This window comes from Microtus pennsylvanicus, chromosome 10 (genome assembly GCF_037038515.1).
Source record: "Microtus pennsylvanicus isolate mMicPen1 chromosome 10, mMicPen1.hap1, whole genome shotgun sequence".
Lineage (NCBI taxonomy): Eukaryota > Metazoa > Chordata > Mammalia > Rodentia > Cricetidae > Microtus > Microtus pennsylvanicus.
In genome coordinates, this window is record NC_134588.1 from 46722094 (window position 1) to 47007749 (window position 285656).

General features: G+C 46.2%; 9 protein-coding genes and 1 long non-coding RNA gene across 25 annotated transcripts; 8 read left to right on the forward strand and 2 right to left on the reverse strand.

The window, feature by feature from the left end:
- Positions 1 to 934: 934 nt before the first annotated feature.
- Positions 935 to 44973, forward strand: Rgs8 (regulator of G protein signaling 8). 9 transcript variants are annotated; one of them, XM_075988254.1, is made up of 7 exons: positions 944 to 1346; positions 13361 to 13434; positions 15304 to 15433; positions 17634 to 17735; positions 18619 to 18683; positions 38540 to 38706; positions 40120 to 44973. In XM_075988254.1, exons 3-7 carry the CDS (start codon positions 15408 to 15410, stop codon positions 40300 to 40302), a joined length of 543 nt encoding a protein of 180 aa, XP_075844369.1. In that variant the 5' UTR covers positions 944 to 1346; positions 13361 to 13434; positions 15304 to 15407; the 3' UTR covers positions 40303 to 44973. The 9 variants fall into 9 exon arrangements, with proteins under 9 accessions (XP_075844367.1, XP_075844369.1, XP_075844374.1 ...); XM_075988259.1 differs by lacking the exon at positions 944 to 1346 and adding an exon at positions 12134 to 12387; XM_075988258.1 differs by lacking the exon at positions 944 to 1346 and adding an exon at positions 12709 to 13237.
- Positions 44974 to 84611: 39638 nt separating this feature from the next.
- Positions 84612 to 89601, forward strand: Rgs16 (regulator of G protein signaling 16). Its single transcript, XM_075988262.1, has 5 exons — positions 84612 to 84781; positions 85142 to 85252; positions 85891 to 85952; positions 86233 to 86399; positions 87819 to 89601. Exons 1-5 carry the CDS (start codon positions 84738 to 84740, stop codon positions 88041 to 88043), a joined length of 609 nt encoding a protein of 202 aa, XP_075844377.1. The 5' UTR covers positions 84612 to 84737; the 3' UTR covers positions 88044 to 89601.
- A 15869-nt stretch (positions 89602 to 105470) lies between these two features.
- LOC142858688 (2-5A-dependent ribonuclease-like) lies at positions 105471 to 137592 on the forward strand. 7 transcript variants are annotated; one of them, XR_012912067.1, is made up of 9 exons: positions 105478 to 105566; positions 106331 to 106632; positions 107951 to 109555; positions 110254 to 110339; positions 113151 to 113356; positions 114180 to 114312; positions 115521 to 115645; positions 116828 to 118402; positions 137383 to 137592. XR_012912067.1 is itself a non-coding variant. In XM_075988268.1 (8 exons), exons 3-8 carry the CDS (start codon positions 108079 to 108081, stop codon positions 116997 to 116999), a joined length of 2199 nt encoding a protein of 732 aa, XP_075844383.1. In that variant the 5' UTR covers positions 105471 to 105566; positions 106464 to 106632; positions 107951 to 108078; the 3' UTR covers positions 117000 to 118605. The 7 variants fall into 7 exon arrangements, 6 of the variants coding, with proteins under 6 accessions (XP_075844383.1, XP_075844385.1, XP_075844382.1 ...); XM_075988268.1 differs by lacking the exon at positions 137383 to 137592 and having other exon boundaries at positions 105471 to 105566; positions 106464 to 106632; positions 116828 to 118605; XM_075988267.1 differs by lacking the exon at positions 137383 to 137592 and having other exon boundaries at positions 105478 to 105576; positions 106347 to 106632; positions 116828 to 118605.
- Rnasel (ribonuclease L) lies at positions 124385 to 137389 on the forward strand. Of its 2 annotated transcripts, XM_075988263.1 has the most exons (8): positions 124392 to 124477; positions 125307 to 125467; positions 126389 to 127991; positions 128655 to 128740; positions 131017 to 131222; positions 132184 to 132316; positions 134032 to 134165; positions 135488 to 137389. In XM_075988263.1, exons 3-8 carry the CDS (start codon positions 126515 to 126517, stop codon positions 135657 to 135659), a joined length of 2208 nt encoding a protein of 735 aa, XP_075844378.1. In that variant the 5' UTR covers positions 124392 to 124477; positions 125307 to 125467; positions 126389 to 126514; the 3' UTR covers positions 135660 to 137389. The 2 variants fall into 2 exon arrangements, with proteins under 2 accessions (XP_075844379.1, XP_075844378.1); XM_075988264.1 differs by lacking the exon at positions 125307 to 125467 and having other exon boundaries at positions 124385 to 124477.
- A 6692-nt stretch (positions 137593 to 144284) lies between the features above and the next one.
- Rgsl1 (regulator of G protein signaling like 1) lies at positions 144285 to 214507 on the reverse strand. Its single transcript, XM_075987331.1, has 22 exons — positions 214397 to 214507; positions 212178 to 212252; positions 209482 to 209611; positions 200868 to 200972; positions 199589 to 199750; positions 197424 to 198388; positions 194996 to 195058; positions 194085 to 194310; positions 190745 to 190852; positions 183243 to 183345; positions 177427 to 177620; positions 174200 to 174317; positions 173010 to 173124; positions 170989 to 171118; positions 165781 to 165955; positions 162495 to 162633; positions 162152 to 162276; positions 158752 to 158861; positions 156314 to 156409; positions 153624 to 153696; positions 149146 to 149301; positions 144285 to 144351 (listed from the first exon to the last, which is right to left on the reverse strand). The coding sequence occupies exons 1-22, from the start codon at positions 214505 to 214507 to the stop codon at positions 144285 to 144287; spliced, it is 3546 nt and encodes a 1181-aa protein (XP_075843446.1).
- A 5922-nt stretch (positions 214508 to 220429) lies between these two features.
- LOC142858255 (uncharacterized) lies at positions 220430 to 236045 on the forward strand. The gene is made up of 3 exons (XR_012911994.1): positions 220430 to 220570; positions 230026 to 230101; positions 235477 to 236045. It is a non-coding gene; the product is annotated as an uncharacterized LOC142858255 (long non-coding RNA).
- LOC142859182 (transmembrane epididymal protein 1A-like) lies at positions 226528 to 227310 on the reverse strand. Its single transcript, XM_075989548.1, has one exon. The coding sequence runs from the start codon at positions 227308 to 227310 to the stop codon at positions 226528 to 226530; it is 783 nt and encodes a 260-aa protein (XP_075845663.1).
- Positions 236046 to 252177: 16132 nt separating the features above from the next.
- Positions 252178 to 253092, forward strand: LOC142858256 (transmembrane epididymal protein 1A-like). The gene has a single exon (XM_075987436.1). It carries the CDS (start codon positions 252178 to 252180, stop codon positions 253090 to 253092), a length of 915 nt encoding a protein of 304 aa, XP_075843551.1.
- An 11711-nt stretch (positions 253093 to 264803) lies between these two features.
- Teddm1 (transmembrane epididymal protein 1) lies at positions 264804 to 265721 on the forward strand. The gene has a single exon (XM_075987437.1). The coding sequence runs from the start codon at positions 264804 to 264806 to the stop codon at positions 265719 to 265721; it is 918 nt and encodes a 305-aa protein (XP_075843552.1).
- Positions 265722 to 273429: 7708 nt separating this feature from the next.
- On the forward strand, positions 273430 to 283039 carry Glul (glutamate-ammonia ligase). The gene is made up of 7 exons (XM_075988272.1): positions 273430 to 273554; positions 276148 to 276326; positions 277958 to 278119; positions 279600 to 279746; positions 280280 to 280407; positions 280566 to 280765; positions 281240 to 283039. The coding sequence occupies exons 2-7, from the start codon at positions 276161 to 276163 to the stop codon at positions 281556 to 281558; spliced, it is 1122 nt and encodes a 373-aa protein (XP_075844387.1). The 5' UTR covers positions 273430 to 273554; positions 276148 to 276160; the 3' UTR covers positions 281559 to 283039.
- Positions 283040 to 285656: the final 2617 nt, after the last annotated feature.

Below are 285656 nucleotides of genomic sequence, written 5' to 3' on the forward strand. Positions count from 1 at the left end.
AGCCTGACGGGTTGTGGGAGAGGGGTTCATCTCTAGGATCAGTGCTGGTCCCGTCCTTAGAAGAGAGGTTTGACTGAGGGGTAGTACCTGCGGAAGGAAGGATGGTTCCTTACACATCCAAATCAGTCCCTTTTCGCCCTCTGCGTCCTGCCATCTCCCTCCCGAGAAAGCCCTTGTTTGAGATCTCTTTTTCCCTTCATTAGCTGTGCGTATTGGAGTATTTCCCAGCTGCAGCTTCCTCTGGTCTCTTCTCCTTCCACTGTTTGTTTATCTCCCTGTCACCCTCTGTCTTTGGCTGTGGTTGTAAACAGAGCCAGCGACTGTCAGCCTGGAGCTTGTGCAGTCAACCCGTTGCATGAACACTCTAGAATCCTGCGAAGGGCCCTTCCTGCTGCTCAAAAGCAGCTCTGGGCACTGGCCCAAGCGAAGCAGAAGGTTGTGCTCCTGGCCATCAGAATGGAACTTTACAGACAAGCATCACGTGGTACATCCTCGCTACTCTTCTAACCCCGGCTCTTGATCCTGTTCTGGACAGCACAAGCCCCTGGTACCCAACCTATTGTGCACATGGTAGGGGAGCAGGCCGGTTGGTCTCTGCGTAGGGTGACAAAGGACCCTGAACTAATCCCTACCCATATCTAATATTTTCCTCATCTTTAGGAAAGTTGGAGTAGCGCTTGACACGAATTGCCTGCCCATTCTAAATCCTATGTCTAAATGGCTTTTCTAACTATGGGAGGGGAGGTGGACAAGCTTGACGCTAAGTCAGGAATGTGGGACTGTGTTTCCCCCTTCCCCACATCACCAAGCATGCTCCTGTCTTGGTGTGACCCTCAGCAAAAGCAGACCACCCTCTCTCTCCCTCATTGGTGCCCTCAGTCACACCCTTACGCCTTCTGCTCCTGACTGAACTTCGCAGACCACTAGCCCTTCGGAGGTAGTTGTCTGTGTTCAAACCATCAGCCGAGAGCCACACAGGCTTTGCCATCCTGCTGGAGCCTGTGGTCCTCCCCCAACTGCGTGGCTGCGCATCATCTGTCAGAGTGCCCCTCTCCCCTCCCTCTGCCTCCCCGCCCCCTCCCCTGCGCCCGCTCACAGGCTTGCTTGCCTGCTTGCTTGCTCTTTCCCTTTTCATGAGATGCAAAGCCTGGCGCTGAGCAGAGCGCTCCCGAGCAGCATGTTGCAGGAGCTCTTCTAGCGGCCCGAGGTGAGGCGGCCACGCTCCACCACCCTCACCCATGTACCAGGAGAGGGCTGACTCTGTCATTCAGCGCTTCACTGAGCCATGCCCAGTTGGAGCCGACACCAGCCACATCTTCCCAGCTGCGCTGCCCACCACCAGACAGGTAAGAGAGAGCGGCTGTTTCTCCAAGGGCGTGATGGGTCCCTGGACACCAGCTGAGTCTTACCGGGAGACGCAGGACAGACAACAGAGAGCAGAAAGGCACTTCTGTCGTAGTCTCCACTTACCCTGTATCGGAGCATCCTCGGAGCAGGACAAGCCTGCCACACTGGTCCAGAACAAGGATACAGGAATAGCTTCTTCTTTCTAGTTAGTAAAGGATGAGCTGTAAATGCTTTTTCTTTTTCTTTTCTTTCTTCTTTCGCTTTCTATCTGTCTCTGTCTTAACTCCTCAGGACCCGTGAAGTCTGCTTTCTGGCAGACCGGCATTCTGTTTCTGGCCTCATATTTTTAGGGGTCCCTGAAAATATTGTCAGTTGATGTCAGCACGGTGCCACAGGCTCCTTATTTTTAGTTCCATTCATGTCTTGCTCAGCCGCTGCTTGGAACTGGGGTCGCCAGCACAGCAGCTTGACTGCACATAGCATCTGTCTTGTTTCTAGTCAGCCAAGCAGGTCCGCTAGGCTCTGCTGGTGACTAACACTAGGGACACATTCCAATGCAAAGGGACTCACAATGACAATGAGTTGGAGGGAGATTAAAATGCACCTGAGGCTACCAATGCTAAAGTGGCAAGTGAAGGGTACATATCGCAGCTACAAGAGACGATAGGTCCCTGGCACGGTGGCTGGTGATTTTTTTCCGGGGGGGTGGGTTGTGCTGGGGGAATGAGGTTGTTAGTTTTTCTTTCTGTGTTAGAACTGCTTGTCATCCATGCACTGTCTATGTACTGAAGACAGGGCCACCCGTGGTTCATGTCCCAGTGTGCTCTGACTTGGGGAGGCTTCCATCTGCAGCAGTGCAGGAATGCTTAGCCTAGCCTACAATGTGGCTTACTTTGGGGCCACTTGTTCTAACAGACTTGGAAATCTTTAGGGTTTTCTTAGAGGATACAGGAATTTCTGGAAGACAGGGAAATGTTTGCGAGGTCGTATTAGTGATTCGGAAAAGTTAAACCTCAACAAGCAACATTATCATGGTGCTGATGGGGGCTGTCATTATCCTTTGGGAAACCACGGCCACCCATGTAGTTGTCCAGCCTTTATTAACTGCGGTCTCTCTGCTCACTCTCAGCTTGATTTTATTCCTATTAATTCTTTTTAATGTAGTGTTCGGATTAGCTATTTTCCTCTTGCTGGGACAAGATGCCTGACAAAGGCAACTTGATTTGTTTAGGCTCACGGTGAGGGTGCTCTCCATCATGGGAAGGAGGACATGGCAGCAGGGATATGAAGCAGCCGGTCCTACTGTGTCTGCAGCAGATAGCAGAGGGAGAGGAATGCGAGCCGTCAGCTCATTGCCTCCTTTTTAGTCTGTCTGGGACACCAGCCCAGAAAGATGCCACCTACAGTCAGAGTCAGTCTTTCTGCCTCAGTTTACCCAATCCAGACGTGCCCAGTGGTTTTTCTCCTAGATGATTGTAGGTCTTGTCAAGTTGACAATATCACTCATCACAAATGGGACAGGAAAACCTGTGCAGGTACTGTTTATTAACCCCTCATTAATGGTGGCAAAGTCTTATTTTTCATGGGTCAGTGCACTCTGACCTGGAGATGGGTCCTAGCCATGATAGCCTTCTTAGGCATGGCAGGTACTCACAGGAGGTGCTCAAGAGTATGGCTGATTGCCTAAACAGAACATGCTTTATGAAAATCCTTCTTCCCCAGATTGTGGCTCTCAATGATGGGCCAATAGGTGGACATGCAGAGAATGTGCTGGAAGGATGGCCATCCTGGATTGTAGAGTTCCTAGAGCCATTGGCTGAATTTCCTGGGACCCTTCACTGAGCAGCTTCACTTTGGTGACCAGGAAAATGGGGATAATTGCAAGTGCTCACTTATTCCTGAAGATTTTTTGCAAGATTGAGTTAAAATGAATAAGAAAAATCAGTCTCCTGTGAAGAAGATGTACTGAGGAACTTTGCTAGAGACTTTTCGTTTATTATGCAGTTTAACCTCTACTTTCTCAGGACAAGCCAGGGTCCAATGAGGCTAAAGCCACCTGTGAAGTTTAGAAGAGAAGTGTTTTTGTTTGTTTTGTTTTTTCCTCTGTAGCTTTAGAGCCTGTCCTGGAACTAGCTCTTGTAGACGAGAGATCTGCCCGCCTCTGCCTCCTGAGTGCTGGAATTAAAGGCGAGCGCCACCACCGCCTGGCTGTGAAGTCACGTCTTAAATCTTGACCGTACTGCACACGTGAAAGATTTGCTGCTACTTTGTAGCTGTGAATATTTTTCTAATTTTCTTTTTCCTACTGTTGGGATTGAACCCAAGACCTCATTCACGCTGGTCCAACACTCTACCTGATGAGCTACATCCCTAAAGGTAGAATATTTTCCGAGTCCTATCACAGACTCTCTGTTTTGTAGTTTTTCATACCTTCTTCATCCAAACACCTACACCCCTGGAGATGTTGACAAGGCCCCGTCGCTCTCTCTACCACTTCTAGGTTAAGATTTCAACCATCTAGAAATACCAGCACTCTCCGCTGGTCTTTGACCATGCTCTCTGATGCAGTTCTTTTGAAATGTTCAATAAGAGGTTCTAGGAGAAAGAGTGTCTTGAAAAAGCTTAAGGATTCCTTTATCTGTCAGGACAAAGAGACAGTGAGGATCTGCCTAGCACCTCTGTTCCTCAAGGGGCACCCACACAGCCCTGTCCCTCCTCACACCTCCAGGGCTAACACTAATGTAAGCCGGGCATCTATCTGGAATCGAGGCATCTCAGAGAGATGAGTGTTCTACTCATTTCTCAGAAGGCTCTGGATTCAGGACCACACCCAGAGGGAGAACCGTTTCCAGGGGCCCAGCCTGCACAGCGCTATTTTCTGTGGCTACAAGCTGCAGCAAACCCCATTCCACATCCCAGGCTCCAAAGGTTGTGAATTCCCGTCTGCTGATCCAGGTGGTTAGCTAGGATGATACTGGGAGGGGCGACAGGAAAGGCATTGCCTGAAGCCAGTAACACAGAGGCTTAGACAGAGTTTTACTTTATATTCGTGTGTGTGTGTGTGTGTGTGTGTGTGTGTAAGCCTCTTCTGCCCACAGCTGTGGACCTCAATGGCGAATGGGGATGCTTTTGTTACTGTCTAAGCAGGGGAAGAAATGATAATCGGGGACCCATAGACAGGAGGACAAGAGTCACATTTCGCCTGTGGCAGCGCCTCTTGCCCATAGGCCTTGGAAGCCAGGTCCCCCTATGTCCTCATCCCTGGCCCTACTGCCCTTCCTACTACTGCAGCCCCCACCTCTGTCCCTACTTGGTGCTGGGCCTCTGCCTTATCTGCTGTGATGCTTATCATGAGGCTTCATGCTTTCTCGGGAATGAGTAATTTCCAATCCAGTCTGCTTTGACATTTCTATGAATGCTTATACAGTGATATAGGAAGTTGGCCTTGCCTTAGTAACATTAATTTCAAAGATTTTTTTTTTTTTAAAAAGGAAGATCCGAAGGAAAGGTGAATAGGTAGAATTAGAACTTGAAGCCGTATCACTGATGCCTGGAAAGCCTGTGGCATTTTCATGACTCCGTGCTGGCCAGCATCCTGCTCCAGACTAAGACATGGTCTTACTCGCCTTCCTACTCACAGGCTCAGGCAGGTTTGACACTAGAGTATTTTTTATTAGTGTCAGGTACCATGCTAAATCTGGGAGAGGGTGTAGAGATGGAAATATATTTGCCTATGTAATGCATGGAATAAAGTGTGCCGTAAAAGAGATTCTTTTTTTTTATTGAGAAAAAAACAATTTCCGCCTCCTCCCAGCCTCCACTCCTCCCCCCTCCACTCCTCTCCCTCTCCCCCCATTCCTCTCCCCCTCCCTCTCAAGTCTGAAGAGCAGTCAGGGTTCCCTGCCCTGTGGAAAGTCCAAAGTCCTCCCCCCTCCATCCTGGTCTAGGAAGGTGAACATCCAAACTGGCTAGGCTCCCACGAAGCCAGAACATGAAGTAGGATCAAAACCCAGTGCCATTGTCCTTGGCTTCTCAGCAGCCCTCATTGTCTGCCATATTCAGAGAGTCCGGTTTTATCCCCTGCTTTTTCAGTCACAGTCCAGCTGGCCTTGGTGAGCTCCCAATAGATCAGCCCCACTGTCTCCGTGGGTGGGTGCACCCCTCTTGGTCCTGACTTCCTTGCTCATCTTCTCCCTCCTTCTGTTCCTCATTGGGACTTTGGGAGCTCAGTCCAGTACTCCAGTGTGGGTCTCTGTCTCTATCTCCATTCTTAAATGTCAGTTTAATGGAGGAATAAGTCATAAGTAATACATTTCGGTGTCCTGGATGAACTTGGGGTCATATAATAAGAAGAGAATTACAGGTAATGAGTTAGACATATATTCCCAGGATCCTCAAGGATATGGAGTGCACTTGCTACCCTGGGTGTGTAAGGTGGTCTTCTCAAAGTTCAACTTGAAGGATGAGTTGGGTTTAGGCAAGTCGAGAGAATTCTAAGCAGATGGAATGGAACAAATAAGGTCCAGGGACACAGAGCTCTGTGCTCCAGAGCGTGAGTACTGGAGGGTGTGTGGGAGGGGGGAGTGTGAAGCTCAAGGCAGGGTAGTGATGGGCAGCTTTCATGGGAGACAAGACCCGGGTCTGAAGGAGTTTGTGTGTAAGTTCTTTATTAAGCTTGAACTTTATGCTTAAACTATGGGGGCTTATAAGTTGGGAGAAAAAGAGACATAACCATATTTGGGACTTAAACATATGATTGTGGCTGCAAAACAGAGCTGCGTTTAAGGCCACAGACTGGGCTGCAGAGAGCAGATGCCGCGAGAACATCAGCTGGGCCCGTGAGGACATGAGTCAGGGTAGCGGTAGTAGGGATGCAAGGCAGGAGATAGATTTGAAAACTATGGAAGAAATTTAATCAGCATGATTTGATAATTGGTTAAAGACAGGAGCTGAGAGAAAAGGAGTTACCTCTAATTACTTCTCTATTTTTGGCTTGAATTACTCAGTAGATGGTGGTATCAAAACCCGATCTCACCAATGCCAGGGGGAGCCAAGGGCTATGGGGGTGAGAGAGAGTGGCGGAAGAGGATAGTGGATAAAACAGATTAGGAAAGGAGGATGCAGTGTGCTTGGGTTTTAGGTATATATTTGTATCATTGTGTCTGTGGTCTGCTGGAGGGCGCTGTCTGGTGATCCGCAGGTTATAGGAATCGGCATGTCTGAGAGAGGGGTCGGAGGTGGAGAAACGGTCAGTGTGCCAAAAGGCAGTGAGGATGAGATTAGCCAGGCAGCGTGCAAAAGCTGCAGGGCAGGAAGTCATGGTTAAAAAGTGGAATTATGGGATGGGCTGGAGGAGCCAGCCAGAGAGCCAAGGAGAAGGGAGGTCACATGATCATCAAATATCCAGCCAGTGTCCACATCTTCCTAATTGTCTCATCAAATTTTTATCATTTTTGACTGGAATCAGGACCAGATATAAGATCTGTGTATTGCAGAAAAAACAAAACAAAACAAAACACTGACAACCATTGTCCAAGAGATGGGATTGTATAACCATGTCTTCCAATTTTATGTCATTTTCTGTGTTTCTCATTTTAGGAAACCCAAGTGGCATTTGTAGGCTTAGGTACCAAAGCCTCCATGGTTCAATTTTAAAATTCCATTCTAGACACAGTTAGAAAGGGTAGTACAAAGACAAGAGAATAAAAAGGATAGAAAGAAGAAAAGCCTGTGGTGAGTAGCTAGGTGATAAATGGAGGCCCAGGAGGGACAAAAAGAAACCATAAAGGCAACAAAGGCCAGAGGCTCCAAAAACCCCACAAATGTATTATCTTATACATTTTGTATCACCTTGGTGAGCTAGTGGTAAAAAAAAAAAAACCCGAGTCTTTAAATAATAACAGTCTATTTCTATAGCACTTTCCCTCAAACAGCTTATTAAATAGCTGAACAGACATCTTCCAGGTAGTTCCTGTGTCAAGCAGGGAAGTGGGAGAAATCTAATTCCCATTTTAGCTGGCGAAACGTTGTTGATAAGACCAACAATAGTACAAAGGTGCTTCACGATTAAGGGCCACTTGCTACCTGTCCAGCCTTGTGGGAAACACCGTATGCCATTACCCCAGTTAACCCCGGTAACAAGCCTGTGACATTGGTATGGTTGTTGTCTTCACTGTATCCCACAACGATTACGACATCCTGGATGAATCACTTGCCCACAGACATGTCTGCAAAGTGATGCTCCTGGGATTGGCACTCGAGGCTACCAACTCCACTGGGCTTCCCTTTAGTTCTCTATCGTTCCCCCAACTCATCATCTTACCTTTCTTTTGGTATATACTGACTCACTGGCAAAGTTCTATTTAAAAGAAAGCCACGATCACCCCCCCCCCCAAGTATAATAACAGAAGATGTGCTGGAACTTACAAAGCACCCATAGAATTTTTCACTTACTTTTTATATTCACCCTGGAAAAAAAAACAGGCAGGCGTGTTCATCTGAGTTTTTCTTGTCTCCCCTTCCCAAGGGCTGGGCTTATGGGTCACTACCACTATGCCTGGGTCAGAGAATAAATTAAAGTTTACGAGTTCTTGCTCTTGTTAGTTGGTGATCACAGAACTAGTGCAGGCTGTTAGTGTTGCAGAACCAGTTAACAAGAGTGATGTCCTATGGTCCTTTGTTCTGTATGCCCGTGTTTTCCTGTAAACCTCATGGGTTCTTAGCGTGAGCTGCTGACCCTTCTCCCTGACCCCATGATTTCCCTTATGGGAGCCCAGGAAGGTTATTACAAATTAAGTATCTGGATGCTTGAACTGACAGGAAGGGGGGCTGCTAATGCTCAGAGGAATGAGCATGAGATGCTTGTTTTTGTTGTTGTTCTAAAGTAGAATTTTGGGTCAGGTGTCCTCTTTCTGTCCTGCCCTTCCCTGTGTCCTTCCAGTCTCCATGGAAACCCCAAATCAATGCAGCATATGTTGATCCAGGTTTCTACTGTTACCGGGAAGCCGAGCAGTGGAAATTGCTTTTAAAAGATTTGTGGAGGAGCTTCAGCATGCTGACCAGAATCCAAATCTGATATCCAAATGACTTTTATTAAAAGCTCTGAATGTGGTGCTATCTGAGGTGGCATGTTGATTAAATAAATACACAGGGGGCATTTGGCAATAAACCTCTTCTTCTATCGTGGCTTTTTAAAATATTATAGTGCAGATTTTAATTCCTTTTATCATCAATTTAATTATCCTCTCAGGCTTGTATGGCAATGCCAGGTGCCCCCTTTGCTCCTGATTAATTCTGCCCTGCACGGATTGGACTGTTGGGATAGTTTATTAAAGCCCTCTATACCTGTGCCACTGTCCCCTGAAGCTATTAGCATTCTGTGGACTTCTCTCCTGATCAGGAGACTGCAGAAGTCTTAACACATTTTCTCCATAAGGATGGCTTGGTGATTTTTCTTTTGCTTTTTTTTTTCAAGAATTCAACACAAGGGCTGGCAAGATGTCACTTGTCACCAACCTTGATGACCTGAGTTTGATTCTTAGGACCCACATGGTGGAAGGAAAGTACGAACTCCTGCAAATTGCCCTCTGACCTCCACATGTGTGCTGTGCTACACGCCTACCCACCCCCCCCAAATAAGTAAATAAAATCAAAACATTTAAAAGAACTCATAAACGAGTTAGCCAGAGTGTTACACACCCACTCCGTAGGAAGCGATGAGAGTTGGAAGCCCAGGGAGTCAGTCAGAGAGGCCGTCTTTCCGGAGTGGAAATCAGTTTGGGAGGATTGGAAACCACAAAGGAAATGGATCAACCACAAGGTGGTGGGACTGGGATAGAGCGGCTCCTCTAATTGAAGTCCTGAAAGAGCTCAGAAGGAGAGCTTTCAGATCAGAGGTAAAGGGGTTGGCAAAGGAGCTGGGAGTTCAGACGCAGATGCAGGGCAGGATCTGAACGGAGGGAGCAGGTGCATGGGCGTGTACGTACGTATTGGAGAGAGCAATAAAACCAGATAGAGAAGCAGGGCCAGCTCATTGTCAGGCAAACAGGGGAGCTGCAACTGAGCCCATCAAAGATTAGTATATAGATGATCTGCTTATGGCCTCTGTTCAGTGGGTAACTGAGGTTTGTGGGTGCGGGGGGAGGAGTTGGGCAGGGAGATCTGCACTGGGAGCTGAAGAACCTCTGTGCCAATGGCTGGGAGGGGAATGAAGCTAAGGAATAATTCAGAAACACAATGATCAGATTGAAACACCAATTTAGCAAGAGGAATGAAGAAGATGCCAGAAATATCTGCACTTGTTACCCCAGGGATGAGGATGCAATGATGTCATGAGCAAACAGAGGGAGCCCTGTGGGAAGGAAGGGAAGGCTGAGAACGAGGTTGCTGGGGGATACCTGGAGTCTGTGGCCTTGGGGTTCCTGGAGCTGTCCAGCAGAGCCCTGCTGGTGCAGCTCTAATTTCAAAGGGGTGCAGGCTGGTCTGTGCCTGGAAAGATGGTTCCCGAGGGGAGTGCTTTAAAATGGAAAGAGCAGAAGGGTCGCTGCATTGCCTATAGAGCCAAATCAGGGCTGGTCACCTTTGCTGGGAAAAAGCAGGAGCTGGGGCCAGTTTTCAGCCAGGGAGTCAGGAGCAGTAGCCACAAAAGCTTGACATTCCAGTCATGGCTCTAAGCCTAGGAGGAAGATGGAGTCTAAGTGGGTAGATTCCGGCCTTCTAGAACTCTACGGTTCTTGTCCTTTCCTGCCCCATTCATCCAGGAAAGAAACCCAAGGTAGGATGCTCGACTTTGGAGTCAGCTTAAGGTTTACCTGGACATTTTGTTGTTGTGTCTTAAGACAGGGTCTTCCTCTGTACCCAGAGTGCCCTCAAATGTGCTTCTTCTGTCTCAGCCTTCCTGGTGCTGAAATGACACCCCGTTTCCCTCCGGAGCTCTTTCTGGTGGAGTCTTCCCATAGACAGACTGCATTAGGTTTGCACTTCTCCGACTGGGCAATCTGAGGTTCCACATTAGTGCCTACGAGTATTTTGGTAGAAACTTTCAGACAAGTTTTGACTGTCTTCTTTTCCTAACGTTCTCCATCCCCCTTCTTTTCTTTCATTTCACCCTTTCCTTTAGACTTTGTTCATTACGGTGTCTTTCCTTGAACATTTGACTTACTGCCTTTCGAGAGCGCATTATTTCTAAAGCTAATTGAAGACTCTGATGTCTGGTTAGTATTGAACAGCTCCTGCCCCAGACTCAGGTCCTTCAGCAGCCTCATAGCCATTCCCTAGTGTAGCAGACAACACAAAACTCTGGGAAAACCTGTGCCCCATATTAGCCCTGGTGGGGAAGAGTCTGCTGACATCTGTTTTGTGTAAGAGGGAGGGGCATGGCAGCGCCAAAGTAGACGCCAGAAGCCAGTTCTGCTATTTATGAATGACTTGTCTCTATTTTTCCACCTGAAAAGGGGGCTGATAAAGATGTTGGCTTTGAAAATTTGTTGTGAGCACTAAATTAACTCAAGTGCAGTGCTGGGCACAGTGTTTAGCACATACAAAACGATCCTTAGACATTAGCTTTGCGGACTTCCCCTTAGGGTGTAAACACATCTTGGGAAAGAGAAGTATTTATCCGTGGGATTTTTTTTTTCTTATGGCACAAAACACCAGGGAAGGATCTAGGAAGGGAAAAATTCTCTTTCAGCTTGACTCTGAATTCTAGCTAGCATCGTGTTTGAAGACATTTCGCTTGGTAACATGAAGGCACCTCTATCTAACGGAGGGACGCCATGGGCATTATTAGAGAGGGAGCAAGAGACAGAGTGAGTCACTGTGGGGGCAGGATTTTTATTTCATCCTAGCACCAGGCAATGAATGATTACAACACATTAATTTCACTGTCAGAACAAGGGTCATGCACCAATAGATATGCTCAGATGGCCCAGCATGACATAGGAGTAAAAAGCTCCCCTGTCAGAGTCATAAGACACAAATTTTGGTTCTTATGCTGCCGTTCTGTATTGTACCACTTTAAAAAAGGAACTTTATCACCTTTAGCCTCAGTTTTCTGGTGATAATAAGCTTCCTGATCATATTATGCAGAATTGTTGAATGATGAGAAATGAAAATGTTTTATACTGGATCTGTGAAGGTGGAGGTAATGCAGGCTGTCCTTGAACTCTTGATCTTACTGCTTCAGCCTTGTGGGTGCTGTAGCACAAACCTAGTTTTGCTTTAAACATGTAATACATGTTAAAGGAGCTGGACCTGAAAGCACAGGCCCACAATCCTAGCTATTCAGGAGGCTAAGATAGAAGGGTAGCAGTTCCTGCCTGGGCTACAGAGTGAGTTGAAAGTCATTCTAAGCAACTTAAGGAGCTCCTGTCTGGAAAAGAAAAAAAATAAGAGTAAGAAGAGGGGCTGTGAATATAGCTAAATGGTAGAGCACTTGCCTAGCATAGGTAAAGCCCTGGTTCAGTCCCCAACATTGAACAAGTCAAATAAATGGAATCCATTACCTTTGTTACAAAGTCTCTACTTTCTATGGAAACATCTTCTAACTTCTGGCTTGAGAAATAACTTGCCACAAAGGCCAGGTGTATTTGGAGCTGGTTCCTGAACCAACATTCGAACAGCCATAGACCGAGAGTGTAATGAAGAAGAGAAGGCAAGCTTTAGCCCAGAGGAATCTGCAAACTTCAGCGTGTATCAGAATCCCTGGGCAAGCTGGGCACCACTTGTAGTTTCTGTCACCAAAGGTCTCTGCATGGAGCCTGAGCAGTAGCGTGTCCAACACGTTCCCAGGTGATGCTCAGACTGCCAGTCTGGGTACCACTTTCGGAGAACTAGGGCAAACAGGAAGAATCTTCCTTCTGGAACAGCAGCAGACAGTGTGAAGATCTCTGTGGATATTATAGAGGTTTGGAAATAATATTGAGGGAGGAAGAAAGATAGAAACAGAGATGATGAGCAGATCGGGCAGAACAAAGGAAAAAGTCTCACTCCATCACAAATGCAAGTCGGGGGGAAGTTGCTAGGTGATGGATGAGGAAAGAGGTGAGTTTCTACTGTAGGAAAAACCAGGTGAGAGGCAGGAGCATAGGGTTGGAAATCTGCACGTTCCAGGAGGCAGAGGAGGTGGGAATCTCTCCTTAAGGAGCGGGGAGCGGTGTGGTTGGTCCTGGTGGGGTGGGGGGTTGGGTGGGAATGGGCTAGGGGGAGAGGTTCCGCGGCATCGAGGAAGGGGACAGCTGAGACTTGGCAGAGAGGGATAATTTCAGGGCTGTGTGGTTTGGCTTGGGAGCTCAGTGCAATAGAATTGGGAGAAAGGGGGTGGAATTTAGATGTGCGACCTGCCCCGTAGCTTTCTCGCTCTCTGCATTTATCACATCACATCACACCCAGCAAGACAGGCCCCCTCCTCCTGGCTCATTAGGAGATTTGATTCGGCTTGGCTCCTGCTGTCAGCAGCTGTCTGGGGCAAGATCTTTATGCTCCCTGCTCCCCAGCGCAGCCACCAGCCTCCAGCCTCCCAGGCAGCAGCGGAGCTCATTAGAAAGGCACCCTTCCCCGGATTTTTAGCTACTTGGTGGCCTGAAAAGAGTTAATACCTACTCTTGGCTGGGGGGCAGAGCAGCTGCTGTGGGCTGGGGAGAGACTTCTCCCTGAGCTGCAGCCAAAGGAGCTGCAGGTTAGTGAGGCCGAAGGAGGAAGGTGCAGGATGCGTGCCAGGTCAGCTCTGCTTGGGGGCATCTCCTGTGTCCTGCCAATAAGGATGGGCGTGCAGACTGTGCCCGGGAGCTGAGCCGCCGCCTGCTGGGTGTAGGCTGCTTCAGTATTTACTGGATGTGACAAGCAGAGAGGAGAGCTTTTGGGGCCGCTTGCTGCCTGGCTCAAGTGGTGGGAGGTGTGTTGTGCATGCATGCTTATGTATATGTGTATGCATGCGTGAACCTATGCGTCCCTGCAAACATGCCTTTCACCTGCCAAGGATTTCAAGGCTAAAAGAGAGATCTACTCTTTTCCTCAGAGCGCCTTAACCCGCAGCCTCTCTGACCATTCACTTGGCAAAGACCCGCAGGCCATGAGGACCGGTCAACGGCAGTAAGTATTGGCGCTGGCTTTCTCCTTCCTCGCTGGGGTGTCGGAAAGCTGGTCGTATTATACATGTATTATACATATTTAATTAACCTGCCTCTTCATGCATATTGATTGCTTTCTCCCCGCTGAGCTTAATTTCTCTCCTCTTTATAAATCTTTTTTTTTGCACTTATTACGCCCCCCCCCTTGAATGTCATCTTTTTCTACCCTGTCGGCTCCAGTCACTTGTGATTTGGTGCCCACTTCCAAGGATACTATGGAGGGGGATCGCGTCACACTGTTGAACTTTCCAGGCTCTGGGTGACCCCTTATCTGTCCCTTATAAGTCTGTCTAAAGCTAAATGAGACAAGAGCCCTGAGGGTTCTGGATCCTGCAGCGGACAAAGCAGCTGGGGCAGAGTATCCTGTGAGTTTTCATTTAGGGAATCAAAAGCTGACCTCACTCAAGGGGTGATTTTGGAGGTGCTGGGGCGGGGGAGAGGAGACAACTGGATAGCACCAGCAAGCCAGGGTGGGGTGGCCGCAGGAAGGGGAGGCAAGAGCCACAAGCAGGGGCAGAACCCAGGGGTCCCCTGCCCTAAATGACCTTGCCTGTGATGTATAAGGGGAGTGAGCTCTGGCCTGCTCAGCTGCAGAATAATAAAGGCCCCTGGCAAGATCTTCTCCCTACCCTGGGGACGGGTTTTTATAAGCAGGAGGAAATGAGGCATAGGTGCCCGGACACGCTTTCTGGAGACCCTGAGAGCTGGAAAGGGCCTTGACGGCTGACTTCTGAAAAGCAGGTGCTCACCCACTTAGGGCAGTGATTAAGGAAATGTCCCCTGTTGTCAGGGAACATGACCCACTGGGATGAGCCTTTGCATAAAATCCCGTTCCCCGCCCCCCGTTTTCTGTTTTCTTTTCAGTGTTAATAAAGTCATCCTTCTATTTTGTTAATGGTAGAATTATTCTGCAAGCGATTTTAAGAAAGTGTTTGTGAAATGTTCAGGGTAATACCATGACAATTTAAATGGCGCAGTCACACAGGAGTCTTATCTATCTAAATTAGGTTCCTTTTTTAAAATGGATCCTACGTTTGGTGGCAGGGTTCCCCAAGGGAACCTTTTATGGATAGGTAGGTAGCTCTTCCTATCAGCGCTCTTTTGTGGGAACAATGGTCTGAAACCCTGCCAGTGACACTCATGGGAAGGAGAGGCTCCAAGCCAATCAGCCTTCAGCCTCCACATCTCCTTCCTTCATCCCCAAGTCTTCCCTGCCAAGAATGGGCCAGGCCGAGGAAGGTTCACCTCCTTATGAGTTAGGAAGAGTGACTTGCATATTCATCGCTGTACCCCGTGTTTGGGATCCATGCCTAGGAGCATGCCCAGTGGTGAGGGTGTCTGGTGGCTCACCTCCAAGTCCCTTCAACCCCCCTCCTTGCTCCCTTTTCCTCCAGCCCTGGCTCATTTCCACCTGGGACAGGTGCCCTTGGAGGGAGGTGGGAGCCAGAGCAGCATCCAATCAGATTATTTTGGAGCAAGTGTTGGCCTCTCTTCCGTGGTCCCTTCTGGACTGGTCACTTGGGCATCAATCTAGTAAGATAAAGAGAACAGTAATTTTTGGCTTGCCAGGCCCATGCCTCCCTAAGGGTGCATGTCCCAATTTTGACGGCCAGTGGTTGGGGAAGTAGGAATTCCTGACCAGCAGCCAGCAATGGGAAGTCTTCTGCTATTTGTTTCTGCCCATCTTTGATTGGCTACCCTTGCTAAGAACAAGCCAACATTTGTGGGTGCTGTGGGGAAGTACTCCAACTGTGGAGAGCCAGTGGAATGGTGAATCTTACAGACAGATGTGAGAGGGTGAACCCTCTTACAGCAGACTCTTTGATTTTAGGTGAGAGGACGTGAGAGGGTAAACCCTTGAACCCCGCAGTCTTATTTCCTGCTCTGACGTCCCTGCAAACCAGCCCAAGGGGGTAACCGTAAGCGGATGCCTGTATGGCTGCCTTGCTGATGCCACGCAGGTAATGGATTAATGCCCTGTCTTCTTGTCCTGCCCCTCTCTTCTTTGCCACCTTCTGGTCTCTCACCTGTCGTGCTGTTTGAGCCTGGTCCAACTGTTAAGCTCTGGGTGTCCTCTTTGCTAGTTCTCCTGGACCTCCACTGCACAGGGCAGTAGTCTTGCCTTTGCGCTTCTTGCAAAGTTAGAGCCTTGCAAGTATGATCTGCCTTAGCTCCGTGCCCTCTTGTTGACTTGGTAGAATGAAACTCTGTGAGTTACTGGGACAGGGGTTTATAGAGAAAAGGCAGATGAGAAAATGATCCTCCCCCTTTTCTCTTTCCCCTTTCTTCCTTTCCTCCCTCCCTCCTTCCTTTCCTTTCCCTCCTTCTTCTCTTCCTCCCTCCCTTCTCTCCCTCCTTCTTCTCTTCCTCCCTCCCTCAGTTCCATCTCTTAGCCTTTCACTCCTGTGTCTGCTCCTATCATGTCCCACCTAAGCAGATTATAACTCAAGTCTTGACTAGAAAGATAGAAAACCATTTTGTTCCAAAGTAAATTTGCTTTTGTGAACTATTTGAATGGCTCAGGGTTGTCTTGAGGGCAGGCAGTACCCTTTAAACTAGCCTGTGCCAAACCTTGGCATACAAAAGCTTGTGTGGATTTGCCACTTTCCGAGAGTCCTGTGTGTGGCTCTTGAGGGCAGTGGCTCGACTGTTTTTATGACTGATGATGATCTCTTAAGGCACCGAGTGAGCCGCAGTCTGGGGCCTGACCTGAGGGGCAGCCTGAACAGGACCTTTGCCTGAATCCACAGTAGTGATGATTCAAAGGGCTTTTAATCATTTGCTTGAATGGCCTGGTGCTGGGTACCCTGTGACTTGAGTGAATGGACACATAAGATGCTCTGTTTCAGGAGAGAGAATGAGTGTAGCAACTGTCTTGAAAATGCCACGAGATAGATGGAGGCACAGTGCAACCTGCCTGGGAAGAGAGGTACGGGCAGCGTGGTTTCCTGCAGGAGAGGGTATTTCTGGAACGTTGGATGCTCTAGCTCTCAGGGGCTCTGTGGAGATGCGCTGCAGAATACAAATGTCCATCCCTGCCCAGCACAATACCACCTCCCTAGACAAATGCCAGATAAGATTTCTGTGAACAAAGACAATGAGCAGGCCAGGCAGTGAAAATCCATTTGAAGTTAAGGACAGTGATTGAATTGGACGGCCTCTGACTCCCGAATCTAGTTTCAGGGTTTGTGAAAAAGAGGGACTTGCTGTCAGCTTGCGAGAATGGCATGTCTTAGGACTATTCCATGACAATATCTACCGTGGCACGCATGGCCATTCCTTTTGCCCTTAATGTGAGGAATGGTCATGGTTAAAGGTCAAAGGTTAGCAAACTTCCGTTGCATTGAGCCTAAGAGTAAATATTTTCAGCTTTGTAAGCTGTGTGATCAATGTTGCAACGGCCTAAACCTTGCCCTTGAAGTTGAAGGCATCTTTAGACAGTATGTAAACAAATGGGGTGTTGTGTTCCTCGGAAGCTGTGTACACAGGTACCTCATGGGATTGTAGTGTGCCAGCCCCCGGCTGAGGGTAAACAGGGCAAGTGAAGCAAGCACAAGAACTGTCCCAGGGGACACTGGGTCCCCTGTTGACATTGTCTGTCGCCCTTCTCCCTGTGGTCCATAGCCACCCATGCACACATAGCCTGTCTTGGTGAGGTGAGCCGAGAGAAGCTGATTGGGAATGGACTTTCCTTGAATCCCCCACACTGTGTGTTCGGACTCGCTCTGCTGTGCGCCCCTGCCTTTTGAGGTTCCCCTCTCTTCTGTGTGAAGGCCCTGCTTTCATGGCCCTGTAGTTTGGGGTTGCTGCCCCACCCCTTTGCCCTTCTATTGGGAAAGCAAAATTGCGGATTGCTATCCTGTCACTGCTGGGTTTTCACTCCCTACAGAGAATCCTAATTTAGAAATTCTCCCAACTAATGACCTCCATTGACTTACCATCAACTTGCCATGTCAGTTTTAAAAGGCCTTCAGCCTCTACGGGAAGGGCAGAGGAAGGGCCCCACACCTATTATTACTATGCACAGCCCTTGCCTCTAGTCCAGCTGATGGAGTCTTCAGGGGCCACCTGGGGTGGGGAGGGCGGCAGGTCCAGATGTCTTTTATAGACCTGGCAGTTGTGATCATGACAGCCTCCTTTCTGCCTCCGTATCTGCTGCAGGAACAAAGGTATGAGGACTCGACTGGGGTGCCTGTCACACAAATCGGACTCTTGTAGCGACTTCACGGCCATTCTTCCCGACAAACCCAACCGTGCTCTCAAGTGAGTGGTGTGTCCGCCTTGCGTTCCTGGGTACCCACACTGCGGGATGTCTCTGGGACCTTTTGTCTTTAGTGAGTTTTTGAGCAGATCAACCACAAGACGATACGCTCTGGTCCCTTGGCAGCTCCTTTCCTACCCCTGCATGTGAGTGACAGGAAGGCATAGCTCGGTGACATCAGGTGGGAGCCCTCATCCTCCTGAGAAACAGTATAGCCATCAGTGTCCAAAGCGCTGGGTGGGGAAGTACAGTTCTTTATTCTACTTACTTGCCCATCTACGCTCTCAATTTGGAAATAAACATCCAAAGTTAATCTAAAAATACGCTTAGATTCAGACTGCCCAGATTCTGCACCTAGTCTGTGCAGACACTGTATTCAATGATGTCACAAATGTCGCCTTGTTTCAACCGCACTCACCTCGGAAAGGGGCATCGTTGTCTCCATTCCAAGGGGTGACGAATTTGAGGTGACAGTTAGAGGTAAGCTGAGCCTCTTTTATTCCGAGACTAGCCCCGCCCCCCACCCCATCACCCTGACATCTCGAAATTACATAGCTCTATGTACTTTTATTGTTCAGACCAAGAGTAATATACGGGGTTCTCTGAACTCCCATCCAGGGCGACTCTTTTCTCTGGTATTGGGGGACAAAACCCAGAACCTCATTCGTGCTAGGTAAGCACTTTGCCACTCCGCTATAGACCCCCCCCCACTTAGAGATTTCCCCAGCTATTACTTGGAAAGTACCGATTTACAGCAGAATCGCAGAGACCCAGGTATGGCATGTATTCGCTCTCCGCCAATCTGAGGAGTCCTGGGCAAATCAGAGGGGTGGCTGGGGGAGAGGAGATGTCAGAAATACTCAGAGAGATGCTGTTGCTTCCTAGGAGACTCTCCACAGAAGAAGCAACGAGGTGGGCAGATTCCTTCGACGTGCTCCTCTCTCATAAGTGTAAGTAGAAACCAGGTCACATCAGGCCGGAGCAAATCATCCATGTGGCAAAATATACAGCGAACACCTCCTGGGCTCAGTACCCTCTGCTGAGACCCCAGCCCTCTAGAATCCTGTACGCAGCAGGAGGAGCAAAGAGACGAGCAAACAGGCATTTTTAATGTAGTGGGGTTAGACTGTATTCAAACCATAGAGACCCAAGGCTCTTAATCATTATTTTATATTACATTACATTATATTACTTTTTTATTTATCAGATCTGTGCTCTCACTGTTGACCCGTCTTCGTTATTAGATATTTGGGTAGGCATGGTGGAGGGCCGGGAAGGTAATTCAGTGGTTGAATACTTTCCTAACACCTGTGAGGCTCTGGGTTTAACCCTCTTCGATCCTGTTTTTGAGCTGGGGTCTTTTGTAACGTAGGCTGGCCTCAAACACGTTATAGAGCCAAAGACGGCCTTGACCTCGGGCTTCTCCTGCTTTCACCCACCACCTTCCCAGCACTGGGCTTACCGGTATGTCTCACTGTGACTGGCCAACCAGCAATGTTAACGAGACAGAAGTCAGCTTAGGTAATGGGAGTTATGGACCGACTTGAATGAGAAGAACCAGGCTAGATCTCACACAGGGGAATTGACTCTCTTCCTCCAAGTCACTGGGCTACTTAGTCAAGTGAGTATTCTGTGTATTTTAGCAATCCCTTGGATTGACAGAATTTCACTCTTTATCTCAAGGGATGACGATCTCAGCTGTATTGTGCCCCCACTTCCTGGCTCGAATACGGCTTTGCCCTCCCTCCTCCTCTTCTACTTCCTCTCTGTTCAGCTGTTGTGTCTTTTGTTTCCTGCAAAGGCAGGAAGAGTTGTGCATATTGCAGTGTTTAGAGGGCAGTTTATCATTACTCAACGCTTCAGCTCTTTTTTTTTTTCTCATCATGAGCAAGTCCAAATTTGTCGGGCTTTGAAATCCCTGCGGCGTTAAGCGCATGGAAGTGGCAGGGCAGGGGCGGGAAGCAAAGAGGGGGTGTTCTGAGGAGACAGGAAGGCTGCAGACAGACATTCGGTGTTCCTCCTCAATTCGTCACGTCAGTGTGAGATCTGGGAGCAGAAGGGCTGCTTGCATTTTGCTATTTAATCAGGGGATATGTTTCTGGACAATTAAGCTGAAGGCTGTGGGTGGGATTCAGATCTGGGCTTTCACTGTCGACCCGTCTTGGTTACTAGATACTTGGGCAGTCATGGTGGAGTCCCTTGGTTTTCAGCAGATGCCATTAAATGTGATTTTACTTGTCCCGGTTTGGGAAGGTGGCTCGGGGGTTCAGTACCTGCCTAGCGTGTGGGAGGCTCCAGGTTCAGTCCTCAGCTTTGTGTCATCGTCATCTTCATCATCACCATCATCCGAAAACAAGAAGTGATTTGGCTTTTAATTTGATGACATTGCTTTTTCTGACTTTGCCTCTTGTTGTTAATAAACAAATCAACAAATACTTTATGCATGGAGGGGTATATGCAAGTATGCATTTGCGTGTGCATGAACCTGTGTGCACAGGTGTGTGCACGCACATTTGTGCATGTGTGAGGAGGCCAGAGGTTGCTGTCAGGTATCATCTTCTACCATTTTCTACCTTATTTATAACATTTATCTATCTATCTATCTATCTATCTATCTATCTATCTATCTATCTATCTATCTATCTATCATCTACCTACTATCTATCTATCTTCTACCTACCATCTATCTATCTATCTATCTATCTATCTATCTATCTATCTATCTATCTATCATCTATCTATCCTCTATCTATCATCTATCTATCTATCATCTACCTACTATCTATCTATCTATCTATCTATCTATCTATCCTCTATCTATCATCTATCTATCTATCTATCTATCTATCTATCATCTATCTATCCTCTATCTATCCTCTATCTATCATCTATCTATCATCTACCTACTATCTATCTATCTATCTATCTATCTATCTATCTATCTATCTATCTATCTATCTATCTATCTATCATCTATCTATCCTCTATCTATCATCTATCATCTATCTATCTATCTATCTATCTATCTATCTATCTATCTATCTATCTATCTATCTATCTATCTTCTACCTACCATCTATCTATCTACCTATCATCTATCTATCTATCTATCTATCTATCTATCTATCTATCTATCTATCTTCTACCTACCTATCATCTATCTATCTATCTATCTATCTATCTATCTATCTATCATCTATCTATCATCTATCTATCTATCTATCTATCTATCTATCTATCTATCTATCTATCTATCTATCTAGTGTGTGGAAGGGTATGGGCTCATGCATGCCTCAGTGTACCTGATGAGGTCAGCAGATAACTTTCAGAAGTTGGTTCTCTGCTTCTACTGTGAGGGTCTTGAAGGTTGAATTCCAGTGTCAGGCTTGGTTGCAAATGCCCTTCCCTGCTGAGCCATTTTGTCAGCTATCCACCATATTTTATTGAGATAGTCTTTCAGTAAACCCGAGGCCTACCAATTAGGCTGGGCTAGCTGGTCAAGGAGATCTAGGAACCTTCCGGTCTCTCCTTTCCAGGAGCATACACATCGCACTCATCTTTCTATGTGGGTGCTAGGGATCCAAATCCAGGTCCTCATGGTGGCACCGCAAGCGCTTTGCCAACTGAGCCATCTCTCCAGCTAAACAAATTCTTTTGAATAGATTTTAAAATAAACTGCAATATCTAAGAATAAGTGCATACTATAAAAAAATTGTGATTTTGGTATTCCATGGAATCTACTTAGGCAGGAAAATAATTCAGTGTGGGGATACAGCATATGTAGCAAACCATCATGCCCCAATAGCAAGCTCGCATAGTGAATTTGCCAAGGTAGTGACATATATACGATATTTAGAATTGGATGGTAATGCTTTCCTAAAAACCAGGTTATTGATTATTTTTTGGGAGTCATATTCTGCCGAACAAGTGTCGCTGTCACTTTTTATCTTCTGGCTGGCTTTGATTCAAGGTCATCCTAAAGTTTGGTTTCTATTTCAGCCTCACATTGATTCACTCAGTTCAAATCCCTGAGGCGGTTTCCTCATTCTAAAATGGGGTTAGAGATGCCTTCTTGTTCGCTACCTCTGGCAGACAGGAAACTAACCAAGTGGACACAGCCAGAACTCTGGGCTCTTTACTCAAGATGCAATGTAACGATACCGTGGGTTCTTTTTTTTTCTTTAATGATACATTTATCTATTAAATGCAAAAAACCGAATACCTTGACAGTGAATTTTGTATCCAGTTGTTAACATTAAGTCAGTGTGAGATCTAGAGATTCAGTTTTATCTGCTTGATTCTGTGACTCTTGGATCTGCAGCCGTTTGGTCCTCCTGTCACGGAAGCGTTTCCCAGAATGCTGTAACATTCCCCCAAGATGGGAATCCCAATAACGGGTCACAGCTGGCACCAATTTGCTAATTTGTCAAAGTACTACCAAAAAAAACCCCAAAACAAACAAACAAACAAACAAACAAAAAACCCAGGCTTTTTGAACTCTGAAGTTCTCTACTTCTCCTTGGAGTCAGGTTCTGCTTTTATTTCTATTTAATATAGAAATAAAAAACCCGTGGCATGAGAGTTCTTAGGAAGAAAAGGGTATTTAGGGTCACTGGTAGAGGAACTTGAAGCTTTTAGGATTTGGGCATCTATTCCCCCTGTGAGAAAAGCAAAGCAATCTGAACCCAGGCCACCTTAAAAGATGCTGACAATGTTCTAAGAGTCTAATTAAGTTGGGTTGGTACCGCGAGTCAGTCAGGCCTGATTAAACTTCTCCATGGGGATTTCACATGTGCCTGTCCTTGACAGCACTAATGGGATGTGTGCAGAGCTTCTGATTAAGACACGTGCTACCCCAAGGAGTAAAGAGTACAGAGTTCCTGAATGACTGGGACCCAGAACCGTGGGTGTTAGTCTAGAACCCGCTCTTCTGTTGTTCTTCACACTGAGGTCTCTGTCCTTCCCACCCAGCTTTTTTTCATTTCATGGGACCAGGTAATTATTTTTTTCCCCCATTCTCGACCTCTGGAGCATCTTTGCTGCCCTTGATCTGCTGCTGCTCTGAATGCTTATTTAATTATTTCTCAAAGATGTGCTTATTCACTATGCACAGAGTCTGTGCAGCTGCGGGGAGGGGGGGGGAGCACAGGTGAAAGAAGCCACAGTCTGTCTCTGGTGGAGAATGAAGGTCTTTGAGAAGTCAGGTGAGCTCACAGATAAGGCAAGGAGAAAACTAGTGTTCTTATCACACAGCAGACGGGCTTGGAATTGCAAACGAAATGCTGACTTCCAATTCTGCTCTCCTCAGTGTCAGAAGTCCTACTGGTCGGGGAAGACGGTTTCCAGCAGTCATGGAGCAGGCTTGTGGATGGTGAAGTGCAGAATATTAGCTGGTAGTCAGATCTATGGGCCTGATTTTGTTCCCGGTTTACTCTTAAATGCTTAGGTGACCTTCACGGAAACCTTGGCTATTTAGGAAATCAGATTCCTCACTTGTCCAACAAAGGAGCTGGAGCAGGAGGTGACAGAGGCTGGATTTAGTTCTACCTTTGTCCCCGAGTGCTCTCTGGAGCAGACGTGAGGCTAGGTGATAGCCAATCACCTGTGGCAGGTGGTTTGCCTAGGCACTGCCAGGAGGGTTATGTAAGAGAGCTTTTCAGCTGAAATGGCTCCAGCAGCCAGAAGGGGGACCAAAGCACCTGTGTTCTGTTCTTTCTTTCGAGCACTACATGGGCTCAAATCTCAGGCAAAAGAAGGCAACTTTGCTATCTTCAAAACCCTAGAATTAAAAAAAAAGATATGGTGGAAAATATTTAGAGTTGTCTTTATTTCCCATTGTATTTGTTTACAGATGAGCGCAGAGGAAAAGCTCTCATGGAGGCCTGAGAGCTAATCACTTGCTAAGTGCTTTTCTTAGACGCTAGCAAACGCAGCTGAAATTGACACTGCTGATGGCTTCATTAGCGAGAAGGATGTCTAATAGGTGCTCATTTGGAAGCTTTTCCCTGTTCATCCAATTACAATTAGACTCGATATCTGAATCGTGCATGTCGTCTGCCCTGAAGGGGGATGTGAGCGTGTGTGTGTGTGTGTGTGTGTGTGTGTGTGTGTGTGTGTGTGTGTGTGGTGTGGTGTGTGGTGTGTCTGTGTGTGTTCACATGCCCAGAAGCCTTTCTGCACTGAAGCTTACACCCAACAGAACCAAGCCTCCTAATTTGTGGGAGGTCCGCTAGGCAGCTGGAAGACAGGAAAAACAGTGTGCTTATCTTTTGTTTTATTTTTCATGAAGTTCAGGCATGTGCCCGTCTGTCTTGATTTTAGAGGGATATTTAGCCCTGAGCTCTGAAGAAATATTCTCTTTCTGCTTTCCCTTCCCTTCTTTCCTTCCCTCCTCCCTCCCTCTCTGTCCTCTTCTCCCCACCCTTTCTCCTTTTCATTCTGTTTACCTCCTCCTTTTGTCTTTGTCTTGCTCTTGCATCCTTCCTACCTTTGGTCCCCACTCAACTTTGGACATAAGTTGAGTTACGGTTTTAAGTGTACCTTCAGGCTGCATGTTTCTCCTCTCTCTCTCTCTCTCTCTCTCTCTCTCTCTCTCTCTCTCTCTCTCTCTCTCCTTGCTCCCATCTGGACCACCCAGCACTTCCCTCTGGGCACTGAATGTGGCAGGCACTCTTGTGTGGAACCTGGAGAAAGGCTTCTGTTCACTTGGCCCCATGGGGACCGGGGAATGCTTGGTTAGGGGAAATAGGCCACTGAGAGTCCCTTTCACAGTCATGGCATTGCCTGTCTCTGCAAACCAAGACCAGTGGAGAAGACTTCACTGTCTAAAACTTAACCCCCTTCAGATGATGGCTGAGTTATGAAAACACGTAATAAGTTGAACTGGTCACACAGCCACTAAGCAAAAGATCCCAAACAAATCATCATATAGAAACTAAATGACCAGCTTGTGTAACACTCGAGAGTATTCTTCTAAGTGATCTTTAACTCTGGAACAAATAGGCTTCCACTTATCGTACAGCTCTCCCCATATGCTGTCTCTAAGCCAGAAAAGTCTAGAAATGTCTTATTTAAAGTGTGAACCAAGGAAGGCGGCAGCAGCCCTTGAGGGAGTTTGCAGGAAATGGAAAGTTTGGGATCTTATCTGAAACCTGGGGAGTCAGAGTTCCCGGGGCTTGGGACTGGGGTGTGTTTTCCCTACAGTGGAGAGCCCCGTGGAGGCACCAGAAGCTGTTTTCAAGCACAACTGTGCAAATCAGGGAAGGACAGAGTTCTGGTGGGGCGAGTGGCCTAGGCTTTTGGAGAAACAGAATTTTGTATTGCATGGAGGGCCTCAAATCCTCAGGCAGCACCCTTTCATGGCATATTAGTGTCACGGATTCCCCGTGTATGGTGTGGAGGTTTTCACAAGTCGGAGGAGAAAAGGAGAAGAAAAAGAAAACAAACAAACAAGCAACCAAAAATGTGTCTTTGGGTGTTGCAAAAGAACAGAGGCCGAGTTAGATATAGATATGTGAAGTAGAGCTGGATAGGAAAGACATGTCTCCGTTTCCTTGTCCTGATGTCAACATTGCTGTATGCTGTACCTGGGAACATAGGGGCTGCGTGTATCCTTGCTGGGAGGACTGCAGGGCTATAGGCAGCTCGTAAGTGCATGTAAAAGGTCTGAACAGAAGCAGCTGTACAAGTTCCCAGCACCCATTCTGCCACTTTTCAGCGATGTGACCTTATGCCAATCACCTACTCTCAATGAACGTCACTTCCCCTCCTCTGTGAAAAGAGAATGAGCGTGCGGTGCAGGAACTCAATGTGGTTGCTGTCCCAAATGCTAAGTGGGGTGACTGGAGCATGGGGGATTGGATGAGAGATAGCTGCTTTGTTATTTTTGCTTTAACACATTAACTGCCCTGAGAAAATACGCATTTTGTGCATCCCATGTGTGTGCCTGAGCTAATGTGAGCTTCCTAATCTCATAGACAGCTTGAAGCCACAGATCAGGGAAGAGTGAGAGACCCCAGGGATGTTTCCCTTTACTCAACCCCTTCAGTTCCTGAGCTTTTCGGATCCCCTCAGGTCTTCCTACCCACCTCCCTTGATGAATGTAGGAGAATCTGCTGAGAGTGTGGTTTTGAAAAGCCTAGTAGGTAAAATAGAATGTGTTCTCTGCTTTGAGAGTCCTGGCAATATCCTTCTATTCAATTCAACTGAGAAATATTCTTTCGTACTGAATTTGGAGATCTTTTAGGCTATGAACTAGTATCTGGGAGGTTTATAGAACTTCTTTATTGGGGATAAGAGCGCTGGGATAGCCCAGGGTCTCCTTCCTTCTGTTCCCGTATCTTAGGAATAGGAAGCTGCATAGCCTCAGAATGTCAGTGCCTCTTCGTGTCCTGGATAGAGTGTCATCACAGTGTCTCTCCGGTCCTTTCTGGCTTACACAGACTTACAGTCCTCCTATAATACGCCACCCTGGTATTCTCTCTCTCTCTTTCTCTCTCTCTCTCTCTCTCTCTCTCTCTCTCTCTCTCTCTCTCACACACACACACACACACACACACGAGTTTATATGTCCTAGTAGAGATCATTTAAGGAAATCAGTAATCACAGGTGTGAGACATAATTGGCCACATATTACTTGCCACTAAATATAAGTGGCAATAGTTTGTTCCTGGAGTAAAATCCCTACATAAGCCTTGATTAGACATAGTAATTTGCTTCAAAACCTTTATCTCCCAGGTGACACAGAGGAAGATGCTGCCCTCACTACAAAATTCAAGTCAGTGGCCTGTTTCCGAGTCAAACAGGATTTGGCTCACCTTGGCTTGTAGGAACATTTTTCTGTTCCTGTCTTCTGCTTAACTGGGGGTCCTATTCACTGGGTTATTTTCTCCCATTGATCAGGAATGCACGAGGGTGCTAGTCTTTGAGAGGGCCCTTTGGTAAACACAGAGCTTTCAGATATTTTTTTTTTCTGGTTCTTTTGTGTTTTCCCAAGCCTGGGAACCGAGCGAGGCTCAGGTCCACCCTCCATGCCAGCTAAATCGGGCCTGCTGGACCTTGAACTGTTACCTAAGCCACCCTCCCTGCTGCACCAGCTGCACCGCTCATTCATAGTGACCCAGTTTCTCCCCTTATGTAAGCACTCTGCATGAAAGAACCCGAGGGAAAAAGCCAGCAGCCGGCAGCATGTGCGGCCACGGCATGTTCTTGGAGGTTCTGTGGCTGTTTAAAAGGACGCCAATATCCTGCCCACTGTTCCAGGAATCCTGGACACATGCCTGTCCCTTCCTGTTGCTGGCTAGGCACCAATCTCAAAAACTTTAGGCTGTTTTCAGAGCCTTGACTCCTGGGAGGGTTCTCCAAAGAAAACCCAAGTGAGCTGCAAATACAACGACTAGAAGGAAAAGTCCCCCCCCCCCACTCCCCTCCTATTTTCCTGAACTGTGCACTGCTCGTCCACTGCCTTTAAGTGGCCAGGACTGCATTTGGCATTATACATTGAGTTCTGGATCACGATCCCACCAGAACATGGAAACAGCGCTCATCAACATGCATCAAGCACTCCCTGTTTGCCAGTCAGGGTCTGCATGTCACTCGTGTGCATGAACTCATCACGTGCCTCTCAGCCCTGCGGAGGAGGAGCTGGTGGTACCTGCATTTCACAGTTGCCACATCGGAAGAGCAGCGAGGTCACACCTCTCTACACACTAGCTCATGCCAGCTTCTGTGGTCAGAGCCAGGACACCATAGCCTCAGAGGTTGGAGACAAGTTGCCCCAAATGCGTGGGAGCTCAGGGTTAAGGTTATGGGGCGGGGTTCTGGACCCGAGCGCCAGTCTTCCACAGCTAGTGTGCAGAGTATGCAGGCCCTAGCATCCGCGGCACTGCTAAGGCAAACAAGGCCACCCCTAGAGATAACAGCAGATGCTGCTGAGCTGTTCAGCCATAAACCAACGCTCTGCATTTGGAAAAAACAAAAAACCTACAGTTTGTGGACAAACAGAAGGCAGAGAAGAGGGTCCTGCTGGAGGGAAAGTGAATGATGGACAGCTAGGGGAGAAAAATGGTAACAGACATGAGACAGGAGAGGAGCTGGGGAAAGGTGCGGAGGAACAGAAGAAAAGCTTGCTGGGAAGAGGCTCGGCAGGGAGAAAAGAAGCGAATGAGAAGACACATGTCTGACTGCTTCGGTCCCCCAATAATTTACTCTCCGGGTCACCTCAGCGAGAGGTGCAGACCAGGCCTGGAGCAAGTTAGTGGTCTACACCAAAGCGGGGGCTGCCTCCAGCCATCTGCTCCCGGCAGGAGGCGGAGCTCCTGAAGCAGCGGAGCTCCTCCTCCCTCGCAACCCCTATTGTTTCAGGGTGGAACTTCTCTTAACTCAGTGACCCTCCGTGGCCAGCCTGTAGGGACGCCTGCTCTGGGAGCATAGAAGAAAAGGTTAGGGGGAGGCTGTGGCCGAGAGGCGTGGGTGAGCTGAGAAGGGCTGAAGGCAGGTGCAGACGGGGCACGCTTTTGTGATTGTTGTTTAAGCATCTTTGCTGCAATCTGTTCTTTTTGCTTTTCAGGTCCAGATAGCAGGAGAATCCATGGGAATAGGGCCGTTCTCTCCCTTTTTCTGGCCCCTCGGACTCTCCCTTGGAATCTCTGACAACTTCAAAGTGCCTTGTTCCCTCTGATCTCACCCTGAACTGCAGGCAGCCAATCGGTTTGAAGCTTGAGAGAGCACAGTATATTTCTTAGGACGCTTGTGGTCTCCCGCTAAAGGCTGGGAAAGCAGCCTGGGAAGGCACAAAGGCATGTTGAGAACAGGTTAGCCCTCTGGCAAGGGGAGAACCGCTAGAGATGGGCTGACAGTCCGTGCTGCAGGATGGAAAGAATTTAGGTAGATTCCAGGTTCTTGGTGCTACCTAATAGGCTCAGTTCTCACCATGGAAAAGGTGATGGGAGGTGTCCTCCAGCTGGACAAGCCCCAAGTCTGCGAGCCAAATGGCACCTTCGCAGGGCTGTGACACACATATGCTCAGTATGTTTGCCTGACTGGGGTTGCCATTTATCTCCCCTTTGGAGAAAGTGATTGTTAGGTTGGGAAGAGTGGCCTCTGAGGTCACCCAGATGTGTAGGCAAATCTGTTTTGCTTCCTTTACTGACTCAGTGAGCAGAGGCAATTCTATCAGATCTCACATTGCTTTGGTAAAGCAAGCCTCTCTAAGGGCTAGCACTATTGACTGCTCCTAATGAGTGCTAGGCAGTTTTGAGTGATTTGCTTCATTTGATCTGCTAATAGTTCAATGTAGTGAGTCCTGGCATGGACTTCATTTCATAGACAAAATTTCCATCTTGTGCTTCAAGGTGGTGGGGTACTTTTCTAAGGTCACATGGGATTCAAAACCAGAGCCCATGTTCTCTCTCTCTCTCTGCATATGTGTGTAAATGCACATGTGTGCGCACACGCAATAGGAGGTCATGTGTCTTTGGTCAGGAACAGAGTCTCTCATTGACACAGAACTTATCTAGTAGGCTAGGCCGACCAGCCAACTTTTTGTTTTGCTTTTCAAAGAGTCTGAGGGCCTGATCGCAGGTCCTTACTCTTGTGCAGCAAGCACTTCATAGATGGAGCCATCTCTCTAGTCCAAGAACCCCTTCTGAACTGCACTGATGTAATGATGCATTGGGCTCATGAAGATAAGATGACCAGGCCTGGAGTGAGTCCTCTCTGTGTGGCAGTGATGGTGTCAGGGATGGGGACAAGGTGAATCAGAAGCAGAGTGCTGTGTCTTAGTTAGGGTTTTGTTGCTGTGAAGAGACACCATGACCATGGCAACTCTTATAAAGGAAAACATGTCATTGGGGTGCTCCCTTACAGAGGTTCAGTCCATTATCATCATGGCAAGGAGCATGATGGCATGCAGGCAGACGTGGCGCTGGAGCAGAGAGTGCTACGTCTTGATTCAGAGGCAACAAAAAGTCGAACTGACAGTCACACGGAGGGAAGCTTGAGTAAAAGAGACAATAAAGCCCAAGCCACAGTGTCACACTTCCTCCAGCAAGGCCACACCTCCCAATAGTGCCACTCCCTTTGGGGGCCGTTTTCTTTTAGTTGGCTAAGAGTCACATCTGATGAGGACAGGTCTAAGCTGATGTGGAACAGAGCAGTAACTCTACCTGGGAAAGGTCTTCCAGCCTACCCTTCCTTCCTCAGTGAGGATGATGAGACCAGCCGAGCTGGATGTGCTATGCAAGGTCATAGAGAGTGTGGGCTTGGCTGTGCTCGGAATTGGTGTTCTCAAGTGAGGCCTATGCTGCCTCTACTTGGGGATAGGCTTGGTGATCTTTGGCAGGCTGCCTGAGAAACCGCGAGTGCTGCCGAGTAGCCTGTGAATTTACCACACACATCCCTTCCAGTTTCCAACCTGTGTAGCAATCACCAAATCTGAGGCCTGCACCACTCTTTTTATGTGTTGTTCTACCTAAGTGACTTCCTTCGTTTTTTCCACTCTACCCTCTGCTGTCACTCAGAAGAATATTCCATCCACAATGTTCTCCATTGCTCCATGTCTTGCCTTGCATGGGACTCCTTCCTGTCTCACCTAAGCAATTCTTAGGCCCCAAGTCCTACAGGTCTGGAGACAGCCCACCCACACATATACTAATAATGTCTTCTTCTTTATTTTAGATCTGTTTTATTTTATGCATATGGATGTTTGCCTTCATGTATATGTGTTCATCACATGTATGTCTGGTACCCCAAGAAGTCAGAAAAGGAAGTCTGATCTTCTAGAACTGGAGTTATAGATGGTTGTAAGCCACCATGTAGATCACTGATGGGAATCAAACCTAGGTCCTCAGCCAGAGCAAGTGCTCTCAACTGCTAAGCCATCTCTGCAGCCCCCTAATGTTTACTTCTGAACTTGGCATTCTTGTCGCTAACTAATCACTTGACTATGGCAAGTTATTTACCTTCCCCAACCTTTGTTTTTCTTTCCTCTCAGTGGTAAAAAAAAAAAAAATTAAGATCTATGCCATGGATCTTCCATGAGGAAAAAATTCTGTAAGGCTCAGAAAGAACTTGGTGTGGCCAAGTAAGCACCCAGCAAATGCCTGCAGGGAGTATTTTAAGATGTGTATCCTGACTTCGGCCTTGTTTTTAAGCTTCTTCTGCTCTTCTGCTTTTCTTTGTTCTAACTGCCAGCTCCGAAATTGCTGCTCTCTAAGGTCAGGGTCATTCAGCAACCTGGACTGAATGGTCCACTCCTTGAAGGATGGATCCATCCCCAAACTGAAAGTTTTTGCGCCCTTCTTTGTGCATGGAAACTGTCTCCAGGAACCAACGCCCAAGCCTTCAGGATTGTTTCTCTTTCCTGTTGTGCATTCACTTACCCAAGGTAGCACAGGCTGCACTTATGAGGACATAATCCATTATTTGACATTATTCCCTAATTCTTGTTACATTAGACTGTCTGGAAAGTTCTGTCAGGTTTTATATGATTTATTTGCCACAGCTCAAAGCCTAGTACTTGAGTGTAGCCTCATTTCCCAAATTAATAAAGAGCAAGGCTGTCCTGTGTGATGCATCTCGACTATGTCCCATCGCTGGTTGTTTCTGTCTTCATCCCCCACTGTTTTGTTTGTTTGCTCTCGTCCTTAATGAAGAAAAGCTCCCCCACTTCTTCTCAGTCTCTCTCTAAAATCTGCCTTCCCCAATACCATCCCTTGCTCTCCGAGTTCTCCCCTTATTCCTCTTTTTCTTCTTGTATACACCTCTGGAAAGATCTTGCTTTGGAATCAGGTGGACCTGGTAAGGAATCTTGGTTCTCACCAGCTATGAAGTTGGTCCGTTTATTCAACTTCTCTAAGTTTTAGCTTAGTTTTGCTTTTCCCCTTCCCCTTCTCTCTACTCCTCCTTCCTTTTCCTCTCTCCTGTGCTAACCTCCTTTAGTTTAAGTTGGTCTCGAACTCACCATGTAGCTGAGCATGACATTGCCCTGATTGTTCTGCCTCCGCCTCTCTTGTGCTGGGATTACGGGATTACAGGTGGGTACCACCATGTCTAGCCTAAGGCACAGCTGGAGAAGATAGGCTATGAATGAATGAAGAAATGATATCTATTACCGATCAGCATTGTGGTGAAGAGAAATTCAGTGGGGGTTTGTAGATCTTAGACTAAAAGCCTGAGATACAGTAAGTAAAGTTCTGTGACCTAACTCCTAGATGAATAAAAATAAAAACTCTGCCTCTCATAGCCCCATCACCTCCCACAACTGCTACCAGACGGGAGTCCTGCTGCTCCCACTGTAAAACAGAGGCAGCCCTGTGCTCTCCCTCAGTTCTCTCTCTCTCTCTCTCTCTCTCTCTCTCTCTCTCTCTCTCTCTCTCTCACCATCTCTCTGTGCTCAGCCACTTTGTCCACCTTTCAAGCCTTTCTTGAACTTCCTCTTCTTCAACATATTTTTCTGTCCATACCAGCATTTAAATATATTCAAAACCGTCTAGAAAGCAAACAGAGAAACTTTGGTCTCGTGGTTCCCTTTAGCTATGCTGTGTGCTCTCCTTTCTGTTGCCAGACATATCTGAGCGAATGCTTCCCACTTCCTCTTCTCCGTTCACGGCTGTCCCTACCACAGCACACAGCTGATGTAATACCATCAGCTACTCACACCTCTGATGTCATGACTTCCCCGTGACAGACCCTTCCTTAGGATGCCTTTGCCAGATACTTTGCAAATAAGCAATAAGAAAAGCAACCATTATGCCATCAAAAGGTAGACTTAGATGAAGAGAAGAAAATGTTGGAGGGAGAGAATTTGTTGGAGGAGGGGCTGCTCGTTTGTTCCTGGCCACTTAGCTCCGAAATAGTCACATAGGAACTGTTTTAATGAAGTCACTGCTTTACCCATTAGCTCTAGCTTCCTATTGGCTAACTCTTACATCTTAATTTAACCCATCTCCATTAATCTGTGCATCACCACGAGGTCTTGGGCTATCAGCAAAGTTTCAGCGCATCTGTCTCCAGTGACAGCTCCATGGCTTCTCCCTGACTCTGCCTTTCTTTCTCCCCGTCTAGCTCTGTTCCTCTATAGCTCTGTTACAGGTCCAAATCAGTTCCTTTATTAACCAATGATATTCACAGCATACAGAGGGGAATCCCACATCAGGAAAACATGCAGGGGCTGCATTACACCTCGGATGTTGTTCACACCAATAGTTGCGTCCAGTGGACCTTCTCACTTTCTCACTCCAGCTTGACAGGCATTCCACACAGTGGCCACTTCCTCCTCCATGCAGAGCTCTCTCTCCTGGCCTTCTGCAGTGCTGTGCAAGCCCCTCAACTCTCTGGCTCTTCCACGGGTCTCTCTGTGTATGCCTGTCTGAAAGGCAGGCCCAGTAAATTGGATCTATTTTCCTATCACCGACTGATCTTTCTAAAGCCCTTTTCCAATACTCTAACAAGTGTCTTGAAAGCTCTCGCCTTTGTGTGCATGCCTCTGTCTTCCTATCACCATCTTCTCCATCACCCCTTCCTTCTTTTGTGCTGCTTCCTTCGCCTTCACTTCCCCCCGGCAATTAAGGAGCTTCTCCTTGCAGGCCTTCCCTCCCTCCTCAGACTTGGGTGCTGACTTCAGGTCCCTTCTCGGCACCGCGTCCTTTCCTGTCATGTAACTCATCCACCACATCGTAATTGTCACAATTATGTCTTCTTCTCTTCATCTCAATCTACCTTTTGATGGCATATTGGTCACTTCCCTTATTGCTCAACAAAGTATCTGGCAAAGGCATCTTAAGGAAGGGTCTGTTTGAACTTACGGTTTGAGGGCATAGCCTAGCATGGCGGGGAAGTCATGACGTCAGAAGGGTGAGGTGGCTGATCACATCGTATCCTTACTCAGGAAGCAAACAGAGACAACTGCTCATGATGAGTCCATGGCATGCACAATACCTCATTGTGTCTGCTCCCTGCCCCTGGTGGAATGGCTGGGTCACCCAGCAGGGTGGACTCACGATCATACAAAAAAAAGTTGTTATTCCAGTGGTCTGGGAGCTAATGGCCTTACTCTGTAATGCTGTGTGTTGCCAGGAACGAGGCCAGGCAAGTTGCTTCCCAGCTTCCACATCTTTCTCTGAAAGCTGGGAGGAGGAGAGCCACATCAGGGACCACACCGCAGGTGCGAGCTTTCTGAGTTGGAGAGGACGTCTGTGCCTTAGAGAGCTGGGGCTGTATAGATTTTTCTGAACAGAGAGCTATTGCCAATACCAGGCAGGAAAACGGAAATGTAACATTCCTTATCTGCAGCTACATTTACTGGATTCTCAAGCATCTGTTTTTGTTTAGGAGAAAACAAAGCAGCAAACTTGAATTCTCCCACTTAAGGAATTTAGTTCCCTCTGGCTTAAAAAGAGTCACAGGCTCCTCTGAGCTACACCCCAGCTCTTCTAGACCAGTGGTTCTCAACCTGTGGGTCGTGGCCCTTTCACAGGGGTCACCCAAGACACCCAGAAAACACCTATATTTACATATGATCCATAACAGCAAGATTACAGTTATGAAGTAGCAATGAAAATCATGTTATGGTTGGGGGTCACCACAACACAGGGGTCACAGTGTTAGGAAGGTTGAGATCACTGGGCTAGATAAATGTGCAGCTGGAGTCTTCCGTGTTCACCTCTTTCTCTGGCTGCAGTGGGAAGTGTGTGAGGATGAGGCAAATAGCACACATCTCTGCCCGTCTGTGACAAGAGATCTTGTTGAGGTGCAGAGTGGTACCTGGGGGGCTGTGAAGAACAGGGAGGAAGGGAGGAAGAGAGGGACCTGGAAAGCTTGATCAGAAGGTGTAGTTATAAAGGAGCAGGAAGTTCTGGGGTGCAAGGACACAGCAGGGGGACTGTATATAACAATGTATTATCCAGGCAGACATGATGGCTCACACTTGTAATTCCAGCACTTTTGAAGGTGAGGCAGGAGGATTGCCACGAGTTTGAGGCTGGTAGGGGAACATAGTAAGTTCCAGGTCAGCCTGAGCTAAAAAGGGAGACTCCCTCTCTAAACCAAAACAAAAAACAAATGTCTTATACATTTTTAAAAGTTAAAAGTATTTTGAAAAATTTTACCACCAAGAAAGGGTATTTAAATGTTTGATTTAAATATTATACAATGTATAGAACAAGTATTATCTCATTATCATCTATGATTTCCATGTTTTTATGCTCAGTTAAAATAATTATTAAGAAAAATAATCCCAGCCAGGCGGTGGTGGCATACCCCTTTAATCTAGCACTCAGAAGGCAGAAGCAGATGGATCTCTATGAGTTCGAGGACAGCCTGGTCTATAGACTATGTTCCAGGACAGTCTCCAAAGCTACACAGAGAAACCCTGTCTCAAAAAACCAATCAGCATCATCATCCCTTCAGGGAAAAATATGGGGGCATATGGGGAGACTCTGTGGTCCTTGGGTCTTCCTGTGTCCACTGTAGGTCACTGCTCAGAGTCCTCCCTTGCTGACCTACCCCTTCTGGGTTCTCAAGGTCATTGATGCTGCCTTCCCACCTAACGTCCGTTTGTAACTTCCATGTTTAGGAGACTTGAAAACAGTGTCTCCTGGTGTGCACGCCTGTAAACAAATCTGAGTTTACCACAGAGCAGTATTGGGAAACTTTCAAGTCTCTGGGGAACTTGAGGGCATAGAATGTGGGAGGGGCCCCAAAGAGAGTACCTACAGAGTGCTAATGGGCAGTGATTTTATGATGGTTCTCTGAGGTATCCCATCCAGCTTTTGCCTGTAGCTTGGACCACAGACAGCATCTTGAAGAGAGCAGTCTGAAATCCATATCCAACCATGTGAGTGATTCTCAGGCCTGACCATTGCCTCTCACCACTTCACCTCTTGGATTCCTAGCTCGCTGTGTTCCTGCTGTTTTCTTGAAGGGGTTTGACTTATGTCTGAGTGGGCATGGGAGGTACCCAGAACATCTCTCTCTGGAACCTAAATCATGTTATTCCTTTCTTCTCTGGCACAGGGAGATTTTTGTTTCCACCCTGCCTAGTGTGAAGGAGCCTTACGTTATATTTTGCTTTCTCCACTGGATATGTCCTGGCCCGTGGCACTGTGACTTAAGCCAGCTTTCCAGTGCAGTGAACAATGGTGTCCTTCAGCGCAGAAACCTCCAGGATGGGATGATAAATTGCAAAGCCACCTTCCTTTTCTTAAGCGCTTTAAGGCAGCCCTCCACACTTAAATCTGTGATTCAAAGCTTAGCTCTGCAGCCCCAGGGAAGTGCTTTTTTTTCCCTCTAGTCTTGGTTATAGCTTTTACCACATTGTTCTAGTGTGGACATTGAAATACCTACTTAGGGCAAGGCATGGTGGTAGCCCCAGCACTCAGGAGAATGGCAAGTTTGAGGAAAGCCTAGGCTACAATGTAATAAGTCTCTGTCTAAATGAATAAATATAACCAAGAGAAAGCAAAGATGTAAAATGATTTTTTATTAGGAGAAATAAAAAATGTTTTAGAATAAACATTTTAGGGCCAGTAAGATGGCTCAATGGGTAAAGGAGCTTGCAGTACAAACCTAATGACCTAAGTTCCATCCCCAGAACCCACATAAAAGTGGATGAAGAAAACTGACTCCACAAAGTTGTCCTCTGACTACCACATGACACATTACACATAACCCCCCCACATATCATACAAACACACATAACAATAATGATAATAATAAAAACATTAAAAGTTTAAAATCACATGGCACCACCGAGTCGCCTTGGCTAGTGCCCTCTCCTGGCATATACTAGTGATTTCCAGATGCCCGTGTCATTGATGACATAGAATTACAAAACGCTGGTGCCTGGGAGACAGCTTAGTAGGTAAGACTGTTTTTTTGTTGACAGCCTGAGTTCAAATCCCCAGCACTCAAGTTACAGGTCTGAACTGACTGCACATGCCTGTAGTGTTAGAATTGGTGAGGAAAGACACTTGATTCCTGAGAGCCTGCTGGCCTTAGGAGTCAAACTTAGGTGAAACAAACTTCAGCCTCAATGAGAGACCCTCTCTCAAGACACCCAGCCTCCTGTTCTGGCCCTAGTATGCCCATTCACAGGTGTGTTCATCAGCACACTCAGGTGTATGCAGCGCACACATACTCACACACACACACACAGAGAGAGAGAGAGAGAGAGAGAGAGAGAGAGAGAGAGGAGAGAGAGAGAGAGAGAGAGAGAGAGAGAGAGAGAGAGAGAGAGAGGTGGTTGAGCTAGGATTAGTTGTGCAAGCATGTCCTCTCAGCCAGGCCTCACTCAGGAGGCTGAGGCAAGATTACAAGTTTGAGCCCTACTTGGGCTGTGGAGTTAAATTAAAGGCCAGCAACAAAGTAGCAAGGAGGAGAAATGCCAGACACCTCAGTGGTAGATCACTCGCATAGTATGTAGAGGATTTGGTTTAATGCCCAGTATCAAAAATGGTAACACGAATTTTACAAAAAACATAAAAATGGTCATTGAATCATTTTTTTCCCTTCCAGTTTGGCACCTTTTTCTAGGGTGCTCTTCACTTTGGGGACCCTTTCTGGAAAGCTGTCATTGTCATCACACCAGGAGTTAGAACAGCTGACCGCAAACTTTTTCAAATAAAGCACGGTTGGAAGCGCAGCCTATAATAGCTGTCATTTCCCGCCCCGCCCATCGGTGTGGACTGAAAGCACTGTTTGGCAGTACTATGATGTTGACTAATAAGAGGAAAGATTGGATTAGCCATTAGGTAAATAGGCAGAAAAATTATAATCAACCTCAATTAAAGCCTATACTCTGGGTCAGGGAGAGGTTTAGCAGGTAAATGCACCTGTTTCACCAAGCCTGATGACCTGAGGACCATGTCCAGCACCCACATGGGAAAGGATAGAACTGTCTCCTGCAAGTCGTCCTTTGACTACACACACACACACACACACAACACATACACACACGCACGCACGCACACATACACACACACGCACACACACATACACACACGCACACACACATACACACACACACATACACACACGCACGCACACATACACACACACACACACGCACACACACATACACACACACACGCACGCACACATACACACACACGCACACACACATACACACACACACACGCACACACACATACACACACACACACACGCACGCACACACACGCATACACACACACACGTGTAATTTTAAAAACTTTTTAAAAATCTAATTTGATAGGCAAATTTCAAAATAAAAACGAATAGACTGAAACACCAGATACATGCCCTCAAGGGTTTTCTAAAAGACAGAGAGTGCCATCTATCCTTGCAAAAGACTGTTACGGGCTAAACTTCTGTTGAATGTGTTTCTGATAGCGGAAAAGGGTTGGCCCGAGACATCTATATTCCTGTCCAGCTTGTCTTACAACAGCCCATGTTTTCTCTCTGGTGTGGACTTGGCTTAAGGCAGAGAATGAACAGTGCCTCTCACCTTGGCCTGAAGAGCGATCCAGGCTCGCCTGCAGACCTCAGCCCGCTCTGCATTGATGGACGGCAGAGTTTGTCAGGAGTGACCGAGCATACCCACTACTGTCATTACTATGGGATTTTAAACACTTCTGTCTGATACTTCATGCTGGTCCTTGGACAGATGCACGGCTTGCTCTGAGGGTAGCTATGTGTCATGGGGGGCGGGGCAGCAGATTTGGACAGTGAGGACAGGAGCACAATAGTGCTGTTTCTCCTTCAGCTGCAGTATTTGGACTCAAGCTTCTTCCTCCCTGTCTGCTTTGTCACCTCTTCTCCGCATCTGTAGATGGGGTGGCGGCCTTCCGTGCCTTCTTGAAGACGGAGTTCAGCGAGGAGAACCTGGAGTTCTGGCTGGCCTGCGAGGAGTTCAAGAAGACCAGGTCGACTGCAAAGCTGGTCTCCAAGGCCCACAGGATCTTTGAGGAGTTCGTGGATGTGCAGGCTCCACGGGAGGTGTGTTGGGCATGACAACTGTCCCCTGAGGTCTTGGAGGGCATCTGAGCCAAGTCCCCAGGATTTCCTCCTGCTCCAGTGGGCCTCCCACCTCTGGTGGAGCTGATGAGAAAGGGGTAGCTTTGGAGAGGTGAAAGACCAGAGTTTTCAGGAAAGGAGTGTTTTTGTTGTCTGCCCGACACGTGTTACCCAGGCTGTGTTGCCGCAATGATTTCACAAGGGTAAATTCCCTGGAGCCCGTGTCTGTTTTCCTATTAAAAGCAGCACAGGGGTCACGGAAATAACTCATTGAGTAAAGACACCTGCTGCCGAGCCAGGTGACCTGAGTTTGATCTCTACACCCACGTGATAGAGGAGAGAAATGATTCGTGCGAATTGTCCTCTGACCTGTCCCCTAACAAACAAACGTGCGATAAAAGGCTTGTGTAAGGGAGTAAGAACCCTCTTTTAAAGGATTTTGCTAGCCATCTCAGTCATGCCACTATGTGCGACCATCCTGACTTCATTCACTCTCCCTGAGTCTCATTTTTCCCCAATGTAGGAGAGGATAATGCCACACCTTTCAAGGCTACTCTAAGTGTTAGAGATAAAGCACCTACTGAGTGTTTGCCGTTGCTCATCAATGAATATTCATAGTCACTTTCATTGCCGTATTATAATTATGTATAAGTATTCTGAGTTTTAATACGGCGTGTCCCTAGGAAGGGTTTAACCGATGAACGGTTTGCTATCTGTATTTAGGTGTAACTTTGACGTGGGTTGTGAGATCTTTACAAGCTGGGTGGAATGCTATTGGCCTCTATATGGTGACATATAGAGAGATGTATGTTTACTGGGGTCTGTCTATATTCGGCATCTCCATTGACCTTGGTGGTTAAGATGAGAGGGAAAGCTTAGGGGAGCCTTCATTAACAACTGGCTTGAAACTCAACTTACTGTGGTATGAAGATTCTTGATTAGGATCTGTTGATTTGAGGATTATTGCCATGGTTCTAGTACTAACCCGCCTGCTTTAGATAAGCTTTGTATTTATTATTATTATTATTGTTGAGGCATGGTCTCTTTATATAATACTGGCTGTCCTGGCACTCACTATGCAGACCAAGGCTGGGCTCGAACTTACAGAGATCCCCCTGCCTCTGCCTCCTAAGTGCTGGGATTAAAAGCATGTGCCACCAAACCTAGCTGGTCTCTCTTCTCTTCACTCACCTTATTTTCAATTTAAGACTGTTGGGACTTCAGACTCCTGCTGGAATCCCAAGGAACAAACCCCATAAAATAAGTTTGAGAAGCATCCATGACCCTAAAGTTGTGAAACCCGTTGGCGGTTTTGCCATAGCTTGGGCCCACTGTCTAGTAGGTGCCTTGGCCTCCGGAGGTCTGTGACCTTGCTCTCTCTGTTTGTATCTCCAGGTGAATATCGATTTCCAGACCCGAGAAGCGACGAGGAAGAACATGCAGGAACCATCCCTGACTTGTTTTGACCAAGCGCAGGGCAAAGTACACAGCCTCATGGAGAAAGACTCTTACCCCAGGTTCCTGAGGTCCAAAATGTACTTAGATCTGCTATCCCAAAGCCAGAGAAGGCTCAGTTAGACCTCAGATGGGGACTCTTGGGAGTCGTTGGCTTTCCCTTCCCCTTGCTGCCAAGACCATATTCTAATGTGAAACGCCCTAAGTGTTCAAAGGCGCTGGGGCTTGAGGTGGGAGGCTGGGGGTGACCAGGGAATGAAGGGCTGTTCCAAAGTATGACCCAGCTTCTGGAGCTGGGACGCTCTTCCATTTACCCAGATTTATGTTTTGGTTAGAGGTAGCAGCGCTGCTGACATCCATCTCTGGGTGGGCCAGTACCTGGCCCTTCAAGATACGCCTTCTTCCGTCATCTCCACTGAGAAGGCAGATTCACTGTGCTGGGCTATTTGTAAATAATGCAAACGCAGTTCCCATCACCTCCACACCATGCCCTCTCCAGCAGGATTCCTGATCTTCACCTGGTCCTCTACCCAAGGGAGGAGTAGCTAGAAGACTCAGGTTCTCACCTGGGATTCGCGGTCACGAACCGGTAGTCCAACCTGAGTAACCGGACCTCACAGTTTAGAAGAGAGCTCTCTTGGAATTTCAGATTCCTAGCACCATTGACAGGTGACCTCTGACAAAGGACATATTCCCTGGAGTTGACTGAGTCTTCCATCTCCACAGGACCACTATGGGAGGAGTCTGGGGTCCCTGCTTAGCCTAAGGAATTCAATGAACTTCCCTACACTTGCAGCTCTAGAGAAGGTCTTGGGAGACTCCCCCCATGACTTCTGAGTGGACCTGTCCTTTTGAAAGAGAGACCTCGGGAATCTTCCCCAATTTATCGAGAACTTTTCTAGACGTGGAGTGACCAGGGAATGTAGCATTGGCGAACTTCTGTGCAATGAGCCTCTGTAGAACCTGTCTGTTGCCTAATGCATTCTGTGCCCTCACCTCCCCATGGCGTCACACGTCCCTGATCTCTAGGCCAAAAGGCAGTTTGGCGAAGGGAGTGAATTCCCACAGCATGACAGCTTTCCTAGTGCTCTCCTGCCATGCCTCCTCCTCCTTCCATGCAGGCCATGTGACCACGATGGGGGAGAATGGGATCCTAGGCTGACATTCCCCTTGCAGCTGGTTTCCTGAGCACGCTTCCTTAGAATGGGTCCACTCTTGGCTATTGAGAAGTAGCTGCCTTCTTGGTCTCTGGCTTCTGGGACTAAACACGAACTGGGAAGATCACTGTGAATACCAGGCTGTGGAAATGTTCCTACAAGGCTTGTGTGGTACCCTGGGGTATCTTGGAAATGTACCTGGATACACTTTCTTGGAAGAGCCAGGAGCAGCATGGAATCTCTGCGGTTATCCAGGAGAAATCGGACCAGGAAACAGAAGACGAACCGGGAAGCTGCTGGTCTCTGGGTGGACTGGATCACAGAAAATGTGGCAGAGGCACTACTTGGGATAATCCACAGCTAGTCAACATGGGTTCACGGAAGAACCACAAACTTTTCAGTTTGAGCGATTGAAATAATCCATAGCCAGGATGCCCTGGATAGCAGGTGGAGGAAGGCTGGGCTGACACTCTGCTTTTATGGGAGCCTAGCCCTTCTGGGATATTCTAGGGTTTGAATTCTGGTCTTGGAGAATCAGTTCCTTTCTTGGTTGTAGTGGACAAGGCTAAGAAGGCCCTTGAGTCCCATCGTGTTAGTGCCAACTGCCCTCCGAGTGGCACAGTGTCATCTGTGAGTGTTGGTGTCTGTGTGTGAACCTCAAGGAGAGATTAAAAAACACCTGTTTCCTAGGCCCCACACTGAAGAGACCCATGGCAGTCACAGTAAGAACTCTGAAGCTTCAGATGGCGTTCCTAGTTAGGTCAGATAGATTTCCCCACCGTGATATACAAATATTCTTAGCTAAAGCTGCCAGAGTTAATGTAATGATTAAATTCTCTAACAGGGTATTTTAAACATTGTTTACATATGAAATGTGCATCTGCTGCCAATGCTACTGTCCAGTATGAGGTGCATATAAATTGGACCTGCAGTGATGGAGATGTCCTGGGGGAGGGGCTTTCTCACCACTTGCGCTACCCCAATGCAAAAAGGCCCCACATACACTGTGTGGCACCCTCATTTGGGGCTAGAGTTCTTGCCAACTATTGGTGGAATGAAGGCTGCAGATGGTGATGTCATGACACCCCAGTGACGCCTTCCCACGTGGGAGGTACAAAGGACCAAGTTTGGGTATCCTGAATTCTGTAGCTAGACAAGGGCACATGAGTCTGTGTCTTTGTAGAGGAGTAGAGATTGTTCTATTTGTGTGTGTGTGTGTGTGTACGAGAGAGAGAGAGAGAGAGAGAGAGAGAGAGAGAGAGAGAGAGAGAGAGAGAGAGAGAGAATTGTGAGTCTTGGGTTGTACACTGCAGACATGATCTTCCCATGTGGGCAGCTTTTCACATGTCCTAGCTCCCCTGCTTCTCACAGAAGGCACTGAGTTTCTCACTCTGTTACCTCCTCTTAGGCACTTTGGTCATGCCAGCCCAGATTTTGGTTTGTGATGAAACAGAAATGTTTACAACATCTAGAGCAATATCCGAGCATACCTCATCTCTGAACTCCTGTCTCCCAGTCCCCGCCCCTCATCTCTTCCCCCATGAGCCTCATCCACCTCCCCAGGTTGTCATCACAGACGCCACTTCATTTAATGTCTTCCTTTGCTCCGGTCATATGGAATGTGCTGATGACTGTCCCGAACTCAGGCAAGTCCCGGCAGCAGCAGCAGCAGCAGGACACAGTACTCTCCATCCCTGAGTGGCGTCCTGGTTCCGCTGAATTCACTTATTTTGGTTCTGGTTTGTGGTTTGCTGTGGCTCTTGTGGACTAAGTCGATCTCAGTTATTGACAGCTTGGGCACTCTGGATGGAATGGGGGTTAATCCTCTGTATTTATTATTAAACATGAGCTTGAATAATAGGGATCACCTTGAAAGCCCCTTACAAATGCTAATTCCCAGGTTCTACACTCAGAGATGCTGATCCTATAGATTTAGAGAAGGAACCCATAAAGTAACATTTAAAAAGAAAAAAGACTTCTGAGTTTGTAATGGCCTGTGGGCATTGGACAAAGATGACCCAAGATGGTAGTTCTCAACCTCGCTGCTCACTAGACTTAGAATAGTTAAATCGGAGAGGTTTAGTGGGAGCCAGGTGGCGGTAGTTTTTAAATATTCCACTAGCAGTTCCAATGTGCGGATGTGGTCAGGAAACAGCTACCTAAGGAATGAAGAGGAACAGAACTGAAGGGTAAAACACAGCAGTGGGGCAAGGCCTGAGGGCAAAAAGCAAATGACCAGGATGCCTTGCCTGCTTGGCAGCTGACTCTTGAGGGGGACTGCTTTGCACCTCTCAGGCTGACTTGTTACTTTGAGGGCATGTTTGGGTTTACACTACATGCACTAGCACGGCATGCAAGGTGGGGAATAGGAAGGACGCTGGGCTTAGAGCTGTTTTGCCAGGCTTCCCCTGCTTTTTTTTTTTTTTTTTTTTTTTTTTTTTTTTTTTTTTTTTTTTTTTACAGCGCTTCCTCCAGGCTTGCCCCTTGAAATGTGTTTGTTTCCGTAGACTCTTGTGTCTGGTTGTTCTGTGTCAGGCTGTGCCTCTGAGTAGGGTAGTGGGAATACAGGTTGTGAGTGAGGAGTGTCTTCGTAGTGATGATCGGGATACAACGGCTTCCAAGTTCCTCTGTGGAGGGTGTTTCTTCCCAGGGAGGATCAAATCTGGGAGGCTTTTCCGAGACCGCAGTAAGGTGTGTTTTCCCTCCTTCAAGCCCTCGCCATTTTCTCTTTAGTCCCATGTTGGTTAGGCTGCTAGTTGGCTCTATTTTCTGGTGCTTTCCCAGAACTCGCCGCTCTGAGAAACCAAAGCTGTGAAAAGCGAACGCTCTGCCCAGGTGCTTGTCCTGGACAGGGGCCCCAAGCCCCGGACAATGGAGAAACTCTGCTTTTTAGGGGAGGCTTGAGAGCTGGGGGAGGATGGGCAAGGGGGGCACCTGAGGAGGAAGGGACAGGGCAGGAGAGCCCCCAGCTACTAGCATGGTGGTTGCATCTCCATGTCCCAGAGGGAAAGCTGAAAAGGGACACACTCATAGGCAGGATGGTCTTCTAGCAAGAACAACCCCAGAACTCCGCCGACCCTGCAGAGGAACTGTGATTTCCCGCCCTTGCCTTCAATAGACCAAGTGTCAGCTCTTCTTAAATTCATACCCATGTAGTTAAAACAGAGGTGGTACGGTCATCACTCCTGACCCTGGGAGCCTGTGCCACCATGTCACTTGGCACGAGACTGAGGAGGCAGAAGCCAAAAGGGGAGATGGCTTTCTATCCCTGTGGCTTCTCAAGGAGACGACGAGATGCTGTGAGCCACAAAGGGAGACACCAGGATGGGACTAAAGGCCTCACCAGGTTTCCGGTTTAGAATCCTCTTAATCAACTGTTCATTTCTTGAACTTAACGCCTCCTCTCCCTCCCTTCTGCCAGGTTAGAAAAAGGCGACTAGGTTCCGCATGTGCACTGACCACGGTAGCCTTAGCTGGTCACTCATGGAGCACAACAGGTTTATAGCAACTCATCTGCCACACCAACCGCTTGGCTGACTGAGTCCGCACTGAGTTGTTTCATCACCTTGTAAAGTGGAATACATTCAGCTTTACTATACACCGGCTGTGAGAACATAATAAACAAAACCTGAACAAGCGGCCCTTCGCTCTCTGCCCACATTTCTGGCCATCTGACTCTTTCTGAGGCAACTCTTCACAGAACACATGGATTCCCCAGGGGGAGCATGTGGCCCTGGCCTGTGGAGGCTGGCACGGGGCTGGCCACCAGGAACAGCAGGGGTGTGGCTAGACACGGGTTGGTTGAGAATGGTCTGGGGCTGCGGAGGGGGTGCGGTTCTGAGGGTGACTTTGAAACTGTGAAGTGCTATACAAATGCCAGGTGGTATTTTTATTTGTACCACCCACGGCTTGGAAACGCAGGGAGAGAAAAGGCTGGGGATGGCTTCGGTCTGTTTAGCGGGGCCGTCTGAAAGCACAGTGGGCTCACATTGCTTGCGGCTTGGAGCTTGCTTTGTGCAGTGGCGTGTCCCTAGAGGGTGTGGTGTTAGTCATCAACCCTTTGTGCCTGGTGCTCAGGTCCTGCTGAGGGGACAGAGGGAGAATGAGACACTGGCTCTGACGGCAAGGGCTTATTCTTCAGGTGGGGCGAAAAGATGGAGCTACATGAGATTTTGATAATCCAAACAAATTGAAAATAAATTAAGATCAGACCAGAGAAGGTCTGGCTTTAGTAGAAAGTTGATTTTTCTTCAAAGGTAAAAACTTTCCAGGCTAAATGACAAAGGGATTATTATGCAAACCGTGCCCTCAAATCCCAATGTGCAGATCAGGAATGATGGCAGGGCAGCTGTAGAATAGAGCCCTCCCCGGGAGTACACGTAGAGTAGAGCCCTCCCCGGGAGTACACGTAGAGTAGAGCCCTCCCCTGGAATACATGTGGCGGCTTCTTCTTTTCCCTGTTTCCCTTTCTACTCCTCTTATTGGCAACTGAGGTCTCCATCTCCCGTCTCCAGGAGAGGGTGGAGGTGGTGGTTGGGGTGGGTCCAGAAGAAGAGACAAAGGAGGTAAAGGACAAAGTTCTCATGTCTGGTGTGGCTGCCATCTAGCCTGGGCTGTGAGCTCTAAGCCCGAATGGACTCTGGTGCGTCCTTCTAGTTCATTGGTGACCCTGTGTCTCTGGGGACACCCCTTGCAGCCCCATCAATGAGAGTGACTTCCCCACTCTGGCTGTGCCTGCTTCTTCCTGGGCTGTGCCCTGTGGTTTGGTGGCCTTCTGCGGTCTGCCTTCTTCCACAGGTCACAGGATGACCCTGTGCTGGCCTTCACGGAAGATGCTTACAATTGGTCCGCTGGGAATACTTAGGCCTGACAAAGCAGGAAGTGGGCTTTGTCTGGCAGCCAGGCTCCTTAATCAGCGTGACACAGACATCACTGACTTTCTAGGCTGAAATCAGACCCCTATCTCTGGGCTTCAAGTGTCAGGGGCACTTGCCAGGCTCTTCAAGGGACCATAGGACCTGCTCCCTTCTAGGGGTGAGGAGAGAGCTAGGCACCCTCTTCCTCTCTTCCTCCTCTTCCTTCTGGGGATGGGGCATCGTGAGACTAACAGCTCTCAACAGCTTCCTCCATAAAGCTTCACCAAGTCTCTCCAGCTGTGGTCTTCTGCTCTTTGGACAGGGTCTGGGACCCTCTCACAGGCTTTTCACTCCTTCCCTTAATGGTTACTTGGTTTGGAACCGGCTTTTGCAGCTGAGTGCTCTTCTGAACGCTGACAGAAAGCTCTTGCACATGTAAGAGACTGGGGGCAACACCAGGAGTTTCCTAACACATAGTTTCTGAGGGAAAAATAAGTCCTACATCTACTAAGTGAGAGTCATTGCCAGAGGCAGAGGAGGCCCTTAGGAGAGAGGCTTCTGTGGGAAGCATGCTTAGCCGGGTGTGCTTTAGCCGGTGAACATGGAGCTGCTATGAGAAAACACCACAGGACAATAGAACTGGATGCCTCTTGTGCCACCCCCTGTTTGGCCAAGTTCTAGACCTTACTTCTGAGTTGCAATAGTAGAAAGAAATCATTTTATAAAAAGACCCAAATCCCACCTGTCCGTGCCTCACCCCATAGCACAAAGCCCACATCCCAGGCCACAGTAGCTAGATGGGAAAGGCCACTTCTCAGAACTGCCTTTGATAGGGTCACAGCTACACGCTCTTCCGAGGGGTTTGGATTCTGATGCTAAAATATCTGGATTGGAATCCCAGCTTTAACTCTTGCAAGGCATATGAGCCTGGGGAATTCTCACTTGTGAAACTGAAATAACAGAGCTGCGGCTCAGCTCTGATCAGTGAGTAGTCAGCAGAACAGCGTGGTGTGCAGCAAGCACAGTGTGCGTCGGTTAAATGAAGCTTTCTCTTAATCGGAAATCATCAGAAATCTCGAGCCAGCACTGTTCTCCTTTTGTAACTCCTGTGCTTCTTGTTTGAATATGAAAGAGAACCAAGGCCAGTTTAGGAGGCAAAGGTGATTGCTGTGCAAGCCTGGTGGTGAAGTTCCATCCCCGGAACCCGTGTAAAGGTGCAAGGAGAAAACCAGTCCACAAAGTTGTCCTTTGGCTTCCAAATGCACACCCTGGCCGGTGTGCCCCCCACACTAACCTTGAGTTCTCACAACATGACAGTAATAAGTAATAATGAAAGAAACCCACGGGAAACCAATGCTATTACAAAATCAACGTGTCATCCCTTCGTGGCGTGGCTACTACATTAGACTCCCCAAAGGCAGAGGCTATATTCCTCAGTGCCTACTCTAGTCCCCAAATATTTACTGAAAGAACGTTGAATCCACAAGTGCTTAAGGGAGGCACCGCTTCACAGTTTATAGTTTAGGGTGGAGGCAAGAACTCCAAGACCTGGAACTCCTTGGCACTCACAGGATGTTCCTTCCACTTTACAAGCATTGACAGCTGCCAGAGGAACGTAGGTGGCTGCATGTTTACAAACCAGGAAGATAAAATGAAAGAACTGGGGGTCAAGAATTTAGCCAGGTGGTTTAGATTCTTCTTCTATCTGGGTCCCTGCAATTGCTCTGTGAGACAGCAGATTAGTTTGTCGGACTGCTGAAACAAAATACCTCGGACAGCCCAGCTGAGACAACAGAACTTTATTGTCTCATAATTCTGGAGCTAAAATTTCGGGATCGAGCTGCTTCTAGGCTGGTTTCCACTAAGGCATCCCTTCTGGACTTGCCGAGGGCCATTTGCTTGCTACTGGGAGGACGTACATCCCTGAGCTGCAGGCTTCAGTCATGTCCCTAGCCCTCCTTCAGGCACCAATGCCAGCCTTGTGGGCACCTGCAGGGGCTAGCTATCTCCAGAGGTAGCTGATCGGAGAGCACAGGGGGTTTGGATCTAGACAACAGGCCAGAGACTCAATGCTGCCCCTGTACAGACCCCTGGGGAAGGCTCTTGACTTCCAAGCATTGGCTTTTATCTGTCATACTTAAAGTACGGAATTACTTACATTCTTCTGGTGCCAATGCTTATGAAGTGGAAAGTCCTCAAGAGCCAAGGAACTCCTGGAGTCTCAGCTGTCATAATGGATTAGAGATGTGTCCTTGTTACATCACTTTAATATCCTCACCTCTTTAAAAGTCCTGTCTCCAAATTCCGAGGTTCTAGGGGTTAAGTGTCACCATTGTAAATTTCAGAGAAAAGCAATTCAGGCCACTATCAGGTAGATACTGTTGTCAGCCCTGAGAACAAAAGAGAACACAGAAGCACAGATAGGTTATTATAGGATATCCCCAAGATCACACAGGGCAGATTTGGCAGAAGTGGGCTTTAGCATTCTCGCACTCTAAATCCAGAGTCAACATCCCAGTGAGAACAGGAGGTTCCTCAGGGGGTGAGGTGGGTGGAGCTTGTGCAAGTGCAGCAGAGGTCCTGTGGGAAGCCTGGGGTGAGCTAAGCGGGAGGGGATAGGTAAGTCTACACCAGTGTGGACTGACTTCTCTGTCTTTTGGTCTCCCGGTGGAAAACAACCATGGTTGAAAAGACCTGTTGCAAAGCCTGCCTGCGGGAAGATTGGCCAATTATGTGCCAGGCTGTTCTCTGGCCATGAGGGCAGATGCAGTCATTGAGTTTGATTTGTGCCCGCCCTGCCCTTTGTACCGTCTCCACGAGTCCACCAGTCTGTCTCCCACGGCACATCAAGGGCACAACATTCTTTTTAGGGAGGCTGAGTCACAGCCCTTTCCACAACCTGAGGACATGTGGCTCATCTCGCTCATCCGCTGTGGAAAGGCATGTTCCCGGTGTGCACACTAAAACGGGATCTCCATCTCTCAGGTGTTAATATTAGCCTTGTGGGCACACATGGGGGCTGGCTCTCCCCAGAGGCAGCTGGTGGGAAAGTGCAGAGGATTCTGATCCAGAGAGGCAGGAGACCGAATACTGATACCGTCTAGGACCCTGGGGAAGGTACTTAGCCTCTCCTGGCTTTGCTTTTTTTATTAGCAAAAGGGGGCCCTATATATTTCCTGGCAGGGTAGCCACAAGGATTATGGGTAATTTCTTGAAACTACCTGGAGCAGGACCAGGTATTGGGGTGGTGCTTAAAGAATTGTACCTCTGAGTATTGGAGTTCCTGGTCCTGGTGTGCAGACATAGTAAGACTGGGCCCCTTACCCTTCCCTGAGATCAGAACCTGTCCTGAGGCAGCTGGCAGTTGGGCAGCTGAGGCGGGTGATGGAACTGTGCCTGCAGAAAAACCCAGGACCTCTGCCAGCTTAGAACTAAGGCCTCTTCATTTAAGAGGGTGCTGTGTTCTGCAAGTAAGATAGGCCGGACTGGACACTTGTCACCTAGCTCTTCAACCCACCACCCCAAAGGCAAACAGATTAACTGGATGTTTGAATTGGCAGAGCTAAAGAAAACAGCCTCCTTGCATCAGGTCTACTGATCAGGCACGGACAACATGTTCTTACCTAATGTATCCCAGCAGGAATCGAGCTACACCTTTGACTTGTAGCCTGTGTCTGGGGAAGCACCGCCCACAGTGTAAACTGCTCTGGGATGAATGGGAATGGAGCCCCTTCCGACTCACACTCACTGGGATGTGAAAGGAAGTGATTTCAGTCACATGTTCTAAAAATGAACATGTCGGGGGTTTTCCAGTAAGGGTATTGTTAGGCCATTTGTAATCAGTGAGAAAGGATCATTGAAATCTGGCCGCTTCTCAAGGAGTGATTGGTAGCATCTCCCAGGAGATGACAAGGAAGTGGGGTGAGGGGCTAGGATGTGGGATCTCCAGCTAGGCTTCTGGGAGCTTGTGTATCATGAGCACATTCACATCCCAGTACATATGGATCACTGAAAACTCTGCGAAGTCGGGGAGAGGCCCCTAGGGAGGTGACTAAGGGCAAGACTCAGAAGTCAACTTGCTCTCTCTGCGGCCTTGGCCTTTGAGAAAGAGCAAGGGACAGGCGCAGGGAGGATCGGATCCTGAAGCAATCAAGGGTAAATAGCCTTGCATACTCCCCTCAGGGGCTGCCACGTCTGAGATAAAGCAATCTGAAGGAATAGGGACTGCGCTCGTGGGTATAGCAGAGCTGGGGAACCCTGTTCCTCTCACTGCTAAGTGGCCTTTTGCAGGCAGCTCTGTCGAGGGACTTGTCTCAGGCAGCAGGAAGCATTCTCACACAGAGGGCCTGCAGCCACCGAGACAAGCTCGCTTTGTTGAGGGAGCAGCTGTTGGCCACTTGTGCCCTGGCCTGGGCTAAGCCCTCTTTTGAGTAGGAGCTGAAAGCCTGGATTCTAACATAAAGGAGATGGGAGAGGCACCATGCCATGCTCAGTGCCTCCTGTCTGGATCAGTAACTTCTTGAGGTGAGCCCAGCGTGTTGTTTGTGGTATGCTATCTCTTCGCTTCACCTAAAATCCTACGACAGCCACACACGCCACACACGCCACCCCCAACCACACATACCCACCCTACCCCCACACCCGCTTAGCATTATGACAGCCGTCCATCCCTGAGGGCCTTTTTGTCTAGCTGGCACCTGCCCCTGTTCTCTCCAGTGTTTAGGGACAGAAGGGAGCATTTCCAGGCTGGACAGAGGCCAGGGAAGGCATCTCAGACCATTAGATTGCCATCACCACCCATTTATAGGACTACAGCCTGTACTTAGAGGCAGCTGTGCAAAGGCTCCCCTGGGTGCCTGCTTGTGTGCACAGTTTGGGGGTGGCTGGAAGAGTCAGGAGATGTCCTCCGAAGCTGTAGAATTGCCTACACGTCTGCCACCCATCCACAGAGGAGAGAAACAGGTCAGGGGCACAGAAGTAACACTTCCTATAATCCCATAGAGAGGCCATTGCGGAGGAGGAGGGGCACGATTCCGTTCCTGGTGTAGGGACACCAGGACAGACAACATCTCATTTAATCTTCGCCGCTACAGGTGTGATCCTTCCTGGGCTCAGAAGGGTTAACCGAGTTCCCTAGTGAGTGGCAGCTGGGATGGCAGACTCTGCCTCCCCGTTGGTGCCCTGGCTCCCAACATAGGCAGAGCCTTCCTGAAGAAAAGGTCCAGGCCTCTCTAGAACAGCATTTTCTCTGTAAGAGGGCTGAGCGTGTGCTAGAACTTTCAGCCATTGTCATTCTCTCTACCTGGAGTCTGAAGTCTCTCAGGACCCGAGTCAAGGCTGATACTCCTTGGTTGGCAGACCTGTTGCCCAGGACCTTGGCAGGTCACATGATTCCTGTCTTCTTCATTCTCCTGAAGATGAGCGGTAACCCTGGACAACCCTTCCGGCGCAAAGCTGAGATCCCTCCCTCTCCACCCGTGGGACTTGGACACTAGATGGGTTTCCAAGCTGACCCTGCACTCTCCCCTCTAATCTTACTTCAAACACCTAACACAGTCGTTCTCAACCTGTGGGTCGCGACCTCGGTGCCCCCCCCCTCCCAAGACTCTGTCTCCGAAAATATTTACATCCTGATTCATAACAACAGCAACATTACAGTTAAGAAGCAGCAGCGAAATACTTTTGCGGTTGGCGGTCACCACATTGAGGAACTGCATTAAAGGGTTGCAGCATTAGGAAGGCTGGGAACCTCTGCTGTCGCAAATTCCACTGCGATCCAGCCTGTGAGCACTGATCCACCCACTTGGGAAAAAGTGAGGCTTCTGCCTGAGCCTTGGACCTGTCTTGGGAGGGACTGCATAGACTCTGCAGAGACAGTATGCAGATCCAGGAAGCCTGCCAGCCACAGAGCAGCAACAGCTGGCCTGCCTAGGGCATATTTGCCTGGTAATTCTAATTTTTATTTGAATGCCCATCTGCCCCAGCCCTGACATCACAGTGCAGCTGTGGTCTTGTTTTCCCTTCCTGTTGCGTGTGCCCAGGGCATGGTCTTGCACTCACTTATGGGCAGTTAAATGGCTCTGTGGGTGGCCTCACCCTGGGTAGCCTGTGTACGGGGTAGATGTGAGTATAATGGGCAAAGCAGGAGCAACCAGGAAGGCTCTGGCTCTGGGTCAACATACCCTGGGGGAAGGGCACCTGCCGGGGAAGTGTGGGAGCTTCTCATCTGATCTGAGGGAGGAGGCAATACCCTAGGAGCAGACTGCTCCCCAATCCCAATAGGGGTTGTTTGGTAGGGAAGGGCTCAGCTCTGCAGATTAAAGGGCCACAGGACTCTTCATCAAGACCAAAGCAGGGTTTTCAGGCCCTGTAGTAAGTGCTCGGCAATGCCAGCAGAAATGAGTTCTTATTTCAGAATAAGACTAGAGTGGGGGCCAGCCGTGATAAGCTAAGTACGGATAGGTCACCCAAAGGAAGTTCTTCATTTCCAACCGTTATCACCTGCCGGAATAGAACCCGGCCCTCGATAAATTTAATAAGAGGCCTGAATCTCAGTAGTTTACCCTGAGGTAATACCTGGTTGCAGGACCCGACCACCACCCACTGCCCAAGAACAGACCATTCAAAGGAAAAGCCTAACATTCCAACTGCTGTAGATAAGATCACCTACCAGTGCATATTCACCAAGACACCCCTAGACAAATGTCAGCCAATCAGGGGTCCTGAACCTGAGAGACCCCTCACCCCCACCTTTACTACTATAAAAACCCAATTTTAATTGAGCTCGGGGCTCTCTGGTTATTTCAATACATTGGACATGTGGAGAGACCAAGTTTGCAAACTTGATTAAAATAAAGGCTCCTTGCTTTTACATACGGGACTCGGTCTCGTTGTTGGCTTTTGCGGGGACTTCGTGGATTTGAGCATAACAAGTTGGAGGTATGAAGGTCTCATCATGATTCTGATGGGGGGGGCAAGTCCCACCCTCTCTTTTTCCTCTGCTCTCCCTATAGCGGTCTTGAATGGAAGTCTTGATTTTGGCTGCTTGCTTGCTGTGTGTTGTTGAAAACTTCCAGGAATCTTTCTGAGACTCCATTTTCATTTGTTAAGCGGACTTAGTAACCTCAGAGGTGTTCTTGTTTATGCTTGCCACCAAATGTCAGCGGCATGGCTGCGAGTAACAAAAGACTGGACATTTTACACCACGGAGCCGTCACGAGAACAATTAAAACCTTTACAGGAATATCATGCCGCTGTAAAAATGGAGGCCAGCAACGCTCTATGCCCCTCTAGACGAACCTTAGAAAGACAATGTATGAAAAAGAAAGAAATTTTCTTAACATTTAAATGCAATGAGACTGTACATACATACATACATATAATTGGTTTGTTTGCTTTGAGACAAGGTTCGGCGATGTAGCCTGGAACTCAGTACATAGACCACGCTGACTTCAAATTCACAGAGATCCACATGCCTCTGCCTCTAGGCTATCACGCCCAGCAACCATATGGTTTAAGGACTTGATCTATGTGCAACAAACCTAAAGAGGGTGAGAGAATGGCTGGGGCTGGGTGGTGGGAGGCAGGGGAGAGCAGGCCAGGAGCCCAGGAGCTTCTCTCTAATTCCCCTCCACGTTCTAATGCTTCGGCAGAGGTTCAAGCCTCTGTAACCCATTGTTAAAACCAGTGGCTGAGAGAGAGAAGGAGCAGTGAGGACTCAAGCATGATCGTACGGATAGTAGTAAATAAAGTTATGAAGATTCACTCAGTTTTCCGCGCTGTGGTAGTGACTGCAGGATTGCATCCCACAACAGAAAATGCCTCCCATCCTCCTAGGGTCCGGAAGCTGGACAACCAGGAGTTCAAGAAGTAACCCGCCGGAAGTAGGGACTTTATCTTGGTCCCCACCAAGGAGAGAAGGGTAGAAAGTGAAGTCCGGATGGCCTTGCACTAAGCCTTACAAATTAGCACTGAACAAAACAAGAAACTAGGTGGCCAAGAGGAAGCCTAGAAATCCCAAAAGCCACCAGCACGGTAGGGAGTGGTGGCGTGCTAGAGTGCCTCTCCAAGGTGACTCAGCTCATTGTAATATTAAAATGCATGCCCCTGGGTGGAGATTTAGGATGTTAATGAGCTGTGTGATGCCAGAAGCCCTACCTAGAACCGCACATCAGAGAGCACACACAAGAAAGTCCTGTGCAGTTAAAGTGACTCAGCCATGTGATGTAAATCCTACCCGTGTGTGGCAGGGGCTGTCTGAACCACTAACCTTTTTGTCCCTGCTTTGGCTCGCTTCCCTTCTTAGAAATGTATGCTGCTCTAATAAACCGTCCCTGCTGCCCTCCGCCCATCTCTGCTCCATTTGTCGCTCCTGCGCCCAAGAACCTGGAGCCCCTCAGAGGTGCCCCTGGGACCCCGTTACTGGTCAATATCATTATGCAACTGATTCTTCAGGGTAGACTCCCAAGATACTCATTCACATCCATTTCCTTCCTCTCTTGTTCTACTTCTGACTCCTGAGACCACAGTTTCCTTTCCCACATCACAGAGCTCCATAGAGTGCAGCCGCGGTATCCAGAAGCCTTCGGACATTAGGTGTCCCCTGTAGGAACTCATTTTCTGTTTGCCCTGTGCTCAGCTGGGAGATAGAAAGAAAACACGAATTTTGAGTCCGGAGATCCTTGAGTCCGTTGGGAGGTCCCTCGGAGGGTGCTGTGCTGTCCGCCCCTGTGCAGTAGGAAGAACAGCTGTGGGGATGTCCAGGAGGTGGACAGAGGAGGTGATCTGAGGTCGCATCTGTGATCTAACGGATATAAAGGATGTAGGGTGAGGCTCTGCCCTGGGTGGCAGAGGAAGCTCCTTAGCTGCACACAGTTCAGACATGACCAGGCATGCTGGCTGTGCCTCCCTCTCCCATCTGTGTGTCAGATCAAAGAGGAAGAGACACCAGAACAGGCCTGGAAGGGAGAAGGAGTCATTGGAAAACAGCTGTGGGAACTCAAGGGATGGGAGGTGGAGGGAGGGGCTTCTAAAACTAGGTACCCGTGGTTTAGACCCGTAGCCCTAGGACTTGGGAGGCAGGAGAGAGGGTTCTGAATTTAAGGACAGTCTCTGCTACCCCACAGTTCCAGGCCATGCTGACTTGGACAGCGACACCCTGCCTCAAATACCAGAAACAAACAACAGTTTGTGCTTGGCTTTAGAAAAGCACCCCCTTTTCCTAAGGAATGACTCTGTCTGACCCAGAAATGAGATTCCGGTTAGGCCTGTGAGACAGACAGGAAGCCTGAGTGTACACTGCAAGTTTTTTTCGAAATAGAGATAACCCTGAACACACACAACATGCTGGGTACGGCGCTAAATTTCTGTATACCCCAAAAAACTTAATATTCAGACATTGAATAATACTCGTTTTCCAGACAAGAAACAGAACTGTGAAAGTTTCTTAGGTCAGGTGCAGCTGGAGAGAGATAAACAGTGAAAATATGGATGAAGAACCCGGGGAGGGGGGCAGAGGTAACGGATGGAGGTGGGAGTTGCCAACTGCCACAGACAGGAAGTGCCACATCCTGTCTGGGGTCACACTGGCCTGTCTCTCTCGGAGGTGGGGGTGGTGTCTGTGGATTTTGACCCAGAGACGTACGTGTGCTAACATTGTCATCACTGAACCGTCACACTGCTGTCCCAGGGGCAGAGGGACACTGTCTGTCTCACTGGTGTTTGACTGAGATAAAATCTCACCCTGAAGAGATGAATTTCTGTGAGCTTTCATGTCCCGGTTGGGACTTGGCTAAAGGTAGACTTTCGGGCCTCAATCGTTATCACTTGAGGGGGCAAAATTCTGTTCTGGTTGGAACTGGTACCTGTCACCTCCCCTTTCTCTATTGCTCTATATATCTGAAATTCTTGGAGGTATTTTTGCTTGTCTGTGAGTAGAGAATGGCCTTTTACCTGTAGAAGCTCTTTTTTTTTAAAAAAAAAAAAAAGATGAGATGTATGAAAATGGATTATAAATAGGAAAGGTTACATAAGTATAAGCGGTGTTTTCTTCCTCCTGCCCATGGAGTGGCTGTAGGTGACGGTCTCTGATCTCATCTCCCTGGGAGCCCGTCTCCCTTCATGGGGCCTGACCCAGATCGGATGCTCAGAATGGCATCTTATATAACACTCAGATAACTTGAATATAGCTCCCCTGCTCAGTCCGTATTTGGTTGGGTTTTCCAATGAATTCTTTTCTTTCAGTGTTTCCCCTGTGCGTAGCTGATGGTATGAAGAACAACACAACCCATGCCAGGTTTCCGTCTTCAATGGCTGGGCAGTTCAGTGGAGTAGCTAAGAGGACAGTGGATATCTTCCTGTGGAGTGAAACTTTAGCTACATCCTCAATGCATAAAATGCAGAAGGGGCAGGTTCAGCTGAGACACACAGGGAGAAAAAGGGAGGGGAGGAGGGGAGAAGGATGAAGCCAAGGGTCCTGTTTGGCAGACCTCATCTTTTCTTCCCTCGGCCCTTCTAGGATTCAAAAAGCCCAGTTTAAAAACCAATAGTTTCCAGACAGCTTACAGAAGGATGCAAGAGAATATGTCCACAGTATTCTTGGGGATAGACATAGAGTCTTAGGACACAAAAACACGAGGCAGGAGGAAAGAGTCAGTGTTAGACTATATTAAACTTTGAAACTGTCCACTCAGTGATAGCATTGAAATAGATAGAAAACCAGGCCATGAAGTGATTTTTGCAGCACACACATCTGGCAACACACTTCGATCTAGAACTCTTACAGCTCACCAGAAAAACAGACAAAAAGCAGCTTGCAACCTTGATCAGATGATCTGAGCAGATGCTTCATAAAAGCATGTGTCTAAGTGGCCAATGCACCATATTTAAAAGTTGGTCCATAATAATAGAGAGATGCAGATCAAAGAGTTTGCCAGCCATTTGTTTGGTAAGCTGTGATAGCAGAATTTGAAACAGTCTATGTCCTTACCAGTTCCAAGGGTCCCTGTATTAGTCAGCTTTTGCTACTTTAATAAAATACTTAAAGCAACTAATATATGAAAAGAAGAGGCTTTTTTTTATGACCCTAAATGGTCCAGTTCAAGACTATGTGGTTCCCTTCTTTGAATCTTGGTTGAGGGCAGCTCATCATGGCGGTAGTGTAGGGGGAAAATCCACTTGCATCTCAAGCCAGAAAATGAAGAATAGAGACTAAGAGGCCAGGGTCCATTCAGGACACATTATTAATAAAGGACCAGGCAGGCACCAAGCCTTTGACACAATACCCTTCTGAGGATATTGATTCAAAAAGAGCAAGCCCCGAGTACATTTTCCTTCTTTGGTTACCCCCTGCCACCTTTTTTTCATATCCCTTTTCTTCCTCCAAATTATTTTTATCTTTTGCACTAAAGTCACAGGGATGCAGCCAGATTTCCACAGATGTCAATGGTTATGTAATTTTTTAAGGATAGCTTTGCAGACCTCTTTTCTAAGTTTTCAAATGATGGTTAGTGTTTCTCTTCGCCAGGAAGCGCTCTCCCAGTGGGCTGCAGTTTGTACTCCCAGCAAGCCAGCAAACCCTCATTGCTACCAGCCTGGCCATGGTGATTCTCTCCTACCTGTAAACAGCCACATTTGTGAAGTTTGAATGACAACATGAAGAGGAGCCAACTGCACTGGAGCTCCAAGAAGCTCTCCCAGGGACTAGGGGATATTTGGAAAAATCATCCAAGTCGCTCGGGGAGATGGCTCCGTAAGTTCACTAGATCACACAGAGGGCCGGCAAGAGTGTGGATGGCCTCAAATTCAAGACAGAGGGGGTATGAGTGCAAAATGGGTCAAAGCGCTTCAGAAAGAGGTGTGGGCATTTCACTTAAAGCTAAATGTACCCTTACACTGTGGCCCAGCTACCGTGGCAATGCTTGGCTGCCAAAAGTCATGTATGCAAGATGTATGTAAGGTTTGCTGCTGCATGCTTCAGAGCAGCCAAGATATAGGACAAGCCTGGATGCACATCAACAGAGGGGATGGGGAGATAAAGTTGTTTGTGGACACAGTAGAGTTGGAGTTAGCCACAAAAGAACAGAATCATGCCATTTTCAGGAACGCGGATGAAACCGGAGAGATCCTCATGTCGAGGGAAACAAGCCACATTCAAAAAGATGAAGATGAACACCCCTCTTTCTCTCATATTCAGGACCTAGATTCAAATACTCACATAACATAAACTGCAGGGGAGTTATAAAAGAAGAGAAAAGGAGTTATAAAAGGAGAGAGAAAGGCTCAGAAAGTGAGGGACAGTAGGGGCAATGTGGGAGATGGCGTAAGATAGTGCATATCTTCTCCCACATGTAGAATGTGAGCAGATATAAATATAAACATACCCATGTGACATGAAAACCCAAGGGGAACTGGGCCTTGTGGGAAGGAAGCAAGGTCTGGGGGGGGGAGGCAAATGTGAACAAGGGGGTACACGTATGCAGTGTCATAATGAAACCTGTTGTTTTACCAGCTAACTAAAAGTTAATGTTAAAAAGGCACACATGCAAATACTTATAACGGCTTTGTTCACAACTGTTGAAACTGGAAGCAATGCAGCGAGCAGGATCACACAATAAGCAGGACAATGATAAGCAAATTGCAGGCTGTTCATGCGAGGAATACCACTCTGCAGTATATAGGATGTGTTGCTGACAGATGGCTCGACGTGGATGAATACACAAAGCACTCAGAGGGAAAGAGGGTATGGCCCAAAAGATCACCTTCTGTGTGGCTCTGCTGAGTGAGGTTCTAGGTCAGGGACACTACTCCATGTTTAGTTATAATCAGAAAAGTAGGTGTCTGACTCAGAGTGGAGGGCCTTGGCTGCAGGAAACTAAGTAGGGATACAAGGACCCAGCCAGCTAGAGTGACAGGAATTCTCCATATGTTATTAGTGACACAGTGGCGTGGGTGAATGCATTTGTCAGAATGCCTTGAACTGAACCTTTACAAACAATTATTCATATGTATGTATGTATGTGGGTATGTATGTACACACAGTGTGTGTATGTATGATACATACAGATATCTGCCAATGTATTTTGACTTCCATCTCCCAACTTCCCTCCCCTGTGGGCCCTCCCACCTCCAGTTCCGTGTCTTCTCCCTCCCCACTTAGTTCCCTTCTGCATTCCCACCACATATATTCTATTACTCTCTCTAAGATCTCTCTTCTAGTTCATGACCCGCTCACATATTCAAACATACGCATACACATATACACACATGCATATGTAATTTTCTCTCAGAGAAAGCAGGAATCATTTGTCTTTCTCGGTCTATCTTATTTCACTCAATAAAATGATTTTTCGTTTGCACTGTGTTCCTGCAAACGTCATGACTTGATTTTTCTTTACGGCTGCATAAAATTCCACGGTGTATACACACCTCATTTTCTGTTGATGGGGATCTAGGCTGGTTCCACTTCCTGGCTATTGTGAATAGAGCAGCCATAACCATGGAGGTTCAAGTTGGATGTGAGCATTTTCTTGTGTAAGTTATAATCACAATGTAAAAATATTAGACAGTAATTTTCTGGAATGGCAAAACATGGAAACAGTTAAAGAAAGTAACAAGAAAGGGAAAATGGGGGTTGTATTCTCCAGAGGTTGCAGAGGCTGCGGGGAGGGATAGGATGAAGCTGTAAAACTATCTATCCACGGTGCTGCTTCGGTGGCTGCATATTCTTACACATGCTCGGAACACGCAGAACGTTCACCATCAAGAGTGAGCAGATGTAAAACTGCATGCTATGGATGAGGATGCTGGGTCAGTGCAGGCTCATCAGATGAAACAGGTGCACCACTCTGCAGGGGTCTGCTGTGCACAGAGGGTGTGCACCAGTGTGGTCAGAGGACACATCCGAAGTCTCTAGACTTTCTGCCCAACTTTACTGTGAATCTAAAACTTCTCCAAACAAAATAAAACCAACTGAAAGAGTTGCTGGGCAAAGAATTAACTAGATTCCATTAATAAAAAACTTACTGCATTTATTTTGTGTTAATTTGTGTGTGTGCACATGTGTACGTGTGTGGGTATTCATGTGCCAATGTATGTGTGGAAGTCAGGATAACCTGTGGGAGCAGATTCTTTTTTTCCAGCTTGTAGGTCTCGGGGATCAAACTCAGGTCATCAGGCTTGATGGCAAACACCTTTACCCACTGAACTCTTTGCCAGTGCATTGGTTTCCATTTTGAGGAAAACAGAGCCGAAATCTTTCTTGCTCCTTTGTTAAACTACAGCTAACTAATAAAATAAGAAACTTCAAAATAAATGTCTCAATGTGCTGGCTAGTTTTATGTCAACTTGACCCAAGTTATAGGCACTTCAGAGGAAGAAACCTCAATTGAGAAAAATGTCACCCCAAGATCATGCTGTGGGCAAGCCTTTAAGGGCATTTTCTTAATTAGTGACTGATAGGGGAGGGCCCAGTCCATTGTGGGTGGTGTCAACCCTGGCTTGGTGGCCTGGGTCCTTTAAGAAAGCAGGTTGAGCAAGCCATATGAACAGGCCAGTAGGCAGCACTCCTCCACGGCTTCTGCATCAGCTCGTGCCTCCAGGATCCTGCCCTGCGTGAGTTCCTGTCCTGACTTCCTTCAGTGATGAAAGCAATGTGGACATGTGGATGTGGAAGCCGGAAGCCGAATAAACCCTTTCCTCCCCAGATGCTTTAATTGTGGTGTTTCCTCACAGAGGTAGTAACCCCCGCTGAGACGCTCAATGAACCTAGATAACATCTGTAACCACAGCGTTACAGGGAGACAGACAGCTGATGAGGGAAATACCAAATGACTCACCAGAAAGAACACAAGCCAACCTGGGCCCGAAGTTGAGGCAGACAGGAAAGGGGCTAGCTCACTGACGAAACAAGTTCAGCCACCTGGAGAATCCCCCAAAGGCTCAGGTCCCAGAGGAGCGAGCAGGAGGGTGGAGGGGGGTGAAGACTGTCAACACAGGACTGTTAGAGGGTCTGCTTGGAAGGGCTCACTTCACCTTTACCCCCCAGGCCCATCCTCAGTTTGCCATTCTGAAAAATGGGACCCTTTGAAGTCATAGAGTCTGGGAAGTCCAAACCCAGGAAGTTCTGCCCGATGATTCTGTTTTCTCATTCTGTATAGTTCTTTCTTGACCATATAAGGCACATGCTCAGCTCTTTGCTCAGATGGAAGAAGAGAGAGACGAAGTGTTAAGTGGGGAGAAGACAGGCTAGTATTGCTAAACACCACTTGGCCACTTCCACATCGACATGCATTACAGCACTGTATCCTTTGAAGCTTCTCACTGTAAATGAGTGTGTGAGGTGCTGTAGATCCTATTAGAAGGGAAATTGAACCACAGAAAGGTCACAAGGCCTGTCCAAGGCCACATGGCGTTATCTAACCAGAACAATGGCCCCCACCCTTCTAGTCTAAGATCAGTATTCTTCCCCTCTTCGGTGATAACGGTACCATTCCTCAAAAGCTAACGTGGGGAGGCGGGTGGGGGGGGGGGGGAGGGGGAGAGGGGAAGAGAGAAAATATCTTTGGGATACGGTATGTATTCACTGTTTTGAATATCCTGATTTCACTACTGTTTTACTTAGGTCAGAATTTATCAAATATCTAATACCCATGTACAATTTATTACATTTTTCTGTAAAAAATGTTATAGACATAAACAAGTTGCTGGGAGTCGCTACGATCATCACATCCACATTTTTAGCCTTTATGGAACACCCGTGCTGGACACAGAACGGCATCTGTTCCTGCAGATGTTCTTCAGGAAGAGGAATGTCAGAGGAGGTCAAGGGGACCTGTGTAAGGTGGGACTCTAGAACATTATCTTTTGTGGCCTACGTGACAGATACTGTTATCATATCCATTCCACTACTAAAGAAGTTTCAGGCCAATAATAGCTGGTGTTTGAGGAAGCCGATAACTAACACCCCCACTGCTTGGCCTCTAGATCTTCGGCACGGGAATCAGACAGAGAGAGATGAGAAGGCCGGCTGATTACTCATAAAAGCTGGTTTGGAAGGCTTGGCTGGGAGTTAAATAATAATGCCAAACGGATCTGCTAATTCTCCTGAATTGAACTTGATGCTCAAATGGCAGGTTTCCCTCGACGTTCCACTAAACTCAGAGGACCATGGGGATGGTGGGTTCATGAGTGTGGACAGGACGTGGCTAAACCAAGGGAGAAAGCTGGGGAGAAGCGCTGTTGGTAGAACTTTAGGGCAGTTCTTTAAGGTGAAAACGGAAGAACCAGAAAGAAGTGTTCTCCTTAACCACTGTGCTAGAGTCACCACCAAAGTATTCAGTGTATCAGTGGGCTTCTGTGCTTCTTAACATGGACAACTTGGCATCACCAAGAGGCAAGCTTCCATGAACACCTGTAAGGGATTAATTACACTCTGGCCAAGCCCATGAAGGATTATTGTTTTTAGGCTAACTGAGGTTGGAAGTGTCACCCTAAGGGGTGGCACCATTCCCAAGGCTTGGGCTCTGAACTCCATAAAATGAAGGACCTATCTGAGTATAAGCTTGACCATCTGTGGCCCCCATCCACACACCTCATACCCTTTCTCATCCCTTGCCTTTATTTATTCCAGATGCCTGGACTCTAATTCAACGAAGCAACAGTTCGCATGTACCTGGTGCCATAGGACCAAGAAGTAGGACGGCAGTGAAAAGTAGTACTAGACACTAAGCATTGCAAACCCTGCATTTGTTCATTTTAAATGTATTTTTGAGATGAGGTCTCTTTACATAACCCAGGCTGGCCTGGAACTCATTATAGCCTGGAATACACTATCCTCTTGCTTTAACCTCTCAAGTGTTTTGAAGGCAGACATGCCGTCACGCCCAGCCGAGGTTGGTACCCATATATCTAAACGCTGCCCATCCTTCAACATCCCCTTTCATGGTGACACTTTCTCAAATTTCCATCCAGCTGTGCACTTCAGTGTTCAACTGCTGAGGAGCTGGGGCTGTAACTGCAGGGTCTTCAACTCCTCCTTTAAATGTTCTCTTCCTTTGCAGAATCTTCTCAAGTTTCCAGTCCGGATATGGCCTCTGCTGGGGAATAAGAAGTGTAATTTTGAAAGAGGGAGGTCGGAGGCTCCGGAGCCTACAGGAGCAGTGAGGGCAGACGCCATAATCCCGTGACTCATCTCCATGGCTGAGTCCCTGACAAGCAAACCTTTCATCCCCTCGCTTAAGATGTCACTGCCTCATATAAAATAAGCAGAAAATGACAAAAATCAGTGGGCAGCAAAGGCCACCACTCGCTTGGCTGTCCTTGTACCTTGCCCAGTTTCCTTCATGTCTAATCCTCCTTGGCCTCAGAGGCAAAGAAGGACCTACTTTTTGCCATGACTATAGGTCCTTCCAAGCCTTTCATCCCGCCTTCTTGCTGCAGGTTCTGCACTCCGAGTTTGAATGAACTCCAGCTACAGCTGCCTCCTCAGCCGGCATGAAACCTAGGTCCTCAGCCGTCCCTGTCATCCCCTCATCTTCTCCCACAGTCCTCATTCTCAGCGGGGTGACACTGTTCTGCCCCTGGGTGGAGAGCCAGATTACAGTTTGAGACAACTCTGGGGACTCCTTTGGGTTTTTCCAGGCTCAGGCTTGCCAAATGTCTCAGCAGACCAGGGAACATGGACAGACTTTTCCCCCCTCCTGCTGCTGTAATGGGGGCGGGAAGTGTGTGTGTGGCCTTTGCATTATTAGGGAAATTTTGATATGGACATAAATCCAACTCAAATTAGCATTAACAGAAGGGGATTTTGGCCAGAATACTGGAGTGCCCATACTGGATGGGTTTGCAGCCCAATGGGGATTAAAAACTGAGGGGAGTCCTAGTGAGCCCAGAGCCCTGCTTCTTCTCACCAGGGTTCTCTTTGCACACCATTCACGTGACCTGCTTCTATTTTCGTTCATATGATGAAAATTAGCCAGTAGCATCCTTGTTGCAGATCAGTCTTAACACAAAGAAATTGAGAAGCAAACCATCCTCTCTTTCTCAGGTGACTGAGACTCCTCAGCGGATTGGCACAGCTTCATTTGGATGCGCTCACTCAGTCAAAGAGATGGGGACACACCGTCAAAGATATCCCTTCTGCTGCAACCATGTGGGTGCAGGAGGGGAATAGGGACATTTTTAGAGACACAGTTCAAACTGGCCTGGAACTTACTGTGGCTGGAAACTCATGAACTTCTAGCCTTAGCCTTTCCAGTGTGTGTGCCACTATGGCAAACCAAGCTGGGCCTTCACATGTTCCCAAGTTCCCAGACCTTCTCAGGTTGTACAGATCCACAGGTACCTCTTCTAAGAAATGGCCCCTCTGAGTGGGTGGCTTTATTCCTAGCACTCAGGAGGTAGAGGCAGGTGGAACTCTGTGAGTTTGAGCCCAGTCAGGGCTACATGGAGAATCTCTTTCTCAAACGCCAGTCCCCGAAGAAAAGAAAAGAAAGAAATGGGCCCTCCCTCTTTGCATCCATCCATCTGTACATCACTGCTGGTACAGTACAGTAAATCTAATAAACATACGCTTATTAATGTGTGCACCTTCTATTTCTTTCTCTAGACCCTTAAGCACCAGAAGGGCAGGCAGGACTTGCTTAGACATTTTTAACCCCAGTGCTTAGCCAGTGCCTGGGGTCAATGGATCATCCAGTGTCTGGTGAGAGAAAACAACACCCATGCCAGGGAGTGTTCTGAGCCCCTTAGGCATCAACTCATTCAATCTTTCAAATTACCCTGGAAGATGGGAACATCTGAGGAGACCAAGATAAGTTCATGACTTCCCAGAATCAAGATAGACCTGGTGCACACAGGTCAGGCTCTGTTGCTCTTCCATCCATGGCTGGTGAGTGCCTGTCTTGCCCTGAAGGCTTCCTCAAGAGAGCTGTGTGTGTGTGTGTGTGTACGTGTGTGTGTTGTGCGCATGTCTGTGTGCATGTTTGTCTGTGTGCATGCTTATCTGTGTGTGTGTACGTGTGTGTGCTTGTGTGCCTATGTGCATGTCTGTGTGCATGTCTGTCTGTGTGCATGTTTGCCTGTGTGTGTGTGTACGTGTGTGTGTGTTGTGCGCATGTCTGTGTGCATGTTTGTCTGTGTGCATGCTTATCTGTGTGTGTGTATGTGTGTGTGCTTGTGTGCCTATGTGCATGTCTGTGTGCATGCGTATCTGTGTGTGTGCGTGTACATGTGTGTGTTGTGCGCATGTCTGTGTGCATGTTTGTCTGTCTGTGTCTGTGTGAGTGTGTGTGTCTGTGTGTGTGTGTTGGCGTTGGGGTTATTTGCCTCAATTGCTCTCCACCTTACGTTTCTGAGAAGAGTCTGTCATTGAATCTGGACCTTGCTCTTTGTGCTAGATTTTTCCTTTGAACCCTCAGGATTCTGTCCTATTTCTGTCTCTCAGAACTGACCACCATGCCTGGCTTCTTCTGTGGGCACTGGGTTATGAACTCAGGTGTTATGTTTGATGAGCAAGCCCTTGGCCGGCTGAGCCATCTCCCTGCTTTCCGCTGTGTGTCTGACTCTCAGAACCGGCAGCTCTGTTGACCCATCAGCTTTCAGCATCAGCTACTGAATTCGTCTTCTGGGAAAGAGAATTTTACATCAATACACCCATTTTTCTCTTCTATACGCCCCTGCCCCTCCTATGTTCAGCTAATGAGACTTTAATTTTCATGATTTATAGGAATCCAGTTTGATTTAGGTGCTGCTATTTTGGCTGTGACTTTTTTTTTTTTTGCACACCAGTTGGCCTTGATACACACTCCAGACTCTATAGGACAATCAGCAAGAGCTAGTCATTTTGTACTGGTCACAGATGACCCTCTCTCTCTCTCTCTTTCTGCCTTCTGAGTGCCAGGATTAAAGGAATATACTACCGCACTTGGTATCTTTTTCTTTTTTTGAAGACAAGATCTTTCTCTATAGCCAAGACTGAGCTAAAACTTGCTATGTAGCCCAGGCTGGCTTCTAGGATTAGAGGTGTGCACCACCATGCTTGGTTACCCCAGCTGTTTCTTAACTAATACCTAACGACATGTCTGAAAAACCCAAATATATTCTAGTTGGTTCTAGTTGACTCTGGCTTGCTTAGTGGTAAACCCCCTTCTTCCTACTGCCTTGGGATGTGGGAATCTTCTTGTTTTGTTGCTGTTCAAACACACTTCAGTCCGCAAGTAACTAATAAATTGCACGTAATATAACACCATCCTGGACTTGCCTCTGTCTGATGTCCTGATGCCTCCTGCCTTTGGTGGCCTGTTTTCTTATCCTGTGTTTTTCTGAAATAAGTTGCATAAATATTGTTTACTATGAAGCCAAGTGATTCATTCTAATCATACATTAATTCTAACACTTAATAGATTTTTTTTCTGGAGCCAACAATTGACTCTTTTTTGTGCATTTGTTTGTTTATAGCACCTAAGCTCTCTCCCATGTCCCAAGAATCTCAGAGCTTTTGCCCCCCTCCCCCCGCTCCCATAGCTGACAGCCCGTCTGGTGTGTATTTTCTGGATCAGACATCCATCTTGGGCCCTCTGACCCCATATTTGGAATTGGTTGATTTCGTGGTCAGCTGTCTAGTTTTCTGCTCTTTCCTTTGCTGAGTTTCTGAGAATTCTTACCTCTCTCATCTCCGATTCCATCTCCCCCTCTTTCTTGGCTCATTGCCTTATTTCAACAGACCATGATTTCCAGTGTAGTTTCTGAGAAGGAATGCACGAGAGATAATTGCTTTTGAGATTCATTTATTGATTTATTTATTTTTATTTTTAAGAAGCAGGGCTGAGTTCCAACTCACTGAGTAGCCAAGGCTGACCTTGAGTTTCTGGTCCTTTTGCCACCACCTCTCCAAGTTCAGAGAGACATCACCCTTACTCCAGGGTTATGTGGAATGGGTGATCCAACCCAGAAATTCGTGCATGCTAGGTAAACACTATCAGTGGAGCTACAACCTCAGCTCTTTAAGATTTTTCTAAAAGTAACAACAAACAAACAAACCAACCCACTTCATTCTCTGCTTTACTTGACTAGGTTGGCTTAGGATCCTCACCGGAAGTCTGGCGGTTACTCTGCTTTGTCTTCTTGTGTTACCGTTCTTGATCATTCTTGATGTCATGCTGACTCCCACCCTTGTTTGTGATCTGTCTCCCCCTCCTTCCACTTTGTTACTGGCTTCCAGATCTTCAGGATCTCCTCTGTATTTCAGGCTTCTAAAAGTGCAACGATACAGTAAGCGTAGGATATCTACATTCTAGTAGGTACACAGGATAGGCCTTGTCAGTCTGGTTTTGACACTTTGGGGTCGTACATTTTGCTTTAATTCTTTGTTACTGTCCTCTGCTCTGTTTTCCATCTTCAGAATTCCTATTAGAAAGGAGACTTCTTCTTCTTCTTAAAAAAAAAGTGTTCATTTATCAGCATTGTGTGTGCACATGATGCATTTGGGTTTTTTTTTTTGTTGTTGTTGTTGTTGTTTTTTGTTTTTCGAGACAGGGTTTCTCTGTAGCTTTGGTGCCTGTCCTGGAACTAGCTCTTGTAGACCAGGCTGGCCTCGAACTCCCAGAGCTCCGCCTGCCTCTGCCTCCCGAATGCTGGGATTAAAGGCGTGCGCCACCACCGCCCGGCTAACATGATGCATTTTTGAGTGTGGGCATGTGCCATGGCCTGTGTGCGTGGGGTCACACAACACTTCTGGGGAGTCGATCCCCTCTTTTCACGTTGGGTTTTGTCTTAGTTAGGGTTTTTTATTGCTGTGAAGAGACACCATGACCACGGCAACTCTTATAAAGAAAACATTTCATTGAGGGTAGCTTGCTTATATTTTTAGAGGTTCAATCCATTATGATCATGAAGGGGAGTATGGCAGTATACAGACAGACTTGGTGCTGGAGCTGAGAGTGCTATGTCTTGCAGGCATCAGGAAGCTGACTGGCTGTCACACTGAGAGAAACTTGAGAAAAAGAGACTTCAAAGCCCGCCCCCACAATGACATACTTCCTCTAACAAGCCCACACCTCCTAAAGTGCCACTCCCTTTGGGGGACTATTTCATCTTAGTAGAGTTCAGTTTATGAATAAAATATAGTCATCTTAATATGCATTTTATAAAGAGTAAATTGCCTATGGATATTTAGTGACTAAGACATTGAGGGATATATACAAACAGAGTGGTACCATCTGCAGGAAAGAGTTTTCACTGATGCAGAGGGGAAAGCCTCCTGTCCGTTCTGAGTCACAGTGCCTGAGCCTTTGCTAATGTTGACTTGTTATTGATGGCTACTTCATTCACTAAAATCATTGCTTGGATATGTTCTTTACTTGTGGAAGAACCATGTTTTATATTCTGTTTCAGTAATGTTGTTATACCCACATCCGCAAAGTCCCCCAAAAGCCAACAAGAAGACCAAGTCCCATATGTAAAAGCAAAGAGCCTTTATTTTATGCAAGTTTACAAACTCGGTCTCTCTGCATGTCCAACGTATTGGAATAAACGGAGAACCCCGAGCTCATTTAGGGTTGTGTTTTTATAGTAGTAAAGGTTGGGATGAGGGTTTTCTAAGGTTCAGGACTCCTGATTGGCCGACATTTGTCTAGGGTGTCCTGGTGAGTGTGTTCTGGCAGGTGGTCCTATCTACAATGACTGGAATGTTAGGCATTTCCTTTGGATGGTCTGTTCTTGGGTGGTGCTCAGGTTATCTCAGTTTGTGGTTCTTCCTACAACCAGATATTGCTTCAGGGTAAACTACTGAGACTCAGGCCTCTATTAAAATTGATGGCTGAGTTCAACTCTGGCAGGTGATAATGGTTAGAAGTAAAGAACTTCCTTTGGGTGATCTATTTATATTTAACTTATCATGGTTGGCTCCTACAATGGTAGCTCATCTTGGGCTTTTTCAAATATGAAGTCTATTTTTTCATCATCTTTCAGCTTTATACAGAAAGTCCTTGTACCACTATTTTTGTTTCTTCTATCTTTTGGAGAAGTTTATAAATATAACATTCTTCAAAATTAAATTTATTAAAAAACTACTTCGATTGTAAAATAAAATGGAATCCAATTGTAGTCTATGAAATCTGTAGTCATCAAACAGAATATATCATTACACTATTTCTAGGCTAGAGCAGCCCCAAGGCACATTCACCTCAGAGTTGGTCTTACCAAAGTCTGGACCTTGGTTGTTCTGCAATATTTAAGAGAGAGGCACCAAAGGTATGACTGGGAACTGTGTGCAAAGGGTGGACCTTTCAGACAGTTGGTTTTCCCACTTGGGAACGCTAAATTTCAGCCCCTCCTAGGGTCTTCTCTGCCTTTTTGGAAAGAGATTGTCTTGGGGCTGGGGCAGGAAGGGATAAACAGTGACCAAAGCTGGAGCAGGTAGGACAGGTTTCTGGGGAGTGTCCCCAGGGGATCAACAAGATCCTAGAGAGGAAAGATTGTGTGTGGGAGGGGGTGGGCAAAGGACTGCAAAGGCTCCTCTGACCAGGAGAACCACCGTAGTTATGAAGCAACAGAGACCGTCTGGACCCAAAACACAGACTGACTGTCCATGGAAAACTGAGAGAATGAACAATCAGAGACCAGAGGGTCACTCATGCCTGCAATTGGATGTATTGGCATTATGACCTCGGTGCAATTCATGGAGAAGTATCCTAGGAAGAAGGTAAGTTTGGAACTAGTGGTCTGTAGAATGAGCATTCTGATGAGCTTAGGGACATAAAACACAGTCATATGCTGAGACTTATAATGGATGCATACACATTTAAAAATAAACTAACACGAAGTGTATCAGACAACAATAGCATAAAAGAAATTCCCAGGCCTGGAGATGGGGGAGGGGTTCTGATAGGCCACAGTAAGCTCCTGAGCTGCCCACAGCTTCTGTACTCTTGGTCTAGCTTGTGTCCCTTCCTGGAAGATACTATACAAAGTTTCCACTCCCTGAAGTCACACATCGGTCTGCCCACCAAAAAGAGAACAGACGAAGCAGAAACTGCACAGCTTTCTAAAGAGGAGCTCAGGGGTTCCAGTCAGGAATCATCTGTGGGGGTACCCAAGTGCACACAGACCAGATCTCTAGCTTCTGTGTGTGTGTGTGTGTGTGTGTGTGCGCGCGCGCGCTCGTCTCTCAGATGCAGTTCTTTAGGAGTTGTTCTCCCCATCCCCAATCCCAAGACAAAGTCTCCCTATGTAGCCCTGGCTGACCTGGAACTTGATATCACAGACCAGGCTGGCCTCAAACTCACAGAGGTCTGCCTGCCTCTGCCTCCTGAGAAAGAAATTTTGAGAGCCGGTGAGAACTAGGTTCACTTCCGGTCTGCCTGGAGGTCTCTAGGCATTTCTGGAGATTTAGTCAGGGTCTTAGCTAAGTGTCTGAGTGTAAAAGAGATAGAGTGGGTGCAAGTAGGCACACAGGAGGGCGCTGACAGGACTGGACACTTTGCTGGGAAGTGGCCTACTCTCCCCTCCTCCACTGCCCTCAGAGCCTCCCTGCTGAGGCAATGTGTCACCGTCTTTTCAGCAACTCTGCTAAGTTGTGTCACGTTGAAACAAAAGACAAATCTCCAGAGGTTTCCACGTTTGATTCACACCTACCACGGCAGCTGTCTGCTGCCAGGGGAAACACTGCTGTGTTGACTTCCAGCAGCAGCCGGGACAGCATTGTCAGCCTTGAAGCCATCTGCTTGCTGTCTTGCTCCGGCCTTAGACAAAGCGTGAAGGATGCTGCGCCAGACCTCCTTGCTAGGAGCAGCTCAGCCTAGGCACTGCTGGGAAGAAGGACACCCACCCTCAGAGAGGGCACTTGGCCAGTGATGATGGCCAGCCTCAGAATAATACCCCAGGGAGAGTCAGCTCTCTTCACAGGTGCCTGCAGGTTGCATTCTAATAAGACCTTCTGCTGATCCCACAGGGCCTTCAGCAGACAGCTTAATTTAAATCTCACCACCACCTCATGAAGTATGCAAATGGTCTATGCTATATTGCAAAGAGAGAAACTGAGTCCTAAGAGGAGGTCTTGTTAGCCCATGATTAGCCAGTCATGGATATATCCAGAAATCAGTATTCATTCTCTTCTCCCCATTGTCTCGGACCAAATTACTCATTTTAAAGTACTGATTATTACTAGGTGGATGACTCTGCATGCAACATTGTTAATAAAAATCAAAAAGAAAAGATTCAATCCGTGATGGAAATATTTTAGAGAATAATTTTTCATTTCAAACAGCATTTTCCCATACTTTATAAAATGATTTCCCCTAGGAATCCATTAATATTCTACTTCCATGGTCCACTTAACTGTTGGCTTATACATCTTCGCCCGCTAAGATGGGGAGGAATGGCGAAGGAGGCATCAAGCTGGGGTGCCCAGGGTTGGTGACAGCTGGAGATCAACAATGGCGGGGAAAACTGGAGAGTGTGGAACATTCAGTCATGGAACTCTTGAGCAGCCTGGGGTGTACCCCAGAGGGCCTTCACGGAGGTTTCAGGTGTGCGGGCTCAGCGGGTGGAGGTGGCTGCTGGACCCTTGGAGTGCAGCTGTCTGGGAGGCTGGACCGCTATAGTAGTAAATGTCAGAATTGACTGGCTGGAAGACCACAGAGTCTGTGGCCATAAATCCTGAGGAGCAGACTGTTGTTCCCACTTCCTGTGTGCCACAGTCAGACTTCCAGAGGGGGAGGTGGGGACACTTCTGTGCTAAAGCTTGGCCTTCTTTTCCTGTCAGCCCCTGGGCAGGGAGCCTATGCTGAGAGCATTAGAAACCAGGGTTAGTGTTCTAATTAGAGTGTCTATCCCTGTGATGAAACACCACGACCAAAAGCAAGTTGGGGGGGTTTATTTGGCTTCCACTTCCACATCACCATTCATCATCGAAGGCAGTCAGGACAGGAACTCAATCAGGGCAGGAACCTGGAGGCGGGAGCTGATGCAGAGGCCATGGAGGGGTGCTGCTCACTGACTTGCTCATCATGACTTGCTCAGCCTGCTCTCTTATAGAACCCCAGACCACCGGCCCAGGGGTGGCACCACCACAATAGACTGGGCCCTCCCTGTCAATCACTAATGAACAAATGCTCTCCAGGCTTGCCTACAGCCCATCTTATGAAGGCATCTTCTTAGCTGAGGTTCCCTCCTCTCAGATGACTTTAGCTTGTGTAAGGTGACAGAAAACGATCTAGCACAGTTGGTATTTAAGCTCTGCCTGTTAGTTCAGAGAGCCTGGGCCACTTCCTTTGTCTTCCAAAGCCCTAGAAAGTGGAAAGCGTGGAGGCAGTGTGGTGTCTTGAAGGATTTGTATCTAATAAGTGCTCAAAATCAGTAGCTACTATTTTTATTGGATGAGAAGCTGCAATTCAACCCAGGGAAGGGAAAGGACCTCATTAGACAAAAGAGGTTGTGTCTGTACGTATGCTGAGGATGGGTATAGTCTGATACAAAGTGAACAAGGGCGTGTGGTGGCCCATGGTCATAATCTCATAATCACGGTCATATTTGGAAAGCTGAAGGTGATGGATCAGGAGTTTGAGGTCAGTCTGAGGTTATAGGAAGATTCCACCTCAGAAAACAAGCAGGGCCGGGAGCTGGCTCAGTGGGTAAAGTTCTTGCTATGCGGCATGAGGGCCTGAGTTTGAATCCCAGAACCTGCCCAAAGCAATACCGCTCATGTCTATTGCTATTGTCTGTGCTTTAGCAAATGGGGAGGCAGAGGCAGGAGACTGTCTGGAAGCCCATAGGCCAGCTGGCCTGGTATATGCAGTGGTGAAAAAAAGGGACCCTGACTTCAAATAAGGTAGATAGTAAGGTCTAACATCCAAGATTGTCCTCTGACTTCCACAAGCACACCCAAACACAGACAGACAGACACACACATACACACACATACTCCACGCACACACTGAATGAATGAATGACCGAATGAACGAATGAATGTAGAGTGCATGGTTTTCGGTATCATCTGTCCCCTGGCCCTGGCCTGCATACTCAGTGAACTGGGAATTCCTGCTGCTGTGTGTCTAACCTGGAGCTGTGTCTGCCCAGCACAGATTCTCAGCTTTGCCTCAACAGCATGGGCTGGCAATGAGACACACCTCTCTGGGCCTTTGAATCAGGAGGTGGTAGCTCAAAGAGGAGGGCTGGTGGAGGATCCAGTCTGTGGACCGTGGTGGCTACGGCATCCGGTTTCTAGGGGTGGCAGAGTCTGTGGGCTGCCTGGGGAGTTCTGTGTGGCTGTGGAGGAGGCTTAGGTGTCTAGCCCAAAGCCGCACCTGCTGGGTCTCATCAAAGTGATTTTTTTTTTTAGGGGTTTTCAACTGCCTCTCTTTGTTCTTGTCAGTTTCCGGGAACGCCCTGAAAATCTTGTGGGGTACCCAAAACTAGTATATATTTCTCTTTGAGTTCGAGAAAGGCCTTTCTCCCTTTACCCATAGAAAGTCCGTCTGTCCGCTCCTCAGAGCAGCTCCTTTGGCGGTTCTCCAGCTCTACCTCCTTTATGGCATCCATCACTAAATCCGTCATATCATGATATTTGAGATCGCCCCACTCTTCCTCGGCCCCAACTTTGCTGTGAGAATGTGGGTCAGTGGAGGGGAATATTCTGGCAGGGTCTGCCGGCTGCTTGGCGGAGATGTGTGTGAGGCCTACGGGAGCTCTAGCTAGTGGCCTCGGCTTCCAATCCTGGCTCGGTCATGGGGAGATGGTAGGGCTCCATGAATCTCAGCTCCCGTTAGTAAAGCAGGGTAAGAGCATTTCCCATGCATTGAACTTATGAGAATCAAAGGCACCTCGTACCCAAGGAGGCTTGGCACCGTACTCATGCCTGGTTGGATTAGTTGGCAGTCAGGTGAGGGAACGATTTTCTGTTCTCTCTACGGCCTAACTCGCTGAAACACACATTTAAGTAGCGATCTTTCCCCTAGGAGTCAGGTTGAAAATTGTCGGTCAGGGAACTTAGGATCCGTTGGGTCGGCTCCTCAAGGCGGGTTCTCACCTTTCCACAGTGTATTCATCTGTCTTTATTTACATAAGTAGTTCCAATCTGATCCTCAACCTAAAGCCAAACACCTTCTAAAGAACTGAGTTTGGGACCCCTCACCCCTACCCTGTCCTGGGGCCTCTTGTATCCTCATTCTTCCAGCGGGCTGCTACTGCTTCCAGGAAGAGCTGGTCCTTCTGAGAGCTGGGTCCCCCGAGGCACAAGACTATCAGGGGGGAGCATCTCAGTCGGCAGGGCCTCTGACTGGCAGCCAAGTCAAACAGGCGTCCTGGATGATGATGGCCCTTTTCTGGAAGGAATGTGGATACTTTTTCCATGGCCTGGCTCTTCCGGAGCACAGGGCCATGTGAGCCAACTGCTGAGTCCTGCCCGAAGTCCACCGGGCCACCGAGCCCTAGGCTGGGAGCTGAGGATGTCGGCTGCTCTATTTTAAGATCCCCAGCCGTGTTTCCCAGCAGTTGTCTCTTGGTTAGAGAAAAGGAAAGGCGGTGAAGGCAAGGGTTGACAGACAATGAGGTCCTAGCTGTGGGAGTGAACTACTTCCAGCTGAGTGGAAATTCCCATTCTTTATGGAAGAAAGTAGCGCCCCCCCCACCCCCAACACCTCGACACACTCACACTGACTCAGAATTTTTCATTGGTCAGGACAAAGTCTTTCTCATTTTAATAACAAAAATAAAGTTGACACATAAGTTTATTTCTCAGAGTACTTTCAACCATTCTCTCCCCCCCTCCATTCTTTGGCGGAAACAGCTATTATTTAGTTCCTGTTTACTAATGAAAAAAAGAGGCGCAGAGAGCTTAGTGATTGCTCCTGGTCACACAGCCAGTTAATCACGGAGCCATCAGAGTGTAGATTTCCCGTGTTTTATAGTGTGTTACTTCATTCACAACTTTTTCAGTGAAGAGCCGTTTATCCTGCGCATGAACGAAGCCAAGGGAAAGCTGGTGTATGGTAACCCTGACGGAGCCACGGTCCTCTGGCTTGTTTCTCAGCCTCATGAGAGGAAATGACCTGGGGATGGTTTCTAAGCCCATAATTACTGGAAAATAGACACTGTTAAGGAATGGGAGACAGGTGAACTGCATTGCCTGGGGGCAATAAAGAAGTCTTCCACCAGCTTTTTATTAGAGAGAACCTCAAGCATACAGAAAAGCTGAAGATAGACGCTGTGATGTATATCACTCGGACTCCACAACGCCCCCCCCATTTCCATATTGGTCTTTTTTCCCCCCTCGAAATATAGAAAAGCAGGTATAGACTTACAATAATGTAGACATGGAGCTAAAGTATTTGAATTGAAGTAAGAGAAAGCACTGATTGTACAAGCTGAAGACCTGAGTTTGAATCTTCACATCAAAAAGCCAGGCATGGTAGTGGTGTACATCTATAATCCCATGCTTCCTACAGAGAGATTGCAGGCTGAGACGGGAGAACCCCTGCAAGCTCCTAGGGGTAGCTAACCTGGTGGACACATTGACAAAGGGCAAAGACACACGGCCTCATACAAGGTGGGAACTGAGAAGCAACACGAGAGGTCGTCTCCACACACGCACCACAACAAGCACACACCTGCACACACACACACACACACACACACACACACACACACACACACCCCAAACAGAGTTGACTCTTAAACATTTCACACATCTAAGAATGAGAACAACGGAAGTGGTGAATTTGGTGAATAGGATCTGCTCGGATGGGTGGGAGTTTAGTGGGAGGAGGAGGAGGGTCACTCCAGGGAGTGGCAGGGCTCTGTGCAAACACAAATGGGTGGATGACCTCAAGGGACCTGGGATGTGAAGGCAGCTGGAAAAAGAAGTAGGAATTACTGATGGACTAGATTGTGAAGGAATCGTTTGTTCTGACAATGGAGTTTCCGTGTGGCTCTGGGCAGGTGGAAAAGACTGGAGACCTTGAAAAGAGAGGGCAACATGTTGGTGACAGAGTGGGCTGGGTGGGAAAGATGGAGAAGGAGGGGATTAAAGGGGCTGGGGACAGTGGCAGCTCAGGTGAAGGGGAAGAGTCCAGAGGCCAGGGGGGGGGGGAGCTGGTAGATCCTGGAGATTGGTAGTAAGTGGTGGTAGTGGTGGGGGGGATGTAAATAACTCACTTCTTCTGTTTCCTGCTCTCCTTCTTTCCTCCCCTCCTTTTCTCTCCCTCATTCTTTCTCACCCCCCTGCTCCTTTCTTTCATTATTTTGAGATAGGGTCTCATGTAGCCCAGTCTGTCCCTGAACTCACCCTATAGCCAAGGACAGCCTTAAACTTCCCTTGTCTCCACCTTCAGAACATGGGGTTTACAAGCACGGGCCACCACAGCCAAAGACGGCTTTCAAAAGCTGCCTACCAGAGGCACTAATGTCAGGAATTAATGCCACTGATCCAGTGACGTGGGATGTGGGATGCGGTGTCTAAGACACTGAATTGGCTTCAGCTAGGTTAAGTGTGAAGACTTCTCATTTTCAGGTGGGAACACAGGCTCTGAACTCTGGTAGAGGCCAACACAGCTGCGGGACTCGCCGGCACGTGAGCTGTCTGTGCTGGAAACAACAGCACTTGACTCTGGTGGAGGCCGGAGTAGGAGGGAAGATGAGGGTCCAGCTCACAGTCCTGGGCTGTGTCCATCCAGAGGGCACAGATGGGGAGATGATAGCAGAGCAGACCTAACGCTCAGGCCACAATGAGCACTTAGATGAGCCCTTGCCTGTGAGATTCCAGACTCTTGGCGAGGGTTTCAGAGGGACGTGACATGTTTAGAGGGATGGATGTTTTAGAATGATGACCAGGGTTGTCCCAGGGCTAAAAGCTCCTGGGAGGAACAGGGTTGCCCTTCCATAAACCGCACTTAGGAAGTTGAAAGCCCCTTTCTTCAGCTCCCACCGGCCCTTCTGAGAAGTGAAGACAAGTTGGAACTATATGTAAAAGGAAACATTTATTACAGGAGTCTTTCTGGAACTCATGGCAAGAAAGAACTTTCTAGAACAATAAGAGAAGGGGGTTGGGCAGTCTTCAGTGTGAATAGCTGACCAAAATGAGAGTGGAATTATATGGTCTGGGATCAATCATAGCTTGGTCCTTCTGTTTGTCCATCAATTAACCCCTCTGTGCCTCAGTTTCCCCTCCTGTCAACCATGCTCACTGTACCTTCTTCGGAGTTTGGGGCAGGATTTTGTGGAGCTATGAGAAGCAGGCATGAATAACTCAGACACAGCACTCACCATTATTCTGCCTGTAGCCAGGCAGTTTGAGAAGACCGGGATTCTGGATCCAGAAGGTTCCCTGGTGGCCTGGGAGCAGCTGAGCCAGCTGCTTGCTGGTGGGTGGGTGGGTGGGGAAGAGAGGCTCAGTCACACAGCTCCCCGCGTGTTGCCCCTGCTCAGATGTGTGGGGCCCATTATGGAAATTTCATTTCTTTCTCTGCGGAACATCATGGGCCCCCTGCCGCGCTCCTCCCTCTGTCCACCTGGGCCTGTTTCTGGGACAGCTGCTGTGTCAGGGGCGGAGGGCCTGGGCTCTTGCTCGTGAAAGGACCACCTGTTCCTGTTGCTCACTCCCGCCCTTCCCCTCCCCAGCTACCAGACCCAGCCTCCCAGCTGCTCACACATCAATCCACGTTTTCTCTCCCTCTGCTCAGGTGCCGTGGGTGCATCGAGAGAGGCACGTTTGCTTACAGCTTGTCTCCACATCATGACTAGTGCAGGGGCTGTGTGGAGCCTCTGTACCAGCCCTTCTCATGCCCACATCCCATTGGCCCTGTCACCAAGGGTGCTCACGGAGGGCGGCTCGAAAATGGGGGGATGTGGCACAAAAGGTCCCTCACTCCTAGGACACGGCAAAGTCCTCCAGTGCCTCTGGCATTATGTCAGAAAATGCCATTCATGTTCACGTGCTGGGCCTTGCTGTTCGTGGGGTCCTCATGCCCCAGCTGAGGTCTAGGAGTGCTTTAGGATAATGTGGGGGCACTCAGATCAGTATTGAATAGTTTTGGGTTTGGACACATTTGGGGTCCAGTCTTGGCTGAGTCTGGAGTACTAATGTGTGACAGCCGGGTAGTGCTACTGAAATCCTCCTACTAAACACAGAGCTGCCTGGGACCCTCATGAAGGCATCTTGGGAATGCCTGACACCCCACTCCCACCACCCAGGACCTGAAAGAAGCGAGATGTACCGTGAGTTTTGTACTAGGGGCATCAAGGGAGAAGGAGAGCCTGCGCAGGTCCCAGGTGTTCTTGATGTCCTGTTTTTAACCTCAGCTCTGCTGTCTGCTCCTCCTCTTGTCTCTGTGTGCTGGGCTCCAGGAGACTCCAAAAACTACAGTGGTGGTTCATGTTAGGGGCAGGCAGAGCATTGAATTTCACTGCATAATCTAGTCCTTCTGGGACCTGTTTCCAGAAAATTGCCTGGCGTGAGTTCAGCAGAGATTGCTTGCAACTCAAAGCCCCAGGGGAGGCAGGGTTGAGAGCGATTCTCCAAGGGTATTCCATTCTCTGCGCCTGTGGGATTTGTTCCTTTGTTTATTCATAGATTTGGTATTTACTGAGTGTATATTGTGTTGGATATCATACAGGGCATCAAGATTCAGGGTTCGAAGCCTCTCTGTGATCATCTTAGGCTAAGAAAGCACCTAGTCTAATTTGTGGAGTTTCTGGGCTGGGCCATAAGCAGTGAATCATGGGAAATTCCTCCGTAAGGCCTGCTACCCAGAAGGAATTTGAGAGCTGAACAGTGTTCCCTTCTCACCCCCTCTGGATTTCTGTTGTGCTGTTGGCACAGCCATGGATGGTTGGCCATTTTTTCGGGGAACACTGCACCCTGCTTGGAGTTTCTGTTGGTGGAGGGTGAGGGGCGATGTTGGCAATCTTCCTCTACTCCAGCCTCAGGGAGACCGGCGTTAGGCTCCTTCAAGGCTTGGCTCCTGCAGCACACAAAGCATGGCGTCACCCAGAATCTGAAGGCCTCAGCCGTTCTGAGATGAAACCCAGCTCTGCTCCCCGTCTTAGAACCAGCGAGCTCATCCCTGCTTCTTGGTCACTGGCAAATACCAGGTCTCAGATTTTCCCTTTTTTAGAATCTTTTCGTTCTGAATGACTTCTCAGGGTCTTGGAAAATGCCTACCTGAGGAAAATGTAGATTTTTCTAAAGTTCATCTCTGAGTCTTGGTGAAGGGAAGAGGGACGTTTGTGACAGGGAAGTGGAAAGCGGTGGGGAGCCACAATGACGAAGAGGAAGGTGTTTAGAAACTCCTAGGTAAGCCTCCCAGTTTGGAAATGGGGATATTAGGATTAAGAGGGGTTGTGGATGCCGCCGACTGACTCTGTCTCCCAGGGAATGCATCACTATGACTGCAGGGTGGTGGGCAGGTGTGTTTGCATGGGGGAGAGAGGTCAGGAAACCTGGTCTCTGCAGTCAGCCAGAATTCAGGAGGCTGGCGGCAGGTGGATGGTCCACCGTGGTATTAGGAAGACAGCATAGCTTGGCAACCAGCTCAAATGTGTTCGACCATAAATACCATGCTTGGTAGTTATGAGGACTCATACCAACATGCCAGAACCCAGGAAGCATAACCACAGAGAGAGAGAGAGAGAGAGGCTCCATCTTAGCAGTGGCCAGGGTCCTGGAGGGCAGGGAGGACTCAATGTATCCCTGTCCCGAGGACTTTGGAAGCTAAAGGTCTGACTACGGGACTCTAACCCCGGACACCCTTCCAAGTGGGAGCCAGATCTTCTAGGAGCAAATAGGGGGATGGGGAAGTGTGGGCTGGGAAGGATTGCCGGGGACTTCAGAGTTCAGAGATTAATTGGGGGACCAAGGATAAAGTAGGGAATGGGGCTTTCCACAGCCACACTCGGGAATTGTTGACACAAGGGACCAGGAAGAAAGGAAGCAGAAAAAGCCAGAGTCAGCGATGACACTGCAGCTAAGGGCAAGGGCCGAAAAGCGGAAAATGTGAGCGGTGAGAAAGGAATGGACCAAGCAAATAAGCAGGGGTGGGCGGGGAGAGGATACAGGAGACAGAATCACAGGACAGAAGGATGAATCCAGCATCCTAATTCCTCCAGGGGTGGACTTTTGTTTTCTAATGTGAACCTGGGTTTTAGCTAGACTGGCTGGCCAACATGCCGCAGGGACCCATCTGTCTCTGTCAGTACATCCCTGCACCCCTCCCTTGCCAGCCCTGGGATTACAGACATGTGGCCAGCACCTGGCTTTTTAGGCGTTAGGGACCCAAACTCAGGTCCTCATGTTTGTGAGGCAGGCACTTTACCCACCAACCCATTTTCCTAGCTCCTAAATTATAAACCCCTGATGGTAAGGGAAGAGTCTAACAAGTTGTTGTTCCCCACTGACTTGAGAATACAGTAAATTCTAAATAAACTTTTATGGGGAGACTGATTTTTCAATTTAGAGGATCCAGGGCACTGTGGGGATCTCGTGTGTGTGTGTATGTCTGTTAGGAGATTACAGTCATTCACCACCACACCATTTACAATAGAACAATCTCCTCTCTGGACTTCTGGTACCACAGACAGGGTAGTATTGGGTACCACAGGGGCTGATGGAAATAAAGGAGGGCAGAGCTGCACTGTGGGATATTTAATCTTGACCTCAGCTTTGCCCAGATTGCTGATCCCAGCTGACCCAGGCCACAAAAGTGTTGTCTCCACGCCCTCTATTAAAGGGATGGCAGCTGTGCTAGACATGCTGGGCAAAAAAAATGAGGTCAGGTTTTGTCAAAGCCAGTGCAGTTCACAAGCGAATTCAACCGGCTAGACTCACAGCAACTGTGGAGTCGGTCCTGCATTTCTGAAATCACAGATAGGAACTGACCTGCTGGGAAGAGAATTTGGGATACATTGTGAACTTCAAAAAGTTTCTGCCTGGAAACTGGAGAGGTAACCATGGCAACTAGGAGGCAGGTTGAACTCTGAGGAGGGCTCTCCATCTTCAGCAGGGAGCTGCGCGCTCTCAGATCTGCCCGTCTCTGCGTTGCACATGCGCATCACTCCCTTTGTCTGGGCTTGCTTTGTCAAATAGAACATGCTAGCTCAGGAGTCTGGAGACAGCCCTGGCTTCAGCTCTTTCCAGTCTGGATCATTTAATGAAGGGCACCTCGGGCACTGCTGTTTTGTTGCCTGCAAAATGGAAATTAAAAGCCTCCTGTGGCCTATTCACAGGAAATGCAGAAGGGGCAGGGGAGTATGGGAGGAGTCTGCAGAAATCGGTATTATTGTCACGTGGCGCTGTCTGGGCTGATTCAAATCCGGGCAAGAGTGCAGGTGAGACTAGGGTTTGATTCATCCGTAACCCTTTCTCCCCCTTTGTCACACGGAGCACGGCTGTGCCATGGCTAACACATCTACGCCTGGCAGCTCTGTGATAAAAGTGTGTCTGAGGAGCACGAGGAGCACGAGGAGCACCAAGCAAAACAAGACCCTGAACCTCGGGACCAGGAGGTGCTCCTGGCAGGCCGGATGGTGGGCCGCACTACGCGGACTGAAGGCCTGAGACGCCCATTGGCTCTACAAGGCACACTGTCTCCTCCCACATGGCGGCCCAGCTCGGGTCTAGCCCCGGGGCTGTGAGGTAGGAGTCCCCAAGAGCTGAGGCTGACTAGATGAGCCCGTGGATGTGGTGTTGACTACACCTGAACTAGAAGTGTGACGGGAAGGACTGCCAGGTCCTATCTGTCTTGGTTCCCCATTGAGTACAAGGGAGCTTGGGAAAGGCTTCAAACAGCCCCGAGTACACCATGTTGACTAACTAGGTCACCTCTCAAGGACGGAGTCTTTTCGACCAATTGTCCCACATTGTGTCTAACTTTGGACTCCCATGGTCTTAACCCCCTCAACAACTACTAGCTCATAGACCTCCCCTCCAGCCTTCCCTCTGCTAGCTCAGAGACCTCCCCTCCCGCCTTCCCTCTGCTAGCTCAGAGGCCTCCCCTCCCGCCTTCCCTCTGCTAGCTCAGAGACCTCCTCCCTCCTTCCCTCTGCTAGCTCAGAGGCCTCCCCTCCCGCCTTCCCTCTGCTAGCTCAGAGACCTCCTCCCTCCTTCCCTCTGCTAGCTCAGAGGCCTCCTCCCTCCTTCCCTCTGCTAGCTCAGAGACCTCCTCCCTCCTTCCCTCTGCTAGCTCAGAGGCCTCCTCCCTCCTTCCCTCTGCTAGCTCAGAGACCCCCTCCCGCCTTCCCTCTGCTACCCCCTTTCACTTTTTCAGCCTTCTAGTTGAACTCTCTCAGGTCAGAACATCTCCTTTGTCTCTTTCTTCTCTATTTTTTCCCCCTTATCCTTCTGCTGGGGACCAAATCCAGGTCTTGTGCTTGCTAGGCAATGTTCCACCACTGAGCTGCAGCTCCAGGCCACTCCCCCCACTCCTCCCTTGGTCTTTTACATCACGGAGCACAGAGCAGGCCTTGCTGAAGACTGTATTGTAACTCTGGAGATGACCCCTATGAGATGGAAATCTGTATTCTTTTTTTTTTCCTCTTTGGTTATGAAACTTTTATTTTCATTTAAGCTTATAAAAATATAGCTAGAAATATACTTCTGAATTCTAAAGCTTTTTTAAAAATTTATTTAAACTTTTTCCCCCCAAATTCCTACTCTCTTCCCTCTTTCCACTCCCCTCCCTCTCCCGCCACAAACCCACCCCACCCCCTCCAATCCTAAGAAAGGGCAGTGCACCCCACCTTGTGGAAAGTCCAAGGCCCTCCCTATTACATCTAGGTTAAGCAAGGTTTACATCCATAGGGAATAGGATCCCAAGAAGCCGGTACATGCAGTAGAGACAAATCCCAGTGTCACTATCAGTGGCCCCTCAGTCTGGAAATCTGTATTCTAAAACATCATTTTCCTGACTGTCTAGAATTCCGGCCTATAGACAGCTGATCACATGTTAAGTCTTGCTCCAACCACCTTACATGTTGATGTGAGTACTTTGGCACGGCACCCAGGTCTCCTTCTCCAGGCTGTGGCCACCATCTGTGGCATGCTCTTTGTTGTTGCTCTTGACAGAGGAGACACCTGGAGCCAGGTCAGGCCATCTCAGCCCAGCAGTATCCAATAAATGGTTAAGGTTAGGACCTGTTATTTGGCTTCAGAAGTAAACATCTGTAAAGGTCCAACACAACTCCAGAGCACCCTTGAAGACCCTCTGGGGGTCTCTCTGAAATGGCATGACATCACTCTCATTGTTTGGTCTCACTGCCTGTCTTCCCTCCCAGTTTGGTTCTTCCCCCCCCCCCACACAATACGTGCCATTGCTGAAGAATGTTTCCTGGGGAAGGCCAGGCAGCAGAAACCTTCCTGAGTGCCCACACCACCTCATGAAATAAGTGTAGAGCTGTCTAAACCCTAGACACAAAGAAAGGGAAGCATTAGGAAAGATGAAGTTTGCCTAAGGTCTCTCATCAGGATACGGGAGAACCAGGATCTGAAACCCCAGAAATATCTACCCTTAACCTCAGCTGCTGTCTCTTAGATGTGATCTCAGAGGGAGCCCAGGGACAATAGGGAAGACTGGAGCCTTTATGGGAGGGTGAGGAGCAGCTCATATTTATTAGCATTTCAGAGATGGGGGCACTGAATTCGAAGCTGCTTAGCCTCAGGATCACTCACCAGTTACAGAGCTGTTTCTGCTTGCTTTTTGCTTTCAAATATAAATCCAGACACTAATATTTACCCTATAACTATAGAACTCAGAGCAATTAAACCTTTTTAGCATAGTTGCAAAGGTTTCTGTTATAATTGTGTTAAATAAATGTTTTCCTTTATGCCTGCTGTTTCCAACTCTGATCTTTGCCAAGTCTCTCGTTTCCTGATTCTCTGATCCTTCGTCTGCTAAATGGAGGTGATGGCGGTAGGGCTGAATAGCTCGCTTAGCTCCCGTCAACTTCGGAACACATGGAATGGTGCCTGTTCGGACCTGAGAGAGTTCAGTATAACAGTGATGTACTTTTTCTTGTGATGCACCCTGTGCTCCTGTCCCCTGTGACCCTAGAAACTCAGTCTCTCCTGTGATCTCTTAAAGTGCCACCGGGACCCGCCACCCCCACAAAACCTCTCTGACACTTCTGAATCGTTTTTTCCTGCTTTTACTAGAGGTCAGCGGCTTTTTTCCGCCCTGGCAATCTGTGGGTGTGCGTCTCGTCTTCAAGCCTTCCTCCTCTCCTGGTACCCTAAGTCTCAGACCTCCGGGGTGGGGACAGCCCCGGGCGCTGGGAAGGAGGTCCTGGGGGCTGCCAGTCGCGCCCCGCCCTGTCAGGCTCCCCGCCCCGCCTCCTCCCTCGCAAGACTCGGCCCCGGTTTCTTATTGGCCAGCGACTCCCGGCCCCGCCCCGCCCCTTGGGGATAAAAATCCTTGGTAGTCGTGGTCCTGGCGCGTGCTTTTCTACGGACCCCATCTGCACAGTCCGGTACTTGCAACAGCCTCGCTTTTCCCTCTTCGCCCTCCGGTGGCCTACGGAGCCCGCCACTATCCTCCCCACGACTTGCTGTTCTGCGCCCGCAACCATGTGCCGCACCCTGGCTACCTTCCCTAACTCCTGCCTGGAGAGGTAAGAGGAGTGAGTTTGTTTAGCTGTCCCTACGACTAAGTCCTGAATCTACCGACCGGCAGGCTTGGAAAGTTTGGTAGAGGGGACAGCGGGAAGCGACTGCAGTGCCTAAAAGCCCCCAAAGTGTTAAGACCTATCAGGGCACAACCCGAGGGCTGCTGTTGAAGCCTAGACTTTGAAGACTCTAGTGAGAAAAGCTTCTAGGGCGGTGGGGGAATGGTCGGCTGTACTCAAGCTTCTGAGACTGAACTACGGGTGGTGGAGTTAGTTCTTGTGGGACTCCTCCGCCATCCCCGCCACAAACTTCTCTGTGCTGGCAGAGCAAACAGAATCCTTACGTGCTCATGGTTTGTCTTTCAGAGCCAAAGAGTTCAAGACGCGTCTGGGGATCTTTCTCCATAAATCGGAGCTGAGCTCCGATACTGGTGGTGTTAACAAGTTCGAGTGGGCCAGTAAACATAGCAAAGAGAGGTAAGTCCTGTTTTTGCCAGCCCTGGGGTTCTAGATGGGAGGAAACCTGAGAGGGAAAATAGGAGGAGACAGGCTAGCGGGGGCCCTAAGCCACCCTCCCTGCAAATTTTAGTGAGACTGTTTCTGCTGTGCTGTGGCTTCCCAGCTCCATGGAGCGGTTGGCAGAGGCCGGGTTTTGCCGACCCCAGCGGATGTCTGCATGCAGGACATTCTCTCTTTGAACACAGGGCTAAGACAGAGTCTGCTTCCATTTAGAGAGCACCTTGCCCGGGAGCGCCCTACCCCCCCTTTTAATTGAACACCAGCAGTACAGGTGGTGTGCTAGGCTCTGGGGTTGTAGGTAGAATTTCTGCGAAGCTCTAGCTTCGCTGGAGAGGTGTGCAAATCAAAGCCAAGAATCTGGGGAATAGAATCATTTTTGGTTTCAGAAGAGGGAGCCTTAGGGATACTGGCTGAGGACTAAAGGTCCCCTGGCATCAACCGCTGGATGCCCAGTTGCCTATTATATAACATCACTACTCTGACTGCATATGAGTTTGAGAGGCTGGTTCTGATAGTCATCAGCTTCTGCCTAGGATGCCTTTCTTGACTTAAAAAATTAATTTAAGAATCTCTGCTCTTTCCCCTTCTCTTGGCAGAATCTTCTCGGAAGATGTTCTGGGATGGAGAGAGTCCTTTGATCTGTTGCTGAGCAGCAAGAGTAAGTAGGACCCTGTTGTCTGCCTGTGGAAGGCACGTGTGTGCTCACGTGCTTGGAGCTTGTCCCAGGGATGCTGAAAACCATGGGCAAAATAATAGTAGTAGTAATAATAATCCCGGTCCCCCAGTGTGTCAGCCTCCATTCAGAACACAAAGCAGAGCCTTGTTCAGGAAAATTACTTTCTAAAAATAGAGCCATTAGCGGCAGTTGCTGTCTTTCCTTCCTTTATTCCCAGCTGCCCCCTAATCTGACCTGTCTCCTCTCTCCTCCTCACCACCAGATGGAGTGGCTGCCTTCCACGCTTTCCTAAAGACTGAGTTCAGCGAGGAGAATCTGGAGTTCTGGCTGGCCTGCGAGGAGTTCAAGAAGATCCGATCAGCCACCAAACTGGCCACCAGGGCTCACCGCATCTTTGACCAGTACATTTGCAGCGAAGCCCCTAAAGAGGTCAGTGTCCTGGCACTGGCCGTGACTCCCCCAGACCATTCCTGCCTCTTCCCAACTGAGATCATGGCCAGTGGGGGCCAGTGAGGGGGAAGGAGTAGGTTTTGCAGTACAGCAGTCTTGTTTGCAGAGGGGTAGGGTAGGACCTCAGTGACCAGACGCTAGCTTTGTGACTCATGGTGGCACAGGTCAAGACAGCAGGGTTTTGCCTTCTCTATATACCTATATTCGTAAATTAGTTATTTTTGGGGAACCTCAGCACATCAATTGGAGGAACAAGAACTTTGGGTAACCTGGCTTACCTGCCTCCCCACTTTGGGGACAGTTTTTTCTTTCTTTCTTTCTTTCTTTCTTTCTTTCTTTCTTTCTTTCTTTCTTTTTTTTTTTATTGTAATTCAGCTTTCCCTCCTGGAGGTATCGGCACAGTAGCAGTGGCGCCACCTGGTGGGCATACCTGAGCAATGCCAAGTTTTTGTATCTTGTTTTCTGGCTGCTTCTATATTTCCCATCAATCATCTATAGAGATTTCTTAAGTATCACTTACAGCTATAGAGATTTCTTAAGTATCACTTACATGCAAGGCTCTTCTATGATCTCAGAGGATATAGCAATGAACAAAACAAATTTCTAATGGAATTATATTCTAGTGGGAGAAGATGTCAGTTAACCAATTCAATATAAGCCGGGTGGGGTATGGACAGTGCACACATGGGAGTTAGGAAGTGGGTGAAAGAGCACACGAAGCAGGGGGCGTAAGGCTCAAGAGAGGGAAGGACATCCTGCCGCAGGGAACAGCAGGGAGACAGTAGGACATGAGGTCATGCGTGTGGCTGGTGGCCAGATGTGCTCATCCTAGCTTTTTTTGAATGACACGGAGAGGAAGCTAAGGTGTTCCCTGAACGAGTGGGCTCAGTATAGCAGCTGCGAGGTTAGCAGACTGGGAGTGAGGGGAGGGAAAAGCAGGTAGGAATGACTGCATAGGTCAGCACGGAGGTGGTGGCTTGGAGCAGGGCTCTGGCAGTACACAACCTCATGCTAATCCCAGGAGCTCAGAGGACCAACCCCGGGGTCTGATGTGAACTGTCCTGGAGCTGGTGGGGTTAGAGAGATGGCTCCGTGGTTAAGAGCCCTTGCTGCTCTTACAGAGGATATAGGCCACCCCACACTAGACCTCCAGAACTCCTATATCCCATCAGGAGCATGGCAGCGCACAACCTCCTTTAACTCCAGGAAATCCAACCCTCTCTTCAGGTCTCCAGAGGCTTCTGCACACGTGTGGCACACACACTTACGCACACACACTTAAATAAATTTTTTAAAAAAATTAAGAAGGGAGACTCCCTCTTTATTTAGTGTCTAGTATTCTTTCCATGACCTCACTTGCCCGCTCCCTCACCGTTGCGCCTGCCTTGCTTCCCACAGGTGAACATAGACCATGAGACCCGCGAGCTGACAAGGATAAATCTTCAGGCCCCCACTGCCAGTTGCTTCGATGTGGCTCAGGGGAAGACTCGCACCCTGATGGAGAAGGACTCCTATCCGCGCTTCCTCAAGTCACCTGCTTACCGGGACCTGGCCGCCCAAACCTCAGTCGCCTCCTCCACCTCTACATCCAGCAGCAGCCCAGCTGAGCCTTCACACAGTTGAGCCTCCACAGCAGCAAAGAAACCAGCAGGAAGAGAGGTGGAGTCAGCGGTCCCTGAAGCAGCTGCCCTGTGTGGGAGGCCGGTTCTGCCCAACAAGTGCCAGAGGACAGTGAAGGGACGCGCATTCCTGCCTCCTGGGCGTGAAGCACTCCCTCTTCCTAGATACTGTGGTGGGCTCAGTGTGGGAGAGGCTCCTCACTTCCAGGACCTGTGGCCGAGGGCTGACAAGCGGGCTGTGTGGGGCGCTCTGGGGAAGGTGGCACAGCAGTTCCGTTCTTCCCCCCAGGGCCCAGAGGCATGCTGGAGCGGTTGGGAACCTTGAGAGCAGGAGCTGGAGAGAATCATAGCAGCCGTTCGACCGCAGGACAGTTGGCTTTGGTCACTCACATCTTGATGTCCTTGTTCCTGGACTGGGCCTAGAAAAAGCTATGAAAGGGGAACCTCCCTCTTTTGTGCTTGGCTTCCCAGAGATACCCAGGGTCCCCTAGCTTAGGCTTCTTAACATTCCTGTGTTCATTCTTGCAGTCTCATGAGGGTCAATGAGTCAGAATGATTCTTGCCCCAAATGAGATTTTTATACCTCAAAAAAAAACTGGCCTGTGAATCCCTTTCCAGGTCAGTAACGAGTCCTGGAAAAGAAGCCACTCTGCTTGTGTGACCCTAGACTGGGTGCTCTTGGTGGCCTGTCGGTGGCAGCAGGGTCCATCTGTGAACAGGGCTCACTGGGAGGTCTTATTGAGCCCTGCATCCCCTTGGGAGATGAGGTCGAAGAGGAGGGAAGTGGGTGGAAGAGCCTTCAGACACCCGGGATAGCACGTAGGTCCAGCAACTGAGTGAGGGAGAAAGGGCCATAGAAAATTCATCCGTGGGAGGAGCCTAAAAGTCTCACTGAAATCAAATCAGTTCTCTTTGTGCCTATGAGCCTGGGAACAAGAGATGCCCCCTGGTGGAAGGGGAGCCTGTGTTTCTTTCCTGTAGACAGATACCCACTGTAGTTAGGGGAGAGGTAGGCCAGGGACCAAGATAGCTCTGGAAGGGAAGCCAGGGAGTATTGGGGGGCTGCTTGGAAGAGTGGGGGCTAGGGAAAATCAACCTGACTACCACCTCTGGGTCTTACCGAACAAACAGTCTAAGTTGGGACTTCCCGCACCAGAGACCAAAATGGCAGTGGAGACCCAGGTTGCCAACATTGTTCTCTCTGCACTTGAAGCTTCCCCAGAAGAACAGTATTTAAGTATAATATATTGTTACATTGTGTCGTGCTGATTGTCTCAGCTAATATTGTCGCTGTTGTTATTTATTGTGGCTTGTTGGCCTCCACTGGAGAAACTCAGCTGGAGCTCTGGCCTCGCTGTGCCTCCTCCCCACCTGACTCTACCTCTGCAAGCCTGGGGAACCACTGAGGGCTGTGGGGGAGGGGGACACCCCACTGTTTTAATATTTATTTATTGTTAACCAAGGGAGCTGGATTCCTTTATCGGCGGTGTACACAATCCCCATTTTAATGTCTGAGCGTGTCATGTTCTTGTAAGAAATGAAAATAAAACGCAAGAATACCATCCCGTTTCCAAGGACCGTGTGGTTGAGAAGGTGGTCCAGGGAAGTAGGGAGGGCCTGTGACGTCAGAGGCCTCTGTGGATTCTGTAGGTTGGGGGTGCAACAGGATGGGGCAGCTGACTGAAGGCATGCAAGGGTTGAGATTTGGGGGACAGCCTACAAACACCAGCCAGGCTCTGCCTCTTCTGCCCATTGCCGTCTGGGTCACCCCATCCCTCTCGGTTTCCTGCTTGTCACTAACACAGGCACACAGCAGTGAAGGCCTGTATGCCAGCTCTTAGGAGAAGGAGGCAAGAGGATTGTGTTTGAGAATAACCTAAATTACATAGTGAGATCCCAATTCGAAAGGAGACACAAGTATTTTTATGAGGCGTTATAGTTAACGGTTTATACACAGATCCTGGTAAACTGTTGATTTTCATTCCTCCCTTAAGTCCTCAGGGTGACCAGAGCTTCAGTACTTGGGGACAGAGACCTCTTAGAATTATACCCTACACCTAGATCCAGGGTGCTTGGGTGATGGCAGGAGGGCTTCTGACATTGAGGGCCTGGGCAAGGATATGGGAACAGCCGGGCAGTGGTGGTGCATACCTTTAATACCAGCACTCAGGAGGCAGAGACAGGCAGATCTCTGTGAGTTCGAGGCCAGCCTGGTCTACAAATCAAGTTCCAGGACCACCAGGGCCACACAGAGAAACCCTGTCTCAGAAAACAAACAAATAAATGACAAATAAATAGCTAAGATATGGGCACAAACACTCAGGCAGGCCTTGACCTCATGAGGTCCAATCAATAACTCTACAAGTTCCCCGAGGGAGGAGCGTGTGTGGGGTGCAGGTGGTGAGCTCTTTCTTACACTGTGGGGGCGTCTCTCTGTGTGAGATGGACAGAACAACCATGACCAAGGATGGAACAAGACAGAAGTCCTCAGAACTGTGGAGCGTGTGTGTGTGTGTGTGTGTGTGTGTGTGTGTGTGTGTGTGTGGTGTTCGCTCTGCACACGTGCATGCCACCAACACACGTGTGGAGGTCAGAGGACAATTTACATGAATTCTCTCTCGGCTTCGACCATTTGGGTTCTGGGAGTTTAACTCAGCTTTGGCTGCACGCACCTTTACCTGCTGGGCCATCTTGCTAGTCACGAGGCTGGGTGTCTCTGTTTCCTACTGCTGTAGATGATTGCCCAAATAAAAACGTGGGGATCTCTTAACGCTGCTAAGAGGGTCTTCACCTCCCTTTGCCAGACTACAGACTCCTGACTTACACGTGTCTTTGTCCCCAGTTTTCTATATATCTTGTCTGCTGCTCGGAGCATTCCAAGATCTCAGATGAGGAAATGGACAGTGGTAGGTACTAATTAGGCTGGCATGTCACAGAGAACATGACGTCCACTCAAAACCCAGGCCAGAACAGAATGGTGCTTCCACGGCTGAGGGAGAGCAGCTCTTAGTTGACACTCTGCTGCCCCCCTGTGGCCATGACGAGGCTTTTTTCTTAGGATCTGACTTCTATAGTTAATACATATTTAATTATGTGTTCATGTGGGTGGTTGTGTGCCCAGGAATGCAGGCGCCTGAAGAGGCCAGAGGAGTATGGTCCCTGGAGCTGTGATTACAGGGGGCTATGAGCCACCCAGTGTGGGTGCTGGGAACCAGACTTGGGTCCTCTGGAAGAGCAGATATACTTTTAACTGCTGAGCTCCAGTCCGAACTTCCACTGTTTTATAAAGTTTTGCTTTTTCCTGTGGAATTCTATATAACAGCTAGAATTTGTTTAATCTATTGATTCATTTTGGCAGACACATGGCATTTTGATGAAATTAGAATTATTAACGCAATGTGTGTAGGAGTTAAGCCAAGATTTCCTCATTTCTTTCAGGGCTGCGAATTAATTTCTCAATCTGGAAGGTCTTAGGTAAGAGACCATTCAAGTGTCCAGGAACTACGAAATGCCGATTCAAGGTAGTTTGATGAGAGTGGGCTGCTCGCAATTGGTCCAGGGATCCAAACCGCTTTGGAGAAGAAAGGAAAACACGAAGTTAAACATCTGGGGTGCAGTCCTAAGGGTGAGAAGTGCGAGGGGTTGGGGGCTATGTCACAGGGTAGCTGCATCACCGGCCGGGAGCCTCTTCCCGAGTCAGAACCCTCACGTGGTGGCAGCAGCTACGAGGGGCTGCCCACTCCAGGGGAGGAGCTGCCCACCCCAGGGGAGGGGCTGCCCACCCCAGGGGAGGGGCTGCCCACCCCAGGGGAGGGGCTGCCCACTCCAGGGGAGGAGCTGCCCACCCCAGGGGAGGAGCTGCCCACTCCAGGGGAGGGGCTGCCCACCTCAGGGGAGGAGCTGCCCACCCCAGGGGAGGGGCTGCCCACCTCAGGGGAGGGGCTGCCCACCTCAGGGGAGGGGCTGCCCACTCCAGGGGAGGGGCTGCCCACCTCAGGGGAGGAGCTGCCCACCCCAGGGGAGGGGCTTCACCGGCCAGTTAGACCTTCTAGGAAAGGCTCTCACAGACCCGCCCAGAGGCTTGTTTCTTGGCTAATACCAGATCCAATCAAGGTGTCAACTGAGACTAATGTCACAATCACAAGCTCGGGCGGTGACTTCGACTTCAAGTAAAGCAAGGATGTGTGGATTAAAAAAAATTTTTTTTTTTAACAACCAGTTCTCATTTAAGGGAGAGTTCTCCCTTTCTGTTAATCCCCCCTGCCATCCTCAGGGCGGCCTCACTGAAACCGTGATGTCACGCTCAGAGCTGCGCGGCTGACTTGAATCTCACGCCTGCAGCTCACTAACCAGTGAGTTACACAGTTTCTTAGACTCTCACTTGGTATTATAAAATTTACTACAGACAGTATTGGCTTCAAAGAGCTTTTGTGACAACAGAAATGTATGAAAAGTGTGTATCAGATGGCAATCTTATCTGTCCCAACACTTACCCATCCCCAAGTGGGGCAGCTGGTGCCAAGGGCCTCTCAGGCTCATGCAATGTGGCAGCTGATAAATTATTGTGTTTTCCCCACAAGGGTCTCTTTAACTCTCTGCCCTGGTCTTGATCCAGGGTTGAGTTTTCTATTGGAATTCAATGGTCGTTTTCCTCTGTTATTCACAGAGTCTCTTATTCATGTATTAACCGTTCAGAGTTTTATTCTATGCACGCTTTCTATTATAAGTGGCCTCAAATAATTTTAGAATTATTTGGTCTACAAGAGCTAGTTCCAGGACAGGAACCAAAAGCTACGGAGAAACCCTGTCTCGAAAAATCAAAAAAAAAAAAAAAAGAATTAGGGTTTGGAAATCATAAATAATAAAAAAAAATGTAACAAAGCAGTGTTCCAGTCTCACCTCTTACAAACCAGTTAGACCTGCAAGTGCTCTGGGATCTGGTCTGGAACTTTAAAACTCTTCTCTGTCTTGAAAAAACAAAACAAACAAACAAAAAAACCCAACCAAACAAAACCAGCAAACAAACAAAACAAAGCGAAAACCTCTTCTCTGGAAGGAAGATGATACTTTCCAAAGTGACCTGTTCAGACTGGCTGGCTTCTTTTGCAAATGGAACTTACTCTCCAACGCTTCAATCGTGCCTCAATTATAAATGAGAGAAAACGCAGATGGGAGCAACACAGCCCTGGCAGCCCTCCGCGCAGTGGCAGTATATAGTGCTTTCTCAGAAGGTCAGCAGGAATTGGAGAAGTCATCCTGTGACCGTGGGGAGACAAGGCAAAAACAAGGGAAGTGGTAAAGTGGACCAAACACCAGCCAGGCAAGAAACTTGGCACCACAAAAGTAGCTGAACGTCGCCCTCTGCTGACTGACCTGAGCGACTGCTGTCAGTCTAGCTCCGCTTTGTTCCCTCTAGTTCCTAGAAAACAATGCTGAAGGCAGCCATGATGGAATTTCTCCCGCTTCCAAAGAACATCCAGTTGCTCATGGATCTTTATTTCCTTGTACTCCAGATCACCCGACACAACCCAAACCTGTCAGGATCATGTAATCAAGCCTTGGATTTCCTCTGGGCTCTTCCTGCACTGTTCACACAGGCGAGCTTCCAGGGCGCCAGCGGCTGCGGTGGGAGGAGTCACATTCTCCAGGATCTTTGTCAGGTCCTCTGCTCAGGACAGACTAACACGACTTGTCTCCTGTATGTCCTGCCCTGCTCTCGACCGACGTTGCCTGGGTTATTCTAACTGTCCCTGTTAAAGGAAACACTTTAGCTACTCTATTTAGCAATGCTGGGCTGAGTCATAAATGAAAACCACAACAGTTTGAAAGATCCCCATAGAGGACCTTCCTCTCTGATGAAGACCCCAGAACCAGGACACTCCGAGACCAGGCCACAGGATGCAATTAACAGGAGGTTTATTGAGTAAGCACAGGTACCTGCGGGCAGCAAGTCTTTCGTAGGGCTTGCGCGCCTGCAGACTGGGGGAAAGTCTTTTTATAGGAAAGAGGGTAGCAGAAGCAGATTACAGAAGCAAATGCATGGTTATTGGTCAGCTGGAATGGGCAAGGGGCACAGGTGGTTCTTTCTTTCCCAGAATAGATGTATGGGGTCAAATATCCTGTTTTTCTTGGTTCTTCCTTTCCCAGCCCAGATGTATGGCAACAGGCTTCCTGTTAATTGATTCTATATTCTGCCTTGCAGCCAGGAACCCTGACCTCACTCTGCATTTACATTGTTCGTCAAAAGCCTTGTGGAATGACGTTACAGCAGCTAAGCTGGGATCTTTCGTAGGGGGAATTGTTTCTCCTGTGAATTGCTGATATATCCTAAATTGGGCACATGTGCTGGCTATAGGCATCCTGTTTCCCCTAGGCAAAGGGGATGTTCTCATTCTAAGTTGGGCACATGTGCTGGCTATAGGCATCCTGTTTCCCCTAGGCAAAGGGGATGTTCTCATTCTAAGTTGGGCACATGTGCTGGCTATAGGCATCCTGTTTCCCCTAGGCAAACGGGATGTTCTCATGAGAGCCGGCTAGCTGCAGGTCATGGGGGGGGGGGGCGGCTGGGCTCGTTATTGCTGCTAACTTAATGCTACTAGGTAGGGGTCTGCTAACTTAATGCTACTAGGTAGGGGTCTTTTATTCTTTCATTTCCCCATTTTTTTTTTTTTTTTTGGGATTGGCTACAAAGGGCTTAACTCAGTCCTATGAAACACATGGATGCCTTCTCCCAAGAGGCAAGTTTTAAATCTCTTTTGTTGTAGGCACCGGGAGTGTTGTTTCTCAGCTCCAGAGAATGTGCCGGAGAAGTCAGTTTCGGTCCAGCTGGCACCACATGGCATTTACGAGTTTTTATTGCATCTTGTAGCATCAGCTTTATCCAAACATACAGGGTTGTGTCCATTGTGAGAACTTTAACAAACAATGAGAGAAAATGCAATACAGGATGACAAATGTTCAAAATAAACAAAAAGCCCTAAAACCAGAGGACAGCCAATGAAGACATAAATATCTTTTTGAGACTGACCTTACCCAGGCTTTACATTTGTAAGTACAGTATTAAAAAAAGTTTTGACATCCCATTGATAATTTATTTTATCATATATTAAACCATATCTGTTTATCTTTTGAAAGCCATATCCCTATAGATTAAAACAAGATTTTTTTGTAGAAAAACAAAACCTGCCAAGAGGTAAGGAGGCTTTAGGTGTGTTTGCTTCTCTCTGCAGCTATCTGCACAATATGGTCTGATCTGGAAAAGTCTCAAACTGTACTAAATAATTTCTGTCCATAGGTCCCAGACACACAGAGGAGGAGCAGAACAGGATTGTCTTTTGCTTCTGCTGTCTGATATTGTGCTTTAAAAGACATTTTTTTAAAAAAATGAGCAGAGCCCTGTGGGTTTCTGACTTTAGGAAAGAAGAGCCTTAAAGGTGATGTAAGCCCATCTTATAGCAGATGTGCCTGCCCTGTGCAAGCCTTGAGCTCAGGATTTTATCACCAGGGTCAGCCACTGTCAGCGGATACATGAGCAGCAGCTAACTAGCCAGGCAACAGAACTAGTGGCAGCGATTGTCGGGGTGTTTTGAACCCAGGAAGGACAGGAGGGAGGGAGGTCTGTCCAGTCATTTTTGCTGGTCTCCAGGGCCAATTATGTCAATTTGTTCTTTTAGAATCTTATTTATCCTATCTATTTGACCTGAGCTTTGGGGTTGGTAAGTTTAAATTTTAATTGATCCCCAATGTCTTGGCCACATCCTAACTTACCTGGGCAACAAAGACAGGTCTATTATGGGTCATGATTATCTTGGGCATCCCAAACCTTAGGATGATTTTTTTTTGATCTTTTTAGCCATTATATTGGGTGTCTCAATCTTGGTCAATGTATGATGGCTATCTTTTTTGGCAAATGTGTGGCCTCCTGGAGGCTCAAAATTTTTGCAGATGTCAGTCCTTCTTGTCTGTATATTGCTTTGAAGCATACCTGCTGTTAGTATAGACGTTCCCTCTGCCATCTGTAGAGCTTGTATCAAAGCCACAAGTTCAGCGTTCTGGTCGGGTTGCCATCCCTGAACGGAGGCTACTGGCCCCGATCATTTGCTTCCTGTCCACCAATGTTGCCCCCGCCTTCCGCTTACCTTCAGTCTTGTGTACCTGCTTAGCTCAGACCGTCAGCCTTGCGCCCCTGGCAAGCTTTGCCCTCATTTTCGGTTCTGCCTGGCACAGCTTAGTCTGTCATTTTGCCATTCGCCTGTCCTTTATGCAGATGTTGGTAGGATCCATAGTCCATCGACGTCAGCCCAGCACAGGAGCAGTAGTCAGGCACAGGAGGGCACCTGTGGTAGCATTTGACTGCTGTATCGCAGTCTGACATGGGTGAGGGGAGCAAGACTGTAAAGTGAGCAGTCAGGGCTCATGTAGGCTTTAGAGCAAGCACAGCATCAAGGCAGTTGTTAGGAGGTGAGGATTTCTTCAGCGGTGGAGGCAGGGAGAGGTGGTCATCCTGGTGAGGAGGGCGTGGTAGAGGCAGAGGCAGACAAGCAGCCTGCGTCTCCTGCAGAACTGAAAACAGCAGCAAAAGCAAAAGTCCCTCATTTGGTCAACAAAAGGCTTTGGTCATATATTTAGAAGTGACCAGGGAGGAACGAGTCATTTATTTGTCTTTTTTTTTTTTAAATTTATAGTTTGTAAGGTGTCCAGTTTGTATTTTTTATTCAGTTCCAGTATCCCTCTTCATTTGTCTTTGATCTTCTGTTGCCCAGGCTCCTAATCTATCTGAGTCCTATCTTTCTTTTGCTTCCCGCCTCTCTCTCTTTCATTTTCCTTTTTTTGTCCCTCATTTAACAATTTTTTTTCTCTCCAAATTTTATTAAGTATAATCTTTTTTTATCTACTTGTTGTATCTTTTTTTTTATATCTGATGTTGTCCGTCCTATGTAGGCTATGGCTACTGCTGTCTGTTGACCTTTAGAGGTTGGGTAAAATGCCTGTAAACTTTTATTAATCATTTAAGGAACACAGATCTTAACTGGCCCCTGGAGAACCTCTCTTACCTTGGCCGAATTAGTGGGGTGCCTTGCAGGCCCCCCTGAGATTTGCCATGAGCCCAACATTATGACTGTCAGTTTCTCCCTTTAAGAATTAATTAGACGTTATCATGTAGAAGAATGAAAATAGATCCATATTTATCTCTATGCACAAAACTGAAATCCAAACAAATTAAAGACCTTAACATAAGGGCAACAATATAAATAGAATTTTGAACATGGCCTCAGTAGCGTAGACATTAAAGGAAACAATCAGTAATTGAAATCTCTAGAACTGAGAAGCTTTTTGTATAACAAAGGATATAATTAACAACATAATATCAGCCTGTAGAATGGGGAGGTATCATGAGACATATAAGGAACTTAGGAACTTAATCCTCATAAAAAACAAATATTTTAGTACAATTACGTCACAGACCAAAACTGTAAATTTTTAACAAATGAACTTGAAATGTCTGAAAGATATTTAAAATTTGCTTAAATATAACATCTTTAATCATCAGGGAAATGTAAATTAAACAATTCTGAGATTTTATCTTATTCCTGTAAAACTGACCAAGATTAAAAATATCATTTGACAATTTATGCTTACAGCTACTTTGAACATTAGCATGGTGGATTCTCAGAATTAGATAACATACTACCTTAAAAACTTAGCGACATTTTTTATATTGTCATAGACAGAATCTGAAAACAACCCAAAATGTACCTTTTTATATTAATAATAAATGAGAATCTTTGTCATGTTTTTTTTAAATATCCATAAACATTATAAAGAGTCAAAAGGGCCATTTTAACTCAACCTCATCATTTAGTAACGCCCCCTTTGCCATTGTAGTGGGGTGAGAGGCTTTAGCAGATCTTTGCCTTGTGGGGCAACTCGGGACCCCCACCTTATTACAAGCATTGTGAGCAGACAAGTGTTAAATTTAGATCTAAACATGGGCTGGCTTAGAAGCTCATATGGGCTGTTCATAGGGCCCCGGCCCTGTGCCAGGGCTTTTATAGCAATAGTTCTTGAAGACAGTGTAGTCCTGCACCCATCTAAACAGAGCTGGGAATTCACTTTTCTCTGGACACACTGCATAGTAAGAAATATAGAAACCAACAATCTGTAGTTTTTTATAAGCACATTATTTTAAAGTGACTTAATTTAATTTTTTAATTTTTAAACCAGAGGCTTTTACCTGGATGCAGCACATGATGACTGGATTAGAGCATCCCCAGAAGAGAGATGTTATTAGGGCTGGTAGGCCCTTTTAATGTCAGCTTACTCCATTACCTGCAGCTCCTGAATCCACATTTGTCATTTACCAACAGCCACAGGGATATTTACTTGCAATCTCTTGCCCTACTGCCAAAACGGAAAGGTCCAGGAGGCCTTAGTTCCGTGACCCTGGCGCTAGCATCAGCTACTTTCCCTGGGCAAGGGCCATAGATCTTTGGCACAAGGCTTTATATGGCATTTGTAGAGGGGAGGCTGCCATTTAATCCCTAGCACCTTATTTTTCAAGGAAAACAAGCCTTATCTTTGGAAAGAAGATCCCATAGGGAACCCCATTGGGGATCCTCCCAGGACCTGGCTTCAGCAGCTCCGTCCACAGTGAGCTCCTAGTTGTATAGCACAAGCTTCCCCCATCCACACCTCAGTACTCACAGCAATTTAGCAGCTTTTCTCTGAATGGGATTCCAGAGGCCCCAGGAGGCATTCCCTCCAGGGAACTCGTCAGGTCAGGTTTGGTCGGCCGGCCGGCCGTCTGGAAGCCTCAACTCAGTTCCTGGGGGATGCCACATCGGTCACCACTGAGGCTCCTCTTTAGCCCTCACACTGCCAGTAGCAGCTGGGAAGACCTGTGCATTGGCTGTAGGGGGAGGGAACATCCTGGACTGTCTAAGGCAGCCCTCCTCCCCCAGTCCTCCCGTGCGGTGCTGGTAGACTTCAGGTCAACAAGGGAGGACGTCACTCTCAGCACAGGGATTTCAGGAGGGGGGGGCAAGCAAGAGACTGTTCCAACCCCAGTCTCTACCTGACGTAGCAGGGAGAGCTAATTGTGAGCAGAGGTGGGCAGGATTACATGGCCCAACTAGTCATCAGCTGGGCTTATTCCTGAGCAGCTTCTAACGGAGCTAAAGCCTTTGTTTGGTTTTGACACAGCTAAGAGAGCTCTCCCGTCAGTGAGCTCCCCTGTGGGGTGGGGTGTGGCAGAGGCTCAGTGTTACCCCAGCACCTGGCACTGAGGGGAGAGTTATGCTCCCTGGGCTCCTGCAACTCTCCCCGGGCTCCTGCAATGATGCTAAGGAGTTTAAGCATCTCTGCATCGGCGCCCATGGTAACAGCTAAGGCAGCCGCTGTTGGGCCGGGGAGGGGACTCACACGCAGATGTGGGGGCCACAGCTGCCCCCTTCTCTGACTCTGGCCAGGGTTGCTGCCATGCTCCGCCCTGCGTCCTGCTGAGAAGTTTGCTCAGAGCTGGAGCTGGTTGCCCCGCCTAGGCCTGGCTCCAGGCTGTGCTGCAGGAGATCACAGCCCTGCTCCCTCCCTCCTTGCAACAGCAAGCAGGACAGTTCAGCAGCACAGCCTAGAGAAGTAAAGGAGGGGCAGACTGTCAGCATTTCTTTTGGATTTTCATAGAGTTAGGGCCAAAGAGATGGTTATTTACTGCCCCATGGTACCAGATTTAGACTCGAGTACAAACAGATATACAAAACAAAGAACATATTAAGCACAAAAATACACAAACAATACAGATGCGCAGGCGCAGTTTCGGCGTAATACCCAAAACAGACTTTCAGACGGAGACCTCTCTCCTCCCAGAAGAATCACGTACCCTTTGGACTGTGGGGGTGCCCCGAACAGCCCTTCCTGGGTAGGACTCACCGAATACAGATGGGCCAAGAATCTGGCCCCAGACACCTCTGGGACGTCTCCCAGGGCTGCGGTCGGGAGTATGAGCTCGTCAGCTCCTCCGCGGGTCCGCCAGATACAGATACACCTCTGCCAGATACGGATACAGATGGGCCAAGAATCTGGCCCCAGACACCTCTGGGACGTCTCCCAGGGCTGCGGTCGGGAGTATGAGCTCGTCAGCTCCTCCACGGGTCCGCCAGATACAGATACACCTACAGATACGGGCCCCAGACACCTCTGCCAGATACGGGTCTAGTTAGCTAACTAGTACGGTCGCAAGCGCAAATATAGAAACACAAACGGTCACACAGACAAACGCAAAGACTAACGAATCAGCGCTGGCCAGCTTACCTCCCTGTGGTGGGTCGGTAGTTCCTGGGGGGTGTCTTCAATTCCCGGCCAACGCACCAAATGAAAGATCCCCATAGAGGACCTTCCTCTCTGATGAAGACCCCAGAACCAGGACACTCGGAGACCAGGCCACAGGATGCAATTAACAGGAGGTTTATTGAGTAAGCACAGGTACCTGCGGGCAGCAAGTCTTTCGTAGGGCTTGCGCGCCTGCAGACTGGGGGAAAGTCTTTTTATAGGAAAGAGGGTAGCAGAAGCAGATTACAGAAGCAAATGCATGGTTATTGGTCAGCTGGAATGGGCAAGGGGCACAGGTGGTTCTTCCTTTCCCAGAATAGATGTATGGGGTCAAATATCCTGTTTTTCTCTTGGTTCTTCCTTTCCCAGCCCAGATGTATGGCAACAGGCTTCCTGTTAATTGATTCTATATTCTGCCTTGCAGCCAGGAACCCTGACCTCACTCTGCATTTACATTGTTCGTCAAAAGCCTTGTGGAATGACGTTACAGCAGCTAAGCTGGGATCTTTCGTAGGGGGAATTGTTTCTCCTGTGAATTGCTGATATATCCTAAATTGGGCACATGTGCTGGCTATAGGCATCCTGTTTCCCCTAGGCAAAGGGGATGTTCTCATTCTAAGTTGGGCACATGTGCTGGCTATAGGCATCCTGTTTCCCCTAGGCAAAGGGGATGTTCTCATTCTAAGTTGGGCACATGTGCTGGCTATAGGCATCCTGTTTCCCCTAGGCAAACGGGATGTTCTCATGAGAGCCGGCTAGCTGCAGGTCATGGGGGGGGGGGCGGCTGGGCTCGTTATTGCTGCTAACTTAATGCTACTAGGTAGGGGTCTGCTAACTTAATGCTACTAGGTAGGGGTCTGCTAACTTAATGCTACTAGGTAGGGGTCTTTTATTCTTTCAAGTTTTAGAACTCCAACCCAAAGCCATGGTCAGACAGCTGGTTCGCTTTTGTCAATTAGATACAAACTGGAGTCACCTGGAAGAGAGAACCTCCACTGGGGAGGCTTGTTAGCAAGGCTGTGGGGGTGATTTCTTGATTAATGACCAATGTGGCTGGTGCCACCTCTAAGCAGGTGGTTCTTGGTAGCACAAGGAAAATAAGCCGAGCAGGCCATGGGGAGCAAGCCAGGAAACATCATCCTCCACGGTCTCTGCTTCAGTTCCTGCCTCCACATTCCTGCCTTGATTTCTGTCCTGGTTTCCCCCGATGATGGAGTATATAACATAACCCCTGTTAGTTCCCGCTGCTGTGACCAGCCTGCCTGGGCCACTGGGGTGGTTACCTCACCACCTGCCGCCAGGCGCTTTTCCACTCTCAGCTAAGCAACATGTCACTTAAAAAGGTCGTCAGTCACAGCTCTTGTCTCTCTTGCCTGGTCTCTGTCTGTCTGTCTGTCTGTTGGTCTGTCTGCCTTTCTCATGTCCCCACTCCAAGCAAACCTTTTGCTCTTTTACTCCCCCCCCTCCCCAATAGATCCCCTGCACTACCTCTGTTCCCTTAGGAGCATACCTTGGCAGGCTCCCCCTGTAGTGTTGGGTCCAGGGGGGTTGTACAAAGATGAGAACACCACCAAGTCTAATAAACCAGAAGCAAACTTTATTCCAGAAACCAGATTCCAGGAAAACCAGAAGCAAACTTAAAAATATGAAAAAAAAAACCCAAAAAACCAAAAAACCACCACAGGGCACAGAAGTTTATCAGCTAGCTGAGACCACAGCCAGAGATGGTATTTGTTAGGCTGTGGCAAAAGGCCGGTTTCTGAACCCATCTTTTCATAGTAGGGGCACCAAGCATTGGGTCTGAACAAAGGAATTTTTACTGTCTTGCCCCAACCTGCGGGCCAGTCGATGGAGACACTAAGTGGGGGAATGGGTTCTAACGGCAATGGGTAACTAGACAGCTATCATGAAATATGTTTCAGAGGAGAAGATTACAGCAAAAGTCACTAATTGCAAGAAAACAGGTGTCTTTAGCAATTAGTCAGAAAAGGAACTGCTAGTAATACCGGAAGGTTGATAAATTAGAATTAATGGATTCTTAGACTGGGAACTGAGAAGATAGCAGAAAGCTTTTCACACTATCTCAAGGTGAAACTCAGATACAGACTGCCATACTTTACAGCCTCCACTGTCAGAGCTCAGTTAGACGGTGTTTGCACTGTCCACTGTCTCCTGTACCTCCAGGCAGTGTATACTGGAGCCCCATGCCTCTTCCTAATGGCGCCAGTTTCCCATAATGGAGACAGTGCCTAACCCAGAGGTCAGTATCTCTGTCTCCTAAAGGTTAACTCAGTTCACATCTGTCGTTCATCAAGGATGGCCAGGACACTACTCTCAGTTTGCAGAGAGAAGCTCCGGCCTTGTAAGTAGAACATCCAGTTGTAAAATGAAATGACCTAAGTTGTTGGAGGCTTTGTAAGCATCCGAGAAAATAGCTCACTGTGAATGACTGATCCTTGAGCTGCTGAGAAAGCGGCTGACAGTCTGTTCTCATTCCCCTAGACTTATAACTTTATGTTTCTTTATTTCTACATTCTTATTTCTGGAATCTACATTTTTATTTTCTCATTCTTGGACTCTTCATAAGGTACCCATTCTGCTGCATTTTTTTTTATCCTTTCAACCCATAAGGCAAATAAACCCTTTCTCCCAAGCTGATTTGAAGCAGTGTCTTCCCACAGCAACAGAGGAAGCCAGGATTGTCACCCATGCATAGAAATGGAAGCGAGGCACACTGACAGCATGCTCCTTTACGGCTATGACTGCCAGACAGCCACCTGAAACTGAAGCCTGGCTGCACGCATTGCCTGAGACCCAGCTAGTGGTTCCAGAAGTTCAGGCAGAAGCTTTCTGTAGCTATGAATTAAGTTTGGTTGTTATTTATTACTCAAGGACAGAGACACCCAAGGTCCAAACAGAGTTTAACATCTCGAGCTTGCCAATTTTGGTGGCCATCTTTCTCTGGATGGAATCCAAAGTCCTTATAAGGGTCTCCAAGGCCTGACGTGACTTGAAACTCCACATCCCTTGTCCTCCTACTGCTGCTGCACTGGCCTCTAAGCTGTTCCTTGATTAGACCAGAAATTGTTCCTGCCTCTGGGCCTTCGTACCTACAGTTCCTTCTGAAGCATTCGTGTGGTGTGTTCTTCTGTCTCTTCCCCAAGTCTTTGTTCAAATGCCACCTTCTGAACAAAGGTCCATTCTTTTCCAACTGCTCTATGGAGATCCCCAGCCTGGTATTTAGTGTGTGTGTGTGTGTGTGTGTGTCCCAGTAGATAACCTCAGGTGTCATTCTTTAGGCACCATAAACCTCCTATTGGCCTAGAATGCAGCAAGTGGACCATGTTGGTTGGTCCAAGCCCTGAGAACCTGTTTGTGTCTCCCCAGCAGTGGGGTTGTAACTGGGCCACCCTGACCCATTCTTTATCACCCAGGATCTGGGGATTGCACCCTTCATCTTCTTTCTTTTCAATGTGAGTTCTGGGCATTGAGTTCAGGTCTTGTGCTTGCAAGGCAAACGCTCTGCTGACTGCCCTGTGTCTCCCGGACTCGCGTTCCGGTACTCTAAAGCCTCCCACATCTGCCTTAGTTTTCTCTATGGGTTTTTCTACCATGAGATACAATACACAATTGAATTAATTTTGTTCCCTGTCTGACTTCAACGAGAATGAAGTTGTGTCCTCTGTGATGTAGTCTAGTCTCCAGAGCACAGCAAGCTACATTTTCCTTATCTGTCAAATGGGGTGAAGACCAGTACCTATCGCAATATTTACTTCTCTGAGTTAGTATCTGTGAAGTGCTCAGAACAGTTCCTGAAGTACAGCCAAGAGCTATGCAAATGTTTCTGTAATTAGCATAACTACTATCACCACAACCACCACCAACCACATCAACTGTTAGGTATTTCGTTTTGGACAAGCCTCTCCTCCGACGCAAATAATTCCAATCAGACCAAATTAAACTGAATTAAAAGACGTCCATGTTTAATGCAATGCTCCTGGGTGACCCCAGGAAAGCATGGAGAGAAAAAGAGAGGAAAGGGGAGACCATGTGAAACCTGGAGACCACATATTCATTCTCGGGGGGAGGGGGTGCAGTTTAAATAGCCTGCGGGAGTAGTCTTACCCTTCCCTGGGGAAGAGCTACTGGTTGGCAGGCTCTCTTGATCCTCCCTGGGTGGGGGGGGGTTATGCCAGGAGCTGTGGTGAAGCCCCAGGGCAAACATCAACCACCACCACCACTACACAGCAACAGCAACGCCTCAACTCTCAAGCATCATTACCACCATTTTAACCACCACCACCAGCATAATCCTTGTTACTATTTATTATCTGTGCAGTTAGTAAAACAGAACACACAAAGAGAGATTGGAAACAGCAGGATGTATTGAGGCTCTAGGAGACAGCAGCTGTGAAGCCTACAGAAAAAGGGACTGTCTGGAACACCTTCATACCTGGACATTGTATTCTATGCTATTCAAAAACCAACATATTTACAGTGCTTGATAAAGGGCTCACCAGGTAAAGGTGCTTGCCAAACAAGACTTGTAACCTGATTTTGAGCTCTGGAACCCATGTGCATGTAGAAGCAGAGAACCCAGATCACACAGATGTCTTCTGACCTCCCCCAGCCTGCCCAAACACACACATCCTATCCTTACACACGATATTTGTCCTCTACTACCTGTAAGATTGCTTATAGTTTCTCTGTTCCCATTAAGGGACAGGCTCCATCCACGCGGAGCTTCAGGTTTGTGGATAAGCTGCTGCATCTCAAGTGCTTCCAGTCGTCACTGGCAACAGATCCTCTTCCTGCCCTGCTCCTGCTGGCTGCATAGTGGGTTATGTGTTTATTTTCTTGTTTCCCTCCAAGAACACAGGATTTGTGGTAACAGGGAAGATACAAGAGTGATTGGTGAAGTTGGGTCCTATGACCTCAAAGTCGAGCGCCCTGATGCCTTTCATGTCTGTTCTGCTTGCTCAAGGTAGAGTCTTTGTTTTCTTTAATGGGGAGAAAGATTGCTGGGGCTCTGTCTGGGCTGACCCTGTGTGTACAACTTCTGTTCTTCCGTTTTCTCACTCCTCTCTTGGCTCCGCCCTGCTGACTCAGTGACATGCCACAAGGAAATGTTCATCTAGGGGATGTTCTTAAAGGATCGCTGCTGCCAAAAGAACGGATCTGCTGGGGAGTCTGACTTTGGAAGGTAAGGTGGGGTGGAGCAGAGCCAGCTGGGCCTGAGGAGTCCTGGTTTGCCTATTCTCTCAGGGCTGCTGGGGGTGGGGATGGAAAGCCTGGAGGGTTTGTGTAGCAGCCCTGTGATCCTGAGCCCTCCCTCCTGAGGTTGTCAGTGTCCACACACTATTTATTTATGGTCCCTGCTTCTGGGGCACTCTGGAAGGACTTGTGGCGGGTGGGGGTGGAGGGGTGGGGGTGGGGGGGTGGGGGTGGGAAGAAAATGAAAGTGAAAGCAGGCTTTGTGTGCTGAGGGCTCCATTCCAGGCTGGGCTTTCCTCCTCTGCTCCTTACTTCACACCAGCTCACCTCACAGCCAGTTTAGTCAGGACTGGGGGCATCAGTGACTTCGGGAATTGGTAGTCAGAGTACAATGTGTAGATCTCAGAGAGGGAGGCGTTGTGCGGTTTGTAGCAGACACAGCAGTTTAGATGTTCAGGTTAAGAAGGGCTGACTGAGGACTGAACTGGATGAGTGAACTGGATCCAACACTAGAACCTAATGAGGCTACTGGCCTAAATGATGCTGGTCAGGAGAGAGGATTTGACACACACACACACACACGCACACACACACACACACACACACACACACACACACACACGTGCACTCACACACAAACGCACAAATTCACAAAGAGGCATAATATATACTCTGCCATTCAGTGCCCAGTACCTGCTACACTCCCTAACTCACTGTAACCTATGTCCCTGTTTATTGTTGTCCGCTATTGAGGAAACAATATTGTAAGTCAGCGGTTTAGGAGTGTGCAATAAGGAAGTAAAAGCCAAAAGCTGTGCACCCAGAAACCCAAAGCTGAGCCCATTAGTCAAGTTTTTCCACTACAACTCAAAAAAAAAAAAAAAAGCCGCACAGGGTTGTGAAGAGGACGGGCGTGGAGAACACAGTGGTGCGTGTAAGGTGACCAGCCTCACCTGGGAGGAAGAAACTCAGATGGACAGAGACAAAGAAATACATGTTTCTTCTTAAGGGAGCTTGCTCGCACTCCCCCAGCCCCAGGAGCCGCCAATTGCTAGGTAAGAACGTTTATAGAATACTGAAGAAAGCAGGCAGTTTTCAGAGGAGTCATGAGGTGTTAGGACGCCTATCATAAGAAATCTGCGTGAGGAAAACAAGATGAAATGAGCTAACTTATCCACCACTTCATTCAGAATTGTATTAAACTGTTTAATTTTTTATAATATCATTTTAAATATTAAGATATTTAAGATTAGAAAATGAAAATAAGCATGTGAGTTCTGAGTCACTTAGCATAGGCTTAGTCCAGCCTGAAAATTAATCTGTATGCATGAAAAAAAGAAATAATAGGAAAGGAAAGTGATAGAGGAAGGTCATTGGTTAATTAATAAAGAAACTGCTTGGCCCTCATAGGTTAGAACATAGGTGGGTGGAGTAAACAGAACAGAATGCTGGGAGGAAGAGGAAGTGAGCTCAGACTTGATAGCTCTCCTCTCTGGGGCAGATGTGATGAAGCTCCGACCCAGGATGGACGTAGGCTAGAATCTTCCCGGTAAGCACACCTTGGGGTGCTACACACATTAATAGAAATGGGTAATCAAGATGTAAGAATTAACCAGTAAGAAGCTAGAGCTAATGGGCCAGGCAGTGTTTAAATGAATACAATTTGTGTGTTGTTATTTTGGGGCATAAGCTAGCCAGGCGGCCCGGAGCCGGGCTGTGGGAAGAGGCCCACAGCTCCTACTACAGGAAAGGCCATGACTGCTCCTAGGTATGGTGGAGGAGAAAGTTTATTGTAGATAAAAGGGAGAGTATATGTAGAGGCAGGGACAGCTGGGAGAGTCCAGTGTGGACATTACCAGACTGAGCTGGATCATGTGGGGAGAGGTGGAAGGGAACGAATGAGGAAAGAGAGGGGAACCAGGGCAGCAGCCAGGAAGCTAATGGTACAAGAAGGGCAGGAAAACCAAGTGTCTGGCTTAAGTAAGAAAGAGCCCCTGCGGGAAGGACAGCCCAGTCCCCAGGCTAGAGTTCAAGGTAGAGAGCGCAGGGTCTGCCAGCCACACGCTGGAACAGGTAGAGACTGAGTGATGCTGGGAGAACCTGGCTGCCAGGTCCTCTTTGATAAGTTAAGTAGGCACCTCAGCTATTTGTCCCAGGTTTGAAACTTAACACTATACACTAAATATTGGTAGCAGTTGCTTTGGGGGCCTGGGACTATGGAGTAATAATTTCCTCATCTTAAATTTACATATATTCACAATAGTCTACAACTTAGAAATTTCTAATTAAGCAAGTAAATATGTTTAGTAAAGGCTTCTTACTGGTATAGCTGAGTTCTGAGTCAGACAAAGTCACCTCTTCTCTTGTCTACAGAGGAGACCTCAGAAGACGGAACAATATTAGCCCAATTCCTATCCCAAGACTCTCATAGCATCCCAAAGACACAAGTGTTCATTTCTCAAGGAAAAGGCTGAAAACACTAGGCAACTGAACTGACTACCATGGAGACCGCAGATCACGACACTCCCCAGGATGGAGCCACATCCTCAAGCAGTCAGAGGACCACTGATGAAAACAGTCTTTTGCTGATTAAAGCTGCTGAAGAGGGAAATGTTGACAAGATCCTGCAATTGCTGGACAGAGGGGCTGACGTAAATGTCTGTGAAGACATCGGGGGCTGGACACCTTTGCACAATGCAGCACAGCTTGGCAGGGTAGACATTGTAGATGTCCTGCTTCGTCATGGTGCTGACCCTCACAGGAGGAAGAAGAATGGGGCCACTCCCTTCATCACCGCTGGGACCAAAGGAGAAGTGAGACTGCTCCAGAGATTCCTCTCTGAAGGAGCAGATGTCAATGAGTGTGACTTCAATGGCTTCACGGCTTTCATGGAAGCTGCCGAGCATGGTAGAGTAGAAGCCTTAAGATTCCTTTTTGATAAGGGAGCCGATGTAAATTTGAGACGGGAGACAACAGAGGACAAAAAGCGACTGAAGAAAGGAGGGGCCACAGCTCTCATGAGTGCTGCTGAAAAGGGCCACATAGAAGCCTTGAGTGTTCTCCTCAATGACATGGGGGCAGAGGTCGATGCCCGGGACAACATGGGCAGAAATGCCTTGATCCGTACTCTGCTGAAATCCAAGAGTAAAAATGTGGAGGAGATTACTCGCCTTCTGCTGCACCACGGGGCTGATGCCAATGTGAGAGTAGAAGGGGGGACGACACCCCTGATGGCGGCAGTGGAAAGGAAACACAAAGGCTTGGTGGAGATGCTCCTGAGTCAGGAGGGCATAAACATTGACGACAGAGATAATGAGGGCAAGACGGCCCTGCAATTTGCTGTTGAACTCAAAGAGAATGAAATCGTCCAGTTGCTATGTGCTAAGGGAGCCAGTACCACCTGTAGGGATCTTCTTGAGATAGCCAGGCGGAATTATGACACTTCCACTATGGAGATTCTTTCCCGTTATGGAGCTAATGATCAAAGTGTCCCTCCTGCTGGTGACTGGTTGCCTCACAGTTCACGCTGGGGAGAAGCCTTGAAAAAACTCCACAGAGTGCATAGACCCATGATTGGCAAACTCAAGATCTTTCTAGATGATGAATTTAAAATTGCTAGCACTTCTGAAGGAGGCATCTACCTGGGGTTCTATGACAATCGAGAGGCGGCTGTGAAGGTCTTTTGCGAGGACAGCGCACGTGCACACAATGAAATCTCCTGTCTGCAGGGCTGCCGTGGCGACAGTAACTTCGTGACTTTCTATGGAAGGGAGACCTACGACACCTGTTTATATGTGTGTCTGTCCCTGTGTGAGTGGACATTGGAAGAGTTCCTGGGTGAACACAGAGCGGAACCGGTGGAGAACGGAGAAGATAAGTTTTCCCGCAATGTGCTATTGTCTGTTTTTGTGGCTGTCCAATCCCTACATGAGCAGGGATTCGCTCATCAGGATCTAAAGCCCCCAAACATTTTAATAGGTGAGTTCTTTGTTGTGGTCTTTCATGTGTGGCTGCAACAGAACATGGCAGATTAAGAGATTGGTAAAGAATGGAGATTTATTTCTGATCGTCATGGAGACAGTATAGTCACCTCTTGAGGGCTAAATTCCTGACTTACTCGCCTTTAGATCTGGTTCCCAACAACTATCATTCATTCATTCCTCTTTCTGGGGACTCTGTGGAATCTTCTAGAAGGAAGCAAAGCCTTAACAGGAGTGGGAACTGTAACTCAGATCCATCTCATTTCTGATTCATGAGGGTGATCCAAAGACCAGTGCAGCTTGAATCTGGTGGGCTTAACTGAAGGGAAAGCGATGCCAAGACGTTCCTAGACTCAGAACTCTCATTGTTAGCTGTTGGTTAGCTGTTAGTTACCCATAGACCGTATCCTTAACTATGGCCAGTAGCCGCATGGACATTGTGCTGTGTCCTAGGAGCTGTGAAAGTGGACAGCTGGTTAACTTCACCCTCATCTTTCTCTACTGTCTGTCCTGTGAAAATAAAAATATGTGTCCTGCTCTTGACAGATAACTAATAGAACAAATGAGGCTGGATTGAGTGAATGTATTATTATTGATCTTCAGAGATGACAGACTGCATATCATTTTACATATTTATTTAAATGTTTTATCACACCACAGAGAATACTTTTATTCACCTCTGAAACTGTCCCTTAGATGACAAGAAAGCAATTCGCCTGGCAGATTTTGATCAGAGCGTCCAGTGCATGGGAGATCCACGGGCGGTCAAAAGAGACTTGCAGGTAATTTCTGTGGCCGGGTTAAATTTTTCTCTCCTTTGCTTCCTTATTTGTTTATTACCCCACTCCCTAGGGTTAGGTAAGGAACTTCCTAATTTAATCCAGAAGGAAAGCTTTCCCATGGCTTCCCTCCACGGTGTCCACTGTCCTCACTCCCTTGCCCACAGTGGCATTTCTGTGTCTTTCCTCAGGAGATCTTTCACCAGGCTGAGGAGATGGTGAAATAGCTGAGTTGGCGCTAAGCTGCCTCTCACTGTGGTCCCTTTCTTTATCTGTGTTTCCTTCTTCCTCATCAGCTGAATAAGTAACTAATGCGAGGGTACCTCTTCTTCAGAGACTTCCAGGAGGCATTTCTGAATACCTCACAGGTTCCTTCTGGAAATATTTTTCTGCCTGAGGGTAAAGCAAATGAGATTTCCTCCCAACTCTATTCAAACTTACCTGTGGAGAACCAAACAAAGTCAGATAGGGAGACTCCAGACAGATCTGGAGTGTTGGAGTCAGCTTTCAGCTCCAAGGAGACAGAGCTCAGCAGAAGCCTCAGGACTATAAAACAACTCCTGAGAGGCCCTGTGTACCACCTTGGCTGCCAGGCTTGTTCAGATATGGCCGGACGGTTCTCTCCTGGATAGTAGCTAAAGGGCAATAGCTTTGCTTCTGAGTTTGGTGGTTCCTGACTTCTACCACCCTAGCATAACTGTCTCTTGTGCTGACCACTGCCTACTTCTCAGCTGTACCAAAGCCTGGTTTCCTTGGCTAGTACTGAGTCCCACCTGACTAGGAATGACTCTATTATCTGCCTCCTCTCAGTACTGTGTCCAGTTCCTAGTTGATTCTATGTTGTCCTCTTTGTTTAAAGCACCCTCCATTTTATATTTGTTTATTTTTAATATATTTTACATACTAACCAGTTTCCCTCCCTTCTCTCCCCCCATTACCTCCTCCCACCCCTTTTCCAACCCCCCTCCATCCACTCCTGAGGAAAGGTAAGGCCCTCAGTGGGAGTTAACAAAGCATGGCACATGAACTTGAGACAGCTCCTCCCCCCTGCATCAAGGCTGAGCAAGGCACCCCACTATAGAGAATAGGTTCCAACAAAGCCAGCTCATGCACCAGAATCAGATCCTGGTCCCACTGCTAGGGTCCTACAAACAGAACAAACTACACAACTATCACACATATGCAGAGGGTTTAGGTCAGTCCAATGTAGGCTCCCTAGCTATTGGTTTAAAGTCTATGAACTCCCATGAGCTCGAGTCATCTGTCTCTGTGGGTTTCCCCATAATGATCCTGAGGCCCCAAATTATATAATTTCCCTTCCTCTCTTCAACTGGAATCCAAGATCTGGGCTCAGTGCCTGGCTGTAGACATCTGCTTCTGCTTCCATCAGTCACTGGACAAAAGTTCTATGATGACAGGATAGTCACCAATCTGACCACAGGAGAAGGTCAGTTCAGGCACCCTATCCACCACTCCCAGGAGCTCTGGCTGGGGTCATCTCTGTGGACCTGCAGGAGCCTTCCCTGCACCAGGCCTCTCTCCAATGCCATCTTAGCACCACTATCAAGGTTTCTCCGTGGTGTCTTTTCTCTCCATCCGTTCCCCAACTTGACCATCCCGACTGAGCATGTTCCCATCTCCTCCACAATACCCCCCATCCCAGTTTACCCAGGAAATCTCAACTATTTCCCCTTCCCAGGGGGATCCTTGCATCCCTTGTAGGGTCCTCCTTGTTCCCTAGTTTCTCTAGGACTGTGGATGGTAGCCGGGGTATCTTTTGCTTTACATCTATTGTTCATTTAAGAGCAAGTACACACTGTGTTTGTCGTTGGGTCTGGCTTACCTCACTCAGGATGATTTTTTCTTCTAGTTTCATCCATTTGCCCACAAATTTTATGATGTCATTGTTTTTTTTTTTTTACCTCTGAGTAATAGTCCATTGTGTAAATGTACCACATTTTCTTCATCCATTCTTCGGTTGAGGGGCATCTAGGTTGTCTCCATGTTCTAGCTATTATGAATAATGCTGTTATGAACATATCTGAGCAAGTGTCCTTATGCATCCTCCCTTGACTTATCCACATTCTGTCAGAACATCCAGGACCTAGGTGAATCCTGCTGTCAACAAGTCTATCCTAGCAGCTCTGGACCAGGATGGCCTCCCAGGACCCTAAACTGTAGGCCATGTGTGGCCTTGAGAGCTCCTTGTACACAGGGCTTTGCCTTTCTTACCTAGAACTACATATTTGGAGTCCAGAGTGCTAACATGACATCATGGGACCACAGGAATATAGCCCAGAGGTTCCTTAAAATCCCTCCCATCCTCCATTTCCACAATGTCTGGACTAACTACTTATGCATCACTGTGAGAACCTGAAAGAAAAAGGGTTTGCTTGAGTTCACAGTCTCAGAGGTTTTGACTCAGGCTAGATGTGAGGGATTGATAGACCAGCTCATCCTGGACAGGAAGCAAATCTCAACCACAACTGGAAGGGACTTGGTCAAGGTATAGAAACCAGGACAATCCCCCACTGCACCACTTCTTCCAAATAGGTCCCACCTTCCAATGCTCCACTACTTCCATATAAGTCTACTGGCAGTGTGAGTCCATCATGGGCCATTAGGCCAGAGCCCTCATGATCGTAATCTTCTCTGTGAATGCCATCTCAGACATACTTAGAGATTCCTCTTACTAATCTTCTAGGCAGATTGGTGACCAATGAAACTGACAATAATAATACTGTCAAATCTTTCAAGCTTACCCAAATAGGTTACCACATTGCAATTTTGGCTTGATTTATGGCTTCCGTGCAGGCCCTAGGACGGCTGGTCCTCTATGTGGTAATGAGAGGTGAAATCCCTTTTGAGACTCTGACGGCTGAAAATAATATAAAGGTGGCAGAAAAGTCTCTAGACGAGGAGACTAAGGACCTCATTTGTTGCCTGTTTTCCCCTGGAGAAAATGTAATGAACTGTCTGAAGGACCTGCTTGGCCACCCTTTCTTTTGGACCTGGGAGAAGTAAGTAGACCTCGGGTATGAGTGACAGAAGTGGTTCTCAAGTTTCCTGATGCTGCGACCCTTTGATACAGTTCCTCATGGTGTGCTGTGAAGGCGGATGATTCTCTCCCGTCTGCCAGTTCTCAAATAACCACTCTGAAGCTTATATTACTTCTAAACGCTTAGTTTTCAGATCTGGCTTGTTACTAGCTAACTCTGAGACTTAAATTAACCCTAATTCTTATCTATCTTTAGCCACATGGCTTGGTGTCTTCCTCAGCACAATATTCTCATCTGGTTTCTCTCTGTTTGCCAGCGACTCTCTGACTCCACCTTTCCTCTTCCCAGAATTCTCCGTGTCAGGCTGCCTTCCCAATCTCTTTCTGCACAGCTATCGACCAATCAGCTTTATTATTAGCAACGAGCATAGTTCACAGCACTGGTGACCCCCAACCATACAGTTATTTTTGTTACTACTTCATAGCTGTAATTTTCTACTGTTCTGATTGTAATGTAAATATCTGCTATTCAGGATGTCTGATATGTGGCCCCTGTGACAGCACCATTTGACCATAAATGGATCGTGAGCCACAGGTTGAGAACCACTGTGGTATGAGCAGCTGTCAGGGCTGGGCATCAGCAGGCCCAGGCTCTCCTCTCACCTTGGCAATGTAGGCAGTGTGTCCTTGGGAGGGGCAACAACTTACTGGATTCTGGTTTTAACTATTGAGGAACAGGTGGGAATCAATGGGGTGGCCTCTCCCATCATATAAAGTTTTATTAAAAATCAAAGCTCATCAGTTTTGTCTTTTTGAAAAAAAAAAGATCTTTCTATCACTCTCAGCCGCTACAGAGCACTTCGGGATGTGGGGAATGAATCTGACATCAAAACACAAAAAAATGAAAGTGAGATTCTCAAACTACTAAACTTTCAGACACCTGAGCCTTACAGAAGTTTCTATCAGTGGATATCTAAGGTATGAACACTTTCTTGGTCTAGGAATGAGGGTATATGTAACAATTTATGCTGCCTTTTCTAAGTTATTTTCTACACGGTGTGTTGTTACCAGGAAGTGAGTGGGATCATTTTCTTCTCTTTATATGAGCCCTCTTAACACTTTTGAGTCTCTGTTTTTTCCTTCAGAGCAAGGAGCCCTAAGACACTGTCATTAAGTTCTGCCTTAAGATGGTCTTAACCCAGCCCATTTCCCATCCTCTCAAGTCTGGCTAGAAGTTCTATTATCATGAGAACGACTGACTAAATAGAGCCTAAGCCAAGGAGGTTCTCCACCATGACTCCACAGCTTAGACACACTGGACACCTCTGCTGCCTGTGAGCAGTCCCTGTTCCAAGGACCCACATTGTGTTGAGAAAACACAATGTGAAAAAGATAACTTTTCAAATTTTTCCTCTTCAAGACATATTCTGCTAAAATTGAATTTAGGGAAACTCTATAAAATTAATCAGCATCTCAATCTGTATCACAAACTCTCATTATTGTAAATTTACAAACATTTCTCAAATCCAACTATGTTTTAGGCCACCATCACAGTCTGGACACTGTAAAGCAGAATAAAGCATGTTCCCGTGAGGTGCGGATATCTGCAGAGATGACGCTGTGTGGTGCAGCTCATGTACAATGCACCCTGGGAGAATCCATGATCTTCAGGTCTTTGAGACCAGCAGCTTCTCTATGTCATCCCTCTGCTCTTCTCTCTGTCTTTGTTTCTGCTTCTCAGTTTGTTTTCTTTCCTTCCCTTGTCTCCACTCATAATTGCTAATTTAATATAAATTTTCCTTGCCAGTCTGCAAGTCCCATGGGGCAGAGACAGCCACTGTGTGCTGGTTCTTAATATGGAGTGCGTGTGCCATGATTAAAGACGTGCGCCACCATCACCTAGCCCACAGAGGGTTTTAATAAGCATACTTAGGCACACTTCCTTGGGAACTGAGAACAGACAAAAGAAATCAGTCCCTTAAAATGCTTCATTCAAACTAGACCCAAAGCCCTGCATTGCACAGTGGGTCATGGATGTCATGTTATTTCGTTTGTGTCTGTCCATTTGTCTTGTTCATTGGTAGAGGGCATTTAATCAAATTTGTATTTGGTCTTTGTTATTAACACGCCATCAGGATTTGTTTCATATAATTATAGTATCTTGGGGATAATGTTTTGTTTTTTAGATCGACCAAGATGTTATGAAACACATGAATGAAAAAACCAAATTTCCTTATGAGAACACTGTGGGCCATCTGCTAAGGTTCATTCGAAATATGGGTGAACACATCAATGACAACAACAGCAGAAGGTAAGTGTGGCTTTCACTCTTGTGAACCCTCCATACAGGGAGAACAGTTAGAAAATGCAGTTCTGAGTCTGTCACCGTAAAAAGAAAAACATTTACTTTGATTAAGAAAAGCAAATTGAGGTGGGGGTGTGTGGCACATGCCTTTAATTCCACAACTTAGGAGGCAGAAGTAGACGGATCTTTATGAGGACAGCCTGGCTTACACAGCACGTCCAAAACCAGCCAGAAATGCATAGTAAGACCTTGATAGAGAAGAAGAAGGAAGGAGAAAAACCAAAAAAAAAAAAGAAAGAAAGAAAAGAAAACCAGATATTTTCTGTTTTGAAAAGGAATCTCTCTGAGTCCCTGTGGCTTTACAATCAGTTACAGACATGCCCAGAAGGCTCTCATTCTCTTTTTACCTTTGCTGAGTTCTGAACAGAAGTGGCTTTCTGTGTGAATAGAATAGAAGCCAGGGCCACTGTATAAATCAAATGTAGAGTTACAAAATTTGAGCAGTCCCCACAGTAGTTAAATCATCTTTTGTTATCAAAATTGTTATCTGCAAACACACACACGCCTTATACCTCAGGATGTTTTTTTTTCATTATTTAGGGATTGTATATAATGAACTGGAATTGTATCACTATTTTGCTTACTTGTTTTTTAGAATTCTGTATAAGTACTGTATTTATATTGTTTCCACCCTTCCCTCCCCGTTTCAACTCTTCCTGTGCTCCCCTCAACTCCTTCTCAAATTCATGACCTCATCTTTAATTGCTGCTGCATATACACACATATGTACAGATGCATACTGAGTCCACTGAGTGTTGATCATATGTGTTTTTCTTTAGCGCTTATCACTTGGGATTGGAACCTCTCAGAGCGGTCTTATTCCTGGAAAGGACTAATTCTCCCTCTCTCGGCACCTATTAGTTGCCTGTAACACCTATTTATCTATGGATAGGGTCTTGTGAGATCCAATCCCCCTACCCCAGTGCTACTACCATTTTTAATAAATGAACAAACAAGTTCAGAATAATTAAATTGCACAGTTATTAAAGAGTAAGGAAGCATCTTAATTCATCAGATTACAAAATCCTTATTGTTCCTGCTATAGAATCAAGTACAGCTGCCAGGGCATACTCTAAGAAGGAGGAAGAGTTAGGAGCTAGTGGGCTGACTATATGTGTTTCGTTTCAGAGTGAAGAAGACGATCGGAGACCCTTCTCGTTATTTTCAGGAGACATTTCCAGATCTTGCCATTTATGTCTACGAGAAACTAAAGGACACCAAATACAGAAAACATTTTCCTCAGACTCAATCAAGCCTCAGTGTGCCCGAGGCAGCAGGACCAGTGGACCTACGGAGCTGAGTCTTACAAGTTCAAGGATCCAATTTTTAATGTGCATAGTTCCTGGGAAGCTGAATATCTCTGATCTGTTAAGCAGTCTGGTTGCTTGTGAGGCCTGAGTTGGGGAGCCAGTGTGTCAGTTTCTGATACAGTTAAAAAGCACTGCACTACAAAACTGTATTACTCCAAATTGCATTTTAGTGATTGAATTGACATTGTGAGGCTCTTGTGGCAAGCACCACCATCCACTGGAGTCATGTGACCGGTATGATTCCTACTACATTAATTGGACCAAAGGAATGAGTGTCAAGACCCCTGTGGCTGTATGTTTTATATTTATCTCATTTAATTCTTTCAATGAGATTACAAAACAGAATTTATCATCTCCATTTAAGAATTTAGGTTCAGAGCATTGCAGTGCCTTGCCCAAGGTCATACAACCTGTCAGAACAGTGTCCAAAAAGACGTGATGTTATTGTTGCATCGCACATGGGGGCGTTAAAAACAATCAACGTCTCTTCTGGGTGAAACTCTGAAGGAATATGCCAACACATGCAAAGGGCTCCAGGAGGCTTGGTCAGTCATTCAGAGTTTGGTACCTAGCTAAAAGAATTTCATTCTTTCTGGAAGCACCTTTTCTGGTTTCTCATGATCTGAAGGTCATAGTTCTCACTTGGAGTCTTTTGTTAGTGGCAGAGCTGGGGGCATTGGCACTGCTGGCATTGAGTAAGGATGAACCAGGGATGCCCTCAACCATTCTGTGATGCATGAAGTAGCTCCCCCTCACAATACCACACTGGGCAGACTAAATATTAGTGGTGCGAGAAAGACCATCAGAAGGGACTGGGGCACGTTTGAGCTGGCCCTGGGTCTAGGGCTGTGAAGAACATGGAACACTTCCCAGAAGAATGACTTGGGTGTGTTTTCTAGACGCTGCATCTGAAATGGAGTGGCTCCTTCTGGTGTCCCCTCCCTCCCTTCCCTGCTCCATGGTGCAATGCTCTATTTATGGTGCTGTCCTCAGCTCCCTGACACATTGTCACCTCAGTATATGCTTAGTAAAAATGTTTACTCCATTATGTAATATTTGATGAATCTTCACTGAGTAATCACTGAACCATTCTTGTACATGAATGATGAGGATAAATTGCATAGACTTTAGAATTTATAATTTATACCTACATATTTTCGTTTTGAAAAAAGTACTGTAAGGTAAGCACTGTGATCTTTGTTTTGATAATGAGGAAACTAAGGGTAGAAATATTTTTCCGTACTCTGGGCATGTAGCATGAGATGTCACTGCCTTGATTTGCACAGATTTTCCTCTGTGACATCTAGTGTTCTTTCCACCTACCATTGTGGTTGCTAAGATGGAGCTTTGGAATGGGAATTCAATGGTGTCTTATATTCTTTCCAAAGAGAAGGTATCTGGAAATGACTAGAGTTATGGTCCTCTGGAAGAGACAAACTAACAGGTTAATGGGTTTTGAGCAAAGTGATCTCTTTAGATTTTAAATTTGAGCTTTGTTATCTGACTTGTATATGTCAATCAAAATGTCCATGTGTGAATCATACCCAATAAAAAATTGAATCATTTCATTAAGTTCATTCAACTTTCTGTTAGTGACTTGTGGTGTCCACAATAAAACAGATGAATCAAGCAATCCTTGGGTAATTTAAAAACTATATCTATCTATTTATATATATATCTATATATATTTTATATACATATATAGTTTTTAAAAGTATATATATATACTTTGAGAGGATTAGTCATAGAAAGAAAGGAGAACCACTACCTATGAGTAAATAAGCAGTGGACACTCCTTGTCCAGCCCAGCTATCAGTTGTCACCCTGTTGTGTGAAGCCATGTACTTATGATTTATCAGCTTGAGGGTTTTTAAGAAATTGAGTGGGAGAAATTTCTAATGCTCACCTCCTGAGTATGTTAAGGAAAAACTACCTTTTCTATCTTGTGTACTGTAAATGAAGAGACTAAAAAGACCGCACACAAAAACTATACATGGAGGGCCAGGTGGTGGTGCCGCACGCCTTTAATCCCAGCGCTCGGGAGGCAGAGGAAGGCAGATCTTTATGAGTTCGTGGCCAACCTGGTCTACAAGAGCTAGTTCCAGGACAGGCTCCAAAGATCCAGAGAAACCTTGTCTTGAAAAAACAAAACAAAAACAAACAACAACAACAACAAAAAAACTAAAGATGGAGAGATGAAAAGAGAAACATGTCTGAAGTGTGGGTGTAATAAATAATTTTTTTTTTTGGTTTTTTGAGACAGGGTTTCTCTGTGGTTTTGGAGCCTGTCCTGGAACTAGCTCTTGTAGACCAGGCTGGTCTCGAACTCACAGAGATCCGCCTGCCTCTGCCTCCCAAGTGCTGGGATTAAAGGCGTGCGCCACCATCGCCTGGTGTAATACATGAATTCTAAAGTCCACACATACCCTGGCTCTGAGAAAAATGGTGTGGACTTCATTTTCATAGGAGAAATATTATGCTTTCAGCAATCATTTTTTTATGCTTAAGGAAAGAAAAATACTCATGGAACAATAGAATTTTAAATATTCTTTACATAAAACTGGGCTGTTTTATATTAGTGAAACATCCTTGTTATGAGCAGGCTCCTGTACAGGTAAGAGAGACATCCTTGTAAGAACAAGCCCTTGTACAGGTAAAGGAGACTTCCTGCTGAGAGCAGGCCCTGTACAGGTGAGAGCGACCACAACTGCAGTGAACTGAAGCTCTGCTGAGGTCACACAGTTCTCACAGAATTCCCCACACGGCCAGCAGAAAAGGAAAAAACCTTTCAAAATGGTCAATGTTTGACTTAAAAATTTTTTTTGAGATTATAACTACATCATCTCCCTCTTCCCTTTTCTCCTTTCAACCCTTCCATATACCCCTCCTTGCTCTCAAATTCATGACCTCTTTTTCCCATTTACATACATACATACAGTTCCTAAATACATAAGCACACCCTGCTCAGTCTGTAGGATGTAGTTTTATGTATGTATTCTCAGGGCTGACCGTTTGGTGCTGGATAACCAACTGTGTGCTCCTCCCTGGGGAAGACCATGTCTCCTGCTCTCTGCATTGCTTTGTTGTTTGTAGATGTAGATCTCTCTGTAGGGTTGAGAGGGTTCCCCCCCCCCTCTTAGTCAGCATGTCCCTTAGTGCTTCGTGCTTAGAAAAAAAGGTAGTTTTTCCTTAACATACGGCCTGGAACCAAAACCGAGCGAAGGATGTCAGGATTAAACATGCATACACCTCTCTAGTAGCTGGTAAAAGAACAGCACCATGGAGATTTTTATACCTAACACAGTCAGGTGGGCCAACAGGTGAAGATCCCATCGCCTGATCCTCCATCAAGGCCAGGGCAACACGTGCTCAGGAAGCAGGGCTGGCAAACAAGTCTGACATAGCTTTCAGAAGCTCAAATCAGAAGGGCAGGAAAAGGTCGCTAGTGGGGGAGAGCAGCTGGAGGCCAGGGCTCCAAAGGGTCCCAACACCTTGGTATCATTCTTGTTCAGCTCATGATTGGGCAGTCATGTTGGTGACAGAAGCAGTACTCTGAAAAGCCTTCTACTATCACTCTAATACCAAAGCCAGGAAAAGAAACAACAGGAGGAAAAGATCCCCGATATATACCTAAAGGATGCTCAGTCATACCAAAAGGACATGTGCTCAATGATGTTCATAGCGGCATTATTTGTGATAACCAGAACCTTGAAACAACCTAAATGCCTCTTGACTGAAGAATGGATAAAGAAGATGTGGTAAATTTACACAATGGAGAACTTCACAGCAGAAAAAAAAAATAATGACATCTTGAAATTTGCAGCAAATGGATGGATCTAGAAAATATCATATTGAGTGAGGTAACCAAGAACCAGAAAGACAAACATAATATGTACTCATTCATAAGTGGCCTTTAAACATAAAGTGAAGAAAAATCAGCCTATAATTCACAATCCCATAGAACCTAGACAACAAAGAGGACCATACATGGATCTAATTTACATGGGAAGTAGAAAAATAGAATATCTCTTGAGTAAATTGGGAGTGTAGGGATCATGGGAGATGAAGGGAAGGAAGTGGATACAAATATATAGCTCAATAAAAACAATAAAAAGATTCTAAACTTTAAAATATATATCTATATAGACTCTGAGGCCTAGAAAGTCTAAATGAGCCAGTTAAATATAAAGAGGTAGCAAGTAGCTGTGGGGGTTAGCAGCTGCCACCCAGCAAGCCAGTCCAGACATTCGCACACCACTGATAGGGAAATGTCAGTATCTAGAATGTCCACTTTACCCCTCTGTCGTCTATCTGAGAGCCCAGAAGGCCTTGGGTAAGCTAAGTGTGTGTCTGGAAGTGAGCTCCAGGTCAAGCCCTGGAGTCGTTCTTTTTGGTCAAAGGAAGGATCAAGGTAACAACAGTTCTAACATCTTGAGTGTGGGAAGTAGGTCCAGGGTTGTGGGGCTCGGTGGTATGTCCTTACATTTGCTGGATATATGTCCTTACATTTCCTGGAGATATGTCCTTACATTTGCTGGAGATATGTCCTTACATTTGCTGGAGATATGTCCTTACATTTCCTGGAGATATGTCCTTACATTTCCTGGAGATATGTCCTTACATTTCCTGGAGATATGTCCTTACGTTTGCCTTGGCCTTGTGCTTTCTCTCGGTGTCTCCAGTCCAGGCTTACCACTTTCTCCTTGGCCTGCCCTTTTCTCTTGGTAAACTATCCTTCTTCAAAGTTTAAACCCCACCCCATGGACTCGTTTCCCTTGATGATAGCTTATATAATATAACCCCTGCTAGTTCCCGCTGCTGTGACCAGCCTGCCTAGGCCACTGAGGAGGTTACCTCAACGACTGCTGCTTTTTTCCATTCCCTGCTATGCAACAGGCACACCTCTTAAAAATGTTATCAGTCTCTGTCTCCTTTCATCACCTGCTGAAGGTTTGGATGCTCAACTTACTAGACCTGGATGGAGGTGGGGGTTCCTTGGACCTCCCACAGGACAGGGAACCCTGATTGCTTTTCGGGCTGGGGGGGGGGACTTAATTGGGGGAGGGGGAGGGAAATGGGAGGCGGTGGCGGGGAAGAGACAGAAATCTTTAATAAATAAATAAATTTATAAAAAAAATAAAATAAAAAAATGTTATCAGGTGGTGGTGGTGCATTCCTTTAGTCCCAGCACTCAGGAGGTAAAGGAAGGCAAATCTCTGTGAGTTTGAGACCAGCCTGTCTACAGCATTTGTCCAGAACAGGCTTCAAAGCTATATAGAGAAACCCTGTCTCGAAAGACAAACACACACACACACACACACACACACACACACACACACACACACACACACACAGAGAGAGAGAGAGAGAGAGAGAGAGAGAGAGAGAGAGAGAACCAGAAAAAACGAAAACGGAAACACACAAACAAAAAAGTTGTCAGCCACAGCTCTGTCTCTTGTCCCTCTGTCCCTCCTGCCTGGTCTCTCTGTCTGTCTGGTTCATTCATGTCCCCACTCCTAGAAGGCCTTCCTCTCTTTCCCTCTGCCCCTTCCCCACAATCGCCCTGCACTACCTCTGTTCCCCGACGAGCAGACCTTGGCGGGTCCTCTGTAAGGTACCCACTCCGCTGCATTTTTTTTAAAATCCTTTCAACCCATAAGGCAAATAAACCCTTTCTCCCAAGCTGATTTGAATCAGTGTCTTCCCACAGCAACAGAGGAAGACAGGATTGTCACCCATGCACGGAAATGGAAGCGAGGCACACTGACAGCATGCTTCTTCATGGCTACGTCTGCCAGACAGCCACCTGAAACTGAAGCCTGGCTGCACGCATTGCCTGAGACCCAGCTAGCTGTTCCAGAAGTCCAGGCAGAAGCTTTCTGTAGCTATGAATTAAGTTTGGTTGTGGTTTGTTACTCGAGAACAGAGGAACCCAGAGTCCAAACAGAGTTTAACGTCTCCTGACTGGCCAGTTTTGGTGGCCTCCTTGCTCTGAATAGAGTCCAAAGTCTTATCGTTAAGTATTTTCTGATGTGACAAACCTCTCTGCTGATGCAATAATCCAAATCAAACCGGATCAGACCAAATTAGAATATTCCCAGGTTTAATGGGTGTCAGCACTCCCGGGATGCCCTCCCCACCCCCAGAAAAAACACAGAGAGGGGGAAAGGAGAACTGGAATGACCACCAGAGAGGGAGAAGGGGAGACCGTGTGTTCATTCTCTGGGGGGCAGTTTAAATAGCCCGTGGCAGGGGTCTTGACCCTCCATGGGGAGGGGTCACCATTTGGCAGGCTTTCTCAGAGGTGGAGTTTGGACTGAGGCAACTCCCAGGGGAGGGAGCTTTGAAATGGAACATTTTAAAATGGATGCCAAGGGGTGGGGTGAAGCCCCCAATGAAACACTATAAGGCCCTACCTGACGTGAAACTCCACTTCCTCCTACTCCAGCTTCACTGGCCTCTAAGCTGTTCCTTGATTCGACCAGAAATTGTTCCTGTTGGGTTCAGGGTAGGTCACACAAAGATGGGAACAGACCACCAAAGTCTAATAAACAAGAAAAAAACTTTATTCCAGAAACCAGATCCCAGGAAAAAAAATTAAATCAAAAATCTCCATGGGGCACAACAAGCTTATCAGCTAGCTGAGACCACAGCCAGAGATGGATTTTGTAAGGCTGAGGCAAAGGCCGGTTTCTGAACCCACCTTTTTATAATGGGGGCTCCAAGCATTAGGTCTGAATAAGGGAATTTTTACAATCTCAAGGTAAAACCCAGTTACAGATTGCCTTGCTTTACAATCTCCATTAACAGAATTTTTCAGTTAAACTAGTGATTGTACTTAATCTATTGTCTTCCTTCTTACTTTCAGATGGTGTTTACTGAAGCCCAGTGCTCTCCCCTTTGACGCTGCCTGTTTCCATAGCCGGAAAATGCAGTACCCAGAGGTCATATACCTGTCTCCTAAAGTAAACTCAGCTCATATCTGTGTTAACCAAGGATGGCCAGGGATGTTAGGTTTGTGGATAAGCCGCTGCATCTCAAGTGCTTCCAGTCGTCACTGGCAACAGACGCTCTTCCTGCCCTGCTCCTGCTGGCTGCATAGTGGGTTATGTGTTTATTTTCTTGTTTCCCTCCAAGAACACAGGATTTGTGGTAACAGGGAAGATACAAGAGTGATTGGTGAAGTTGGGTCCTATGACCTCAAAGTTGAGTGCCCTGATGCCTTTCATATCTGTTCTGCTTGCTCAAGGTAGAGTCTTTGTTTTCTTTAATGGGGAGAAAGATTGCTGGGGCTCTGTCTGGGCTGACCATGTGTGTACAACTTCTGTTCTTCCGTTTTCTCACTCCTCTCTTGGCTCCGCCCTGCTGACTCAGTGACATGCCACAAGGAAATGTTCATCTAGGGGATGTTCTTAAAGGATCGCTGCTGCCAAAAGAACGGATCTGCTGGGGAGTCTGACTTTGGAAGGTAAGGTGGGGTGGAGCAGAGCCAGCAGGGCCTGAGGAGTCCTGGTTTGCCTATTCTCTCAGGGCTGCTGGGGTGGGGATGGAAAGCCTGGAGGATTTGTGCAGCAGCCCTGTGATCCTGAGTCCTCCCTCCTGAGGTTGTCACTGTCCACACACTGTTTATTTATGATCCCTGCTTCTGGGGCAGCTCTGGAAGGATGACGGGGAGAAAATGAAAGTGAAAGCAGGCTTTGTGTGCTGAGGGCTCCATTCCAGGCTGGGTTTCCTCCTCTGCTCCTTACTTCACACCAGCCCACCTCACAGCCAGTTTAGTCAGGACTGGGGGCATCAGTGACTTCGGGAATTGGTAGTCAGAGTACAAGGCATGTGTAGATCTTAGAGGGAGGCGTTGTGTGGTTTGTAGCAGACACAGCAGTTTAGGTGTTCAGGTTAAGAAGGGCTGACCAAAAACTGAACTGTATGAGTGAACTGGATCCAACACTAGAGCCTGATGAAGCCACTGACCTAAATGGTCAGGAGAGAGGATTTGACACACACACACACACACACACACACACACACACACACACACACACACACACACACACAAATTCACAAAGAGGCATAATATATACTGTCCCATTCATTCAGTGCCCAGTACCTGCTACACTCCCTAACTCACTGTAACCTATGTCTCTGTTTATTGTTGTCTGCTATTGAGGAAACACTATTGCAACTGAGTGGTTTATGAGTGTGCAATCGGAAGTGAAAGTCAAAAGTTGCACACCCGGAAATCCAAAGTGAGCCCATGATTCACTTTTTTCCATGACTAACTCAATAAAAACGCACAGGGGAGTAAAGAGGACAGGCGTGGAGAACACAGTAGCGCGTGTAAGGTGACCAGCCTCACCTGGGAGGAAGAAACTCAGATGGACAGAGACAAAGAAACACACGTTTCTTCTTAAGGGAGCTTGCTCGTGCTCCCGCAGCCCCAGGAGCAGCCAATTGCTAGGTAAGAACGTTTATAGAATACTGAAGAAAGCAGGCAGTTTTCAGACCAGTCATGAGGCGTTAGGACGTCTATCATAAGAAATCTGCGTGAGGAAAACAAGATGAAATGAGCTGAATTATCCACCACTTCATTCAGAATTGTATTAAACTGTTTAATTTTAAAAATGTCATTTTAAATATTAAGATATTCAAGATTAGAAAATGAAAATAAGCATGTAAGTTCTGAGTCACTTAGCATAGCCTTAGTCCAGCCTGAAAATCAATCTGTATGCATGAAAAAAAGAAATCAATAGAAAGGAAAGGCCATGACTGCTCCTAGGTATGGTAGAGGAAAAAGTTTATTATAGATTAAAGGGAGCATGTAGAAAAAGGCAAGGACATCTGGGAAAGTCCAGGGTGAGCATCACCAGACTGAGCTGGATCATGTGGAGAGAGGTTGAGGGGAAAAAAGAGAGGAGAAAGGGGAACCAGGGCAGCAGCCAGGAGGCTTAAGGTACAAAATGAGCCCATAAACCAAGTGTCTGGCTTCTGTAAGAAAGAGCCCCTGCGGGAAGGACAGCCCAGTCCCCAGGCTAGAGTTCAAGGTAGAGACGCAGGGTCTGCCAGCCACACCCTGTGACAGGTAGAGACTGAGTGATGCTGGGAGAACCTGGCTGCCAGGTCCTCTTTGATAAGTTAAGTAGGCACCTCAGCTATTTGTCCCAGGTTTGAAACTTAACATTATACACTAAATATTGGTAGCAGTTGCTTTGGGGGCCTGGGACTATGGAGTAATAATTTTCTCATCTTAAATTTATATAAATTCACAATAGTCTGCAACTTAGAAATTTCTAATTAAGCAAGTAAATGTGTTTAGTAAAGGCTTCTTACGGGTATAGCTGAGTTCTGTGTCAGACAAAGTCACCTCTTCTCTTGTCTACAGAGGAGACCTCAGAAGACGGAACAATAAGCCCAATTCCTATCCCAAGACTCTCATAGCGTCCCAAAGACACAAGTGTTCATATCTCAAGGAAAAGGCTGAAAACAGTAGGCATTAGAATTGACTACCATGGAGACCAGAGATCATGACACTCCCCAGGATGGAACCACATCCTCAAGCAGTCAGAGAACCACTGATGAAAACAGTCTTTCGCTGAATAAAGCTGTTGAAGAGGGAAATGTTGACAAGATCCTGCAATTGCTGGACAGAGGGGCTGACGTCAATGTCTGTGAAGACATCGGGGGCTGGACACCTTTGCACAATGCAGTGAAGTTGGGCAGGGTAAACATTGTAGATGTCCTGCTTCGTCATGGTGCTGACCCTCACAGGAGGAAGAAGAATGGGGCCACTCCCTTCATCATCGCTGGGACCCATGGAGACGTGAGACTGCTCCAGAGATTCCTCTCTGAAGGAGCAGATGTCAATGAGTGTGACTTCAATGGCTTCACGGCTTTCATGGAAGCTGCCGAGTATGGTAAAGTAGAAGCCTTAAAATTCCTTTTTGATAAGGGAGCCGATGTGAATTTGAGACGGAAGACAACAGAGGACAAAAGGCGACTGAAGAAAGGAGGGGCCACAGCTCTCATGAGTGCTGCTGAAAAGGGCCACACAGAAGCCTTGAGTGTTCTCCTCAATGACATGGGGGCAGAGGTCGATGCCCGGGACAACATGGGCAGAAATGCCTTGATCCGTACTCTGCAGGAAGAGGACTGGGAAAACGTGGAGGAGATTACTCGCCTTCTGCTGCAGCACGGGGCTGATGCCAATGTGAGAGGAGAAGGGGGGAAGACACCCCTGATGGCGGCAGTGGAAAGGAAACACAAAGGCTTGGTGGAGATGCTCTTGAGTCAGGAGGGCATAAACATTGACGACAGAGATAATGAGGGCAAGACGGCCCTGCAATTTGCAGTTGAACTCAAACAGAAGAGTATCGTCCAGTTGCTATGCGCTAAGGGAGCTAGTACCAGGTGTGCGGATCTAGTTGGGATAGCCAGGCGGAATTATGATACTTCAATTATGGAGATTCTTTCCCGTTATGGAGCTAATGATCAAAGTGTCCCTCCTGCTGGTGACTGGTTGCCTCACAGTTCACGCTGGGGAGAAGCCTTGAAAAAACTCCACAGAGTGCACAGACCCATGATTGGCAAACTCAAGATCTTTCTAGATGATGAATTTAAAATTGCTAGCACTTCTGAAGGAGGCATCTACCTGGGGTTCTATGACAATCGAGAGGCGGCTGTGAAGGTCTTTTGTGAGGACAGCTCACGTGCACGCAATGAAATCCTCTGTCTGCAGGGCTGCCCTGGCCACAGTAACTTTGTGACTTTCTATGGACGCGAGATCAGCAAGGCCTGTTTATATGTGTGTCTGTCCCTGTGTGAGTGGACATTGGAAGAGTTCCTGGGTGAACACAGAGCGGAACCGGTGGAGAACGGAGAAGATGAGTTTTCCCGCAATGTGCTATTGTCTGTTTTTGTGGCTGTCCAAAGACTACACTTGCATGGATTTGCTCATCAGGATCTAAAGCCCCCAAACATCTTAATAGGTGAGGCCTTGTGGTGGTCTTTCATGTGTGGCTGTAACAGAACATGGCAGATTAAGAGATTGGTAAAGAATGGAGATTTATTTCTGATCATCATGGAGACAACATGACTCACTTCTTGAGGGCTAACTCCCCGACTTACTCACGTTTAGATCTCATTCCCACCTTCTACCATTCTCTCATTCCTCTTTCTGGGGACTCAGTGGAGCCTTCTAAAAGGAAGAAGAACCCCCAAGAGGAACCATCTCATTTCGGACCTCTGAGGGTGGTCTAAAGACCAGTGCAGCTTGGATCTGGTGGGCTTTACTGAATGGAAAGCGATGCCAAGACGTTCCTAGACTCAGAACTTTCATTGTTAGCTGTTGGTTAGCTGTTAGTTACCCATAGACCGTATCCTTAACTATGGCCAGTAGCCGCATGGACACTGTGCTGTGTCCTAGGAGCTGTGAAAGTGGACAGCTGGTTAACTTCACCCTCATCTTTCTCTACTGTCTGTCCTGTACAAATAAAAATATGTGTCCTGCTCTTGACAGATAACTAATAGAACAAATATGTATTCTTATTGATCTTCAGAGATGGCAGACTGCATGTCATGTTACATATTTATTTAAGTGTTTTATCACACCACAGAGAATACTTTTATTCACCTCTGAAACTGTCTCTTAGATGACAAGAAAGCAATTCGCCTGGCAGATTTTGATCAGAGCGTCCAGTGCATGGGAGATCCACGGGCGGTCAAGAAAGACTTGCAGGTAATTTCTGTGGCCGGGTTAAATTTTTCTCACCTTTGCTTCCTTATTTGTTTATTACCCCACTCCCTAGGGTTAGGTAAGGAACTTCCTATTTTAATCCAGAAGGAAAGCTTTCCCATGGCTTCCCTCCACTGTGTCCACTGTCCTCACTCCCTTGCCCACAGCGGCATTTCTGTGTCTTTCCTCAGGAGATCTTTCACCAGGCTGAGGAGATGGTGAAATAGCTGAGTTGGTGCTAAGCTGCCTCTCACTGTGGTCCCTTTCTTTATCTGTGTTTCCTTCTTCCTCACCAGCTGAATAAGTAACTAACGCGAGGGTGCCTCTTCTTCAGAGACTTCCAGGAGGCATTTCTGAATACCTCATAGGTTCCTTCTGGAAATATTTTTCTGCCTGAGGGTAAAGCAAATGAGATTTTCTCCCAACTCTATTCAAACTTACCTGCTAAGAACCAAACAAAGTCAGATATGGAGGTTACAGACAGGTCTGGAGTGTTGGAGTCAGGCTTCAGCTCCAAAGAGGCAGAGCTCAGCAGAAGCCTTAAGACTAAACAGGTCCATCATAGGGAATAGGTTCCAGAAAAGCAAGCTTATGTACCAGGGACAGATCCTGATCCCACTGCTAGGGGCCCCACAAACAGAACAAGCTACACAACTGTCACACACATATGCAGAGGGTCAAGGTCAGTCCCATGTAGGCTCTTTAGCTATCATTCTAAGGACCATGAACTCCCCATAATGATCCTGACCTCCCCAAATGATCCTGACCCCCAGCTTACATAATGCCCTCTCCCTCTCTTCTACTGGACTCCTAGAGCTCAGCCCCCTCCTTGCCTGACTGTAGACATATGCATCTGCTTCATCAGTCATTAGACAAAAGTTTTATGATGACAGGGTAGTCATCAATCTGACCAAGGGAAGGCCAGTTCAGGCACCCTCTCCACCACTGCCAGGAACTCTAGCTGGGATCATCTCCGTGGACCCGCAGGAGCCTTCCCTGCACCAGGCCTCTCTCCAATGCCAATCTCGCCCCCTCTATGAAGGTACCTTCCTCGTGTCTTTTCTCTCCATCCCTTCTCCAACTTGACCATAATAATCCCTCATGTTCCCATCCTCCCCACTATACCCCCAACCTAGTTTACCCAGGAGATCTCAAGTATTTCCTCTTCCCAGGGCGATCCTTGCATCCCTCGTAGGGTCCCCTTGTTCCCTAGTTTCTCTAGGACTGTGGATGGTAGCCGGGGTATCTTTTGCTTTACATCTACTGCCCACTTATGAGCACATGCACGCTGTGTTTGTCGTTGGGTCTGGGTTGCTTCACTCACGATGATTTTTTTTTCATCCATTTGCCCACAAATTTCATGATGTCATTATTTTTTTTTAACCTCTGAGTAATAGTCCATTGTGTAAATGTACCACATTTTTTTCATCCATTCTTCGGTTGAGGGGCATCTAGATTGTCTCCAGGTTCTGGCTATTATAAATAATGCTCTTATGAACATAGCTGAGCAAGTGTCCTTGTGCATCCTCCCTTCCTTGACTTATCCACATTCTGTCAGAACATCCAAGACCTAGATGAATCCTGCTGCCAACAAGTTTATCACATCGGCTCTGGACCAGGATAGTCTTTCAGGAACCTAAACTGTAGGCCATGTGTGGCCTTGAGAGCTCTTTGTACACAGGGCTTTGCCTTTCTCACCTAGAACCCTACAGATTCGGAGTCTAGTTGCTAACATGACATCACGGACCACAGGACTATAGCCCAGAGGTTCCTTAAAATCCCTCCCATCCTCCATTTCCACAATGTCTGGACTACTTACACATCACTGTGAGATCCTGAAGGAAGAAGGGTTTGTTTGAGATGACAGTCTTAGAGGTTTCAGTTCAGGCTAGATGTGAGGGATTGATAGACCAGCTCATCCTGGACAAGAAGTGAAGCTCAACCACAACTGGAAAAGACCAGGTCAAGTTATAGAAACCAGGACAATCCCCCACTGCACCACTTCTTCCAAATAGGTCCCACCTTCCAATGCCCCACTACTTCCATATAAGTCTACTGGCAGTGTGAATCCATCATGGGCCATTAGGCCAGAGCCCTCATGATCATAATCTTCTCTGTGAATGCCATCATAGACACATCTAGAGATTCCTCTTACTAGTCTTCTAGGAAGATCTCTGACCAATGAAACTGACAATAAGATACTAACTGCCAAATCTTCCAAGGTTACCCAAATAGGTTACCACATTGCAATTTTGGCTTGATTTATGGCTTCCGTGCAGGCCCTCGGACGGCTGGTCCTCTATGTGGTAATGAAAGGTGAAATCCCCTTTGAGACACTGATGGCTGAAAATAATATAAAGGTGGCAGAAAAGTCTCCAGACGAGGAGACTAAGGACCTCATTTGTTGCCTGTTTTCCCCTGGAGAAAATGTAGAGAACTATCTGAAGGACCTGCTTGGCCACCCTTTCTTTTGGACCTGGGAGAGGTAAGTAGACCTCGGGTTCCTGATGCTGCGACCCTTTGATACAGTTCCTCATGGTGCGCTGTGAAGGCAGATGATTCTCTCCCGTCTGCCAGTTCTCAAATAACCACTCTGAAGCTTATATTACTTCTAAACGCTTAGTTTTCAGATCTGGCTTGTTACTAGCTAACTCTGAGACTTAAATTAACCCTAATTCTTATCTATCTTTAGCCACATGGCTTGGTGTCTTCTTCAGCACAATATTCTCATCTGGCTTCTCTTTGTTTGCCAACAACTCTCTGACTCCACCTTTCCTCTTCCCAGAATTCTCCGTGTCAGGCTACCTTCCCAATCTCTTTCTGCACAGCTATCGACCAATCAGCTTTATTATTAGCAACGAGCATAGTTCACAGCACTGGTGACCCCCAACCACACAGTTATTTTTGTCACTACTTCGTAACTGTAATTTTCTACTGTTCTGATTGTAATGTAAATCTCTGCTATGCAGGATGTCTGATCTGTGGCCCCTGTGACAGGGTCTTTTGTCCCTCAAATGGATCATGAGCCACAGGTTGAGAACCATTGTGGTATGAGCAGCTGTCTGGGCTGGGCCTCAGCAGGCCCAGGCTTTCCTCTCACCTTGGCAATGTAGGCAGTGTGTCCTTGGGAGGGACAAGTTACTAGATTCTGGTTTTAACAACTGAAAAACAGGTGGGAATCAATGGGGTGGCCTCTCCCATCGTAGAAATTCAATTAAAAATCAAAGCAAACTTCCCACAGGGCAGGGAACCCTGATAGCTCTTTGAGTTGACAAGGGAGGGGGACTTGATTGGGGGAGGGGGAGGGAAATGGGAGGCGGCGGCGGGGAAGAGATAGAAATCTTTAATAAATAAATAAATTTAAAAAAAAAAACAAAAAAAATCAAAGCAAATCAATTTCCCTTTTTGGGAAAAAGTGATGAGCATGCTGTTTCCATCACTCTCAGCCGCTACAGAGCACTTCGGGATCTGGGGAATGAATCTGACATCAAAACACGAAATAATGAAAGTAAGATTCTCAAAAGACTGAACTCTAGAACACCTGGGCCTTCCAGAAGTTTCTATCAGTGGATATCTAAGGTATGAACACTTTCTGTGGTTGAGGAATGAGGGAATGTCTAACATTTTCGACTGCCTTTTCTAAGTTATTTTCTACACCCGTCTATTGTTACCAGGAAGTGAGTGGGATCATTTGCTTCTTCCCAAATGAGCCCTCTTGACTCTTTTGAGTCTCTTCTCCTTCCTTCAGAGTCAGGACCCCTAAGATACTGTCATTAAGTTCTGCCTTAGGATGGCCTTAATCCAGTCCATTAGCTCCCCTCAGGTCTAGCCAGAAGTTTTATTATGATAAGAATGATTGACTCAATAGAGCCTAAGCCATGGCGGTTCTCCACCATGAAGCCACAGCTTAGACATACTGGACACCTCTGCTGTCTGTGAGCAGCCCTGTTCCAAGGACCCACATTGTGTTGAGAAGACACATTATGAAAAAAGATAACCTTTCAAATCCTTCCTCTTCAAGACATATTCTGCTAAAATCGAATTTAGGGAAACTCTATAAAATTAATCAGCATCTCAATCTGTATCACAAACTCTCATTCTTGTAAATTTACAAACATACCTCAAATCCAATTATGTTTTAGGCCACCATCACAGTCTGGACACCGAAAAGCAGAATAGAGCATGTTCCCGTGAGGTGCACGTATCTGCAGAGATGACGCTGTGTGGTGCAGCTCATGTACAATGCACCCTGGGAGAATCCATGATCTTCAGGTCTTTGAGACCAGCAGCTTCTCTATGTCATCCCTCTGCTCTTCTCTCTGTCTTTGTTTCTGCTTCTCATTTTGTTTTCTTTCCGTGCCTTGTCTCCACTCATAATTGCTAATTTAATATAAATTTGCCTTGCCAGTCTGTAAGTCCCATGGGGCACTGTGTGTGTCATGATTCTTTGCTCAATGTATGCATATGAGACTTCAGCTCAAACTTTAAATTTTTAGAGATGGACCAACTTGAAAGTAGAGACATTTTTATATAAGTATATGATATACCTTGACCATATCCCCTCATGCCCTTCTACCCTGCTCATAACCCTTCTCTTTCTTTAGTCCCTGATGTTCTACAGTTTTGTTTCTATTTTCCTGTCAAACTTACATACATGGATTTATGTATCTAAGCAAAATTCCATTTTATTTATCTGAGAGTGACTTAATTTGCCTACTTAGACATCTCTATTTCCACCAGCTTTCATGCAAATGACAGAACTTTTTTCTTTTTATAGCTGAAAATATGCCATTGTCTACATAAACCACATTTTCTGTAGCATTCTGCGATTGAGCGACCCCTAAGTTGACTTCACATCTTGGTTACTGTGAGCAGTTCTGTGATATCTCTGTGATATGTTGACTGAGAGTCCTTTGGATGAATCCCCAGCAGGGTTGTAGCTGCTCTTTTGGTAGGATGTAGTTTTAGTTTTGTGAGGACACTCAGTACTGACTTCCATAGTGGCTAGACTGGTCAACACTTCCACACACAGTTTTAATAGGCATAATTTGTTGGGAACTAGCCAGTACAGACAAAAATGAAATCAGTCACTTATAGTGCCTCATTCAAACACGACATAACTGCCCCGCATGGCACAGTGGGGGTGGTGTCATGTACTTTCATTTGTTCTATTTGCTTCATTCATTGGTACAGGGCATTTATTTAAATTTGTATTTGGCCTTCTGATATTAACACATCATAAGGATTTGTTTTAAATTGTCATCATATCTTGGGTGTAATGTTTGGTTTTTTAGATCGACAAATATGTTATGAAAAAAATGAACGATTTCTATAAAGCTACGAGAAATCCTTATCAGAACACTGTAGGCGATCTACTGAAGTTCATTCGGAATATGGGAGAGCACATCAATGAGGATAAAAACAAGGAGTAAGTGCTTCCTTTATTCTTGTGCATCATCTGTGCAGGAGAACAATTAGAAAACACAGTTGTAAGTCTGTCCCTATGGAAAGAAGAAATCTTACTTTGATCAAGAAAAGCAAGTGGGAGGGTGGGGCTGTGGCACATGTCCTTAATAGCACAACTCAGGAGGCACAGGTAGATGGATCTCCATGAGGTCAGCCAGGCGTACACAGCAAGTTCCAGGCCAGCCAGAAATGCATAGTAAGACCCTGACAGAGAAGAAGGAGTTGGATAAAAAGAACGAGGAGAAGGAGAAAAAGCAAAAGCAATTATTTTCTGTTTTAAAAAGGAATCTCGCTGAGTCCCTGGGGCTTTACAATCAGTTACAGACATGCCCAGCAGGGTCCCATCCTCCCTTTTAGCTTTGTTGAGTTCTACTGAACAGAAGTGTCTTTCTGGGTGACTACAACAGAAGACAGGGCCACCGTATAAAGCAACTGTAGAGTCCAAACCTTGAGCGCATCTCCACATTAGTTATCAGAAGTGTCAGCTGCACACACAGACGCACACAGTACAGTTCAGAATGTTTTCTTTTTTATTATTTAGAGGTTGATTATAAAGAATTGTGGAGTTGTATTACCATTTTGTTTAATTATTACTGTTTTTTGAATTTCATACATAAGTACTGTATTGACATCGTTTCCACCCTTCCCTCCTCATCCAACTCTTCCTGTGCCCCCCCCCAGTGCCCTCTCCAATTCATGACCTCATCTCTAACTGCTGCTGCACACATACATATGTATAGATAAGCACGACCTTCTGAGTCCACGTAGTGTTGCTCATTTGTGTCTTTGTTTAGTGCTTCTTACGTGGGTTGGAACCTCTCAGAGGGGTCTTGCTCCTGGAGAAGGCTGATGCTCGCTCTCACCACCATTAACTGCCTGTAACAGCTATTTATCTCGGGGTATGGTCTTGTGAGATCTGCCTCCCCTTTCCATTTTTGTATGTTTTTGGTTTTTCTGTGTAACAGCCCTGACTGTCCTAGAAGTAGCTCTTGTAGACCAGGCTGCCCACAAATTCACAGAGACCCACCTGCCTCTGCATCCTGATTGTTGGGGTTAAACAGGTGTGCCACCATCACCTGGCTATTACTACCATTTTTATGAGTGAACAAACAAGTTCCCGAAATTTAAATCGCATAGTTATTAAAGAGTCAGGAAGCATCTTAATTCACCAGATTACAAAGTTTTTATTGTTCCCTTCATAGAAACAAGCACAGCATCAGGGCATACTCTAAGAAGGAGAAAGAGCTTAGGGCCAGTTGCCTAACTATTTGTGTTTTATTTCAGTATGAAGGAAAGAATTGGAGACCCTTCTCGTTATTTTCAGCAGACATTTCCAGATCTTGCCATTTATGTCTACAAGAAACTAAAGGACACAGAATACAGAAAACATTTTCCTCAGACTCAATCAAGCCTCAGTATGCCTGCGGCAGCAGGACCAGTGGACCTACGGAGCTGAGTCTTACAACATCAATTAACCGATTTTTAATGTGCATAGTTCCTGGGAAGCTGGATATCTCTGATCTGTTAAGCAATCTGGTTGCTTGTCAGGCCTGAGTTATGGAGCCAGTGTGTCCGTTTCTGATACAGTTAGTTCCACGCGATCACAAAAGCTATGTATCACAAAACTACGCCACTCCATTCTGGTGGACAGACTTGGGAGAGACTTCTGTTAAGATTTCATTTTTGAAAAGGTACGGACCAGCCTGGTGTACAAGAGCTAGTTCCAGGACAGGCTCCAAAACCACAGAGAAACCCTGTCTCGAAAAACCAAAAAAAAAAAAAAAAAAAAAGGTGTGTGTGTTTGTGTATGTGTGTGTGTGTGTGTGTGTGTGTGTGTGTGTGTGTGAGAGAGAGAGAGAGAGAGAGAGAGAGAGAGAGAGAGAGAGAGAGTGGGGGGAGAGAGGGGGGAGTACATGTGTCACCTGTGGAAGGTCTGAGTACAGCTCTCAGTTCTCTCTACCATTAATTGCGTTTGGGGGGTTAAATTGACAATGTGAGGCTTTTGTGGTAAGCACTGCTATCCACTTGAGTCATGTGACCAGCATGATTCCTAGTATATTAATTGCACCAAAGGAAAGAGTGTTGAGACCCCTGTGGCTGTATGTTTTATATTTATCTCATTTAATTTTTCCAATGATCTTGCAAAACAGAATTTATCATCTCCATTTAAGAACTGAGGATTGGAGCGTCATACAACCTGTCATACAACAGTGCTTAAAAAAACGTGATGTTATTGTCACATCGCACATGGGGGCGTTAAAAACAATCAACGTCTCTTCTGGGTGAAACTCTGAAGGAATATGCCAGCACATGCAAAGGGCTCCAGGAGGCTTGGTCAGTCATTCAGAGTTTGGTAACTAGCTAAAAGAATTCCATTCTTTCTGGAAGCACCTGTGTGGGTTTCTCATGAACTGAAGGTCATAGTTCTCACTTGGAGTCTTTTGTTAGTGGCAGAGCTGGGGGCATTGGCACTGCTGGCATTGAGTAAGGATGAACCAGGGATGCCCTCAAGCATTCTGTGTTGCATGAAGTAGCTCCCTCTAACAATACCACACTGTGCAGACTAAATATCAGTGGTGCTGAGGTTGAGAAAGACCATCAGAAGGGACTGGGATCCGGTTGAGCTGGCCCTGGGTCTAGGGCTGTGAAGAACATGGAACACTTCCCAGAAGAATGACTTGGGTGTGTTTTCTAGAAGATGGATCTGAAATGGAGCGGCTCCTTCTGGTGTCCCCTCCCTCCCTTCCCTGCTCCATGGTGCAATGCTCTATTTATGGTGCTGTCCCCAGATCCCTGACACATTGTCACCTCAGTATATGCTTAGTAAAAATGTTTACTCCACTATGTAATATTTGATGAATCTTCACTGAGTAATCACTGAACCATTCTTGTACATGAATGATGAGGATAAATTGCATAGACTTTAGAATTTATACTCTACACCTACATAGTTTTAAATCTAATTTTGTTTTGAAAAGGTACTGTAAGGTAAGCACTGTGATCTCCGTTTTGATAATGAGGAAACTAAGGGTAGAAATATTTTTCTGTACTCTGAGCCTGTAGCATGAGCTGTCACTGCCTTGATTTTGACAGATTTTCTGCTGTGACATCTAGTGTTCTTAAGATGGAGCTTTGGAATGGGTATTAAATGGTACCTTAGATTTTTTTCCAAAAAGAAGGTCTCTGGAAATGACTAGATGGTTGTCACTGCCAAGAGTTGTGGTCCTCTGGAAGAGACAAACTATCGGCTTAAAAGGTTTTTGAGCAGATTGATCTCTTTAAGTTTTAAAATTGAGCTTTGTTATCTGACTTGAATATGTCAATCAAAATGTCCATGTGCGAAGCATACCCAATTAAAAAATTGAATCGTTTCATTAGGTTCAACTTTCTGTGAGTGACTTGTGGTGTCCACAATAAAACAGATGAATCAAGCAATCCTTGGGTACTTTAAAAAGCAAGACAGAATGATGATAGATAGATAGGTAGATAGATAGATAGATAGATAGATAGATAGATAGATAGATAGATAGATGATAGACAGACAGACAGACAGACAGACAGACTTCGAGAAGATTAGTCATAGAAAGAAAGCAGAACCACTACCGATGAGTAAAGAAGCAGTGGACACTCCTCGTCCAGCCCAGCTATCGGTTGTCACCCTGTTATTAATTTTGTTATGTAAAGCCATTTACTTACAAGTTTTCAGCTTGTCCGCTCTCAATACTTGAGTGGGTAAAATTTCTGAGCCTCACCTCTTGAGTATGTGAGGAAACAACTACCTTTTACTATCTTGTGTACTATAAATAGAGACTAAAACGACCACACATAAAAACTCTACTTGGAGGGCTGGGCAGTGGTGGCACATGCCTTTAATTCCAACACTTGCGAGGCAAAGAGGCAGGCGAATCTCCATGAGTTCATGGCCAACCTGGTCTACAAGAGCTAGTTCCAGGACAGGCTCCAAAGATCCAAAGAAAACTTGTCTTGAAAAAAACAAAACAAACAAAAATCTATACATAGAGAGATGAAAAGAGAAACATGCCTAAAATGTGGGTGTAATACATAAATTCTAAAGTCCACACATATCCTGGCTCTGAGAAAAATGGTGTGGACTTCATTTTCATAAGAGAAATATTATCCTTTTAGCAATCATTTTTTATGCTTAAGGAAAGAAAAAATACTCATGGAACAATAGAATTTTAAATATTCTTTTTATAAAACTGGGCTGTTTTTTGTTGGTGAAACATCCTTGTTATGAGCAGGCTCCTGTACAGGTAAGAGAGACATCCTTGTAAGAACAAGCCCTTGTACAGGTAAAGGAGACGTCCTGCTAAGAGCAGGCCCTGTACAGGTAAGAGCGACCTTACCTGCAGTGAACTGAAGCTCTGCAGAGGTCACACAGTTTTCCCCACACTGCCAGCGGCAAAGGAAAAAATCTTTCGAGATGGTCAATGTTGTTGATTCAATTTTTTTTTCAGATTATAACTACATCATCTCTCTCTTCCCTTTTCTCCCTTTAAACCGTTCCATCCACCCCTCCTTTCTCTTAAATTTGTGACCTCTTTTTCTCATTTTCATACATACATACATACATACACACAAATATTTCCTAAATACATAAACAGACCCTCCTCAGTCTGTAGGATGTAGTTTTATGTATGTGTTTTCAGGACTGACCATTTGATGTTGTATCAATTGTGTGCTCCTCCCTGGGGAAGACCATGTCTCCTGCTCTCTGCATTGCTTTGCTGCTTGTAGATGTAGATCTCTCTGTAGGGTTGCGACGTCATGAACTTTCCCCCCTAACTCAGCATGTCCCCTGCCGTCATTCTTGTTCAGCTCATGATTGGGCAGTCATGTTGGTGACAGAAGCAGTACTCTGAAAATCCTTCTACTATATCACTCTAATACCAAAGCCAGGAAAAGAAACAACAGGAGGAAAAGATCCCCGATGGATGCAAACTCCACACTACTCAGTAAAATGCCTGCAGACAGAGTGCCAACACATCCAAAGATTATCACCTTTACCAAGATGGACTAATCCCTGAAATGCAGAGATGCTTCAACATATGCAATAAACCACATAAAGATATGTAATAAACCACATAAATCAACTTACTTAAAGATAATAAACACAGAAAAGGTCTTTGACAAAATCCAACATGCCTGCATGATAGACTACATTTAGGGACTACAGGAGACATATCTCAGTATAATAAGAGCTATATATGAGAAACCCATAACCAACATCGCCCTAAATGGAGAAAAGCTGGAAGCCATCCCAATGAAGTCAGGAATGAGACAGGGCTGTTCCCTATTCCCACACCTCTTCCGTATTGTGCTCAAAGCACTAGATGGACCAGTAAGTCAAGTGATGGAAATCAAGGGGATACAGATAGGAAAAGGAGTTAAACTATCCTTGTTTACAGCTGACATAATATACATGAGTCTACCAGAAACCACCTAGAAACAATAAACAAAACCAGGGTATATTTATGGAAAGGCACCTTGTCCTTTACAAATGTGGAAAGGACAAGCTGGGAAGATGGCTCAGTGGGTCAGAGTGCTTGGTGTGCAAGCATGGGGATTGAGTTGAATTCCCAGAGTTCATGTGTGAGGCAGATATGTAGGGCACATGTCTGTAATCCCAACACTCTTACCAAGAAATGGGAGGAAGAGACAGGAGAATCACCAGCGGCTTTTGAGACAGCTGATCTTGTCTTCAAAGCTAAAATAAAACAAAGGCCTTGTCTGTAATGAGCTGGTCTCTCTCTCTCTCTCTCTCTCTCTCTCTCTCTCTCTCTCTCTCTCTCTCCCTTCATTCTTTATTTCCATTCTCTGAGATATTTGGATAGACATTGAGACTCTGAAATATTTGAATAGACATTTTCATTCAGTTGTCACCATCACAGACATTTCACTGGGCATGTAGCTCACATTTGTGAATGTGTTAAGCAAGGTGTGATTGGCCTTGCCATACAGAGGTCCCAGCACATGTTAAGAACACACTGGAGAAACAACATAGATGAGCGGGCAAAAGTAATAAAGCCACCACCTTCCAATCTGTGTTTTCTAGTGCCCAGAGCCTTGGTATGTGATATCCAGAGATGTCCACGATGATGCCAGAAGATGCTGTCGTTCCCATTATGCAGAAGAGGCAGCTGATGCTCAGGAAGCGTTGCTAGGATGCCATCATTTGCAGATGTAGCCAACAGAATGTCAGGATGGGCATCTGAGTTGGAAAGGTCTTATAGGGTAGTGGTCTTTCTGGAATAGCAATTGTGGCAGGTGGGACTGGTCATGGTCACTCTTCAGATATGTGAGGATTTTCTCCTCAGCAGCTGTTAGGTGACTTTTCCTGGGGAGACAGGAACAAACGCCTATCCACCCCACAAAGGGCAAAAATAACAGGTTTAAAAAATAATCCCACCCAAGTCTAGCCCCATGAATCAATGAGTTTTTTGGGATAAATACCAGAGCATGGGTGAGGGGTTACTTACAGGATTAAGGATGTCTCAAAAGCAGCTGTATAACCACAAAAAAAAAAATTAGTCCCACCCAACATCGGTAATGGCTCACGAAGGCCGGCAGTTCCAGAGAAGGGTCTCCCACTCTCAGTAAACTTCTATTGTTTATATGGCCACAGGAGAAGGCTCCTAAATTTCATAACTTTCTGAATCTTTAAAGTCTTCCTCTTTCTTTCAATCCAGAGGAAAGAGCTGGACATCAGCAGCCTAGGGGTCAAGGTCACCACTGCCTTTCTTAGCATGTGTGAGTGTGCACATTCACATGCGTGTGCCTGTGCATCCTGGTAATGTATGCAGGTCAGAGGGCAAGTCTAGGACGTTGGGCTTTACCATCTACGTTGTTTGATAGAGTTTTTTGTTCATGTCTGTGTACCCCAGGCTAGCTGGTCTCCAAGCTTGTAGAAATTCTCCTGTCTCTGCTACCATCCTGACTTAGAAGTGCTGGGTGTACAGACATGTACTGAATGATGTTAAACCCAAGAATCTGAACTCAGGTCCTCACACTTATGTAGAGCACCAAAGACTCTCCATATTGAACCATCTCTCCAGCCTAGTCCAAATAGCTGTTACAGGCTTAGTATGAAGCCTTCAAAGCTCCAGAGGCTGTTTGGAGATGAGGTAGGTTTAGAAGAAGTCTTAGGGTGGGAACCTCGTCATGAGTTCTGTGACCTAACTCGTACAAAGGAAGAGAGAACTGGCTTTCCCCTCTCCTTGCCAGAAGGGCACAGAGAACAAAGACAATTACCATACACTGCAAGGAGACTGTAATGGCCAACAAGTTCAACTTGGGCTTTCAACTTCTAAAACTGAAAGGAACATAGTCTGTTTCAGCCACCCAGTCTAAGTAAGGTGTTCTTCTGACAGCCACTTAAACTTAAATATGTGCTCTGGTTTCTCCTCAGGTTGTATGAACATTTTACCTTTTTACCAAACTGACAAAATCAAACCACTTGGCACACAGCAGACCAGACCAACCCCTCATGTTAATAAACTTCCTCTTTTCGGTCACGGGAAACAAATATTACAGGAAAGAAAAAAGAATGATGCAACCTCTCGTCTCTGCAAACTGTGTTTTTAGTTTCAGGTCACCTTATGGTCTATATGCTCAGATTACAGACATGAGAGGCTCTGACAAGGGGGCAGAACTGGGTGGGAAGAAGCAAGGTGATTGGGTTGTCTGAGACTCTAGAACATCACGAGCAGATCGGATGTTAACAATCTTTATTTTTATTCTCAGGGCAACCAAAACTAACCCCACCCCTATGTTAGTCATCATATTGGCTTTTCACACTGAACCCATGAGTCCCAAGGGGCTTTAAAATCCACAGTGTGCGAGTACCCACCTACAAGAAATATGGAGTTCCCCCCCCCCCCCTTTTCATTTCCTCAAAAGGCTCTCTTGTCTTTGAGTATCAAGAATGTGCCCTCTTCTCCCTTGGGCATGTTTTATGGTTTACTGAGGTAAACAATGATTTGCTTACCTTTGAAACAGAGACCCAGTGATAATGACTCACACGGGTTTGCTTCTGGTGGGGGCCTCAGTGGTGGGGCAGTCCAGGAAGGAGATACTATGTCATGAGTCACCTACAGATTAGGGCTACCCTGCCCTCGGTGTTCAAATACTAGATATATCACAGGGCAGAAATCAGGTCCTGATCCCTGACCTCGCACAACCTGGCTAGGCGTGGGGCTGGGATGGAGGGGTTAGTAAAGGCACAGCTGAGAGACATGCTGGTAAAGATATGGTTTGCTAGGTGGGACTAGTGTGCAGGAAGAAAATCTAACCAGGGTGGAGAGGGGTTGGGTCGTCAGGGCAGGTGAAGGTTAATATGAGCTGAGCAGAGGGAGCTAATTAAGTGAAACCTAAAGGAAGCAAGAAAATAAGGCGCAGAGACATTGGAGGGATCAAGGAGCAGAAATAAAGTTCAGAGTTCACAGGTCCTGGGCCACGCTCGCACCTGATCTGCTCGTGGAATATAAAAGTGTGGTTATCACACACAAAGGCCGTTTAAGAGAGGCCCACAGCAGCGAGGAAGGGAAACCAGTGAGCTTGCGAGATAAGAAGCCCTTGGCAGACTGTGGGCAAGAGAGCGTCTAATCAAAAGATGGATGCATTTGAGTTTCCAGAGAATCACTGACTGTAGCGGGCAGATGTGAAAACAGAAAGGTCCCTTAGAGTCACTAGATGGCTCACGCAGAGAGTTTGTTAACGCAGAGAGTTTGTTAATGCCGACAGACATGGTTTCAAGCAGTCAGACTATTGATATGTTTGGACGGACGTGTCCGTAGGACTTCCCTTCATCGGGAAGGAAGGCTGCAGGAGGGATGGGGAGTGTGGGCCAGCTGCGGGCATGCTGGCCTCAGGGATGGGAGGAAGAGGACTGAGGCGATACTTTATGGAAAGGAGTTTGGAGGAGTATGTCCCGAGGAAAGACCAGGACACCCATTTGGGATGTGCTCAGTGTGATCTTCTTACCAGACGATGAAGGGCAAAGGCCACTGGGACATATCAAGAGTTTGGAGACAGGCTGGCTGGGGACGCGAGTCAGCTGATGAGTAAAAGCCTGTGCCATTGAGAGAATGAACATAGGTAGGACCAAAACTAAGAAGGCAGCAAGTCATTTTGTCCCTTCTGCTGGCATCCCTATGGCCTCCCTATCTGGCTGCAGAGGAGGTTGAGATGAGTTTCTAGTGGCTGACTGACCAGGGACACAGTTCAAACGTGGCAGTTCTACTTCTTAAAGTAACAAGAGAGAGCTGGGCGGTGGTGGCACACACCTTTAATCCCAACACTCGGGAAGCAGGTGGATCTCTGTGAGTTCGAGGCCAGCCTGGTCTACAGAGTGAGTTCCAGGACAGCCAGGGCTGTGTGTGTGTGTGTGTGTGTGTGTGTGTGTGTGTGTGTGTGTGTGTGTGTGGCGGGGACTGAGGGACAATGAGCAATGGCTTCCAGCCCAGAGTTCTACTGCGCATCTACTGAAAAGAAGGAGCAGGAGACCAAGAGGGAGTAGCAAGAAACAGAAGAACAGGAGAAAGATGCTGATGACTGAGCTCTGGGACCAGAGATGGAGGGTCTGAAGGCAACAGAAAATTAAACAAGATGTGATGAGCTGCAGGCAGATGTGATATATTTTATTCTCTCTAGACAAAGACACATGACCTTGGTCCCAAGGACATTTCTACAGAGTCACACAAAAGTGGCCTCTTGTCACAACTGGTTACACAATGAGTTACCTAACAGTCACATTTTTTGCATACTCATGACTTCCCAGATATCGTTACCTCCAACTCAATATTACATTATCTCAGACCACAAAGGACCTGGTTCCGACCTCCCCGTCCATTGTACTAGTCTCCAGTCAGCCCTTACTGTGTTTTTGCTCCATAAATCCTCTGCCTCGAAGACACCATCACCTACACCAGTGACCTCCTTGGACTTGCTTTCTTTTCAGAGGCTTCCTAGTGTTCGAACTCCAGAAGATGGAGCCCCTAGCTTGTTTCTGCACTCTTAGGACCACAGGGCCACACCCACCACACCAAATGGCTGTTCTGATTCAGAGACCACCTCCCTGATCCAATGGTGAACCTTCTAAGGGCCGTTTCTGTGCATCCACAAAGCACCTGAAAGGAATAATGGCTTTAAGGGCCACATACGGGTTTAGACAAAATGCCACCAGTCTAGATAATCCGGAACGATTTAGTTAAGGTGGCAGCTGTCACTCAAGCCTGCCAAGTGCTTGGATTCTGATTCCCAGCCTGCCAAGCGCTGACCCCTCCCCGGGAAGGGTCAGGCCCACTCACACAGGGTATTTAGGGTCCCACCAGAATAAGGAACATGTGGTTTAGGGCTTGTGTGTGTGCTTGCTGTCTTCCCCCTGCTATGCTCCCGGCTATCTGGGACCGCCATCTATTAAACACAGGCATTTGATTTGGCTTAATCTGGTTTGATTGGAATTCTTTGCACTGGTAAAGAGGCTTTTCTTAACAGATACTGTGCAAAAAACTTTGGGTTTCATCTGAGAGCTACAGGGGAAGTTCTGGAAGGGTCTTCAGCATGGAAGTGATACACTCAACATTCGCTTTTAGACAAAGATCACAGGGAGGAGATGGGAGGAGGCCACTGTGCCTCAGGTGACATCCCTTGAGTTCACAGAGTAGGAAGCACCCCACTCCTAAGAGGATCACACATCCGGGTTTAGCTGAGAAATGAGTTCTCTTCACTCCTTCTGTAACAGCCCCATGGGCAACCACCTCTCGGGCACCACTTCCATGCCAGATCTGAAAGACATGACTTCTGACATAAACTAAAAAATCAAGGCTGTGCTTCATAAAGAGGAGAACCTCAGACCCGAGCACCACAGACTTGAAGACTAACGAAAGCAGCAGAAGACTACAGCTACAGCCGGAGAAGACGCCTCATCAGGGAGCCGTAAGGAACAACTGAACCGTCCAATATGACAAGCTTGGTGGCATCATCTCTAGACAATATGGTGGTGGCAGCTGGGGTCTGCTATTAGGAAGTTCATCACACGCGCCGACCAACAGGGCGAGTGACAGAGTGAGTCTTAACAAATATTGAGAGCCTACTAATAACCCCAGAGCCCCCAGACTTCTAGCCATCCTTTACCGCCGGGTGGATGAGAAGGAAAAGCTGCATTTTATCTTGTACCATGCCTTGATCAAGTGATTCTTATCCAACCAGATCAGGCCTAGGAATTTCCTGTTGGCCCGAGTTCTGAGTTCCAGAGCTTGACTGGAGTTGACAGCTCGCCTTCTCATGCAGCGGTGAGTGCAGTCTCCCGGGAGTCCCCTCGACAGCTAGCATGACATCACTGCTATGATGGAAGCGGATAATGCCAGGAGGGAGTGAAGAAGGGTGAGGTCTGCTTCCAGTCATCACGCTGTAATAGTGACAGGACTGTAGGCATACCTAGGTGTGTCTGGAGTGCCCACTGCCTTCCCTCCTGGCTAAACACAAGCTAGTTTTCCAGGTCTGAAATATTCTCCAAGTTCTAGCTGGATTTTAAAATTGTTATATAAGCCATATAGAGCTTTTGAAGGTACTGAACATGCCATAAAATCTCAAGCTCATTTTTAAGGTCTCTCCAATCTCCACCTGCCTGCCTGACAGCTTGCCACACCTGCTAAATACTACTGCTCTGGAAGCTGTAAAACTACTATTTCTCCATCAATATTGCCTTTACTGCCCAGACTTTGAGTCCAACCCCACCCCTCCCAACTCCCCAATCCCAGAGTTCTGCACCATCTTTCTCAAGATAAAAACCACTGCCAGAGAGTTTTCCAGGACAGGTCATTAGTACCAAATGTAGCATAGGGGTTCTCTGAGGTGCAACAATGTCTGTTTTATTCTGATAGCCTTTCCTTGCTTTTGAGGAGTCAGTAAACAAAGAGATACTGGCCTTTGGACAACAATTACAGCCCTTATTTTGGGATGTCTCCTGTCCCCACAAAGGGGAAGAGATTTATCTGCCATAGCCAACAAAGAATGCCAGAGGGAAGATAATTTGTTCAGATTTAAATTTCATCCATGAAGCTACCAAGATCTTATTAACTTTCCTTGTCTTTTCTTGGGTGGTGCTGGCAAGAACCAAATAATAGACCATCCGCTTTCTTGATATCCTAACTGGCTCATTTCTTTTCTTTCTCCTTTTTATTTGCTTTTTTAAAAAACAGACTTTGATAATAATATGCCCTCTGTCCTGAGCACATTTCCCCTCTCTCAGGACAGTAAATAGTCTTGCCCACATCTTAAAGTCTTATTCAACAACTGGACCAACAAAACAGAGAAAAGGGAATACTGTTCTTTTGAAAAATAATTTCTAATTCACTCTTTGACAGTTTCATACATGTATATAATATATTTTGATCATATTCAACTCCCATTCCCCCCTCTTATTTTCGCCTCACTCCCTTCTGGGATCTTTTTTCTTCCCAATACACCTCCTTCTAACTACTATGTATATATTTTTAATAACCCAATGAATTTAGATAGGGCTGCTTGCATTGTAGGGGTGTGAGATTATTTACTAGCTCATGGGCAAGTTAACAGTGACAACACCTCTGGAGAGGACATGCTATTCATGAGGGAGTGCCATCTTTTTATTTTTTTTTGTAATTCTAGTGTAAAAATGAGTTATGCCGGGTCCTTGAAACTCCTGACCATAAATGGCTCACTGCCTGTCTAGTTCCAGGGAATGTTGTGGGCTTCTTCACTGCTACTCTGTCAGGTCTGGTAGGGATGTGTAGGCATTTTGTAAGGCCCTAGTACAGTTTCTCACCCTTCCCAATGCTGCGACCCTTTAATACAGTTCCTCATGTGGTGGTGACCACCAACCACACAATTCTTCCATTGCTACTTCATAACTGCAATTTTGCTACTGTTAGGAGTTGTAATGTAAGTCTCTGCTATGCAGGATATCTGATATGTGACCCCAAAGGGGTCATGACCCACAGGTTGAGGACCACTGCCCCAGTAACTGTAATATTACTAATTCTCTCAGATTCATTTTATATCTCAAGCTCACGTCAGAGAGTCAGGCAATGTGTTGGCACCAAGGGCTGGTTGCAAAGCCCCATCCATACACCAATCTGATGGTTTTGTGTATTTTTAAAACACTGAGAAACAAACTATTTGGGGAACTGACCGGAGTTACTAAGGAGCAACCCTGATGTTCCATATGCAGATGCAGCCATATGCCCAAAGTCCATTTCTTACACACCAGCAATGAGCAAGCAGAGTGGGAAATCTAAAACCTGGCACCATGAATGCCAACATCTCTCCAGGCGAACTGCTTAGTTACAAATATTGAAGTGCATAGGTATGAAGCATATGGGGGAGACTCTGAAACCAAAAAAGCAAATTATCCCACGTTCACGGACAGATTCAACATGGTGAAGTGTTAAGGTTTTGACCCAGTACAAATCCTGTCAGGACACCAGTGCTTTCTTCGGCCTTTTCAGATGGTCCTTTTACTCACTGGCCCAGGGTCATCCTAAACCGAGAACCCCATGTCTCTCCGTCCCATGGTTCCTTGTGGCCTCTGGGCTTTCCCACATCCTCTGGCCCCGTGCAGGTTTCTAGTTCTCAACATATGAGCGAGTTTCTAAATTTTTGGACAGATGGAAGCTTAAGTGAAATCACAATGGACCTGGAATTGTCGCGTGAGGTCACCAACTGCCCCTTTAGACCAACACGGAGCACAGCGACCTCGTTTTATACAAACCACTCCTCTCCCTTCCTTCAGATGCGATTCCTCCTCTTTCCCCTTGGCCTCACTTTACCTGCAGGCTTTCAGAACTTGTAGCGCCCCATCGCCCTTAGACAATCCAGAGCAGGGCCTCTGGAGGGGCAGGATCGGAGATGGGAAAGGCCCGCCCCCAGGGCACGCCCTTCCTTGCAGAGCACCCGTCCCAGCTGCAGCTCTAGTGTGAGGGGTTCAAGCTCTCATGCCCATGCAATCATAGGTTAATTATAGAGGTCAATTATAGGTCACTAATTAAACTTAAATATCAAACAAAAACCAAGTAATTCTTTTAGTATGCCTATTTTTTATATATTTGGACATGCTTGTGCTAAAAATTATTCATTGCTCATCTTAAATTCATATTTATCTAGGTTTCTGTGTTTTATCAGAGTTGTAAAAAAATACCTGAGAACAATTTAAAGGGGTATTATTTATCCCGGCTTACAGTTTTGCTTTGTGTTTCATTTCATCCTCATTTATTCTTTTCTTAATTTTAAACTTTCTTTTTATCTATTCTTTGTGTCTTTCACATCATGCATCCCAATCCCATTCATCTCCCCCATCCCTTTGTATCTGTCCTCTGCCCTTGCAACATCCCCCAAATAAAATAAAATAAAAAGAGAAAAGAAGAAACTAAAAATCTCAACATGGAAGCTGTAGTGTGACAGTGAGTCACACAGTAAACCCTTGTGTCCCTACAGCTTTACTTGTGAGTGTTTACTGCAGAGAGGCATTGGTCTGGTTCAAGGCCTCTGGTTTCTGCTACACGATCAATGCTGGGCCCTCACTGGGACTCCTCTTCAGTATTCTGTGTCATGGAGATTCTGCAGCTTTGGGTCTGTAGGACTGGCCCCTTCATGTGCTGCAGCAGCTCAGAGATAGGGAGGATGTTGGGGTGGGCCAACTCATAACCCTGGTTCTAGGCCTGAGTAGTTGCAGGGTTGATCACCCCCTCCACCACCCCTCCTCAGCACTAGGGTGAGCTCTCCAGCATTGCCCTGGCAACCGCTCACCCACCCTACACCATCAGGACCAGCTCTACAGTGTTGCCCAGGAGAGGTTTAGAGGCCACTCTCCCAAGTGCTGCAGCTGGTGAGGACAATGGCATCTCTCCTGCCCTTATGACCTCAGGCCCAGCTCTCCCACTCACCACAGGTGGCAAGGGGGCATCTCTCCCCAACCCATGTCACCATACAGCAGCTGAGGGTGGCACCAGATCTCCCGTTCATGGCTCACCCACGCTCTTGTCAACAGGATCCGCTCCACTTGCTGCTGGGACAAAGTGCAGGGCCCACTTCCCTGAGTGCTGCAGATGGCAAAGGGGAGGGTCAGCTCCCTCACCAGCTGCAGGTGATAGGAGCAAGGAGGGAGGGTCTCTTCCCCTTGCCCTCACCACCCACCACAGGCAAAGGTGGCAGTACCATTTAGATCACTCTCATGCCCTCAGGCCTCACCACAGCCCTGTGTACAGGGTCAGCTCTACTGTGCTGCCCAGGCAAAGTGTAGGACCTGCTCTCCCCAGGGCGTCACCTCATGAAGACAAGTTCGCCCTAGTGTTACAGCCAGTGAGGAGTGGAACCATCTCTGTATAGCCTTATCCTCTCGGCCTTTGGTGGTATCAGGAGCCAAAGACATTAACATAGACCATGGCTGCCACAGGGCCATGAACCCAAACATGACCCTGGATGGCCATCAAGTCGTCCACTTCAACCTGCTGCTCACCGCTTTCACCTCTTCAGATCTGCCTCTGCCCACAGGACACGAGGCATTCTGTCTCTCTCCTCCACACCAGAGCATACATATATGCTCACCATACAGTGACCGGCTGCCTGGTGCCTTGCAGTGTGTTTTCTCCTCAGAGTCCAGGGCGGACTGCCCCAGGCACACTTGTGGGTCTCTTTGTCCCACTCACTGGCTCACAGTTTTAAAGAGTTCAGTTCACAGATGCTTGGCCCAGCTTGGGCAGGACTTAATGGCGGTAGATAAGCTCTCTCAACTCTCATCAGAGGGAAGCAGAGAGGGTGAGTACAAGAAGAGGCCAGAGAAAGCTGGATCTCCAAATGACTTCCTTTCGCTGTCTAGGTCCACCTTCTACCCTTCATCGCTTCCCAATAACAGCACCAAGTAATGGATTCATTGGTGGATTCACCCCTGGTTAGGTCAGAGACCTCAGGAGCTGGCAGTGGCTGTGTAAGCCCATCACACCAATACAGAATTAGATGCCTTACTATCTCTAAGGTTGCTCTCAACCCAATCAAGTCAAGATTAACCACTACACCAGGTGTCTTGCATTTAAGAAAAAAGTGAGAAGATACTAGGGATTAAATAATATAGGGCCTGTATGTACAAAGCAAGTGCTCTGCCACTGAATTACATACTTAGCCCAGTTTTTTTTTAAATGACTTGTAATGGTATGTGTTTGTGGGACACAGTGTGAAATTTCAACTCATGTATGTAATATGCATCATCTGTATCTGGTCATTGTCATGTCTATGATCTCATTTTATTATTTCGTTGTTGGGAGCATTCGAAATCTTTTCTCCTATTTAGAGGTATATTGTTATCAGCCACAGTCACCATGCCACATTATAAAATTTTGAACTTTTTTCTTTCTATTCAACTGTACCTTCTGCTAACCACCTCGAGTCACCCTGATTTCCCAGCTTCTGGTAACTGATACCTAATCCTTTATTTCTGTGGGCTCAGCTCCCTTAGCTTCAATATATAAGCAAGAATGTAAGAACATAAGTAGGGCATATCTTTTATTCTGGCTAATGACCTACAGCCCTGGTTACTGTGTAGTGTGAGGGCTGGTACCCCAGGGTCCTGTGCACCCAAACCACTCCCTCTTCTTGAGGAAACATCTAGATCCAGTGGCAGTGGGAATGAGGGAGAGATGTCATCACACCCGTCACGTCGCTCTGTGATGTGTGCACAGGCTCCTCTGAAGGCAGAGGCTTATTCTTCAGTCTCTCTTGTCTTCTTTCTGTCTCTTTCGGTCACTCCTTAATCTGAATGGCTGTATGAACTTCCTAAAGAAAGAAAAATCAAAGGGCTTGAATTTTGAGCACCAAGAATCATTGGACTATAAAGATATCCACAGAGGAAACAGTTCTTGTTTCCTCTTTGCTGCGGTTGTCGTGACTGTAATTGATCGTTGATTGATCTTCTGGTAATAGGTCAGGAAACTCGATAGTCAGAAAAAGGGACGGCATGACTTCATGGTTTGTTTTCTCTACTACTTTCCCAGCAGTAAGCCCAGTTCATTTACTTGTGCATTTGGTACCCATCGATGGGGAAACTATTAATGTGTCACTGTGTCATGTACTGGAGGTACAAAGAAAAGTAGGACATGGCCTTTGTCCTGCAAACTATACAGCCCATGCCTATAGGCAAAGCTATATGAGTGTATCCCTCTATTATGATAGAGAAAACAACACAAAGAGCTCTCAGATGAATGAAGCCTGTCTTTCCTTTCCTTAAGTGAGACTCGTCTACTGCCAACATGGAGGAGTTCAGTCATGTCTTAATCTACCTGGAGGGCATTTATCATGTGACAACCCCCCCCCCAGGCAGCATTTTACTTGATCCCCATCAGTCTCCTTGTGGGTATCCCTACATCCTCTTCCGGCCTCTTGTTCTTTTTTGATTAAGGTATTTCCAGGGACCTCAGTTCCAGTAACTAGACTCTCCACTCCTTCCCTGGGATCTTAATTTTAACCTGACATTTCACAATTAGAATTCTGTTTCATTATCACTATTCTTGTTATGAAGTCTTGTTCTTAAGTTTCAGCTCTGTGAAGCAAGGGAAGCTTCATCTTTTTTCTTCTGAGTCTTTCTTGTGCTGAGTACTTGCCTTGGATGGGTTGTCTTGGGGGCTTTGAGTTACTCTACTTGAGCCTTGCCTACCTCTGACCTCCCCTGTGGCCAAGTGAGGCCTTTCCCTACCTACTTCAACCCCAGTCTCATCAGATGGCTTCAGTCCCAGTGGTTATAAACCCTGTTGCAACATCATAACGTGTTTCGTCCTTTGGGAAAGGCTGTCAGTTCAGGACAAATTTGTGGGCATTTGAAAGGATTCTCTAGTAAACTTTGTAATTCTGTTTTCCATAGAATCATTATGCTAGTTGTTCAGTTCATTCCAGTTGAGGGACTGTTCATAAATTCCTATCATTTTACTCCTGACTTTTTTCAACAGGCATTTTAAAATAAGTCTAGTTACTCTAAAATGAAGGCTATTGCTTAGGTGCTTTGGTTAAAAATTGTTATGAAAAATCCATGAGCTATCAAGGGAACAGAGCTCAGAGAAGAGCAACTGTTTCCATGCATGGGAAGCTGCAGGGATGTGCACCAGAGGATGGGAACATAACAAAGAATGGGACGTGGCATGTTCAGAAAGTCACTTTGCTGCTCAGCACCCCAGCTTCTTTACCTGTCTAGAAGCCAAGATTTACCGAGACAATGGACGGGAGTCATTGTGCAAATGGAGCTGAGAGTAATCACACATCACTTGGTGTGGTACGCAGTGATATCATCCATCCATCCATCCATCCATCCATCCATCCATCCATCCATCCGTCCATCATGAGATTTCTCAGCAACATAGAGCCAGAATTTGTATAAGGCTATGGAAGTCTAGAGTAATGTCTTAAGCCCAGGTCAGGTGTCTTAACCCACCAACTCGCAAGCCCCCCAGCATCAGGGAGGGCACAGGGCGCCCCACACCTTACCCATTGCAGTCTGGTCTTGCTGTGTCTGGGTTGCCCCATTCATTCTCCTACTTGATCTTTGCAGATGGTGCTAGGACATTTCATTTCTGACCCAAAAGGGTTCTGTCCGTGTTAAAAGGCTGCTAAGGAATGAGTCGCCTTTGTTCTGGGCCTGACTTGATTACTTTCTCTCCTTTTTGATGAAGGACAGTTTTGGTCTAAAAGAAGAGATAAAAGGGGGAGCAGGGTGGGGCTGGTGGTTCAATTGACAAAGTCCTTGCTGCCCGAGCATGGGACCTGCATGGGGATTCTGAGCATCCACATCAAAAGCCAGGAGTGACAGCGTGTGCCTGAAATCCCAGTGCTGGAAAGGCAGAAGCAGAATGATCCTTAGGACTCACTCGCCAGCTAGTTTAGCTGAATGGGTGAACACCAAGTCCAGCGGGAGATGCTGCTGCAAAAAAATACGGTGGAAAGTAACTGTGGAAGATACCCAGTGTTGACCTTTGGCCTCTGCGTGCTCAACCACAAATGTGCATGTGCACCTGTACACATATACATTATAGACATGAAAGTGTACACATATATCAGACGGGGGATGGGGGAGGGGGAAAGAATGAGAGAGAGAAGCCAGCCAATAAAATAAAATAACAGGAATTACACAAATGCTGGTGTGTAGCAATTTCTTTTAGAAATGACAATTCCCACAATATGATGAAATGCCTAACAGGAGGTGGGCAAAGACCCACACAAGAGATCACTCTCCCCAGCTGCTGGGACCTCAGCTACTCTGAGCTCCACCTGGTTCTCCATGCAGGGCAGTGTCAGAACGTGGAACTGCACTCTGGGAGTTGATCCTGTCACCCATTGTGCATGTAGATAGAACATCTCTGGCCAAGGATTTCTAGCCCACACCTACCTCAGGGCAGAAGGAGCCAACTGCAAGGAAGACATGGCAGGTCGGCCTGGCTGGGTGAGGATGCTAGAGGAAGCTTAAGAGAGATGCAAAGAAGAAAGTCAGAATGCATGGCACATGCTACATTCCACCAAGAGAAAGACCCCCTCGCCATCTGCTGCTCCTCCTGTACTCTTATGGGGATCAACTGCTGTGAATAGGTCAGATACAATATTGGCTTCTTATTCATGCTTATTTCTAGAGTAGACTTTTTGTCATTTGAGGAAAGATTTTTATTTAACAGATTATGTACTAAAGGTGTGTCATATGAAAAAACTAAAAGCATGGAATAATACGATTAATTATTTTTATAAACATTATTTAACCATTTTGTGTCTTAGTTGCTGTTTTATTGTTCTGAGGAGAAACCATGCATGAGGCAGCATTTAATTGGGGCTTTATTCACAGTTTTAGAGTCAGCCCATGATCATCATGGTGGAAAACAGACAGGCATAGAGTTGGAGCAGTAGCTGATGTGGGATTCCCCTCTGTATGCTGTGAATATGTTTTATTACCATTGGTTAATAAAGAAGCTGCTTTGGCCTATAGTAGGACAGAATATAAGTAGGTGGGAAAACTAAACTGAATGCAGGGAGAAAGAAGGTGGAGTCAGACAGACGCTATGTAACTGCCAAAGGAGTAACATGCCAGCCCTAGTAAGCCACAGCCTAGTGGCAATACACAAATGAATAGAAATGGGTTAATTTAAGATATAAGAGCTAGTTCGGAATATACCTAAGTCATTGGTTAAGCAGTGTTGTAATTAATATAGTTTCTGTGTGATTATTTGGGTCTGGGTGGCTGACAACAAAAGAGCAGTCTCTGTTTACAAGTAGTTGAGAGCATTACATCCTGATCCACAGGTGGCAAAAAGAAAGACACTAGGCCTGACATGGACTTTTGAAACCGCAAATCCCACCTCTTGTGTATCCAACAAGGATACACCCCCAATCTTTTTCAAACCGTTCCACTCTCTGGTGACTAAGCATGCAATTATATGAGATCATGGGGGTTTGGAAATGCTTTGCTTTCCTGAATACCAAGTGGCACCTTGTTGTAATAGCATTGCAACCTGAATATAGGCCCTGACATTCTTACTTTTTGGTTATTCAAAAAATATACTGGTATTCTTGGAAGTTAAAAAAATGAATGTTTATGAATGAGTGTAATTAGGAATATATTTTATCTAAAGTTTTAAGAATTCTTCTCTTTCTCCTCCTCCTTATTCTTCCTCTTTTCCTTTTTGAGACAGTGTCTCTCTATGTAGCACTGGATGACCTAAAACTCACTATATAGACCAGGTTGGCCCCAAACTCAAGAGATCTGCCTGCCTTTGCCTCCTGAATTCAGGGATTATATAGATGCACTACCATGTCTGGCCCTATTTTATTATTCTTAATTAGGTGTGCCTTGGTGTGTGTATGGCATGTGAGAGCAGGTGCCTTCAGAGAGAGAGATGTCAGATCCTCTGCAGCTAGGGTTATAGCAGTTGTGGCTGCTGGGAGCTGAACTCAGGTCCTCTGCAGGAGCAGTACATATTCTTAATCACTGAGCTATCTCTCTAGTCCAGTAATTGTTCTTATTTGATGGCAATCAGGATCTAAATTTAGAGGTATCTTCATTCTATATAAATACATATTTTCATAAAATAGCTATGACCATAGTTTTATGTCTTTTAGGTTTTGAATTATAATGGCTGCACACATGGTTTAAATCAGTAAGTTGTTATTGGGTTTGAAATTTATTATTAGTATTCAGAGGGTGCATTGTATTAGCTTCTACTTTTGTTGTAAGACACATTTTGATGCAAAGTTATCTGCTTCCCTTTTCCAGGGAAGGGACTGGGCAAGGGAAGGTGATATCAAATGCTGTAGGGGTGTCCTGAAGACCTGGTTTGTGGGAGTCTTATTTTCTTGTCTTAGGAGATTTTTCATCTGGATATAATGTCAGCTATATAGACCCATGGAAGTAAAAACAGACTGAAAATGAACATTAGAATCACATTTGTACTGACATTTCCTACCTCAGAGAAGCAGAAAAGGGGCAACCCAACTTTCTCCCCCAAGCAAAAGTTAACAACTGGGAAAGACTGGAAGGCCTTCTGGGAGAGGCTGTGTGGAAACAGAGCGGTGTGATACCGCTTGGCAGTGAAGTCGGCTCCTAGGGGCTGAAGATGGGAAAGAGAAAGCATACACTGTGCTCCCAACAACGGAGGCAAGGGCCAGGGGACTTGCTACGGTCATGAGGAGCTCATAGTGGGAGCCTCCACGGAGCAGAAGGTATAGGATGGAGATGCTGTCCAGCAGGTAGGCCACGTGTAAGGAGAAAGCAGATGGCGGCTTCTTAGCAGAGATGGCGTGTGATGCCTGACGTGGGCACAGAGAGGCTTATGCACCTTCCTCACGGGGCTGCAAAATGAACCAAGGAGGAGGTGAGACTATCCAGGTGAGAGCTGTGCACAGAGCCTGCGGTGGAGGCTGAAGAAATCCTCCTCACCCATCTCTACTGCTCCCAAGCTGTACAGCCTTGAGCAATTCATCTCCATTGGAGGGCCTTAGGCTCTTTACAGTTACTAAGAGAATGGGCTAATATGGATCCTGGACCGCTCTCCAGTCGGCCAGGGAACTTTCACAATCAGTAAAGCTCCAACTCACAGTTTTGGATTGAATTTGCCACGGCCTCCCGGGTCTGCTGAGGTCGAAACCATTCAACACCTCTGAGCAAGGTGAACCTTAAGACAGCGTGGTCGCCTGGGAAGAAAAAAGGAAACACATTCAAACTCTAGAACATCATCCAAAAAACAAAGCAACCAATCTTATGGGAGAAAGCTCTTGATTAACGCTCACAGGTCATAATGCCAAGGACGGGGCATTACTGGTAGGCAAGCCTATGTGTCTGTGACCTGGGGTCTGGGCTGAGAACCGGAATCAGAACTCGGGACTCCTCAGCTCATGTGACTCATTTTCTCTGATGACATCTAATGAACTGGCCCTTCACTCTCTGCTGCCCACCTTGAATCCCTGCAGAAGCTTCCCCTTGTCAGGGCATTTTAGAGGCAGAAGGTTCCTTAGGCCTTTTCCTTTTGTGAGTTTCCAGCTTAGCTGGGCAGGTTCTTGCCATGAGAGACTCCCCTCTTAACCTCGGTACTGACCAGGCCTCCCCTAGGTCTCCTTTTCTCTTTTTACACAAGACTTAGCTCCAACACTAAATTTCTGAGGACCAAAATTTCCATGACCAAAAGCAACTTGGGGAGAAAAGAGTCTATTTTGTCTTAGAGCTTACAGTCCATCGTGAAAGGGAGTCAGGGCAGGAACTCAACAGGACTCTGGAGGCCAACACTGAAGCAGAGGCCACAGAGCTCAGCCTGCTTTCTTACACACCCCGGGACCACCTGCCCAGGGGTGGCACTGCCCCTGGTGTAGTGGGCCTTTCGGAATCAATCACCAGTGGAGAAAACTCCCTACAGACATGCCTACAGGCTGTCCAATAGCATTTCTCAATTGAGGTTTTATTTTCCCTGATCACTCTGGCTTGTGACAAGTGGGAAAGAAAAATGTAACTAGCACAAGGACCAAGAAAATACTGAGAGTAAGAGGGCTAATGGGGTAGAATGGTGTGTGTGCGCACGCATGTGTGTGCATGCATGTGTGTGTGCATGCATGTGTGTGCGCATGCATGTGTGTGCATGCATGTGTGTGCGTGCATGCATGTGTGTGCGCACGCATGTGTGTGTGTGTGCGCACGCATGTGTGTGTGCGCACGCATGTGTGTGTGCGCGCACGCATGTGTGTGTGTGCATGCATGTGTGTGTGCACGCATGTGTGTGTGCATGCATGTGTGTGTGCATGCATGTGTGTGCATGCATGTGTGTGTGCATGCATGTGTGTGTGCATGCATGTGTGTGCGTGCATGCATGTGTGTGCGCATGCATGTGTGTGTGCATGTGTGTGTGCGTGCATGCATGTGTGTGTGTGCGCACGCACGTGTGTGTGTGTGTGCGTGCATGCATGTGTGTGTGCGCACGCATGTGTGTGTGTGCACGCATGTGTGTGTGCGTGCATGCATGTGTGTGTGCGCATATATGTGTGTGTGCATGCATGTGTGTGCGCATGCATGTGTGTGTGTGCGCATGCATGTGTGTGTGCGCGCACGCATGTGTGTGTGCGCATGCATGTGTGTGTGCGCATGCATGTGTGCGCATGCATGTGTGTGTGCATGCATGTGTGTGCATGCATGTGTGTGCGCGCATGCATGTGTGTGCGCGCATGCATGTGTGTGCGCGCATGCATGTGTGTGTGTGCATTATTTTTGTATTGCTGTGATAAATATAAAAGTGTTTACTGAGCTTATGATGTCAGAGGGTTAGAGTCTATGACAGGGCGAGAGCTCACATCTTAATCCACTGCCATGAGGCAGAGGCACACTGGGAAGGGTAAGTGACACACCTCCTCCAACAAGGCCACACCTCCTAGTCCTTCCCACACAAACAATTTCACCAAATAGGGACTAATACTCAAAAATATGAGCTTATAGGGGCCAGTCTCATTCAAACTACCATATATATGCAGTATATACACATATACATGCACACACATATACACACACCTATACACACATATATGTTATATAAATATATATTAATAATAAATATATCCCATTAGTCATCATAGCACCCAGAGACAATCCTACCAATACTTTTATGTTAATTTCTAGTTTTCTCTACCTTTTCATAAAATTATATGTCTATGTGTGTATCTGTGTATGCATGAAAACATGGACATTTATGACCACATATCTAGTTTTCACACTTAACTCTATAAAATAGATACTTCTTGAATAGTAAGGTTTCTATGGCGACAGTTGGAAGGGAGCCTCTCAAAGAGAGCCAAAGAGGTCATCATTGCCAGGTGCTCAACAGCTGAGCAACCTGGGAGCCCCTCATTACTGATATGACACGCGATAGTTCCCAGAGGGCCAAGTTAAGGTGCTGGTCACTGCACTCGTCACCACCTTTGTGTTCTGTCAGACATGTGTTCCCTCCTCACATGTCTCTGACTGGAGAAATAGGGCTATAGGTCTGAGGTGAACTTACCTCCACTCCATGGTGGGTACCTGTATGTAGACTTGGGAGGGGATCTTCCGTCCTTAAACTTTTTCCCCATGTACTCGTCATAAGAGCGTGCTGCCTTCCAGTTGCAATACCTGTGGGAAGAATGACTTCTGGTCACACAGAATGGCTGGAACAAATAAGGGCAGCTTGAGTGAAACCAGTCCTTCCAAACTGTGGGGGCGGAGAGGGAGAGAGACAGAGACAGACAGACAGACAGAGAGAGAGAGAGAGAGAGAGAGAGAGAGAGAGAGAGAGAGAGAGAGAATGCTGCACTGGGATTACTGCCTACCGAGGGCATTCTTTGTCCAGGGCTCACTCCAGTGAAGGACTGACCTGCACACTGTGTGGGTGACTTCCTTTTGGAACCATAGTGGATGCAGTCTGTGGAGGGGCCACTATGCCCAGCCCAGGTTGCAGTTAGCTGTGCTCACCTGAGTGTCAGGCGACACAGCCTCGGTCTGATCCCTTACTAAATCATCCGGAAACCCAGTGGGGTCTCCACACGTCCTTTCCCGGAGATATTCATCCCTTCCCTGATTCCTGCAGGCCTTTCCCTGGAAGATAACTGGCTCCTCAGAATTCTGCACTCACCATTGCTTCCCTGATGCTTTGGCCCCTTCCTCCCAGGACCCCTCAGTTGCTGAGACTAGGTTTAATGGTCTGCACTTGCACTTCCTTTGCTTGAGGTGGGCAGGGGTGTGGGTCTTGCCAGCTCCCATCTCCCTGCTCCCCAAGGGTCTGAACATGTTATTACGGCTGCTTTGCTCTAACATGCAAAGATGCATTGTTTATAGAAGGAAGGGGACAGGAGACCCTCATCCTGCTTTAAGCTCTTCCTAGGTGATTCTCAGCAAGTCCCTTAGCAACTCTGAACCTGTTTCCTCCTGTGTGAAACACAGACCCCAGTGCTTCGTCCCCACTGTCTTCTCGTGACACGGAGTGTTCATCTGTGATCACAGTTTGCCCACTGCAAATATCAGTAAGTTTACGAGCAGGTGAAGAGTCGACTTCAGAAACGCCACGAAGTAAATCTAAACTTTCTAAGGACATAATGGGGACAGGGAAGCTGAGCACTAAGTTAAACAAGGAAGCACACATAGTTTCTAGAAGTTTCTGATCCTTCAAGAAGCCTCAAGATAAATTTCTATGAAACCCTGGATAGGAAAAGTAGAAATAAATTTGGAATAACAAGTAGAATTTAAAAGGGTTCGTTGCCTTAAATCTTAAACCAAGATTTTACGCTGCTTTAAATTTTGAATAAAATAACTTGTCTTAGGGATTGGACAATAAAAGTGAGTGACTGGTAAGCAACTTTATACCGGTATTTATTTATTAGATAGATACTTTATTTTTATTTTATGTGTAGGGGTGTTTTGCCTGCAATGTGTATCTGTGCACCATGTGCATGCAGTACCCATGAAGGCCAGTAGAAGGCAGCAGATCCTCTGGAACTGGAGCTTGCAGACAGTTGTAAACTGCCATGTGGGTGCTAAGAACTGAACCCAGGTCCTCTGGAGGAGCAGCCGGTGCTCTTAACCACTGATCAATCTCTCCAGTCCCTATTTGCTTTTAATATTTATTTTGTGAGATAATACAAGTACATCATTTCCCCCTGCCATTTCTTCCCTCCAAAGCCTCCCCTGTGCCCCTCTTTGCTCTCTTCTAAATTCACAGCCCCTTTTTTCATTAACTATGACTACACGCATATATGTATATGCACATATGTTGTTAACTATAACCTGTCCATCCCGTATAATATTACTTGTGTGTATATTTTCAGGGCTGACCATTTGGTGTTCTCTTCCCTGGGGAAGAAGGTTTCTCCCACTTTCAGTATTTCTTAGTTGCCTGTGGTTCTCTGTGGAGGGCCATAAGGACTCTCCCCTGGCCACGTTAGCATGTGTATCCGTGTCATCTTTGTTCAGCTCATGTCTGAGCAGTCACGTTGGTTCCTCTTTATGGGTATAGCTTCTGATGTTGCTAGGAGACATGATCCCACAAAAACTATACCTTTATTTTAATGAAGGGCACATTTTAAAAATGTACTTTTATTTGTGTGAGTGTGTGTGTGTGTCTATTTGTCTGTATGTACACCATATGCATACAGTACTCCCAGAGGGGATAGTAAAGGGAGCCATGTCCCCTGTAACTAGAGTTATATAGGTGGTAGGTGGTTGTAAGCTGCCTGATGTGGAATTGATTTCAGGTCTTCTACAAGAGCTCGTAACTGCAGAGCCATCTCTCCAACCCAACCCCCCCCTTTTTGGCCCCCCTTTTAAGGAAACCCTGTTAGCCAGGGTCACAATATGATATAAGCACTCCCATTAGGCTTCTGTGATGTTCTGAATGAAAATGGCCCCCATAAACTCATAAGGAGTGGCATTATTGGAGGTGTGGCCTTGTTGGAGTAGGTGTGGCCTTTTAAGAGGAAGTGTATCACAGGGGTAGGTTTTAAGGTTTCAGATACTCAAGCCAGGCCCAGTGTCACCCTCTCTTCCTGTGGCCTGTCAATCTGGATGTAGAATTCTCAGCTACCTCTTCCACACCACATCTGCCTGCATGCTGTCATGTTTCCTGTTATGACGATAATGTACTAGACCTCTGAACTGTAAGCAAGTCCCAGTTAAACGTTTTCCTTTATAAGTTTCCAATGTCATGGGTTCTCTTCACCGCAATAGAAACCCTAACTAAGACAGCTTCCTTTGGGAAAATTTTGGCCAGCTATGGTATCACTGGGGTCGCACACCACTTGGGAACACCACTGATGGAAGCCAGAGCTGGCAGTCAGCTGAGACATCTCAGGTCAGATTCTGAGCACAGTTCTGGGCAGGACAGGTTATGAACCAGGGGCACAGGTTGTATTTGGTCTGAAAGTATTTTTGTTCATTTAAGTTTTGAATTTTGGCCCTCGTAGTCTCCTTGCCAGGTTTTCATTCTGAGTTACTTGATAGATTTGTTTGAATTCTGGGAGAGCAGCAACAGAAAACTGAATATCTGACTTTTCTCCAAGGAACTGTGCCTCTGGGGTGGGTGATTATGAGAATTGGATAGAATGGTAAACTGCCCTGGCCTGCTTCCTCCATGAGGTTCTTTATTATAAACAGTTCCTGCCTGGACAGACTTTGTCCCTTAGGAGCTGTGGTCTACCTCATGCTTAGTAGGAAAGTCTGGGCACATCACATGCCCGTGATCCAAAATTGCACAAGAAAAGGAGAGGCATGGGGCCAGCATTCTGGCATTGATCTCTTCTGCCTGTCCCTTAGCTCAGTGCAGGTTGGAGTGTAGAGGGTGGGGTGAGAGCAACCATCTTAGCTCCTCATAGAACTGAAAATTGTGGGACACAGGAAGACAGAAAACCCACCAGCTAAGAGAACTTAAATACCTTTTCCAGAAGTACATGACGATAGGGAAGACAGATATGATAGCCCCATGGAAGATGGTCCGGTCTAGGTGGCCTTCTGTAATGGCAGCCAAGATGACATCTTTCTGAGATTCAGAGATGTTGACCTACCCACAGGATGGGAACATGTCATCGTTAGGGGCTCTAGGAAAGGAAAAGAACCTCTCTTGACCCCTAACGTCCCTTGAAACACCGCCTCTCCAGAAGGCAGAGAGTCCTGTGGATTTGTTAGGTGGGCATCTTGTAGGACTTATGAGGCACCCACCAATACAGGCTTAGGGTTTTTATGGGGGAAAGGATCACAGTGGAGCTGGAGACCCCTTACCCTCAGCTTTGGAGGGACATCAGAAATCAGGAAAAGCTTTAGAATAATGTTAAGTTTAGACCGCATCAGGATGATGTCATTCTCATTGTATGCTCTATTGATCTGCAGCACGTGAGCTGAACTCACCAGGTCATTAAATCTACAAGAGAGGCATATGGAAGAAATCAACAAGAGATGACAAAAGCAGGTGCTGAATAGGGTGCCCGGCTCAGACCTATTTCTGGCAAGAAAAGGGCAGGACTGTTTCTGAGCCAGATTGCGGTGTCATTCACTCAATCTCAATACTTCCGTTAGCAAAATCTGAGCACAGGCCATGTGTCGGGTCATGGACCAAGTGCGTTGTATGGTACATTTCTTCAGCACAATCCCCACCCCACCCCTTCTTCATTTCATGGTCTCCTAGTCTGGAAGAATGTCTCACCTACGACTAATTCAAGAACTTCCGGGCTCTCCTGCTGTTTGCCCATCTGGACTGGCTGGAGGCCAACCCTGAGCTACAGGAGGAGTCTCCACATGTGGGGCACCTTAGGCAATGGCTTAGACTGCACCTCAGTGGTGATGGGGCGGGCACCAAAGCCTTCCCAGAAGAAGAGTAACAGTTGGTTTCAGGCTTTTTGTAGTTATCTGTGGTTGTGCTACCAGATGTTCCCAACCTTCCTATGACTCTGACCCTTTAATTCAGTTCCTCGTGTTGTGGTGACCCCAGCCATAAAACTACTTTTGTTGTTACTTCATAACTGTAATTTTGTTACCTTTATGAATCACAATGTAAACATCTGATAGGCGGGGGTGGGGGGTGGGGGTAGGAGCAGCTGCAGAAGTGGCTGTGTACTGGCTGCTCTTGCCTCAGTTCCCATGGCTTCCCTTAACAACCTTGCTAGCTCATAAACCCCCACTCATCCTTCAAAGTTCAGCCTGTCTTTTGGCTCCACGTTGGGGGCCAGCTTGGGCTGGAGACAGCCAGGAGACCCTAATGACAAGAGTGAACATTTTGCTCCTCACTTAGCCAGAGTCCTGAGAGACAACGCCGGCTGTGGACTGGGGCCAGGGCCTCTGTGGTGGGAGGGCATAGTCCAGGAACTGCTTGACATTTCCCTCGTATGTATGTAGTCAAATGTTCCAGACACTGAGATGGGAAATGTTTTGTTTGCTACCTCAGAATGCAGCTTACTAAAGGGGAACTCAAGATATTCTGAGCTCCCTGCAATTCTGCTGTCTAAGGAATGATTTTTACCAACTAGATTTTTGCTTCCCCATTTGGGGTGTATAAAGAAGAGCTGTGCCATTAACACACTGGCTGGCTTGGGTCAACCTTTGCAGTCCGCCTGAGCCTAGCTCCTCTCACTATCCCTTTATTTCTCTTTCCCCCCTGGTCCTCTCCCTGGGGACTCTATTTGGAACCCTGATAAGGCTGGTCTAGGTCAGCTCCAGGACCGAGACACTATGCCTGAGGACTCACCTTCGTTTAGCTATGCTCCCTGTGCCCAAGTCTACTGAGCACCTGTCATCACGGGAGACTTCCCCACCTTTTATGTGCGTGCGGCATGCGTTCTGAATCTGTGGGCTGATAGATACACATGTCTATGACCACAGAGCCTGGACTCAATAAGAAAGAGACAGTCAGTGAATGTATTTAGAGCTGAACAGAGTCCCTCCGTGGAGCGCAAGGGGTCGAATTCCCCTGACGTGTGTATCCTGGGCACTCTGCACTTCTGCACTACCCCGCAGCCCTGGCATGGTGAGCATGGACCAGAGTGCTATCTTTAGTTCACTCTTCACTTCCCCCAGTGGAGATGTTTTCCAGAACTTACTAATTTTCTTTCCAAATATTTTTTCTCGGTTGTCCTTTTTACTCTAAGTTTTAACTCATTCATATGACAAAGCAGAATCTATAAATAAAAATGTTTATTGTTTCTGTGAAAATAGGATAGAGCAGGGCATGCCGGTGTACACCTGTCATTGCGACCTCGGGAAACAGGAGAGTTTTGTGTTCAGGTCAGCCTGGGCTACCGAGTCAGACCAGCAAGAGAGAGGGAGAGAGGAGGGGAGACAGAGAAGGACTGAGTGGAGAATCTCTGAAGTGTTGAAACAAAGGCAAGTATTATAGCTTTTGTAAATTTAAAAAAATGTTTAGTTACAGCAAAGGGAATTTAAATCACTGAGAAAGTTGATTTGAAATGTGGAAGGATTTGTTGAGGGACATAACCTAGTTCTTCAGCTCTCGCCTTGCGTGGATGTGAACCGGATGAGATCCTGCCCTACAAAATACAGACCTGGACAAGCACACAAGCAAAATACAGAAATACTGGGGTGTTTGGAGTGATCATTACATTTTGGTTCCACTGTCGTATTTCTGGCTGTAAGTCTGGCCTTTAAAGCCTGAGCCGTCTGTCCAGTCCGCGTTCCACTTTTTAAAAACTGAAATGAGGGTTGGTTGACAGTCTTTGGGGCATAATCTAGAGTTATACAAGGAAAATATATGGACTGCCTATTAGCAAGTAAGTGAGTATGGATTAGCACATCTGACTTAAAGATAACTCCTTAATGGTGCATGCACACACACACGCATGTGCACACATACACACGTATAACAGTCTCTGGTTTTAAGTGAAAAACTCTTGGTCCGTGGGTGTTACATGATCAACATGATACAATTTCTTTAATATTTATAAATTATAGGAAAAAAATCTATTTACTGTCAATAAATAAGTGCATTAAAACCTTGGGATCTCCAGGACATTGAAGAGAGAGAGCTTTAGGACCCAAAGGAAGGTAGAAACTGATAGAGAGACAGATGCCCCAGAGATTTTCAGGACCATCTTCTCTGGCAGAACTAAATCTCTGTGCTTCTCACAAGTCAATCACTGTGGCTCTGATATGGCAAGCCAACTTTTGCTGGGAGGTGTGTGTGTGTGTGTGTGTGTGCACGTGCATGCGTGCATGTGTGTGAATGTGTGTGTTAGAGAGAGAGAGCAAGGGAAAGAGCGGGGGGGGGGGGGGAGATCAATGTCTCATGACTTCCTCTATTACTTGGCCTTAGTTTTTGATGTAATCTCTCAATGAATCCAGAGCACTCCTCGGGCTAGGCTACTTATAGGCTACTTAACCAGCAAGCCCCATGGAACCTCTGGCCTCTGTTTTCTCAGTACTAGAATTACAGATCTGCCCTGCTGTGCCTAGCTTCCCCTCACCCCACCCCACTGGTCCTCATGCTTGGAGGCATCTCCCCAGCACCTGCTGGGAAGTTTTAAATGTCAAAGCCATGAGAAGAAAGATGGAAACTTACCTCTCCATTTCAGAAAAGAAATATAGATCATTAGCAGCAAAGTTGACAGTGATAACTCTGTGGCCAAATATCCGGCGTTTGACAAGAACGGATTCTCCATTCTCTTCTGTGCTCCGGGAACCAGGGGATATTGGGGTGTGACGTACTGATGGAGTTGTGGGTGATGTAGTGAAATCTAGCAGAGAAACAACAAGGAATTCGAATCTGGTTTGATCGTGCTCTCAGGTCCTAAGCCTTCACCCTGGGTGTGACCTCTGTGCACTCCTGTTTTGTAGCTGTTGTTAGTATCATGCCCTACTCCTGGGTGCAGGCACTTATACTTGAATGACTGCTGAAGAAATCACCTGTTCAGGTGTTTGACAACACTTATATAAAAAGATGACTAATCAAGTAATGAATTGCAAGAGCGATTGAGTGTTGAAGGCTGTTTTCATGGCACTTGCCTAACAGAAACAATCATGACTGTGACCATGCTAATTCACAAGACTTTCTGCAGAGACAGTAATAATTGTGCATGCAGACTCAATTTTTTAAATGGGAGTGTAGTTCTTGTTTGCTCGAAAGTGAGACTCTAGCCCTCTAAGATACCTGTATCTAAAGAGTCTGGAATGTAATATTGAGTTGGACTCCAATTCCCAGCCTTCCGGACTCTAACTCCCAGCCTGCCAAGCACTGACCCCTCCCACAGAGCATTTAGGCTCATGCCTGAAAAAAGGATTGCACATGGTTTTAGGTTTGCATGGGCTCCTCTCCCCGCCATGCTGCCTTGGTCCACCCGAGAGAGCTGAATTTATTAAACATGGGCATTTTAATTCAGTCTAATCTGGTTTGATTGGAGTTCTTTGAGTTGGCAGAGCAGCTTTTCTTAAGATTAAACCAAACAGTTCTGATAGATAGCTACTCAGGGTTTATCAGGGAGGAAACAAGGTTTGTCATCTAGGAGGGAATTTGAAAGACAAGAAACATTATAACTAAAGAAAAGTTTGTTAAAGGAAAAGAAAATAGACCGCTAAAGCGGAGAGAGAAAGATCTTAAATGCAGGGTTTCCGGGGTCAACAAGATAGACTTTTGGGGTCTAGATATGTATTAGGAGATACCCAACTTGAGTGGGTAGAGAGACAGACAACAACATGGCAGGGACTCTAAGCAACTCAGGCCATGGTGCCACAGGCAGACAGCATCGAGGTGAGTGCTCTAAGGAGAGTTAGGTTAAAGTTTTAAAAATACACCATAATCTATGCTGGTGAGAATATGAAGACTCAAACTCAGATTTCTAGTCTTAGCAGGAGCATACCTTGGTGCGGAGAATTGTCTGTATTCTGTCAATCATGTTTTAAATAAATGCTGACTGGCCAGGCAGGAAGTATAGGCGGGTCAACCAGACAGGAAGTAGAGGTGGGACAATGAGAACAGGAGAATTCTGGGAAGGAGGAAGCCCATTCTTCCCAGTCCAGTCTAGACCACCAAGAAGCAGGATGTGATCTGCCCCTCTAAAAAAGGTACTGAGCCACATGGCTAACATAGATAAGAATAATGGGTTAATATAAGCTACATGAGCTAAGAAGTAGCCTGGACTAATGGGCCAATCAGTTTATAATCTTATGGAGTCCTCTGTGTGATTTTCTTTGGGGCTTGCCGGCTGTGGGGTACCGGGCAGGACAGAAACCCCAACAAGCCGGCCCTCATGTTACAGAGGGTCATCTGTCTATTGTGTTACTTTCATTGGTTAATAAAGAAACTGCCTTGGCCTTTTGATAGGCCAGCCCTTAGGTGGGCGGAGAAGACAGAACAGAATTCTGGGAGGAGGAAAGCAGAGTTAGGTAGATGCTATGCTTCTCCTACCCAAGACTAACGGTGGTTAGACTCATGCCTGTAAGCCACAGTCAAGTGGCAATACACATTAATAGAAATGGGTTAATCAAGATGTGAGAGTTAGCTAGTAAGAGGCTAGAGCTAACGGGCCAGGCAGTGTTTAAATGAATACAATTTGTGTGTTGTTATTTCGGGTGTAAAGCTAGCCATGTGGGAGCTGGACAGGACGAAAAGCAGGCCTGCTTGCCTCATCACTACAATACCTTAGTGCGATGGTTCTCTAAGGTGTTTCCATAGAAACACTGTGCGTTGGAGCAAGTGTGAGACTAGCTCAGAAATCCACAGAGACATGATCTGTCACTGCCAATTTCTTCCACGTCATCTCAGGTTCTCTCCCCCATCTCATCTCTAGTCCAAGCAGCCTGACTGAAGTCTCTAGGTTGTACCACCCTCTTACTTATTTTAGAGTTCTGCACATTCTCCTCCACACACAGCTCTGCCACACTGCACCCACCTAATTTGTTCATTCCTGAAAACTCAACGCAATGTCATTGCCAGTACTAGCTAGGGTCCATCTTCAACCATTATTGCTGTCACTGTTCATACTTACGTAGTAGTGACAGCAAACTGGCTAACTCTTCTGTTGCTAAGTACTGCTAAGCCTACTTCAAGGATGCCCAAGTTATCATCTCACCTGAGCTTCACAAGAGCTCCGTCAGGTCAGGACAGTTATTCCCATTCCACAGAGGAGGAAATGGAGGCACATGACCACCTCTTTAACTCACTCAAGGAAAAGTGGTAGATGCAATATTTACCACTGACATCTCAGCACCTGCTGGAGGACATACCCTAAAGCATTCTTAGCAATGGTCATGAATGAAGAGATTAATGAATGAAGCAGTTGAATAGATCTATACAATGGACACTTTATGCCAGTCAAAAGCTGGGCAGATAGAGGTGTACTGACAGAAAACAATGTTCAATATAAAATACCAAAGAAAAAAGGTATGTTATAAATGGAAAGTTTGGATGTGTGTGTGTGTGTGTGTGTGTGTGTGTGTGTGTGTGTGTGTGTGTGTGTGTGTATAATCAGAATGTAGGCCTCAAAGCATTGGCAATGTTATCTCTAAAGATTTTCCTTTGTGTCCTACATGTCCTTGTAATTTTTTGCCTCTTTATTAATAGCATGCATTAATTATACAGGCAGGAAAACTTAAAAGACGTTTTAAAAGACCACATAAAACAGCATAAGGAACTCATCTTATAAAAGGTGAGTCCTCTCTGGTAAGAATGGCCATGTTACAGTGGATGGCAGCACAAAAATATGAGCAGACAAATTGGACTCAGTGGGTTGTAAGTTGGGTGGGAGGAGGGAAGTGAATCTGAGAGGCATTAATGCTCAAAATATATTATACACATGTATAAAATTCTCAGAGAATTAGTAAAAATATTATATATTTAAAATCTGAGCTTTCTAAACACCTTCGTTATTTCCCACACTTGCTGGCTCTTTGAGAAGCACCATTGTCCAGGCAGGGCTAGCCACTCAGGTCCTGGAGTTCACTGCAGCTCATGCAGGCCTGACAAAGAGCTTGAATTCTCATATGGGCTGACCTTGATGGCAGTGGGTGACCATGAGGACAGGGGGTAACCATGATGGTGGGGGGTGATCATGAGGACAGAGGGTGACCTTCATGGCAGGGGGTGACCTTCATGGCAGGGGTGACCTTCATGGCAGGGGTGACCATGAGGACAGGGGTGACCATGAGGGACAGGGGTGACCATGAGGACAGGGGTGACCATGAGGACAGGGGTGACCATGAGGACAGGGGTGACCATGAGGGACAGGGGTGACCATGAGGGACAGGGGTGACCATGATGGCAGGGGTGACCATGAGGACAGGGGTGACCATGAGGACAGGGGTGACCTTCATGGCAGGGGTGACCATGATAGCCGGGGTGACCATGATGACAGGGGGTGACCATGAGGACAGGGAGTGACCATGAGGACAGGGGTGACCATGAGGACAGGGGGTGACCATGAGGACAGGGGTGACCATGATGACAGGGGGTGACCATGAGGACAGGGAGTGACCATGAGGACAGGGGTGACCATGAGGACAGGGGGTGACCATGAGGACAGAGGGTGACGTTCATGGCAGGGGTGACCATGATAGCCGGGGTGACCATGATGACAGGGGGTGACCATGAGGACAGAGGGTGACCTTCATGGCAGGGGTGACCATGATAGCCGGGGTGACCATGATGACAGGGGGTGACCATGAGGACAGGGATGACCATGATGGTGCGGGTGACCATGAGGACAGGGGTGACCATGAGGACAGGCGTGACCATGGGGACAGGGGGTGACCATGAGGACAGGGGGTGACCATGAGGACAGGGATGACCATGATGGTGGGGGTGACCATGAGGACAGGGGGTGACCATGAGGACAGGGGGTGACCATGAGGACAGGGATGACCATGATGGTGGGGGTGACCATGAGGACAGGGGGTGACCATGAGGACAGGGGGTGACCATGAGGACAGGGATGACCATGATGGTGGGGGTGACCATGAGGACAGGGGTGACCATGAGGACAGGGGTGACCATGAGGACAGAGGTGACCATGAGGACAGGTGGTGACCATGAGGACAGGGGGTGACCATGAGGACAGGGGTGACCTTCATGGCAGGGGGTGACCATGAGGACAGGGGTGACCATGAGGACAGGGGGTGACCATGAGGACAGGGGTGACCATGAGGACAGGGGGTGACCATGATGGCAGGGGGTGACCATGATGGCAGGGGTGACCATGAGGACAGGGGGTGACCATGAGGACAGGGGGTGACCATGAGGACAGGGGTGACCATGAGGACAGGGGGTGACCATGAGGACAGAGGTGACCATGAGGACAGGGGGTGACCATGAGGACAGGGGGTGACCATGAGGACAGGGATGACCATGATGGTGGGGGTGACCATGAGGACAGGGGGTGACCATGAGGACAGGGGGTGACCATGAGGACAGGGATGACCATGATGGTGGGGGTGACCATGAGGACAGGGGTGACCATGAGGACAGGGGTGACCATGAGGACAGAGGTGACCATGAGGACAGGTGGTGACCATGAGGACAGGGGGTGACCATGAGGACAGGGGTGACCTTCATGGCAGGGGGTGACCATGAGGACAGGGGTGACCATGAGGACAGGGGGTGACCATGAGGACAGGGGTGACCATGAGGACAGGGGGTGACCATGATGGCAGGGGGTGACCATGATGGCAGGGGTGACCATGAGGACAGGGGGGGACCATGAGGACAGGGGTGACCTTGATGGCAAGGGGTGACCTTGATGGCAAGGGGTGACCATGATGGCAGGGGGTGACTACTCACTCTCCTTGGTATTGAACATTTCCAGGTGGATGAAATCTATAAACTGTTGGCATTTCTTGGGATTTTTCATGACTCTGCGGTATTTGCAAAAACTCCTGATGAAGCCCATCATTTTCATCCATCCTCTCCTCTGGGGAAGAGAAGGGGTATCCATTAGCGTAGCTAATTGACCAAAAACTTACTGTGTGCCACAAACCTGCTATAGACTACACTCAGAATCCTTGCTTCCACAAAGGAATGTTTTGTGGATTCCCACTTCAAGGGTGAGGAAACTCAGGTCAACCTGCCTCTGACCCCATAGCTGGTGAGTCAAAGAGCTTAGCCCCAATCAGTCATCATAACGCCTTGGCCCTCTACCACAGCAGCGAGGGCCAGCACTCAAAATGGGAAGGAACAGAGGACCGAAACCAGTTTCTGTTCACAGGAGGAAATGACAGCCCAGGAGATCTTAAAGTGTTAAAGAAATAGAGAGATGAGCGGACCAATTTCTAACTCTTAAGAAAAGTTTACACATGCTCACTCCCCCACTCCTGTTCCCTCCCCCACACAAGCAAATGTATTCTGCTTCTGCAAGCCTTTAATAAATACAGGGAGACTTTGTCCAGTTCATTTGCCTCTAGAAAACGTGAGACATCGATTATTTGTTCTTTTGATGACCAATTTCTTGAGTTCTTTGTATATTTTGGAGATCAGCCCTGTCCTATGTGGGGTTAGTGAAGACATTTTCCCATTCTGTAGGCTGCCGTTTTGTCTTGTTGACCGTGTCCTTTGCTTTACAGAAACTTTTCAGTTTCAGGAGGTCCTATTTCTTAATTGTTTTTCTCAGTGTCTGTGCTACTGGGGTTCTATTTAGGAAGTGGTTTCCTGTGCCAATGTGTTCGAGCGTACTTCCCACTAAAAGCATCTTATTGATGAGAATGCTCACTCCTATACCCTAGTTCTTAGAGAGAGAAGAGCAAGGCCAATGTGGGCCAATGTGGCTTTAGGGAACTAATGGGGAAGTATTAAATCTGCACTGGGTTTGGGGGGCTAGAAACTTTTAGAGAAGAGCCTAGCTTCTCTGTAATTGTGTGATTTGGGTCAGTTTACTTGATCTGAGTCTTTGTGTAAGACAAAACCCACAGCCTTCTGGGGTGTGTGTGTGTGTGTGTGTGTGTGTGTGTGTGTGTAGCACAGTGTGTGGCCCACAGCAGGCAGTAAGAACATTTGGTTTCTTTCTATCTGACAGGAAAAACTGAAATTCAAACAAAGCTCTCTGGTTCTGCATATAATTTTCAAGCATCCACTCGTGGTGCCCTGGAGATTTGGCTCATGACAAGAGGGAGTGGAGAAGGGAAAAGAGTAGCAGGTTTTCATGCCTACAGTATTGGGGGTAAATCTAATTTTCAGCTATATCTTGATTTCACCTTTGGAGTCTGACAGAATTGGGTTCAATTTTTCTGTCCAAGCTGAAAGGAGCATGCGTGCTTTTCCAAACCGCACAAGACTTCCCCGAGTACCGTTCCCATCTCTTCCCCCTTCCTCTCTTCCCACGAGACAAAGGGTAAGAGGGGTAATCATGTACGGGAGAAGGACATGGTGTTCTCGGTGCCAATCACTGACATCTTTCTGGGGTTTGCCGGCCTGAGGGACACTTGTTTCCGGCCTATGCAAGGGGAGGCTTACGTTGCCAGTGTCTGGATGTAGAAATCAAACCAATCTTTGTGCAGAAAGATTAGAAAAGCATTTGGCCTGATGGCCAGTCCACATCCTCCAAATAAACATGGGCAGAAAAAAAAAAACCCTGACAGTTTCATTTCCATGTATCTAACCCTCGTGCCCATCACTTAGTTGGTGACAGAGGCAGACCAGAAAGAAATTTCCCAGTATATTTTTTCTGAGCCTCAGATTATCCTTTTGTAAACCAGGGCTTACGATACGACCCCTAACCCCAAGAGTAATTCTTCCAGTGGTGTTTCAAATGTCAGTAGGGACAATGGCTTTCCTGTCTGTCCTGCCCTTCTCTCTTCCTCCTCACTGACCTGGGAATCCTGTAGGTGCACTGCTGCCTTTGAGGGTTTCCTTTGAGGGACAGGCTGTACTTCAATTTCTACCTCCATAGGGCGTGGTGGGAACATGTCTTGGTACTCTTTAAACCTACCAGAAAGGAGACCAAGAAGATCAAAGAAGACAAAGCCATGCTCTTGAAACACAGCAAGACAGCCTTGTTTCAAGCTCCTCTTATTGTCTCAATTCTTATACAGTGTAAGTCAGTCTTTTCAAGACTGCATTCTTCCTCATTGTGTGTGTGTGTTTGTGTCTATGTGTATACGTTTGTGTGTGTGCGCATGCCTGTGTGTGTATATATGTATATGTCTTTGTATGTGCATATGTACATGTATCTGTATGTGTATATTTACATGTATATATGTATATGTGTTTTGTGTTTGTGTATGTGTGTGTGTGTTTGTGTATGTGTGCGTGTGTCTGTGTGTGGATATGTGTGTGTTTGTGTATGTGTGTGCCTGTGTGTGTGTGAGTTTGTGTGTATATATATATATATATGTGTGTGTGTGTGTCTGTGTTTTTTTGTGTATGTTTGTGTGTGTGCATGTGTGTATGTATGTGTGTGTTTGTGTATATGTGTGTTTGTATATGTGTATCTGTGTCTGTGTGTCTGTGTGTATATGTGTACGTATGTGTGTTAGTGTGTTTATATGTGTAGTTCACGTGTGTGTATATGTGTTTATATATGCATGCATCTGTGTGTGTATGTGTGTATGTATGTTTGTGACTGTGTGTGTCTGTGTGAATATATGTGTGTGTTTGTGTGGGTATATGTGTTTTTGTGTGTGCATGTCTGTGTGTATATGTATGTGTTTTTGTGTATATATGTGTGTGTGTCTATGTGTGTATGTATGTGTGGCTTGGGTGTGTATATGCATATGCTTATATGTGTATATTTGTGTGTATATGGGTGTGTGTATGTGGGTATATATGTGTGTGCACGTATGTGGTGTTTGTGTGTGTATATGTGCGTATGTATATTTGTGTATGCGTGTGTGTGTTGCACTGGTGTTGGCAGGCAGGAGATTCAAAAGCAAGTTTTGTGTTTCTCTTGGAGGAGGGCTCTGGCGGTATGCTATGAAGACTAGGAGAACTTGGCTTAATGTGGCTTTTCAAAGACAGGAAGCAACTCCAGAAGGAGCCCGCCTTGTCTGGGCATGCTCACCACTTATCTTCCAGAGATTTCATTACGTAGCTCTGGAGCATCAGCAGAGTGGTGGTGGTGATGTGGCGCATGTGAATGACTTCTTTGATGTAAGGAGCATCACATTGCAGCATCTCTTCTAAATGATGAGAGAGGGAGGGAGGGAGAAAGAAAAAGCGTCATTTCTGTCTGCTGCTTGGTGCTTCGCATGCAAGTCTCAGGACCTTCTGTTCTCATTCTGGCCTCACTCTGAGCCTTCTACAATTTGACGATTTCTAAAGAATATTTTAAATGTTATGGGAAATTGTTTTGTTGGCAAAATACTATCTTTCTTAGTTCTATTTCAAAAATGAAAGCTTAAAGGGAAATGGAATCGTAAAATTTAAACTCATTTCTGTAGCCGGGATGAAGTTTTCCAGTTTAGGGGTAGCTTAGGAGGAAAGGAGTAAAAACAGTCTTTGGGTGCAGAAGTCTTTGTGTATCCTACTGCACGTACTGGCTTTGGGGGAGCCTAGGCAGTTTGGATGCTCACCTTACTAGACCTGGATAGAGGTGGGCGGTCCTTGGGCTTCCCACAGGTCAGGGAACCCTGATTGCTCTTCGAGCAGATGAGGGAGGGGGACTTGATTGGGGGAGGGGGAGGGAAATGGGAGGCGGTGGCGGGGAGGAGGCAGAAATCCTTAATAAATAAATAAATTTTTTTTAAAAAAAAGAAGTCTTTGTGCCCAAGACACAAATATCAACTCAGGGACAGATTCACAAGACTGCATCCTGGCAACGTGGTGCAGCATGGCGCTCCTTGTGTTCAGAGGTAGGAAGGTTTGTTAATGAGACCTGAAAATGCAGCCGAGAAAAATCTGGGCGCTCCTTTCTCTTTGAGATCCCCCTCCCCAATAACTATATATAGAACTCACACTGAAAATCAGCACATAAATATTTCTTATATGTGGCAATGCATTATGACAACAATATCTCTTCCATTCTACAAGACAGGACCTTTGGCTGGACCACACAGTCAGAGTTAACAATGCACCTTGAAGACACTTCAGGCTTCAGACAACTAGTGCTGTGTACTCTGGCCGTGAACCCGCCCTTAAGAGAACAATGTAACAACTAACCTTCCTTGCCTTAGATTTCTCATGTCATTAATTTTAACAAGGGAAGCTAATACATAGGTGCAATTGTAAAAACCCGAAAGATCCTGTACTATATAGTACTACGCCTATAGTGCCCCATGCCGCTACAGGTCGGTATGCTTTCGTGAGCAGGGAACTAAGCTTGGAGACTTAAAGACACAGAGACAGGCACACACACACACACACACACACACACACACACACACACACAGGGGGGGGTCACTCTTGATACAAGAGGGCCAATGCCCAGTTTATTGTGCTCAGGGGAAGCTTATATAAGGATCCTGAGCCACGCATGCCCAGCTTTTGGGATATTTCAGCTGCAGGCCCATCAGCCTACCATCAGGGTCTCATGCCCAGAGCAGCTGCAGGCACAGGTGTTTTGCTCAGTTCAATCCAGCAGGCAAAGTCAAGGAGAAAGTCAAGGGGCCAGGGATCTGCAGCTCCCAACATGCAGTCTTAAATGTGTACTCTTCCATGTCTCTGTCCCAAGACTAATGCACACATGTATGTATGATATCATAATCATTGGCTGAGGATAGAAAAACAGGACCAAACCAGCTTATAAAATGAATGCCCACCATAAATGCTGGAGCAATGTATGGATATTGCTTGACAGCATTGGATTGTTTGTTATCTGGATCAGTTGGTCTCAGTTAGAATCAGTGACCCCATCCCTTGGGTTAAACATTGCTGGACAGGCGGTGGTGGTGCATGCCTTTAATCCCAGCACTTGGGAGGCAAAGGCAGGAGGATCTCTATAAGTCTGAGTCCAGCCTGGTCTACAAGAGCTAGTTCCAGGGCAGGCACCAAAGCTACAGAGAAACCCTGCCTTGAAAAAAAAAAATCTGTAATGTTTCGCCTCCTTGCCCCATGTGGTGTCTTTTGTGCTGTCCGATAAGAAAGAACAAAGCCCTTTGCTAGGGCCACACAGGAACACTCAGAGACACAGGGGCAGATTCACAAGACAGCATGTAGGCAGGCACAGATTCAGACTCATACGGATAGACAGAGGACAATGGGAGGCACAGGGAAAAATTAAAGAATTCAAATCTGGGCTCCCTCTTGTTTAAGTGACACCCAGGGTTAGTGCTTTATAACTTCTTCTAATTCCTCAGTGTGACACCAGCGCAGTATCGGTGATTCTGAGTTCATTGTTACAATGTTCGAATTGCACCTACAAACCGTGACACACTGGGCTGGGACATGTCTGTGAATTCTTGCACATGGCAGGCACAAGTAGGAGGTGTCAGCATTTTAGGCCAGTCTGGGCTGCATAGTGAGTTTCAGGCCAGTGTGGAATATGTGGCAATACCCTGTTTCAAAACAAATGAACTAGAGAGATTTGTTAACTTTGAACTTTTTCTACTTTTGTACTTATACCCTTGTCTTAGATAACTATAAACAAAACCAAAGCAAGCAAACAAACAAAACCCAGCAAACAAACAAGCCCCCTCCCCACCCACACAAGCTCCACCTGCTCCTCTGAGACAGGCAGAAAGCTCCGCTCTGTGGCCTTGCTGCAGCTTGTCCGCCTCCAGGGGCGCACTTGTGCACCCTCTTTTGCTAGGGCTGTAAGCTAATACTTTATTTGTTGCCACTAGCTAAGAGGAATTTCCATGGGTCAAGTGTAACACCACATCGGACAGGAAAACAAGACGGTTCATGAACGATTTCCAGACAGACCATTCTCCGCCCAGGCTCAACTTTTCACATCTGGGCATGGAGGAAAACGCCCGTTTGCTTAGAGTTAGCCCCGTGCTAGCTGATTTCACGATCAGATAAGCTAGTTAACTTCAAAGTATTCTATTTTCTTTGTTTAGAAAACGCAGCTCTTTGTCCCTACCTTACAGGGATTAAGTTTCGATTTTCAACATGAAGTGAAATGAACGTGCATATGAATGCATCTTACACGTGGCTCCTTTTACCGATATTATGGCTTTGGGCTTAAATATTGTTCTCCGCATTCATTCTCACAGTCTTAATATTGCTCCCGTGGAGTATTACAGAGACTCCCCTGCTCTGCTCTCTTGGGGTTTTCATGGAGCCAGGCTGTTTCCCAGACTCTTCTACCCAAGAAACTGAAGTGGGAATCCGGAGGAAAAGGCGTACCGGGAGGGACCTTGCTGTATAAGTAAGTCTTGGTTATATTATCCAAAGCGGCCTTGTAAGTCTTTTCATTGGTCTCCATCGTGATCTTCTGCACGGCTATCAGGAACAACAGCGGGTTTTCAGCCTTCCGGTCTCTGAGGAATTCCCGGAAGCACTCCAGGTGTTGAGAATTTAGGAGGATTTCTGTCAAGTTCCTGGAAAACAGAGCACCGCTGGTAGAGAGGAAGGATAAAGATCATGGCGACTGTTCCGAGTAGAAAAAGCCGGGCACGGGTCACAGCGTCTCCTCTAGGCCTGTGAGATCCGCCTGCCTTTGCCTCCCGGTGCTGGGATTAAATGTGCGCCAACTGCTGGCTGCTCCTTGAACGGAGTTAGCGCTAATGTTTCCCACATAATCCTCTTTCCTTTACTCCCAGTCTATCTAAGAAGGCTGTACTCACTCTAGGGATTCATTGTCACTGACATCTCTATTTGCTCCACTCTCTGATTTTAATTGGCTGTTTAATCTCACTTTATGTCACAGTTATCATTCATAGCTCTCTACATCTTTTGACCAAATTACCCATCTATTATGTACATATGCCGTTTTGTTGGAAATTAGCTATAGGTTTTTGATAGATATCCTTTATCAGGATGAGATATCTTTTTTTCTATTCTCATTTTGAAAGTTTTTTTTTTAAATCATGCATAGGTGTAAGAGACTTTGTATCAATTGTTGAGATAGTCCTGTGAGTTTTCTCCCTCATTTATTGTGGTATATGTGGTGGTTAATTCTGATCATCAGACTGATCTGGAATTGACTAAAAGGTAGGTCACTATGAGAAGTTTTCTTGGTCAGATTGTTGGAGGTGGGAAGGCCCACCCTGAATCCAGGTGGCACTTCTCAGTGTCGGCCCAGAAGAAGGGACACGGAAGACAAGCTTTGGTCTCACCTCCTTCACTCTCACTGGCAAGTTCAACCACGCAGGCGCCGCTGCGTTTCTTCCTCGATATTAGAGTCAGCTTCTTCAAGTTAACACGTGAAGTGAGGACCAGTGGTTCTCCAGGAATCTGCCCTGTCTTCAACACCAGACTGGGCCTCACCTCCTGGGTTCTCCACCTCTCCAGGATGAGACGACATTGCTACACTACTCTGGCTTTACTGTATAAGGCAATCTAGGAAACCTGTTTTTAACATAACACCCATTCTAATACAGAATATTATTTCGATGTTTGGATGTTAACTGTGTGTTACTTGGATAAATTCCAGTTGGTTATGCAAAATGACTTTTATTTGTTACTGGATCTAGTTTGCTATTTGTTGAGGATTTGTATGTCTAGATTCAAAGAGAAGTACTAGTCTCTGTTTTTTAATGATGCCTCTTTGGGGACTCAGAATGATTGACACTGGCCTCATTGGACAAGTAAGAGTTACTTCTATTTTTTCGAAAAGCGACTGCAGTGTTGGTACTGTCTTTGCTTTAAATATCTCACAGAGTTTTCCAGTGCGACAGCCCAGGCTCCTTATATGAAAAATATTAAATTATTAAACACCTACTATTCTTTTTTGAGATTGGGTCTAACTGTGTAGCTCTGGCTGGCCTGGAAATTGTTTTGTTGACCAGGTTGGCCTTTAACTCCCAAAGATCTACCTGCCTCTGCCTCCCAAATGTTGGGATTAAAGACGTGTGCCATCACACCTGGCAAAACCACGACTTTTTGATGCTGCTCGAAGGAGACCCAGTTTTTAATCACTACTTTTGGGGGGTATTTTTAAAATTTTGTTGTTGTTTCTGTAGATTTACCAACACTTTCAACTTGTCCTTGAGTCTGCTTTTAGAAATTTGGGCATTTCTATAGGTATAGTACATTAAGTTGTTGAATCTGATCCTTCATTTTTTTAACAATCTCAATTTCTGCACAGTCCTTATCATTTTTTTAAAAAAATTTAAACACATTTAAGTTATATTTCTTTTGTGTGTTTGTATATTTGCGTGTTTGTGTCTTTCTACCTATGTGGTGTGTTTCGTGGTACACATATAGAGGGTTTGGATCCTCTACTGTGTGGCTCCTGCTCCTCTAGACAGATAATGTCTATTGAACCATCTTCCAGTTCCCTGGCTCCTCCTCCAGATTAAATCTGCTAATTCCGTCTAGCAAGCTTTTCATGCAGTTGTTACGCTTTTTCTACCGCAGATCTGAATTTAGTTGTTTTATAATTGGTCTCATTATTGATTTTCTCTAGTTGATTAATGATTGTTATCATACATTCCTTTAGTTCTTTAAACATAATTTCCTTTAGTTTGTTGAATAGTTTCTTAGATGTTTTGGCCAAGTTCAGATGGGAACCAGTTCCCCTCTGCTGCCTGTCCGACATACCACATCCATTCTGTGCTTCCCTGGCTGGTTTGTACGACCATGTAGCACCTGTGGAGGTGGAGCCCACTCCCTCTCGCTCTTCATTTTCCTCAAGTTGTTGCTGTTGATGGTTTGATTTGCTTTTCTCTAGTTTATTTTTCTCTAACTGACTCACAGGGTCAAATTCTAGGGAGCATTGGTCCCCACAGTGTGTTTCCACAAGGTGCCTGCTCTGCTTTTTCTTAAAGTTTTTTTTTCATTCTTTTTATTTTATTTTATAATGTTATAATAAAAATGATGCAAATAAAAAAAATCACACACTGAAATTCACCAGACCCTTCGAAGACTGTATGTCACAGTTCAAATAATAATTCAAAATGGAAGCTGTGGAGTTTCACATTGCATTTTAAACTTTTGCTATTGAATATATTTTTGTGCACTTATCCATCACAGAAATATTTTAAAGGATATATTCATTGTTGCTTTATATGTATGAGTGTTTTGCCTGCTTGTCTGTGTAACACCTGTATGTCTTGTGCCAGCAAAGACCAGAACAAGGTGTTGGAGCCCTGAAACTAGTGACTGTTAGCATCACACAGGTGTTAGGTATTGAACGGGCATCGTCTGCAAAAGCAACAAATTCTCTTAACCACTGAGCCATCTCTGTAGGCACTGCTCTTTTTGTTTTTAATTATAATTTTAAGGCCTTATGGAAAGCCAAGAAAAGTAGCTAACTCGGCCCATCTTTGTTCTGTCTGGGACTGCAAACATATTCATGACAACATTTCTGTGCAGTTGAAATCCTACATGCAGCTTAGGAGTTCTTCTTACAGCCTAACTTTTTAAAATCTGTACTCAAAATATTTCTTTCTCTTTCTGATGTGTGAATCACACAAAACTTGATCACAACACTTCAAAGTCATCTTGAGTTCTTAGTTGTCTTAGATTAAGAGCAAGAACTCTTATTATTATGGTATTATGGCAAAAGCTTTTAATCCCAGCACTGGGGAGGCAGAGGCAGGTGAATCTCTGAGTTCAAGGCCAGCCTGGTCTGCATAATGAGTTCCAGGAGAGTCAGAGCTACATCAGACCCTGTCATGAGAAACCCAAAAAGCAAACAAACAACAAGTAGAAAGTGACAAGAATTGCCTTATTAGTACGAGATGTATTATATAGATAGCATTATCATCTATATCATTAGAATGGCTGAGACTAGCGTATGATCAATAATAACTCACACTGAATGGGGGTTAGAGACAAGCTTAGAAGACCTGCAACTGTGGTGTCTCTGCCCCTGGCTATGATCTTAAGTCATGCTGTATGACTTATACGATTTAGAAAAGACTTGTATTATCCATGGTCAATGAAGTTGGAACTGTTTCTGTGGCCTGAATAGAGACCAGCGATGACACAGACTAGAGCAGCAAGAGGAATGGTGATTGCATTCCGGGAACCAGTTTCCATCATCTAAGGGCAGGGGAGATTTATTCTGAGTGTTTGGAACAGACAGAAGGTGCTACAGAAACAGAAGATTTCTTGTGGGCATTTTTTTTCTATACAAAATATTTCCCCAGAGATTTGATTGTCTCTTTGTATACTACTATATTTTCATACAGATGAAATATAATATATTTTCTACAGATGAACTCTTCTTGTAGCTAGTAATTAGAAAAAATGGAATAAAATGAACAAATTGGCCTCAGAGAAAATTAGCCAAGAAAGAAGGAATCATGCCAAAAGTACAAAGCACTAAAAAGTAGCACGTGGAATTGGTGGCGGCCTCTGGGGGTGCAGGCTCAGAGCAGGGAATTATAGCAGATGTAACACTTGGGGAACTTTTCATGTCTAAGTGACATTTGTGATAAGGGTGCTGAGGGATAATGCTCTTGTACCCTGTAAAGATTTATCATTTGTATTGGTTTAATAAAACACTAATTGGCCAGTAGCCAGGCAGGAAGTATAGTTGGGGCAACCAGACTAGGAGAATTCTAGGAAAAGGAAAGGCTCAGTCTGCAGTCATCAGCCAGACACAGAGGAAACAAGACGAAAATATTGCACTGAGAAAAGGTACCAAGTCACCTGGCTAAACATAGATAAGAATAATGGGCTAATTTAAGTTGCAAGAACAAGTTAATAATAAGCCTGAGCTAATAGGCCAACCAGTTTATAATTAATATAAGCCTCTCTGTGTTTTGTTGGGACTGAACAGCTGCGGGAGCAGACAGGAGAGAAACTTACATCTACAAAGGGAATTGGAAAGAAAGACAATTGTTGCCTCCTCAGGAAATGTCATAGACTTTTCTCCCAGTGGAGACAGATTAGAAAGTGGAGCCACAGGAAGGAAGAGACCAGTCATGAGACCACCTTAGTAGTGTGGAACCTAAAGTTCCTAAACGAATTGACCTACATGTGCTATTGACAGCAGTGAAAGATAAAAGGCAGTGTGAATGAATGCCTAGAGGAAGGATAGGACTGAGCAAAACATGCTTCATCCACAGCTTGGAAGTCAGTAGCTCTATGCAGCCTATGTAGAAGGGTGTCCATGACAGTGCTAGTTAATGTGGAGACTCACAACTGGTCAAAATATTCAGAACAAGCCACTGGTGCGTGCTTAGCCTGAAATGGGCCATCTACATCAATCCTCTCCTAGGCTCAGGGAACATCTTGGAAGAGAAGACAGAAAGAATTGTGGGAGGTGCAGGATGAGGAGCACTGTGAAGTGCTGGGATTTGAACATGACATGGCTGTTGCGCCTGTGCACTCACAGATCAATCAGACCTGCACAAGACCTCTAAGAGACCCAGTCCTTCAACATGCCATCACGGATGGGGTAGGGGCTAGTAAGGCTCCACCCCTCCCTGGGGAGCTGCAGGCAGTTAACAGTTGTTGAGGGAAGAGGAGTCATAGTCCCCAGTGGTCTAGCCATTGGTGCTTTGCCCTTGCACAGGTAAATGACTCTTAACTGTTCTCATGCAAGTAAACCTAATTAAGTGTATTGGATCACACACACACACAAAGGTAAAAAAATGAAAGTAGAGAAGACTAAGTTAAGCAGAACAATTTTGATGAGTAGGGAATAATCTATATTATGTATATTATATATATGTGTATATATATTATATATAGCATATATATTTACACAAAGGTAAAACAATGAAAGTAGAGAAGACTAAGTTAAGCAGAACAGTTTTGATGAGTAGGGAATAATCTATATTATGTATATTATATATATTATATATAGCATATGTATTTGGTATAATTATATATATGGTATAATTATATATACAAACAAAATTTTTAAAAAGTTTTCTGTAATAATTTAAGTTTTAAGAAGTTATTTGGTAATACATAAATAAGCAACATAACATGCAGAGCGTCTTGTCCATATGCATAAGAGCTACAGAAAAAGGTCTGGGGACCTCCACACAGAAAAGATTCTGTGCCTAAAGATGTTGCTATAGCTGGATCCCCCATCTTACCTTGGTCTCATGGAAGGCTTCCTTGTGACAGACTTTTTAACAAAGGATGTTTTCCTTTGTGAGCCCACGTGTTTTTGCTGCTTACGAATTCCTGATGAATAGCCTGAAAAGGACCACAAAGTTAGGTAACAATATTTTATAAAGAGAGAGTAAGAACGGACATTTATCAGGCATTGACTACAAGTATTGTGTCCGGTCACTGAACACCTGGACACTGTCATCAGGTCAGGGTATGTTACTCATGAATGTTGGCCATCAGGGATAGAGCCTACCTTCCTTAGAGACATTGGCCATCAGGCCTTCAGTCCACCTTCCTTAAAGACATGGACCATCATGCCTAGAGCCTACCTTCTTTAGAGACTGCTGAGACCAAGTCCACTATTCTCCTAGGTACATTACTGAAGATGAGAGCCACCTGCCTTCCAATCTGATTCTTTCATTCAGACACAATGCATGTGCTCTATCTTTGTTGACACCTTGGCTGTCCTCTCAGAAACACTCCACGGGTCCTTTGAAAGGACAGCCAAGGTGTCAACAAAGATAGAGCACATGCATTGTGTCTGAATGATTACAAATCCAGTCTGAGGATAACCTTAACTACCAAAAACCCTTTAATTTTATAGAAGAAAAACACTGACAATAAGATCATCAAAGGTAGGAAGAGAGTCATTTCATTGCTCAAGATCAGAATATGATCCGGTTATACAGTCACTGGCTTAAGATGCATATTAAATAGAATGTGTACCTGCAGGGTATTTTGTGTGATTTAATAGTGTGTCTGATTGGCAGCATACAACAATGATTGAAAGCCATACATATATATATGTTCTAAATAAATGCAACTGGGTTGATTTAAAAAATGAAAACCAGACTGTAGAAGTCTTGATACAAAAGAAAAAGAAAATCCATCAAGTTCCAAAAGCAAAATCCTTCCTAGGACCAAACACTTAAAATGTTGGGTTAAAAAAAAAACCAACAACATCTCAAAGTCATAAATAAGCCAATAAGAAATTTGGTTAAAATATGAAGATTAGAGAAAAGATTGTGAAAACAGGAAGACTATGTCAAAATAATAATTTTCAATGTTTAAGCCACAGTGAACATAAACAAAAGCCCAGGACTTGAAAAATTAGAAAGACTTCCCACCTTATATTTTTCTTAAGATAGCTGGCAATTTTGTAAATGCCAGAAACTTCAGAAACTGAAAGACTCTTCCCTGTAGGCGTGACTCGTTCCTCGAGTTCCTGTTTTGGTTCTACCTGGATTGAAAGTCCAAGAACCCTTTTCTCCTTTAGAGCTGCTCCTGTCAGGTATTTTATCATGACAGCTGGAAAGGAAACCGAATCATCTCTAGAAAGGTGATATCCAGTCAGTGCTGTTGCCTGGATATCCAGAATGTCTTCACGGACTTGTCATGGAATATTGTTTTAAGATGTGTTACAATTGTTTATGCTGTGGAATATTTCTTTAATGATGCAAAGATGTGTTGCATTCTTTTATTCTGCATTTGTTTATCTCTGTGGTGCTGGGTTACTTTGCCTGTCTAAAACACCTGATTGGTCTAATAAAGAGCTGATTGGCCAACAGCTGGGCAGGAGAAAGAATAAGGGGCGTGCAGGTAGAAAGACTAAATAAGAGGAGAAATCTGGGAAGAGAGAATTGGCGATCAAGGAGTAAGAAAAGAAGGAAGACATCAGGAACCAACCACCCAGCTACACAGCAAGTCACAGAGTAAGAAGTAAGAAAAGTATACAGAAATAAAGATAAAGTCCATAGGCAAAAGATAGATGGGATAATTTAAGAAAGGCTGGCTAGGAACTTGAAAACAACCTAGATGCCCTTCAGCCAAAGAATGGATAAAGAAAATGTGATACATTTACATAATGGAGTATTACTCAGTGGTTAAAAAAAAACAAAAAAAAACCTATGACATCTTTAAATTTGCAGGCAAATGGACAGATCTAGAGAAACACATCTTGAATAAGGTAACCCAGACACAGAAAGACAAATATCATATGTAGTCACTCATAAGAGGCTACAAATATAATATTTACTCACTCATAAGTGGATACCAGACATAAAGCAAAGGATAACCAGCCCACAGTCCACAACCCAAGAGAAGCTAGAACTCTCTTCCAGAAACAGATGGAAGCAGATACAGAGAGCCACAACTAACTAATGGGCTGAACTCCTTGAGTACAAAAGAAAGTGAGGAAGGAACAATAATATAAACAAAAGGGTCAAGACCATAATGGGGAAACCCACAAGATCAGCTGACCTGAACTAGTAGGAGATTCCAGACTAACAACTGGGGAACCTGCATAGAACAGAACTAGGCCCCCTGAATATAGGTGACAATGGTGTAGCCTGGGCAGTGTATGCAGTCACTGGCAGTGGGACCAGGATCTAACTCTAAAATATGAATTGACTTTGTGGAGAGATACCTTGATCAGCCTAGGCACGAGATGGCAGGGGAGGGACTTGGGCCCCCTTCAACGAGGTGATGGGACAAACGTAATTGACTTCCCAGGGGAGGCCTTACCCTCACTGAGAGGTGGATGGGAGGCAGGGTGGGGGAAAGGTGAGGGGAGCAGGAGGAGAGGAGGAAGGGGGAACTGGGATTGGTATGTAAAAAATAAACAAATTAATTAATTAATTAAAAAAGAAAAGATGGCTGGAAATAAGCCACGCTAAGGCCCGGCCCTTATAAGTAAGAATAAGCCTCCAAGTGTGATTTGTGTGGGAGCTGGGTGGCGGGACCCCAAGGAATGAAAAGCCAGAGAGCCAAAGAGTGAAAACAACCAACCCCTCAGACTCTCACTAGGGAAGATACTCATTAGAATTAGTGTTTAGATGGAGTCTTGGACCAGGTCCAGGTCACACTGGGTCTACTGGGCCCACAGTCCTATATAAAAGTCATTTCTCCAGTTCCTAAAGCATTTACTTAGAATGGGGTTATGTGGCAATCAGAAGGTTAGCCACATCGCTTCTCTGGTCTGAGGAATGCTGCGAGAGCAAAAACGAACAATCAAAATTCCCTGGAGCATATCCTCCCCGTCAGGATGATAATATAAGAACAAATACTGTATCCTAAAATATTGAGAGATACCAGGAAATGCTTCAAAAAACTTTTAAAACTTAAGTTATGAAGCCGGGCGGTGGTGGCTCACGCCTTTAATCCCAGCACTTCAGCCAAAGAACGGATAAAGAAAATGTGATACATTTACATAATGGAGGCAGAGGCAGGCGGATCTCTGTGAGTTCGAGGCCAGCCTGGTCTACAAAGGGAGTTCCAGAACAGGCTCCAAAGCTACAGAGAAACCCTGTCTCGAAAAAACAAAACAAAACAAACAAACAAACCCTTAAGTTATGGCTTTGTATTCTTTAAAAAACAAAGATTTCTCTTTATTTATGTGTATCATGACATTTTGCCTGAATGGATGTATGGACATGTGTGTGTAATGCCCATTGAGGGGGACAGATGTGAAACAGTTGTGAGGGGCCACATAGGTGCTGAGGACAGAACCCAAGTTTTCTCCTAGAGTAGCAAGTGCTTTTCACCCCTCAGCCATCTCTCCAGCCCTGGCTTCATATTCTTAACAATTAAATTATGTAATAATTAGGAGTAAAATCAAGAACAAGGTAGATAAAAAGCTAACACCAAAAGGAGAAATGAGCCACAATGATTCAGTGGGATACCAGGACCTGGCAGAGTAAGAGGAACTTCCCTAATGGTGAGCAGAAGCAGAAGGGCCACAAAGCTGGAGAATTCGGAACAGAAGCAGAAACTGGAGGATATACCAAAACACTGGCACAGTGTGAGGAGTTCATGTGGGTTGAGAAAGAATGTTCATACTAAAGGAAAGAAAGCAAGCCAACATGGACCAACACTCTGCCTAAGTCGACAAGCTTAGGTAGCCTGAAAATGACGATCCCCTTAGATGTGGCCCACACAGGACATCAGAAGCTGAGCAAACTGAGGATATTCGTGGTAAGGGATCATCGTATGTGGGCTAAGAAAGTCCAGGCAAGATGAGGAGAGAGCCCAGCCAGAGGCTAACAAGGCACCTAACAAAGATGAGGAATACATCCATCCACATGAAGGGAGAGCTGGGTTGAAGGCCAGAGCCTGAGTGGCAGGAAGAGTGACCACATGTGGTGATGGCCCAACACAGATTGTTAGATATGGAGAGCCAGAGTGGCCCGAGAGGCCTCAGAGGCCCTCATGAAAGGACAAAGGCTGGGGCTGGGCTGGAACCACTGCCTTGTGGGACTCAAAGTTGTGGTTTCTGGAGACCCAATTCTCCCTCCTGGGCTATGGTTATCAGCCCTTCGACAGCTGTGTCTGAGGTATCCCATATTCTCTTTGCTAACATTGTCTGACCTAACTCCCTGCTGACCTTGGTCATTTCACCCCTTGCAAATAGTATGTACGATACTCTAATTCCCAGTAAACTTGCTTGGCAGGAGTCACCATGATGTGGGAATCCCCTCTGTATGCTGTGAATATGTTTTATTACCATTGGTTAATAAAGAACCTGCTTTGGCCAAAGGCTTAGCAGAATAAAATCAGGTGGAAAATCAGTACAGAGATAGAGAGAGAGAGAGAGAGAGAGAGAGAGAGAAGGTGAAGTCAAAAAGATGCTGTGAAGCTGCCATGTTGGAACCTTGCCAGTATGCCACAGTCCCGTGGAGATACACAGACTAATATTAATGGGTTAATTCAAGATGTAAGAGCTAGCTTGAAATATGCCTGAGTCATCGGCAGAACAGCATTGTAATAAATATAGTTTCTGTGTGATTATTTGGGTCAGGGTGGCTGGGAAACAAAAGAGCAGTCTACGCCTACATCATCAGCTTACGCAAGGCATCCTGGTCCCTGCTGTTGCCTTTATCTTTATTTCTCATCCTTGGTGCTTCCCCTTGACACCTCAGCTTTTGGGACCCTTATTCCTGCCAGTTTAGGTCAATAAGAGAGAGCAGGATGAGGAAGGTTTTCCCTCAAAGGATGACCCTGAGACAACTGTGGAGTTCTAGCAAAGTAAGAAGTTGCTCAGGCATGGAGGTGCTGGGGCAAAGCACTGAAGACCAGAAGCGGTGAGACGGGCATTTGTGAGAACAAAGGGGTGGTGGTGAAGACCGACTACTCGTATGATGGGGCTATAAAAAATATGAGTGAATTTAAGACAATGGAAATCAGGCTTCCCATGATCAGAGAGGGTAAGCATAAACATGGAAAAGGAGAAAAATAGAATGAGCACAGCATTTGGGGACAGTAAAGGTAAAGGGACAATTTCCGTGTTGCTCTTTGCTCAGCTCAGCAATGATATGTCATCAAATGGAGCAGCAGCAGCCTGGGAACTCATGACGAAGTGGATCTCAGATACATCAGGGATGATGGTCTAGGGTGTTCAGCCCTGCCTGGCAGGTTCTCCAAGTCCAGCAGAGGTACCAGCTAAAAGGAATGAGAGCCCAGCATGGGGAGCAAAGAAGGCGGGGCGGGGGGGGGGAGGAGAAACCTTCCTTTCCATACATGTCACAGAGGTGCGATTGTCCTTCTAGAATACAGTCTCCAAGAAACCAAACTGATCTCTGGAAAAGCTGCTTCAAGACACAATTGAATTTCTATGTGAAGCAAGTGGGCGCAGTGGGTGCTGCCTGAATCTCCCCTTTGGGAGCAAAGCACTCATTCTCCCAGCAGTGCTGGCTACCGATAGCTCACTGCTCCCTCTGTTTCCTGAATGAACCTCTGTTGTAGTCTACCCACCCTCATCCCTCTGCCCCAGGCAAACACATTCCATCTCAGCCAGGGTGACAGTACAGAAGCCTAGGTACCTTCCTTCAGTGAGAGACAACTCTAGAGGGCCATTCTAACTCCTGAGCTTCCCCCGGTGTCTGGAGAGTTCCTCTGTCAAAGCCTCAAAGCTTTCCTCACTAAGAGTCCATCCTAACAAACACACTTCCACAAATCCTTGGCTTCAAAAAGAAACACCAACAAAATGGCTCCAGGAAACTTGGCAGAAGATGAAGTCACATTATCTTAAAATGTCTATTAGATAATAATAAAAAAGAAATGAACGATTGCTGGGAGCCTAGCATGAAGGTCCTTGAACCTACAGAGCTCCAGAGAGACCAGGAATGTTAAGCACACGGGATTGCCTTTCCAATGGGAAACAGGAAAAATCTGTTTTTATCCAGAAGGCTGATAATTGGACGGGATTAGCAGCCGGGTGATCTACGTTATCTGTTGGGCCAAGCCATACCAAGTTCCTACAACCAGGATAAGGGGTGGCTCATTATTTGAAGGACCCTGATAGCCAGGCCCCCAAGCTCCCACAATCAGGATCAGAGGTGGCTAATAGCCCAAATGACCTTCATTCTGTCTGTGTGACTGAGACCAGAACAGACCCTTAGGGACTTAAGCTAGTACAGGTAGCCTATCTCCAGAATCCATCTTCTTGGAGGAAATGATATGTACCCAGAGTTGAATTTTAATTTAATCATGCTTCTTTGTATGTCAGGGATTGTATTACACTAGGAAACTTTTTTCAAATTGTATTGGGCTTAAAAACATTGGGTATAAACTGCCTATTATTAGATTCCCTGAAGTCTGATCCAGATCGACAAAGTCAACCTGCATCAGGTTTTCATTCTTGTTTTTTTAGGTTTTTTTTTTGGGGGGGGGAGGTGGTGTTCAAAACAGGGTTTCTCTGTAGCTTTGGAGCCTGTCTGAACTAGCTCTTGTAGACCAGGCTGGCCTTGAACACACAGAGATCTGCCTGCCTCTGCGTCTCAAATGCTGGGATTAAAGGCATGTGCATCACTGCCCGGCTCAGGTTTTTATTCTTATCTCTTTGTATGGTTTGCTTCCCTGTATGACACCTGCAGGGACCCCCTCAAGTGATCTTAATTTTCATCATCTCCAATGTTTTATAATTGCCTTTGATTTCCATCACATCCTTTAGGACTCTGTAGGAGTGGAAACACATGGTGATTATCTCTGGAGTATTACTGACGTGGAAGTGATGTATGTTGTGAATATGCTTTATTGCCGTTGGTTAATAAAGAAACTGCTTTCAGCCAACGGCTTAACAGAATAAAGCCAGACTGAAAGAGATATATGTAGAGAATAGGCGGAGTCAGAAAGAAGCCATGTAGCTGCCCGCAGGAGACAGATGTCTCCACCAGGGCCCATCGGAACCTTGCTGGTAAGCCACAGCCATGTGGCGATACACAGATTAGTAGAAGTGGTTTAATTTAAGATATAAGAGCTAGCCTGAAATATGCTTAAGCTATTGGCCAAACAGTATTACAATTAACGCAGATTTCTGTGTGATTATTTCTGTTCCTGGCAGCCGGGAATGAACAATCAGCCTCCGACAACATAATATCTCCTTGCAAACAAGGTATGGTTCCTCTTTTGCCTTAGGCCTCTAGAGTACGGGAATTCTTAAATTTGAAAACAACAACAACAAACCTTGCCTTACACCTTGAACACTTGCCTTTTGGAGGTGCCTTTTCACAGTATATTTTGTAGTCTTCACTGATCTTTTCTATGGCCAATTTTGGGTACTTGTAAGAGAGCTCCTCAAAGGTCATTTTGTTTACATCTGTGAAGGAAAAATAAAGGCAGAGCATAGCTGTCCATTTTAGGGTCAAATATCCATGTACGTTTCTTGAAGACATTGCCTTTAAAATGTTATTTGAATTAGACAATGGTGTTTAAATAGGCTACTTGCATAAAGAATGCAAATCTTGTAAGCTAAATTAGAATCAAAGAAGCATAGACTCCCTTCCATTCTAGAATGAGAGGTCGGCCTTCTCTGCTAGTACAGGGATACGACACTGAAGAAACTATTGACAATTCAATATGAGTAGTAACTCGTTCATCTAGATGATTTTTGATCCCTTGAAGCCACCTTTCAGGAGGTGATGCAAGTGAATTTCAAATATTTTCCTATTGCATTAACTTTTTTTACATGCATGTCCAAGAATTTGTTAGGGTTTTTCTTGGTTTGGCTTTGACTTTTGGTGAATTAGTCTCAGAACTAGCAGCTCAGAGGTCAGGATTATGTAGGTTTTTTGAGAGTGACAGGACCTTTCATGGTCCAGTTATGCATGACCCAAGGACCTAAGATGCTGGATACTGAGCAGTCATGGAAGATTAGCCTGGATGAATGGCTCGTTGTCTCCTGCCGATGAAAGTTAAAGACAGACTCTTGTGGAAAGTGAACAAAGCAGATAAGGCTTTATAAAGAATCATTACAGGACAGCAAAACATTGAGGAAAAGTGAGTGGAACTTCAGAAAATGGGAGAGGTTCACAAAGTGTGGAGGAATGATTAGGTTTTCTACATCCAAGGCTTTTGTAGGACAATAATAAAAACTGAACAAAGGCTGTGATTATCTATGGGCTGTCATGGGCTGAGACAGTAGAGGGTCCATGTGCTCTATGTATGTTTATGCCTCTACCCCACCCAGGGAGCTAGTTTGCTTTGGGCATATGTTTCTCACTCAGTTAGGGATGTTTGAAGCCTTCTTTACCCATCTCCAATGCTGGCTTTCTTAGCGATTGACCTTGGCTATAGGCTAGCTGTTGGACACTTGGCCAAGTCCTACCACTCTCAAAAGCCCCACAACATCCTGGTCTATGAGCAACTAGTTCTGAAATGAGTTCACAAAAATCAAAGCTCAGAGCAAAGATAGCCTTAACAAATTATTTGCTACAGACATCAAAAGATTGAAGCAAGAACAATGGCAACTTCTGACCTTGTAGGTATCTTGCTATTGATTATGCTAAGCTCTCTGGCTTTGTTAGTCATTGTTGTTCCTTTGGTCCCTGCCCCAGCCACGCCCACCCCTTTTAACTCCTGACCCCGCCCTGACATCGCTCTCTTTCTGCTTTTCCTCTCACACGGGGCTTTTGCTCTCTCTCTCTCCTCTCTCTCTCTCTCTCCCCCCTTCTCTCTCTCTCTCTCTCTCTCTCTCTCTCTCTCTCTCTCTCTCTCTCTCTCTCCCTTTATTTCTTTCTCTCCTTGTTAATAAATTCTTATATAGCTATTTCCTGTGTTTATATGTCTGACCCACCGCCACCGCCACCGCTGCAGCCGCCAGGACCCGCTGGCGGGGACCCGCCGCGTGTGTGCCCTCCCGCTGGTGAGAAGCTGTGGCCGCTTGCTCGGGTGCCGGACCCTGGAGCTGGCGCCCGGCACTGCTGTGACCCGCCGGAGTTTGCTGCGGGCGGGGGGACCCCAGAGCCCAGAGAGATTTTATTATTTAACAACAGTCATTGACCTTACTGGGCATGAGTTAATAGCTGATGTGGCTAGCTTAACCTTTTGAGTGTCCCAAATGCTGCTAACAGTCTAAGCTCCCTTTGTTCTTGCAGTTACCAAGAAGTAGCTGCAATGTTCATGGTCATTTCTTTGTGTATAGAATGGTCTGGAGTCTCTTCCTGAGATGGGAGCAGGTTCCTTAAACTATGACAATTAGCTCCATTAGAAGCACCATGTTAAAAGCAAGGCTATGTAATAAGTGATAGTGCCTAGGATGGGCCTCCCAATGAGAAAAGGTCTCTTAAAAGCTACCCCGTCAGTCTGCCATCACTAGCCTTGCTTCTTAAAGCCTGGCCACCTCTTACCAGGTCCATCTTATATTCCACTGGAAGCATCTCTGTCTCTCATCCTTAGTGCTATGGCGTCACTGTCTTAAGCCTCATAGTCCCTTCTTTGCCACAGCATCCATCCCTACTGTAGAGTATGTGCAAAACTTGTACTTTTTGACAGGAGTGCCTCTCCTTTACTGTGAAATAGCTCTTGTCTCAGAACTACCACCAATAAATGCAAATCCTTGTTCTTTGGAAGCAGGAAGTGGAACATCAGATGGGTGTCACATGATGTGAAAGGTCTAGACTTTCCCCAGCTGGACCTGAGTTTCAGTTTCCTAAAAGGACAATGAGAGAGATGGCATGTAGCAGGCCTGAGCCAGCCCTCACAACATCACAACCCTCACAAAAAAAAGGACAGAACCTGGGACTTGTCCAGACTTGCCTCCAAATGGAAAAGCTGTAGCTTTCACCAGTTCCTCCTAGCCCTAGCCAATTAGAACATGCTAATATGATTGCCACTCGTGTACACCAATCATAAACAGGATGACCTAACTGCTTCTAGAATTCCTTTAGCTGTGTAGAAGTCTGTAAGCTTCTCTCCAGACTGCCATTTTGCCTGTGTGTTGGATGTGTGATTCCAGCATGCCTGCACTCACACTCTCGAGATAATAAATGCTCTTGCTGATTGCATACGTGGGTGGTGGTCTTTTGTGGGGCTTCTCCATCATGGATTGTTCAGTGCTAACCACGGCAATGCTTCGGTGGGCATGGTTTCCAACTCCAGTGCCATGGCTTCCAGGGCCAGTCAAGAACACAGTAAGTTTGCCTGCATTCAGATCGTGACAGTCATTTTCAGTGTAGCCTTGGAGGGTGGCATTGTCTGGGCCTTGGTTATTAGTTGTACGGAGCTTAATGTGTAACTATGAAGATCAAGTGAAGTAATCTTTGTAGTGCACAGTGCTGATTCATAATAAATGATCACTGAGAAAGTAAGTTTTATATTTTCAAGTTCTCTAAATGTAAAGATTTAAAAAAAAAAGAAAAGAAAAAATGTGATTGCCCTTACTCTTTTTTTTTTTTTTATTTCGAGACATGATTTCTCTCCATAGCTTTGGAGTCTGTCCTGGAACTAGCTCTGTAGACCAGGCTGGCCTCGAACTCACAGAGATCCGCCTGCCTCTGCCTCCCAAGTGCTGGGATTAAAGGCATGGGCCACTACAGCCCAGCTGCCCTTACCTTCTAAGAACACTGGAGATGCCATCATTTCTACCTGGAGAGAGCCGCCCTGCCTCAGGTTCTCAGTAGCCACTTTTTGCCACTGCATAGGATCCATTTTCTGTAAGTTAGCCAAACCCTGGCCTAACACCAGTGATTCCTGAATCCTTTTATAAAGATGAATGTTCTCTTCTTTGCTTGTCGCTTCTCTTTTATGCCACCGGGCTTTGATGAAGCGTGTTTGAGTCTGAGAGGAGTTGGGGGAGAAGAGGCAAGAGTCAGTGGTTGTGGGAGTCAGCCAAAAGCAAGAGATTTGTGACAACTCAGTCCTCCACATCCATGCCTTCTGGTCACATAGACTTTGCCTCGTGGCCTTTAGAGCTATATACTATGCCCCCCTCACCCCATAATCCAACTCATTTTTTTCTAAGACAGAATATTTGAGTATAAATTCCTTAGAGTTAGCTATGTAGTATTTTTCCTTGAGAGCTTTATGTTCTTTTTTAAAAAAAATGTATTTCTCTCTCTCTCTCTCTCTCTCTCTCTCTCTCTCTCTCTCTCTCTCTGTGTGTGTGTGTGTGTGTGTGTGTTTGTGTGTGTGTGTGTGTGTGTGTGTGTGTGTGTGTGTGCAGTGCATGTATGTATGTGTTCAAAGATAGAAGAAGGCATCGGAAACTTTGGAGCTGGAGTTATACAAAGTTATGGGCTGTCCAATGTAGGTCTTGGCAGCGTGAGTCCTCTGGAAGAACAGCAAGTGCTCTAAACCTCCAAGCCCTCTCTCCAGCCCCTTAGGTCTATATTCTTTAGAATATCAGGGATCGTGTCTCCCTCCAGCTGCCTCCAGGAAAAAGTCCTAATTTTATTTAAGTCTCTAAAACATAAGGACTTCCCCCTTCCCTCCCAAACCCTCCACAACCCAAAGTCGCTCCTACTGTGAAAACGAGAAACCAGTAGTCCTCTTCGCTCAGGAATTCATCATACCAGGGACTGAGTATCTGAAATCCAAGCACAGTGTGAACATTATGAGATGGGTCCTCAGCTGGCTACAGCTTCCCAGCTTGTGGCCACCTGACACAGTAGACTGCAGGGTCTGGCTCTCACTGGGAGATCCAGGGAAGTGGCCAACATCAGCTACAGCATCCAGTGGACATTTCCATAGCAGCTCTCATGGCCTCTCTGTGTCAGAGAATAGCAACACATTTGTACTGAAAGGGCAAAGGAGATTAGGTCAGAGCACTTAAATCAGCAAGCATCCTGCACGCTGCCCAGTGCCTTCCCAAAGCTCTGTCTCTGCTTCTCAAAATGGCTTTGAAAACCAAGTGAGTCTGCTCCCCCCTCCCCAACGTGGAGACCTCTCATGACTGAAAGTGCTGTTTCAGACATCAGGGCAAACGAAACCTATGAATAGGTGCTGGGCTGAATTTACCCACATTCTTCTTTACTTGGCAAATATTTTCCAAGTGCCTCCCATGTGCCAGGCACTGTGCAAATGGCTGGCCCGAGGCTTGTTCCAAGGAGCCCACCTCCCAGCAGGGAAAGCAGCACTGAGGTCCTTGTAGTTTGTGTGTGGCAGACATGCAGACAGAGCTCTCTGGGAAGAGAGAAAGGCCAAGAGTTGTATCTGATCGAGTCAGGAAAACCCAAGAGAAGTTTATGAAGGCAATCAAGGGTAAACTCATTTCCCTTTCAGGAGAAGCAGGAATTTACCAGAGGGAAGCCAAGGAGAGGGCACTCCAAGCAGTAGGAGATGCTTGGGCAAAGCCACAGAGTGGAGAAAGGGTGTGCTGGAAGACAATGGGTACTCCCTGAAATACTCCTCTTCTGAGGAAGACCTTGGAGATGGAGGCTTGGCAAGAGATGGGGAGAGAAAATGGGCTAGCGCTCTCTATGAGGGGGTCCAACGACTGGGGGAGCAATGTGGGCATTATTTTGCAAACAGTGAGGTGCCCATGGTGTTTCCGAAAAACTGCTTGATGACCTCTGTAGAGCAGGGTGGGAAATGGCCCAGTGGTTAAAGCGCTTGCCACTGCTATCAAAGGGACCAGGACCAGAGTCTGGATCTCTGGCACCCACACAAATGCCAGGAAGGTGTGACGGATGACCTGTAATTCCAGCCTTGGACGATGGAGTCTAGGGACACTCTGAAGCAGCTGGCTATCAGGAATAGCTCTATCAGCGAAGAGTAACTCAGTCTGTGAACTCTGGGTCCGGTTGAAAGTCCTGGCCTCAAAGAACAAGTTCCAGGAGTGGGCTCTGCTGGGGCTTGCTCCCGAAAGCAAGCAGGCAGCATGGGTACATTTGTTCTCTCTGCTCTCGAATGTGGATGTGAGGCTTTAAGGCCTCGTCTTGACTTTCCTAAAGTAATGAACTACAATCTAAAACTTTAAGCCAAATAAATATTTTCCTCCTGTGTTGCCTACTGTCAGGGTATTTTATAACAGCAGCAAAAATAAAATTAGAATAAGGAGACTTTACTTCCCAGTGCCTGAGAGTTCTTAAAACTTCCTTCAGCACAATCCTCTGAATTTTGTGGTTTGGGGAGGCTGTACTTGAGGTAGGAGTGAAAAGCCGTGGGAGATGGGTATCAACCACACACTCAGCCATTCAACTTTGGAGTTTTTGATTGTTTCAGGGAATCACACAACTTCTACCTTAAAAAATTAACCAGATGAACCCAAAGAAAAACATATAGTCATCCTCCTGGATATTAACCTTCATCAGGCGATGAAAGGAGACAGAGACAGAGACCCACATTGGAGCACTGGACTGAAACCCCAAGGTCCAAATCAGGAGCAGAAGGAGAGAGAGCACGAGCAAGGAACTCAGGACCGCGAGGGGTGCACCCACACACTGAGACAATGGGGATGTTCTATTGGGAACTCACCAAGGCCAGCTGGCCTGGGTCTGAAAAAGCATGGGATAAAACCAGACTCGCTGAACATAGCGGACAATGAGGACTGCTGAGAAGTCAAGAACAATGGCACTGGGTTTTGATCCTACTGCACATACTGGCTTTGTGGGAGCCTAGGCTGTTTGGATGTTCACCTTACTAGACCTGGAAGGAAGTGGGAGGTCCTTGGACTCCCCACAGGGCAGGGAACCCTGACTGCTCTTGGGCTGATGAGAGAGAGGGAGTTGGTTGGGGGAGGGGGAGGGAAATGGGAGGCGGTGGCAGGGAGGAGACTGAAATCTTTAATAAATAAATAAATTATAAAAAAATTAACCAGATCCCTAGTGTTTTAAGGTTTGTGTGGATAATTCTACCTTTAACAAAGTGAGTATAAACGATCAGACAGCATTATTTCCAGGCCTTGACCTAATCTGCCTGATGCTAACTTGTTGTTTTGAAACACGGCCTACCTTACAGATCTCCTTCTGGGCTTTGGGGATCCAGGGATTTACATCTCCAGAAGGCAGGAGCTTCTTCAGGCCCTGAATGATCTGAGGTTTGAGTGGTAAGGGTGGCCCGATCTGCTCATTCAGGTAGAGCTCACAGATTCTGTTACCAAGCATGTGACGGAAGAGCGCGTTCCCACTCATCCTGTTGCTCATCAGAACGCTGAGGAAATGCTGCAGGTCCTGCCAAAGGTCCAGGAGTTTTACCTCCACCTTCATGTTCATCTTCTTCAGGAAATGCCGGAAGGGCCCCCCTGCACAGGCATCGGCACACAGGGCCCAGTGAGTGTAGCCAAAGGAGATGCCTTGCTTAAGGGACTTCTTGACTACCAGCGGGGCAGTGTGGTTGATGATGGGAGTGGATGTTCTCAGGTGGTTAGCGTACGTTGTCTCAAAGAGGCCCTCCATGTGGAGTTGGCTCTTGGACTTTTTCTTCACAGTGGGTTTCTTGGCGTGATGAGTATCTTTGTTCAGGAAATGGCTTATTGCCTCCTGTGAAGAATCTACTCCCAGAAAAGGCTTTTGTAAAACTGCCTTTTCTAGAAGACTAGTCCCTTGGGGATCAATGATGACTTCCGGCTTGGGGTCTGTTTCCAGAGACCATAAGATAGGATTGATCAGCTGCCACAACTTCTTCTTGGCCTTCCTGCTTGAGTACTTCTTTTGGGAATGGTGGGATTTTTTGATGCTCATAATTAGAGGGAGCCCTCCTTCATGCGTGCAGCAGACACTGCACAGGCGAGTCTCATATTCCTGCATCAGGCCTTGACACGCTTCCTCGTTGGCCATTGTCATCTTGGCATGGGTGTAAAAGTTGGGGAGCCAGTAGCTCTGGATTTTAAAGAGAGCCACTTTCTGCATGTGGCTTAGGATCTCCCTTCTGGTGGTGGACTGGTTGGGATGCCAGATGGAGAGGTTCAGGAGGGACTCTGAAAGGAGAGAGAGAAAGGATGAGACGAGGTGGTGACAGCCAGCATGGTGAAAAGGAATCTGGAGAGTTTCTGAATGTCTTTGTGTCTAGTGTGTTGCTAGTCCTGTGTGAAACCCTAAGGACAGAAGCATGCAGAACACAGTGGCATGCTTTTGATGTCTTCTTAGCACACAGTAATTGCTTTTCTCTCATGACTTTCTTCTTTCACATGGAAGCAACCCAGTTTTTTTTGTGGGATTTCTTGAGCCTGTTTTAGATTGTATTGTAAACAAAGGCAAAAGATACAAGAAAACATGATAAAAATGAGATTATGCACACAAGAATGAGACTCATGGTTCTAAACAATGACCAAAGAATTGGGGCTGGATAATCCCAAAGAGTCAAAGCCTTTGAATAATATCCAGTCATTGCTAGTTCTGGAGTCAATGTTATCAATTTTTTTAAAAAAGTTTCATATTAGCCCAGGCTGCCCTCACTATGTAGTCAAGATGGCCTTAAATTCCTGATCGTCTTGTCTCCACTCCCCAAGTACTGAGATTATGGTCATATGCACCCATGCACAGATAATGTCATCAATTTTTAATTATCGCTAGGAATGAGAAGACTGTCTGATCTTAAACAGCATATCTTATGGAACACAGAGATACTGTGTTCAAAATGCCGCTTCATTTTCCATTCAGACTAATAGAACCCGAGAGTCAAGAGAAAGAGATTAGATAATGTCTCAGATAGGCCAGACAGTAAGTATTTTAAGCTTTGTAAACCATAAATAATTTCTGTTGAACTCTAAAACTTCAAAACAGTTTGCTTGCAAAGGTCACGAATACTACCTTGAGTTCACGGGCTGTTGTTTGTTCTAGAGAATCTCATTAACACAAAAATATAACAGAGCCACGCAGACTCGGAAGATACAGTAATTTCCAAACTATACTGTCCCAATTCTTGTTCTCTTCTTCCGATCAACCTGCACCGGCCGGCTGATCTCAGGAAAGCCTGGGCACCACCCTGGGCATAGCTGCTGTCTTTCAGCCCTTTCTCTGTTACAGGTTGTGAGTTCCGCTTGCACCCCTGGCACAGAGCAGATGAAGAAAAGAACAGTGTGGAAAGCAAAAGATGCGGGATAGCAGATACCAGACTGCGCTGCTGGCTACATCAGTCCCACCAGAACGCCATTTAGCACAGGCTCTGTAACTCTTACTGATGTTCATGTTGCAGAGAGTCACCACGTGGGAGCCTTCCTGCAGGTGAGTGGCCTTGAGCCTCAGCAGCAGGGACAGGTAGTAGTCTCTCACGTACTTATCTGTCTCGTCTATGCTCAGGATCTTCTCAGCAAGGATCCAGAAATCCAGCAACTCTTCACCTACAGGTCAGACAGGAGAGACTCAGGGTCGCACTCGAATCCCGCCCCTTTGATGAACGTATCTGGGTGCAGCTGCTCAACCTTTGGTGAATGTATCTTGGTGCCGCTGCTCAGGCCCTCCCAAGGCCTGTTCTGCTGCACCAAACACCATCACCAGCCAACTTCCAGTTAAGTTAGTGTCTTCAGAAAGTGTCCTGTGTGTGAGGATGGGAAGCAGGGGGGAAATGGACTTAAATAGAAAAGGGTCCTTTGTGTCTTTCTTTGGGTATGCTTTTAAAAATAAAGTCACTTTAAGGGAAACTGTGACGTTACAAATCACAGAATATTGTGTGTTGCCAGAAAAAGAAGGAAAAACAAAAGACCTCTGGGAGAAAGAGTATTCCCTAGATCATGGACCCCGAGCAGCCTATAGATGGGTTACAGTCCAGAGGTACCAAAGACCACGTTCCCCATTTTATAACTTTGCCAACCCCAAACAGTAAACTGAAAGATGCAGCCTGCCTAATTCTTACTGCTGCCCAGAGACCCAGGGTCTCATCCTTAAAACTAGGGCACGGAATGAAACTCAGTGTGCTGGGCTGGAGTGTCATCCTGAGCCAGCCAGTAGCCTCCCAGCACCCTGGCACTACTAGACCCAACGGAACAGAGAGTGGTGTTTCCTACTCTCAAAACAGGTTACAGGTCTGTTTCTTACCAGAGTGGAAGCTTTAGGAAACAGGAACTTATGGGGTGATGGGGAGGAGTGTCTTTTAGTCCCAGCACTTGGGAGGTAGAAGCAGGTGGATCTGAGTTCGAGGCTAGCCTGATCTACAAGAGTGAGTTCCAGGACAGTCGGCTACACAGATAAACCCTGTTTCCAAAACCCAGAGAAGGAACGTACAACCCCTGTGCATCGTTGTACTCCATCCTACTAGCATAGTGGCTACCACACAGACGTGCTTGGCAAATACTGCTTATATGGATGACTGAGAGGGATTTGGATTGCTTTTACTGTAACTTAGCGATCTTTCACCCATACTGCACTGTTAAATATATCTAGATTTTCCACTGATGCACATAACTGCCATCTGAGGTTTGGACACCCTGGAAACTGCTAAGGGCTTCTTCAGAAACCCACCTGCACTGCCCATGAGGTAGGAGCAGAAACGCCACATTCCTCTGACCCCAGCGATGCATTTTTCCAGGAGCCATTGGTCTGCCATTTTCCATCTCATCATCTTGGCTGCCAGGAAAGTCAATGAGAAAGGGAATGTGAACTCTTCCCTTTGCCCTTCTTTCAGCCCTGCACACAACCAAACCCCGCTCATCCAGTGTGAGTCGGTTAGATGAATGGGGTCCTGACTGTGGTGCCTTTGAAACTAGGCATCTGGTAACATGTGTCAGGGCGCATGCGGGGTCTTCATGTGTGCATATAATCCATACCTCAAAAATACCCTCTCCCCCCTCTACAGTCCCTACCTGGCAATGATACTGTCCTTAAAACTTAAAAGCGTGCACCCACACACTGAGACAATGGGGATGTTCTATTGGGAACTCACCAAGGCCAGCTGGCCTGGGTCTGGAAAAGCCTGGGATAAAACCGGACTCTCTGAACATAGCGGACAATGAGGACTAATGAGAACTCAAGAACAATGGCAATGGGTTTCTGATCCTACTGCATGCACTGGCTTTGTGGGAGCCTAGGCAGTTTGGATGCTCAACTTACTAGACCTGAATGGAGGTGGGGGTTCCTTGGACCTCCCACAGGACAGGGAACCCTGATTGCTTTTCGGGCTGGGGGGGACTTAATTGGGGGAGGGGGAGGGAAATGGGAGGTGGTGGCGGGGAAGAGACAGAAATCTTTAATAAATAAATTTATAAAAAAAACAAAAAAAAAACAAAAAAAAACTTAAAAGCGGTTTGACTCTCTCTCCTTCTGTCTTCCCCTCCTCTCTCTCTCTCTCTCTCTCTCTCTCTCTCTCTCTCTCTCTCTCTCTCTCTCTTTCTCTCTCTCTCTCTCTCTCTATCTCTCTCTGTGTGTGTGTGTGTGTAAAATGTAATCAAAGTGGTAGTTGAGTATAGCAGGGGCTTGGTATGATATTTGGCTCCACAGATGCCCCTGATTGTAGCTTCCTTTGGCTAGTGAGTCAAAAGTTGCCAATTCAACTCTACACGGAAATTTTGTCCACTCATTCAACAAATACTGATTACATGGCTACTAGATGCCACGCCTTGTTCCATGCCTTGGATGTCAAACAAAAATTCCTGCCCCTGAGGGGTTTATATTCAATTCCTGTGAAAGGGATGTGCCAAAACCATGTATAATGAAGAGTACATTATTCAATAAGACTGAAAGTGGTGGTAAGAACTACAAAATGCGGTAGAGCAAAGCAAAGCATGCCGGGAGTTCTGGGTGAGCGGATGGGCAGGATTCCATGAGATCATTGGAACAGCTTTCACTGAAGGTGGGGTTTGCATGGGCATTTGAGGTGGCAGGGAGAGCCCTGTGGATGTCTGGGGAGAGCATTCCAGGCTGAGGAACAGCTAGTACAGAACAGAGCGGTGGGAAGGTATCCAGCATGCTTGATGAACTGGGAGTCAGTGAGGCTGGACTGGAGTGAGTGGGGGCAGGGAGAAGTGATGGGACCTAAAAGGAAAGGGAGACTGGTCTGTAGAGCCCCTCGGGGGGTGCAGGGGTGCTGGATTTGTACAGAGACAAGAACCGTTGGTGAGTGCGGGTAGATGCTGGGGGGCGGGGCACAAAGGCATTGAGCAGATGTGTGTCTGATCCGAATTACATTGCCCCGTTTGTATTGTGTTAAAATACACTTTAAAAATTACTGTTTTAACTATTTTTAGCGTACAATTTAGCCCCATTAGATACATTTGTAATGTGCAACTAAAATGACTGTGCGTCTCCAAAATGCTTTCTTTTTCAGGTTAAACCGAAATCGTACCATTACATAATAACCCTCATTTCTCAGTCCCACCAGCTCCTGGCAGTTACCAACACACTTCTCTTTCTGTGATTTTTGACTCTAAACACTTCATACAAATGGAACACACAGTATTTTTCCCCTTTCTAATTGCTCATTTCACATAGTACAGTCTCTTCGAACTTGCCCCATGTTGTAGCAAATGCCAACATTTCCTTTTCACGGCAGCATAGCAATCCATTGAATGTATGGTGATGTTTTGCTTAGCTACTGATTTGTTGATGGACGTGGGTTGCTTCTTCAGCTTAGCTGTGTGAATAATGCCATTGGGAACATGGGTGCCCAAAGAACTCTTTGGGACTCTATATTCAATTCCTTTTAATATACACCTCGAAGTAAAACTACGGGACAGTGTGGTAATTCTGTGTTTGCTTGTTTGTTCTTCAGGAATTGCTGTACTGCTTTCTGTGGTGACTCTGTCATTTAACATTGCTACCAACCACGTGTAAGAGTTCCAAGTTTCTCAAATCCTCCCCAACGGTTATCATTGTGCAGTAGACATGGTAATGGATGTGAGGTTGTATCTCAGTTCAGTTTTGGCTTGTATTTCCCTTACAACTAGTGAACTAGGTATCTTTCTATGTGCTTATTAGATATCTGTTCATCTTCTGCAGAAGAAGTGGTTTTGCATTTTTTTTGCTTATTTTCATTTTGTATTTTTGTTGTTGTTGAGTTTTGTTATTTATACATTATGGATCTCCTCTTTCAAATAATATACCTTTCAAATATTTTTTTCAAATGGCTTTGCATTCTTTGCGTATTTTCATTTTATATTTTTTGTTGTTGTTGAGTTTTAAGAGTTATTTATATATTATGGATCTCCTCTTTCAAATTATATACCTTTCAAATATTTTCTTCCATTCTATGCTGTTCCTTTTTTTTTCTGTTGGTAGTTTCCTCTGAGGTCTAAATTCTAAGGTTAACTCTGCACTGATGCCACAGTTAAGAAATTACTGCCAAATCCAATGATGTGAAACCCTGGGCCTGGACTTTCTATTGGTTTTGCAGTTTTAGATCTAATAATTAGGTCTTTGATTTATGTTCATTATTATCTATCATGTGTTATAGAGGTAAACTTCTTTCTCTTATATCTAGACTTTGATTTGTTCCAGCATCTTGTTTTCTTTTGTGCCTCTCTCTCTCTCTCTCTCTCTCTCTCTCTCTCTCTCTCTCTCTCTCTCTCTCTCTCTCCCCCTCTCTGTCTCTCTGGATTTATGCATATACATGTGTTTGTGGAAACCAGAGGATGACCTCTGGTGCCATAGGGGCTGCCATCAGGGGCTGCCGTCAGGGCTGCCGTCAGGGCTGCCGTCAGGGCTGCCCTCAGGGGCTGCCGTCAGGGCTGCCGTCAGGGGCTCCCGTCAGGGGCTGCCGTCAGGGGCTGCTGTCAGGGCTGCCGTCAGGGGCTGCCATCAGGGGCTCCCGTCAGGGGCTGCCGTCAGGGGTTGCCGTCAGGGCTGCCGTCAGGGGCTGCCGTCAGGGCTGCCGTCAGGGCTGCCGTCAGGGCTGCCGTCAGGGGCCATCCACCTTTACTCTTGGGTCAGGACCTTTCACTGAAACTGGAACTTACCTAATGGGACAGGCTGACTGAGTGGAGTGTTCCCCAGAAATCCACTAGTCTCCAGCCCCCTAATGCTAGGATTTCAAGTGAATGGCACTAAGCCAGCTGTCTCTGTGATTAAACTCGGGTCCTCCCCCTTGTAAGGCAAGCATCTTACTGACTAAGCCATTTCCCCAGCACTCAGCATTGCCTATTGGAGACTATTCTTCCACAGAATAATTTTGGCACTCTTCTCAAAAGTCATTTCATTGTATGCTTGGTGTTTATTTCTGGGCTTTATGTTGTTTTTCAATGGTCTTAAGATTTGGCATTATGCTAGTACTAAACTCTTTTGATTATTATAGTCTTGTACTAAGTTTTAAAATTAGGATGTATGAGACCCCCATTTTTCTCTCCAATTTCAAAATTGTTATAGCTACTCAGGATCCATTGAGTTGCTATATGAATTTTAGGACTGACTTTCTTATTTTTGTAAAAGAAGCTATTGGGATTTCAGGACTCTGTGTTTTAAGGAGTACTAATGTCTTAGCAATATTTGTTTTCCAAACTATGGACATAGGAGGTATTTCTATTAATTTATTTTTTAGTTTGTTTCTGCAATGTTTTGTAATTTTCATTGTACAAAATTTACCTGTTTGACTAAGTTAATTCCTAAATATTTACTTTTTATTATTTTTAATATCTTATAAATTGGATTGTTTTGTGATTTCTTGTTCACTTGTTTATGGAGAATATATATGTATATGTATATGTATAAAAGATAAATGCCTATTACGTGAGCCCAATCAAATGCCCTTTAATCAATTGCTTAAAAGCTACATAAAAATAAAGTCTCTCAGTATGGTAGATATTTCAATATGCTTATAGAACTGTTTTACTTCAACATTTATTTTCAGGAACGAAACTAGACTGCATAGTCCCACTACCTACCTTAGGAATGAATGAATGACAGACATATTTAAAGTTTTCAGAAAACTTATGAAAGTTAATTTCTTTTTTTTTATCTTTTTTTTTATTGAGAAAATGAGAAAAAAAAACAAGTTTCCACCTCCTCCCAGCCTCCCATTTCCCTCCCCCTTCTCCCACCCTTCTCCCCCTCCTCCCACCCTTCTCCCCCTCCCCCCACTCCTTTCCCCCTCCCTTTCCAGTCCAAAGAGCTGTCAGGGTTCCCTGCCCTGTAGTAAGTCCTAGGTCCTCCCCCCTCCGTCCATATCTAGGAAGGTGAACATCCAAACTGGGTAGGCTCCCACAAAGCCAGCACATTACGTAGGATCAAAACCCCTTGCCTCGAAAAAAAAAAAAAACAAAAAACAAAAAAACAAAAAAACCCTTTGCCATTGTCCTTGGCGTCTCATCAGCTCTCATTGTTCGCCATGTTCAGAGAGTCCAGTTTTATCCCATGCTTTATCAGTCACAGTCCAGCTGGCCTTGGTGAGCTCCCAATACATCAGCTCCACTGTCTCAGTGGGTGGGTGCACCCCTCGTGGTCCCGACTTCTTTGCTCTTGTTCTCCCTCCTTCTGCTCCTCATTCGGACCTTGGGGGTTTCTAGCCATAAATAAGGGACACGGAGCCTACAATTGGTGATCCTAAAGAAGCTAATTAAGAAGGTGAACCAAAGGAAAAACATATAGCTATCCTCTTGGCTATGGGAAGTAGACAAAGCTGCCGGAGAGAAAATTGAGATCTTGGGGGTGGGGTGGGATGGGGGTAAGGGGAGATGGGGAGAGAAAAGGGAGAAGGGGAGGAAGGGGGGAACTTGGAAAAAAAGGAGGATTGGGATAAAGGAAGGTTGGATAGGGGAGCACGGAAGCACAATTCTTAGTTAAGGGAGCCACCTTAGGGTTGGCAAGAGATTTGAACCTAGAATGGCTCCCAGGTGCCCAAGCCGAGGTCCCCAGTAAATTCCTTGGGCAGCTGGGGATAGGCAACCTGAAATGACCCTATCCTATAGCAACACTGACGAATATCTTGCATATCATCATAGAACCTTCATCTGGTGATGGATGGAGATAGAGACAGAGACCTACACTGGAGCACTGGAATGAAAGTTAATTTCTAGAGCATTCTAAACAAATTATTTTGAATAAGGTTTTTTGTATTACTTATACTGATACTATTCCACTACAGAAGGTTTTTCTTCAAATCTATGAAACTGTTTGATATAATAGACATATTTCTTGTTCATATTTACAAAGTCCCGACTTAGTGTGTATCTCATATATGGGCAAACTAAAGACTTGTACTTCTAGATTTTCACCAGACTCTGCTCTTTCATATTTGCATTTAAACTGAGTTGGTAGAGATCCTCCTAAACGTTTTATGTTGATATGAGTTTTCTTCATCATGCATAGTCATGCTTGCCATAAATACGTTGTGGCAATGGCACCTAGCTACATAGTATATTTAGAGATTCTCTCAGTTGTGACTTTTTACATGTTTTCAAAGGGAGCCGAGTAAGAGAAGGCATGCCCACATTTCTGACATCCGTGTTGTTTATATGCAGCATACTTATATTCATGTGCTCACAATTTACCCCAAGGATATAAGGCTTTGGCACATAGCTTACACCCTAAGGATTTTCTCCACTCTGAAACCCTTCCTGGAACCGAAGGGAACCGGGATAAGTGAAGGTTTTCCCACATGACATAACACTGTTCCCTACACTGAATCATTCTATGATATTGAAGAAAATAGAAAAAGATGAGTGTTTTCCTACATTTACATATAGGGCTCCTCGCCTTTGCAAATCTTTTTGTGGCATCTAAGGCAACTGTGCTAAGTGAGGCTTCCCCACATTGGTTAGATACATAACATTTCTCTCCTGTGAATCTTTTCATGGTATCAGGGGGAACTGCAATTTGTAAAAGGCTTTACCACAATGCTTACACACATGGGGTGTTTGAGTCCACTGTGAATCCTGTGGTATTGTCTTAGTCACCGTTCTATTGCTGTGAAGAGACAGATGACCGAGATAACTCTGATAAAAGAAAACAGTTAACTGGGGGGCTAGCTTACAGTTTCAGAGGCTTTGTCCATTGTCATCACAGAGGGGAGCATGGTGGCACACAGGCAGGCACAGGAGCAATAGCTAAGAGCTTTATATCTTGATCCACAGGTAGAGAAAGACAGCAGACCTGGTGTGGGCTTTTGAAACCTCAAGGCCTACTCCCAGTGACACACCTCCTTCAACAAGGCCACACCCACTCCACACCTCCTCATCTGGTCAAACAGGTCAACTGGTGACCAAGCATGCAAATATATGAGTTTATGGAGGCCAATCGCATAGAAACCACCATAGGTGTGGAAGGTTAAGTGTCGTCACCAAAGGCTTTCCCGCATTCGTGACATATATAGGGGTGACAAATATTCTCTCTGTTGTAGACTCCTTGATAGCAATGAAGTAAACTGAAATAAAGGGAAGGCTTTACCACATTGCTTGCATTCATACGTTTTCTCTTCACTGTGGCTTTTTCTTTTGGCATCAGAAGGAAATGGAGCAAGTGAATGCTTCCCCCACACTGCGCCTATTCATCGGGCTTCTCTTTAGCGATTCCGTTCAAAGCTCTAAAGTGAGAAAGGATACGCGAAGGCTTTCCTATGAAGTTCTTTTTCGCTGCACCTTCTTTCCTGAGTGAAAGCGAAACTGATCGCACACCGGTGTTTGTGTGATCCGACTCTGTTGTGTATCACATGGCTCCTGCCATAAGATTTCTCCCCAGCAGGATTTCTGTGAACACAGCTATGCATACCGGAGGGTTTTCTACATTGTTTGCATCTGGGGTTTTCTCCAGTGTGAATCTTCACATGACTCTTAAATCACTGGGGACAACTGAGGAAGTCTCCTCATTCCTTACTTTTATAGCACCTCCTCTTATCCCTGATACTCATCTTGTTCGCATCCACCCTCAGATGTGACGTGAGCACCGGGAACAAGTGAACACTGAGGACATCTCCACACACCTCCGTTCTACATGGTTCTACTTCACAAGGGTTACTTTTGTTCATAAGAGGATCTAGAACGCAGCTGAATTTCTCCCCATTGACTATCTCCGTTATGTTCACATAATCTCTCTACAATTCGATGTCTTGATTTCCCTTGAATTGTTGCCATTGTCTTCAGCATTCTGGTCCTCCTGTATTTTTTGAATAATATCTAGGATCCCAAAGGTTTTCTGTATCACATTTCAGTGGGGCTCCTTTAGAATGATCCTGGAAAGCCCATTCCTCCAGGGTGGTGTTCATAATCACACTTCAAAGGTCACGGACTCCATTTCTGTTTTCAGGTCTGGTGCTAACTGATCCTGAGATCAGTATCCAAAAAACAAACAAACAACAACAACAAAAAAAAAACCCTAACCACCCAATATCCAGGATTGTGAGGATGTGTCATAACTAGGACGGCACTAGAAAGGCTCCATCCAATCACTTTCAATCATGTGTATCTGAAAGGATTATCATTATCAGTTAAACTCGCTTTTGGACAATTTCATGCATGTGTATACTACATAGTGATTACTCTCACCCCCTCCATTCTCTTTCATTTTCTTCTCACCCTTCCCCCACCCTTCCCTACAGATCTTTCTCACATTTCCATCTACTTGTTTTGTTTTGTGACCCCCACCCCCAGTGTAACCAGGCGCATCTCTGGTGTGTCCACACAGTTTTGGACTGACCTACTGGAGAGCCTGGTGAGGTCAGAAGTGAGTACCCAATTGAAAACAATTTCCCCCTTTCCCGTAATTTGTCAGTATTCAATAATTTAGGAGCAAGGCCTCATGAGCCCTTCTTCCATCCATAATTGATCGTTGACAGGATCAGTACTGCACACATCTGGATCAGGTAGCTGAGGTCCATAATGTAATAGCTGTGCCACACCTAAAGGTGGCATTTCACAACCTGTCTCCCTATGCTCCCGTTTGTACTGTCTTCCCTAAAAGAATTAAAATTTCAAAAGGGTTTATTATTATCATTTTTGCTTGTGTATATGTATGTATCTCTGTGTGGGTACATGCACGTGAAGGCAGATGTCCCTGGATGCCAGGAGTGTCACCTTTTGATGCAACAGGTGTTAAACTTCTTCCATGGCTACAAATGCAGGCAGGATTTGGATCATACCATAGAACTGATATGCATAGCATCATTATGCAGTCTGGCTTCCCATATTTCTCCACACGCTCTCACACCTATGCTTACCTCCTTCTGGGGATTTGATAAAGCTGATGAGCTCCTGACAGAGAATGTAGTGGAAACACAAGTCTGTTTGGCAGAAGAAAGGTAACCGGTATTTTTCCAACCAGGTCAATAATCCTTTGTACTTGGCAACCTAGAGCCCAAACAAAATAGCAGAAAGATAAATGGAACTGAACCCTGCAGAAATCCAGCACAGAAAGGAGCATCAAGTTGGACCATGGTGGTGCACAGCTTTAATCCCAGCACTCAGAAGGCAGAGGCAGAGGCAGGTGGATCTCTGTGAATTCAAGTTCAACCTGGGCGACAGAGTAAGTTCCAAAATCCAGAACTGTTTCACAGAGAAACCCTGTCTCAAAAAAGCAAACAAAAAAAGGAAGGAAGGAAGGAAGGAAGGAAGGAAGGAAGGAAGGAAGGAAGGAAGGGAGAAAGGGAGAAAGGAAGAATGGAAAGAAAAGAAAGGAAAAGAAAGGGATATCAAGTCACGTTGCCTTTGCATCATCTGGCTGGAAGTGCTGGTTAAAAGTTGTGCCTAAGGGGAGTGGAGACTCGAACTGAGGTTCCCAAAGATGAAAGTTGTTAAGTTGAAAATAAAAAATTAAAACACACACACCCATACAAAACAAAATCCCAACATGACAAATCTTCAGAAAGTTTTCCTTATTCCCGAGTTTGTTTAAGAAAAACAGATAAATTTTTGTTTGACCAAAATAATAATAATAAAGAGTAGCAAAAATCTTGTTCTGTAATGCATATCAAAATGACTTTGAGATCCTATCTTACATCTGTAAGAATGGCTAAGATCAAAAATAGTGATGACAACTTATGCTGGAGAGGTTGTAGGGTAAAGGGAACACTCCTGCAGTGCTAGTGGGAGTGCAAGCTGGTACAGCCCCTTTGGATATTAGTGTGGCAATTTCTCAGAAAATTAGGAAACAACCTTCCTCAAGACCCAGTAATACCACTTTTGGGTATATATCCAAAGGATGCTTTATCGTACCAAAAGGACATGTGCTCAACTGTGTTCATAGCAGCATTGTTTGTCATAGCCAGAACCTGGAAACAACCTAAATGCCCCTCAACTGAAGAAATGGTACATTTACACAATGGAGTATACACAGCAGAAAAAAAATAATGACAGCTTGAAATTTGCAGGCAAATAGATGGAGCTAGAAAACATCATTTTGAGTGAGGTCACCCAGACCCAGAAAGACAATTATCATATGTACTCACTCATAAGTGGTTTTTAAACATAAAGCAAAGAAAACAAGCCTACAAATCACAATCCCAGAGAACCTAGACAACAATGAGGACTCTAAGCGAGACATACATGGATCTAATCTACATGGGAAATAGATAAAGACAAGATCTCCTGAGTAAATTGGGAGCATGGGGATCTTGGGATAGGGTAGAAGGGGACAGGAGAAGCAGGGAGTGTAGGGATAAGTCCCGCCCCTTAGGGGGCGTGTTCGCCTCGGGCTAATGTCTGCCTATAAATTTGGGGAGCGTGCTCCCAGCCTTTGCTTCTGCTTTCCTGGTCTCCACTGGAATGGTGGTTCTGTAAGTCTATTTCTACATTAAAGCTATATATATTGTTACAATCTGTCTGCATTCGTTTACGCCGCTACATTTTGGCGCCCACCTGGCTAGCTCAGTCGGTAGAGCATGAGACTCTTAATCTCAGGGTCGTGGGTTCAAGCCCCACATTGGGCGCCAAGGGAGGGGAGCAGAGAAAAATGTAGAGTTCCATAAAAATCAATTTTAAGAAGCATGAAAATAGCACTGCAACGAACATTAAAAAAAAGTGTTGTTCTGAGATTTCAGGTACAACTCGACTATCTTGTTTCTCTTTTTCAAAATGATTTCTCATAAAACTCCAACCCACGTCAACTGCACAAAGAAGCTGAATGCGAAGGTACATACCTTTTACTAGCTCCTAGCAGGAGAATCATGAGTTCTGGCCTAGCCTGAGCTATGTAGCAAGTTCCTCTTCCAATAACTACACAAATGCATAGAAAAAAAAACACACACCACCATTTAGAGAAGAGGGAGGATCCTAAGAGACAGGGGAGGGGAAGCAAAGTTTCAAGTAATAGTGGAGAAACTCAATGCAACAGTTGAAGCAGGATGGTTCTCTTAGGTCTCTGGAGCTCAGAGGAAACACTCCTTCCTGAGGGAGGCTCAGTGTGACCAGTGCAGTGACACACATCACCAGCACTGCACAGAAAGTCACCAGCAGGTCGAAAGTCCACATAATGGAAGAGGAGAAGAACAACTTATAAGGTAGAGAAAGTAAGAGAAAGGCATGCTTTCAGAAGAGAGCAGTGCACACTGATCACATCTATGGCCCACGTTTCCCACTTCACACTGTCAGCTAAGTCTTAGGTTCTTTCTTGCTTAGGTGCGTGCCCTTAGGCTTCTTCTCGGCATAGTGTCCAAGCATCTCCTGCCCAACCATGACAACAGACAGGAGAGATTTCCTAACTGTTGACTAAAATATAAGGAGAGAATTGAGCAGCAATTGCTTGTCCCGCGGTGGGTAACCTGCCAACTGTCTCCCTGGCTTAAAGCTACTTCTCCCCTCAGCTGCTTCACACTTTCCTCCACTGCCACCCCTAGATGCCTTCTTCCTCCCCATCTCCAAATTCTTCAAATACACTCCCTCCCTCTGCCCTGAATCTTTTGCCATTCAAGAATCTTACCAAGTCGTAAGGTATTTCTGGCCACAAGCTCCACTGTGAATTTTCAATATTATAAAATGGTGTCTGACCAAAGACCTGTGAAAGAAAACGTGATGATCGGGATAAGAATATCCTCCGTAAGTACGGTCCCAGTGGATACATCTACAAAGCACTCCCACACATAAGGCTCAGGAGTCACTGCGTAAGAAGGGACAAGAAGATTGTAAGAGCCAGAGGAGGAGGGACTTTGCTGTGAGACTGTCACATCAGAAGTTAGACTCGTAAAGTCTCACCAACATGACTGCCCATATGTGCGCTGAACGAGGAGGACAGCAATGAACATGCCAAAGAAGGATGGGGGCAAACCAAGGCGCAAGGCTTCAACCCACACAAAGAACTAGAGGCATCTTGTTAACGCTGGTAGCGAGAGAAGTAGCCAGCTCGGGGAAGAGCATAACCAAATGGTTGTCCAGTGCCAAATGATCAGCCCTGAAAATATACATCCAAGGAACATTATATGGATCAAAGGGCTATATTTAGGAATATGTGTGTATATACAAACACACATATGTATGCAATAACTATTAGTTTTTTTTTTTAAAAAAAAGAAGCCATGAATTTGAAGGAGGGTAGGCAGGGGTTTATGGAAGAGTTTGGAGTTAGGAAAGGGAAGGGAGAAATACCATAATTGAAACACAATCTCAACAAGAACAGCAAAAGCATTTCCTCCATAGGCTCAGATATTTGAATATTTTGTCTCTGGCAAACATTCAAATATCTGAGCCTATGGAGGATATCTTTTTGGTACTGTTTGGTGGCACTGTTAGGTGGTCCTGTTTGGGTAGGTTTAGAGGGTGTGGCCTTGTTAAAGGAAGTATGTCACTGAATGTGGGCTTTGATGTTTCAAAACCGTGCATAACTCCCAGCGCGCTCTCTCTCTCTCTCTCTCTCTCTCTCTCTCTCTCTCTCTCTCTCTCTCTCTCTCTCTCTCTCTCTCTCTCTCTCCTGTGTTTGTGGTTCAGGATATGAGCCCTCATCTTCTGCCCCAGCTGCCATGCCTGCCACTTGCTGTCTCTGCTCCACCATCATGAACTCTTATTCCTTTGGAATCATTAGTCAAAACGAGATTTCTCTTCCTTCCTTCCCTCCTTCCTTCCTTCCCTCCTTCCTTCCTTCCTTCCTTCCTTTCTTTTTTTTGAGACAAGGTTTCTCTGTGTAGTCCTAACTGTCCTAGAACTTGACTGTAGACCAGGTTGGCCTTGAACTCGCAGAGATCCTCCTGCCTCTGCCTCCCAAGTGCTGGGATTAATGGTGTGAGCCACCACCACTCAATAATTTTTTTCTTTCTTAAGTTGCCTTGGTCATGGTGTTTCATCTCATGAGTCTGAAAGCAGCCAGAAGAAATCCTCACACATAGAACAAGTTTCATTGCAGCCATGGGGGAAGAGAGACTCCCCGACGTTGTTATTTCAAGAGACAATGATTTTAAGATTTTTTTCCACTTGAACAGCCTTCTTTACTAAGAACATTAAGATGACTTAATTCTGAGGTTCACTTTTCATTTGGATATACCCCATGTAGACCTTGAAACTATCTTGCTTGTATGTAAAAACTAAGACTCTTAATAGTTGAACTATTTGCCAATGCATTGCAATATTTACCTTCTCGTCAACCTAAGAGAGAGAAAACAAAGGTCTGAACCTTTTTCTAATAAGAAATAGCTTTTATATCTACGCATACCTCTGACTAGAATGCCACCTTCCCATATCACTGCTTCTAGAGCATCACTGTGAAGTGCGTATATTAGTGAATTGGATGACTAAAGTCTTAAAATAGCTCCTGAGAACCGAGACAGTGTCAGAAGCACGGAACAATTCTGAACAGGAAAGGCAGGCTTCGGAGTTATGATGTGATTGGGAGGTTCCTGGAGATGTCACAGCTGGTTCTGGTTCCTGTCCATCGAGGTGGCTCAGCAGGTAACAATGCCATCCACCTCATGACTGTCATCCAAAGCCTCATGACCTGAATCTGACATAGTGGGGGGACAGCACTGACTCTCACAAGTTTTATTTTCATGTCCACACATGTACCATGGTGCTTACATGACACACACACACACACACAAATATAATAAATTCAAACGCAGAAAAATTCTCAATTTGAAAAAAAATTAATACAAAAAACAACAGACACTTAGACATATCAATGGAACACTTGGATTCAGAGCTAAGAATGCTTACCGGGAGAGAAAGAAATGTGTTGAAAAAATCAGCAAAGACTTCATCCTCCAAAAGAATAATGAGATTTGTAGAACCGATGATCTCTGCATGTGGAGAAAACAAAACAGCCATGATGGAGTTATGTCTGATGGAGGAAACAAAGCCGCTGGACAGACAACTGACATGCCAGGTCTCAAGGCAGTGGCCCTTAGATCTGACCCTGTGTCCCTCCTCCAGGGCCTTTTTGTCATTGTTGCTCTCTTACATACTCCTAGCTGTGGGGAACTCACTGCCTCACACAGCCTAGTCCGCTTATGAAGAGATGAAAACCAAGAGTTTCTGTCTTCCTGTGCTCTGCCTTTGCCTTCTGCTTGGGCGCATTCTGCCCTCTGCAGTGCAGCAGGATTCACCCAGGTCCCCTTACACAGGACAGGACTCCAGCCTTTCAGAGCTCCCCACCCCCTTCCCCGGCCTTCCACTCATCTTCTCTCATGAAGGTCTCTTTTCTTACTCACTTCCTCTTTTTTTGGCTGGAGCTACTCCAATATACCAAGCACCGGAAATGCTTCCCAGGGTGGTGTGCACAACAGCTGCCTATGTGTAAGCTTGTGATATGAATCAAGTGTGTCCTGAATCAGGGTTCCCTTTTGGGGGCTCTCACATGACACTAATCACCGCCACCATCTTTAATCTGTTGCTCTTTAGAAAAACAAGGGAAGGAATTTGTGTGTATCCCAAAAGAATTTCACCTGGGTAATTTAAGTCTAGCATTCCAGCTTTCATAGATACTGACTTGCAATTGTGGATCATTTGTTCCTTGGTTTAGGTATGAGAATTGTCTTGTTCAAATGAATCAGAAGATACAGATGCTAAATGCAGGCTGGTGAGGTAGTTCAGTGGGTAAAGACTCCTACTACCAAGCCTGATGACCTGAGTCGATGGAAAGAGGGAACTCCTGCAAGTTGTCCTCATGTGTGCAACACACTGAATAAATAAAAAATACAAAATAATAAAATAAATGCTAAATGTTATAAAGCCTAGCATGAGGCTAGATGATCCCTTTAAGGTTGTTCCAACTCACTAAGCTAATGACTGATTGATTTTTGACTGATTTTTGCTATCTAGCTCAGATTGGCCTAGAACTCACTATGTAGCCCAGAGCAGCCTCAAATAATAATAATAAATCAAGTGGTGATGGTACACACCTTTAATCCCAGTAGTCAGGAGTCAGAGGCAGATGGATTTCTGAGTTTGCAGCCAGCATGAACTACAGATTTATAGATTAAATTCCAGGAAGGCCAGAGCTGCTCAGAGAAACCCTGTCTCAAAAAAAGAAAGAAAGAAAGAAAGAAAGAAAGAAAGAAAGAAAGAAAGAAAGAAAGAAAGAAAGAGGAAGAAAGAGGAATAAAACTCACAATAATTCTGCCTCAGCTTCTCAAGTACTCGGATTATGGGTGTGAGACTTATCTATGCTTTTTTTAGACCTTAAGGTTTAGTGAATAGCAAACTAATAAGATGGTCAAAGAATAATCTAAATAACCCAATAAATAAACTGAGCCTTTTGTCTCAGTATAGTTAAACATCTGATGAAAAAAAAATTAATGTCATCGAAATGCAGTTTTGTTAACATAAGAACGCTAAGAACGAAAGTTGTAGCTCAGCTGGTAGAGTGCTCGCCTGATAGTCGAGAAGTCCTGGGTTCAATCCCCAGCCCTGCTAAACCAGGCATGATGGTGTATGCCTTTGGTAGACCAGGCACGAGAGTCAGAAGTTCAAGGCCACCTTTATCTACAGAGCAAGTTTGAGGCCAGCTTAGACTACATACGATCCTTTCTCCAAAAATAAAATAATAATAATGTAATTTAAAAATAAAGTAGCTTGGCATGGTAGCCCATGCCTTTAATCCCAGTTACTTAGGAGGCAGAGGCAGGCAGATCTCTAAGTCTGAGACCAACCGAGAGTACAGAGCAGTTTTCAAAGCAGCCAGGGCAATGTAGAGAAACTCTGTCTTGAAAAAGCAAAAATAGGCCGGGCAGTGGTGGCGCACGCCTTTAATCCCAGCACTTGGGAGGCAGAGGCAGGCGGATCTCTGAGTTCAAAGCCAGCCTGGTCTACAAGAGCTAGTTTCAGGACAGGCTCCAAAGCTACAGAGAAACCCTGTCTCAAAAAAACTAAATAAATAAATAACTAACTGAGAGATAGCCTCTGGCATCTTCTCTCATGATTAAAACCAGGAAATGTTTGCCTTTGAGTAACAGAATTAGAAACCTATCACGCATGGCCGTGTGCAGCAGAGCCATCACCGACCCTTGTCTTCTATCCCAGACACATCTTTTCCTGAGCAGTGGACTCTTCCCCAGTGTTTGCCTGTATCACCCATGAGGCCCTCTCTGCTTTTCCTGAGAACTCCCGACTTGTTAAATAAACAACACACAGCCCATCACAAGATCTGTTTTCAGACCAGGTATCTCCCTTTTCTTTTTTTCTTTTCTTTTCTTCCATTTTTTCTTTCTCTCTTTCTTTGTTTTGTCTTATTTTTATTTCTTCCTCCTCCTCCTCATCTTCCTCTTCCTCCTACTTCCCTGCAGAATCCCTGGTAGCTCAACGTGGTTTAAAGTTTCGGTCGTTGCTTGCCCGTTGCTTGAGGATGACCTTGAAGTTCTGATCCTCCTGCCTCCACCTCCCTAGTGCTGGGATTAAAGGCATGGATGCCTGCTTCATTGCTTAAATTAATTAATTTTTGAAATAATACTTTTTATGTTTTGGAGACGTCATATATTTATATATTGTATTTTGATCGTTTCTATCTACTACGACCTCCCTCCAGATCCCCGAGTACCCCTCCCGCCCCAACTTCATGTCTCCCTTTTTGCTGTTGTTAAGAACTCCCCGGTCTAATCAGTGCTTTCCCTATGTGTATGAGTGTGGTGTATATGTGCCCTCTATATGCTGTTGAGACTCGAACTCAGGGCTTCATGTGCGCTCTACCAATAGAACTATAATCCCAGCCCTAAAATCTAGTTATCTAGTTCAAATAATCCAATGAACATTAATAATCTAATCCAGAAAACCTTCTCTTTCCGCCTCCCCCGACTATTCCTGTGTGTCTCCCTCTACTGTGCCTCCCATAGGCATTAGTCGACCAGGATACGTGGCTTCTCCCTTTTCCATATTTCTGCCATCATCTCCCTCTTCTCCATCCACACTGAGTCCTTCTCTCATTTCAGGCCCCACCATCTGTCTTCTATATCACGACATTGGTTCATTAAATGATCTCTCTGGTTCCAGGGTCTTCCCTGCACGTGCCCTCACATGGTCACCAGAGTGTGTTAGCGTTGTTATTGGTTAGACCCCTTCACAGATCCTCAGTGTCCCATGGTCTCACAGGCTGAGTTTTGCCTGCTGTTTGCCTCCCATCACTTTCCAGCATGCCCACCCCCTTTTAGAAGTCCAAAGCAGGGGGCTGGAGAGATGGCTCAGTGGTTAGGAGCACTGGCTGCTCTTCCAAAGGTCCTGAGTTCAATTCCCAGCAACCACATGGTGGCTCACAACCATCTGTACTGAGATCTGGCGCCCTCTTCTGGCATGTGGGCATACATGGAGACAGAATGTTGTATACATAATAAATAAACTCTTAAAAAAAAAAGAAGTTCAAAGCAAGCCACTGTTGCTTCCCAAGCATGCTGTAGACTCACTTAAATACCCTGACTTTGCTACAGAGTCTCATTGCCCAAAATACCCTCTCAACGCACAGGGCATCACAAATCACTAGCTAGCATCAAGGACTGGCTCATCTTCCCACAGATGGTACAGGGGCTCACTCCTCCTCTGCACTATCAAATATGCTTTCCATTATTGCAGGGAATGGGTCCTATTTTCCTCCATTGATGTATACAGTTTTTTCACTGGGTTGAGCTTTAGGGTAAGGGGGTTGGGTATTCTCATCCTCTACCCCTAGGCATGAACAGTACTTGTTTATATAAGATCTGTCACAGATGTATGATTTTTAAAAAATATTTGTGTGTGTGCACACATGCACACACATGTTGTGATATGTCCTTGTCCATGGAGACTAGACAAGGTATTCATATCCCCTGACAGTAGGGGTACAGACAGCTGCGAGCTACCTGATATGGATGCTGTGAACTTAATTCACATCCTCTGGAAGATCATGACATGTTCTTAACTTCAGAGACATCTCTCCCGTCCCATAAATGATTTTTGTTTTTGTTTTTTTTTAAAAAATATTTATTTATTTATTTATTATGTATACAATATTCTGTGTGTATGTCTACAGGCCAGAAGAGGGCACCAGACCTCATTACAGATGGTTATGAGCCACCATGTGGTTGCCGGGAATTGAACTCAGGACCTTTGGAAGAGCAGGCAATGCTCTTAACCACTGAGCCATCTCTCTAGCCCTCTTGTTTTTTTTTTTTTTACCAAAGATGGTCCTTAATTTTCTGCTTTGGACTGAGAAAATGCCTCCTCTGGTAAAAGTGCTTCTTCACAAGCCTGAAAACCCAACCTCCATCCCCAGAACCCACATAAAAACTAGATAAGGAAGATACCATCTTACACCTGTCAGAATGGCTAAAATCAGAAACACCAATGATAGCCTTTGCTGGAGAGGTTGTGGAGAAAGGGGTACCCTCATCCATTGCTGGTGGGAATGCAAACTTGTGCAACCACTTTGGAAAGCAGTGTGGTGGTTTCTCAGGAAATTCGGGATCAACCTACCCCTGGACCCAGCAATACCACTCTTGGGAATATACCCAAAAGATGCCCTATCATACAACAAAAGTATATGCTCAACTATGTTCATAGCAGCATTGTTTGTAATAGCCAGAACCTGGAAACAACCTAGATGCCCTTCAATGGAAGAATGGATGAAGAAAGTATGGAACATATACATATTAGAGTACTACTCAGCAGTAAAAAACAATGACTTCTTGAATTTTGCATGCAAATGGATGGAAATAGAAAACACTATCCTGAGTGAGGTAAGCCAGACCCAAAAAGAGGAACATGGAATATACTCACTCATATTTGGTTTCTAGCCATAAATAAAGGACATTGAGCCTATAATTCGTGATCCTAGAGAAGCTAAATAAGAAGGTGAACCCAAAAAAAAACATATAGGCATCCTCCTGAATATTAACCTTCATTAGGCGATGAAAGGAGACAGAGACAGAGACCCACATTGGAGCACCGGACAGAAATCTCAAGGTCCAAATCAGGAGCAGAAGGAGAGAGAGCACGAGCAAGGAACTCAGGACCGCAAGGGGTGCACCCACACACTGAGACAATGGGGATGTTCTATTGGGAATTCACCAAGGCCAGCTGGCCTGGGTCTGAAAAAGCATGGGATAAAACCGGACTCGCTGAACATAGCGGACAATGAGGACTACTGATAACTCAAGAACAATGGCAATGGGTTTTTGATCCTACTGCACGTACTGGCTTTGTGGGAGCCTAGGCAGTTTGGATGCTCACCTTACTAGACCTGGATGGAGGTGGGTGGTCCTTGGACTTCCCACAGGGCAGGGAACCCTGATTGCTCTTTGGGCTGATGAGGGAGGGGGACTTGATTGGGGGAGGGGGAGGAAAATGGGAGGCAGTGGAGGATAGGAGGCAGAAATCTTAAATAAATAAATAAATAAATAAATAAATAAATAAATAAAACTAGATAAGGAAACATCCATTTAGGGTCCCAGAGCATCTAGGGAGAAATGGAAGCAAGAGACAAGAACATCCGCCCAGAGATCCTAAAATTCACAGAAAGAAGAGAGATGCTGCCCCAAGATAAAGGCTAATGCAGGCTCCCAAAAGTTGTCCCTCTGACTAGCACGAATGCGCATGTGCATGCGCACACACAGTAATACAGTTTTGGTTCGTCTGTTTGTCAATTGTTTATACTAATCATTTCTTACTGATTAAGCAGCTGTTTATTGCATGAGAATGTCATGGGAACTGACTGAGTGCAGGAAAGTGAGGCTCAGCAAAGTTCCCCATTCCCTGCAGCAGGCAAGACAGCCCCTTCTTAGAGCTGACATTTCCACGTTTCTGTTTTCTCACACCCCCACCCCAGTCTGCCTCCAACTGGGCTCATCCCACACCCCAGCAAGATAAAATTGACACGAGGAGAAATCCCTGGATAACCCTGAACCCACGAGGGCCTTCTTCCTGGAGGAGGTAAGGCACATGGTGGCTGGACCTACATTTGACCTCTGTCCCTCTTGCTTTGTCTTATGATCAAAGCCTTCCTGTCCCATCCTTAAAGGTGTGATGGCAGGAGTGAGGAAGGGAAGAGAAACAGAAAACAAAGCCCAAGGATTGATGTTTAGAGGGAGGGTGAGTGGTCTGTTCTAGAGGAGGGAGGGTGAGCAGTTTGCTCTGGAGGAGGGAGGGCGAGTGGTCTGCTCTAGAGGAGGGAGGGTGAGCGGTTTGCTCTGGAGGAGGGAGGGTGAGCTGTCTGCTCTGGAAGAGGGAGGGCGAGTGGTCTGCTCTAGAGGAGGGAAGGTGAGCGGTTTGCTCTGGAGGAGGGAGGGTGAATGGTTTGCTCTAGAGGAGGGAGGGTGAGCTGTCTGCTCTAGAGGAGGGAGGGTGAGCTGTCTGCTCTAGAGGAGGGAGGGTGAGCTGTCTGCTCTAGAGGAGGGAGGGTGAGCTGTCTGCTCTAGAGGAGGGAGGGTGAGCTGTCTGCCCTAGAGGAGGGCTCAGGCCTTGGGTTCATCCACCCACCGCTATCTCCCAGAGACTCACCAGCATTGCTCATGTTGCCATGCCCTCCCTGCCACGGATTGGCCAGAAACAGAACGTGAGCACACAGTGAGCCCTCTGCAGGGTTCCATCTCGATTCCATTCTATTCCACTCCTCTCTGGCGCAGCCCTCAGTGTAAAGTAAATCTACCTTATTCCATCTCTGGATCGCCTTGAACAAACCAGACCATCCTATACTTAGCCACTCTCTGTGTGTTGAAAGCTTCTTCCAGGTCTGTCTAGGGTCCCCTACAGCCAGCTGAGCTGTCATATTGCTGGACATGGCTGCACCCTTCATTCAGCCTTTGGCCCACTTAGAACAGTGGTTCTGGTGCTGCGAGCCTGTATGGTGTAGTGTCCTTATGTTGTGGTGACCAACAAGCATACGTTATTTTCGTACTTCATAACTCTAATTTTGCTACTGTTGTGAATCGTAGTGTCGATGTCTGATATTCAGGATATTTGATATGAGACCCCTGTGAAGGGGTTGTGACCTGGAGGTTGAGAAACGCTGACTTAAAGCATCAAGCGTCTGATGTCTTGAATTCCCATCTCTGAAAGTACTTAGTTTTTATTGTCAATTGTTTGTTTCTCTGTCCTTTTAAGTTATTTTTCTCTCCTTTTCTGATAGAAATGGGACGTTAACATGAAAGACCCTCAGGCCTATATATATCAACGACTTAGCTAAGAACATCCTCTGAAATCCCGAGAACAGCATTGCTCAGTATCACACCTAAGAGAAATTTCAAGAGCTAAAATATTTGGCATTGTTGGGAGTTTTAGGTCTTCAGTTGCAGGCCAGGTGAGGCTACATAGTAAGATCCCATCTAAATAGGAGTAGTAAACTCCAGGGGAAGGACACTGAAGTAGGACTTCTGAGTCCCACATCCCAGGGACACAGGAAGACACACACATATTTTTTAATTGAAAACATAAATTACTATTGGTAGAAAATTTATGGAGCCCACTGGGATACCACATGTTACCAGGGAAACTGGAATCCCTCTCAAGATGCTTAGTTCCATCAATTAAGGAATTTAAAAACAGACACAGACGGAAGCCCAGGGACAATGATTTTCATGTTTAAAAGAAAAAGCATAGTTCAGGCAAGCTAGAAATCTCAGCATTTTCCTGGAGGAGGGAGATGGGGAAGAAGAGAAAAAGCCACACCTTTCTTAGTTCGGCATGAAGTTTTGGCTCACAGCAAATGGGAGGGAGCTTCAGCGAGAGAAGAGAAAGACCAAAAGACCAAAGAACACATTCTGGGGCTTTGGCTAGAGTCTAAAGCAAAGTGACAGAGAAGAAGAAAAAAAAATATGTAACTCGCTGGGAGCTGGGTTTGGGGAGGAAAGTCCGTCATCTCACTTAAAGGGGTGGTCATTCCTGCCATCTCTTCAGCAGGGCTTCAGGAGCATCGGCCTTCCTGAGGGGTGGTCTCTGCTGGGTGATTGACAAGTGCAGCTTTATCAACTCTTGTGTTAGGACTCTATCCAAGGCCAAAGATAAAACTTGGGTTCCTTTGGACCCTGGCTTTAGTGGCTTACATGGCTTTAATGGCCTCAACAGAGGCCTATATCAAGGCTACAATGATATTGCCCCTTCTGAAGAGGTAACCATGCCGTCATTTATAAAAAGGGTTGAAATTAGGGAATGGGTATAATCCACTATCTCCATAGAGACACAATTCTAAAGCTCTTCACCAGAGCCCCCACATTTAGCCTCTAGGCCGGAAATGCTTACTCCCTGGAAGAGATCTCAAGGGCTGTGGAACCAGAGCCCTTTTCCAGCAGTCCTGACCTCCATGCAAGGACTTTTGTGGAATTGTTGCTCCAGGGTCCCTGCCCTACCTGTGCGGTTTCTCCTGCCTGTTCTCACTCATCAGCACCAGGACTTTACCCTGGTAATTTTGATGATAAGGGTTGGGATGAGACCCAGGGGTCTATATTATTCACAAATACCCTGGGTAATTACTGCCGTCCGGCAAATATGGGAAACACTGGTGAATAAATTAAAAAGCTGAGGTCACGTCTCAGCTCTGCTGCTTGCTGGGTGCGCTTTGTACCAGGTCCTACACACAATGCTTTCCTGCAGTCTGGGTGTCGTCTTCACCCTGCGCACACTGACCCTGGAGATAACAGTAGGGCGTCACTAAATATTAAGAAGAAAATTCATAACAGATGCTTGACAAAATACCGCAAGCCTTTTGCAAAAGGGAATAATATCTTTATCTAAAGTCTGAGTCAAGGCTGCAAACTGGATGAGAGCCGTGACTCTGGCCCTCTTCGGGGCGGCTCCTGTTAGCTTTTGGCCTGTCAGTTCACTCGTTCAGCGTGTATCTATTGAGCACTCCATCTGACAGAAGCTTCCCCACAGATTTGGATGCACCAATGAAAAAAGAAGAGTCAAGAGTTCTCCCATCACGGTGCTATATTATCTATAATAATTTTATTGGACCAATCATGCCATTTCCACCCCAAGGAAACTCCATGAGCAGTCATCACTAAAATACTACTTGGCTGGATCGTTCTCATGCCTACAGTGCTTAGCTGCTTCTTCCTATAATCACATGCTTTTGTTTTGGGCCGTTTGCCCCACCTTTCCATAGACATCAAAGTTAGTTTTCAATTACCGCATATTTCCCCAGTCTGTCCCCTGACTCCTCCTGCTGCGAGCTCAGTGCCAATGAGTGTTCATTGCTAATGGCACCAACCACATGGTCTCCACTGTGACAATGGTTTCTGGGTCTAGGATAGATGTCCTTGTCCAAACCCTCACTGCTTGGGCTGAGAGAAAATGACTGATTCCCTGCCCCCTTACCTCCAGCATGAAACAATTCTTTAAAAACTCATCCAACTATTTTTCACACGAATTAGAAGGGACTTTCAGAGACTAAATGACCAAGAGGTTTCTGCGTCTCTCCCTCTCTCTCTCTCTCTCTCTCTCTCTCTCTCTCTCTCTCTCTCTCTCTCTCACACACACACACACACACACACCTACCTTATCTGTTGACTTCACACACACTCACACACACACACATACACACACACACCTTATCTGTTGACTTCACACACACACACACACACACCTACCTTATCTGTTGACTTCACACACACACCCCTACCTTATCTGTTGACTTCACACACACTCACACATACACACTCATGCACATGCATGCACACACACACAAGCACCCCTTATCTGTTGAATTCTCTGCTTATTTGTGTCTACACATCTATCAGGAAACAGATCAACACCAGGTTTCTGCATTTGTTCACATTTGACTGTGTGTCTTTCCTGGTGTCTTCCTGTCTGTCCATCCGTCCTTCCTTCCCTCCCTCCCTCTCCCTCCTTCCTTTCCCTCCCTCTTTCATTTATTCTTCTCTCATATATTTTCCCCAGACAGCAGCATTTTCCCCTTCCCTCTCCCTCAGATCCACTCCTCCTCTTTTCCCTTCAGAAAAGGCCAGGCCTCCCTGGGATATCAACTAAACTTGGCATGTCAAGTTATAATAAAACTAGGCACATCCCCTCATAATAGGGCTGGACCACACAACCCAGAAGGAGGAAAAGGGTTCCAAAAGCAGGCAAAAGAGTCAGAAACCCCTCCCCCATCACTGTTAGGTGGTTCAATACCAATTGGAGAGCAAGTGCCTTTCTGGCTCACGTGAAGATGGTGCCCTCTGGTGGAAAATAAGAAACATTACACTGTTATCTTGAAACCTATAATTTAGAGTTTTGCTTTCAGCATTGATTAGGATTCGTTAGTGCTCTTAGTGACCGTGAAAAGGGGAGTACAAGAAGATCCTTGTCAGGAACGGGAAGATGGCTCGATGGTTAGGGTGACTTAGTGTTTTTCTAAAGGACCGAAATTCAGTACCCAGCACCTACATCAGGTGGCTCCCAACTACAGGTCCTGAGTCTCAAGACACCAGAGGAGGCTCAAATCCTGAGACAAAGCTGGGAAAGACATCCATGGTGTGGAGGAGCAACAAGGGGCTTGGACTTGGCTGTGGCAGGCAGGAAGATGCAGAACCTTCTAAGGACCCTGTAACGTCCCAATGGTCCCAAGGTTAGGAGGAAGCTAGGAAACTGAGTTCCCTAAGGCATACCTTACATTCACACCAGGGCCCCTCACCTCCAGTGGAGAGGAACATTCGACCTAATGGTTCTACCGATGCAGGAAAAGCCACTGTGTGCTGCTGGCCATGTGTGAGAAGTCTATGTGATTCTGGAAATCACCTCCCCTCTTGGCAATGGTTCAGACTTCCCACACACCCCCAAACAGAAGGAGGGGGTTCCTGACCATCTGATAACAGTCACACTTTGACTTCCAAACAGGAAAATTAACAAGAAAGGATGGGTCAGAAACAGAGGACACATCTAGTTCTCCTAGAAACTAGACTAATATAAATAACTAATCAGGAGAAAGACTCGAATGCCTTGCTCCAAGCCCACTTTGTCCTGACTAGACGTTTACTCTATCTGGACTGGTGGACATTCTTCACATCGTAGGCTCCTAGTGCCTTAGCTAAGCATGTAGCTGCCTTAGCCCTTTAAATAACATTCACCAGCAGGACTGCTGCGAGGCCAAACAAGCAAGCCATTAGATTTTATTATCCATGGGAACCAGAGAGGGCTAGGGTCGGGCAAGTCGGCTATTTGGAAACTGATGGAGATGAATCCAAGGCAATGGGAGAAGATGCTGAGGAGGAGAACCTGACCATGCTTGGGGAGTCCCCTGTGGCTGTTGGGGGTCACTGCATTCTACCAGACCCTGCAGAGGAAGACGATGTTCACAAGGGTCTGACTTCTAGTCAGACAAATCACAAAGCGGTCAGAGGAAAGAACCAGGACCAGTTCTGAGCTTCACACTATCAAAGCGACAGCCTGGATCCGAAATGAGCCTCACAGAAGTCCAGAACAAGAAACAATGAGGAGATGGTTATTATGATGGTTGAGCAAGGAGGTGCCAAGTGTGACTTCTGATTAATGTTCTATGTGATGAAGTAAAAGATATTTACCAAAGGTTCCAAAGGCAGGATATCATACATTTTTTATGTTCTCATGGGTGGGGAGTGAGGGGGAAGAGGGGGTATAAAGAGGTGCTGGACAAGCAGGTGCTGTGGTTGGAGGTGGGAACAGGAGAGGGATGCAGGAAGCTAAGAGTGAAGGTCAAAGAGAGTCTTTCTTGCTTTATTCCTCTTCTTTGCACACTCAGAAAATTAGAGATGAAGAGAAGCCAGAGGTATACCCATCCCACCAGCCTGCTGTCTCAAGGTGGGGCACCTCTGAAGGGTGCCCGAGCCTCTTTTCCAGCACTTTCCTCTCACCACTTGTCATTTAGATGTCTTGGGAGCATGCAGGGACATCAAAGCACGTAGGTCTGCCCAGGTTCAGTCATCAGCGATGAGGTAACAATGCCACACAACGGAGCAGCCGTAGATCCAGATCATCAAGAAGGCACCGAAGGCCACATGCCAGCAGAAGAAAGTGGTGGCAAACGTTATGTCATGTTTGTCATCGTCCATCCACATATAGCCAGAGACTGGTCTGTACAGCATGAAGGCTATCTGCATCAGCCAGGAGCCCGTGACAAGGTACAGAAAGGCCTTCAGCATCCAGATCAGCAGCACGTTGGGAGCCCACAGCTCGACCGTCAGCACCAAGGTCAGCAGAAACAGGGCCTGGATGAGCAGCAAGTGTGTGTGGAGCTCCACCCCTTCTGTGTCCTGCAAATGAGACACCATCAGGGGCAGAAGGAGACACATGCTCAACGCCTGGGCACCTTGCTCCAGAACTATGCACCTCTTGGGCAGCAGGTTCTGGCTGACCACATCCACACACCCACTCAGAAAGAAGGCCGCATAGAGCGTGAGATGCTGCCACTGTTTGCGGTACATGAAGGTTCTCTGATGATACATCTTGCTGATGAGCATCAACCGCCAATGAATGCTGTGCAACTCTTGCACTACTAAAATGCAGGAACTCAGGATCTTCAGAAAGCCAACATAATACATTTGCCGGAACCTTGCCCATCTTCCTTTGCTCCAAGGAGGGCGTGGTGGATATTGGACAGGGGAGTTGCATATCACAGCCCTAGAGAGAAGTCCTGCGTGATAAAGTCCATAGAGGAATAAGGACAAGCCGGGGTACAGATGCCCCTCAAACCCTCCCATGGGTTCCAAAGTAGGTGTGATCAAAGGCAGAAGCAAAAGCGAATAGACTTTCGCTCAGGGCTCTGGGACACAGAGGGAGCCCACTGAAGATCAACTTATAACCTCGAGCCATCCCACTGCATCCACTTGAAGGAGGGAAATGGTTTTGGAGGAAACCCAAACCTAGGGTGGGGTGGGTGTCATGGTTTCCGTTACAGTCTTCTGCTCTGGTTCACTGATAACCAGCTAACCACTGGCGAACAATGAAATCAACATGTCTCCAGCACAACGCTTGGGTATCAGCTGTCCGCACATCCTATGACCTGGGCCTCCTGTCCCTCTGCCTACCTGTTCCTCGGTCCCTTTGCTACTTTCCTCTCTTTCTTCCTGTCTCGGTCCATTCAGAATGCCAAATACTGTGACTAACACCCTCATTGACCATGTGGCTAATAAACAGCAGAAAGCATCTGATTTCTGGAGGCTGGATGCTCGGAATGAAGATGCTAGAAGATTCGTTCTCTGGTGAGGCATGCTTTCCCACAGACAATACTTTCTCACTGTGTTCTCTCATTTCCCAAGCATCAAGCCTGCTCTCTGGGGTCTCTTTAATTGGGGTGCCTATACCATTTATAAAGGCTTTGCCCTTATGACCTAATTACCTCCACAGAGGCCTCACTTCCCGATACCATCATATTATTTTAAAATAAGAATTTTAAAAAATGTTTTATTAGCACAAAATAATTGTACATAGTAATGTGTTTCATTACAAAATCTTCATACATGCACACAACATTTCAATCATGTTAACCCCATAGTTCTCTTCTGACTTCCTCTCACTTGAGCCAATCTTCCTTTTTCCCAGCTAGCCTCATTTCTCATCTATTTGTGTGTGCAATCCAGTGAGTTCCATTAAGATTGTTTATAAGCGCATGGGGATTCTCCACAGGAGAATGGGCACTTGTCAGTAGCTATAACACTGAAGAAAAGGTCTCTTTCTCCACCATTAACCTATAACCCACATAAACCTTCAAGGAGGGGTGGAACCTTGTGAGTCCTCCCTCTTCTGAGACAGGTTGTTGACAGGCTCACTCTTGCGACACATGAATTTTAAGGGGCACAAACTTCTGCCCGTGACATCTCTAAACTCACAGACTATAAAGAACTCAGAGAAAGCATACAATATGGTATATGTTCCTTGAGATTCCTGATGAAGGGCTGAGGTTGTCGCTCAGAGGACACAGTGCTTGCTTAGTAGGCATGAAACCCTTCAAGCTAATAACTTAGTACGAATTTACTGTGAAATGTTTTCATAAAGTTAACATTCATTTAGAATTTGGTGGTCATGTGACCCTTAATATCAGAAAACTAAATACTGGGTGTGTCTCAAGTTTTGTTTTTGATTCCCTTTTGACTTATCTGTTGATAGACTGTATTTTGCTGCTATTAAGAATGTTCCATTTTAGCCAGGTAGTGGTGGCACACACCTTTAATACCAGCACTCAGGAGGCCGAAACAGGTGCCAGGACAGCCAGGGCTACACAGAGAAACTCTGTCAGATAGGTAGACAGACAGACAGACAGATATGATAGACAGAGAGAGAACATTCTATCTGGTAATTATTACTGATATGAAAACTATAATTTTGTATTGATCCTCATCTTACGTCTCTTGTTGAATTGCCACTGTTCTAATTTTCAATGATTTAGTATAATCATATCATCTTCAAAGAATAAAATGCATCTCATTTTAGGGGTATTTTTGTCTCTCCTTTGTACCTTGTGCGATTCCATAGGTAACATTCAAAAACTGCATAAAGATAAGTAACATGAAAAACATTTGCAATCAAAACTCAAGGACATGGTTGCCTCTGAAAGGTAAAAAAAAAAAATGAGAGATTTGAGAGGGACACAACGGCCATTGAAAATGACAATATCTTCCTGTTCTTAGACTAGTGGGGAAAGTGAGTGTCTGGATTGGGCCACAACTGGATAGTTTATATACATCCTAAAAGTGTTATTTTATATCTACTCAATATTTTTAAAAAATTAGAAAGAAAATGAAGTAGTATTATATGTGTAAGCAATAGTTAATATCTAATTGATCTACTTGAGAGCAACTGAGAGAAAGAAGTCTTCTCCCTCCAAATATCAAAATGAGTTTTGTTCTAAGGCACCAGCTGTTCCTATATCATTGGTGGTAGGCTTTCTCTCTCTCTCTTTTCCTATTATTCATCCATATACTGTATTGGAAAAAGAACCGTGATAAATAGAATTTTCCTCCTACCCACCGCTCATCCCGCTGCTTACCACATGCTAAGCAAATGCTCTACCGCTGAGCTACACGCCCAGCCCAAGAATTCAATGCCTTCTGCTGCTTGAATGGGATCGCTTTAGCCAATATTGATTGAGGAAAGTGTTGGCAGCTTGCTGGTCACTCTTTTGTCAATGTTTCTTTTTCCACTTCAGTCTTGATGTTAGCCCAGATTGGCCTTGAACTCTTTCTTGGTGGATCTGTTGTCGATACTTACATGCTGGATTTACAAGATGCAGGCGCCATCTTGCCCAGCCCCTCACAGCTTATTAATCAACATATTTTCCTTTCCAAATAACTTTCTAGTCACTTTCTTCTGCTTCATCCTCACGTACTTCCCTTGTTTCAGCATCAACAATTCTGTATTATTAAATGTCTCTCAGTCAGATTCAAAGCCTCCTTTATTCTCACCTCTTCTGCCACCAGGTGAGCTTGGAGGGAAGAAAGCCTCTCATGCCAGCAGCTGGTTTGGATTCTCCAGTGGTATCCTATGGCTTCACAGGTAAGATCCACTCTTGAATAAGCTTCAAGGCACCTGGGGCTTCAGCCGGTCTCGTTTCCAGTCCCTTTTCATGTGTCTCTAAAGTTCTAGGTTGGCTTGTTTACTTCTGTACCCAATTCATTCTGCATCTGTGAAGTTCCTCTTTCTCCTTTGTTCCTCAAGGCTCAACTTAAGTTCCACCTCCTCCCAGATGGACAGTGGCCATCTCTGTGCAAATTATAGATGTCTATATCATGGCCTTGGTCTCACCATTTCATACCTGTTTATTTACTGGGAAATCTTTCGAGACTGTGTGTGTTTATCCTCTTGGGCTTTTTAGAATCTAATCTAAGTCTGGAGGTGCTCATGAATGATGTAAGTTCATCAAGGTGTGAACACATTGTCTCTACCACAAAATACCTCCTAACGCAGTTATAAAGACAAAAAAAGATACAGGCACACAGACACGGAAGTGGTGATGTTGGCTAACAGCAGTCCAGAAACACAGATACTTAAAAAGCAAGAACTTGGTGCTGCCCAAGCAGAAATAAATGCTTTATTCAGGAGGAAGTAAATTCTGAACCACAGAAGTGAGCTCTTTTCACAAAAGAGACAAATTATCAAGCTGTTCCTTCATCTCCTGTAGCCCTTCCACAGGGCCATCCACTTTTTATGTTCCAAGGCAATGTTGGTGGATGGGACTGTTTAAATTATCCCTACTGTCAAAAGGACCAAGTTAAAATGAACTTAACTATCTCATTCAGCTTTTGTGAGTTTAGAATCAGGGAACATCCCGTTCTATAATGTCAGATGAGTATGCCGGTGAACGGAGCAGATGACAGGGCTGAGGACAGCAGAGACAGAATAAAATGGGATCGGTCACTGCATAGTTTACTTCTTTGTCATCTTCAGAGAGAAAAACATTCATCATGTTGTTGGCTTAAGTTGGCAACACTTGGCAACTATCTCTCTAGATCTCTTGGCATATCAGACTTGATGGCATGGGACTTCAGTATGAGTTGACTCCATTTTGGTTAGGTCTGTTGGACCTTTCATACTAGGTCAGTCCAAACCAGTGGCCTCCTATACATTATACTTAACAGTAGTAGCCTTGACCCAGGGTTTGAGGAGCCTGAAAGTGTATGGGTACAGAAGACAGGAGTTCTCCTAAGCACGAGTATTCAGCCACTGGAAAAGCATTCTTAAAGTTTGACTGATAAGCTGGCGTTGTGGTTTACAGTCGAGTATCACCCAGTCTCTTTGGAATATAAATAGAGCAATGGGGTAGGGTTTCCAAATCTGTTAAGCAACTGTGCTGATTTTGCTTAAAATTTATCCTTGCTCTTTTAAACCCTATCTAGCCCTCGGTCTGTCTTTCTGCCACCTCAGCTGTAAGAACACTCTGATACTGTCCAAATAATATTCTTTTCTTTAAAAAGGAACATCCCCACATCATGGGGGGATTGCAACTCCACAAAGGTGTGTGAGTCACCTGTCATAAGCCAGCGCTGTGATGGCAGGTGGTGATCGATACAGATGATGTTCCACTTGCCCGTAACAGAACTCAAAAGCTATGACCTCACCACACAAAGTGGTCCACAGGCCCCCAGTGTCAATTTCACGTAGGATGTGTGGCATATGCAGAATCACAGATGACTGACTCTAGACCCACAGTTGACCAAGCTCTCCAATTGATTCAGATGCATAATAAATTTGAAAAGCATTGGTTTATGTTTAACTAAATTAGTCTAGATTTAGATTTTCTATGCTGGTATAGTCAGAACATATAACTGTGATTAATTCTGATGGGCGGACTTAAGATGATCCTTACAAACCATTTGACATTTGTTTTGAAGTTGGAGTTGAATAGATGGGTATCTGGTAAGAGGGGAACAGTTAGGGCAGGGGGGTTCTGGTGGCAAGAGTTGTTGGGGGTGGTGCAGGGGCAACAGGTCACATTGGCAGAATAGGACAAATGTCTTTCAAGAGCTTCCCAATCACTCTCTGGCCTAGATAGCCCTGCCCAACCTGCCCATATATTGTTGGCACTAACCTATGTGATAAGTCACTCCAGACCCCTGTCACCCGACTTCCTCTCTTGTTGCCCACTAGCGTGTGGACAAGGAGAAACCTCCCAGCTCCTCACCTTCGGTGACCCCTTGAGGATAAGGGGCTAATGTTTACCATCAGTTAAGGGTACCAAGTCTCAGATCTCATGCCAAGCCATCTGGTCTCTGGCAGCAACTCTAAAGATATGGTAAGATGTGGGTGTGGGGCAAATGGATGGAGCTAGAAAGCATCATTTTGAGTGAGGTAACCTGGACTTAGAAAGACAATTATCACATGTACTCACTCATAAGTGGTTTTTAAACATAAAGCAAAGAAAACCAGCCTACAAATCACAATCCCAGAGAACCTAGACAACAATGAGGACACTAAGAGAGACACACATAGATCTAATCTACATAGGAAGTAGAAAAAGACAAGATCTCCTGAGTAAATTGGGAGCATGGGGACCATGGGAGAGGGCTGAAGGGGAGGGGAGAGGCAGGGAGGGGAGCAGAGAAAAATGTAGAGCTCAATAAAATCAATTTAAAAAAGAAGTTAAAAAAAAGATGTGGGTGCAGGATTCACATGCATTCCAGGCAATCCAAACAGCTACGGGGAGAAGATCATAAGGGAAGCTGGCTCTAGAGAAAGTGGAAAAGTAGTGAAAAACTATGGGAAAGGAACGCTTGCCTGGGCTCCTGTGTCCCTTCCAGGCCCGAGAGCCTAGAGTTCTGGTATCATCTAGACTATTTTGGACCAGTCTCTTTTTCAAAGTACTTGTATTTCCTTTGAATTCCTTTACAAGTATCAAAATCAAAACATTCTTCTCAGGAACACGATCTCCATCCACATCACAAGGGCAGTGTTTGCACTGGGTGTCCATCATGGTTGCCTCTGGGGGAAAAGTCTATTGGTTAATGATATGCTTGGTATTACTATCTTGTGAGCAAATATATCACTTTTCTTCATAAAATTAAAAAAAAATCTACCGTCTTGTTTAGAAAGTATGTTCTGGCCAAGTGTCCCAATGCATGTTTTTCGGAGAGTCTGATACTTATTAGTAAAGAAGCAATGAAAAGTTCCACAATAAAGTGTTTTATTAATAATTTTAACATTTTGCAAAGCTAAACAGTTTATAGGAAATACTTCATTTGTTCCACACAAATCTATGAGATAACTCATTTTGGAAGATTTGGGCTATAAATAATAGGAAACTCTGATTTCACTGACTGGAAGATTTTTTTTTTTTAAAACAGGGTCCCTCTATATCCTGGAACTCGCTCTGATTGGCCTCAAACTCAGAGATTCAGCTGGCTTTGCCTCTTGGGGGATTAAAAGTATGGGCCACACAGCCCTGTGAGAATTTTTTTAAAAAACAAAACATTTACTTTAATCTTACAAGAATTCTAGCGGGAATATACCTCCTGAGCTGGTTAATCAGGTGGAAGAAGCGATTAGGATCCAAGGTATTTCTAGTTTTTCTCTCAGTCATTCCTACTGGCCTTGGTCCTCAGGTCGGCAGGCATTAGAGTTTCAAGACGGCCACCACACTTCTAGACATCACCAGCTCATAGTTTTATTTCAGGTATGTTAAGCTGTCTTTATATAGACGCACTTTTCTTCATGTTCCTCATATACGACAGGGAAGACCTCACCCGGAGGTTCTTTAGCAAACTACCTTTTATCTGACAGAATCTCCATTTTACTCCTGTCCCTGAATTCATCACCAGCAAGGGAAATCGCACAGCTGACTGGGTGAGATCCCTCCTTACCATGATATGTAGGGTCATCACAGTGCTAAGAAAGTGGGAATTATTTTGAATGAACTAAAATTAAAATTAAAAACTAAAATTAAGATCTTGCACAGAATAACACAGTTTTCAAGGTGCTGGCATGGATCTTGTCAAGTCTGATCTTTGTAACAACTCTGTTGTTGAGTGAAGGATGCTCCCTCTCTGTAACAGCTGAGGAAACTGAGTCTGAGCCTGAGCGTCAGAGGCTTTCCCTGTTCACACTGCTGCCTTTCTTGACTGGAGAGTTCTTTTCCATAGTGAGCATATACCAGCCGACCCTCCTTGTGTGTGGGTTCTGTTGTGGGGTGAGCTGTATATTCATATACTGAAGTCTCCAGCACTGCAGAAGATAATCTTATTTGGAAAAAAAAAAGACTGTTGCAGATGGGATTGTCTAAGTTGAGGTCCTACTGGGGGAGAGTGGGCCCCGATCCAATATAACAGGTATCCTTATTAAAAGAGAAGATTTGGACACACATCCAGGACGTGTCGACCAGCACACAAACAATCCGGGTAACTTTCTGTAGCCTTCAGGAATGGGTGTGCTGATGCCTTGCTCTCTTACTCTTTGCCTCTAGAACTAACGGTCACTTCCTGTTGCTAGGACATTCTGTCTTTATGAAAGACTTTCTGACAGCAGCCCTAGCAGACTCAGAGGTCAGAGTTGTGTAGTTCATCAAGAATCCACAGCAGCTCAGGATGTTTTGTTTGGGAGCCTCCTCTGCTTCTGCAGGGCACCCCAAAATCTCACTGATTAGATTTTTATATTGTCAGATTTTACATCAGTATCTCGGTTGGGATTTTTGTGCTGCCTAAACTGGAATAGCATGAATTTGGAGAAGTTCCAGATTCTCACAGAAGCCTGCTTTGTTTGTTTCATGTTTCTCCCTCTTTGATCTTGCTGTGTTTCCATGGATGACTTTGAACTTCTGGTCCTCCTGCCTCCACCTCCATAGTGCTGGAATTATAGGTGTGTGTCACTTGCCGGATTGTCTGTGGTGCTGGGGATGGAACCCAGGGCTTCATGCATACTGAATAAGCAAACTACCAACACCCAGTTCCTTGTTTCATTTTCCAACTTGAACTAGAAGAAAGCAGCTTCCTTGTCTTTTGTGAGCATGTGGGTTTATTTAGTCTTTTTCATGCTGATCAGCCCATACTTTTAAGCTTCCAAACCCAGCCTTTGTTCCCATTCACTGAGACTCTACCTCCTACCCACCAGCATTAAATTCCCATATGTGGGTCCATTCCCACCTGTTTTGCCTCAGAATCAACCCATGAGATTGACATCTAATTATTAGTAGTATTTAATATTTTATCACCTGAGGATTGGGGTTTTCTTTTGATTTTTGAATAAAACCTAATTTTCCTACTCTTTCTTATTTTTTTTTCAGTCTACCATGTCTTTTCCTGAAGGAGTGAGAGGTAGCAGGTTAGATCAGTCAGCATAGGTCCTTGGGAACGGGACTTAAAGAGGGTCTTGTTTCCTAGGGAGAATGGAGGTGTTGGGTTGGGCGGGCTTCACATTTATATGGGTCTCTTCTTTCTTCTCAGGGCAAAGCCTGTGGGTGCTTCACAGTCTGGAAGAAGCTGCTTTGGGGTCAGAAGTCCCTCCCACACTTCCATCACAGGCCTTCAGTACTCAGGGAGTCAGGGAACATTGATGCCAGCGACGGAGTTCCAGGTCACCTATAGAGGATTTCTGTACCGCCTCCCTTGGGAGGAATGCCTAAGGAACCAAGACCAGAATGTCCAAGCTGCTAACGAAGTCAGCATTAGAGCCAGCTTGGCTGTGTCAGGTGAACCCTGTAAACTGCTAATGATCATGGTTAAGAGGCCCATCCCACTTGTGAGCACCGCTCCGACCTCAGCTAATCCTCCATGCACTTTCTCCTGCAAGGGAAGGGTAAGTGTGTGCTCACTCCTGTTCCTTAAAAAGTCTCCGAGAAGAGAGCACGAGCAAGGAACTCAGGACCACGAGGGGTGCACCCACACACTGAGACAATGGGGATATTCTATTGGGAACTCACCAAGGCCAGCTGGACTGGATCTGAAAAAGCATGGGATAAAACCGGACTCTATGAATATAGCGGAAAATGAGGACTGCTGAGAACTCAAGAACAATGGCACTGAGTTTTGATCCTACTTCATGTTCTGGCTTTGTAGGAGCCTAGGCAGTTTGGATGCTCACCTTACTAGACCTGGAAGGAGGTGGGAGGTCCTTGGACTCCCCACAGGGCAGGGAACCCTGACTGCTCTTCGGGGTGATTATATATGCATCTTGCAACCCCCCCCCCATCTGGGAAAGGAATTAGTTGACTAACTGGTTAAGACTGTCTAAAGGGAGTCTGGACTGACTGTAAGCTATGTGGTTATCTTTGTGAGTTTCATACTTATGGCTTACAGTCAGTCCAGACTCCCTTTAGACATTTGTAAGGGTGACCTTCTGCCCTTTATGAACATCTTCAATAGTCTAGTTTCCTATAAGTGACCTATCAGCTCACAGTAGCAGACAACAGCACTTTTCCTCACATGTCCTACTATTTAACATCTAATTCTAAGTGCACGAGTACACATTTGGGGCACCTTTTCATTTCCCCTTTGCGTGTACCCCATCTTCCACCTAACACTGCCCCAAGCCTTCTCTATCACGTTGACATCATAAGATTGGCTTTCAAATGTAATTCCTAATCTTTTTTCACTACATCCTCGGAAAGCAACATAGCTGATCTGAATGTCATGGTCACCACCATTTAAAAAGAGTCACTAGGGCTTAGTCACTAGGGCGTTGTGAAAACTTTTTTTTTGTTTATTTATTTATTAAAGATTTCTGTCTCTTCTCCGCCACCGCCTCCCATTTCCCTCCCCCTCCCCCAATCAAGTCCCCCTCCCTCGTCAGCCCAAAGAGCAATCAGGGTTCCCTGCCCTGTGGGAAGTCCAAGGAATCCCCACCTCCATCCCGGTCTAGTAAGGTGAGCATCCAAACTGCCTAGGCTCCCCCAAAGCCAGTACGTGCAGTAGGATCAAAAACCCATTGCCATTGTTCTTGAGTTCTCAGTAGTCCTCACTGTCCGCTATGTTCAGCGAGTCCGGACAGAAATTTCAAGGTCCAAATCAGGAGCAGAAGGAGAGAGAGCACGAGCAAGGAACTCAGGACCGCGAGGGGTGCACCCACACACTGAGACAATGGGGATGTTCTATCGGGAACTCACCAAGGCCAGCTGGCCTGGGTCTGAAAAAGCCCTGGATAAAACCGGACTCGCGTTGTGAAAACTTATAAAAGCTTGGTAAAGATGCCGTGCTCACCTCTTGGTACCTCTGTGAGCTGTGCGCTTACAGAAAGAAACACTCCAGCTGCACTGCTTCCGGTCTGTACTGTGGGTAGACGGGGCATGACATCTAAAATTAAAAGGACTAAGCAGGGTGGGTGTAGAGAAGGCTCAGCGGTTAAGAATGCTTGCTGCTCTTGCAGAGGACCGGAGCTTGAGTCCCAGCCCCCATGATGGGCAGTTCACAACTACTCCATTGTATTTTGCGCATGTGTATTAGTGCATTAGTGATGACGACAATGTCTGAGTCAGACAACTGCCATTGCTGTATAGCTGTTGTCTATAGAGCTGTACGGCACTGTGAGCCCTGCCTCTGCTTTTCATTTAAACAAATGCCCAACGGAACATTCAAACCTTGTGGACTGTCTCATACATTACGGAATGTTCAAGATCTCTAGCCTTGGACCATGTAACAGCAATAACATTTCTTATCATTATGAAACTGAAAATGACCCTTAAAGCTTTCAGAGGGTTCCCAAGGATAATGCTACCATCAAAATGTTGGGAGACAATTCCTCATGGAGCTTTTATTTCTTTTTTAAACACACACACACACACACACTGTATAACAAAATGATATATGTATATATATATACATAAATGTTTATATATAAATGTTTAGACACACACATATATATGCAAATATAGGTTCCATCTGTCAGACTGTCACCCTGTGTCTGACTTATTTTACTTAATATAATCAGAATATAATCCAGTTCTATCTATTTTCCTACAAATACCATGATTTCATTTTTCTTTTAAAAATGTTTGTCATCACATTTATTTGTTTTGTGGGGAGTTGTGTGCAGGTGGGGGTCAAAGGACAACTGGAGGGCGTTGGTTCTCTCCTTTCACCCTCTGGCTGTGACCTTTTAATGAGGTGATTCTCTCCTTTCCTGTACAGAAGCTTTTTACTGTCATTCTGTTCATTTGTTTATTTACTTTCAAGGCAGGGTTTCTCTGTGCAGCCCTGGCTGCCCTGGAACTTTGTCCGTAGAACAGGCTGACCTCAAAGAGATCTCTGACCTTGAGATCTGCCTGTTTCCACTTCCTGAGTGCTGGGATTAAAGGTGTGCACCACTACTCTCAGCTAAAACATTTTATTTTTTGAGACAAGATCTCACTATGTAGCCCTTGCTGGCTTAGAAGTCATATATAGACCAGGCTGGCCTTGAACTCATAAAGATCTGCCTGCCTCTGTTGCCCAAGTGCTGTGTTCAAATGTAGAAGGAGGCCACTTGTTTGTTTCCCGGCTGCCCAGAAACCAAAATAATCACACAGAAACCATATTATTTAAATCACTGCTTGGCCCATTAGCTCTAGCTTCTTATTGGCTAACTCCTACATATTAATTTAACCCATTTCTATTAATCTGTGTATCGCCATGTGGCAGTGGCTTACCAGGGAAAGTTCTGGTGTCTGTCTCCAGCAGGGCTACATGGCTTCCCTCTGACTCTGCCTCCTTTCTCCTAGCGTTCTGTTTAGTTTTCCCGACGTACCTAAGTTCTGCCCTATCAACAGGCCAAGGCGATTTCTGTATTCATAGCATACAGAGGGAAATCCCACATCAAAGCGTGTATTACCATGCTTCTCTGAAAACACTTTTTAAATAGTTCTAATCCATACTGATTGGCTTCAGCTTGGACTTTTTTTCAAGGGCGTTTGAAAGGCAAACAGCTTTGGGTTTGGAGATAGTGACCTCAGAGCCAAAGGAAGTATGGTGCTTGCTCTTGCAAAGGCTCCAGTCTTGCTAAGCTTGGAGTTCCTTCCTCTGTGCAGCCTCTTGTGTGGCTGAGAGTCTTCTGATGCTCTTCCCACTTCCCCTGAGAACTGAGGCTGGGAAGAGGGGCCAGAAAGCACGGGCGCTCTGGTTTCTGCTATTGACATAAATAAAGCTTGTAGTTTGTAAACCAGGAGCCTCTTGCTGCCTACAACCACACCCAAGACAGCAGGGCTAATTTTCAGTTTACAGACAGTTGCCATATTCTTTTACAGTTCCTGACAACTGCCCCCTTGAACATCTGCAGAGCCAGCTGTGGTGGCTCACACCTGCAATCCTAGTACCCAGGAGACACAAACTGGCAGATCAATGCAAGGTAGAGGCCAGTGTGGCCTATATTTCAAGACCTTGCTCAAAAAGTCAAAATCCAATAAACAAATGAACGAACAAAAAGGACTCATCAGAAGTAGAGTTAACTCCCCGAAGTCTAGCTTAGTATATCTGTTCCCACATTCCAGGGATTAATAGCAGATTGCCATCAAAACCTATATGTCAGTCTTAGGTGAACTGGTCCATTTGATAACCCCCCAAATCTTATTATTCTGTCTTTGTCCATTTCAACCAAATGTAGGTTCATCTCTCCAATTTCTTGCCCTAAAGGCTTTGCCAGTTTCCCTTATGTGCTCTGTCTCCCATGTCAAACACCCAATTCGTCTTCAAGTCCTCTGGACGCTGCCCTCAAAACTACACAGAATTTAAGCACTTCTTTTCCTCATTTCCCTCATCTTGGTTCTTGCCACCCCCAGTCCCCTTCTAGATAATTGCCAACCATCCCTAACTGGTCTCCCTGTTTCCTCCCTGACTTACTTTAAAAACACTAAATATAATTTTTTAGACATAATTATGTTTTATCTTGTGTGTATGAGTGTTCTGTCTGCATGTGTGTCTGTGTACCACCTGTATGCCTGGTGCCTGCAAGGCCAAAAGAGGGCCTCTGGTTGCTTACATTTTGTTATCAACACCCTTCCACCTTGCCTATCACATTATTGATCATTTGATCTTTACAGTAAAGACTGGCCTGGCCCCACCTTACTTATAAGGAAACCAAAGATAAGCATGCCTGAGCAAATTTTCCTATAAAAACATCAGTAAGGGTCTGGGGAAATTGCACAGTGCATAAGAGCACTTGCTGTCTGAGTGAGTGAAGCTGAGTTCAACCCCCCCCCCCGACCCCATTAAAAAACTCAGCATGGCTGCCCGAGTGCCTGCAACCCCAAGACTATAGCGGTGGTGCCAGAGGAGACAGAAGGATTTTGGGTCTTGCTAGCTGTCATCCAACTTGAGGATCACTGAGAGACACTTGAGGGTCTCTGGAGGTTCAGTGAGAGACCCTATCTCAAAGGAATTAAAGAGAATGGTGGGTTAGGAGAGAGAATATCCTTCTCTGACCTCTGTTCGTGCAAACATATGCACACATATCACACATACATATACCATACCTATTCATATCTACACCAAAAGTATTTTAAAACCACACATAAACCAAGGTATGGTGGTGCACACTTATAATCTCAGCATTTGAAAGTAGGAAAATGGTGAGTTTGTAGCCAACCTGATCCAAGGAGCAAGACCCTGACTCTAAACACACACACACATACACACACACACACCACCACCACCACCACCACCACCACCACCAAGAAGCAACGCTAGGAGAATCTGGGATGGTACCACTCCTCGTGTGCAGAGCATCCTCTGGACTCCTGAGGCAGTGCTCATATCATGTACTTTGCCTGGCACACTGGCTCAGATTCTGCATTCTTAAGAGGTAGTTCCTATCTGACTTCCTGCATAGAACTTCCCCAGTCCCCCTAAGGGGGTGCAACTGTGCATTCCTCTACCGGATGGAAGCTCGAATCTTGTTTAAAGCACACCACAGTCCCCTCTTTTGGGGGGAACTATGTGCTATTTGTGCACACCCTACTGTCTTTCCTGAGCATGGGATTCATGTAGTAGGGCCATTAGATGAAGTTTCTTGCTTCAAGCAGATGTCTGGCTCTTGTTTGTTGAATGTGGCACAGAGAGGCATTGCAAAAGGTGGAATCCAGTATTCTGGTACTACAGCCCCTTGTTTTCAGCTTAGATGGACAAGATCTGAGGGTTCGCTGTCATCAAAAGCAAACGCTGGTCAGTTGCCAGAGGGCATCTACCCCATCCTGGCTTCTGCTTCAAAGGTCCCCCAAGTCCCAGCCGCGGTCCTCTTGATCTTTCTTTGTTTGCTCATTAAAGTTAATTTGGGACATGAAAAGATCCAGGGCTGAATATTTCATTATGGCCAGGTCTTCCTAACTCAGCTACTGCAGACAAAACAGGTAAAAATGGGGCAAAAGTTGCAAGCAGAAAGCTAGTCACAATAGCAGGCACCTGGTTAAGCCCAGGCCCTCTGTTCAAAGACTGCATCTTCGGGGATGCTGAGGACACTGAGAGACATACTTGTGTCTTCACAGAGATACTATTGGTTTTCAAGGAGTCCCATAGCTGTCCTTCTTGGGGAACTTCTGTGAAAATGGTCGTGTCCAGCATCCTGGGCTTGGGCTAATATGTTTGTGCTTAGTGGTACTATCAGCCGCCGTTTCCAGAGTTCTTGATATGAGCTATGAGCGGTTTTTGTTTTGTTTTAACAGTGTTTCCATGATAGGAGTGGGATTCCAGCATCTGGGCAGACTCTCAGAGTGTACATAACTCACCACCTCATTCCACTGCTTCTTAGGGTGTCTAAAAGCATTTCAGTCTTTCTTAGTGACAGGAAAGACATTAACTAGTCATGTCTGTATTTGTGCTGTTGCTCGGAGGTGACATAACCTTTTATTTAATTTCACTGTTTAAAATCTTGTAAATATTGTTAAGTGTGTGAAAGCATGTCCAGTGTCCTGCTCTCTCACTCACCAGCTTATTTCCTGGAGGCAGGATCTGAATCTGGAGCTAGGCTGGTATCTAGCAAGCAGAGATCTTGTCTCCCTTCCCCTGACTCCAAACTGTCCTGGCTTTTTCACAGGGGAGCTGGGATTTGAACTCACATTTGCATATCAACTCTTATGCCTGCTGAACCATTTCTCAAGTCTCTAAAACTGCATTTATTTGAGGAGCAAAATAACAGAGACTGTCACACAAATTACTAGTGTTCTGAGAAGCGAAGGCTAGCTCTGCCTATGTGACACGTCATATAATCTCGAATGACAGTTTTACACAGATGAGAGGTGAGGAACATAAAAATGAAATACATGTAACTAATCTAAACCTTGTGTGTGTGTGTGTGTGTGTGTGTGTGTGTGTGTGTGTGTGTGTGTGTAACTCTGGCTGTGCTGTCCTGAAACTGCTAGGTAGATCAGATCAGGCTGGCCTTAAAAACTCACAGAGGTCGGCCTGTCTCTACCTCCCATTGCTGGAATTAAAGGCATGAACTACCATGCCCTATGTGGTTTCCAACCAGTTTTTAAAGGAAAATTAGGGCTTAAAATTCAGCAGTAAATCCAAATGCATCAATAAGCATAATAAATTTAAGTACCTTAAATTTTGCCAAAGTAACACAATTGTTTAGAAGAAGGTAAAATTCTAAGTCAAACTACTTGTGAGGCACATGCTTAAAACAAAGGAACACACACAAAAAAGGAGAAATGTAGGCCTTAATGAAAAATAAAGAGGTTGCCGTAATAGTACTATAAGACCAAAGAAAATGCAAGGTCAGGACATTGACAACAAAGAGGGACAAAGACATTGTCTTTTTCTATTACGTTCACTTGCCAAGAAAGTATAACAATTATTAACCTTAATAAATTGACAATGTGATGTGATATTTGAGTACAAATGCATATCTACGCAGAAAATAAAAATGGCAAAAAATAGAAAGAGAAGGTAATAACCCAGAGCCATAGTCAAAGAGCAGAACGTACCCACCTAGACTTAAATATATCAGGTTAAAATCAGTATGAATATAGATGATTTGAATATTACTCAAGGAACAGATATAATGAAAAGCAATATGGATATTTCAAAAAACTGAAGCAATGGCATCAATATAAAAACAACTACAATTTATTTTGAAATTAAAAGATATCTTTCTAGGAGCAGTGAGATGCCTCAGTGGGTAAAGGTACTAGCTATCAAGTCTGAACACCTAAGTTTGATCCCTGAGCCCCCTCATGGTTAAAGAAGAACCAAGTCCCTCAAGATGTCCTTTGACCTCCACATATGATCTGTAGAATGTACATACATGTGTGCATGTGCACACCCCGTACACACACACATACATACATACACACACACACACACACACACACTAAAGAACTGTAATTTAAGAAAAGATGTTCTTGTAGATAGTTTGGGGGTTAACAAGAAAATACAAACAGAAATGGAAAAACTACCCCTCCCAAAAGAAGGATAATAACTCCATATATCAAAACCTCCATGCCCACAAAATGGCTATTCTGACTGTATAGTAGTTTATTGAGATGCACATACCTAGGGTCTGATTAATTTTGCTGTGTATTTTTTTTGTTTACAGGTTCTTTATAAGAAATTAAAACAAAAATAACAAGAATCAGCCTGGCAGAGGGGGGTCAGAGGAAAAAGTACTAAAAGTCCCTATGATTGGGAAGAGGGATGACTAGGCAGCTTATTTCATATAGATAGGTCCATTCTCCTGAACCTTCCCAGTCCTTAAACCAGAGCGTCACTCTCCAGCAGAGTAGCTTCTAGACACAGGTGTTAAGCAAATTTATTAAGATGAAATAAAATGTAAAACTCTATCCCTTAGTTGTGATGATTGTTTTTTACTTGTTCAATGCCCACGATAGCTACAAAATTTGGAACAGTATAAATACTAGAAAAATTTCCATCTCTGCAGAAAATTTAATCTGACAAGAGCGACCAAGGCAGTTCTGACATGCCAGTGTCAGTAAACGTAGATAGCGAGTTGTTCTTCTTTCTTCTTCCTCCTCTTCCTCCTCCTCCTCCTTTTGTTTGTTTTCTGAGACAGGATTTCTCTTTGTAACAGCCCTGGTTGTCCTTGACCAGGCTGGCCTTGAACTCACTTCAGAGGGCTGGGATTACAAGTGTGCACCACCACCAACCAGCGATACCTAGCTTTTAACTGGTTCACTCAACAGATGACTTACATCACTCTTAGATGTCTAAACATATGAAATCCAGAGTGTTAGAAAAATAGCCTCATGTTGATAACTGTGGTCCCACCAACTCCTCAGTTTCACCGTACATGGTCAAACATTGTAGAAGTTATTTGCATCCATGCTGTCCACAGTGGCCAACACTGACCAAGAAGGTCTAATTACTTTGGTGTATTGATTTCCTATCCTACTGCAGACCAGGCCTTGTACATCATCTCCTGGGCCTTGCTAGAACCTATTGCTACAGACCTGGAGGTGATCAGAGGCTCCTGCCTCTGGTTACATCCTCTGGGTGTCACCCTCCCATCTACAGCTGCCGGGAGGGGTTTAACTGGAGGGAGGCTTTCTTTCTCTGGTGGGAGGGTGTTCTCAAATAGAAAGAGAGGACGTGGGGAAATAGGGAAAGTCAAAGTCCTAACCTCAGCCGGGTGGTGGTGGTGCATGCCTTTAATCCCAGCACTCAGGATTAAAGTGCTAGAGCAAGGAGACAAGGTACTAGAGGCAGGAGGATCTCTGTGAGTTCGAGGCCAGCCTGGTCTACAAGAGCTAGTTCCAGGCAGGCTTCAAAGCTACAGAGAAATCCTCTCTCAAAAACAAACAAACAAACAAACAAAAAAGAACCAAACCAAAGTTTTAACCTAATTTGTTCTCCCCTTTCATGTATTTTAGGATTTCTTTCCTCTTCCATCAGACCAGCACCCTTGACTTAATATTAGAGTAGCAGAGCCAAGCACTAACTGAATCCCCTGTATAGATCCCATAAAGCATGACATCATATTTTACCATATCTGCCCTCCAACTCCAAGAAGTGAGCAATTCCTTTGAGAGAGGCACACATTCATTTTGATTCTGTGCTTATCTTCTGAGTTGTGTGTTTGAGGCTCTCACCTTGTCCCCTTGCTCAAGGCACTGTCTTGGGTTGTATTTTTCAGCGTGAGTCTTTGCAATAAAAGATGCTCTCTGTGTCAAGTGAGCATGGTGCTCACTTGAACATCCGTCACTAAAGAAGCTGATTTGTATCTTTACTTCACATTTAAGTTAATTTAGAATTTTGTATTTACTTGTATATGGAAGCTAGAGGACAACTTCCAAGAGCTACTTCTTGCCTTTCTCTGAGGCTTCTGTGGATGGAACTCAGGTCACTGAGTTGGCATAGCAAGTGCATCCACCCGCTGAGCCATCTCACCAGCTCCAGATAAATATTTTAGGTTAACACACAAAGTAAAGGATTTCATTCTGATATTTTTATACATTGGCATCATTACACTTTGTTCTAAGTCATCCTCCTTCCTCATATATTTTTTATTTTAATTAACTTTAATGTAAATAGTCACAGTCAGTGTCTACTGGACAGCACCCCTGCTGAGCACCAGCAGCTGGCCCCAGATGGTTACAATCCCTATTGCTAACGCAGCATCAGATTGCTGGAGCCATTTCCTCTCAACCCTCAGTTCTCCCATTTGCAACTCAAGCAACGCATCTAGGGGGAACTGTGAGGTCACTGTGTGTTAAACTGAAATGTCTCATTTCTCTCTGCGAAGATTGATTACACGTGTGTTTCTCAAATACACGAGGGACTGTAGTGGCTAGTTTTATGTCAATGTGACACAAGCTAGAGTCATCAGAGATGAGGGAGCCTCAATTAAGAAAAAAAAATGCCTCCATAAGATTGGCTGTAGGAGCCTGGCAGTGGTGGTGCACGCCTTTAATCCCAGCACTCGGGAGGCAGAGGCAGGCGGATCTCTGCGAGTTCGAGGCCAGCCTGGTCTAGAAGAGCTAGTTCCAGGATAGGAACCAAAAGCTACGGAGAAACCCTGTCTCAAAAATCCAAAAAAAAAAAAAAAAGATTGGCTGTAGGCAACTAAGTAGGACATTTTCTTAATTAGTGATTGATGCAGGGAGGGCCCAGCCTATTGCGGGTGGGGCCATCCCTGGACTGATGGTCCTGGGTTCTTTAAGAAAGCAGGTGAACAAGCCGTGAGGCAAAAGGCAGTAAGCAATATTTCTCCAGGGCCTCTGCATCAGCTCCTGCCTCCAGGTTTCTTCCCTGTTTGAGTTCCTATCCTGACTTCCTTCAGTGATGAACTCTGATGTGGCAGTTCAAGCCACATAACCCCTCTCCTCTCCAGGTTGCCTGGTCACGGTGTTTCATCACAGCAACTGTAACCCTAAGACAAGGATCTTGTCCAAAATTCCATCCTGAGGGCACTCCTGAGGCCATTCTTGATATCTACTACTGTATCATCCACTGATGCAGAATCCCATGCTCCAGCGGGGTAAAAGTATTAAATACATAACTAAAGAACCACTTAAGGCACGCTGGCCTGGATGCTAAGAGCACTCAAGAGTTAGCAGTGGTGGAGAGCTATTAACTACATCTACCTGATGTCCAGGGAAACAGGCAGCTTGAGCTATGGGAGTTAGCCCCGCTGTTGGAGCTATCTATGGCCTTCTGTAATGGAACAACCAACCTACCATGAGGGGCTCCAGGGAAAGACTGCTCACCAGAGTTCTGCTGTTCCGCTCATCAGCAAACCCAAGCAGAAGCAAAGTGAAGGTCTCCGCTACTGCCCATAAGCCCCGACTCTTGAGGTACAGAAGCAGGCAGATAGGGTGGAGAGGGTTCTAGAATAGTAAACAAGACAGCCCTCATGCTTTTGTGTAAGAAAATTCTAAACTTAGAATCCTCACCCAAATGCCTCCTGTGGGTCCCTAACTAAGCCTTGGCCACACAACCTGTCTTCTTCCCATTGGAAGAAGAAACAAAATGGCTTACAAACACTGATGGAGATGGGGATGATAATGGTGGCAACCCAAGTCGCCAAAGACAGACTAAAAGCCGATTCGGAAACTTTCTTCCACGTCAGCGCCCCCTGTATGCACCACTTTCAAGCGCAGCTAGTCTACCCTGTGTCTCTCCCCTGATAACTCTGGCCAGGGGCATCTCTTCAAATACATTCTAGACAGCACTCGGGACATTTTCTGATTGCCCTCCTTTCCCTGTCTGTTTTGTTTTTGCTTCCCCCCACTCCTCTCCCCGCTTAATGTTAGCCTAGACCTCATTACATAGCTCAACTTGTCTTCAGACTTAGGACATTCTTGCTGCCTCAGCCTCTCAAGTGCTGGGATGGGATAAACACACACGTCCCCACACCGGGCTCACTATTCTCTAATTCTAAAGATTCATTGTTAAAGGACATTTGTGAGGTGTGTGTGTGTGTGTGTGCGTGTGTGTGTATACACTATATTTTTAAGCTCTGTGAGGAGTGTTTCACCGCAGTTAACAAACTCATTTGAAATGAATTCTGAGGAACTTTCCCTATTTTTATCACCTAATGGAGTCAGACAAATGGCGTTGGCTATGCCTGGGGTACTCGGAAATATAGGGGATCCCCAGATGAGCGAGGCAGGCCTAAGAGGAGTGAAGGACTTCCATGGGTTTCTGTGGTCAGGCTTTTTTTTCCCTCTTAAGATAACCTTCCATGTACTCTCCATCCCCAGATTTTGGAGCTGTCTGGCCGTTTTGCTAATCATTCACCATGTTTGGCTTCCTCCTCAGCTTCTGTGGGTAGTGTCTGGTTTGGGATGAGTGATTCCTATCTTCAAAGTCCTAAGATCAGAATGCTCATGTTTTAATGAACAGCACCCAGCCTTGATGTTAAGCCAGTATGCAGGCTAAATTTCACAAACGGAACATTATGTGGGCTCACTTGCTCTACCTCCGCGCCGCTGTCAACCTTGAACTTCAGGTGTCCTGGTAAATGTTCTGTTCTGTTCTCCTCTGTTGACTGCTGACACCCCCATCTCCATTTCCAGGAAGTTAAGAGATAAAAGTGGTGGTCAAGAGATGGATGGCATTTGCTTGTGCCCCCACATTCATTGTGTCCCTAGACCCTACAGCCCCAAGGCCATTGCTAATGGAAAACACTGCCATTCCTCAGGTTACAACCTGACCCAGGTAGAGGCGGAATACACTGAAGCATGTCTGGTCATGAAAAAGACTCAGTGGGATGGCAGACTTGACGACAAAGGACCAAGTTTACCCAGAGTAGTTCAGGATTTCCCAGAACAAAGGTAACTGCCAGGGAACGGTCATCTCTGGTCCCCTCTGTCATCATCTTCACAGCTTCCCTTTGTACCTCTTCTGTCTTGGTACATCCTTTGGAGCTTTTTGGCTATTATGATCATAAGGTTTTCCTTATATCTTTTTTATTGGCTAAGAAAAGAAAACTTGTCTCTCTCTCTCTCTCTCTCTCTCTCTCTCTCTCTCTATATATATATATATATATATATATATATATATAGATAGATAGATAGATATAGATAGATAGATAGATAGATAGATAGATAGATAGATAGATAGATATAGATAGATATATAGATATATATAGCTGGGTATGATGGTATACACCTTTAATTCTGGCACTCAGAGGGCAAAGACAGGCAGATTTCTGCGAGCAGGAATGTGGCAGCAGGTTTGTCTACCCAGTGAATTCTAGGCTATCCAGGACAGTTAGATCCTGCTACAATACAAAACAAAATTTACACTTTTTCTTATTTATAGAACACAGTTGTCAAAACTCTTAACTGTCTATGGTAAAGAAGCAGCATCTTTTAAAAAAGATTTAAAAGAAGGAGAAGAAGAAGAAGAAGAAGAAGAAGAAGAGGAAGAGGAAGAGGAAGAGGAAGAGGAAGAGGAAGAGGAAGAGGAAGAGGAAGAGGAAGAGGAAGAAGAAGAAGAAGAAGAAGAAGAAGAAGAAGAAGAAGAAGAAGAAGAAGAAGAAGAAGAAGAAGAAGAAGAAGAGGAGGAAGCAGCAGCAATCTAGGAGAAATTGGGATTGAAACCTTGATCTTAATTTCCAGTCATTTATTTTATTTTTTTCATCCACAGCCCTGCTACCCTAAAACTAGATTCCTACAACAAAAGACTAACACTGGTTATCATCAGCAATAATATTACAGATGCTTACTTTTAATCCCATTTTGCTTGTGCACCTGTTCAGATTTTTCTAGAAGACTGTATCAGTTTTATACTAACAAAGGGGTAATTTCCTTATCAATCCCAACAAAAACTCTCATTTACATGCATTCATAAGACTCCCTATTGTTATGGGAAACACCCGAGATAAACAATTTAAAGGAGAAAACATTTTATTTTATTTTATTGTAGATCATGTTTTCAGAGGTTTGTGCCTAAGTTTGACTTGACAGAGGTGAGGCAGACTATGTGTCAATGGGAATGGATGGTAGAAAAAGTTGTTCACCTCATACCTCAGGAGGAAAGGGGAATAAAAGGAAAGGACTAGAGACAAGAGAGCCACCGGAAGATCGGCCCCAGGGACCCACTTCCTTCAGTGTGGTCCCACCCTGCCCAACAATTCTATCCATATTTTAAAATCTAGCAGTGAACTAAATCATTGACTAGGTTAGCGTTCTCCTGGCCTAATTGTTACTGGAAATGTCACCACAGGGACAGTGAGATGGTACAGCGGTAAAGGCCATGGTGCCTAAGACGAATACCTGAGTTTAATCCCTAGGACCCACAGGATAAAAAGAGGGAACTGACTCTTTCAAGCTGTCCTGTGACATCCACATGCATGCCATGACACTCATACGTCCGCACACAGACACACATGCACACACTCACTAACTGCTGAATATTAGAAATGTTACCACAAACTACAGACACACTTCACTGATCACCTAAGCATCTCTCAGATCAATGTAGTTGACAATCAAGATTAACCATCACATCATATATAAATATGAGTGCTTCTGTTCTCATCCTCAGAAACACAGAACTCACTATATTATTGTTATTAATTTGAGGCAAGGTCTCACTATGTAGTTCTGGTTTGGCTTGAACTTACTATGTCGACCAGACTGGCTTTGAAGCCACTGCTTCTGCCTCGCAAATGCTGGGAACAAACATGTGCACCACCACGCTGAGCTCAACATTTAACTCTTAAGTAAGACGAGGCACTTGGTCTAAAGCTAAAAGAAAGGGAAGTGCCGTGGACTGTGAGGGAAGATTTTACCAGACAGTGATACGCATCATTCGCTCACATTCACATTCTGTTGGCAGGAACTCAGTGATGAGAATACTTCTCACTGCAAAGGGGAGGGGATGTGGTCAATATACAAAGGGAGAAAAGAAATCCTGGGGTCTGCCAGATGGCCCACTAGATAAAGATGGCTGTTGCCACCTCTGAGTTCAGTCCCTGGAACTGATGAGGTGGGAGGAGACTGTAAGTTACCCTCCCAGTACCCGTGTACATCTGAACTGTGTGTCTGAACCGCCCCCAACACGCTTTTTAAGTATGGGGCTAGAGAGATGGCTCAGTGGTTAACGCACTTGCAGATTTCCTAGAGGGCCCAAGTGTGGTTCCCAGTAGAGGAGCTATGTCAGACGGCTCACAACCATCTGTAACTCCAGCCCCAGGGGACCCAATGCCTCTGGGTTCTATGGTCACATACACTCTGTATACACTCACAACACAGATGAACACAGAATGCCCTAAGTTAAATCAAATAGTTAAGACAAAGGCAAATGCTGCATTATCTCATTATATGTGGAATCTTTTAAGAAGTTGAATTTATAGGAGCAGAGAAAAAAATGACAGTTCCTAGGAACAGTGGGGAGGGTTCAGAAACAGGGAGATATTGGTCAAGCTGTAAACTTCAGTATTGTGGGACGGGTAAGTTCTAGAGTTCTAATATACAGCATACGGATTCTAGCCCCTAACATTATAGCACGCATTTGAAACCGGCTGAGTGTAACTTGTAGTCTGGCCACAAACAAATGTCACTATGTGAGCTGATGGACAGGTTAATTATTTTGATGATAGTAAACATGCCATAAGGTCTCTGTACATCAAGTCAATAGATTGTATGCCTTAATTTATACAAACACACATCTGTGCATGCATGGTGGTGTGTGCCTGTCACCGCAGCACTTAGGAGGGGAGGCAGTGAGTGGCATCAGTAGTCAAGAACAAAATAAAACAAAAAGTATGAAGACTCTCAGCTCTGTTGAATCTCATGCATGCAGCTAGCGGACATCTAGTGCGCAGGGCTCTTTCTGCCATTATGTTATCAGACACATAACAATTATAAAGAGAGAATGAAGTTGAGGTGATAACTCTCATCAAAATATAAACAGCTGATCAGAGTCATATGTCTCAAGACAATGGTATCTGATTTTACTAAAATATTCTCCATAGTGTTCCAAAACTGATCTCAGAAGCTGGCTTTGTGTGTTCATCTATTATCCAACTAAGAACCACTAAAGGGCAGGTGAGAGGCTTTCCTGGTGGCCCTTAAGCTTCCTGTTGCAAAAGAGCAACGAAGCCAAGCAGAAGCTCAGTAGGAGCTTTACACGTGTGAGTACAAACCCAGATATCTCCGGGCTGTGGTAGTGTGCACCTACAATCCCAGTACTGGAGAGACTAAGGCAGGAAATTCATGAGTTAGAGGCTAGTCTGGGTACATAGCAAGGCCTACACCAATCGACAAAACCACAAATATTTGCCCTCAGAATATATGAGCCGGTAAGTGAGCAGGAGTGTTTAGGGATGCACACAGAGTTATGAGTTAGCCAGTTCTTTCCTAGATACTCCATATGCTCAGGTACTGCCTCGCTCCAGGAACTAGACAGGCTCAGGAGAGGGGATGGGGTTGAGCAGAGGCTCCAGCCGGGCCCCAAAGCAGAGCTGGTGAGAGCACACAACCCTGCAGGTGCACTTTCGGAAACATTCACGCCCCCTCCTTTGGCAGCAATCAGTCAATTCACTTTGCACTGGGAGGGAATGAGACAATGAGATGCCCCTCACCCAAGGTGTAGGGCTCCTGTCCAGAATTTTCTATTCTGTGGGAGAGAGAAGTGGGCTGAAGGAGATGATAAAAATAGGTAGATATTATCTCTGTGTATACAACCAAAACTTGATGGGCCCGCGAGGAAGAAGAAGGCTGAAAAGTCTCCAGTTCTGTTCTTTACTTTTTATACAAATAGATCTGTTATTTCATGGGGAATGGAAAGTTTGGCGGCCATTTCTACCCAGGGTTATACATTTTCTTGTATGGACTGTATCAGGCAACAGTTGTCTTCAAGGCCATGAGGGCTAATGACTCTCCCACGTATCTTTCATCCCTTCCCAAGAATCAGAAGAGCACTTCCAAGGTGTGGAAAATAGCCTTTGGGGGCTGGCTGAAGATAGTGACCGGCTCCCTCTTAACATTTTATGTGGTCTTCTGTCTTGATGATGGGATGGAGCTGATCAACAAAGAGACGCCTCCAAGGTTTATGTACCCTCAAGAGTGGCAGCACCTCACCATGTTCATCCTCCTCACCCTCGACGGTTGTGTAGACGTCATGAGCAAGAACATGCTGCGGCAGAGGTGTGTGGCCTTAGAAAGAGGCTCCATGGCCCTGGGCATCTATGTGCTGCTGCTGCTGCTGCTGTCGCATGTTCAGGTCTCATCCAGGGTGGAGCTGTATGTCCACTCCCTCCTCATCCTGGTGGTGTTCCTGTTGATGCTGGTGTTGACAGCAGAGCTGTGGGCTGCTGGGTCCTTTCGCCTTCAGCTGATCAAGAACTTTCTATTCCTGATGATGGGCTCGTGGCTGATGAACACAGCCTTCATTCTGTTTAGACCGGTCTCTGGCTACCCATGGAAGGATGAAGATGTCATGTTTGCCACCACCTTCTTCTGCTGGCATGTAATAATCAATGCCTTATGCCTGTTGGGAGTCTACAGTTTATCTTCATCTTGGTACCATTGTTACAGCCCCAGCTTGAGGCTTATGGGTTCCAAGGAAGCACTGTATCACGAGAGTTCTTCAGGAACTTTCTACAGGCTGCTTCAGGATGCAGAGCAGCAGGACAAGGGTGACCAAGCTCTTCTCCCTTCAAAGAGCTCTCCCATTGACAGGGCCTAGAATATACACACCACCCCATCTTTCTTCTGTGGGCTCTCGGGTACTTGTAATGCATCCCTTCTTCCTCAGCAAAGGTAATGGCTCTGGAGGATGGTAGTTAGTCCCAACTATAAAGCCTGTCATTGACTCTATACTGTTGAGGAGGGAAAAGGATTACCTGGAAAAGTGGCATAGCTTAGATTATACTGGTCAGGAGAAGTGGGAAGACAAAGTGGACTAAGAGGGCTGAGAAGAGTGGGCCACAAGAACTACCCACAGTGGGAAGGAAAGGGCAGGGAACCTCTGAAGGAGGGGCAGAGTTCAGTAAGGATGCTACCATGAAAACGCTTCTCTAAGTGTGAGAATAAAGACTTCCCACAAATGGAAAAAGGAGTGTGGGTGCCCCTGCTGACAACTAAAGTGGTACTGTGTGGAAACTGCATAACATATACAGTAAATTCACTACTCCATTTGGATGGAATAAGAATCCCGTGTATGTATAATTTAATGTGTGCATTGTTTCAAATACAAATAAAGTAAGTATCTCATTTTTTTTAAAGTTTACATGAACCAAATTTTCATGAACCCCTACCATAGTTCTTATTTTTTACCCCCTACTCCAGGCAAACATACTGAATGTATTGAAAAGGGTCCAAAAGGCAGTTGGAGGGGCATAAAAGAAGGCAATCAGGATATATAACTATAATCAAAACACATTACATACATGTATACAACAGCCAAAGAATAAATGTATTTTAAAGATAAATTGTATGAGTTTGGTGAATATATGTAACTGTACAATATATATAATAATCACAAAAATGATTTTAAAAACTTTATTTAAACCTCCTGCGGTCAGAGCTGGGTGTGGCAGCACATGTTTGCAATTATAATACTTGGGACACAGAGCAGAAAGCTTGCAGGTTGAGGACAGCCTGGATTACATGGGGAGTGGGACACCTATGCTGTATAATGTGATCCTGCCTCGCAATGAAAAGATAAGAGGGGCACTGTGAAGAAGTATTTTCACCGTACACAGTAGGCAAAACAAGATTTTCAGAATGTGTGTGTGTGTGTATGTGTTCAAATATTAACAATAAGAATAGCAATCTAAGAAAGAAGAGGATGTAAGTAGCTGTGTCACAGGAACAATAACCTTCAATGCTCCTTCTGTTATGGGGATGGGGAAAATCAACCCAGGACTCTGTGCACGTTAGGTTCGTGTTGGGACCGTTTGGAGTCCTGGCCTCCAGCTGCTCTTCCCTGCTAGAGATCTTTACTTTCCTTCTGATCTGAGTTACTGAAAGCTGTGTCAAAGTTGTTTACCAGCTCTGCTTCACGAGCACGTGTTGCCTTGGCCTTGAGGATCAGAGGATAAGGTTTTCACCTGTTGGCCCACTTGACTGTTGGGTATATATAAGCCTCCATGGTGCTATTGGATAAAGGGCTTCTTACCAATGACTAGAGGTCCGTGTCTCTGTCCCTCTGTCTGTGTGTCTTTGTTTCAATCTCCAGCCCCTTGCCCGAAGCTCATGAACTGTATGGTAGCGCATAGAGCACAGACGTGGATGGGGCGCTGCAGGTTCGTAAGCACTCCATCACGGAGGTACACGCCCAGCTCTTCCCATTACTTTTCTGAAGTTTTTTTTTTATTTTAAGAATATGGATGTGTATATATCTGTATGGGGTTATGTACACATGAGCTCAGAAGCCCATGGCTGACATGGATGCTGAGAGACAAACTTGGATCTTCTGTAAGATCAGAACAAGGCATTAGCCACTAAAGTTATCTCTCCCAGCTACCCTCATCCCCATTACTTTTAATCTTGTTGTTGTTGTTGTTGTTAGGCTCTCACTAAATTGCCTAGCTTGGCCTTGCCCTTACCCTAAAGGGCTTGCCTTAACTTGTGATTTTCCTGCCTCAGTCTCTGGAACAACTGATAACACAAGCCTGGCTAAGAATAATAATTTTAAATTAATTCATTTGGGGAAAAAACAGATTCTAATAAACTGAGATCTCTTTTTCCCTATCACATTGTCAAAATACCAGAGAAATTGAATTTATCATGGGAGAAGATGTAGGGGGAGGGACTCATACAGTATAGGTAGCAAAGGAAAGTGGTCTACGTTTTGTGAGGTCGGCGTGACAGCAGGTCAAAATGTTAGGCACAAATAATACCTTTTGAGCAAACAATTTCATTTTGTTACCAGTTCCATACTGTCAGGTCCCCTTTTCCAGTGCTATGGTTTGACTATGATCTATCTGCCAAGGATCATGTATTTAAGTGACTCTGTTTTGGGAGTTGGGAAATTTTTAAGGCAGTGGAGCCTCAGTGCAGAAAGTAGAAAAGTGTGGCGTGCTTCTGAAGGTTATATCCGACCTTTGGCTCCTGTCTGACTGTCTGCTTTCTGGCCATTGTGTTGTGAATAGCCTTCTTTGACTGTGTGTTCCCATGTGTTCTGTCCATGTGCATAAAGGCCAAGCAACCATGGACCGAAGCCTCTAATACCAAAATAAAAGCTGTCCTCCTTCAAGCTGTTCTGTCAGGTATTTGGACAGAAAAAGGGAAAGGAATGCATTGACAGAATTTTATTTTTAATAAAATAAAATTATTTTTAGCTAGCATAGAGACATATGACCAATCCACTCATACAATCTACTGAAGACTTCAAATGAGGAAACTGAATCAGCATGGAATTTCCATTCTGCTATACAAGAAGCAGCAAAGACGGCAGCGTTCAGAGGTTCTCTCTCATCAAGGTGCTTTGTCCACTGTGCATACTGGTCCATGGGGCCTGCAGAGGAGTCATCTTAAGCGCATTCTCTAGTGAGGTGCTAGACATGGGTCTTTCGAACTTAACCTGGAACATTTATCAGCCCTCACAGTGACGTTGTTAATGAACCCGTTTAATAAACTCCTGTTCTCTTACAGTAGCCAGGATAGATTCTTGTTGTCTGTAGCTGATAACCTTAACATACCTACTCCAGTAATACACGAAAACACCAAGGCGTGCAGCAGAATGGTCACCAAAACAGTTTCCCTAGGAAAGTTTAAATGATATCTGTCCACCAGCTTTCTCTTAAAAGAAGAGAATCCAGGTATGATGGCACACACTTTTAATCCTAGCCTTGACTACATTGTGAGGTCAAGGGCAGCCTAGGCTAGCTGAGAGCCATCTCAAAAGGCAAATAAATGACATACAAAAAATATCCAGGTTTCTTGCCACGGTGTAGCATGAATGGCCTCTAGTCCTGTCTACAGTAGAGTCCTCATGCCCGTATGTAATCCATGAGTGCTTCATATTGTTATCTGTATTCTTGGCCTCTCAGCTCCCACTAGAATTGCCCATTAAGTCAAGCTAAATGTGTTCTGAGATTATCTAGCCTTTATCTTTAAAATTTTCCAAATCCTTTTTTAAAAACAATTCTAAAGCTTCATTCCACATGGTAAGGCAGTCACAGAAAAGTCCCCACTTCATCCCCATGGCCTGGAGCATCACTCCTATAAGTAGTAGACTCTGGATTAGTGGGAGATTCCTGGGTGGCTCAAAGTTTGTCACTGGGAGTTTGGGAGGCACAATCCCTGTTTATGTCCCTGCTTCCCAGTAATAATAGCACCTTGTGGGAGGACTGAGAATCTTTGGTGGGCAGAGGAATATAGTTCCATCATGAAGTTTAAAGTTTAGGGTTCCCAAGTTGAAGAATTAAGACTCCTATAAAGGTCCCTGGCCTCTGAATTGGTGCTGGGGCAGGCAGTCATGGATCAGGACCGGTAGCATAAATCAGTAACAAATCTATGTTGGCAGTTTAGCGGACTAAATCTGGCTGGTTCAAAAGACATGCCAAACCCAATAGAAAAGAATGCTGCAGTGTTGCCATGGTAACAGGAGTAGGCTTTGCTATGTTGGGGTTGTGCTGTTGATCCATATTCCTGTTACTAACACCATTTTGAGTGATTGACTACTTTTTAAAACAACGTGTTTCAGCTTGGGGATTGAAAAACTAATAAGATATGGAATACATGTTTACTTTTTATTTTGTGATTTAAAACTATTTTTCTTCCAATTTTTTGTTGCTTTTTTAATAATTTAAAAATTGAATAGAAAAAGAAAGTCAGACTGGAGAGATGGCTCAGAGGTTAAGAACACTGGTTGTTCTTCCAGAGGTCCTGAGTTCAATTCCCAGTAACCACATGATGGCTCACAACCATTCACAGTGAAATCTGGAGCCCTCTTCTGTCATGCGGGCAGAACATTGTATACATAATAAATAAATAAATAAATAAATACATACATACATACATACATAAATACATAAATAAATAAATGAAAGTCAGGCGTGGTGGTACATGCCTGTAACTCCAATGCTAGGCAGAAAATAAGAAGTTTGAGGCTAGCTGGATATGTTGACACATGCCTTTAATACCAGCACATGGGAAGCGGAAGCCTGTGAATTTCTGTGAGTTTGGGGCCAGTCTGGTTTACATAATGGGTTCCAGGGCAGCCAGAAATACTTAAGAGAGACCCTGTCTCAAGGGAGAAAAAAAAAGAGGCTAGCCTACATCAAACTCTTTCTTAAGAACCTAAATATGACAAAACCAAAAGGAATTCTAAACTAAAGAAACAAAGGTTAACTCCTAACATAGGGGCGCATACCATGCAATATACTGGTTAACTCTTAACACAGGGGTGCATACCCTGCTATATCCTGGTTAACTCCTAACATAGGGGTGCACACCATGCAATATACTGGTTAACTCTTAACACAGGGGTGCATACCCTGCTATATCCTGGTTAACTCCTAACATGGGGTGCATACCCTGCTATATCCTGGTTAACTCTTAACACAGGGGTGCATACCCTGCTATATCCTGGTTAACTCCTAACACAGGGTGCATACCCTGCTATATCCTGGTTAACTCCTAACACGGGGTGCATACCCTGCTATATCCTGGTTAACTCCTAACACGGGGTGCATACCCTGCTATATCCTGGTTAACTCCTAACACGGGGTGCACACCCTGCTATATCCTGGTTAACTCCTAACACGGGGTGCATACCCTGCTGTATCCTGGTTAACTCCTAACACAGGGGTGCATACCCTGCTATATCCTGGTTAACTCCTAACACAGGGTGCATACCCTGCTATATCCTGGTTAACTCCTAACACGGGGTGCACACCCTGCTATATCCTGGTTAACTCCTAACATAGGGGTGCATACCCTGCTATATCCTGGTTAACTCCTAACACAGGGTGCATACCCTGCTATATCCTGGTTAACTCCTAACACGGGGTGCATACCCTGCTGTATCCTGGTTAACTCCTAACACGGGGTGCACACCCTGCTGTATCCTGGTTAACTCCTAACACGGGGTGCATACCCTGCTGTATCCTGGTTAACTCCTAACACGGGGTGCATACCCTGCTATATCCTGGTTAACTCCTAACACGGGGTGCATACCCTGCTGTATCCTGGTTAACTCCTAACACGGGGTGCATACCCTGCTGTATCCTGGTTAACTCCTAACATAGGGGTGCACACCCTGCTGTATCCTGGTTAACTCCTAACACGGGGTGCATACCCTGCTGTATCCTGGTTAACTCCTAACATAGGGGTGCACACCCTGCTGTATCCTGGTTAACTCCTAACACAGGGTGCATACCCTGCTATATCCTGGTTAACTCCTAACACGGGGTGCACACCCTGCTATATCCTGGTTAACTCCTAACACGGGGTGCATACCCTGCTGTATCCTGGTTAACTCCTAACACAGGGTGCACACCCTGCTGTATCCTGGTTAACTCCTAACACAGGGTGCATACCCTGCTGTATCCTGGTTAACTCCTAACACGGGGTGCACACCCTGCTGTATCCTGGTATGTGTGGGGATGATGCAGGATTGGGAAAAGCAGGCATATGGGGGAGGCACCAGGGAGTATGAGCTCCTGATTTCCAGGAGAAGAAGAAAGTTGCATCTGTTGAAATAGTTGGGAGGTACCTGAGATCAATGGCAGGTGGGCAAACGGCCTAAGTCACGGTTATGCAAGGCCTCACAGGCTTGCACAGAAAAGTGGAGAGAGTTTTGAGCTGGTGTATTGTGGGGAACCAAAGCTGTAGGTCCTGTGGAACTGGGAAGTTAGAACGTTGTTTCCTACCTCTGTGAGCCTTGGTCTGCTAGGCCAGTAATGAACCTCACAGCCTAGTAACCCTCACTTGAAATAACAGTTTATCAGACCGTGTGATGATTTTTTTTTTTTTTTTTGGTTTTTCAAGACAGGATTTCTCTGTAGCTTTGGTGCCTGTCCCGGAACTAGCTCTTGTAGACCAGGCTGGCCTCGAACTCACAGAGATCCGCCTGCCTCTGCCTCCCTGGTGCTGGGATTAAAGGCATGCGCCACCACCGCCTGGCCTCTACCTTTCATGACCCTCTCAAGTGTGCATCTTTTGCTTTTTTTTCCCCAGGGGTGTATTTCTGCCTTGTAGCATGCTGAATTGCAATCATTTTTTTTTAAATAAAGATGTACCTCCTAACCAGAAAGGGGTTAAATTAAAATTTATTTTAGGGAACATACTAGAATCCCACATTCATTGAGCTTATATTCAGTTCTCAAGATGCCATTTCTGATCACACTTCTGCCTTTCCAATGAACTGGTCCTTACTAAAATCTTGGCTGTTGTTTTTGTCTTTGCTGTTTTGTGAGGCACGGTCTTATGCAGGGCATCCTGGTCTAGACCTCGCTGTGTAGCAGAGGATGGCCTTACACTTGGGATCCTCTTGCTTCTGTTTCTCCCGTGCTAGGGTTACAGGTATGCACAACAAATGCCCAGTTTATGAGATGCTAGGAACAGAACTCAGGCCTTCATGGTAGACAAACACTGCCAATTGTGCCATACGCCCAGCCCTACTAACTAAAAAGTTTTGGGTTTTGTTTCTTATTTTTGTTGTTGTTTTGTGTGACTTTGTTTATTGAGACAGGGTCTCTCTATATAGCTCTGGTGTCCTGGAACTCCTAGTGTAGACCAGGCTGGCCTTGAACTCAGAGAACTGCCTGCCTCTGCTTCCTTAGTGCTGAGTTTAAAGGCGTGCACCTCCATACCCCGCCTCATTAACTAAAAATTTAAAACACACATTTCATATAATATGTTATTCTGTCTAATGTGTACAACCCATTATAGCAACCACTCTTAATACTGCTTCTAGTCTTCCAGGCCATGGTTCACATGAACTGGTGGTAACAGAGCTTATCCCTGTCCTGCCCTCCTTTCCCTGAGCCCGGCCTGGCATCTGCGAGCTGAGCATCAAGGGTCAGCAGGGGAAGAACAACCCTGACCTCACATCAGTGAGAGGCTGGAACTGGCATGTGTGCAGGGCACGTCACACTCTGAGTCTGTTGTCTAGAGAGATCAGATCCCCACTTTGGCCAGACATCAAAGGATACGTATTGGTCACTAGCGCGTGAGCATAGTCACATAGACACATGAGACTGGAATACTATGACCTAACCTGTCTAGAGACATGTGAGGAGAAGGAAATGGAAGTTCTGGAGCTCAGAAGCTTGGCATTAACCAGTTCTTAATTTATATAGAAAAAATACTTGTTGAAATAATGTTTTGTAATGAAATATATGATCAATACATCCCGTAGCATAGTGCTAAACCCACAGCTCCGTGCGTGGACCGATCCTCATCACAGAAGATGGGAATTAACACAGAGACCCCCAACTGGACAAGGAGCAGAGAGACCTTATCAGTCCCGCAACTCAAGGCTCAGGGATCTGTGCAGAAGAGGAGACTAGAAGGTTAGGAGCCAGAGGCGATGAATAATTTCAGGGAAACAAAGTCTTCCAGACACCACAGGACTGATAGACATACGAACTCACAGAGACTGAGGCAGCACACAGAGGACCTCCACAGGTTTACGCCAGATGGGGTCCCTGCACCGAGAAGGGGAAGTAGATATGGAGGTCCCACTCCCCCACAACCAAGAACCTATTGCAATTGATAGTTGCTGATAAAGGAAAAGTCAGTTTTCTCTAATGACGTGTCACTGGGTATATCAACAACACTGCAGAGCAGGCTCCATACCTAGGAACAGTCAGGCACCACAAACACACTCCATGTGTTTTATAAGGGTTTTGTGTGTGTGTGTGTGTGTGTGTGTGTGTGTGTGTGTGTGTGTTTAGGGGAAGAGAGAGAGAGAAATTGAGTGGACAGGGAGGTGAAAAGGATAGGATCTGGGAGGAATTCGGGGATGGAGAAAACATGATCAAAATACATAAATTTTTTTAAAAAAAATTTAAATAAAGTAAAACGATTACAATATCCCACTACCTCTCATATTTATCTAATACGGTAGTGAGAAAGTTAATTTTAAGTCTACGGTGTAGAGGTGGTTTAGACGGTGTTAGGGTACACACAGGTGAACTGTAAGCTCGCTGGGGTAAGAACTATGTCGCCCAGTTCTTGACATGCCCTCACGTACACAGCAGAATTCCAGCGGTCAGCAATTCCTGAGTGCCTGCTTGCTCACTCTGGAATCTCATGATGTAGTTAGTACAAACGGCACCAGGCTCTTGAGGGACTCTCAGAAGTGGAGCCCGGCTGGTAGAAAAGTTGGGTCTGGGGTGAGCCTGAGCGTGGAGCAGCCAGGCCATGACAGACCTTCGTGGGTTTCCGTGATTAAGCCGAGTTTCCCCCAGCTGAACAACTTCTCAGTTACTCTGTGTTCCCAGACTGCGGAGCTGTCTGGAAGTTCTGCTAATCATTCACCATGTTTGGCTTCCTTCGGCACGACCGTGGGCAGGTCTGGTTTCGGATGGACAAGTCCTCTCTTTGAAGCCCTGAGATCAGGACGCTCATGCATGTATCCTCCGATGTTGGGCAAGGTGGGGATCTGATCACCCCAGATGGGAGCCTCAGAGAGCGATGTGCCCTGCACACATGTCAGTTCGAGCCTCTCATTGCTGTGAGGCCAGAGCTGCTCTTCATCCTCCTCTGACCACTGATGCTCAGCTCACAGCTGCCAGGCATAGTCGGACAAATGAGGGCAGGACGGGGCCAGCTCTGACACTCCCACCTTGCCACAGCCCTAGCGGATGAGAAGCAACATTCAGGGCTGGGCATATTCCTCAGTTAGGAAACCGCTTCCCTGACATTCATGAAGCCCAGTGTTTGCTTTCCATATAAACCTGGCATGGCCGTGCATGCCTGCAATCCCAATATACAGGAGGGAGGCAGAGGGATCAGAAGTCCAAGGTCATTCTTCATCATGTTTGGAGTTTGAGGCAAGTCTGGACTCTACCCCCACAGGCCCATGACATGTAGACCAATGAGTCCTATATCTCGTCCAGGGTGAATCCAAGAGCTGAAGAGAGCCCCAGAGTCACCCCACCCCGCCCGTTAATGTCACTATAGATTCTCCCCTTTGAATAGCCTCCTGCAGAACATTCAGCTCTACCAGGCTTGATATTTTACTAATTCACCAAAAGGGAGAAATCAGGGCTCACCTCTACATAGCAGCACCCATACCTTCTTACTTCCACTTTACAGGAAATTAAGTCCCATCCACCTCCTCCTCTTCCATCTCAGCCCTTGGAAGGCAGAGACGGACAGATCTCTGTGAGTTCAAGGCTACCCTGGTCTACATATTGAGTTCCAGGCTAGCCAGAGCTACACAGTAGGACCCTGTCAGACATGAGCTAGTGGTAGTATCCAAATTCCAACTTCAGACAAATACATAAATGTATTTTCCCCTTGCTTGTGCTCTTAAGTCCGAATCACCACCTCGTTGGTGACAATGGTCACAACTAGGTTGTAAGATTGCTGGTGATCTTTATTTTTTTTGAAAAGAAAGCAAGAAAAGTGTTTTGAGAATAAACAATTCCCTATAACCAGGAAGGGGGGGGGCTGATGAAAAAAAGGGTTGCCTATGGGCGATTTGCAATGTTCTTTTTGCTTATACAGTTTCCACGATTTCCCTACAGCGATTGCACACTACGCAATTTTAAATTCAAATAAGCAAGAGAGGTTCATTTAGAAGGCAGAATGAAGCTTTATTTTCCCAGTTTGTCTTCACACTCATTCCACAGCCTACCAAATTTCTCAGCAGCCAGGAGCAATCTGAATTACTGCCATTTTTAAGGGCAGAGGGAGATGGTTCAGTTTTCTGGTGTTAAGCCTCCCTGAGAAAGAACAGATTACAGAGGTGCTGGCCTAGAATGGCTTGTTTTAGGATTTTTTTTAAATATTTATTTATTTATTATGTATACAATATTCTGTCTGTGTGTATGCCTGCAGGCCAGAAGAGGGCACCAGACCCCATTACAGATGGTTGTGAGCCACCATGTGGTTGCTGGGAATTGAACTCAGGACCTTTGGAAGAGCAGGCAATGCTCTTAACCTCTGAGCCATCTCTCCAGCCCTGTTTTAGGATTTTTGCCAGCACTGGGAAGACCCCCAGCTCTAGTCAGCTTGAGATCACAAGGCCAAACAATGGTACCTACAGGGCACTTTGTTGCTCCGATGTTCTGTGGGACGTGTGCACGGGTGTGTGTGGTGTTCATGTGGATGTGCATGTGGTGTTCATGTGGATGTGCATGTGGTGTTCATGTGGATGTGCATGTGGTGTTCATGTGGATGTGCATGTGGCGGCCATATTGGGTGCTGCTCCTCAGTCACCATCCATCCATTCTCTTTTACTGACCTGAAGTTCACCGAGTAGGATAGGCTGACTGGCCAGTGAGCCCCAGGGATCTGCCTGCTTCTGCTTCCACAGTATCTGGGTTGCATGCCCGTGCCACCATAACTGGACTTTTCATGGGTTCTGGCGACAGCAATAAATCCAGAACCATTCGTGCGCTGCGCACATACATTCTGTTTCCTGTACCTTGCTCGCCACAATCCCCTCTGCGCATGCTCATTGGCTGCTAACCAGCATCGGAGAGAAATGGAGCCGGTGAACTACTTCCTGATACACTGTAAATGACTCTTGTGAAACTTTCCCCGTCCACGACCTTTGCTTGGAGCCATGTGGGGAAAGGAATTCTGGGAAACATCATTCAAACTTAGTTTTGCTGGCACAGGTACGCTACCACTGTCCCTTAAAAAAAAAATCTCAAAATGCACCTTCTGCATGTTTGTCTACAGCCCACAAAGATGGCGATGGGTTGGTGGAAGTCAGGGAAAGGTGGAGGAGGGTGGAAGGAGGGAAAGAGTAGAAACTTCTCTGTGGTCTTTAAGATACGTTTCCTACAGAAGACTAGAAAAGTCAGGTGGATGCTATTATATGGTCTCCCACCTAAATGTTAAAACGTCTGTGCCCAGAACGAAGGCCTTTGTAAATAGACTGGAGTCAGATCTGAGAATTACTCCAAAGATGATTGGGAGCACAGGCTTTTGCTGAACACCACTGCAATCCACCCCACCATCTCCCTCCCCGCCTTTCCACTTGAGTACCAGGCTGGATGAGAGGAAGGAACTGGAGCCAGGGCTGAGTACGAGCCAAAGCCCCTCAGAAGCTGTGGCGCTCAGTCCCCGGTGCGCCAGAGTGGAACGGCCTAATGAGACCGTTTTTCCACCAAATGTGTAGGCTTGTCTCAAGAAATGTTTCCTCTCTGTGGGGAGCAGTGGGTGACGTGAGATGATAAAACGAACTGAGAGACAGTTCTTCCCCAAGCCTAGAACCTGAAGGGCCTCCACCTGAGTTTTGCATTTTGTTAGATTAGAATCTCAATGGGAGACTTTATCGGTCATGTATGTCCGGGCTTGTTTCTGGTCTTATATGGACTGTATCGAGCAATAGTCGTCTCCAGGGCTGTGATATTCAATGACTCTCTTCTGCATCCTTCCCACAACCCTACGAATAAGGGAAGATGGGCCAGGCTGTGGCAACTAGCCCATACAGGCTGGTTGAAGACAGTGACTGGTTCCCTCTTAATAGTTTATGAGGTCAACTGTATTGAAGGAGGGCTGAAATTTATGAGCAAAGGGATGCCACCAAGGTTTATGTACCCCAAGGAGTGGCAGCACCTCACCATGTTCACCCTCCTCACCCTTGACGGTTGTGTAGAAACTGTGAGCAAGAGCATGCTGCGGCAGAGGTGGGTGACCCTAGAAAGAGGTTCCACGGCCCTGGGCGTCTATGTGCTGCTGTTGCTGCTGGTGTCCCACGTTAAGGATTCATCCGGGGTGGAGCTCCAGGTTCACTCTCTCCTCATCTTGGTGGTGTTCCTGTTGATGCTGGTGTTGACGGCAGGGCTGTGGGCTCCTGAGATGTTTCACCTCTGGATGATAGAGACCTTCCTGTTCCTGGTGATGGGCTCGTGGCTAATTCAGGCAGGCTTCATTCTGTTTAGACCCGTCTCTGGCTTCCCATGGGAGGATGATGACATCAGTGACATCATGTTCGTCACCACCTTCTTCTGTTGGCATGTGATGATCAATGCCCTATGCCTGTTGGGAATCTACGGCATCTCTTCCTTTTGGCATCATTGTTACAGCCCCAGCTTGAGGCTGATGGTGTCCAAGGAAGCGCTGTACCACGAGAGCTCTTCGGGAACATTCTACAGGCTGCTGCAGGATGCAGAGCAGCAGGACAAGGATGACCACGCTCTTGTCCCTTCAAGGAGCTCTCCCACGGACAGGGCCTAGAATATCTGAGCATACAGGTCACTCCATCTTCCATCTTTGGGCGCTCTTGGGCACTTTTTCCCTTGGTGAAGGTAATGACCCTATGGCACAACAGAGACGCTGATGGGACTTGTAGAGAGGGAGGGAGGAAGCCAAGCCAGGGGAAGAGAATGCAACAGAATGGCTTAGAGGGGAGGGTCTCCACCACAGCCCAGAATTCTAGGGTCAGAGCTGTTTCTCTGGGCACCACTGATTGCCTTCACCCACGCGAATAAAGATTCCTCACAGCTCAAAACTGTAATCAGTTGTCTCATTCTGTAAAGGAGATTGACTCTTCTGATTATTTTATTTTTCAGACAAGATCTCATGCCATTGCCCTGGCTGGCCTGGAACTCAATATATATGTAGACCAGGCTAGCCTCAAACTCAGAGGTCTGTCTGCCTCTGCTTCCCGAGTGAGGGATTAAAGGTGGGAAAGACACAGGTTGAGATCATATTCTTTTGGGCTGGTATTGGAGCTCTGTTGACAGAACACTTGCCTAGCATGCCCATAGCCCTAGGTTCAAACCCCAGGACCACAAAAACCAGGCATGGTGGGGCATACTTGCAATCCTAGTCCTTTAGATGGAGGCAGGAGGATCAAGAGTTCAAGATCATACTTGGTTACATATTGAATTTTAGACCAGCCGGAGTAATTCCTATTTCAGAAATAAATTATTAAACCTCATAAATCTCATCTTTAAAAAAACACCCATCCTTGATCTTTAATGATTGGCTTCATTTTAGATGGTTTTTGTTGTTGTTGGTTTTTTGTTTTGTTTTTCGAGACAGGGTTTCTCTGTAGCTTTAGAGCCTGTCCTGGAACTAGCTCTTGTAGACCAGGCTAGCCTTGAACTCACAGAGATCCACCTGCCTCTGCCTCCCGAGTGCTTGGATTAAGGGCGTGCCTGGATGATTGCCTTCATTTTAAACTTTACAGTCATTTTTAAAAAGAAATTTAATAATACCATAAATTTGCATAATCCAAGTTTTATGGAGTGTCCATGCTTGATACTTTCCCAACTCCGTGTTTTAGCGTGCCTACTTTTCCGAAGCTTGCTTTACCCCCTTACATGTGGAACTTATTACACATAATCCTTGGGTTTTGCAACTTTTCCCCCTTGCAGCTCACATTCCACAGCCACAATTTTGCCTCTCACTAGATACACAGACTGTAACCCCTTCCACCGCCGAGGCCGTGAGCACCCACAAGGCGCTTTTTCCTGAGAGCTCAGATAGACTTCTTTGTTACAGAAAAATCTGCCTTAATTTTCCAAAAACAGCTGGCACATCTGGCTTTGTCCTGGTTTTGAAATCATTTCCCTTGGGCAGTTTTTCCTCACCAGCTAATATGTAGGTTTCGGAAGAAGAAGGACTTTGTGGTATCCAAGTTACACAATTCCTCCTGTGTATTCCAACTGTGTGACCGCTAATGGTTACTGGAGGCTCATCTGGTCCCACTGCCCACCCCACCACTCCTTTCCTCTAAACATGTTGCTCAACAGGTAAGAGGCTCTGCCAGCCGCTGGGCAATTCCAACCATCCTAAAGCCTGATGTCATCTTCTTGCTCATGCCCTGCTCTCTTTGTTCTCAGGGAGAGTAAAACCCCCAGATCCATTCCCAAATTGTTTTGTCTTCTGATGTTAGCGGTGGTGCTCTGGTTGTGTTTAGTCCTAAGTCCCAGCTCTCATTATCATCACTATGGTCTTACGTGCTTCTGCACGGAAAGTCTAGAAAGCTGGCTCCATTGAAGGTCCACTTGCTGGAGACGAGAAAAGCCAGCAATTTCAGCCCTGTGTCAGACTCAAGTCTGTGACGGTGTCACCCAGGCTACAGAGACCTCTCTAATGGCAATGGACAAGGAAGTGATCCTGGGATTAAACGAAGCCTGAAGGGGGGGCGGGTGCAGAGGCAGGACCAACAGAGTCCTGGTAGAGGAAATGGCACAGTGTAAATACCCCAGACATCCCTAAAGGCCTAGTTTATGCTAGACTTTCTACCCAACTCTGATTGCCCTGAGAAGAGAGTCTGGCATTACGCTCTCTCTCAACTGTTGTCTTGGTTTAAGTTTCTGGGCTCAGAGCCGAGTGAGGGCTGAGGGTCCGACACGTTCACGATCAAGTCTTCAAATCCATTTCCCATTTATTCTTGGTCCCTAGGCCCTTCTCAGTTGCTTTTGCAGAGGCCTTTTCTCTCCCCCTTCCTCGCACACTGATGTGGGGTGAGGCGCAAGTAGAGTTGGCTGCCCGTTTCTGGGTATCTGAAGATTAATTTTGATAAACCTCTGGTAGTGGGTCCATAATATGAATACAGTATCTCTCAAGCAGTCATTGTAGGGAAAGCATTGGGCATTGATAATTTATTATATATACTCTGTAACAGAAGCAAGTTAAGAAAGACCTTCACACTCAAGCCTTCTGGGGAGAAGTTTAAAATTACCACAAAACTCCACCAGAGGGCGCTAGGTCACCATCACCCGACCAAGCACCTAGTTCTGCAGTTCCAGGAAACAAGTCTCATAAGAATCAGTTTAAAAAGAAATGAGGAAGAAAAAAAAAAAAGGATAGAAAAAGTCCAGAAGCAGGCAAAATGTTGCCCAAGAATCCAAAATACATGCCATAAGGCTATGTGTTTTCTGTTAAAAGTTGACAAACATGAAATAAACTGGGATCCAAAACAGCTAATGGGGCCAGGGGTTAGGGATAAAAAGGCTGTGTAGATCCAGCTGAGGAGTCCTGTGAGAAAACTAAAAGACACATTTTGATCCGAGTAATGTTTCCACCACAGAACAACTTTTTCTAAACTTTCAAGTAAGCCGGGCGGTGGTGGCGCACGCCTTTAATCCCAGCACTCGGGAGGCAGAGGCAGGCGGTTCTCTGTGAGTTCGAGACCAGCCTGGTCTACAAGAGCTAGTTCCAGGACAGGCTCCAAAACCACAGATAAACCCTGTCTCAAAAAAAACCAAAAAAAAAAAAAAACCAAAAACAAATAAACTTTCAAGTAAGCTTTAATAGGTTCCAAGCTATCTAGAGAAGAAAGAGCTATGTATGGGGGGGGGGGGGCAGGGAGACCGATAAAAGCATTCACTGTTCAACCACGAAGCTTGAGTTTAGGCCCAGAACCTATGGTGGACAGAGAAAACGGACTCCTGAAAGGTTCCCCCGCCTTCCACACATGCACACGTGTGCACCCCTCATTACACACACACACACACACACACAGAGAGAGAGAGAGAGAGAGAGAGAGAGAGAGAGAGAGAGAGAGAGAGAGAGAGGAAATCGTTAATTAGTGACATTAATTAGATTTAATTAGTGACAGGTTGTTGTAAAAGAAAACTTGCTCAAAATCCATTCTTTCTCTAAGCTGGTGGTGGTGGCATAAACCTTTAAACCCAGCATTTGGGAGGCAGAGGCAGCAGGCAGATCTCTGAGTTCCAGGCCAGCCAGAGCTAAACAGAAATCCTGTTTCAAAAACAAACAAACAAACAGGGTTGGAGAGATGGCTCAGAGATTAAGAACACTGACAGCTCTTCCAGAGGACCGGGTTCAATTCCCCACACCTGCATGACAGCTCCCAACTGTCTGTAACTATAGTTCCTGGGAACCTGACACCCATACACATGGGGGAAACAGCAATGCACGTAAGAATAAAAATAAATAACAAAAAAACAACAATGGGCTGGGAATACAGCTCAACAACAGAGCACTTGTCTAGCATGCCCAAGGCCCTGGATTCACTTCAGACTTAAAAAAAAAATCCAATAAACAAAACAAAATAACAACAACAACATCAAAGCCTACCAAGTATGTTAGCAAGACATGAAGGTACAATTCTAGAGTTGTATTTATGGTTTTTCTAGTCTCAATAGGATTTGCTTTCCCACGCTGTCAGACAGATGAACTTGGTTCTTCCTAGCAGAGGTAAGATTTGAGGTGGAGCCCAAGCAGATGCAAACCTTCCACGCTAATGCGCAGGTTGAGAAACGGGGCGCTTCTTCCATCTCTGTGAATGTCTTCACTGAGCATTTGGCAAAACTCCAATCAGGGAGAAAGACAATGATACTCCAACTCTGGATTTCTTCTCTGGAACTAAGGGGTTTCAAAGAACTAAGCTAGGTAAGGCCAGCTCTTTCTCCTGCCCAGTCTTAGGTGACTGAGTTCAAGTGCAATCTGCTCTTTCCTGCTTTCATTGGATAGAGTGGAATTTGAAAGGCGGACTAAATACAACTTTCCAGAAAAGCTCACTTTACAGGGTCCAGGAATGCTATCCACCTCCAGTGCCCCTCCTTTACTTTTTTGTTTGGGCTTGGCTTGACATCTGTTAGGCTCTGTTTTGGGGACGGGGGGGGGGGGTCAGAACTAATTTGGGTTTCTAAAAAACAAAACAGGTTACATTCTGGGCTTGGTTTTCAGGGTGATTGCAACTCTGAGTCCCCACCGTATTTCTTCAGCTTGGTTTAAAGTTTTCACGACTTGCCCACTAAAGTCAGCCACATACTTGCAAGCAAACTCCATTTCCCAACTGCATGTGTGTGTTATAGTTGAGGGTTTGGGCTCACTGGAGCCATATCCTAAACTTGGCATTGTGAATGCAAGGCAATCAGGCAGGCTGTACCCATGCCTCTAGAACAAGTGCTTCAGACATGCAGAGGAAGACACTGTAAGAACTCATAAATAGGAAAGGTCTGCCCAAAACAAGGCCATCAGTGTAGGCGGCCAAACACCACTGATGAGATGGGGTTAGTTCCGCAAATTTGGTCAAAAGTCTCCCTGCAACATTGCTCTCCCACTCCACCCACCCCAGGGACAAAGGAACTCCACTCAGCAAGCACCTCAACTTCAAAGCACTTGCCATCAGACACCCCACCCCTCCCGGTTAGCTTCGATACTGTGTGGGCCTAGACTGAAAAGTTCATGGGTTCAACCATCTTACTGCTTTCATGGAAGGGGCAGAAAATGGGGGTGAGGGTGGCAATTTAGGGAAGAACAAAGGACAGAGACACAGCAAAGTCAAAGGAGCTGAAACAGGCTGTTCTTTCAACTTCTCTAAAAGCACAGGTCGCTTTTCTGAGGTCAAACTGATTGAGGGACCCTGTTCTGCTTTTTCTCCCACAGTCCACTCTAAGTTCCCCCAGGCTGGTCCTTGGGCTTGTCCGGGTTCTACTTTGGTTGGTTTAGACATATGTGGGGCTGACCAAGGGGGCAAAGCCTCTTGTTTACCCCCTGAAAGTGGGTGGTCACGTGAGATGGCCCTGGTCACATGAAAGATCAAAGCAAATCCACTTCTATTCTTGGAAGCAGGGCACATGCTCTCTTGATGCTGCCGCTGACATTTCTGTGTGGTCGATACATGTTTATTGAACCCTCGGTCTGACACGATTGGGGACAATGGAAGTGGGTAAGCAGCAAAGGTGGTTCATACGCCTAGCAAGGGCAGTAGTCACTCCCACGGCAGAACTGCAAGAAACCTAAGGAAAACAACACATTTGCTCTGAATGTTGCACTTTCTGTTCTGTTCACTGTGCCCACTCTGGGCAGCGCTGAAGAGTGCTGAAGGCGCTGGTTGATACTTGGGCACCTGGTATCTCGGATTCACCGTTTTCTAAAATAAGAATATCGCCTCTCCCTTTGCCTGATCCCTTTTCCAACCACCTAAGCCGAAGAGTTAAAAGAAAGCGACAGAAAGACAGCTGACCTTGTAGCTGGGACTAAATCTAACAATGTCCTTTATTAAAGCAAGGGGCAACGTGATATGGAGACAGCAAGTTGCACTGCAGGAGCGGTCATGCAGGGGTGGTGAGAGGGCTTAACGGGTGGAGGACCCGAGTTCGATCCCCAGCAACCAAGTAACAAGTCAGGTGCAATGGTAGGTAACTAATTCAAGCTCTGGGGAGGTACATACAGAAGGAGACCTGGGATTTGTTGGCTAGCAAGTCTAGCTAAGTCTGTGAAAGACCCTGTTCAAAAAAAAAAAAAAAGAGTAGAGGTGACAGAGGAAGACACCCGCCTCTGGGCTCCACACACAATGACACAGTATTTATGGAGAAAGGAATGGTCCAATCTTTTCCCGTTATACTGACCTATAAAACGGTGTTTCCTAAACACTCCTCATGTTCCTGGTCCCTCTGTAATCCCTCCTATATTTGCTAAAACTGAGGCTTTTGTGGCTAAGTGATTTGGCTATTAATCAAGGAGTTTAGGAACTGAGGTTCAGATCTGGTCCTGGGTTTATCTGATCTGAAGACTCACTTGTAGTGACCATCACCATAAAATGCTCCACACTTAACGGGGCACTGAGCATGCCACGGACTTTGCAAGGTGCCTTTCCAGCCCAAAGCATACCCAAACCCCAGCTGAGATGAATGCTGTTTCTGTGTGCCACAGTGTTAGACACTCTTACAGGAAATAGACGGAGGTTGACCCAAGAAGCCAAGTTATGTGTGTGTGGTCACATACTTGTGGCACAAAACATAACCAGAACAAACTTCTTCCCTTTCTCTTCCAAAAGGCACCTAGGGCATGGATTTCTGGTATTTAAGCAGGAAATCTCCATCCCAAATACCAAGGCTCCAGAAAGATTAATAAAGCCCAGGTGGATTCCATGCACTGGAAACAGGATGCTCAGGACATAGTACTAATAACAGTATTGGGCCATTCTTACAAGTAGTTTCTGCGCATGTAATCAGTATCAACATTTTACAGTATCCACACATTATCTCAGCCATCACGGCAGGGTTAAAAGAGGGAAAAGACACTCATTTTTCCTGTCTTAAAATAAAGCAGGGGTTTCTCTTTGTAACCCTGATTGTTCTGGCCTCTGACTCCTGGATTAAAGACCAGCGCTACTACCAGCCAGCTAATATTTCTTTAGGGAACCTTAAATATTTGGTGAATCCCAACTTTCAAGGGGTTCCTGGGAAGAACAGCTTTTCTTTAGCGAACAGTGTGCACCCTAACTTCAAGGCTGGTAAACAGCTCTGAAAGTCCTTCCATCTGCTTTACTTTGCAGATCCTAGGAGCCCAGACGTTGAAAGGCTAAGACTTGCCTATGGCAGGAACGAGGCGACATCAAACAGGTCTCCTGTCTATGGATCTCCAAAATCCTCTCCATGGAATTATAGGAACATCACACTTGTATTTAAACCATGAAATCACAGTTCTGACCACTTCCCCAGACCCACTCAGCAAGCCAGGAGGATAGACTTGTCTAGGCTTTGGAGCCGTGTCTCTCTCCAGGCCTGATCAGGGTCCAACTCCCCAACCCACCTCCCCCAGATCTCGCACAACAAAGGGTAAAAATTCGGTTCTGGATTTTCACCAGCAACTCTCTTCGAAAATCTTTGCACTGTTAGGCAGCAAGAGCCAAGGCCAGAGTGACTCTGAGAAAGCCTTAGCCCGGGTCGGAGGGTCCAGAGGTCGCTAAAGAATGGAGCCTGCAAAAGATTCCGGCACCTTCGGCCCCCAGCCCTCCTCGACCGCCGCTGTTTCCCCTCCCCCACTTCCCTTTCTCTTTCTTTCTTCTCGGGCTCGCTGGCTCCACCCCGCGATTCCCGCAAAGCTACTCGGCCAATGGCCTCGAGCACCCGGCGCACAGCAGCTGATGGGCGCGGGTTTCCTGGCCGACGCCAGCCAATCAGGGCGCCGGGGGCGGGCCTGAGCTGCCAATAAAAAGTACTGAGCGGGCTGCGTCCCTGCAGAGCCGAGAATGGGAGTTGAGAGCACAGACTGAGCCCCGCACCGATCTCCTCTCCGCACTCTTCGCCTCGCTCTCGTTGCCTGCCCACCCCATCCATCATCCCGCCGGCCACCACTAAGGTAAGCGCACGGAGAGTGCATTGCACGGTGGCCCGGGCTGTAATACCCGCACTCTATCTCCCATCTCCTGTCCGCAGCTACGGGGCCGGGGATGCTGCGCTCGTGCTTCCCGCGTGCTTGTAGCGTGCGGACGGACGGGTTCTGCTGGGCTGTTGTGGGGCGAGCTCCGGGCCAGGCTCCGGGAAGGGCGGGGTCGCGGGTTGTTTTGATCTGCTCTCCACTTGCAGCCTGAGGCGCCGCCCCGGGAGGCGGGCGTCCCGGGGTTGGCGGAGGCTCCGGCTCGTGAGACCGGGTGGTCCCTGCGGGAGTGCACTCACGCCTTAGGTGGGCTCAGGCGCCTCGATCCTCTCTTCCTGGGCGGCGCGGTTTTGGGTGGGTGGGGGGGCGTTGCGCTATGGGTGGTCTGATTGAGGCCGGTGGTCTCGAGTGGTGGCGCCGCTTGCCGGCTTCCCCTACGCGGGGGTCCTGGCGGCTTTACAGTATGACCGAACAATGGAGAGCCAGGACCTTGGTGTGGCCGGAGGGCTCCGCAGTGGAGAGACCGGGCCGGGAGGAGGCAGCAGCGGCGCGCGGTGCCTCCCGCGGTCGCCCCACTCTCTCCACCCGGCCTCTGCCCTCTCGGGGTATGGCCCCCTGGGAGAGGCCTTGAGGTCAACGCGGGCCCGAGGGTCGGGGCGCCAACTTTCCGGACATTTCAGTGGGAAAGGGCTGCTCTCAAAGTGGATTACCCCAACTCCTCCGGGGGCGGGAAGCGGGGATCCTCCCCCAGCCGCAAATCTTCAAGGAAACCCTCGATAGAAGAAGAAGAAGAAGATGATGGAGATTATCGGTCCTCAGAGTCCCCTGCCAATTGCTTTGGCTTCGTTGCCTACTCTGTGAACGCCGGGGAGAGATCGCGGGTTAAATCCCACCAGCATACTTATTCCTACACCTCCCCCTCCGAACGGTCTGGGTCCCCCACTCCATCGCCCTCGCCCAGAAAGCTCCGTTGTTTGGACCAGCAAGATACTGAGTCGGAGGAGAGACACGAACACAGCTCTAAAAAGAGGAGGGCTAGAGAGGGCAACCCCAACAGTACAATTAATACTCTGTGGCTGGGGTGAGTAAGAGGGCAGGGAGAAGGACCCCGGTACATCTGGCGACTGCAGAAACTACTCAGAGCTTCAGAACCCATTCCATGTGAACTTGGCGCCAGTTGGTACAACATATACTAGGTAGCTGGCACCCAGCTGGTCTCGAAGAAGGACTGGAGGAGGAAGCCAGGTTCACCTAACATTTGATTAATGTTGGATGTGTAACCCAAGGCCATGTAGAATCGCAATCCTGGTCTCTAAGGGTGGTGTAGGCAGAGGTTTTAGTTCTGTGTAGGACTTGACCACGGAGCTTCTTCTGTTCCCCAGGGGAAGGGTGAGGCTTTTGGAGGGAGAAGCAGTTGTTTTCACTTGGGCAAACATGGACAGTTGCCCGTAGAAACTTTGCCACTGTACTTCAGAAAGTTGCCCAAGTCATTGGAGAACAATATGTTCCCTTTCCAGCCATCCTGGGCGATTAGGGGGGAGGGACATTTCCTCTTGTGTTGAAGCTGGTTTTGTACCTTAAGATTCTTAGAGCAGATTTTCCCCCACATCGTCATTTGAACTGGGAAATTTCTACTTACATACTATCTAGTGAAATCTTCAAATATGGTCGTTTTTACATTGAAGTCAGAGTTGTCTGTGGACTAATGACTTTGTCACACCAGCGAAAAGTCAGCAATTGAGACCTGGCATGGAGGAACACACCTTTAATCCCAGGGCTAGGGAGGCAAACACGGGTGGATCTCTATGATCCACCCGTGGTCTACATAGTCAGTACCACGACAGCCAGGGCAAGGTAGAGACTCGCTGTCTCCAAAAAAAAAAAAAAAAAAAAAAACCAGCGGTGTGGTCCTTGGGCTATGGCTTTCCTCTTTACCACCCTGATGATAGCAAATAGTACAGATCTTTTGTTAATTTCCTCCCAGGAATGTTAGCCTTTTAAATCTTAGTCCCCTTGTTTCATCTTTAAATCTAACTATGGAGTCAAGGCATGGGGGCAGCACACCTTTATTTCATCCTAGCATTCAGGAAGCTGAGGCTGGCAGATCTCTGAGTTGGAAGCTGTCCCGGTGTGCACAGCAAGTTCCAGGGCTACACAGTGAGATCTTGTCTCAAATAATCTAGATGCAGGAACTTAGAAGGTGTGTGTGGGGGGGGGTGTATGTTCGTTAAACCAATGTCAATTACGTAGTTCTTAATGGCAGTAATTTATTGTTGTATTGGGTGGAATAAGACATTCTATTAATGAACTTTTTGTCATCTTACTGTCCCCTCCTGTCACCTTTCTCAAAGTCGAGGGATATTAAGATCCCTTAACTAGCCCACCCTGAGGGGGATGATGTTCGTCTAATTATAAACTTTTAATTCTTGAAAGCAGAGTGAATACTGCACCCTTGGGTGTGTGGACTTCCAAAGGAGACATCAGCCACACGCTCTGATCCTCGTGCCTCTTCAGCCATTCCTGCGGGAGACCCTCTTTGGGGTAGATGTTAATAAAATGCTTTTTGTCTCCCCAGAACACCTTCCACCATGGCCACCTCAGCAAGTTCCCACCTGAACAAAAGCATCAAGCAAATGTACATGTCCCTGCCCCAGGGTGAGAAAGTCCAGGCCATGTATATCTGGGTTGATGGGACCGGCGAAGGGCTGCGCTGCAAGACCCGCACCCTGGACTGCGAGCCCAAGTGCGTCGAAGGTGAGCGCGCCGCGCACCTGGAAGTGGACGAGAAGCCGGAGAGTTGACCTTCCTTCTGTTTTTGTTTGCAAAGCCTTTCAAAAGCAGGGTTCTTGAGACCTCAGTCAGTTACCCGTAAGCTGCTGAGCAGTCTGGAGTCATAGCAACAATGGAGGCCTTTATTTAGCTAGAAATCGCGTGTGTGCTGATACACTGAAGGAAAATATTGGGTCTTATCTGTAGGGGGTGGGAGGTTGGAGTACCTCTAACCTGGCCAAACCCAGGAACCTAGTTTGAAGGAACCGTTGTAACTGGGATATATGTGCTGTCTAGTTTATATAGAGCCGTGGTTCTCAACCTTTCTAATGCTTTGACATTTTAATACAATTCCTCATGTGCTGGTGACCCCCCCCCAACCACTGCTAACTTCCTAACTGTAATTTCACTATTGTTATGTATCATAACATAAACGTCTGTGGTTTCACATGGTCTTAAGAGACCCCTGTGAAAAGGTTTAGACGACTCTCAAAGGATTGTGAGCCCCAGGTTGAGAAACATTGTTACAGACCCTTTTAGAGTGCTGTGTATAGTACTGATCAGTGGAATCTGGATGCAAAACACATACTCCAAAGTAGTTTTTCTTGGTCTGGCCGTTTTTATTTGGGGGTGTTTTAAAATCGCAAATGGCGTGAGTTCGAGACCAGCCTGGTCTACAGAGCTAGTTCCAGGACAGGCTCCAAAGCCACAGAGAAACCCTGTCTCGAAAAACCAAAAAAAAAAACAAAAAAAGACAAAAAAACGCAAATGGCCTGGTGGTGGTGGTGCACGCCTTTAATCACAGCACTCGGGATGTAGAAGCAGGTGGGCTTGTGTGAGTTCGAAGCCAGCCTGGTCTGCAAAGCAAGTTCGAGTACAGCGAGGACTCTTATACATAGAAACCCTTTGTTTTTCAGGAAAGGGACTGGGCAGCTGTCACCTACCTAGTGTAGGATGAGTTCCTCTTCTAGAGATGGTGCTGTCTGAGTGACTAGGTGACAGCGTGTATAGTGCACTTGGCACTTAGCAGAATTTGGTCTCTGCCTTCAAGAACTGGAGAGAGAAACCAGCCATTAAAACAGTAGCGATAGGAAGCGTGGTAGGGACCCAGCCTTTGCCTCATCTGTAAGAGCACAGCCTGTGTTGCTGCAGTCCAAGCCCAGGGACGGGTGAGAGAAGGGAGATGATGCGGCCTAGTGAAGGAGTCAGCTTTTGTCCTGTGTCTTCAGTGCCTCGCTCACTGTAAGTGGTATCTGAATAGCTGGTGCGCTGTAGACTTAGAGAAAGGAGGGGAGTTGCTCAGGGGGGTCTGGTGATGCGCTGCCCTTGGGAATCTCAGATGAGGAGGAACCCAGGGATAGGTGGGCAGAGGCGGCAGTTTGTCCCTAACGAGGATGCATTCACATCTTTGTGTGTACACTAGAGACTTACTTTGTGTGTATGAATGTTTTGCCTGTGTGTGTGTTTGCCTGTGTGTATGTGTGTCCCTCTTGTGACTTCTGCAGGCTCCAGGCACACACACACCAGCACAGATATCCATGCAAGCAAAATACCCATACACATAAAAAATGAATGTGTCTCCTTAAAACTTAATCTCTCCTCTTTCTTTGGCCCAGAACTACCCGAGTGGAATTTCGACGGCTCCAGTACCTTTCAGTCTGAGGGCTCCAACAGTGACATGTATCTCAGGCCGGTCGCCATGTTCCGGGACCCCTTCCGCAAGGAGCCCAACAAGCTGGTGTTCTGTGAAGTTTTCAAGTACAACCGGAAGCCTGCAGGTGTGTATGGGGTGGGTGTAGCTGTCCTAGTCCGGGCTTTTGATTTCTGAAAAGGCAGGGACTGCCCTTTAGAAAGTATTTTAAGAATCTAGAGCTAATTGAATGTCCATCCTACCCTGAACTCTCCTGCTGAAAAAAACAAGTGTGGTCCACCCTTTCATGGTCCCTTGTATTGGTTGCATAAACGGTGGAACTCTTCTTCCATCTGTTAGCTGATAGGTGTCCCCAGTGAGTCTTGACCTGCGTATACATTTAAGAACCTGTATTCCACACTTAATAGTTTGGATGAGTTTTGGTTTAAATACCAGATCTGCTGTTTATTGCCAGTGCCCTTGGCATACTTTTCCCCTGTGTTTCTGTTTTTGCTGAATTGTGCGTGGTTTTGTGCTCGAGGGGAGGGCACACCGTGCCGGGGGTGTGGGAGTCAACTGACAACTCATGGAATCGGTTCTCTCCTGCCTGTATCTGGGTGTTCTGGAGGTGGAACTCAGGTTGTCAGGGTTGTGTGGCAGCTGCTGATCCTTTTAAAGATGAAGTCCGTCTCAAAGCCATTTGCAAGATCAAATGAATTATTACGTGCGCATCATCTGGAGCGCTGTTCTCAGACAGCATATTGATGCTGTCTGCCCATGACTGTGAGCACTGGGGTTCCAGAAGTTGTCTCCCCGTGAGGCTTACTCCACCTGCACGTGTTTGTGCCATGCTGTCCCTACTCAGTTTTTACATCATTTCTTAAAGACTTCACTTCTGCAAAGTCTCTTCCAGCACTGCCTTGATAGCCCTGCACCTTCAGGGCCTCTGTTTTGAAAGGAAATATTCTTGGTAAAGGGCGTGCACCCTGAACGTGGTAGCCATGGGCTTCCTGGCTCTGCTGCTTGCCTTTAACCTGGGCGTGTCACCTGACACCTGGGGCTTCGTGTTCTCAGCTGAGAAAATGGAAGACTGCTAGTACTCCCCGCGGACTCGCTTAAATGGTTAACCTTTTCCTAGCTTGGGAATGGCTTCCAGTTACTCGCCTCTCTCCGTCTTTCTCTCTCTTTTTGTACCAGACAATACTGTGTAACTGAGCACTTAAACTCACCTGGAATGGACGCCCTAATGGACAAATTATTCTCAATAAAATGACAGATCTGGCCTTAAGTGCCTGAGAAACCAGGGAATCCACTTGACAACTAGAAGCAGCTGTCTTGTGAACAGAGGGTGTTAGTGTCTGGCGTGTGGTGCTTGGAACGTGGCCAGCATGCAGATAGGGCGAGCTCTTGTTTTGTTCTCGCTCCATTCCCATGAGATTTCATAGCTGACTTTAATTATAAAGAGTCTCTCAGCCTTTTGCTGCAGATTTGCAATTACCGCTTCTTCCATCTCCCTCGGTGATAGCACACAGTGGCTGGGCCTGGGTCAGTCCAGCCTATGATAACTTCAGTTGTGTGAGAGGTTACAAGGGCACCACTCCTTATAGCACGCTGATGCTTTATTCTAGAGACCAACCTAAGACACACCTGTAAACGGATAATGGACATGGTGAGCAACCAGCACCCCTGGTTTGGAATGGAGCAGGAATATACTCTCATGGGAACAGACGGACACCCTTTTGGTTGGCCTTCTAATGGCTTCCCTGGGCCCCAAGGTAAGTTCCCCTGGGTGAAAGAAAAGCTTCCTCCCCTAAGTTCTTACGTCCAGGAAACCCCCCCTTCTCTAGAGACAAGAGCAACTCCCGAATCAGAAAACACAGAGACGGGCAGTGGGAACTAACGGTAGACTGCCCTTGCATCCCTCACATCCAGAGGTAGTTAGAATCTAAAGTGACAGGAAGGCGCAGGAGGGGATGGTTTGGTGGGTAGCAGTGCTTGCCACCAGGCTTGACAGCCCATGTCTTATCCCTGAGACCCACTATGGTTAGATAGACAGCAAGGAATGACCCCCTCAGTTTATCCTCTGACCAGACTGCACATGCGTGTACACACAAAGTGTGAGAAACAATTCAGAGTGGGCAGCCGCTCTGCTGAGGCTGTGGCAGAGGAAAAGCCTTTCTCCCCCCTGCAGGTGAAGGCGGGACTAAGTGACTCCGGAAACAAGGGGTAGAACCTTCGAATTTTCTGGCTTTGGGGGTTTATGGATTCTCTGACTCTTCCCTGAGTATGGGTCTTGATTCTCCTTCAGGTCCATACTACTGTGGTGTGGGAGCAGACAAAGCCTATGGCAGGGACATCGTGGAGGCTCACTACCGGGCCTGCTTGTATGCTGGAGTTAAGATTACAGGAACAAATGCTGAGGTCATGCCTGCCCAGGTAAATGGCACTATTCTGTCACTTTCCTCCCCTCTGAAAACTTGGCACATGGGGACTTTGGCTAGCAAGGGTAACGTAAGAGTGGTTCGGGGTAGAGGTAGTAGAACAAGCTCAGAGCTTGAGCGGACTTATTCTAAAGGTCAACGCTTTCTTTCTAGTGGGAATTCCAAATAGGACCCTGTGAAGGAATCCGCATGGGAGATCATCTCTGGGTGGCCCGTTTCATCTTGCATCGTGTCTGTGAAGACTTCGGGGTGATAGCAACCTTTGATCCCAAGCCCATCCCTGGGAACTGGAACGGTGCCGGCTGCCATACCAACTTTAGCACCAAGGCCATGCGGGAGGAGAACGGTCTGAAGTGAGTGCCTTCCTCTGGAGCCGTCTTTTTTATTCTCATGGCGTGGAGGGGCTTTGTGTTAGGGTTGGGAAAGTTGGATTCCTCACACGGCAATACGTGTCATTTACCATATTTGTCGTAAGTCTGTCATCGTACCTGTTAGAGAAGTGACACTCCTAGGAATAGAATTACAACTGTGATACGGAAAAGTTGTCACGTGGGTTCAGGCATTTGAAAGTCTTGAGTAAAAATACAAGCAAGTGGGTAACTTAATTCTTAGCGGTGGGAAGAGGCAGGTGATGGCGGTCTTCCCGTCCAGCAGACCTCTGTACTGCATGTTAAGGACTGGTCTGAGACACCGCGACTCGGGTCACAAGGCAGACGCAGCCTGCATGGAGTATTTATTGATTTCTTTCGGGGTTCATATCTGCCCCTGCCCTTGAAGGTCAGGTTTCTAGTGACAGTCAAGACCCTCATCTTTACCGCTTCCACTAGGTACATCGAGGAGGCCATTGAGAAACTAAGCAAGCGGCACCAGTACCACATTCGCGCCTACGATCCCAAGGGGGGCCTGGACAATGCCCGGCGCCTGACTGGATTCCATGAAACCTCCAACATCAACGACTTTTCTGCTGGCGTTGCCAACCGCAGTGCCAGCATCCGCATTCCCCGGACTGTCGGCCAGGAGAAGAGGGGCTACTTTGAAGACCGTCGCCCTTCTGCCAACTGTGACCCCTTTGCCGTGACAGAGGCCATTGTCCGCACTTGCCTTCTCAACGAGACTGGCGATGAGCCGTTCCAATACAAGAACTAAGTGGACTAGGCTTTGAGTGATCCTGAGCCCTTCCTAATCATCCCACTCCAACTCTTTCCTGTCCCAGCTCTGCCCCCACTGTAACTCAAAGGATGGAATATCAAGGTCTCTTTATTCCTCATGCCCAGTTAATCTTGCTTTCATTGGTCAGAATAGAGGGGTCAAGTTCTTAATCTCTGCATACCCAACCCTCATCTTTTTTTTTTCTATCTAGCTTTTTAGTGGGGGAGGGGGAAGGGAAGGTAACCACTGCTTCATCTCATCAGGAATGCATGTCCAGTAGGTATAGCTGTCACAGAGCGGGTATATTTGTGAGAGGAGGAATTTTTCTTCAGAATAGTTGAAAGCATGGGTCCACTGCTTGGATTGACGATTCCCTGTTGGTGGAGAGCTGTTAGTTCTTCCGGTTAAACCGACTTTCTGTTCCCAGTGGAAGTTAGGTGAGGAGCAGTTGGAGGGTGCTCCCTTGTACTGTGTTTCCCTTGCTTGGGGGAGTTTATGCCCTCCATGAAGACAGCTCAGTGTGTCACCTGAGGGACAGCCCTGCTGTAACAGTAAAGAAGGTCCTTAGTTCTTGGTCCTCCATTTATAACAAAGAGCAGAGTAGTATTTTTATATTTAAATGTAAAAACAAAAAAGTTATATATATGGATGTGTGGATATATGTGTCTTTCTAATTGAGAAAACCACCCTCATCCCTGCGTTTGCCAAGTTTAAGTGAAGAACTTGGTTGGAAGGAAGGATCTCTTGAGCAGGGATGGGGATGAAGTACCAGGAATGCTGGTTGTCTGGGGCTCGGCTTCATTACTACATAGGGTTTCCCTGCCCACTCTGCAGGAGCAGATGCTGGACAGGTAGCAGGTGGGATGCCAGTGTTTGCCACCACCTGATCCCATGCTTAGGCTAAGATGCATATGTATCCACACACGAGTTAGAGGTATGAGTTGGCTGGTCAACTTGAACATTGTTACTGACGGGGGGTGGGTGGGGATTATTTCTCGGTGGGACTAGCATGTCACTAAAGCAGGCCTTTTGATAATTAAATTTTGTAAAGCAAAACAAGTTCAGCTTTTAATCAACTCTGTAGGGTAGGGTTTCTAACTTTGCAGAACTGCCTGTTTGCGTCAGTGTCTCCTTCAGTTTGCTCTGGGAGGAACTGAGGACAGGCCTGGAGTTAAACCATTTGTCATGTTGTCTCCTAGTGTCTCCTCTCCCAGCAGAATATTCCTTCCCTCCTTAGGAGTCCTATGGAGTTTTGTTTTTTTCCTTTTATAATAAACATACCCCACCTCCACCCCAGCTTGCCCTGCTGTGCTCTGGTTGCTTGTGTGCCGTCCGCAGCAGGCTGGCTGCCTGTGGTTTTCTCTTGCCGTGACGACTTCTAATTGCCATGTACAGTATGTTCAGTTAGATAACTCCTCATTGTAAACAGGCTGTTGCTGCCAGAGCAGTACTTATAAATCAACCTAACGTTTATAAGATTTCCTCTGACTTGTTTCTTTGTGGTTGGGGAAGAAAAAAAAAAAACCAACGTGCAATATTTTGGTCTTTCCTTTCCTGCCGAAAGAGGAGGAGGTGGTTCTGTCTTGTTTGACAAAGTAAGCTTGTTTATCTGCTTTTTAGTTTTTAAAATGGAGTCGTGCGTTGGCCAGTTTTTTTCTTGTACCTATAATCTGGGGTAAAGTGAGAGTTCTTAGTTTCATTTCTTTCTTTTCTTTTCTTTTCTTTTTTTTTTTTTTTTTTTTTTTGGCGGCAGGGTTTTAGTGCAATCCATTGCTGACCTGGAGTTCACTCTGGTAGACGAGGCTGGCTTCTGACTTGCAATTCTGCTTCCAACTAAGGTTTATAGATTGAGTCCTGGCAATCCCTAGTTCCCTGTTTCATCAAAGCAGTGTTGTCATCTGCAGAATGCAGGTTTCAGAATCAATGCAAGCAAGCTGCACATAAACCTAAGGAACATTTTAAACACGGCTGTGTTGGGCCTGGCCACTTGCACAACTGTCCACGACTCAACGTGCCCCTGCAGGTTGGATATGCTAGGATTTCCTGGTCCACGAACCAGCCCCAGTTTATGAGATTATTTAATAAAGTGTGGTAAACTGTCTTACTGCCCCTGTTGTCGGGAACTTCCTGGATCCAGCTGCCATGAGCCACCTACACAGTAAACGTGCTGGAGGCTGGTGTGCTCCTGGCATATTAGCTTTTCCTAGGTTTTAATTGGCCAAGCACTAGCCAGTGAACTTGCAGTTCTCTGACGTTTTGTCCTACTTTGTTGTGAGTTGGAGTCTCAAGGTCCCCAGCCTGGTTTGAAAATCCTGGGCTCCAAGCCTTCAGCAGCCGAGACTACAGATGTGTACCACTGAGCCTCGATTCCAACCTCCCGTGTTTACACCTCTGAAGGTTCCAGTTTGGAACTCATTAATCCAGGGGTCCGGAAAGCCTTGATCTTGTCCCCACAGTATGGCACCAAGCCCAGCTAATCCCTCTGACTTAGTCTGCCCTGTTGCTATTTAAGCACTTTTCCTCACTAGGCTAAAAATAAAAGGAGCCCTCTTCACCACGGCGCTCTGCACATGCCCAGATAGGAAAAGGTGGCTGGCTACTAGCCTATTAGCTCCACTGTTTCTGCTTGGTGTGTTTGGGTTTTGAGGGTCTCCGCTGTGTATGCCTGGCTGGCCTGGAGCTCTTGGAGACCAGGCTAGTCTCAGAGGTTTGTCAGTTTTCTCCCAAGGGCACCACACTGTGCCATGCTTATACTCTGAGTTGCACTATTAACTGCCATGGGCAGTATTCACTTAAGGGTGGTACATACTACTACGTAGTATGAGTTAGGAGTTAGAGGCCTGCTGCAACGGTTCCTAAACTGACTGTTTTCTCAGATAAGTGTTCTCTCGTTCATGTTACAAAGTAGATAGCAATCTAGTCGTTTACTGAGCATGGCCCCAGTTTGCCACCTGTTAGCCTGGAATGACTGAGCGCCCTGATGCTGGACAGACGACTCATCAGGTAAAAGCACCTGATGCTCTTGTGGGGACGCCAGTTCAGAGATCAGACAGCTCACCACTCAACTCCAATCCCAGGAGATTTGGTACCCATTTTCTGGGTTTCCTGGGTGCTGGGCATGTAAAATGCTGCATACACATGCGTGCTAACACTCATACACATTTTTTTTTAAGTGCCCTCTCTGCCTTAGCATTTTTCTGGTCTTCATGGTAAAAGTAACAGCCCTTCCCTCTACTTCCCCCACCCAGCTGTAGCCCCAGGTGGACTAAAGGACAGGTTTGATTGTAACCAGTCCTCAAGATGACTTGGAAAGGAATTCTAACTTAATAGGATCAGGATTTCCTTCCTCCATCCTGAACGCTAGACTTAGATTTGACATCCAGGTCATGGTCCAATCCCCTTGTATTTCTAAGGGTTTTTTTTGTTTTTTTTTTTTTTGTTTTTTTCTTTCTCATTTAACAGGTGCAGTTACACGATAACTTTATCGGGGATAGATTAAACAGAATGAGGGGCTGTATTAAACAATGTTTGCCAAGCCTTCAGCCTTTAAAGAGACAGACTATGGCTCTGGCTCCGTGGAGAGTGTGAGGCCCCAGTTCTGTCAGTACTGTGAGGTGTTCGATCAAAATGCTTCACAAACTTTATTCCTGAAGTCCCAGGCCAGAGCTGGAGCTAGGCGGGTGAATGCTTGCTAGCAAGTAGGCAGCCATGTGTGGTGGTGCATGCCTGTAAGCCCAGCAGAAACAGAGGAGGATCACAATTTCATTTTAGGGTCGGTCTCCACTACATAGCCAGCTTGAGGCCAGCCTGGGCTACCTGAGACATTCACTCTCAGAAAACAAAAGCAAAGAAACAAACAAACCAAACCATGATTAGTATCCTGTCAGTTAGCGAGTAAGGGCTGAAAGGCATCTCAGGTTACCAGGGTTTTCAGGAGTTCCTTACCATGTGAAAGTCAGGGCTCTGGCCAGGCGGTGGTGGCCCACGCCTGTAATCCCAGCACTTGGGAGGCAGAGGCAGGTGGATCTCTGTGAATTCGAGGCCAGCCTGGTCTACAAAGGGAGTTTCAGGACAGGCTCCAAAGCTACAGAGAAA

Excerpts from the sequence above, each read along its gene's own strand:
- LOC142858256 (XM_075987436.1), top strand. The coding sequence starts at position 252,178 with ATGGGGAATGGAAAGTTTGGCGGCCATTTCTACCCAGGGTTATACATT.
- Rgsl1 (XM_075987331.1), bottom strand. The coding sequence starts at position 214,507 with ATGGCTGTTTTGTTTTCTCCACATGCAGAGATCATCGGTTCTACAAAT. Across the intron at positions 195,059-197,423 it reads CCCAGAAGGAGATCTGTAAG|ATACTCAGTCCCTGGTATGA; the intron begins GTAGGCCGTGTT and ends CTTGGATTTCAG. Across the intron at positions 165,956-170,988 it reads AATGTTCAATACCAAGGAGA|ATTTCACTACATCACCCACA; the intron begins GTGAGTAGTCAC and ends TTTCTCTGCTAG.
- Glul (XM_075988272.1), top strand. The coding sequence starts at position 276,161 with ATGGCCACCTCAGCAAGTTCCCACCTGAACAAAAGCATCAAGCAAATG. Across the intron at positions 279,747-280,279 it reads TGGCTTCCCTGGGCCCCAAG|GTCCATACTACTGTGGTGTG; the intron begins GTAAGTTCCCCT and ends ATTCTCCTTCAG. Across the intron at positions 280,408-280,565 it reads CTGAGGTCATGCCTGCCCAG|TGGGAATTCCAAATAGGACC; the intron begins GTAAATGGCACT and ends CTTTCTTTCTAG.
- LOC142858688 (XM_075988270.1), top strand. The coding sequence starts at position 108,079 with ATGGAGACCGCAGATCACGACACTCCCCAGGATGGAGCCACATCCTCA. Across the intron at positions 113,357-114,179 it reads TTCTTTTGGACCTGGGAGAA|CCGCTACAGAGCACTTCGGG; the intron begins GTAAGTAGACCT and ends TATCACTCTCAG. Across the intron at positions 115,646-116,827 it reads AATGACAACAACAGCAGAAG|AGTGAAGAAGACGATCGGAG; the intron begins GTAAGTGTGGCT and ends GTTTCGTTTCAG.
- Rnasel (XM_075988264.1), top strand. The coding sequence starts at position 126,515 with ATGGAGACCAGAGATCATGACACTCCCCAGGATGGAACCACATCCTCA. Across the intron at positions 127,992-128,654 it reads GCCCCCAAACATCTTAATAG|ATGACAAGAAAGCAATTCGC; the intron begins GTGAGGCCTTGT and ends ACTGTCTCTTAG. Across the intron at positions 128,741-131,016 it reads CGGTCAAGAAAGACTTGCAG|GCCCTCGGACGGCTGGTCCT; the intron begins GTAATTTCTGTG and ends GCTTCCGTGCAG.
- Rgs8 (XM_075988252.1), top strand. The coding sequence starts at position 1,239 with ATGTACCAGGAGAGGGCTGACTCTGTCATTCAGCGCTTCACTGAGCCA. Across the intron at positions 18,684-38,539 it reads CGTGCTCCTCTCTCATAAGT|ATGGGGTGGCGGCCTTCCGT; the intron begins GTAAGTAGAAAC and ends CCGCATCTGTAG. Across the intron at positions 38,707-40,119 it reads ATGTGCAGGCTCCACGGGAG|GTGAATATCGATTTCCAGAC; the intron begins GTGTGTTGGGCA and ends TTGTATCTCCAG.
- LOC142859182 (XM_075989548.1), bottom strand. The coding sequence starts at position 227,310 with ATGGGAGGGTTTGAGGGGCATCTGTACCCCGGCTTGTCCTTATTCCTC.
- Teddm1 (XM_075987437.1), top strand. The coding sequence starts at position 264,804 with ATGGGAGACTTTATCGGTCATGTATGTCCGGGCTTGTTTCTGGTCTTA.
- Rgs16 (XM_075988262.1), top strand. The coding sequence starts at position 84,738 with ATGTGCCGCACCCTGGCTACCTTCCCTAACTCCTGCCTGGAGAG. Across the intron at positions 85,253-85,890 it reads AGTAAACATAGCAAAGAGAG|AATCTTCTCGGAAGATGTTC; the intron begins GTAAGTCCTGTT and ends TTCTCTTGGCAG. Across the intron at positions 85,953-86,232 it reads TCTGTTGCTGAGCAGCAAGA|ATGGAGTGGCTGCCTTCCAC; the intron begins GTAAGTAGGACC and ends CCTCACCACCAG.